At 40.1% G+C, this 285837-nt stretch overlaps 1 protein-coding gene and 4 long non-coding RNA genes across 53 annotated transcripts; 4 read left to right on the top strand and 1 right to left on the bottom strand.

Annotated features, from left to right (window-relative positions):
- The first annotated feature begins 61930 nt into the window (after positions 1-61930).
- LOC111095899 lies at positions 61931-77950 on the top strand. The gene is made up of 3 exons (XR_005359561.1): positions 61931-61976; positions 69357-69765; positions 77714-77950. It is a non-coding gene; the product is annotated as an uncharacterized LOC111095899 (long non-coding RNA).
- LOC102156000 lies at positions 73085-161651 on the bottom strand. Of its 17 annotated transcripts, XR_005359546.1 has the most exons (17): positions 161419-161651; positions 160541-160610; positions 153562-153742; positions 147801-147944; positions 136000-136086; positions 134584-134613; positions 131453-131487; positions 105723-105819; positions 103903-103958; positions 101246-101452; positions 97863-97952; positions 97484-97696; positions 81268-81726; positions 80791-81002; positions 78984-79325; positions 77821-77890; positions 73085-73420 (listed from the first exon to the last, which is right to left on the bottom strand). It is a non-coding gene; the product is annotated as an uncharacterized LOC102156000 (long non-coding RNA). The 17 variants fall into 17 exon arrangements; XR_005359550.1 differs by lacking the exon at positions 134584-134613 and having other exon boundaries at positions 131453-131482; positions 161419-161650; XR_005359543.1 differs by lacking the exon at positions 134584-134613 and having other exon boundaries at positions 161419-161649.
- LOC106558767 (protein FANTASTIC FOUR 1-like) lies at positions 160639-175716 on the top strand. 31 transcript variants are annotated; one of them, XR_005359523.1, is made up of 7 exons: positions 161448-161856; positions 163745-163817; positions 164165-164225; positions 164657-164770; positions 168610-168682; positions 173952-174394; positions 175321-175709. XR_005359523.1 is itself a non-coding variant. In XM_038536930.1 (7 exons), the coding sequence occupies exons 1-6, from the start codon at positions 161854-161856 to the stop codon at positions 174069-174071; spliced, it is 444 nt and encodes a 147-aa protein (XP_038392858.1). In that variant the 5' UTR covers positions 161448-161853; the 3' UTR covers positions 174072-174117; positions 175440-175716. The 31 variants fall into 31 exon arrangements, 15 of the variants coding, with proteins under 15 accessions (XP_038392863.1, XP_038392859.1, XP_038392861.1 ...); XM_038536930.1 differs by having other exon boundaries at positions 173952-174117; positions 175440-175716; XM_038536929.1 differs by having other exon boundaries at positions 173952-174117; positions 175437-175716.
- A 12006-nt stretch (positions 175717-187722) lies between these two features.
- Positions 187723-195759, top strand: LOC111095898. Its single transcript, XR_005358874.1, has 2 exons — positions 187723-187825; positions 195672-195759. It is a non-coding gene; the product is annotated as an uncharacterized LOC111095898 (long non-coding RNA).
- A 13151-nt stretch (positions 195760-208910) lies between these two features.
- Positions 208911-214571, top strand: LOC102155885. Of its 3 annotated transcripts, none has more exons than XR_005358873.1 (7): positions 208911-209147; positions 209383-209553; positions 209690-209846; positions 210026-210162; positions 211072-211278; positions 213965-214175; positions 214381-214571. It is a non-coding gene; the product is annotated as an uncharacterized LOC102155885 (long non-coding RNA). The 3 variants fall into 3 exon arrangements; XR_005358871.1 differs by having other exon boundaries at positions 210949-211278; XR_005358872.1 differs by lacking the exon at positions 213965-214175 and having other exon boundaries at positions 210949-211278.
- Positions 214572-285837: the final 71266 nt, after the last annotated feature.

Genomic DNA, 285837 nt, shown 5'->3' with positions numbered 1-285837 from the left:
TCCTCTCCATGCTTCTCGCATTTTCCAGGTCCTGCCTTTGTCCTGTGATTCCTCCTATCCCAGCCTCTCCTGATGTAAGCTCTTCCCTCTCTTCAAATGCACCAAGCTCAGGGGCGCCTGGGTAGCTCAGTGGTTGAGCATCTACCTTCGGTGCAGGTTGTGATCTCGGGGTCCTGGGATCAAGTCCCACATCGGGCTCCCCCGCAGGGAGCCTGCTTCACCCTCTGCCTGTGTCCCTGCCTCTCTCTGTGTGTCTCTCATGAATAAATAAATAAAATCTTAAAAACAAAACAAAACAACAGAAAAAACAAATGCACCAAGCTCAATGGTGTCTACCTCCTACCTCTCAGATTCCTGGGGGGAAATTTCTCTCAGCTTCAGCAGCTCTAAATGTACATAATGTAGACTCCAGGATGAGTGGAGGCCAGATGGGTTGAACTTACCCCAAGAGTGTTTATGTTAGGAGAAAAAGGGGCCCCAAAGGAAGACAGATGAAGCCAAACATGTAAGTACCAGGGCACATTTCTTTGAAAAGGAGATGGAGGTGACACTTGGAAGGACAACCCTCACCATGCACCTGAATTTCAGGGTCAGCAACTTGGCATTCCACTTCTGAAGGCTGTCTGCCTCTGATCTGGGCAGTCACATTTTCCTCCCACCTGTTTTCCCAGAAAGTCTTCTCTAAGCTCAGATTTCTTTATTTTGGGCCTGGAACAGCTGGTCAACCAGAGAACAAAAGGAAACGAGAAGACATTCAGTGCCGTTTTTCAGCATGGATGAGAGTTCTTGATCGCCCCCATCAACTGATGTCTTTAGAGTTCAAACATTTTTATTGAAGATTTTATTTATTGATTCATGAGAGACACAGAGAGGGAGGCAGAGACACAGCAGAGGGAGAAGCAGGCTCCCTGTGGGGAGCCCGATGCAGGATCAATCCCAGGACCCTGGGATCATGACCTGAGCCAAAGGCAGACGCTCAACCACTGAGTCACCCAGGTGCCCATCCTTCTTGCCTTTCAGTGACACTCGTAATTGGGCGTACCCTCCCCCACATTTTTGGTAACCCTCTGGCCCCAGAATTTTACCTTATTTTTCATTTCGAAAGTTGGCCTTTATTCTACCTTCATTGATCCCATTTACCTTTTCTTAGATGGCACCTCTCCATTTTAAGAAAAGTTCTCTTTAAAGAAACATCCCCTTTCCACCAGCCTTCCAGCATATAGCATTTAAAACTTTCTGGGCCTGGAGCTGCATTATCCCCTCCTTACCCTGTAAGGTACAGAAGAAGCAAACAGCACTGGCTTCCAATTGTAAAATGATTTCCGTATTGAACACCCTCTCACTCTTCTATCAAGCCATAAATAAAGAGCTCTTTTTTCAGACTCTTTGGCCCTGGATATTTGATGAGGCCATCAATAAAAAGTTCTGTATCAACAGAATGATAAACTCTACTAGCCCAAGCCATATATAATGAATACCCAGAAAAATTGGAAGCAGATCTGTTTCTACCAGCCACGTCCCATCTTCTAACTGGAATTGCAAATATTCCACATGGTAACGATGCTCAGTGTCTGTTTTTCACATTCCTTCAGTGTGTGTCCCGAGATTTCTCAACCAGCCTGTTCTCTGCTTTTCCATGCCCATTAATTCCTGCCACGCTTTCACTAAATTTAGTCTAGCTCTAATTTCTCCAGCCTGATGGTCATCAATTTCACTATCATCTCTTTATTTCTCCTATCACCACTATGATGCTTTCTAGGTGTCTACAACTGTGGAGTCTGTTCACAACTCTCATGCTTTTGCATCTTCAGGAAGATCTCCGTCATCAGCTACTTGATTTCAAATGTCCATCAGTGGGCGGTTTGAGTCCTAGGATAGAGTCACATGATAAATCATGTGATTATGTATTTATTACACCTCCCTGGCACATCACACCTCGATATAGAGAAGCCACCCATTTTCTTGATCCTACTTACTTTTTTTTTTTTTTAATGATGTTCTTTTAATCTATCAGCTCTTCCTGTGCCTTAATGATGTAATCCTATGTCCGGTGGGTAATTTGGAGAATAGTCTTGATTTGACCACAAATAAGGAAGTCTTGCATGAATCATTCAGTACTGCTGAACCTCAGTGGTTTTTTGTTTTGTTTTGTTTTGTTTTACTAAAAAAAAAAAATGCAGAGAATAAATTGTGTTCATTGCAATCGAAATGTCTGGAAACATTTTATGGCAGGGGCTATCATGAATAATTATTTTTCTTCCGTCTCTTAAAATGGTTATCGGTAGATCAATCCCTTTACTTATTTCCCATAGGCCCCTGAAAACTATAACCAAAATGTGTTTTTGTTAGTAAGAATTAGTGCTAGCTGGCCACTGAAACTTTCTTCCCTCTATCACTTGGTCCCATTTGTCAATACTGGAGGAGTGGTGACATTTGAATTGTGAATTTCTTCCTATTTTCCTTGAAGCCCAGGCATTATCATTCCTCCTCGACTCTGAGGCTGTATCTTTTTCAGATTCCTAAAAAGTTCTGTTGGGGAAAAAAAATCCTTAATCACAGTTTCTGAATTGGGCCTATCTTCATCCATCTACTTTAGCCCCTTTAATTTACAGACCACCCTCCACCTTGAACAGTAAAATATAAAGAAACTCAGTCATTCTTGTGTTAACCATTGCTTCCATCAATCACTTTGATCTGGTCCAGATAGAGTCTGTCTTTCCCTGGACATATGCTATTTTCTGCAAAGTTCCATACTGTGGTTTTTCCCACCTCCTGTCTCGTTCCTTGCTTTTGCAAAAGGAGGTAGGAATATTCCTCTTTGAATCCTAGACTATTGAGAGAATGAACCCTTTATAACCATTTGAAATTGGAGACAATGCTTCTTGCCTCCTGGTCAACTATAAAAATGCCTCCTGAGGGGCATCTAGCTCAGTGGTTGAGCATCTGCTTATGGCTCAGGTCATGATCCCGGGGTCCTGGGATCGAGTCCCACGTTGGGCTCCCTGAAGGGAGCCTCCTTCTCCTTCTGCCTGTGTCTCTGCCTCTCTCTGTGTGTCTCTTACGAATAAACAAATAAAATCTTTTTAAAGAAATGCCTCCTGAGTCTAGGGTGTGCACAGAGTGTCATTGAGTGACCAGAAAAGGCAATATCTGTTACTTTTGGTCCTTGCCTCTATGGCCCTTACAATTAAATCTAGTCGGCTATTTTACTTTGTGAGAATTAGGTCCCGGGTGTCTTTGGATCTCCCTTTTATGGAAAGGGAGGGTTACTTAAGAAAAGAATTTGGCAAAATCCACATCACATAAAATTTATCATCTTAACCATTAAGTGAATAATTCAGTGACGTCAAGTACATTTGCAATGTCGTTCTGTAACTGTCACCACCATCCATCTCCAGAACTTATTTATCATATTTAACAGAAATTTTGTACCCATTAGACAATGGTTCCCCATCCCAATGCTCTCAGCCCCAGGTAATCTATTTTTTTTTCTGTCTATGATTTTGACCCTTCTAGATACCTCATATAAGAGGAATCATGCAACATTTGTCATTTTGTGCTTGAGTTATTTCACTTACACTGTTGCTCAGGATCATCCACATCGTGGTATGGGTCTGAATGCCCACTTCTAAGGCTCAGTAATATTTCGTATGTATAGTCCACATTTTGTTTATCTCTTCATCTGTCAGTGGACACTTGGGTTGTTTCCACCTTTTAGCTATGGGGAATAATGCTGCTATGACCATGGGTGTATGAACACGTGCTGGTCTCTGTCTTCTGGGTACCTAGCATGAAATGGAATTTCTGGATGTAAGTTTCTGGAATTTCTGTATAGTAATCCATGCTTGACTTTTTGAGCAACCAACCAAGTTGTTTTTCACAGTGGCAAGGCATGAAGTTTCTGATTTCTCTACATCCTCTCTGATACCTCTCTTTCCTTCTTTCTTTCTTTGATTTTCTTGCTTACCTTCCTTCCTTCTTTTCCTTCCTTCCTTCCTTCCTTCCTTCCTTCCTTCCTTCCTTCCTTCCTTCCTTCCTCTTTCTTTCTTTCCTTCTCTTTCTTTCTTGCCTTTTTTCTTCTTTCTTTCTTTCTTTTTTTTTCTTTCTTTTTCTCTCCCTTTTTCCCTACTTTCCTTCCTTTTTTTTTTCTTTTTAAATAATAGTTATCCTAGTAGATGTGAAGGAAAAAGGTGGTATATATATATTTTTTCTGTTCTTATTCCCTGACTTGTAATCTTTGGCTGCCTCTTTCCTTCTTCTTCTAATAATCCCTCTAGGGGACTTTTAAAAAATAATAACATCCGAACTTGCTTCTCATTTTCCTTCCCCGTTTGTGTCTTCCTTCCCCTTCCCTGGCCCTCAGATGAAATCAGCTTCCTCACTTTTCTTTCCACAGCAGGGAATTGCAGCTCCTCTACTTTCTTCAAGTGCTTCCTTTGCTTTCTTTCAGACTTCCCACGCCTTGGAAACCTCCCCCTATTGTCTACCATGAAAGCATATGGCAAAAAAAAAAAAAAAAAAAAAAAGGAAGGTATCTGAGTATACCCACTTTGGAGAAAAATTAGGGAACATATAGTAAAGTAAAAATTAATCATAACTGACCCAGCAATTCTGTGTCTAGAAATATATTCTAGAGCATTGGTTTTCAAACCCGTGTTGCTTTGTTCCCATTAAAATAATTGTAAAGTTATATTTATGTATTTTATGTTTACACAATTGTAAATAAGTGAGTTGTATTTTTAAGTTTGTTTAAAAAATAATTGTTACACTCATTTTTAAATTTGTCTAATGAAATTCAAATACCATGTGATACCCACCATCATCCATAATAAAATGCAGGAATAAGCTTTCTGGGAAAAAAAAAAAAAAACATATGGCAGCTTCATCTGGATGGACCCTGATTTGCCCCACATGTCTGTTCTTTTCATTCTGGACTCTTGATGCTGACCAACCTGTATCTTTATCCTACTCGTCACAGTAAGCATGTAGTAAGGGCACACACACTCATGAACCCATATGCTCACACTCACAGACAGCCTTCCCCTAAGGATCGCATTCAATCTCAACTTTACTCCAAGAATTGTCAGATTCTTGTTTTGAGCATTGGAGACGCTTTCTTGTTGCTATAAAACACTCAAGAGATCCCTTCAACATCCTCTAGACTTGAATGAGTGGTCCAGGTCTTTGGCTCCCAGGCATGACCAAGCAAGTTCCAGAGAGCAGACACGATTTTCTTACTGCCACATTCCTTTCCCACATAATATATTTATCATTACAATCTCAGGGCTGCTTGTCGACCTTACCAGAGTTGTAAACACGTCCAGTGCTTCTCTACTTGGTCACGTTTTCTCCTTTATTCTGAAGGGATAAACAAAATTTAACTTTAAGCCTACTTAGTAGGATCACTATGGATCAAAGTGATTCACTGTTTTCACTTAAAAAGAAGTAAGTAACAAGTAAGTGTTACCATGAATAAAGAATCTGCATGAATTCTTGCTGCTGTCTCTTAAAAAAAATGCATATCAGAAAAAATGCTACTAGGAACAAATTCAGAGACACTCCAGTTCACAGCCCAATCCTGTCTTCAGATGGGAATAGATTCCTAAATCTTAAGTAGGCAGCGACACCCACAGAGATTCCACCTGCCTTGACATTTTGCTCAAATTCTAACATTAGGCTCATTTTGCTTTTCTGTAATCAAGTTTCTAATCTCAAAATTCCACCCCGTACCTAAGTGTTATCTTCTACCTTTATACCTGGGTGTCTGTCTGCATTTCTACCTTCTTCCCCCAGTTACTCCAGGCCCAGGAGGTGAGTCCAAGCCTGTCTCCTTGACCACCTTCCTGATGTCTGCTGCCAAACCTCCCTTGCTTTATCTACCTGGGCAGATCAGAAGATAGGACAGCCAATTTCCACTTAAGTTTGCCTGAACACCTGACCTGTGCCTTTAGTACTCTCTATTTATTTTATTATCTTAGTGATGGTATTGTTGCCCTATGCTAAAGCCAAGGGAAGCCTAATTCGAAAGAACATGTTTCCATGACTATGGCAGATTTTCTTTCTCATACATTTTCCAAGACAAATGAGGTTTTCTCTCTCAAATGGAATGTGTTTCTCATAGGAGTTTGAAGGGTAGCTAATGTGGCTGTAGCTCCTCCAAATTTAACAGATATTCCCTGGGTGGCTGTTGATTCTCTTGAATGGTGTTCTTGAAGAAAACACACAGACAGTACCTGTCTACCTGCACACACAGACAGTAGTGTTTTCTGTCCTCTCCTGCCTTTATTCTCGAGCAGGTAAACTTACTGTGAAGGAAATAAGCTCAAACTCTGGATTCTTTACTCGTGGTAAGATCTTTAAAGAGTCTTTAGCAAATTTTAGATCTCCAGTTTTGCATTCTTTGCTTGAAGGAACACCTAAAATGATCTGAGTTTCAGGCCCCATGACACTGGTCTCCACCTCTACCTGTGTGATTCTTGGGGAAGATAAACTTGCTACATCAGCTGGATGTGATTTTTTCCCCTTTCATCCCCTTCTGGATAGCGCATCCCAAATTCCACCCTCCCTCAACTTCTCAGTTATATTGTCCTGATCCTCTTCTTCATTCTTACCATTGGCACCTGTCTGCAGCTCTAACTTACAGAGATGCCTATGGATCCAATGTCAGAAACAATGACAAGCCAGTGCAATGAAAGAGCATTCTCTCACCAACACTTGAAAGGAACGATAATGACGCATTTTAATTGTAAGTGGTAGTACTAGATAAAATTGATCAGCACCGGCCTGAACCCATGGGGACCAGGGACACTAGACATGTCAATATAATGGAAAAAAAAATCACCTTGCAGCCTTCTTAGGCCCTTCTGAACCCATTTTTTTCTAACATGAATCTTTATTGCTGAGAGTTAGTGTAGATTTTTAGTTAAGAGTGTGGGTGTTTGAAGGCATCTGGGTGGCTCAGTCAGTTAAGCGTTGCCTTCGGCTCAGGTCATGATCTCAGGGCGCTGGGATCCAGCCCCATGTAGGGCTCTCTGTTCAGCAGGGAGTCTGCTTCTCCCTCTCCCTCTGTGATCTCTCTCACTCTCAAATAAATAAATAAATCTTAAAAAAAAAAAGAGTGCAATGTTTGATTTGAATTCTAAATGTGTGAGTTTTTAGCTGTGTGACTCTGGGAAGCATACTTAATCTCTCTGACCCTCAGTTTTCCAACCTGTAAAGAAGGGATGATGATAGTAACACAGCATAAGGTTGTTAGGAGGATTGAAATATTATGAGAAGTTCTTGTATCAGTGCCTGGGACATAGTAAATAGGATATGGGTTTCAGCTTTTATTTAGAAGATTTATGGAGTCACTCTGTGGGTTCTAGAAAATGGCTATAGTTTAAATAAATGTGTTTATATACACATGCGTTCTATCTCCCTCTGCACTTCCAGGCCTCTGCACAGAGATTATGCAACTTGGGATCACTGTGTTACACTTTAATATTATTTTCCCTTGAATTAGAGACTGCTCAGATACACACCTAGAGGTTCCAAATCTTAAATCTGTCTAATAACTAAGAAATCAAAAGGAAGAAGGAGGGGGAAAAAAGAGAAAGGAGCAAGGAATCATGACGGAGTTCATGTTTGTCATTCCATAGTTACACCCCATATTTTGCAGAAACAAGTCATGGGCAGGAAGGACACCAGGGAGGCTTCCCCATCAAGTTATCCACCAGAAAGTGAGCACCTGGGTCACCTGACTGGCTCAGTCAGGAGAGCATGCCACTCTTGATCTCAGAGTTGTGAGTTTGAGCCCTACCGTAGGGGTAGAACTTACTTAAAATATTTTTGTAAAAAAGAAGATAAACACTTGGGGTTGCTTGGTGGAGTGACCCATGGGTTTCCCCACTGCAAAGTTGGGAGGTTCTGTAAGGAGGAACTCCTGACAGGCTAGGAGTTTTGCTCTGTCTGGCACTCTCCTGTGACTTTACATAAATCCTTAGGGGCCCCTAGAGTTTCCTTTTGCTTATCAGGGAGTAAATTAAATGGTTTTGAAGGTCCCTACCAGCTGTGAGCAAACATAAATGCAAGTTTCATCAAACTGTTTGCTTGGGGAATTGTAGTGATGACACATTTCACGTGTAGAACACTTGAGTGTTAGTCTTTTAATAGCACAGACTACACTTTAAAGATTTTATTTATTTGAGAGAGAGAGAGAGAACACAAACAGAGGATTAGGGGCACAGGGAGAGGGAGAAGTAGAGTCCCCAATGAGCAGGATCCAAGGATCATGACCCGAGCTGAAGGCAGACACCTAACCCCCTGAGCCACCCAAGTGCCCTCATTTTTTTTTCTTTTGCAGTCAGTGTCCCTAAACGGTGACATATTTCCATCTTAATCACTGTACACTCCTAAACCACCTAAATTCAGCGACACTTCCTCAGTAATGCCTTGGCAACAGCAGGGCTGAGGATTTTCTTTATTTAAAAAATCATTTCATGGGCACTGGATCAAGGTAGATTAAATCATCTATGCCACATCCCACTTCCACAATCATCTAGTCTAGAAACAACTTAAATGCAGATTTTATATTTTTGTTAGCAGAGGAAGAAAGATGGTGATACTGAAGTTAAACATGTGTTGATTTTTCAAGTGATAAGCTTTAGGGACAAAAGCTTGATGGGAGGTGATTCGTACCCTGAAAAGGGTTCTGTTCCAACGCTAGCTTTAAAAACTAGGTTAATCAGGGCATCTGTGTGACTCAGTCTGTTAAGTGTCGGACTCTTGATTTCAGCTCAGGTTATGATCTTAGGGTCCTGGGATACAGCCCTGCTTTGGGCTCCACCCACAATAGGGAGTCTGTTTCTCCTATTGCCCCTCCTCCTGCTCGTGCTTGCTCTCTCTCTCCAATAAATAAATAAAATCTTTCAAAACTAGGTTAATCAAACAAGGACACTCTGTTTATTAGGATGTTTTGAGGTCACGGAACTAATTTATGCTTATAGTTGCACAACTTTGACATGATGAAAATGGTCTTTGGCAGTGGTTTCCTAAGATGAAGATATTTACCATGAAGTAGTACTTCTATGCTGTGAAATAAAACTTTACAAGTCTCCCAGCTTTATAGACTAGGGAGATTAGCATTTTATATATCTATCAAGTTGGTTAAACAGTTTTAGCTTCCCTGCCTTTTCTTAAATTAAAAGTTGTTGCTTTCCAAAGGCAAATGCGGGCTTCCCAGGGATTTTTGCAAATATATTAAGGTTCATAAAAAACAAGCAAATTAATAGTTTCCCTTAATGGTTTGGTTCAGTTAAGCCAATTGTACATTTTTGTTTATTTTCTTCCCCCTGTAGTGGTAAGGGAACTGAAAGATCCTTTGTGGTGGTGAATGGTGATTTGATGCAATTTGTTTTCTCATATTTGTTGAAGTAGTAATTATATTTATGCATATGCTATATTAAGGAGGCACTCTATTTGAAGTTCCAAGTTGTTTGACCATATTTGATGATCATTAACATTTAAAAAAAAGCTCCTTTCAAAGCTCCTTTAAAATATTTTTCTATGACTAAGTCATCAAAAAGGTAGCTTTTATGTGCTTCAAGTCTTTGATTTTTTTCTTTCTTTTTTTTTTTAGTATAGCAAATTTTACCCCATCTGAGAGAACTCACCAGTTTCTTTCCGTGAAGTAATATCATTTCTTCTCCTGTTTTATGTACATCATTCTTGATTATTTCTTACAAAAGTTGCAAAGTTCTTTTATTCAAAATGCTTCTCTGAGAATTTTCTTAATTCTGTGACTTTGCTTCTCTAGTAATTTAAACTGGAAACTGTTTCATGTATTAAATGTAAATTCACTGTGACAAAGCTACCAGGGAAAATATAGACAATAACAAATTACAAATTTAAACTTAAAATTGGAAAATCCTATTTTAAATGTATTTATTAAATTGCATCATGACACCAGGTTTTCTGTCTCCTCTTATGTAACCACAAATATGTTTGTTTTCTGTGATAAAAGTTTAAAGAGTTTAAAACATGTGTCTTCACATAACCTTCTGTTGGACATTCTCCCTTCAGTGTTATTTCTGTTTAAAAAAATACAGTCTGTTTGTGCTTTTATTTTACTTAAAAAGAGGCACCCATTTCACACAACACAGGTTAGTCACTCTCATCTATTGATGCCTATTTATAGAACATAATACTTCAGGATCCCAATATTACTTATGGGGTGAAATTATTTCAACAGTAAAGTTAGTCTTATGTTCTTCAAAATGAAAATTATCAAAACTTTATACTTGTATATATTCTTCTCCTTGCTTAAAATCAACTATGTCTAGCTATCTTTTGATCCAAAAGTAGGACATGAGAAGGCTTGGGGGTTTTTATAAAGCAAAACTTAATGTTAGTTTATCTATTTTTTGCTCATCTTATTCTTTCAGATTTCAAAAATACTTTTTAACAGCTCTACTGAAATACAATTGAACATAATAAGCTATACATACTTAAAGTACATGGCCTGATATATTTTGATATGTAAAAACCCATGAAACTATCACCATATTCAAAATAACAAATATACCAAACATTCCAGAAAGTTTTCTATTTCTTCTCATAATTCTATCAGATTTTTCTTTACACATTTTGAAGTTCTGTTATTGAGTATACATACATTTAGGATTATTATGTACCTTTAATGAATTGACCTCTTTACATTATGAAGTAGGCTTCTTTATCCCTGGTAATATTCTTTTCTTAGAAATATATTTTGTTTAGAATTAATGGTCATTCAGGCTTTATTTTGATTAGTGTTAGCATGATAAGTCTTTTTTCCCCATCTTTTTCTTCTTAATCAATTTGTGTCAAAATATTTGAAGGATTTGTCTTGTAGGCATCACATAGTTGGGTTTTCCTTTTTTAGCCATATGACAGTCTCTGCAACTTAATTGAGGTACTTAGACCATTTACATTTAATGTGATTATTGATATAGTTAGGTTTAAATCTATCATCTTCATATTTGTTTACTATCTGACTCATCTGTTCTTTGTTCCTTTCTTTATGTATTTATAGCTTCCTTTGGATTAACTTACTATTTTTTTAGGATACCATCTGGTCTCTGTTGGCTTTTGGAGTGGGTTATTTAACATGATGAGTTTTAGGGATCCCTGGGTGGCACAGTGGTTTAGCGCCTGCCTTTGGCCCAGGGCGCGATCCTGGAGACCCGGGATCGAATCCCACATCGGGCTCCCAGTGCATGGAGCCTGCTTCTCCCTCTGCCTATGTCTCCGCCTCTCTCTCTCTCTCTCTCTCTCTGTGTGACTATCATAAATAAACATTTTAAAAAAACATGATGAGTTTTATTCTTATGTGAGGTGTCCAAGAAAAGTGGAATTGTCACATTGTCTAGTCTTTATAGTTTCATAACAAAAACGAAAGAACTATGTTTCTTCCGTGTAACATCTAGTGTTAAATCCTACCTTCCATCTGCTCATTATTGATCACATGTGATTTAAAGAACATGTGTACATACACACATGCACTTTATTTCTCCACTACTCTCATTTGGTCTTATATATCTCCAAACTCTGTCCTGGGATCTCATTACTTTAAAGAACTCGGATTTAGGAAGCTTGAGAATTTGGGTCTAACAAAATACCAGAAACTGAGTAGCTTAAAACAACAAAAATTTATTCTCTTACAGTTAAGGAGGCCTGAAGTCTGAAATCAACATGTTGGCAGAATTGTTTCCTTCTGTAGACTCTTGAAGGAGACTCTGTTCCATGCCTCTCTTAGCTTCTGGTGGTTTCCAGAATCCTTGTCATTCCTTGGTGTATAACTGAAATTTCTGCTTCTGTCTTCATATAGCCATCTTCCCTCTCTGTGTGTCTGTATCCCCTCTGTCCAAATTGCCTTGTCCTTATAAAAACAGCAGTCATTAGATTCAGGGCCCTCCCTAATCTAGTATGCCCTCAGCTTTTCTTCTTTTCATTGAAGTATAATTGACATGTAGCATTATATTAGTTTCAGGTATACAATACAATTATTCAATAATTGTATACATTGTGAAATGATCACCACAATCAGTTCACATTCATCTATTAATAGTTAATCTAGTTAACACCCTTCATCATACATAGTTACAATGTTTCTTATGATAAGAATTTTCAAGATATACTCTCCCAGCAAACTTTTAAATATATAATACAGTTATAGCCACCATACTGTATATTACATCCCCATAACTAATTGATTTTATAACCAGAAGTTTGTAGCTTTTGACCACCTTCACCCAAATCACTTATTCCCCACACCCCGCCCCCACCCTTGGCAACCACCAAACTAGTCTCTGTATTTATGAGCTTATTTTTTGTTTGTTTGTATTCCAAATATAGATGAAATTATATGGTGTCTGTCTTTCCCTATCTAACTTATTTGATAATACCCTCTAGGTCCATCCTTATGGTCAGAAATGGCAAGATTTCATTCTTTTTTTTTTTTAATGTATTTATTCATGAGAGACACAGAAACAGAGGCAAAGACACAGGCAGAGGGAGAAGCAAGTTCCCCACAGGGAGTCCTATGCAGAACTCGATCCCAGGATCCTGGGATCATGCCCTGAGCCAAAGGCAGACACTCAACCTCTGAGCTACCCAGGCGTCTTGCTTTCTTCCGTTTTATGGCTGAATAGCATTCCATTGTGTATATATTCCACATTTGCTTTATCCATTCATCTATTGATGGGCACTCAGGTTGTTTCCATATCTTGGCTATTGTAGATGTTGCAATGAACATGGAGATGCGCTTATTGTTTTGAGTTAGTGTTTCATTTTCTTCAGATAAATACCCAGCAGTGGAACTGCTGTATTATTTGGTAGTTCTATTTAAAACTTTAGTCATTTAAAAATAGGATGACTTCATCTTAACTTGCTTATAGTTGCACAACTATAAGCAAGTTCCAAAGACCAAATAGAGCCGTATTCACAGGTAACTGGGATTAAGATTTCAACAAATCTCGTTGGGGAGGCATAATTCAATCCCAAGCAGCACCATAAATTCAGAGGACTTAAAATAAATATTTACTGAGTTACACTGAATTCACCATAGACTGATGATTTATTCTTTCTGGGCTGTGTGTGTGTGTGCACATGCACGTGGTGTGTGTATGTGTGTGTGTGTTGTGTGTTATCTATTGCTGCAGAACAAATTGTGACAAGCTTATTATCTCATAGTTTCTGCAGGTCAGAAGTCCAGGCACAGCTTTTTGGGTCTTCTGATTGGGGTCTCACAAAATTGCAATCAGGCAGGCTGCCTTCTTATCTGGAGGCTAGTCTGAGAAAGAATCTGTTTCCAAACTCATACAAGTTGCTGTCAGAATTCTTCCTAGGAGAACCAAGGACTCAATTCTTGCTTACTGTCAGCTGGAAGCCAGTCAGTTCTTAGAGGCCACCACAGTTTCTTGCCATGTATATCTCTGCAACAGGCCTGCTTACTTCATCAAGCCAGCAAGGAGAGTCTCGAGAGTGAGTCAGCTAGCAAGGTGAAATCTTATATCATGTAACATAATCACAGGAACGAGATCCATAACTTTTGTCATATTTTGTTGGCTAGAAGCAAATCCTGACCACACTCAAGGGGAGGGGATTACCCAGAGGCATGTACACAAAGAAGTGGGGATCTTGGGGGACACCTCAGAATCTGCCTGCCATATGTTTCCTCGCCTGATGAATGAAGGAACTAAAGTTGGTGTTAAGGTTTCCTTCAGTTCTTGTATTTAAATGTCCAGGGAGCTCCTTCACCCCTAAGTTTGCATCTGTGGGTAACCTCTTCCTCCATTCGTCATGTCTTGCTTTTGACTTCTAAGCATACAGCCATTTATAACTGTATCTGTGTTTTTGTCCGTAGGAGACCCAAACTTACCAGCTACATTCGCTAAGTAGGTAACCATTTATAGAAAGGCTTCTTCAGCCAACATAAGGTGGCTTTTAATTCCTGCATAAACAAGGTTTTCAGGGGCACCTGGATGGCTCAGTGGTTGAGCATCTGTCTTGGGCTCAGGGTGTGATCCAGGGGTCCTGGGATCGAGTTCCACATCGGACTCCCTGCAGGGAGCCTGCTTCTCCTTCTGCCTGTGTCTCTCATGAACAAATAAATAAAATCTTTAAAAACACATACACAAGGCTCTCACTTTCCTCTGACTGAATAGAACAACTTGAATTTATAGCACTCAACTTGTTTATTTTTTAATATGTTCTCTTGCATAGTCTCTTGAAGAATAAGAATACTTTCTTTGCTGATATGAAGTTATCATCAAATCCCTTGCTTCTAAAAAGATGAATTACAGAACTATGACTTTTGGATATAATTTATTGATTGCTGAGAAGGTCCCTATCATATTATTTTCCCCTCCTCCCTGGCCTGCTTTTATCAGACACCCAGTCTCCACATGAGTGTTGCTTAGAAGGCTTGACACTTAATCCTCCTCCTGTCACTTGCCTACAGGATTCCCTTTGCTTACTCTGCCACCTTTCCTTTCCTCCTGTCTTCTCTCCTCTCCAGCGACAGCCAACCCAGCCTTGCCAAAGCTGCAGCATTCAAATAAAAACAGTAGCAAAATCACACACACACACAGACACACACACGTAGACACACACATGACCCTGAAGTACCTATTGCCTTTCTTCATCTTCTTTCAGATCCCTTTGAGTGCCCTCCTTCCTCATCCTGTCCCAGCACTGATCTAGTTAGTTCTACACTCACCCTCCTTTTTACGATAACATTTCTCATTTTCTCTGGGAGAGAAAAGCTCAGAACTTATATATCCCTACCTCAAGTCTCCTGTGGAGCTGCCACTCTGGTCACTGCCCATACACTTGGGCAGTCTTCTTCCTCTCCTTCCTCGCCATCCCTACTCCCACTCAGGACACTAGGTTCTTTAACTCCTGGGCTAAGTTGGCAGAGCAGTTCCTGAAGCCCTAATACCCTCTTCTCTCCTCCTCAGCCTGCTTTACACTCCATGCTTACCTCCACCCCACCTCTTGCCATCCCACAACCCCCCCCTTGGTGAAAGAAAGATATTCTCAAACCTGAGATACAACAGTACAGAGCTACATCGGTTTTACATTGGGATTTCAGTTAGATACTTCCAGCTGGGGGGTGGTCAATATCTGTTGAAACTCTTCTTTGAATCCCCAGCTTACAACCCATTCCTCAGTACAGTAGTATTTAAGTCTACCTTCAGAGCATGGATGGGAAGATTTTCTTTTTAAAGATTTACTTATCTATTCTAGAGAGAGAAAGAGAGCAGGAGAGAGGGATGGGGCGGGGGACAGAATCTCAAGCAGATTCCCCTCTGAGTGTGGAGCCTGACTTGGGGCTCGATCTCATGACCCTGAGATCGTGACCTGAGCTGAAGTCAAGACTTGGAGGCTTAACTGCTGAGCCACCCTGGCACTCCTGAATGGGTTTACTTTTGTTGATGTGAGGGCAAGAGACGGCATAAAGCCACCCCCAGAGAAGCTTCTCATAATACATAAGATAATGAGTGAGTTTATTGTCTCAGGTCTCTAGTGAAGTATCAACAAAGGTAAAATGGCACCACTATAGGCATGGAGGTTACCTGCATCATCTGCCTCATATGCTTCCTCCATGCCCTCAGAAGACATCACTAATTGATCATAATACTTTGACATATTGAACTTTGATTTGCCCAGAAAAGCCTCCCCAACCACATGCTTTGGGAAGCTACTACCAATTGCTGAAAGTTGAGGTGTGCGATGAAATCTCTTAGTCATCCCTGCTCTAGAGCTCAGGGTATATAAAGGGATAAAATTCAGAAAGAGGCTTATAAAGGAAAAATGGACAGGATTACAGGGATCTCCAATGACAGCTTACTTTTTTTATAGTGTGATTAACTTTTACCACACTTCAGCTTCGCAGTCCTATACCTGAAATACGGGTACCCAGAAGATAGCAGAGTTCACTGAGATCACAGAGCCGGATAATGGTGTTTTACTTCATTTTCACTTGTACAATAAGAGTAGCAATGGCTTCAAGCCTGTAGAACTGTTGTAAGTATCCCACAAAGCTATGTACATCAGGTTCTTAGAGTAGTGCTTGGTGTGCATAGGTACTTGTTATATACTAGCTATATACATTGATCCTAATATTAGTTAGGATTTCCAAGAAGTTACCCTCTGGATGAGGCTTGGGAAGAATTTTTTTCCCACCAACACAGCCTCCTTGTGTGGGCTGGGAGGAATTCTGTGTCTGCTCCAGGGACAAGCCATGGAAGGAATGGACAAACTTGCTTACCTCTACATTTACCATGTCACAGCAGAGTGGATATATCTGCCGGGCCCATAGTGTTGTGTGAATCATAATAAACTTCCCAAATGCAACCTGACCTTGGCCCCTCACTGTGCTTCCCGTTAACTTTTACTTCACCTCAGAAAGACCTCTGTGGGAAATGTGGTTTTAAAAGTGTTGGAGGAATTTGTCATGAGGGACCTCTTCAGTTACAGGGCCCAAGCGAAGGAACTAGGGCAGGAAATACATCTGTTCCGCAGCACTGGGTTGCCCCAGTGGGTACACAGCTCTCCAACTCCAAGGGAGGGAACTTTTCATAGTGGCATCCTATGTCATGACCATCTGCCCCAATAAATCCTGTACCTAGGGATGGTTAAAAACCATGGTAGCCAGGGATGGAACGCTTCATTCATTAGCTACTGATGAGGCTAAGAATCTAAAGACCTGCCTTCCCTTTTCTGCTTCATTACATCCAAGCGCAATTAAGAAAAGTCATTTTGTCATCACTCTCTTAGCAAGGCACGGCAGTTTCAGTGGGCTTAGCTATAGCCTTGAAGCAAAAATGGATCATGGGTTTCTATCACATTTTCAGGTTGAAGCTGATGGTGGTCATTGTCTCAACCTCTTTGCTTACCTTTGTCTCTACTTCACTGTCTAAAAATAAAAAGAATGGATGAACACCCTTACCCCCTTTCAACAGAGAAATGAAAGTTCGTTCCAGGGCACTGGGTGGTGAGTCCCGCATCGGGCTCCCTTCAGGGAGCCTGCTTCTCCCTCTGCCTATGTCTCTGCCTCTCTCTGTGTGTCTTTCATGAATAGATAAATAAAATATTTTTTTTAAAAAAATAAAATTGGTTCCAGCTGTCCCGCAGGGACTTTTATGGCAGAATGGTCATGCTTCAGGTCCCAGAGGCGTGGAGGCAAGGTGCTATTCACCCTGGCCTAGGGATGGGAGGCTAAGTGTTGACAACAGGCATAAAGGAGCCTCTTCCCCACAGACTTATGGAGCGTTCTGAGATTTCAACTTCCATTCCAGCCTTGGAAGGTATATCATTTCCTCCTCCTTGTTCCTGTGGGCCACTCATTGTGACACTCTGAAGGGCCATCATATGGAAAGTGGATTGATGTTAAAGAATTTGGAAAATCACAGTGTTTTTGTGTGTGCGCGCCTGTGCTCTAAAGAAAGAGTATTTGAAAGTGATGAAAAAAAAACCTCAATGAACTTAGTGATTCCAATTATTGCCACTAAAGAAGGTCTGCTTCAATCCTAATTATATCCACACCTCTACTACCTTTTTCATGAAAAACAGAAGATGTGTTGATTTTTTAAGTTTTCCAACAACCTAGAATTTTGAAGACAGAAGAGCAATCTGATCTTTTTCCCAACCCCCTGGACCAAAATCCAAGAATTCAATATGATTGGCCAGGGCCATAAACAAATGCACAGAAACAGTCAATAAGATGTCAACTGCAGTGCAGAAAATCTTTGTTAATATTCAATTCATTTTAGTCTTGGAATTCAAAGAGATCTTTGGGGTTAACCATCCCCAAAGGTCTTTGTTAAGACCTATACAAAGCTTCCCCCACTTTTTCTCCAGTGGTCACATCCTGATTTTCTGACTTTCTAAGAGAACGGGGGAAGAGACCCTTTCAGCCTCTCTTACTCTATTAACTGTTCGGAAGTAAAGAGAGATCTTAGATGGGCCCTCCATGACAAAACAGGAGCTTTTAACTGTAGTTTTGCAACTTCGAACTGCATCCAGTAGCAGTTAGAAATATTTTTTTAGATTAGGAGGGGTGGGGAGGGCAGAACCCAATACTTCCACCAGAAGTTGCTGGTTACCACTAACGGTTCCACCCTTCAGTCATCACCTGCCTTTGTGGGCTCTATAAGTTGCCCAAGTAATGCCAATTTGGCCTGACTTTCTTGCTAATCACCATGTAGCTCCTTGCCCCTTTTCCTGGCATGCTATGCTCCTAGCCACAATGTCTGTAGCCCACAAGTTATTTAAGCCATCTGCTCAGTTCTAGGTTCCTTCTGACTTATCTTGGGACTGAATCCAGAGAGCATCAGGGCATTCACCTGCAAAAACTGGAGCTTCAGAGTTGGAGGGAAGAAATGAATACCATTGCATTGTATAGCATACTGGGTTCAGCTCAGGGGTTGGCATGAGACATTCTTCCTGATATTAATGCAAACCACATGTGGCTTGGGAACAGAGAGAGGTTTGGTTCAATTCACAGAGCCAGACCTAGTACAAATAAAGCGCTAGTTAGGGCAGTCAGAAGGCTTAAAGATTGAAGGAAGTTACTGCATGCCAAACTCACTCTGATGGAGGGGTGACATGAGTCACGTGAGAGAAAGACAAGAACAAATGAAGATGAGGCAGTGTGAACAGAGCATTGTCCAAAGAGACTCGGGAAGAGGTGAGAAGCTCAGGGTTGTGACATGTGGATTGATTTTATCAGTAGGGCTCTACTCCTTAACTCCTGGCTTATTCCAGAAGGATAATCTTTCCAGCCAAAGGACATCACTCAAATAATCCCAGAAGTTCCTGGCAGATGGAATACTAAGGTCTCTCTGCAAAGACTCATCCATGGAAGAACTAAGTATACTGCTCAACTGAGTAAATTAGGAAATTGCAATATATATCTATATTGGCATAGATAGTTTCTTGCCAATCTATCTATGCCAGATGTTGCAACCAGATGTTGCCAGATGTTGTTGTAGTAGTAATCCCTGGTAGATAGATGGGTGGTAGTAGTAATCCCTGGTAGATAGATGGGTGGTAGTAGTAATCCCTGGTAGATAGATGGGTGGCTGGCCTTATTTTTAACACTTTACTGACCTCTAGAATGATCATTAATACTCCAAAGTTCTGACCCTTGTGGATATGTGCTAGTTCTTCTATGGGTCCCCTGTGGTTTATTTCTGGCTTTAGTCTACACTCTACTCATGACACCCTAACAGATGCCTATCCTAGAGGATATTACTCTTCAGTGGTGACCACTATCATCCCAGACACAGTTCCTGGAGGCCATGCCCCAATTCTAGGAAATGTTCCCGCCCACAGTGCCTTCTGTAAGCCTTTAGTGCCAAGCTATTGTGCCGCAGAAAACTATCAACCACCAGCAAGCCTTTTGGGAGATGACACAATATCTGATTTCTGCCGTTTGCTTTCCCACATATCAGAACCTACATTTCTCTGGTGTGGTAACTTGATCTACATTCTCATTATTCATTTAGGTCCAAGATTTTCTTAATGTTGAACTATAAATTCTCACTTCAATTAGCCCAATCACAGTGACTCCGAAGGGAAAGACTGGGCTGATTCCTTTATATCATCAGTGAAATGAAAGGTGCTATTAATGACAGCTCATGGGATTTTATTTATATATTCATGAGAGAGGGAGGCAGAGACATAGGCAGAGGGAGAAGCAGACAGGGAGTCTGATGCGGGACTCGATCCTAGGGACCCTAGGATCACGACCTGAGCCGAAGACAGACACCCAACCACTGAGACACCCAGACACCCCAGCTCATGGGTTTCTGAAATGGTTCATGTCAATGCTCTTAGCCACCAAAGGACACATGGGAGAGGTTTCCCCAACTCCTATTACCCTCCATCCCCTCCAGCAATCGATATTCCCCTGTTATCTGGGCTGGTGGTCATTGTGGGGCATTGCATGGGCAAAGAAGAGACAAGGACTGGGAGAAGGTCTCAGAACCTAGATACATGTCCCTAATGGTGAGCAATCACAACATGAGAAAATTAGAGTCTCATCAGTGGCCAAGGATGCCAAGTTTGGTGCAATGGATGCATTCTTGGAAGACCCGAATATTTTAAAAATATGTATAAGGCAGGGGGAATATATCCTTGAACTGAACAAATCTACAATCACTGAAAACAGTTTTGATCTCATGCTTCCCGTCCTACTCTAGCACTATCAAATATTCGGTAGGGATTTTTTTCTAAATAACAGCATGACCTATCACAGGACCTATGTGGCCTTTTTCATAGCAATGTGTACCATTTAAATGCCACACCAAACATACTGATTTTCGAGTGTGATTTTTGGTATAGCGTTAGTACTACCACTTAATGAATATTCAGATGATGTTGTCATAAGATTAAAAAGGATTTGGGGTTATACTTACAATGCATGCTAAAACGGAGGCACATTACTTACCAGTATACCTTCAGAAGTTTCCAGGCACAGAAATGACAGCATAGCACAAAGGATATGGATAGAAAGTGCCCAGAATGTCTGTTTACAGATGAAACAGGGCTGCTTGCTGGTAGGCTGATGATAAATTTGGTCATTCAAAGTGATGTGGTTCTTTACTCAATTTTTCCTGAGATTTTTAGACATTTGGCTTTTCAATTCATTTTTTTTTCAAATAATGTGAAACTATAGCAGTCATGTCTGCATACGCTATTTCAATTTGCACATACTGCATGTGCCCTGCATCAGGGAAAGGGAACAATGCTCAAAATTGAAGGTGGGAGAATCCTAAGGCAATGACTCAGCTCCCAACACACCTCTGCTCTTAGGGGAAAATGTCTCTGGTGGTCCTCACCTGGTCTTCTCCCCCTAGCAAGGGGGTCTCTCCTTTCCTGAGCATCTCTTTGGATATGCTGTGGAATCCTGGGATGCTTGTCTAGTAGCTTCTCTTTTGGTGGTGTTTTTGTTTCTGTTTTGGCTCATGAATTTTATTGATACAAAAATAAATGATCTTCCAGGAGCAAGATAATACTGTACAAAATATGTGCAAAAAAGTAGAAAAACACATGGACTGTTCAGACCTGTTGCAGTGAGAGAAACAAGTGAACTTGAATTTATTCCTCAATGAGAGGAACAACTGAGAAGAGAATTCGAGATTCCTCTCTCTCTTTCCTGTCTGTCTCAATCCAGAAAAAGTTCAATCTGATTTGGTGAAGATCCTCTCCTTTCTCTCAACTCCACATCTTCATCAAACTGTTTGGCTTATCCCCATGGATCCCACACATCTGAGGATCATCCTGCCCCTGCTAGAGTTTCAGAAGGTAATGGAACTCAGAAAGGCATTCTAACCTCAGGAGAGGGGCAGTGGGAGAGGTGTAAATGACCAGAGCAAATTTCCAGCGGTGTCCTAACAACCTGCTGAGAGTTGGCCTTCACAATAGTCTACATTACTACGCATTGCCAGGAAAAATTGCCAAATAAAGTCAGAGAAAATATGAGGAGTGTCCCTAAGTTCTATAATCTTCAGAAATCCTATCTGCATGGGGCAGGGGTTAGGGGTGGGGAGAACCCTATAACCCATTGTTTTTGCTCCTGTTCCATTTTGCATTCCACATATGCAAGCCTGCCTCCCACCCTTGTGAATTAACCATGGCACACCTATTGATTTGGTCTTTTTGAAAAACATATTTAGGAAACCATATGAAAAAAAAGGATTAGTTATTGTTTTCTCCAAAATACTTGCTTTGGACTATGGGAAATTTCTGGAAGACAATACTCCTATGCTCATTCTCCCTATAATTGGAGAAAAGCGTTTATTTTTTCCCCCAATTTTAGTGATATATAATGGACACATACCTTTGTATTAGTTTAAGGTGTACAACATAATGATTCAATAAGTGTGTATGCTGTGAAGAAATCACCACAGTAAATCTAGTTAACACTCATCAACCTACATAGTTACAATTTGTTTTCCTTTCCTGTGATAAGAACTTTCAGGATCTATACACTATTGTTAACTATAGTCACCATGCTGTGCATTATATCCCCATGATTTATTTTATTAAAATGGGAGAATGGTAGGCATTTTTGAAGAAAGCTGGGCTAAGTTGGGAGGTTTTGAGGACAAGTGAGAGAGCAAATTTTGAGTAAGGAACAGTAGATAAAATGAAGTCTTCTCATGAATTGCATATGCACATAGGCTTAAAAGAGAAGGGGGTGGGTAAAGGCAAATATATTATCCTGGAGTAAAATCAGCTCCAGAATAGAAAGTGCTGTGAATCGGGGGTGAGAAAAGTGACCCAAATTTCTTCCATAATTTCTTATCATTGGGCCAGAAGGTAGCCATGGAGCTGGGGGCTCTGATCTCTGTAAATTTCCTCTTGTTTCTCATGCTCAGTAATGCACACCACCACAAAATGAAGCGTCTTTAAAGTTTTGTTGAAGACCCTATTACAGATGTTGGAGGTGACCTAAAAATGTAAAAGAAGGAGGAGGAGGAAGAGGAGAAGGAGAGGAAGAAGGAGAAGAAGAAAAGGAAGGAAGGAAGGAAGGAAGGAAGGAAGGAAGGAAGGAAGGAAGGAAGGAAGGAAGGAAGGAAGAAGGGAGGGAGGGAGGGAGGGAGGGAGGGAGGGAGGAAGGAAGGAAGGAAGGAAGGAAGGAAGGAAGGAAGGAAGGAAAGAAGGAAGGAAGGAGGAAGGAAGGAAGGAAGGGAGGGAGGAAGGAAGGGAGGAAAGAATGGATCTCATTGCTTTTAAAGGCCCATCTAGACAATAAAGGAGACATGTTCTTGGAGGAAAGAAGACTCAGAAATTCTTTATGCTCTTGTTAAATAATGTGCTTCCAAATGCATTCTCATTCCCTCTTCCCATCCCCTAGAGGGAGAAATTTGACCTTGCACAGTATAGGGGAAGAAAGGGCATGCTTGGTGGTCTTAAAGAATTCATAAGACCTTATGGGAGTCTAAAGGTTCCAGAAAAACATCCAAGGATGACTCTGACAGAGAACAACTAAAAGCCCTTATTTTCCATAGACTAACATGGGCATCATTAAGACAATTTATCTTACAAGCATAGGGGATGTACTGCTACAGGTAGAATCTGGAGGTGTGAACATGCCCTGCCTCCATTCTAGATGTTACAGGACTTTAACAAATGTCCATCTGAATAAACAACAAAGGTAAATATTCAGTAAAGAGAAGTTGATAGGTATCACTGGCTAATATTTATTAAGTGATTATTATGTGTTAGGTTCCATTCTAAGTTCACATGTGGATCCACTTAGTATTCTAAGCACCTCAACAGTCAATTACAGAAGAGGAAACTGAGTCATTGTGCAGCTCAATGCTTGTTTAGGCTTCCAAAGGACTCAAGTGATAGCAAACTAGACAGTCCGGCTCCAGAGCCTACACTCATAGCCCACTGCTCCACCACCTCTGGTATATGACAGGTACCTCATCACAGAGGACTTTGTACTCAGGAGTTTCAAAGTCAAATGAGTCATATTTGGAAAGCATTTCTAAGCAGTCCCTATAGTTACCGTGCTAGATGGTTTTATATTACTTTTTACAGCAAGCCTGTGATGAATCTATTGCATTTCTTCCAAATCGTGTTCTTGGGAGAGTAGGTTTATAATAGAAGTGATATTGTTTCCTCTGGAGACTGTGCTTTTATAAAGAAAACTCAAAAGAACAATTTAATGAGTGAATCCTATTATCTCCACTTCCTGATTACCCATACCTCATTCATACTGCTGGAGGGACTACTCTTCCCCCATGGCAATTACCCAAGCCCTGGCAAGATGTCCAGGCTGGGTTAACTTACCTCCAGACCTCGCATTCCACATCTCTCAGATCCTTTTCATCGATGCCAGATATCATATCTGTAATCATCTTTTAATACACATGGCATCCTGATCAGAACAAGTTTCAGCGTCAGATTGTTTCTGGGTGAAATAGGATCTTGTTTCTTTTATGTTCCTGGCTTCACACTATCACCACAGTCATCTTCCAGACATTCTTAGGAGGACTCTCTCCTGCTCAGAAATTTTCATTAGCTCATTATTTGTCTTCCCATGATCCAGTCAGGGTTATTATTTTTTTATATTACTTTTTATGATTCCTTTCTTCTTTCCCTGCACCTCATCTTACTGTCCATGTATGCCTCTTTATCCAGTGGCTCGTGCTTTTCAGAATGTTCTCCGGTGTTCCCCACCTCCTAACTTCTCTGCAGGTCTTTCTCCTGTGAATCTTCTAGGTCAGGTTACAGTGCTGTGTCTTCTATAATCTCATCCCCCAATCATTCCACATTTTGAGCTCTTCTCTCCTGTTTCCACAGCCTTCAGCAGACACTTTGGAGATGAGTTCTATGTTGCCAACTTACATACTAGTTATATATAAATTTATATTCCTAGATGGCAGTTTCCTTAAGCACAGGACTGGCTGCACTCTGGGAGACAGACATGGTAGCTATGATGAAGGACATGGGGGAAGGAGAGCCCAGCTGTGGCCCTGACTACATTTCACAAAGAACCAGAAGAGCAGCTTCTCACACTTCACAGAGGAATGACTGAGGGCAAATGATTCAAATCTTTGGTGTTTACTTTACATGTATATGTTCTCCCCAAAAGGGCCCAATTGGGTCATTTTGCCATCATGCTGTATAAGTGCCCCCCGCTGGGCGGTGTTTGTCTCGGATCACCCCAGAGGCAACTGAGTTCCATTGGCCCTGCCCCTTATACAGTTGCTTTGAATCAAGCACTAATCCTTAAACTAATCAGCAGTGAGCAGGGACGTTCAGGTGCTTCATGTGAGTTTACTTTGGCCACATGAGCTTATGTAGAAAGTTACTAGTGAGGATCATTTTTCTTCAAAGGCAGTTGGATTCATTCTCCTGCCTGCCCAGCACAATACAATCTGGTGATTTTTTTTCAAGGCTGGATAAATAAAGGTTGATTCCCAATTCTGTGTATCTTCATGGTGTGACCAAACCTAAGCAGGAGTTTGAGGGTAAAGATAGGAGAGCTTGGCCTATCCCCCATTGCCTAGGTCAACGGTGTGAATGGCCAATGAACGGTTCCTCTTATTGTTTGGTCTCAGGCTAGAGTAAAACCCATTTCTGCCCCTTTCATCACTTGGATTAAGAGCTTTTTATTAGCTGTGGTAGCTTGAAGAATACAGGCCAAAAAGAAGCTCTTTTGCCTGTACCCATCACAGAATTTTGTATAACCAACCAACAGGCTCATACGCTGTGCTGGAGCTGATTCCTGTTGGCTCACTGGAAGCCATTCTTTGCTGCTCTTCCCACCTTCATGGACTCTGCATTCAGTGATGTCATGCTGGTAGCTTGAAATCAACCGTGATAGGAGTATTACACTGTGGAAATTGGCAAACACTACAAACATGGCCTTTCTTTCTTTGTTTCCTCTTCTTCTTCTCCTTCTTCTTTCTATGGGAATTATTAAGTTACCTCCTGAACCATGAGGGGTGCGTCCTTAGGGCTTTAGTGGAGGGAGGGAGGGCGTAGGTGTGAGTCGTGTATGGAGGGAGTAGGTATTTATGGGTTATTTCTTCTTTCTTTCTTTCTTTCTTTCTTTCTTTCTTTCTTTCTTTCTTTCTTTCTTTCTTCTTTCGTTCTTTCTTTCTTTCTCTCTTTCAAGAGAGCTGTTTTATCAAATGCCACTGAAGTAAGGCCAAATGACTACTTCTAACAACAAATATAAGACAGAACACATGCCACCAAAGCATTATCCCATGTCTCCAAACAGAAAATTCATACTGTTTCTTTGAAGCCAAGCCCCTATGAGGATGGTGGGACACAACTGATTGCTCCCAGGGAAAGAACATGGAATGGAGCCCTAGAAATCATCTAGATCAGCTATGGGTTGGCATCTTAGTTCCGCCCAGAGCCAGCCTAAAGTACCAAGTTTTTCTGCCCCAAAGAGTCAGAAGAACCTAAGTGAGAGAGGGAAGAAAAAGCCAAATGGACTAATTAACTTTTTTCAAAGGATAAATGAAGTCAATCAATGTTTGTGATAGAAAGATCTGCTCCTGCTCCAGGTCTCTAGTAGCTCCCGGTACACTTCCATGTCATGCTGGCCGTAATGGGAAGTGACAGCTGATGAAAGCTTCTATTCACGGTCATCTGAAACAGCTTTTCCTCCCAGATGAAATTCGGTGTGGCATGAGTCTAAACACAGACCAAAGGCCGGGTGAATGTATTCCCCAGGTCCCCCAGGGCTGGCAGAGGCGACTGTTGGTGAAGAGGGCTTCCTGACTGGGCATCAGAGAGGCCCAGTGTAAACAATAAGAGTCTTTATGGCCTCCTATGCTCAGGCCCAAGATGGTGGTCCTGACCCGAGCCTCTGCCCATTTCAGGCCCTCCCCTTTGTTTATAATCAACCACAGGCACTTGGGGTGGCTTTGGAGTTTTGTGACTAGTATTTTCCACCATCATAATGAACAAAGCCCGGATCTCTCCTCACTACCTTCTAGGGGAGCTGTTTTCCTGTAGGCAGCAATGTCGGGGTGGGTGACATGATGCGTGAACTGCTTCAGTTTTGAGCTGACTGCTCTGACTCCCTGTCTGGAAGTACCAAAAGCAAATGCAAGTCTAGCAAAAGGGTTTTTGTATGGAGTTGGGAATTCTGAGTTATCCCAGCAGCCGGTAAGACCAATCTTTATGAGCCTAAGGCAAGCAAACACTCTTTGGAACAAGAAACCATAGCTTCTACTCCATGTCTTGCCATCTGACACTGACATGAAGTTACAAACATATGGTTTCCATCAAAACAGAGTTGGCGGTATTCCATCAGCCTTGGGGAGCTAGGGACTTATTAACCAGGGTAGCTGGTAGCTTAATAGCTAGAGGCTGGGCACTTGGAATAACAGCATCTGGGCCAGAAGACAAGTCCTTCTGGAAAAGCCGATATACAAACTACATGAGGGTGTGCATTGGCTGAAGTGGCAAGATCAAGAGTCTAGGGGTAAGAGATCTAATTTAGTTCCCAGAGCTTCTGCTTCTATTCTGAGCCACCTACCAAGATGGTTCTTCTTTCTTGCTCTGAGGTTAAACTACCAGGGAGTTACTGCAGATGCCCCACCAGGAGAACTGAAGCATACCATACATCAGGCTGGCATGAGAAGGCCCTCAAGCTAGGGAAGCCAGAGCAAAGCGTCAGTCCCTCCCATTCTGCCCCCTGAGTCCTGCCACACCTTTGAGGTCCTCAAGGAATGAATACTAATTTCAGGCCACAGACTCACCTCTGCAAGAAATGTGACTTTATTTTCAGTGGCTAATCCTGCTTTCTCTTTGAGCATCCTATGCCACGGGGTGTAGAAACTAAATATTTTATACACTTCTGAAATCCCAGAATGCTGAAATGATGTGTAGAACGCAAGAAGTAAGTTTTTGAACGTGTTGATTTTAGGGCTCCAGTAGGCCCTGTGCGGTTGTAACTCAGTTTCTTGCCAAGTGGCAAGGCAGGTGTGTGTGCATGCCTGTGAGTGTGTGTGGCAGTGCGGGCGTGAATGGGGGTTTTGGGGGTGGAACATCTGGCCCAAGGTTGTCCATCAGTTCCAGGATTCATTGAGCTGAACTTGTTCTCACCATTCCTGCAGTTACTTGAACATTTAACTTATTGCTTCATCCTTCTTGTCCCAGCTAAAAGGCCTCTTCTTACCACACCCATGTGGATCCTCTTCAGAATTTGCTGTGGTTCACTAGAGGATTCAAGGCAAACATCCAGCCATTCTCTGGTGCCATTCTTAAGCCTCAAGGACTCTAAGTACTCGGGACACACACTACAGATTGCCCCATTGCTGTGCTAGGTGCCAGAGAACAGGGTTGTTATCTCCCCAAGCTCCATAGGGAAGGGAGTCAAAATGGCACTGCCTTCTCCCAGCACACCTGAAGGTGTTGTCACACTGACTTAGCCTGAAGATCAGGTGGGTAAGGAGTGAGGCAGGTCAACTCCTAATTGGTCTATAACTTCTTCCTCACGTCTAGTTCCCTCTCTCCTCCTATCCTGTGGAATCTGCCCAGTGTATGTGCAGGATAACCGACTCTTCATCTAGTCTTACCCTTCAGAGATGTTTATGAGGACATTTGCTGTACCATGCACGCCCCTGAAACTCATTATTTTGAGGTCCTTGTGACTTAAAAATCCTTTTTTTTTCTTCTGAAGACCACTGTTCCTGCCAGGAGTTTCAAAGTCAATTTTGGTCTGAAGATGACTCCATTTTTCTTCCTCTTGACATAGCTGCTGAAATATTCCCTTCCTAAGACATGAAAGTGGAATGTTCTATCTGTTAAGATTATAAGAAGTATCACAGAGTAAAGAAAAGTGAGGGAAAAACTTTGGTCAATACTTCAAAATATTATCCATATTATATGTTCTCTTGATCAGTGGGATGCAATAAGCTTCTCACATTTCATTGCCTGTCCTGAGACTGCCACCTCTGTTACTCCAAGGGGCCCTCAGGAATATTTAGGGGAATGGTCTGACATCTATTGCCTATACTCTGAGATTAAAAATAACCTGAAGAATAAGGATCCTGTCAAAAAGTTTGGACGAGAGAGAAATAGGCTCTACATTTTTCATGCAGTGTCTCAGAATGGGGGGTGGGGTGGTGGCAGTCTTCCTCCAGCACATTTTATTGAGGAACATTTAAAGTGTCTCAGGCTATCTGTCATCCTAGTAAATCATAGTACTTATAGCTGATGGGGAGGGGGCAAGATCCATTTCTCCAAGGTGTGTGGATTTCAGGGTCTCCTCCCACTGGTGGGGAAAAGAAATATGGAGGTTTATGTCAGCTTTCCTTTCTCTTAGAACTCTGGAATTGTTAGGCAAAAATAACCAAGGTGTAGCCCTGTATTTCAACCCCCTTACATGTTAGCATTTCTGTCTTTCATTGTCAAGACATCCTTTGTGAACCTTGATGGACAACCAAAGGACTGACATCTAAGGAGTTAGCAAACTTGCTCAAGTGTGTCAACAAGACCATTGCCCATTCCAGAGCAAGTGAGGATGGGAGTCTCAAGAGATGTACATGTGGGTGATTGGGAAGGGTAGTGTGCATGAGTGTGTGTGGTGAGGCAGCGATGGATATACTTTGGTGCCAGGAAAATAACTTTTTCAATCCTTCCAGTATGGCCTCAACACCATTTGACACCCATCACTCCCATCAACAGAAAGGCTGATTGCAACTGACTTATAGGGTTTAGCAGGTATCTTTTAAAATATATATAAATAGGGACCCCCTGGGTGGCTCAGTTGGCTAAGCATCTGACTCTTGATTTAGGCTCAGATCATGATCTCAGGGTCATGGAAGTAAGCCCTGCATCGGGCTCCCTACTGAGCAGGAGGTCTGCTTGAGATTCTCTCTCTCTCTCTTTGTGTGTGTGCTCCCCACCTCCCAGCCCCACTGCACATTCTAAAATAAATAAATAAATCCTAAAATATATATAATTATTTACTCTTGATAGTTGGTTAAGCATCTGACTCTTGATTTCAGCTCAAGTCTTGATCTCAGGGTTGTAAGTTCAAGCTCTAGATTGGGCTCCATGGTGGTTGTGGAGCCTACTTTAAAAAGAAAAAAAGGAAAATATATATAAATATACAGATTTTCTGTATTTCTATGTTTTAATAAATATATATGTGTGTGTGTATATATATATATATCCCAGAAAATCTAAAGCAAAATTTCAACCATTCATATTGTTGTATGAATTCATTTCTCAGAAAATGCTTCCAATTTACACTAGACATTATAAACTAGGTAGCAGGTGAGAAATCTGAAGCCGAGAGAAATGAAACAGCTTACCCCAAATCTTCAGCTAGTTAAAGGCGGCATCCTGATTGCTTTTGAAAAATTCTTTTCCCATTTTGAGTTTAATCAGATTTTTGGCAACTGGACTAATGGGCACTCATAGAATAAGGATTTTAATGTGGATTTTAGATGAGAACCAAGAAAACATTCGGGTGGTGAGTGTTCTGATTTGTGCATAGTCGTCAAGGTCTTAGAAAATGCCAGAAGGAAGCTGGAAGCCACTGGATACCAGGAGGTGCCTGAGGGGTTATGTAAAGAGGAGCGCACGTGTGTGTGTGTGTGTGTGTGTGTGTGTGTGTGTGTGTGTGGCAAGAGGGGAAGAGCAGACAAAAATTTCGTGGGGTCTTCATTCACTACAGACTACAATGTTAGAACTACTCCACGTACTGGTAATCGTTAATATAAAGATGAATAAAATATAATCAGCTGATATTTAGATGCAGCAGCACATGAAGGGTTCACCTATTTTTGCAAAGTTCAACTGGATCTTTACTGTTTTCTTTGCTTCATTAGAAGGGTCCCTCTGTCCTATGAGGGGGTGGAGGAAGGAGTCCCAAGACCTCCTTTGCATGGAGTGGAGACCCAGAAAACAAACCGGTTGTTTTGCATGTGTTAATGATTTAGGCTTAGCTAGGTGGGATATGTATTTCTTTCTGATCTGTCACCAGAAAAGAAAATAAGAAAATAGGGCAGTTGTGTGGGCAGATGTAGGATGTGTGGCCAGGAGCCTGGAGGAGAATGAAGGATGAGAGCAAGGAGGAAGAGGAAATTTGGAAACCCAGTCTGTCAGTTCAGGTTCTTTGGAAAACAGATCCTAAAGGGAACAGTGGAGAGATTTTCTGGGAGGGGTGGTACGGGGTGGGGGTTAGGGGAGAATGCCTGTTCATCTTTCAGGGAAGGGGAGAACTTTGTCAAAGAAGACGGGGTAGGAAGAGTCTCAAACTGCACTGTACCCCAAGAAAGCCTCTCTAGGGGCACCTGAGTGTCTCAGTGTTTGAGCGTCTGCCCTTGACTCAGGTCGTGATCCCAGGGTCCTGGGGTTAAGTCCCATATCAGGTTCCCCGCAGGGAGCCTGGTTCTCCCTCTGCCTGTGTCTCTCATGAATAAATAAATAAAATCTTAAAAAAGAAAGAAAGAGAGAGAAAAGAAAGAAAGAAAGAAAGAAAGAAAGAAAGAAAGAAAGAAAGAAAGAAAGAAAGAAAGAAAGAAAGAAAGACTCTCTGATGGAAAGCCCTAGAGCAGAGACTGGCCATCAGGGAACTCCACTTCAGGACAAAATGACCCTCCTCCAGCCACCTTCCTCTCTGGTCATCATACCCAGTCATCTGCCACAGGCAGCCTGGGGAGAGCACGGCCCCAGCGTGCATGCTGCTGTGCATCCAAAGGGGTGGCAGGTCATGGCTATTAGTTGACCATTCTCCACTCAGTAGGTTCACCCAAAGGGAGATGGGAGCCATGCAGGTTTAAGGAGACTACACCTGGCACGCCTCAAACTAGAACAGGGTGGGTAAGGAACCCAAGGGCTGCCCCTTGCTACCTGGCCCTGCTCAAGTGCCTCAAAGCTGTGTTGGCTCAGAATCTTTGCCAGCCATCTACCCAGGTCCTTAAATGAAAGGACCTTCACACTATCTGCACCAAAGAAGCCACGGATGGCTGGCCAGAGGAGAAGGGATTCCTGGTGACACCACCGATCTTCCCTTGGTCACAACCTCTCCGTGTGTGGCAGCAGAGGGGCTGTTGCACACGGCTCGGCAGGCCAATGAGCCCCCTGGGGGACCTGCATCGAGGGCTGTGGACATCTCTTTTTACAGTGTTTACAGTTTGCACGCAGTGGTAGAAACCAGATGGGCCAATCTGGCCATGTGGTGTGATGGATCCAGAACTCATGGGAATGAATGTCAGTTTATAGGGCCTAAAACACATCCAAGAAATAACATCATCACCCCAATCATGCCCTCACTAGAGTTAGGAGAAGTCAGTGAGGGACACCTGGGTGGCTCAGTCGGTTAAGTGTCTGCCTTCAGCTGAGGTCATGATCCTGGGGTCCTGGGATTGAGCTTGGGATCAGCCTCCCTGCTTAGCGGGGAGTCTGCTTCTTCCTCTCCCTTTCTCCTGCTCATGCTCTCGCTCACTCTCTCTCTCTCAAATAAATAAAATCTTAAAAAAAAAAAAAAAAGTCAGTGATGCCTGAGAAGACGTTTGCTCCTGGAGCAGAGTTAATGACTTTGTGATGTAGTAATTCCACCTGTTGGCAGGCAGCGGGGGTGGTGGTAGAGGAGTGGTACTGGGTATAGCAGTGAATGAAGGGAATCCCAAGATCCACCTACCCTAACTTCTGGGTGACAGAGGGCTCAGGTAAACATGGTATCATCAACTAGAAGTCTTCTATCAAAGGTACAGGTTACCACAATGCCACCCACTTTGAGAGAGAACATCCACCACAATCAAAAAGCAAATGACATGTTTTAAAGTAGAGCAGACATGTTTCATGTGCAAAAAAGCTGCACTTGGAAGCAAGGCGTTCTGAATAAGTCATGGGTGATTCTTTCTGCTGAATGCACAATGGATTTTGCATCATAAATAAATGAGCAACCTTTTATTTATAAGCGAGGCTTCCCTTGCACACACACACACCATCATTCCTGTACCACCACGTTCACGTAAGGGCTCACCAGCTGTTTGCTCTGTGCTCTGTGGTGTAGGGGAAATGGTTCATGCAAATGCAAACAGCAAGTTTCTCCCACAGGTATGGGAGGGCCTTGATTTTATGGCATTTGATGATATTTCCTTACAATTCACACAAAGAAAAATGAAACGTGGTTCTCTGGAAGATGGGTTTTATATTTTGGTATCGAGAGTCGTGATATTTTGTGAAACTCTCAATTTAGATATGCATGGCCAAGGCAGGACTGGAGAAGCTGATCACTTGCTCTCGAACATTCTTCTTGCCACCGACTGAACACGTTTGCTTTGCTGTGAGCTCTGTGGGCCAGATGACAAAGTGTGTGCTGCAGTATCAGGGGATTACATTTTTCTTATCAATGAAATACAATACAATTAATCAATAAAGGAAATTGTGGCAGGCTGAAAACCTCTCTGCAAGTGTTTGACTCACCTGGTGTGGCAAGGTGGGAGCACATTCCACCTCTTTCTTGACTTGCCTGCCATGGTGAGTTGGAGCTACATCCCACCTCTTTTTTTTTTTTTTAATTTTATGTATTTATTCATGAGAGACACAGAGAGAGAGGCAGAGACACAGGCAGAGGGAGAAGCAGGCTCCATGCAGGAAGCCTGATGAGGGACTCGATCCTGGGTCTTCAGGATTATGCCCTGAGCTGAAGGCAGATGCTCAATTGCTGAGCCACCCAGGCATCCCATCCCACCTCTTTCTTGACTCACCTGGCATAGCGAGGTGGGAGCTACATCCCACATCTTTCTTGAATCTGGCCAGCCTTAGTGCTGGGTCACCCTATAGGGTGTGGGAAAGGTGAGGCTAGATGGCTCTGGTTGGCTGGGCATAAGAGATACAAGGCTTTAGCCTGGGGCCCTGGAGCAGTCAAGCTAGAGGTAAGTCATGTACAAAGTCTTCCCATTCTGATGACACCCAAGGTGGCCAGTGTGGAAAAAGCACATAGACTAGCCCTGAGACTAGATGAGGAAAGAGAGAGAGAGAACAAGAGATATCCAGATGCCTGTTTGACTGAAATGAAAGACCTCAACCCCAGACTGCCTGTCTGAACTCTCTCTAAATTCCTAACCCTCAGAAACTGCCAGAGATAATAACACGATTGCCTTTAATTAAGCCACTACATTTCAGAGTGGTTTGTTAGGCATCAATAAATAATAGGAGTTGATCACAAAATTATCATTAGAGCCATGGAAATTATTCTGCTTATTTTCACTTCATTATAATCTACTGCCCAGTTCCTGTTCAGGGTATCCACACCATGAGTGTATGAACCAGGGTCCTCACCTGGGATTTTGAAACTTCACCATGTGTCAGGGCTTTTATTATCAACGGCTCTTCCTTTGTGGCAACTTAAGGGCTTTCCAGAATTTTTCCTGAGACATCTTTAAGCCAACAAGAGGAAAGTCTGTGTATTCCTTTTTAATATCTCCGCTTGCAATTCCTACACCCACATAGGATTGCCATCCTTCTCCTTACATGGTGTGCCCTCCAGCCCCAGGAATCTAACTGGGAGCCCCTTTATGTACTAGATTAATTTAATTACTTAAGAAAGAATCCCTCCAAATCCAGCAACCTATTAAAAGGATTATATACCGTGACCAAGTGGGATTGATTCCAGGAATGCAAAGGTGGCTTAACGTATCAAAAGCAGCCAATACAATATGTACATTAATAGAAAAGAGGAAGAAACCAAATGGTTTTCTCAGCTAATGAAGAAATGCCATTGACAAAATCCAACATCTTTCCATGTTTCCCCTTAGAAATAAGAATAGAAGAAAATTTCCTCCACCTGGTAAAGGACATTTATGAAAAAAAAAAAAACACATTTAGCATCATACTTAATGGTGAAAGGCTAAAAGCTTTTCCTCTAAGATCAGAAATAAGGCAGGGACACCCACTCTTGTCACTTCATTGAACATAATAGTAGATGGTCTAGTCAGAGCAATTCAGGATGAAAAAGAAATAAAAGCACCTGAATTGGAAGAAAAAGTAAAACTATTCACAGATGACATGATCTTATACACAGAAAATCCTAGAGAGTCTATTTCTTAAAAAAATCCATTAGTGCTAGTAAACGAATAGAGCAAGGTTGCAGGATATACGATTAACATGCAAAAATCGGCATGAATTATCCAGCAATGAACTAGCAATGAACTATCCCAAAAAGAAATTAAGAAAAAAACAATTCTATTTACAATAGCATCAAAAAGAGTAAAATGCTTAGAAATGAATGTAACCAATGGGGTAAGACATACACACTGAAAATAATTAAAAGGATTGTTGGCATGAAGTAGGACCTGAATAATTGGAAAATATCCCTGTTGATGGGTTGCAACACTTCATCCTGTCCAGATGGCAGTGTGCTCCAAAGCAACCTATAGATTGGATGCAATTCCTGTAAAAATCCCCGGGGCCTTTCTTTTTTTTTTTCCAGAAATGGAAGAGTCCATCATAAAACTCATAAAGAATCATTAGGGACCCTAACTAGTCAAAACAGTCTTAAGAAAGAAGAACAAAGTTGGAAACCCCACGCTTTAATATTTAAACACTTACATAATCCTTGTCGCTCTAGGCTCCTTTGATCTGGCATCTTTGAACACCTCCCTAGAAGTGGGCCCTCCCTCCATAGCCTCATGTACTTGCACCTTTCTTAGAGCCCTCGTCATGTTTTACCTGTTTTAATGGTCATTTTGTACGTATCTTATTTATTACTTACCAGGTCATGATGTAGAGTAGTATGACATTCAATTTCCCAGCATGTCCCGGCAGATCATGGGATCACCTTGGGATCACCAGGACTTCTTTCTGATCCCTGGTGTCCTCGACCTAATGACAAAGTGGTGCTACAGTACTCCGTTACTGGTGTCAAGCCTGAGCGTACATCAGAAATACCCACATTGCCATGATTCTATGAAAGCTGACTGAATCGAAATTTTTAGGGTGGTACAGCACCTTGGGACAGACATCATACCAGCTTGTCAGGTGATGCTAGAATGTACTCTCGGATCATGGGAACCAGAGATTGGCCTGTTGTGGCTTACTGCTAAGTGTTCTAGGGGACACAAGACTAGGTGCATAGTGGTGGTTCAATATTTACGTGAATGAATTAATGAATGACTTCTGAGACCCTTTATATCACTAATACTTATGTCTCTCATCTTGTTCATTTATGCATCTTTAAGGTGTCTTGGCTCTACTAGGTGATGACTGAATATCTGTGGAATGGAATGGAATGGAATGGAATGGAATGGAATGGAATGGAATGGAAAGTTAGAAAGTTAATTTGAGGCACAGAGGCAGAATTTGAGGAATCCATCAAAAGAAAGTCAATACTTTTCCACTCCATAAAAGAGACATTGTGGAGGCATAAAAGTCATCCATGGAATATTTTTAGAGTTTTTTTTTTTTTTAAGATTTATTTATTTGAGAGAGAGTGCCCACATGCATGAGCTGGGGCAAGGGCAGAGGGAGAGGGAGAGAGAATCTCAAGCAGACTCTGTTCTGAGCAGAGTGCCTGATGCGGGACTCGATCCTAGGACCCTGAGATCATGACTTGAACCAAAGGCACATGTTTAATCCACTGAACCACACACACGCCCCAAATATCCAGCTCTCCCTCTGCCCCTCGCCCTGCTTGTGCTCTTGCTCTTGCTCACTGTCTCTCTCTCAAGTCAATAATAAAAAAATAAAAAGCTTAAAAGCAAGACAAAACAAAAAAAGGAGTCAGATGCTCAACCAGCTGAGCCACACAGACGCCCTGGAGAATTTTTTTTTTTTTTTTAACGCACACTATCATTTCAACTCTTAGTCTTGGAACTTTGATTTTCACAGAGGTTTACTTGGTTTTACCCATCGGAGTCCTTTTGTGTCCACATTGTCTCTAAGCCTCTGGGTCCTCCCGCGCCTCAGGGATACTCTGTCTGCATTCCATCTCTAGTCCATCCCTGCAGGCAGAGGCACTAGAATGGATGCAAGATGCCCTCAAAGCAGAAAATCAGACAGCGGAGAGAGCATGGTGCCTGCTTCGTCCACTCTTGGTTCCCGCCCTCAGATCCAGTGGGGCTGCCCCAGGCGCAGCTCTCCCTCGGAATGCCCAGCAAAAAGGACAACTTAGAATAGGCATCCTTTGATTCAGCTATTTATATACCTCCTTGTCTTCCAGATTCCAACAGTTCCAGGGTCATTTACTTCTATTCCTAACACACCCTTGTCTTAGGCTACAGCTCGAGGCTCTACTCTTTAATAACCACGGCTTGTTTTTCCGTCTTTAAAAAGCCCTAGGAGGACCTCGTTGGTATTCTCAAGCCTCACAGAGGGTCTTTTCAGTTCAATCTCTGCCTTTTAGGGAGGCTAAATCACAGGAAAAAAATATTTTTCATAAGTTCCATTTGCTTTCTTTTTTTTGATTCGAACTAATAGTAAAAAAAAAAAAATCACCTGCCTCCATTTAGAAATATTAGATGTTTGTCTTATTTTAATCATCATTCTAGAGATCAGGGAGCTGTGGATCCAAGCTGTGAAGCCAGCGAGTCCTGCAGGAGTTGGAGCTGGTGTTTGCCCTGAGGGACTGGTTGGCCGGAGGATGGTTTTGCTTGCTGGTTTTATGGATTTTGTTTGCTTGCTTGCCCTGTTTGGCTGCAACAGCTCCTTTATTACACAAGCAGCCTGCCTTTGGACTAGAAGTAGCCCGTCAACATGCATTTGTGGACTTCCTGGCCTCAACTCCTATCAATGACACTGCACTAGGGCTCTTCACACCTAGAAAGAGAGAAGGTGTGAAGCAAGGCAGAGGCTTAAATTTTCTCTCACGCACAAGCCCTGAACTTTAGTACTTGGGATGATGCTAGGCCAAAAGGCCCATACAACTCAGGCAGTCCTGCTTACGTCCAGCCACATAAACTGAACACTAACTCATTCCCTTGACAGTTATATAATGAATGTCAACCATGTGCCAGGCGCAACTCCCCGAAGTGTCGGATATGTATGAACAGAGAACAAAGACCCAGTCTCTTCCCAGAAGTGGATTTTACTCCACTCAAGGGAGATACATGTCAGAGATGCAGAATAAGAATCTCAGAATAAGGGGCACCTGGGTGGCTCAGTGGTTAAGCGTTTGCCTTTAACTCAGGGCAAAATCCAGGGGTCCTGGGATCGAGTCCCGCATCCGGCTTCCGGCAGGGAGCCTGCTTCTCCCTCTGCCTGCATCTCTGCCTCTCTTTGTGTGTCTCTCATGAATAAATAAGTAAAATCTTTTAAAAAAAGAAATCTTAGAATAAACATAAATTAAATATTACGTCATTCATTCACATCCTATTGCTTCACGACTTGTGAAGTCCCAGATATGGGATGAAGTAATTAACTCAGAAGTGTCTGAAGAATATACAACTCACAGGAACAAAGTTTTCACATTCTGTTCAAAAATCCAAGAAATTAATTCTGGAAAGTGTGCTTGTGCTTGGGTTGCTTCCATGTCTTAGCTATTATAACTGATGTGGGACATGGGGCTGGGCCACTGATGTCTTTTTGAATTGTTGTTTTTGTTTCCTTTAAATATATACCCAGAAGTAGAATTACTAGATCTTACGGTAGTTCTGTATTGAATATTTGCAGGATCTGCCATATGTTTTCCATAGTGGTTGTACCAACATATATTCCCACCAGGAGTAAACGACATCACTTGGTGAATTTGTGTAATTGTAAATTCTAGATAAATGGTTGAGAGAATAAAGCAAGGGACTGAAGAGGAAATATGATTTTTTTTTTTAGTGTGTGGATGTGTATGTGTGTATGTGAGTTCTTGTATTAAGTATAAAATCCCTGAAACGATTCATGAAAAACAAACAAAACAAACCCCACTTCCCATGATTGTGTTGTGGAAGGAGACCTGGTGGGTGTGTATAGGGTACTAGAAAGATTTACCAGTCTTTGAATCTCCATTTGTACGTTTTGAATATTTGGCGTATGGGTGCATTTATTGCCTACTCCAGAAGGATGTCAATTTTTTAAAAGGGTGGCATATGTATAATTATTTAAATAATTAAAATACATGTTCCTGGGGCTGTTCCAGAGATTTGGATGCCATAGGTGTATGTTTAGTAGTAGGATTGGGTGGGAACCTATAAATTTGCATTTTTTACAAGATATTTTTATCTATTCATGAGAGACACACATAGAGAGGCAGAGACACAGGTAGAGGGAGAAGCAGGCTCCCTGTGGGGAGCCCAATATGGGACACGATCCCAGGACCCCGGAATCACGACCTGAGCCAAAGGCAGATGCTCAACCACTGAGCCACCCAGGTGCCCCTAAATTTGCATTTTTATCAAGGATTCCATCTTGATGGTTGTACTTTAGGGACCACACTTGGGAATCGTAGCTCCAGAATTGTTCTCCTTCAGGGATAAGTCATTTGTTTATCAAACGATGAAGAAGGGTGTACTTATCATGTTTCCGAGCCTGTGATAAACATTGATGAGATGAGATATGTAGCATCTGGAGGGAGGGCAGGATAGACATACTGCTGTGGCAGTTCTCAAAACTCAGGACAAATCAGTGTCAATAAAAATGCACTAAAATGCAGACAGCTGGGTCCAACCCCAGAATTTCAGATTCAGCAGATCTGGGGAAGGCCCTGAGAATCCACATTTCTAACAAAGCCTCAGGTGATAGTGGTGACAATGCTGGCCTGGGGACCCCATTTTAAGAAATTGTTTCAAAACCCTGCTGAAAAGTAGTTCACCGGACTCTCTTGAATGTATTTTAAGATGTAATTTAGGATGTGGGACTCTCTGCTCTTGCAGGAAACTCCCTTCATTAAAGAAAAAGACAAAACTACAAGGTTTCCTCTAATTACCATTCATGTATACTCTACAACCATGTTGGCAATGCAACCCCCCTGCAAGTGCTTGGAGAAAAATATCAGTCTTCTTTTTTCTATTAAGTCTTCTGACTCTCAGGTTTATTTATTTTTATTTTTTATTTTTAAAAACCGATTTTATTTATTTCTTCATGAGAGACACACAGAGAGAGGCACAGACAGAGGCAGAGGGAGAAGCAGGCTCCCTGCGAGGAGCCAGATGCGGGACTTGATCCCAGGACCCTGGGATCACACTCTGAGCCGAAGGCAGACGCTCAACCACTGAGCCACCCAGGTGACCCGTGCCTCTCAGATTTAAAGTCTTCATTTACTTTGACCAGTCCTCAGAAGGCTTAGAGTCTCTTGGTTTCTCTTCTCTGTAGACCCTATGACATGTTAGTATTCCTCTTGCAATATGATTACTAAAAATTTATGAGGCTCTAGTCTGATGTCTCACCTGCTCAAGGTAAAGCAATCCTTGACCTTTTTCTTCTGGAGGCGCAGCATATGGTGGTGTCTAGCCAGGATCCCAGCTCCACCTCCAGCACATAAATTATCTGAATTCATCAAGCTCTCTGAGTCTCATCTGAGTAATAAAGATTACGGTATCAGTTGAGTTGATATGAGGATTGAGCAAGAAAATAGATGCAAAATGCCAAGTGTGTTTCACGCTTAGTACGTGCTAACAGATGTCATTGCTAACACTTCCTACCCTGTGAGGGTCGGATGGAGACTCCTCCTCTCTCCATCCCTCCCATGTGCCCAAGGACCAGCTCCCTTCCCCCTTTTGTGCAAAGCAAATATTTCATGTGCCAATAGATGCAGCTCTGGTTGGGCTCGGCTGGGACTTTCTGCAATGTCAGTGTAATAGCATAGCTGAACCTGACCCTCAGGGGAGAGTAAGGTGATGGCAAAACCCAAACGGGCCATTTTTGATAGGTCAGGCCTGTGATAATGTAAGATACAGGGTAGGAAATAGGATATTTTCCACTTTTCTGCTATTCCCAGAGAGCTAACTGGTGGAGGTGGCAAGGTATCTCTGGTAAAGCTTCTAAAGCAAGGGAAATGGCCAAGTATCTCCCTTGGATGGCTTTTCTGTACAGACATGAGTTAGGCTGGAGTGAGGGAAACAGGGGTTGATGTGTTCCTCTACCTGGGATCTTTCTCTAGCAGCTCCCAGAAAGAACCAGAAAAGGGGAGGCCTGGCTGGAGTTGTACTATTATGGTGGTGGGCCCTGCCACCTGCCACCTTACTGGTCCTTAAAGTCTAGTGGTCTCAGGAGACTCTGGGATTACAAAAACAATGTTGGTTGCATTTCTTCCCCCACCTTTATTTTTCTTTTATTCACCACTCATGCCTTACCTTTATTTTTCGTAATGCTTGTGTTGAAAGCTAATTTCTTAAACCTGTGCCCAAGGCTGCTTTCAAGTAGAGATCACATAATGATGGCCCCCCATTGCATTTATTAATATTTATACACGAATGCATGCAAAAACACACACAACCTTTAAGGTGTTTTAAAGTTAGATTTCCAGGGCACCTAGGTGGTTCAGTTGGTTGAGTGTTTGACTCTGACTCTTGTTCTTGGCTCAGGTCATGATCTCAGGGTCCTGGGATGGAGCCTCACATTGGGCTCTGCATTCAGTAGGGAATCTGCCTGAGATCCTCTTTCCTTTTACTTCTGCCCCTTCCCTCACCTACTCTCTCTCTCTCAAATTAATATTTTTTTGAAAAAAAAAGTTGTATTTCCTATGAAAATTGAAATTTCAGATTCTCTTTAAAACTCCAAATATCTGCCCACAATGGATTACTACCAGCCACAATTGGTGCTGCAGACAGAAATGACCTTTTACTGAGAATGCCTTCCCCAGTACCTAATTATACCCACCTCTTGCACCAGGCTTGCCTGTGCCATTTACATCACCTACCATGTCCCTATTTATTGAATTTGGGGAGCCTAATTGGAAGTTCTCTTTTTCTACCTTTCTTTCTAATATAAATTACACACAAGCTGCCTTAACCTATGCATCTCCTGGATTCTGTTGTCATCTTCCTATTTTCATGGGTCTTTTGAAATTTTGAGTGGGCAGATTTGTATTTGTGTATGTGTTTTCTTTTATTGTTTAAGGTTTTATTTATTGATTTGAGAGAGAGAGAAAGGGTGAGTGGGGGAACAGGCAGAGACAGAGAATCCCAAGCAGACTCCTCGCTGAGCACTGGGCCGAACACGGGGCTTAATCCAATGACCCAAGAGATCACAACCTGAGCCAAAAACTAGAGTCAGATGCTTAACCAACTGAGCCATCTACGCACTCTGTGTGTGTGTTTTCTTCGTGAAGACAACTATTTTGGTCCCTTCTCGCTTCCACAAAATTGGTGGGTGTGCCACAATGGCAAGGCTTGAAGTCTTCAAGCTTTGATGTTTTTGTATAACGATGCCAGGTGTTATGGCCTGACCTAGGAATTTCCACTGAGGGCTTCGTGGCTAACAGGAGTCTTAACTTAGCAGGTAATGGAAGCCCCATAAAGCTAGCTAAGAAAATGAGGCAGAACATTCCATGTCATTCCACATTCTGGGCTGTGTTGGCTCTAAATAAGTGTTCAGATAAAATGAGGCTACTGATGATAGTAGTCACGGAGGTTAATGTGCTGTTTTCCTAAAATGATGGCACAAGCTGAGAAAGTGATTTAAGGGGCATAGCTTCGGATGGGAATGTTTTTGAACGTGGAACATTTCTAAAGGCCATTATCATTAACATGGCGTCATCCTTTCAATGAGTCCCATGGAAAACAATAACTTTCTCATTCCCCAGTGCAATACCATAAAAATATATATTTGAAATTTATTATATTATATATCGAATTGATGACAAGAACCAAACAAAAATAACCCCACAATCACAACACTTAATGCCTTTTAAATGCAGTTATGGAAATAGACAAAAACAGCCAGCATCTGCTCAGCACAGGGATTTTCAAATTTGATACAATAATCATAACTTTACGTTTCTCAGGGCGCCCTTCCTAATGTATCAAAGAGCCACACAAAATTTAAATAATAGAGTCGATCATCTGGCAAATTTGATTTGGAGGAAAAGCTTATTCATTAGATTGTTTTGGGAGATACCAGCCTGGTACAGCCTCCACTTTCTAGATTCGAAACCCAGACAGTGTTTTGTTAACAAAACATTCAAGCGGCAGGTTTTTATAAACAACATCAAAGAACTCATAATCAAACACTAAAGAACTTCTTGGAAGCCATAACACCAATGTGGGCAGGAGACGTAATGTCTAACATAATCAGTTTTCGGAAGCAAAATCAAATCGCAACAATTCAGGAGGCTATTTCTATTTGAGTCTAATTAGTCAATTTTCCAAGTATCATCAGAACCTAGGGGAACAATTTACTCCAGATGGATTTGGAAGAGTCAGCTCTTTTACCAATTTTTATTGGGCAAATGCCTTTCATTGAGCAAAGTACTCATGCACCAAGCCCCTCACTTTCAGAGATCCACCACAAACATGTAACTGTTTCAAGACTTGGTTTGCTAGAGGTACTGTCCCTTTGCCTTAGTTAGCACTGGAGATCATGGTCCAGTATCTATTCTCTATCCCCACTGCCTTATTTATTTATTTATTTATTTATTTATTTATTTATTTACTTAATTTATTTAGATTTTATTTATTTATTCATGAGAGAGAGAGAGAGAGAGAAGCAGAGACACAGGCAGAGGGAGAAGCAGGCTCCATGCAGGGAGCCTGACATGGGACTCGATCCCAGGACTCCAGGATCACACCCTGGGCCAAAGGCAGGCGCTAAACCGCTGAGCCACTCAGGGATCCCCCCTCACTGCCCCTTTTAACAACCATAGCAGGAGCTGCAATATGATGTACTAGTAGTAGCAGATGGCAGCAACAATTGTGGCTTTTGAACAATACAAGATATGGTTCCTATTATTAAATTAAAAATAAAATCCAAAGGGGGTGCCTGGGTGGCTAAGTTGGTTAAGCATTCAGTTCTTGATTTTGGGTCAGACTGTGATCTTGGGCTCATGGGGGTCAAGCCCTGCATTGGGCTCCATGCTCGGTGTCTACTTGGGATTCTCTCCTTCTCCTTCTGCTTCCTGCCCCCACCAAATAAGTAAATAAATAAAATCTTTAAAAATAGAAAATAGAATAAGTAAATAAAAACAAAAGAACCAAAGATAATGAGATGGGAAGGTTGTATTGACCATCAGCAAACCAGACCCCACATGTCAGCTCAGGGGCATGAGGTTCTGGGGTAGAGAAAAAGGGTAAACCCTTTTAAACCCCAAAGGATGAGAACAGTCTCTAGACCATGGCAGTGGGTTAAAGTCTCAGGGTGCTGCCACTGGGCTGGAGCACTGTAGGCTGTAGAGGGAGATGAACACTATGCCAGCTGGAGGTGAGTTTCCATGAACAGGGACACATACCTCAGGATCATGATGACCAGCTGGCCAAGCTATGTTGATGACATCCAGGAGTCAGGAGGATGGACCAGCAGTCTAGGAAGGTAGGTCAAATTTACATCACTTTAAGGAACTTGGAGTAGCTCAATTTTTCATAGGTAGGATATATAGTTTTGCCCATAATTTATTTTATATCACTTTCTGTTGTAGATACCTGCTGCTTTACCATCTAGCATCTACTCACCACTTGATTTGCATTGCCTTCTGGAAGAACCACTTTATCCTCCTCTCAATCTGTGTACAGCTGGCTCTGTCATCAGGAGTAGAGTACGATCCAGGCTAGGACAGTTGGCACATTGTTACCCCTATATCCATATCCCTCTCTCCCACAATTGAGAGGTTTCAGGATGAACATCACACGAGACAGGTACAGTTCTGTTCTGAGGCTTTCATTTGATCTATGGGAAAAATCAACTCTTCTCTCTTTTATCTGAGCCTGAAACTATAGGGAATACAACCTAGAGCCTGGACATGATCCCAAAAGTAATGTAATTCTGACCTTATGCTTGCAACCCTGAAAGAAGCCATGTCTAAAGCTAGCTTGACCTCCAACTTTGGGTTGGGGTTGGAGTTTCCATCTATTGTAATTTAAAGGCTCTGACTCTATCAGGGAAAAGGTTGGGTTGTCTGCTTTCTTGGTTTGCCACTAAAAGAAATGTTACTGTAAAACACAAACTCATAAAAGCTATAGTATGCATTTCTTTCTGCTTCTTGTTGTCATTAATCAATGGAAATCCCCACCCCCCTTTCTAGAGTATAAATTCCTGGAGGGCAGAAGCCAAACTGTCTTTGTTTCTCTCAAATAGTACACTATCTGTAGAAGTTGAAGGATTTTGTTTGCTAAGCCTTGTGATGAACAGACATACACCACTTTAAATGCAAAAGCCAAGGTGAGCTGAGTTGTTTTGGATATTAATGCTACGCAGTTTTCTCTTTTGGTGAGAGATGGTGGGAAATTCAGAGATGGGGAGAGAAAACAGAAGCTAGCAAAACTGGAGACCCCTTTCTGTAACATCTCCCTGCAAATCTCCAAACCTTAGCAAAATTTTAAAAAATGTACATGTATGCTTCTTTGGAACTGTGTTAGTGGTGCGAAGCAGAAAGTCAAAGTTGTAATGGGAGTGAGAACATAGCTCTATGTTGAGGTTATACCTGGGAGACTTGACAAAATAGGGTAATTTCTGAACTTAGATTTGCAAATGCAATGGACTTTTGAGTTATGAAAGATTAGGGGCACCGATCTCCCCACATAGTCAAAAATCTGCATATAAAATCTGCATATAAATCTGCATATAAAATCTGCATATAAGCCCCCAAAACTTAACTACTAAGAACCTACTGTTGACCAGGAGACTTACTGATAATATAAACCATCCATCAGTTGATTAGCACATTATCTTGTATGCTCTATGTGTCATATACTGTATTCTCACAATAAGCTAAGCTAGAGAAACAAAAGTGTTATTAAGAAAATCATAAAAAAAAAAAAAGAAAATCATAAAGGAGCACCTGGGTTGCTCAGTGGTTGAGCATCTGCCTTTGGCTCAGGGCGTGATCCTGGGAGCCTCTGGCTCCCACTGATTTATTTCCTTTTGCCAGGCATCAGTGAGACGTTGTTGTTGTTTTTTTTTTAACTTAGAAATTACACTTTTCCTGGACGCCTGGGTGGCTCAGCAGTTGAGCGTCTACACCTTTAGCTCAGGTCTTGATCCTGGGGTCCTGGGATCAAATCCCACATTGGGCTCCCCACAGGGAGCCTGCTTCTTCCTCTGTCTATTTCTCTGCTTCTCTCTGTGTGTCTCTCATGAATAATTAAATAAAATCTTAAAAAAAAAAAAAGAAAATCATAAGAAGAGAAAAAAACATTTAGGGCACCAGACTATACAAAAAGCCTGCTGATAACAACCCATGCAGCTCAGATGCATGTTGTCCAAGGGTCATCTGTACTTCCTCCTTTGGGAGGGCTGGGTGTCCATTATCTGTATTGTAGTTAGATCACATGAAAGCTGGAGGGAAAGCGAGTGGGGAGAGTCCCCGTCATCTAGAAGAGTTTACTTTGGCCAATGACCCAGATAGGATAGAAAGAAAATTGCCACAGGCTGAGAAGCTGAGTACCTTTAGTCATTTTTGCTGCCAGTGACCTCTGTGCTCCAGAAGGCATCCCTTAGGAAATCAGACTCCGGGTCAGCTCAATTACCTTTTTGAGCTTTACCAATTTAAGTGATTACTCCTGTTTGTGTGCCACAAATCACAGAAATCATGAAACAGAAATGGAAAGAAGTGTTTGTCAACATGTCTCAGAAGAGTGTGTTCTTGTGGTTTGAAAAAAAGGAACAAGGTTTCATGTTATCCTGCTCCCAGTGATGTCCTCTTGTGCCTGTTACCCTTTAAAAATCAAGCTTTAATTATTATTATTATTTTTTAGTCAAAGCAATGGATGGCTTGTTAATAAAATGTGAACCCAGAGCAGTGCTGATATCTTGGAAGAGTGTAATTTCTTTAAAAAGATTGTATTTATTTATTCATGAGAGACCAGAGAGAGAGAGAGGCAAAGACAGGCAGAGGGAGAAGCAGGCTCCCTGCAGGGACCCCAACGCGGGACTTGATCCCAGGACCCCAGGATCACGACCTGAGCTAAAGGTGTAGACGCTCAACTGTTGAGCCACCTAGGCGTCCAGGACAAGTGTAATTTCTAATTAAAAAAAAAAAACAACAACAAAGTCTCACTGATGCCTGGCAAAAGGAAATAAATCAGTGGGAGCCAGAGGCAGACCTACATGCTATCAAATAAAGTTAGCTGCTCTATAAAGAGCCAGGGTCGCATCTTAATAGCCAACAGGGTTCAAGAAGGAAGCAGAGCTATTCTTCCTGTGGGCCAAATTTGTGCATGCTGCTGGGTCCAGACACCTCAGAGAAGAATAAGAAAAACTATATATTAAAAATCATCACTTCGTGAACTGAAAGAAGAAAAAAGCAGAGGGCATTTGGGGAACAATTGGGGAAAGGTGAATATAACTGCATATATTGAAACGTTAAATTTCCTTTTTTAAAAAAGATTATTTATTTGAGAGAGAGAGGGAGGATAAGTGGAAGGAGGAGCAGAGGGAGATTGAGAAGAAGACTCCCCACTGAGCATGGAGCCTGACACGGGGCTCGATCCCAGGACCCTGAGATAGTGACAAGAGCAAAAATCAAAAGTTGGTTGCTCAACCAACTGAGCCACCCAGATGCCCTAATGTTAAATTTCCTTTTTAAAGACTTTATTCATTAATTTGAGAGAGAGAGAGAGCACAAATGGGAGAGGCAGAGAGAGGGGAAAGCAGGCTCCCCCCACAGAACGGAGCAAGACGTAGGACTCGATCCAGGACTCTGAGATCATGACGTGAGCTGAAGACAGACACATAACTGACTGAGCCACCCAGACACCCCTCAATGTTTAATTTCTTAAGAATGTTTTCCATTATGATTATACAGGAGAATATATAAGCATTTTTAATAGATACATTCTGAATTATTTCATAGGAAAATTTTAAGTTGTTTATAACTTACTTTCAAATAAGTTCAGAAAGAATCTTACATATATAAGTATAATATTTTCTTTAAATACACGTGTCCGTACATATGAAGAGAGAACAAACCCAGCAGAACCCAAAAGATTCCTTTCCAGGGATAAAATATGCCTAAAATGTCGAGGGACATTTTAGCCCAGGTGGTTCAGCGGTTTAGTGCCACCTTCAGCCCAGGGCGTGATCCTGGAGACCCGATATCGAGTCCCATGTTGGGCTTCCCTGCATGGAGCCTGCTTCTCCCTCTGCTTGTGTCTGCCTCTCTCTCTGTGTGTCTCTCATGAATAAATACATACAATTTTAAAAATAAATAAATAAAATGTCAAGGTAAGGCTCATATGAATGAAATTAATTGTGTCAAAATGAAAGTGGAAAAAAATAGTTCTACAAAACTTATGTTCATATCCACATAAAAGACGGTTCTGATAATTTTGAGACAGAGATTTAAATTTTTCTCTGTGTTGTTTATAATCATATTACAGATCTTCCTCAACTTTCTATGAGGTTATATCCTGATAAGCTCATTGTGAGTTGAAAATATCTAAAGTTGAAAATTCATTTAATATACTGAACACCAGAACTCAGCCTAGCCTACCTTAACAGTACTCAGCATGCTTACACTTGCCTCCAGTTGAGCCAAAGTATTAAGAAAGCATACTTATAAGTCTATTTGTAAAAAATAAAATAAAATAAAGTGTTTTTATAATAGGGTGTTGGATATATCATGAAATTGATTGAATACTGAAAGTAAAACCAGAATGGTTATATGGGTGCAGAATGTTTGTAAGTGTCCTGGTTGTTCATTGTTATGGTCATGGAGGGAGACTGGGAGCTGTGGTTCAGTGTCCCACCCAGCATTTCTACTGAATGTGTTTTGCTTTTTGCACCATCCAAAGTGGAAACATCATGATTAGAACCATCCTAAGTCAGGGACCATCTGTATGCTACTCTTGGGCCAAGAGTAAACATCTTAATAATAAAATTGTGATGGTGTTCTTAGATACTTGCTTCAGGCAAAGGAGCCTGAGAAGCAGTCTTAGGACCAGTTCTGATCTGCTGTGAGGTAGGAGAGTGAACAATTCGCCAAGAATAATGGGTACAGGAGCAATCAGATCATTTCCTTATTCACCTCCCCCCTCAAAAAATAAAGGGAAAAGACAAGCTCTGTGTGTGTCTGTGCATGTGTGCCTAAAAGGTAGATGAAGTGATATTTGTTAAAGTTTGTATCATATGTAGTAGACTTTACTTCATTCACTACTTTATCCTTAGAATAACCATGTAGAGTTGGCAGTGTTATTATATTCAGTTTACTTATTAAAAACAGGCTCAGGGGTACGGTACCTGGGTGGCTTAGTTGGTGGAGCCTCCAACTCTTATTCTCAATTCAGGTCTCAATCTTAGGGTCATGAGTTCAAGCCTTGCATTGGACTCCACACTGGGCATGGAGCCTACTTTAAAAAAGAAAAAGGACACAGGCTCAAAGAGGTTAGGTAACCTACCCAAGGTTACATGTGTTTAAGAACTAGGATTCAAAGCTAGGATTGTGCTCTTGTCACCCTATCAACTGGACATCAAAATGTATTGTCCAAAAGCCTTATAATTTAGTCCCTCAAGTGGCACTTGAGAGTCACTCCAGTGAGGGGAGCATTGGGTATAAGAATGGAGCCAGTCCCTGTGCTTCTATTTTCAGGAGGTAAGTCCTGGCCACCCAAGGCTGTGCTGCTGCTTCTCTAGTGCCTCCCTTACCCCCTGCCCTGGGCAGATTCTCAGTCCCATCAACAGGGACAGAAAACTTATCTGGTACATAAACCTTATGTATATAAAAAAAGAGGACACTTGGTCTTCCTCTTTTAGATCCTAAAATATATTAACAGTTGTCTTTTAAACCTGGCATCAATAGCCTGGTTTTTGTTGTTGTTTGTTTGTTGTAAATAAAGTTTTATTAGAACACAGTCACATTCATTTGTTTATTATTGAATATGACTTTCATGCTATCATAGCAGAGATGAGTAGTTGTCACATAGACTATAAAGCCTACAAGCCTAAAATATCTACTGTCTTTTCCTTTACAGAAAAAGATCTAAATGTAACGATCTATCTTTCAACCTCTAATGGAAAAGCTCTGGTGCCTGCCATTTCTAAAAAAAAACACAATTACCCTCAGACTACCAAATAAGATTAATAAATTTTTAAAAGCTGATATGTTACATATACATTCTCTAATCATTGTCCAATAAAACTGAAAGTTAATACCTAAAATAAAATTTTAAAAAACCACGAAACCTAAATCATCAAGCACACATCCTGCAACTTATAAATTCATTACTATTTCTCTTGTAAACACCCTGGAGTTAAAGGAAAAATAAAATCCTGTGGATTAAGAGTTCTGTAATACACAAATGGTAACCAGATCGAAGCTAAAATGAAAGAAAATGTTCCGTTTAAAATAAATGAAGATAAGGTCAAGAGAAATTGAACTTTGTCAAAATCAAAATCTTCTTCTCATTGACAGGCATTGTTAAAAGTCCACGAAACACACGAAAAGATATCCAAGATTATTAGTCATTTGTGGAATGCAACCAAAACCCACAAGGGGACAAACACCTATTAGAATGGCTCAAATAAGAAAGACTTGGCCTCGCTAAGTGCTGATAAGAGTGTGCGGGGACTGGAACCCGCATACACTGCTGTTGGTCGTGTCAGGAGGCATAACCGCCTTGAAAATCAGTTGGAAGTTTCTTAGAAAGCTAGGAGTTCAGCCATTCTGTCCCAGGCATTTATCGAAGAAAAAGGGAAGCATGTGGTCACACAACATATAACAAATGTTCATAAAAATGGAACAACTAAAATATTCACTAATGGATGAATAGATACACAAATATCAAATAAATGTGCTGAATAAGGAAGCTAGACAATAAATGATACATTCCACATGATTCCATGTTTATAAAATTCTAGACAATGCATACTAGCAGGTAGTGATAGGAAGCAAGAAAGAAGATGGGCAGGGGGCTGAAAGGTAGGAGGGAGGCTTACCAAGTGACACAGAGATATGGGAGACACATGCTCATGACCTTGACTGTGCTGATGGCTGACGGTGTACAAAAGCTATCACACTGAATACTTCAGATATTCACTGTTTATTATATGTCAATTAACTCTGTTAAAACTATTATAAATGAAGCCATGTACAAAAGATAAAACCAGGAAAAAAATTTGTAATGTACATGATAGACCATGGGCTCATTCTTTTTACAAAATTCGTAGAAAATTACATTGGCAATATTTCCAAGAAAGATTGTCAGAAAAAAGTAAACAGACCATGCTCAAATAATTGAACAAAAAATATCCAGTGAAAACATGCTTATCTTCCCTTAGTGTTAAAGAGATACCAGTTAAAGAACAACAACAAAAAAGAACAACTAAAATATCATAGTTTCTTATTAATCTGGTAAAAGATTAAAATTTTCATACACAGGGTTGACTGGAGTCTGGGATTAAAACATTCTTTCTTGCACTATTGGAAGGAGTCTACTGATGAAATATTATTTGGAGGACCGTTATTTACCACAAGTAAAAATGCACCACCATGCACCAAATTATTTTGTTAAGAATTTGCTCTATGCATATATTGGCAAATACATGTTGAATATAACAACATTTGATATGGGAAAATCAATCAAACCATCAAATTTTTTTTTTCAAAAACTCTGTTTCTCAGCAGAGGGAAAGTTATATAAATTATAATACTACGTAGTTTTCAAAAGAAAGATATAGTTATAAATATTCTGGTTTAGAAAGGGTGTGCAATGTATGTTAATGAGTGAAATGAGCAAGATACAAAACATTGTACATATAGATGAATCCATTTTTTAAAATATTTTATTTATTTATTTGAAAGTGAGAGAGAGAGAATGTGAGCATACACGTGGGCAGAGGAGCAGAGGGAGAAAGAGAGGGAGCGGCAGGCTCCCCACTGAACAAGAGCCCTATGCAGGGCTCGATCCCAGGACCCTGAGATCAGGACCTGAGCCGAAGGCAGACACTGAACTGACTGAGCCACCCAGGCGTCCCTAGATGAATCAATTTGTGAAAACTTAGAATGTTTTTACACACACATACACACACACACACGAACCTGGGCATCAGAGTCTTCAGAAGGAAGGCAAAAAAGAAAAAAAAAAAAAAGTTTAGAGTAGTTAGATTTGGATAAAGATGAACTCTGTAATCCTATGTACAATTTCAAATTATTTTCAATTTTTTAAAACTAGGTTTTTCTGTGTGTGTGTGTGTGTGTGTGTGTGTGTTTATTCATTCATCAATCAAAGGACACAGGTTGTTTCCATAATTTGGCTATTTCAGATAATGCTGCTATAACCATGTATCCCTTTGAATTAGTATTTTTGTATTCTTTGGGTAAATAGCTAGTAGTTTGATTGCTGGATGTAGGGTTGTTCTATTTTTTAACTTTTTGAGGAACCTCCCTACTGTTTTGTACCAGTTTGCATTCCCACCAAGAGTGCAAGAGGGTTTCCTTTTTAACTGAAATTAAAATAAAAACTTAAAGAAAAAAAACTAAGTTCTATTACTACTACTGTAAAATTAATAAAACTGAATACTTGAAAGATGAGGCCAATTTATACCAAACTGCAGGTAGTTGGATTAAAAGTTGGCCTTCTTGATATTTGAGATTATGAAAATAAAATACCCAGACACTATACAGAAGGTTTCCTGAACTTGATTGGCACAAGTCTCATTATCTTGAGGCTCGGCCTTTAGATAGATAATCTTCCTTAAGATGCATGGCTATTTAGCCCCATCCTTGGTGTAGTGTAAAGACAGTGTGTGTCCTCTGGTCTGAGCAGAAGTTGTAGCTCTGTTCCTTACAGGACATGGGATCTTGGGCAAATTGCTACCACTCCAACAACAGCTGCCTCGCCTGGAAAATGACAACAATAAACTTTAGCTCATAGAAAATATGTGACATATTTTTCTGAAATTACAGAGCTATTTATTCCTGGAGGCCAAGAGTATTTTATTCAAAATTTTGTAGACATTGTGCACCTAGGTAAAGCTCTCCATTGTTGATGGGGTTCTTGCTGCTGGCTCAGAGGTATGATATTGGGACTCTGTCAGCCAAATGTCCCCAGTCAACAGGTCAGATGACAGATGCACCTGGTTGCCTTGGCAACTTGGAAGGATGGCCCTGGACAGACTTGACTGTTTTTTGTCCTCCTGGTTGTCTCTGGGAAAAGCAGATGTAGCTGGTTGGTCAGTGTTTGTGTTTATGAGCTTTCTCTTGGGTAAATATTGATTTTTCTTGCTGGATCACTGAACTCCCAAGAAAAACTCTCCACTTAATAAGAGACCATTTGTAAGGCAGTAAATACTGGTCATATTCATAAATATCAGATGAGATAAATTTTATGCATGCTTGGGCCTGAGTGATGGAATCACTGGCATTATGATGTGGAAAAGGAATCAGGATAGGATCATGGAATCTGAGAGGACAGGGCCGTTAAAGTTGGCCAACAAAGTCCCCAAGAGAGGGATGTTGGTGACTCATTTTTCAAGTTTGCCACTTAGTTGGTGAGCACGCAGCATGTCACCCAATCTTTTGGTCTGATGCACAAAATGAGACTAGCTAGATACACCTACCTCTCCTTGCAAGATATCAGGGATATTTGCATAAACAACAATACAATGCATTTATAAAAATCATCAGGATGTATTATTCAGTAGGCATTTATCACCTGGATTTTTTTTTTTTTTTTTTTTTAAGATACAGGAGAAGGAAGGTGGTCTCCAAGCATGACGGGAGGAAAAAAGGAAGAGAAGCAGAGGCAAAAGGCATTTCTGAGTTATCTCAGTGAGGATTTCTTGCAAAGCTTAAGCACGTTAGAAATGCAGCTAAGCCCTGGCCTATTTAATTGGGTCAGAGAAAATTTCTGTATTTTGAGAACAAAGAAAGCCAAATGCAGGCTACAAATCTGAGAACAAATCAAGAAATATATCTCAAGGAAAACCCCCCGGGGGTGACTACGATCGGGTCGCTTCACCCACCAGGCAGAAAATCCGTGCAGCTCTCTGATAAGAGTCCCCCCAATTGCTACAGAGGTTAATCCATTCCTGATGCTGTTCTGTGGAAAAGGAGATGATTATCCAATGTGTCATGCCAAAGGCATGACTTCTGTAAGCCCTGTCGGTCACCTCACCGCCCTGGCCAGGCCAGAGGCCCCAACTGGAATCCCAGATCTTTCCCACCAAGCACAGCATTTCCCCTGGGTTTGCTGGGCACGTCTTAATTCCTGCTAACTGGTGGTAATTTTGACCTGTGACTTAACAGGAACTGCCCTCTGAATTTCTTTTGGCCTTCATGCAATCTATTAAAAGCATTTAAGCTTCTGCCTTCTACATAAAACACTCCTGTTTTTAAAAACAAACTTTTAAGTCAAAAATGACAGGGTTAATTATTCTGAAATCCGCTGTTTACAGCGCAAACTCCATAAAACAGAATACATGATTTAATACACCATCCAAGTCAGTGCTGGTTTTCATTTCTGCACAATCAAAGATTAAATCTATGTCACTCACTCCTTTATGTGTGCTGGAACTGGTTTTATGTTCCATCTTACTTTAAATTATACACATCAAGATTGTAATGGGACACAGTCCACCGTGTTGCCAAAACCTGCTAGGTTAGATCATCTATTAAACTCTATTTATTTTTTATGACAAACAAGAAAAATGACAAAGCGGCTACTGAATGCCCACTAATGGACACCAAATGCCTCTTGAGGTCTCTTTTATATTGCACTCATTTGTTCGAGAGTCCAGTTAACTTCCTCTTTGATGCTCTACCTCCCAAAAATAATCTTAAGAAGAAGCTGGTTTTCATAAGCTACTGGGGACTGAGCTGGTTACCATCTGCCCTCGTGTTCTGATGCTGGGGTCAAAAGTTTGATTCAGCTTTGACACGCAGAGTTTCACTAAAAGGGGAAACTCACACGTACCAGTGAAGAAGTCCTTTGTCTTAGGGACCAAATGAACAACGTGAAATAATCGACTCCAAGTTTGCAAGAGTCGCCTTTGAATCCACACGCAGTTCCAGAAAGGGTTACAGAAGAAAACCCGAGTAGAAAATGACCAAATTTAAGTCTCCTGGAATTATCCCCAGGGTATTTAAAGGGGGCATTTATTTGGACTTAATTGGATCAATTCAGATTTGGACAGCACCACAGATATTTATATATTGTGCTTTTTTGTATGTTCGTTTGGAAATCTTTCCACATTCTGTTCAAAATCATTCCTAACTTGCCGTGTTCTGGGCACAACCCATTCAAGAGCAAGTTCTAGAATGTACTGGTGGCAGCCGCTTGCCCAGTTTGCCTTCTAGGATTGGAGTTTGTAGAAGTAGAAAGATGTCCCTGGGACCCCGAGATAAAAAAGCAGTGCCCTTTTCACTGAGTATCACAAACGGGATAGAATAGGAGGGCCGCCTAATATCCTGGTTAATACAGACCCAAGTCAAAGTGGCCAGCAGAGGAGAAGTGTTCTGGGGGATTCAGTAACACCAAAGTTGAGCAAGTTAAAAACAAACACCAAAACCCCCCAGCTCTTTGGCCTCACCCCAGATACTAATTCATTTGTCTCTGGGTCTTGGGCTTTTGGTGGTGGTGAATGTTTTATTTTTTTTCTGCCTGTCTTCACGGGTCTTTAAATGAGAAGTGATGGGCATGGCCGCCAGTTGCCATTTTGAACTGGAAATTTGGAATGCTCTCCTAACTACATCACACCGATCTCATTTGAGAATCCCTGTGTTTTTATTAAGTCCTTTGAAGCTGAGAGCATCTAGGGAAATACATGATGCAATTTATCTTTTGAAAGTGGCAAGCGAATCATGAGATAGAAGGGTGCAGAAGGCAAAACCCTACAATTTCTAGAGAGACAAGTGGTCGGTGTCCACTTTCCCGTGAACTCTCAGAAGATATGAACAAAAAGCTTTTGCATGCCCTCAAGGGACATGGGGTGTTTGTGTGTGTTGGTAGCGAGGATGGCAGAGAACACGAAGAAACTGTTTCCATAGGCTCAGAATATTCTTCTGGCTTTGAGTGAATATTCAGAAAACAACCTTTTCCCATCTGCTTTATCACACAGCAGAAGTCTGTTAAAATAATTCCTGTGTTGAGCTCTTTCATGCATTGCTGACTGTGGCCCCCTGCCTTTCTGCTCATTCCTCACACAAGGTGAGCTGAATGATAACATCTGAGGGAGCACAGACGAGGCTTATGGTCATGGCTTGCTTCATGTGACTCCACACGGTAGATAGCTTAATTGAGCCAGATCCTGCTCTTAATTTAAATTCACGATGTTCAGGATCATTAGGGATTTTTTTTTTCTACTTTAAATCTTTGGCAGACAGGTAGGTTTGCCAGATAAATTACAGGATGGCCAATTAAACTCAAATTTCAGGAAAACAATATGTGATTTTTTGGTGCAGTGATAGTATTTCCCCAATACTTTACCAGAAATAATTCATTTTATCTAAATTCGAATTGAAATGGGTATCCTCTATACTTTGTTGGTGCTGGTGGTGGTAAATCTGGCAACTTGACTTGCAGGGCTACATTTGTAAGTCACTTTTGTTTTGTTTCATTTTGGGGGGAGGGGCAGTAGGAGAGGGAGAGATAGAACCACAAAGAGACTCCTTGGTAAGCACAGAGCCTGATGCAGGCTCCATCTCTGGACCCTGAGATCATGACCTGAGCAGAAACCAAGAGTCAGATGCTAAACCAACTGAGCCTCCCAGGTGACCCTGCAAGTCACCTTTAAATACCTCTCTCTAGGGGCACCTGGGTGGCTCAGTGGTTGAGAAACTGCCTTTGGCTCAGGTTGTGATCCCAGGATCCTGGGATCGAGTCCCACGTTGGGCTCCCAGCAGGAAGCCTGCTTCTCCCTCTGCCTATGTCTCTCTCTCTCTCTCTTTCTCTCTCTGTGTGTCTCTTATGAATAAATAAATAAAATCTTAAAAAAAATACCTCTCTCTATACTTGGCAGAAGACCCTGTCTATTTTCTGTAGAAAAAAAATGGCAAATGTGAACTTTGCGGGCATTTAACCATAATACAAATTCTGCATGTGACGTTTATACTGGTGCCTATTACATATTACTCATGGGAACCTTTTAACAATCTCTACTTTTATTGGAAAATAAGATTAAAGGGATTCAGAGTACATCAAAAATTAGAATTTGTATTACCTTAAAACAATTTCTAGTCACACCTCAGTTTAGTGAAGTTGAAAGTGTACTGAAAATTGAATCTGTCTTTCATATTAATTTTATAAGTTGAAGAAAGTTAAACTAACTTTAATGGCAAGATCAACTGTTGGCCGACCTGAGACATATCATTCAAGCAATGGTAATTGCTCATCCTCATCTCCTGTCTGACATCTTGCATAGGCAGCACGCGATCAGAGGCTCTGATCTCTCTGATGCCGAAACGTACCTTGGATCACAATTATTTGTAAAGTTTTAACAACAATTGTGTAGTCAGAGTCTAATATATTAAATTGGGAAATAACACATTTACATATTTATGCTTCTTTTAAAAAATGTTTTATTTATTTATTCATGAGAGACACAGAGAGAGAGGCAGAGGCACAGGCAGAGGGAGAAGCAGGCTCCATGCAGGGAGCCCGACGTGGGACTTGATCCAGGATCTCCGGGATTATGCTCTGGGCTGAAGGTGGCACTAAGCCGCTGAGCCACCCAGGGCGCCCCATATTTATGTTTCTTAATCCAAAATTGATCAGAGTTCAAGAGGGCTCCTTGTGGGTAAAGATGGTCAAAAGGTACAAACTTCCAGTTATAAGATAACTGGGATATCACGTAGAGCAAGGTAACTCTAGTTAGCAAAACTCTATTATATATTTGAAAGTTGCTAAGAGAGTAAACCTTAAAAGTTCTCAGCAGAGGAAAAAAAGAGCTATATGAGGTGATGAATGTTAACTAAACTCATTGTGGTGATCATTACACAATGTATACGCCTGCATAAATCACTGTGAACACTTAAAACTCATATTTTATTTCAATTACATCTCTACTTTTTAAAAAAGACATTTAAACAAGAGATTCTTGTGGATTCCAGTTGCTTCACAAGGAAAGGATAAATGGAGACAAGGCTTTCCAACTTAAATATGAAAAACTGAGTGGCTATGTTACTAACAGCTGACCAAGAAAGGGTTGAGGTTATAATCTGCTGTGTCTTCCTGGGAAGCCACCACATAGCTCTCTGCCAGCTAGACCACAGTGACAGGGTGGGCTGAGTGCCCATAGAAGAGGCAATCAGAGCAACATTCCATTCTGGCTTGAGTCCCCTTCCAGGGTGGGTGAGTGTGGTGTCCAGACGCTGCCTGGGAAACAAGCCTGCACGTCTGCAGTTAGGAGGGGAATACAGAACGTGAATCAAGTTGTCCTTAAATTTGGGGACATCTACAAAATCTGGGACCAGAGATATCAAATCCCTTTCCTTGGAGGAAAACTTATTTGAGAACTTAAGTTTCCTGCTTCTTATTTTACTTATTATTATTATTATTATTTGGCTCAGGGTTTCTTTTTCTTTTAATTCATTTCTAAACATTTTTAATGTTGAAATATAGTTGACATAGAATGTTATATTAGTTTTAGGTGCACACAACATGGTTGTGTGATAGTTCTATCCATTATTCAGTGCTCACCTCACCACCCTAAGTGTGGTCACCATACTACATTACAATATTATTGACCACATTCCCTTTGTTGTAGTTTTCATCTCCATGACTTATTTATTTTATAACTGGAAGTTTGCACCTCTTCATCCCCTTCACCTATTTTGCCCATCCTCCCCCAGCAACCCCGTTTGTTCCCTGTATTTGTGAATCTGTTTCTATTTTTTCTGTTAGCCCATCTGCTTTGTCTTTTAGATTCCACACTTAAGTGAAATCATATAATGTTTGTCTTTCTCTGCCTGACTTATTTCACGAAGCAGAATACCCTCTAGGTCCATCCATAGTGATGCAAATGGCAAGATTTCAATCTTTTTTGTGGCTGAGTAATATTCCATTGTATGTCTATATCACATTTTCTTTATTGGTTCATCTGTTGGCATATGTTTTAGGTTGTTTCCACCTCAGCTTTTGTAAATAATATTGCAATGAACATGGGAGTGTAGATATCCCTTTAAGATCATGATTTATCTTTTGGATAAATACACAGAAGTGAAAAAGCTAGAACATATAGCAGTTCCATTAAAAAATTTTTTTTTAGAAATCTTCATATTATTTTCTATACCACTGCACCAGTTTTTATTCACACCAACAGGGCACAAGTCTTCCAAATTCTCCACATCCTTGCCAGCATTTTTTGTTTTCTGATTTTCTGATTGTTACTATCCTAACAGATGTGACATAACATCTCATAGCTCATTGTGGTTTTGATTTGCATTTTCCTGATGAGGAGTGATGTTGAGCATCTTTTCATATATCCATCAGCCATTTGTCTATCTTCTTTGGATATATGTCCATTCAAATCCTTTGCCTATATTTTTTATCAAGTAATTCTGTTTTTTGTTTCTGTTGTTATTGGTTTGTAGGAATTTCTTATGTATTTTGGATATTAACCCCTTAGCAGATATGTGGTCTTCAAATATTTTCTCTGATTCTGTAGGTTGCCTATTCACTCTGTTGATTGTTTCCATTGCTGTGCAGAAGCTTTTTAGTTTGACGTAGTCTGACTCGTTTGTTTTTGCTTTTTCACCTATGCTTTTGGTGTCATATCTGGGAAATCATTGCCAAGTCCAATGCCATGAAGACTTTCCCCTATGTTTTCTTCCAGTAAATTTATAGTTCTAGGTCTTACATTTAAGGCTTTAATCCATTTTGAGTTGATTTTTGTGTATGGTGTAAGCCAAGAGTCCAATTTCATTCTTTTGCATGTGGATATCCACTTTTCACAAAACTATTTATTGAAAAAAATCTATCTTTTCCCTGGTATGTATTCTTGGCACATTTTGTCAAAGATGAGTTGATGATGGGCTTATTTCTGAGTTATCTATTCTGTTCCACTGATCTATGTGTCTATAGTTTTGTATACTGTACCATGTTATTTGGGTTACTGTAGCTTTGCAATGTGCTTTGAAATCAAGAAATGTGAGACCTCTAGCTTTGTTTTATTTTGTTTTTTTAAGATTTTTTTATTTATTTGAAAGAGTGAGCATGAGTGGGGTGGGGGAGGGAGGTGTAGAGGGAGAGGCAGAAGCAGACTTCTCCCTGAGCAGGGCCTAGGATTATGACCTGAGCTGAAGGCAGATGCTTAACTGACTGAACCACCCTGGCGCCCCTGTTCTTTTAAAAAAAAAATTTTTTTTTTTATTTGAGAGAGAGAGTGCCATGCAGTGGGGAAGGGCAGGGAGAGAGAGACAGAGAAACTTTAAGCAGACTCTGTGAGGAGCTCAGAGCCCAACACAGAACTCAATTCCATGATCCTGAGATCACGACCTGAGCCAAAACCAAGTCAGATGCTTGACCAACCGCACCATCCAGCTGCCCCATTTTTAAAAGATAGTTTTGGTTGTTCTGTGTTATTGGTGGGCCCATATGAATTTTAGGATTGTTTTTTCTATTTCTGTGGAAAATGCCATTGGGGTTTTGATAAGGATTTCACTAAATCTGTATATCACTTTGGGTAGTATGAACATTTAAACTCTTCCAATCCATAAACATTGGAAGGCTGTCATTCTGCTTATTTGTGTCTCCTTTAATTTCTTTCAATGCTGTTTTATAGTTTCCAGTGCACAAATCTTTTGCTTTCTTGGTAATACTTATTCCTAAGTATTTTATTCTTATTTATGCTTTTTTAAATGTTTAAATTTCCTTTTTGTGCTGTTTGTTGCTGGCATATAGGAATGGAACTGATTTTTATGTGCTGGTTTTGTATCCTGAAACTTTAGTGAATTTGTTCATTAGTTCTAACAGTATTTTTGTGGATTCTTTTAGGGTTTTCTACTTATAAAATAGTTTCATCTACAAACAGAGAGACTTTTACTTCTCCTTTTCCAATCTGATTCTTATTATTTCTTTTTCTTGCCTAACTGCCATGGCTAGAACTTCTAGTACTATGTTGAATAGAAGTGGTAAGCTAGGCATCCTTGCTTTGTTCCTGATCTTGGAAGAAAAACTTATGTTTTATGTTTTTCATTGAGTATGGTGTTAGCTGTGGACTTTCATTATATGGAAGCAATTTCCTCTTTTTAGTTTGTTGTATTTTATCATGAAATGGTGTTATATTTTGTCAGATGGTTTTCTGCATCTCTCAGGACACTTATGTGATTTTGATCCTTTGTTCTGGTAATATGCTACATCGCATTTATTCATTTTTATATATTGAACTATCCTTGAATCCCAAGGGTGAATTGCACTCACTCATGGTGTGTGATTCTTTTAATGTGGTGTATTTTATTGAGGATTTTTGTACATATATTCTTCAGGGATGTTGGCCTATAGTTTTTTGCTTTTCTTCTAGTGTCCTCTTCTAGCTTTGATATGAGGGTAATGCTATTCTCATAAAATAAGTTTGGAAGCCTTGCCTTCTCAATTTTTTGGAAGTGTTTGAAAAGGATGAGTGTTAATTCTTCTTTAATGTTTGGTGGAACTGACCAATGAAACCATCTGGACCTGGGCTTTTCCTTTTTGGGAAATTTATGATTACTAATTCAATATTTGTACTAGTTAATTTGTTCAGATTTTCTATTTCTTCATGATTTAATGTTGGTAGATTGTATTTCTAGGAATTTATCCATTTCTTCTAGGCTATCTGATTTGTTGGCATATAATTGAAGAAGAAAGGAAATACTAAAGAAAAGAGCAAAAATAAACAAAATAGAGACATAAAAAATAATAGAAAAATCAATGAAATTAAGAGTTGATGATTTGAAGAACCAACGAAATTTATCAACTTTAGCTGGACTAACTGTAAAAAGTGAGAGAAGGCTCGAATAAAAACAGAAATGAAAGAGGAGACATTGCAACTGATGTCATAGAAATAAAAAGGATTTTAAAGCTCTTAGTTCGATTAGTTCTCTCCCACTTTCATCACACACACACATATGACTTAGTTGGAAGGATTTTCTTCCTGTAATTGTGGACTAGATAAGAATGTTGATAGTGGGCATCACTTTACTTAGCAAGGAATGAAATGCATGGTTTGTTTGGACAGAAGAACCTCACTCCAACCTACTCAGTTGGAAGTAATGATGATTTAGGCAATATTCAAGGGGATTCCAATAAAAATATTTCACAACAGTGTAGTAGTTATCCTTAGCTTCACTTTCTTGTGTTTTTATTATCCATTTTAAACCACAGTCCAGAAGCATATGATCCTCCTTCTGACATCATCAAAAAGGCAAAAGTAACCTAATGTCACATCACAAAGCCTACATCATTCACCTTACTTCCCCTCATCACATAGACATTTTATCAGCTCATTTCATTGCAAGAAGGGTAAGTATAAGACATTTTGAGAGAGAAAGACCACATTCACATAACTTTTATTATGGTGTACTGATATAATTGTTCTATTTTATTTAGTTATTTTGTTAATATCTTTCTGTGGGAATTTATACATTAAACCTTATAGATATATATGTATAGGAACAAGCATAGCACATACAGAGTTTGGTGCGTCTGAGGTTTCAGGCATGCACTGGGGGTCTTAGAACATAGCTCCTTCAGATAAGGTGGAAAGGCAACTGTTTCTGAAAATCAAGACTAACTAAACAAAAAGAGACTTAATTGGGATGAAGGACAAGTGTTTGGTAGTTCATCCCTGGGACCTATCTCCTTAGCTTTATTTACTTTCTAGTTTCCTAATTTATGACTCTTGATTCTAAGGCTTAAAGATGTAGGAGTCTTTATTTTTTTAAGATTTGTTTATTTCAGAGAGAGAGAGAGTGTGTGAGTGAGAGCAGGAGCAGAGGGAGAGGGAAAGAATCTTAAGCACTCTGTGCTAAGCACAGAGCCCAATGTGGGGCTTGATCTCACCACCCCGAGATCATGACCTGAGCCAAAATCAAGAGTTGGATGATTAACTAACTAAGCCAGCCAGGTGCCAAAGATGTATAACTCTTGCCTGGAGGTGAAGCTAGGAGTCAAGCCTGCCTGGTTCCAAGGAAGCAGTCACATTTTATGTGAATATGAATTGGACGAATCTGAAGTAGTGTGTACAAAATATTATTTAGCATGTTTTATGCCAAAATAAAGTATATAGATCTCAATTTTTTTAAGTTGGAAACTGCAAAATTTTACAGATTGACAGGATTCAACAGTAAGTTTTTAATTTCATCGCCACATTGTACTATAATTTGTCTGGTTAAAAAAAAAAAAATCACTCAGGGACACCTGGGTGGCTCAGTTGGTCAAGTGGCAGACTCTTGGTTTCAGCTCAGGTCATGATCTCTGAGTCCTGAGATTGAGCCCTGCATCTGGCTCTGTGCTCAAAGTCTGCTTTTCTCCCTCTCCATCTCCCTCTGTTCCTCCCCCACTCATGTATGCTCTCTCTCTCTAAAATAAATAAATAAATAAATATTTTTAAAAATTACACTACTTATGATTTTTGTCAGTATTTCATGAAGCAGTATGACAATTAACATGTACAGGTGGGTACTCCTGAGAAATTTCGGTAAGCCTTATGTTGGTCTTAATATGTTTCTTCATTGTAATTTATTATTAAATGTGCATTCTTTTTTTTAAAAGATTTTATTTATTTATTCATGAGAGACAGAGAGAGGCAGAGACACAGGCAGAGGGAGAAGCAGGCTCCCTGAGGGATGCCCAATACAAGACTCGATCTCAGGACCCCAAGATCATGACCTGAGGGAAAGGCAGATATCAACCGCTGAACCACCCGGGTGCCCCTTAATATGCATTCTTATTAGTAATGCAGTCCTGACAAAATAACTCCTTTAACAATGTCGTCCAAATGTTCACTACACTATGGGGCTGGAGCTGCAGCTGAAAATTGCACCTGGAAATCACTAAGTTCGAGAAACATGTTGGATGTGATAAAAACACTATAAAGTAGGTCAAACTACGAAAATGTGCTGTGCTGTTAATTTTGGAGAGAGTACTAGAGAACATTAGAGACACTGCTGAGGAAATAAAAAGTGGTCTTAAAGCAAAAATATGTAATAACACTTGAAAGAGTATATGGTCTCCAAATTAAATTTGCTCTCCACTCCCCTTTTACATTTGTTCCTAAGGGAAAATTAGTCTTGAATAATGGTAGGTTTTCAGGAATGCATCTCTTGCACAAAGTTCAACCAGCCTGCATTTTTCATTGAAAGCATCTGACAACATTCTGCCTTCTTGTCCAGTTTTATGAAAAAGTCCTGTGGTTTATCAGCAAAATGGAATTTCCATGAAGAAGTAGACTAATGTAGCTTCAGAACTTAATATTATATTTGCCTGGAAAATAATAGTGTATAATAAATATTTGGTGAGTAAGTAAATGAATAAGCGTACAATCCCAGATAATTTAGCACCAACACCAATCCCAAAAATTTCACTCTAAGCCTAAATCCCTTCAGATTGCATACTCATTCCTGAGAAAGATATTAATACTTCTTGGTTCAGAGAATTGACAATTTATCCCTAATTTTCCCTGCCAAGTAACCAGTAATTAAACCGGTGTACAATCCTTTAGTAACCCAAATAAAGAAATCAGTCTTTGGCACAAAACTCTTTCAAAGGCATCAAAGTCTGCCCCCTGTGGGTTTTTTAATATATACATGGCTTTGTTTTGATGCTTTCCATCTATATTGAGAGTAAATGTAAAAAAGAGCTTTTTTTAAAGAAAGATTTATTTGTTTTAGAGCTAGAGAGAACAAGCACAAGTGAGAGGGGCAGAGGGAGGAGAGAGAATCTCCAACAGCTTCCAGGCTGAGTGTAGAGCATAGAGTGTAGAGCCTGATGCGGGGCTTGACACTGAGATCGAGACCTGAGCTGAAGCCAAGAGTCGGAAGCTCAACCTAGTGCACCACTCAGGTGCCCCAAGAAATACCTTTTTGATACTCTGCACCATGTTCACCATAATTGATGATGCGTTGTTAGTTTTATGACACAGTCCTCTTTATGAGAACCCCCACAATCAATTCTTGCCTGGTGCTAGTATCAACAACAAATATATTCTCCTAAAAGTTGATTTACTTTCATCTCTTTGAAACAATAAATTATGTAATTGACGGTGTTTCTTTTTGTACCTGTGTGTATGAGCATGTTACATGTTAGAAAGCTGTGAATCTAAATTTGTGCACCAATATAACAAAGAGTATAGCGCAATTTCCGGCCATAGTTTTTGTTCCCCCTCTTCCCTTGTCTTCTCTTGCTTTCTCTTTCAATTTAACTTGGGTTTTCTTCAGCTCTCCTAAGCCCCTTTGGAGCAAGGCAAGGTCTCAAATAATGTCAAAATAAATAATGTCAAAATCTATCAAAGCCATTCGTTTTTTCTTTAACCCTTTGAAGGTGCAAATTAAGGCATGGAACTCCTTTTAGTAAAGGAGACAAGCATGCTTTCTTTTTTCACAAACCATGATGTGGTTTGTTTTTTGGGGTTTTTTTGTTTGTTTTTTTAGCTAGATGATATTTTGTTAAATACCCATTAACTAACTTTGGTTATAGGTGGCTCTAATTTATCTGGTATGAAATCTAAACTCACTGGTCTGTAGTTTCCCCTGGGATGATTTTGGGGGTGGGGAGCAAGTTGAGGGTGGAGCATAGATCACATTACTCATCTCTCCAGCTCACAGGCTATGTCAATAATCCCACAGTTTTCCAGTGACCTCTCATGGAGGTGCCATCTGGTCTTTACGTGCTATATTTATATCTGGCTTGACAGTTTCACTCTGTGTGTTTTTCAGTAATTGATCCAATAACTCTGATCTATTTGGTAATTTGCTAGCAAAGTCTAAGGCATGGAGTATGCAGACTCTAAACTCAGACATGTGTTCCTATCTCAAACCTATCACTTGCCAATGGTGTGACATTGGGCAAATACGTAACCTTTCTGTGCCTCAGTCTGCTCATCTGTAAGATGGGATTAATAGAAGGAAGTTGGGGGGATTAAAGGAAGCAATGTATGTAAAATACTTGGCGTGGTGTCTAGTGAATGGCTAGTAGTCACTAAAAATGTTGTTTTTGTTGGTGGCGGTGCTACTGTAGTTCATCTGAGTTCTACATTTGCACAACATCCACTTAACTGGCTCCCTGAGCCTCTCACTGACCTTGCCTTTTTTGTGGATATAAAGAGTCTATTATTTTTAGCCTTGGAGTCCCTTACCAATACTCTCTTAAATTCTTTTTTTTTTTTTTTTAGGCATGTCTAATTTCTAGTGTATGCCTTCCTGTTTTCCTCACTTAGCCTGTCTTTCCATTTTTGAAAAATGGCAGGAGAAAAACCTATTTTATTTTGCCAGTTGACCATGAAGAGTTGTATGTGTGCTTTTGTTGTTTTCTTTAAAGTGCCAGGTCTTTTGGTTCCTTGGCATGCATTTATCCTGGACTTTGAGCAAGCTATTCTAAAATAGTCACCAGGCTGTCTTAGCTTTTAAACTCTTCCTTTCAGTTTTTCCCCTAACAAATGTTCCCACTCGGCCATTAAGCTCTTTTCATGAATAATAACATGAGGCATTTCTTTGGTTTTCCTTCTCCCTCTGGAAAGTGAAAATTGCCCTGACAACTGCTCACTAGTGTTTTCCCCTCAATTCCTTCCTGCAAGATTCCCAGTCATATCTTGAGGCCAAGTTCCACACATTTCCTTCCATTTGGATTATTCTACAAAGCTGCCTTCTTAACTTTATATCTACCTGTCTCTTCATCCATCTTTCTGCCGGGCTCCTTGGATCCCTCTATAGCCGTGTCCTTTATGCAATCAGCAAGTATTTGACTATTGTGAATAATGCTGCAATAAACATGGGAATGCTTATGTGTCTTTAGTAACCTGTTTTCATTTCCCTTAGATATATATCCAGAAGTGGGATTCCTAGATTGTATGGGATTTTATTTTTAATCTGTCTGAGGAAGCTCCAGACTGTTCCCCACTACAGCATTATTCACAATAGCTAAGATGTGGAAACGGATGGGTAAGTGGATAAAGTCCATGAATAGATGAGTGGATAAAGAAGATGTGGGGTGTATAGACATTTAATAGAATATTATTCAGCCATGAGAAAAAAGAACATACTGCCATTAGCAACAACATGCTAATGGACTGGACTTTGGGGACATTCTACTATGTGAAATAAATCATATCGACAAAGATAAGTGCTATACGATATCTCTTATATGTGGAATTGAACAACAAACAAACAAACCTAAATTGTAATAGGAGAACATAAAATGGTGATTACCAGGGGCGGTGGGGTAGGGGAATGGGGGAGATGGATACATCCGTGTCACTGTGTATGGTCCCCAATTTACCATTTTTTTCACTTAGGATTTTTCAACTTTCTGATGATGAGAAAGTGATACACATTCAGTAGAAACCGAACTCTGAATTTTGATCTTTTCTGGGGCTAGCAATAAATGGTACGACTCTCTGTCATCAAGCGGGGTGGCGAGCCACAGCTCCCAGTCAGCCCCGCCATCATGAAGTAAGCCACCAATAGACTGACAACCATTCTGCACACATTCAGTCATTCCGAGTTTCACTTTCAGTAGAGTATTCAATACATTACCCAAGGTAGTTAACACTTTGTTATGGAAATAGGCTTTGTGTTAGATGATTTTGCCCAAGTGCAGGCAACTGTAAGTGATCTGAGCACGTTTAAGGGAGATGAGGCTAAGCTATGATGTCTGGTAGGTTAGGTGTAGGAGGTGCATTGTCAGCCTATGATATTTTCTATTTATGATTGGGTTTATCAAGATGTAACCCCATTGTAAATCAAGAAAAATCTGTAGTAGATAAATAAATCCTGGAGACCTAATACATAGTACAGTGATTATACACAACAAAACTTTATTATAATCATCAAACTTAAGAAACTAGATTATACTTGTTCCATGTACCAGAAGAAAGGACAATTATGACCTGACAAAAATGTTAAGTATGTTGCTACGGCACTCACCTTGCAATGTAAGAGTACCAAATCAGTATGTTGTATGCCTTAAACTTACATACTGTTGTATGTCAAATGGAGCAATAAAAAAACCCAAACAAACAAGTATTTGAGTAGCCCTTGCAGTTTGTCACGTTCTCTGCTAAGTGAAGGGAATTCCCCTTTATACAAAATACATTCCTGTCCTCAAGGAATTCACATTCTGGAAAGGACTAATGTTATGACAGGGTGAGTACAGGTACCATGGATGCATTTAGCATAAGATGCCTCACTTGGTTATATTGGCTTAGGGAAGCCTTCCTTAAGGGGATAATTTTTCAGCTGAGATAAAGAAAAAAAAGGACTTATTACAAATGTTATCCCACAGTAGTGGCTATCTGGAGCAAAGAGACAATGGAAGCAGAGTCATGTTTCCGTAGATTGAATGATAATGAAACAGAGAAAGCACACTAGCCAACTCTTTCCAAAAACTTGGCTATGCAAGATTGGAAAGAAATAGGATGGGTTAGGGAAAGTATAGAAAATGACTGATACAAACAAAATATGTGGATGCATCAAGAAGGGACTGCCAGTCTGGATATGATTATCTGAGGAATACAGATAATGTGATACAACTATTAGAATTGTATGTAGTGAGTTGTATGAAGAGGAGGTGATGGCTGGGGGTGTGAGTGACTGCAAAGAATTAAAGCTGGGGTCATCAGAACAGCCGAACCCACTTGACCATTGGATAGACTGTCAACAGGGAAGCTGAACCCATTCAGGCAGCCCTGGGGGTGGGGCAGAGGTCTGTAAGCTCTGCACTAAAGATTTCAGTACTTGAGGAAGAGACCTATTTAAATGAATACACTCAAGAAATATAGACAGCAGTGGCACCTGGGTGGCTCAGTGATTGAGTATCTGCCTTTGGCTCAGGTCATGATCCTGGGGTCCTGGGGTCAAGTCCCACATCAGACTCCCTGCAGGGAGCCTCCCACTCCCTCTGCCTATGCCTATGCCTCTCTCTCTGGGTCTCTCATGAATAAATACATAAAATCTTAAACAGAAAAAAGGAATATAGACAGCAGTATAATAGCCTGGGCTCCAAAGTCCAAGAAACAGTTTAACATCCAGACTTGTCCCTTACTGTGTGAGACTGAACTGTTCACCTTACTGCTCCCTATGCCTCCTTGTCCTCATCTGTGAATGGGGGATAATCATAATGCTGCTGTTCTCTTACAATCGTTGGATTATTGTGTGAAAATTAATGGCACATGGTAAACACTCAGTCAAGATGCCAAGACCCTAAGACAATAGATATCAGCTTCCAAAGCGAGGAGCCTGAGGGAGTGTAAATTATCAGAGAAAATATCCAACATAAACACAAAAACACAAAAACTAGAACCAATTTATGCTTCTTAGACCCCTTACCTACATGGAGGGAATAAAATGAAAATACCAGTTGTTGGCTATGAGGAGAGATATCTATTAAAGGAGGTTTTTCCCTGGAGAAAGTCATGTTTGATGTCCTCTCCTGAAAGAGGGGTGGAAGAGAACAATGGAACTCTCTGGAGAATTCCCTCTGTGAATCCTGTTATATGAGAGAAAATACTAGGGTCTTGCTTCCTTCTAAGAAGTCCCAAAGGCTAACTAGTCAAAGGAGAGATTCCTCCTGCACTCTTGGAGTCAGGAAGAGTGACAACTGGGTTGGCATTTCCCATGGACCAGATGTGGTCCCACCAAAGAAAGACTGGTTGTGATGTTATATTAGGTCCTCCCCTCCTTTTATTAGATGACAGGGACAAAGGTCACCAAAAGTAAAGAGAGCCACAGCCACTCGACATGAATCTTGAAGAAACAGAGTTTTATTTGAAGTTGAAGAATTCATTTGGTTCTGGAAGCTGCTCTGAGGAGTAAGAAACAAGCCCGGGCTTTGACCCTGAGATACCTAGAATGGGAGTGGGCTGTGGTTCTCTATGAGAAGTTGGGATGGCCACAATTCAGTCAAGCACAGAGGAGGAGAAGACATTTGTGAAGACGCTGAGTGTGGAGAGTCTGCTTATCTGGAAGGGGTGACCCTGAGCATACAGACTGGAGGCTGAGTCAGCAGAGAGAAGGTAGCAGATGTCAAGATAAGACAAAGAGGGTGGATTACAGAGACACTTCCATCTCCACTTGGGACAGAGGTGAAGACAGGGCAGGTAAGTCCCACAGACTGCGGATGATTTAACATCTGCTATTCGTTATCGTAGATGAAGTCAAAGGCCTATAAAGTATAATAATGTCAAATGGGAATGGTAATGTAAATTGAAAATAAATATGTGGCAAAGAATAATAATGTAATCGTCCTTCTAGTACACGTTCACACCCATTTGATTTGCCTAGGCTGTAAGTCTGGTGTGTAGATAGCTGCCCTCTCAACATGTATCTGCATATCCATTCGGTATCTTCATATAACTTAGCAGTAGACACAGAGTTCTTCCTCCCTGACTTCCCTCAGTCCCCACAACTCTCATTTCCAGTGAGGTGTCCTCTGCTCTCCTTTCCAAGAATCCCTGTTTGGGTTTGCAACTATATTTCCTGTTATGGCTTTCCCTCCCCTGCCATGACTGGTGGGGGCGGAGGGGTGGGTCACATCACTCCATGTGAGTTCCGAAGGCAAGAACATTAATCCATTGCCTCCTTCTCCACCCAAGCACAGGTTTGCTTTTGGAGCCTTGCCCTGATGTCAGGGGGAGCAGATGGGGAGTGAGTATCTGTGGCTTTTTACAATAAGATGCTACCCAGACCTCACCCCATTTCCCAGCACCCTCCAGGACTCCGGCACAAATGGCTCTGTAGAAACCAGTGCTAGGATTTGTCATTCCCTGAAATTAAAACCAAGTCACAGGCAAGATGTGCTTATTGGTTGATGATGTGCCATTTGCTTCAGGAAATTTCATTTTATATGTTTATGCACTTTATATGTATTTTACTGATATGTGTTTGTTATGTATTTCACTTGGCAACTTCCCAAATATCCTCATGCCCCATGTCTCAAGCACAGTGGTAAAAAATACACAGCCTTTGGTATGTGTTTTCTCAACATGATGCCTATGTGACCTCAGACCATGGAGGGAATATCTCTGCACCTCATTTTCCTCATCTGAAAAAGGGTAATAGTCCAATCATCTCTGTCATAGGATTGCCTGAGATTCTCTATGTAAAATTCTGAACCCAATGACTAATATTAAGTAGAATGTTTGTTATTAATAATCATGGTACTATTACTTATAACTCCATAAGGGCTATATGAAGGCAAGGCAGCCTCAAGAACTTGAGAGGCTGATGCCATGAATTTGCTCTAAAGAGGCCAAATTCAGTATTTTTTTCGTTGTGTTATGATTGACTCACACTTCAGTATTTAGTGTGAAGTAATGTTGAGTGTGCACTCTCTCTCTCCATTCATGTATCTAGTATCTATCTGTATCATCCATCCATCATCTATCATGTATCTATTCACTAATCATCCATCCATCCATCCATCCATCCATCTTACATATAGGTTTTTTAAATCATACAATGATTGAATGATATTTTTTTATAGCATTAACGGCTTGCTTGTGTGTTAGCAAACCTGAGTCAAGTCTGACTGATCTTTACCTCATGTTTTTTCCAAGATTATTTTTTTAAAGATTTTCCTTATTTATTTGAGAGAATGAGAGGGTGTGCACAAGCAGAAGGAGGGGCAGAGGGAGAGGGAGAAGCAGATTCCCCGCTGAACAGGGAGCCCAATGTGGGACTGGATCCAGGCCCCTGGGATCATAACCTGAGCTGAAGGCTAACACTTAACCCACTGAGCCACCCAGGCACCCCAAGACAGAGTCATTTTTTCTTAAACTCACAATTTTATGAAGCATTGGTGGGGGGAGATCTTTCTCCCTTCAGAGATTAACTTAGGAGAACTCAGGCAACTCAATTTACTTCCTAGTGCTTTAAGTATTTTATCTATAAAACAGAAAGACACTACTTGTCTCCTCCAAAAGGAATGTGAGGGGTTTGTAGTCTGTGCAAGACATAGTGTCATGTTGGCCTCCTGAATAGAGGTCTGCTCATAAATGGAAGGAGACCTCATAGCAAGAACCCGAGCTAAGTGTACAATCTAAACACTCTTTAGTTGAATATCAGGCAACAGCTTGGATTTCTGTGTTTTCTGAGTGTGATTTGAGTAAGGGAGCCTGGCCTGCCACCCACATTTTTGGCAAGCAGTGAGGTTTACAACCATCCTCTGTGGGCTCCTGTGTACAAGCACTTTGAAGGACATCTGCAAGAAGCCAAAAGTGACATCACCACTGCTGTTATCAGATGAAATGAGATCCATACTTAATGGCTCTGAGTTTGGGCTGCCTGGCCAAGGAATCATGAAGGAGTACGCCTTGCAACAAGTAGGTGCTCAGTAAGTATTTGTGGATATGCCCTGCTGACCTTGGAAATCAGCGAAGTTTCAGAACTTTCCATTCATTCTATAGATAGCTCTGTTATTCCCTCGGTGACTAATGAGTCTGGCTCCCACTTTTCACCACCTTCTGCAATAGCCACCATTCATGAAGGCTCGAGTGTTCCTCTGCCAGACACACTTCATTTGGCAGAAGTGATTTTATGAGCTCATAAGGTCATTTCGGGAAATGACAGATGAATTTAATCTGATATCTCTTGCTTAGACTGGATGCCAAGGACACTTATCCCACCTTGTCCTTGAGGTACATTTAAATGTTTCACTCTTTTTATTTGGAAGATTGTTCTTTTCCATATCAATTTGTAGCAAAGTTATGCACTTTCTCTGGGGGTGACGACCCTCCCATATTCGGCCATCTACCATCTCCATGATGAATGCTCACATCCATATATCCAGGCCAAAACCCTGCTATTCTTTATGAGTTTTTATCAGAACTATCTTCACAAAAATGAAGATCATGGCTATATGCTACTTGTGTTACAACTTAGTATTTTTCTTTAAGTTGATTTACTCTTTATATATCTCTATTTATCTTATCTATCTATATCAATCTATTATCTATCTATCTATCTATCTATCTCTCTGACTATCTATAGCTTTATACCTCTTCCATAAGTACAAAACCCAGTATTACTTATCATAACTACTTAGCAACTACTTGGAAGTCCATGAGGCACCAGGTGATCACCAAATCCTGTGGATTTATCTCAAAAACAACTCAGATTTGGTGTTATTTCTCTTCCCTCACCACCAAAGGGCTGGATTTTGCAACAACGTCCTTCTTTTTCTCTTTCACTTAATTCCCTAGCTGTATCAAACTCCTTGTACCATATTTTACTATTCTAGGGTTCACTTTTTCCCCCATTGTAGTATCTCTGAAGTCAGCAAGCTTATTTCAACTGATGATGAATCACATGGTCATGGACAGCATTTGTTCTTCCTAGCATGTGCACAACAATGGAGATTTTTACAATCAATCACATCTTAAATTTGTAGAAGTATGGTTGCATGTTCCCACCTTTGCCTCTTTCATGCTTTCTTGTTTTTTTGAGGCTCAGCTCAGGAACTCCCCTTGCAGGAGGTGTTCTCAGATCGCTCTCTCCTCCAGCTGGTTCAGGCATATCCTACCTGGGTTCCCATGACATTTGGCCATATCTTGATTATTACATTTCCACCTTTTATTATAAATATCTATGGAGGGATCTTTGTCCCCCACCAGCCTGCCCTCTGTGCAGATAATGACTGTATTTTACTCAGTAGAAGCATCACAGTCAACTGATCAGGAGCACAGACCAGCTCCCCAAGAGACAAGCTAAGACCTTGTATAGCTTGTTAATTTCTTTGTGCTTCTGCTTCTTCGTCTGAAAAAGGAGGACACGATTATGTTACTTACTCCATACGGTTGTTAGGGAATTAAGTTAGTTAATCCATGCAGAGAGCTTGTAATGTCTAGCACATAATCATCACTATATAAGCATTTGCTTTTAGTACCTACTATTCTCTTTCTATCTGTAATTCCAGCATAAAACTAAGGCAGAAAGAAAGAACTAAAATTAAGCATATTTCTCATGCTTTGTTCTACGAAGATAAAACCTACTTTCTGGCTGAAAAGCTCCCCTCCCCGTGGCATTGGTGGCACCCGGAAGTGTCCAAATAAAATCAATCTTTTTTTCAAGAACAACAGATCAAAACATGATTTTGTCCACTGGACCTCTTCAAGATCATAGACTCATTCTGGGTTCTCAGTGAAAAAATAACTTGAAAGTCACAGTCTTTGCCTTCACGATGGCTTACATTCTGTGAACAAAATTACATTTATCTAAGATTTAGATAAACAAAAGTAAATATCAGAGTGGATAAAGGAAAGCCACATTTGTTTGCCAGCTGATGTCATCTGAAATCATGTTTGTCTCCTGTGTGTTTTCAAAGAGGCTGCATGGGGCTAATTAGAAAAAGAAAAAAGAGGGAAAAAGATAAATATTCTGGAGACATCTGGCTCATGTCACCTTTTCCTTTAAAAATTGAATTATTTACCAATCATCATCTGAACCTTGTTGGCTGGTACAGAGATGGGACATTTCTTTCATTTATCATGAGCCAATAAGCTTTAGGAGAAAAAAGTGAGTAAAAGACATGGAAGATTTACAACAAAGACCACCTTTTTATTTAATTTTGAAAAGGAATATATAGTCCTAGTCACCAAATGCTAAAACAATGTACATTTAGTCTATATTCACTACCAGTAAGTAAGAAAGGGACACAGAAAACATGTCTCTCTTATGCTCACTTCAGATATTGGGGCTAAGTCACTGTTTGAGTGTGACATGGTATTTTCTGATTTCTGGGAATACCTCAACATTTTAGCATTTGATCCTTTCTCTGAGGATGCATGAATTCAGGTTGAGGATTATATATGGCCTTCAAACTAGAATTTTCCTTGGTAAATCTCATCCAGGCAGTTATTTAAGTACATCTTTCAATACCCTAAGTTTAAGAACTCTTAAATATCTAGTTGTGAAAGGTAAGGAAGCACAGTGTCAGCATATGATGGGCATTCAGTAGTATTTGCGGTTGCTTTACAGACTTGGAACTCAAGAGTATAGAGCACATACCTAAATCCTATCCATGGCTGGGGACAGAGGGTAGACTGTGGAGACAGAACTATCTGCTTAGAACGGATTCTATTGGCATTACTTATTGTTCATAAAAAGTCAGGAAACCCCTCTAGTCATTGTTTCACCATAGGGAAAATTGTGTGATTTGGAGAATTTTAATGCAGTAACAGGAAAAAAAAAAAGATAAAAACAACCAAAACACAGGATTTGTTATTTCCCACATGTTCTCCAACCTCTAGACAGATAATCTCCAAGAATAAGGAATATATCCAAGCATATACTGATGTATTTTACAAATGAAGTTTGGAGAGACTCCATCTTTTTGTACTAGAACATTGAGTTAGTCTTATTTATCCTGGGTACTGGGCAGCCAGTTCCTATCTTTATACCATTGGATGTGGTGTCCTGGGAATATAACTTGAACTGGATTCAGGTTTTCTTTTTCCCTCTCATTTGTTATAACAGATATTGTAAACCTTCCCACTTTCCTCCTACCTTGTCTTATTCTTTCTATTGCTCTTATTCTCAGCAGCCAAAATTTCCTCATTTCCCAGATACATTGAAGCTGTCAGAAAGAACATCTTTCATTTGCTGGGATGGCCTGCATGTAAGCCCAGCCTCCATCACTCCTGTAACATGGAGGGATGCTAGCCTGGTGATCTTCGCTACCCAGACCTCTCTGGCTGGGTTCTCTCTGGCTGCTCCTTCTATTTACCAATTTCCAAATGTTTGAAGCCCTGTTTTGTTTTCCTTCTAAGAGCTCTCTTTAGTTTGTCTCAACTACTGACACTACTCTAATTAGCCCCTGAAATGTTTAGGGTTTCGAGATGATCTCCTCTTGATCATCTTTTTCAGACCTTCAAAGTTATACACCCAAATGCCTAACAGGCATCTCCATTTGGAAGATTTTTCCAAATCAGCATTTAGGAACTGAACCCAGGCTACTCTTCCCCTTCATGGTGCCAGGTTCAGTGCTCAAAATCTGAATCTTAAATTTCACCTGTGACTCTTGATTTTTTTCTCATTTCCTTAATCTCCAAGAACTTTGAGTCTAGTATCTAAATACATCTCAGATCTGTTTCCCTCTCTCCATCCTCAATGTAAATACCCTAGTTCAGCAGTATCTTTCACTAGGGTCACTGGCAAAGAAAAACTATTCACCAGACTCTCATTAAAAACTATAAGACAGATTTTATTCAAACTACTGCAGTAGAGGGGGAGACAGACAGAGCTCAACTCCAATCCAGTCAATTCCATAGAAGTGACCAGGCATTTTAAAGGGATAACGAGGGAGAAGGAGAGAACAGGGTTTCAGAGTCATGGAAGTGTAAAATGACAAGAACCAGGTAGAGGGACTGCACAATGTGATTAAGCCCATCGGTGTCCTCTGACTGATGTTTATTGAAGTTAGCCTCCTACTCCTCCGCAGAGATTGGGAGACAAGGGCTCTATCTTTCTTGATGATTATGTTTCAAAGGGATGGCCCCAGGTTCTTGGAAAAGACATTCCAGGGTTGTAGAAGATATATCTCAAAGGAACAGAGAAAGGATTTACAGCTGCAAGTTTTCTAAAGCCAATGTTCTAAGAAAACGGATGTCAGAGGCCTATAGTTGGGTTTTGGCTAGAACAAATGGTAAATTATCTTGGCAGCCATTTAAAAAGATTGGAGGTCATTATCCTAGAGACACAGCCTTGAACTGATAGAAACTACACTAGTATGTGTTCAAGTCTCTTAGTGTGGATGATAGAGCAAAATTGTTTATGCTGTAAGCTGCAGTTTCTATAGGTCAATGTTGAGGACTGGTTGAAAAGAGGGCTCCCTTCTCAGAGCCCGGCTAGACTTTGATCAAGAAGAGAGTCTTTGTCATTATTCTAACACAAGAAATAGTAGGAGTTGGTCTCAAATATGGCTTCCAACATTTCCTTCCATCTCTGTACCTATGTGTTACTCCTCCCAGGAATAGGTGGATTTGACTTTCATCTCCTTGAATCTTGTCTGGAAATTTGTTTTGATTAATAGCGTGCAGCAGAAATTTCTAGCCCTTACATTCTTGTAGAACCCTAGTCACAACTTAGGTAGCCTAACTGTCCCAATTGGAAAGAGAGGCCCAGTCAGTGCCCAGCATTCCATCGATCAGAGCTGAGGCCCGAGACGTGACAGTGAATAACAGGATTTGTTATTTGGATGTCCAACCTCAGCCAACTTCCTGGTTGAATGAGCCTTGTGAAGATCCAGCTCATGGCTTGTGAAGTAGGCGTGGGCCACCTCTGCAAAGCCCTGTCCATATTGTGTAACCATATGCAGATAAATGGTGGTTATTGTTTCAAGCCACTGTTTCACCTCTGGACACACACACAGACACACACACACGCACTCATGTACCTTTGTCATATCTGTCTCTTGTGCTTTCCTCACTTTGCCTGAGAAATCCAGAGTGATTGCTGGATAACATTTCATTTTTCCATGATAATGCTTTCTTAGCCAACATTTTTGAAGAACAATTATGAACTTCAATTGTTTAATTCTGGGTATAGTGAGTTTAAACTTTTTGATGATTTTCTTACTCTCAGATCAATATTCCCTACCTTTTCATTTTTAGGTCTACAAATAGCACATTTATCTTCATTATGGACTAGTTCAGTCTGGATGGATGGATAATGTGAAACCATTCTTATAGTTTATGATTCACCTTTCCTAGCACCAACTGTCACAACCACACAGTTGTAATTAAAGAGTATTCATGGAGATATTTTTTTTCCAATTTCCCTGGTGAACCGTGAGACTTTTAAGATTATTCATAAATACATTTTGTATTTCTGTCATATATATTAGGACACACCAAAGAAAGGATTGGAGGTTATAGGCCTGTGTGGGCATAACAGGGAAGAGATGCCCACCTATTCTTTTGTAGAAAAGCACACTTCAGGATTGTGAGGACACATTCAAGCCACAGAGGGGATAAGACCTAACTATATGTCACAAGAAAGTTAGTTCTAATGACTGTCCCTGTATTTTTTTTTCCATATTGTCTTTACCAGTCCACCACAGGACCTGTGAAGACAGATGAACCTTCCTATGGGGGAAACAGTTTCCCAGCCCCTGATGATGTCTCCGTACAGATGAATAACGGGGGAGAACCTCTTACCAGTTGGCCGAGTTCTGCTGGAATTCCAGAAACAACACAGACCAAGGCTTGAGCCAGTTGGTTTCTTTGTCTACAGGGAAAATAGAAACACATGTTTGATAGAAAAGAAAAAAAAAAAAAAAAGCAAAACTGAGGATAGTAAGTGAAAGCTGGACAACTGGGTTTTTGGGGGGTTTTTTGGTCTCTATTTCCAATTTTTTTCCCTAAATTCTCCCCTAAAACAAACACATTCCTGTGGAAGCTTCACCATATAAACAGATCCATTCACAGGGATGCTGCTTTGAGGATCAAATCCAAGTTAAGGTCAAGGTTAGGGCTTGCTGCCAGTCTCACCAAGCTTCAGTACTCAAAGAAGTTCTGATTTGATTTGAATTCAGTTTTGTGCCTCTTTTAAAAAAATGCAAAATATGCGGAGCAAATAAAGAAAAGTAAACACCTCAATTACTTCTCTCCCAGCCTCAGTGGCTTCTCTGCTTCCCTTCTTATCTGAACCCTGCCCAGATCAAAAGGCCCAGCTCAAGATCCTCCATGTGGAGTCGTGCATATAATAATTCTCCAAAAATAAATTTTTATTTATTTATATTTTATTTATTTTATATATTTATATGTCAGTGCAGATGGGAAAAAAGTGAGGTCGTATGTAGAGCATGAGACGTGAGGGGAAAGGCCTGGCTCTGTATCACACAGCTTTGCCACTTCCTGAATAAGCCTGAGCAAATCCTTTAATTTCTCAGGGCTCGTTTGTTTAGACAAATGTTGTTCATTATGAGATTTAAAGGAAATGGCAGGTAGAAGTGCCCAGATGCACCTGGGTGGTGTCCAACTCCTGATTTCGGCTCAGGTCATGATCTCAGAATCATGGGATCGAGCCCCACATTGGACTCCATGCTCAACATGGAGTCTGCTTGTCCCTCTCCTGTTCTTTCCCCTGCCCATCTCTACCTCTAAAATAAAAATAAAATCTTATAATAAAAGTACCCAAAGTGTGCCTGAATATCACAGATATTCAGTGTTGGATATGTATTCAATCATTGTAGTCTTTGCATGGCTAGGGAAAAGGAACAGAATCTACATGAGGCATTTCATCAATTTCAGTATCAGTGCTTCCATGGATGTGCTTCCCATTTGAGTGTTTGGAGATGGAGGAACAGCATATGACCCACCATAACCATGTACTGCTGGGGAACCAGGAGGAAGGCTGTTCAGCGAAGAAGACTTCATGTTCACAGAGTGGATTTCCATTAGGACTCAGAGATTCTGTAAAATCAGTAACAACTCCATAGCACCACTGGAATGTGAGGCTCAACATGGCAACAAATATCATACATGTAGGCTTTTTATGAATAGTGTGACAACTCTTGTTGTGAATAGCTTGGTTTCCATTGATCCTTATCATCTTGCCATGGGGGTTGAAGGATGCTAGAGAAAAGGGGTGCAGTTTTTGGACTTCTTATTTATTAGTAGACCCATTTGCTCTTGGTCTCTTTTCCTCCACAAAACTTGTCCTGAAATATAAAAGCCTGGTTTAGTAGGAAGGATTAAGAATTTAAATGCAGAAGGATTTGTGTCCAAATCAGTTAACAGGTATACTGTGGGCAAGTTTATCAACTGCCCTACACCCCCATGCCATATCTCCCATATTGGATATCCATACTCACCGCAGGTGTCACAGAGAGAAGCAAAGGATTAAAAATGAAGTATCTTGAGCTGGGGGCCATTCCTGACTCACTTGAATCTTATATGATTCCTAAAGAAGTGGGAGCCGATGGCCAGGATTCAAGAGCAGGAGGTGGGTGTGGCATTCAATGAGTCACAGAATAGAGCTAGTAACTAGGTCAGTCTTCCTGAGTGAGGAGTATGTGGTTAGAATTAAGTGCAGGGAAAGACAGTGGGGGAATTCACAACTTTGTTTGTATTAACATCAGCCTAATAATCTGCTGACTTGAAGGATTCCTCTCAGAGGTAGAAATAACTCTACTGCTAACATAAATTTCCATGGAGTCATTTGGTTTCTTGCTTGCCACCAAGGAGGGGACCCAGTTGATTACATATTCTCATGCAGTTCGCATGCAAACTGAAAAGCTCTGCTTGGAACCATTCTGGTAAACAGGATACATCTGACATGCTTAAAAAGTCACCCAGATCCTAAGTTTCCCAGCATCTCTTATATATAAAGATGTGCTGTTTGAAGTGGAATCATCGTGACACATAATAGCTAACTTGTTCCCCTCAAAATGAAAACATGTCCGGAGGTGGAGTGAATGTGATTGGCATGCAACTGGATGATGGCCTTACTATTTTATTATTATGTGTGTATTCTTCAACAGGAGTTTAGTGAAGATCCCCCAAAAGGAGATTTCTTTGGGAGTGAAACAACAATGGGGGGGGGGGGGATACGATTTGACCACTACTATGTTTTTAAAGGGTCCACAGGGATCCATGTAGAACCATTGAACAAATCCGTTGAACAAATCGAGTAGAGATCATTTGTGTGGTGGATGTGATTCCCAATGTGATTCCCTGAGTTTCTTTATTTCTGGTCTATGTCTATTCCCAGTTTGCATAATTAATCATATGGGAAAAAATAGGAAGGGATTAAATAATCCAACAATCTCTTTCCTCCCACTCCAGCATGACAGGTACTTTTTTGCTTACTCAGTAGCCTGCTTCCCTACCCCACAAACACAACTTTTTCCTCCCTGCTTTTGTTTTGGACTTTGCTTCCCCATGTGGGTAAAAAGGGTTAAAGCCCTCCTTAGATCCACGAGTGAATCACTATTGATGTAAGCTACTCATGGCAGTTCTATCCTTCTTGCCAGTGATTGGGTTAGGCATGGACATGGACATAAAGGCCAAGAGGATTTATTCAAAGAAGCTTATGGTAAAGGTTTTCCTCTCTACTAAATAGAGATGTGTGGGAGAAATGGGTGTCCATTTCTTTAAGGGACACCCTTAACTTGAGTTTGATACCTGGAGGTGCTGCAGCCATCTTGTGATTGTGAGGAACAATTTCCTTGATTGGCTGAATGGGCAGAGAAGAAACATGGGACATAGTTGTGCCATTGAATTAAAATTTCCAAATTGACCTGTCTCTAGACGTGTTGTTATAGGAGAGGATGAAGCCCTCCTGATACTTTTGTTCAGTGTTGGTTATTCATGGCCCAAAGCATCTAAAGTTGCTCCTTAGAAAGAAAAAGGGCAGAAATAGAAATTATTTCATTAAGAAGAGTGAAGTAAAGCTGCAAAAGTGCAGAGTATGGGTTTCTAACACATGTAGGGAGGCAACATCCCTCTGTTCCTTTCTTCCAGGAACCGCTCTTGATTTTGGCGGCAGGGAGGCTATGCCAGGAGTGGTTAACACTGAGGTCTGGCATTGGATACCTTGGGTCTGAATCTTGGTTCTGCCACTTGTTGGCTGCATGTGTGTCTGCGGGCAAGATACTTAACTGTGAAGCAGAGTGTCCTCATCTCTAAGAAGGGGATAATAATACCCCTTGGAGATGTTTTGAGGACTAAATGAGATGATGCATGAAAAGCACTTAGCATAGTGCCTGATACTTGGTAAGATTTCAAGCAATCTGGTGTCATTATCATTTTCATCTGCTTGAAGGACTGAGACTTTATTTTCCAGTTGGCCACATCTCTTTTGCTTTCACCCTTGGCTTCCAATGCTCTGATGTTCTCTTTCTGCTTATTCCTCCAGCCTGGCATGTCTCAGACCAGCCGTTGCCTTTGACTCAGGCTCCACTTCGTTCTCGGGTAATGTTTCCAGTCCTCAGCTGGGATGTCCAGTCCCCAGAAGGACTCCAGTGCCACCCCTTTCTTCCCATGTAGCCACTGCTGATGGACTCTTACACAGGGCTTGTGTGTTCTTCAGGGCAGGGGAGGAGGGGGGTTGATGACAGCCTGAGTAAGGCAAAAGACATTCTGCATGGGTAAGCAGACCCCAGTGAATGACCCTGGACAAATCACATGGCTTATGAAAACAGGCTCTTCAGATAAGAGAAAGCATAATATTACTGACTATGACCCTTTGTGACAGGGCTGCAAACGGACTGGTAATAGGGCGACATCCATGAGAACACCAGAGATGGTACCTGTATGGTGACCTGTAGCGCAGGAAAACGTGGGACCTAACACATCTATAGCAGTGGGAGGACGATCAGGTTGATGGGGAGAAACACCTGCTTCAGGGAGAAAGTACCTAGGTAACAGAACTCTGACTCTCCAGAACCTTCCAGTCTGGGGAGGGAAGGAGGAAGTCCATGAATGAACACATGGGTCGATAAATGAGTCCCATTTTACCGATAAGAAAACTAAGATTGAGCAGTCGACTACCCTTGCTAGTCAAAGGCCACACAGGTAGTGTGCACCAAGCAGACTGATTTGTGGATTACCGCATGTTCTGTACCATCGCGAAGGAAATCTTGTATCTGTTTGGTGTTCTTAAGCTTTTCCAGAGAATCATTTGTTAGAAAAATATGAGTGTACAGAGTTTATCAGCAACCCATAGATATTTGGATTCATAAAATAAAGGAGACTTTCCACCTCCAACCTTGCAACCAATTTGCTGTTTCTACCACAGGTTCTGGTTTGGGGCTGTGGCATGCCCTAACCAGGGGAACGTTTCAACCCCATCAACCACTGTGCTCTGTAAAGGTAGATTAACAAGCAGGCTTGACAAAGTGATGCTGTATATGTTAATATACTCATCAGCGTTTGCCAGAAAGATGCATGACCTATGGAGCTGCTGGCGTTTACTAATATGATTGTCAGACCAGATGACAGCATAATGACATCTCCTGACACTTCTGCTGGAGCAATACCTAGGGACAAGATAATGTGAAATTCATTTGACTACTGCACAAAACGCAGGACACAGGCGTCAGCTCGAAATCCACCCTGCATGTTTCCTTACTTTTCTACCCACTATCGAATCGAACTGCAATAATCCCGTGTTCTCTCACAGTGCCTAAGTACACTCATGAAAGGAAATGTGTCGTACAGTATCTTTTTGCATCAGATCATTTCAAGTAAATGGAGCTGCAAAATGAAATGTTGGAAATGAAGATGATTATATTCATTACGCCTTTGTGTGTAGCCCGTTTCTTGGAAATTTATTCATTTGTTATGCTTAATAAACCATAATTTAAAAATCACCTTGCATGCAAATTTCTAAACTGGTACCGTCTACCGTCATCCATTATACTGTTTCTTGTTTTCTTGGCAGAGTTTGGCACTATCCCACACTCTAGGAAAGTCAATGGATGAACAAATACAGTTCTAAAGGTTGATTGATTCCACTGGAGGGAAGAGACATGTACCAAAAGGGACTTTATTTCTGTTTTCCCCAAATAGGAAGAGAGGCTGACATTCAGTATGCCTCTTCCATTCATTTTTTGAGGGAGCAGTGAATACTATGAGAGGTAGGTGTTTATTTATGTCTTCCTGAAAAAGTACAAACAGCTCCTGTAAGAGGAATGACTTCTCGAATAATGGAGTTAGATAGGACCTTACAAATCATGTAATTCAACACTTCTATGGCTGAAGAGTAAGTGGAGTACATACAGTGTAAATGTCATGATGTTTAAATTTAAAAATGAAGCATCCTTAGCTGGCATCCTCCCTTTTAACACTCTGAGAAGGGAGCTCTGTCTACAGCCACTGTCTTCCCGTTGTCCGTTTTCTTATCTATTACTGTCCTGGATGGTAGAAAGTAGGTCATGCAAGGTTTCACCCAACTGGTGGGGTTAGAAAGCATCTTGTAGGATGGTTAAGATTTTGTAAATGAATAAGGACAGACATTTCAATGGTGCAACAGCTTGAGTAATGACACAAGGGCAAGATTAGATGAAGTGTATTTCTGGGACAGCAGCTAGTCTTTTTGTCCCAAAGGAGGTCTCTATACAGAGGGCGTGGGGAGATCTGGGATCTAAAATTGAGGGGAAATTGGGATAAGGTCATAGATGACCCTGAGTGCTTCCCCTGAACGATCCCTAACCCAGATTTATCTACCGAGCAATGAGAAGTCTTTACAAATTTTTGAATATGGAAGAACTTCAGAACATCAGTGTTCCAGAAAGATTAACATAGTGATGCAAGGGTGGAAAAGTTTTTCCTTCTTCCCTTCTAGATTATTTGCTGGGGTAATTAAATTGACTGAGATAGATTAACAAATTAACAGGAGAAAAACAAGTTTAATAACATGTACCTGCCTGTGTAGAGGAAAGACCCAGGAAAGCCATATCCTTAAATACCATCTTCAGCTAAAGCCAAAAGATGTTGGGGGTAGGAAGTCAGGCCTGGGAGGTCACCAGGAAAAGCAGACTAAACAAGGATAAGGATTTGCGCAAGATGAAGTCTTTGCTTTCTGCATTGATAAAAACTTCTAGAGACTGAGTCATCCCCCCTTCTGGTAGAGTGAGGGACACACCCTTACAAATGGAGATTTCTCTTATAAATGTAAATGTCTCCCACAGAAAGACACCTTCTTGGTTTTCACAGCTTCTCTTGTGTCTGCAGTTTCTGAAAAGTAACTAGCTTAAAATCATCAATATGCCACAGAGGCATTATTTTAGGGTGGCAAAATTTGCTACCCCTTCCCCAGCAATGTGGACAATGGCTCAGATCAAGGGACTCCTAACCTTAATGCTGATGCTTGAGACAGATACTGTTCTTGTCCAGTCAGCATAGTTTCCTTGCTTCTTCTAATACCAGAAGTCCTCCCCCTGGCATAGAACCCCTTCACGTGGCTAGGATGGATGGCCTCTCATCATGAAGTGAGATGGCTATGCAGTTCTGTGTAGAGTGAAACGTACCGTAACCATGAGTTTTAGTCTAGCAGTGAACATATGACCCAAGTCAGGACAGTCTGAGTCCTTCCTAGTGCTTTCATGCCAGAACTATTAAGAAATTCTCCAATTAAAATTGCAAAGGAGATATTTGTGATTGAGGGGCCACAGCAGCCATTTTGCACAACATAGGAGAATTTTCTGATTTCCAAGCTTAATCCAAGTGTTTACAAGTGGTAAATTCTAAGCTTCAGTGGCAAAAGGAAGTGGCCCAGAGCTGAGTCTGAGAGTTGAATTGTTCTACCTGAGAAAATGGGAAGAATTTGTTTTTGTTTTTCTTAATTAATGCCTGTTAAACTAAACTTTCTTTAAAAGGATGCCACCTAACAGCATACCCTGGGGGTGATGTGGAGAATGGAAGAGCAGAAGGGACATGGGAGTAGGAGGTAGGACAGAGGGGCATGAGTGAAAAAACAGAGCAAGAAAAAACCCAGGAATGGGACCTCCTTTTTGAATTTGGAGACTGACTAGGGGCCTAAAGAAAACTGAATTTGAAAATGAAATTAAACCAAAAATGTCAGCATAGTGCAAGATGGGAAGCTCATTCACAGATGAAGCCAGCTCATGAGGAAATAAGAATAGAAGCTTTTGGGGGAATTCTCAGAAACCCTAGGGATTTTCCACAAATTGTGAGAAAGGGGATTCAGGGCAGTTTCTAGAGTAGGGGGCATTATCATCTTGTGAAATTTACTGGAACAGGTCAAGCTTTCATGGAAAGAACCCTGGCTGCAGGGTGAGAAGGACCAGCTCCAGCACCAATTTACTCCTATGTCAAGTTGTCTAAACTTTCTGACTCAGTTTCCTTCACTATAAAAGGATGGCTTTGGATCAGAATATCCAAAATGCTCCACAATGCATTATTACAAAGAAGCCATAGGATGCTTGTATGAAACAGAAAATAAAGTGAAGTCCGTGGAGGTATACATTTCACAGGGGCCAGTTCTGTGGCTTTCTTCCAATTAATCTGGAAAGATGCAGGAATAAGACTTTTCGGAACATTCAAGATTTCTAATAGAGCAGGAACCCTATGGGGCTGGATAACAGCTCCAAGTCAATAGGGCCTGTTTAATTACATTTGCTCTGTGCCAGGCACAGAGAAATATGACCTATGTATATTATATTGACAGCACAACTCTAGGGCAGGAGCTGGTAGCATTCCTTCCCCGGGAAACTGAGGCACAGTGATTAATCGACCTTCCGAGTTCACACCTGCTGAAAGGCAACTGATGGTCAGAGTCCAGAGGCTGTTTCATTAATGCCTGCATCTTCTTATCACATGTTTATGGACAGTTGAACTGGCAATGCCAGTTTCCCATTCATGTCCATGCTCTATCTTCGAGGTGAGCCTCCAAACATCCCTGTGTGTGGGGGTAGCACCAGGATTACTTCCCTATTCCATGTTTGAAGAAACTGAAGGATCTTCCCAGAGTGCATGGAAGATCCAGGACCCAAAGCCAGACTTGCTGATAACAAAGCAGTCTCCTGTTGGGGAGGGTCCAATGTCACAAAATCACATGATGTGTTTCCAGCATCCTGAGACTCATATTCTGAGCCCCTAACCGGGGGAGTTGAGAGTGACCAATGTGCCCTGAGGGTGTGAGCAAATCACATTATTTGCATGAGGAAAACTCTCACCTGCTCACTCACTTCTGCTTCAGAATAATCTCGTGACAGGTAACTAACAGCCTCTGCCATAATCTTTTGCCAGCTTTCCAGATGGCACTTGAGTCCTTGGGACCAGATCAACGCATTGGGAGCTGATGTGCGAACACGGCCTGCAGGAGTGTGTAAGGGAGACTCTGATGCTCATGGGGCTTGGCGGTGCCCCAGTCCCAGTTGTCCACACACAACCTCACCCTTGGATTGGTGGCCAATCCTGGCCAATCCTTCTGATTGCCCTGTCTCCACAGTGTCTGCCTGCCAGTGGAAATGCATGCCTTTCTACCGAGTTCCAACCAGAGATTTGTACTGATGTCGAAGTAGCTATTGTAATGCCACCAAATGACCACCCGGCGCTGCACCAAGTCCTCACTGTCTCTCATTGACTCATTCACAGCTGCCCAACTTTCAGTAGTGGTTCTCAATTCCAGTTTGCATGAATGCAGCCTAGAAGATGTCAACAGTGGAGGAGTTAGCTCCCTCACAGTCATTGGGGTTTTCAGAAGGAACTTCTGCACCTAAGGAACCACTTGAAAACCTGCTGGGGCCACAGCACATTATGATTTGGTTTGCATTTTCCTGATGACTAACAAGGTTGCAGAGAAATGGAAGCCCTTTTGCACTGTTGGCAGGAATACAAATTGGTGCAGCCACTAACAGAAAATAATATGGCAAATCCTCAAAAAATGACAAATAGAGCCACCATGTGATCCAACAATCCCCCTATCTGGAAGAATTTAAATCAGGATCTCAGATACTCATTGTCCCATATTCACTACAGCACTATTTGCAATAACCCAAATGTAGAAACAATGAAAATATCCCTTGACAAATGCGTGGATTAAAAAACCACACACACACACACACACACACACACACACACTTCAAAAAGAAAGGGAATCCTGCCATATGCAACAACACAGATAAACCTGGAGGACATTATGCTAAGTGAAATAAGCCAGACACAAAAGGACAAATACTGCACGATTCCACTAATATAAGATGTCTAAGGTAGATCAAATATTTTAAAAATGGAAGCAAAAATAGAATGGTGGTTACCAGAGAATGGAGAGAAAGAAAAATGAGGAGCTGCTAGTCCACACGTATAAAATTTCATTTATACAAGATGAATAAGTTCTAGAGATCAGCTATACCACACTGAGCCGGGAGAGAACAGTACGAGATTGTACACTTGACAATCTATTAAAACGGTAAATATCATGTGAAGTGTATCTTAGCACAATACAATCTTAAAAAGAAAAAAGAAAGGAAACCTGCTGGGGCTAAAGACAAAGTATGCTTTTTTCTCAGACTTTCTATACGTCTCCTAAACGGAAACCACCTGCCTTGTCCCTGAGCCAGTCTAAGCACACAGGCCTTTTAAACTTAGAACATTTTCATTTTTGCCTCGGATGAAAAAGTAAAATTTTTCCCCAGCCAAAGAAAGCCCTGAGTCAGCAGAACTAATTGGTTTATTAGGCATCATGTACATTTTAAGAAACAGGGCTAAGATCCAGACTTACCTTGATGAGAATTTAGAGTTTCAAGGAAATTACTACAAATATATCCAAGTGGGGTGAGGTAAGGGGTAGAATCTAAACCCAAAGAAGCAAAAAGCAGACTGGTGTTAGATCCTTCTCTATTTCTAAAATTCCAGAAAAGAGTGAGAAAAACTGTAGAGATACATAAATGGCTTAACCACTCCACGAAAACACAAACACAGAAGAAAAGAGGGGGAGAAGGTCTCGGTACATTAGAAAACAGGGTTTGGATTGGTTACCATAAGGCTGAAGACAACACAAAGTGTTCATACACATTGTGGAATTTGTTTCTCGAGTGGGTAAGGGTTTTGCAAGTCTGAAACCATGTGTATGTGACAGTTGAACAAACAAATAAGCAAGTATTGATGCGGGGAGTCAGGTTTCTCTCAGTCAGAGAAAACATCAATAAACAAAGAGAAGAAGCGAGGATGAAGCCTCTGGTGCTGGGTAAGAGCCCGAGCTGCTAGGACAACCTCATGATTATTATTATCATGATTGTGTTATTTAATATGTAAACAAGTAAGTTCAGAAGTATAAACAGGTTGGTATATATGGGTTAGAATATACGTGTGTATTATCTTGTTCTCTATGCTGAGCGCTTCCTAGAAGTGACATCCCAGTGGCAACAAGTCCACTTAGCACTCAGATCTTGACTTCTGTCTTGGTCTGTTCAGGTTGTTAGAGCAGAATGCTATAGACTGAGTAGTTTATAAGCAACAGAAATTTACTTTTCATAGTTCTTTTTTTAAAGGTTTTATTTATTTATTTGAGAGAGCAAGCAAGCACAAAAGCTGGTAGAAGGGTAGAGGCAGAAACATACTCATTGCTGAGCAGGAAGCCTGATATGGGGCTTGATCCCAGGACCCAGGATCATGACCAGAATCAAAGGCAGATACTTAACTGACTGAGTCACCCAGACACCCCTATTTCTCATGATCTGGAGGCTGGTAAGCCCAAGATTGAGGTGCCAGCAGATTCAGGGTCCAGTGAGAACTCACCCTGGTTCCCGGCTGGCCATCCTTTTGTTGTGTCCTCACATGGCAGGAGGGACAGGGGGCGGACTCCCCAGGGTGTCTTGCATAAGGGTTCTTCCCTCATGACCTCATCATTTCCCAAAGATTTCACACCCAAATGTCACCACACTGGGCATTTGCATTTAACATATGAATTTGCAGGGGACCCAAATATTCAGCATACAGCAGTATCTAAGTACTATTCTCCAATGAAAGGGACCAAGGCTCTCTACAGTAGTGGCTGATTCTAAGGCTGAGCAGGGAAAACACAAGATGAGGGTCTTGTAGTGCCAGAAAAAAACCCCAATGAAAAGCTTAAAAAAAGATACGGGCATATCTAAAAGATAGAAGAGTTACCCAAAGAGACCCCAGTGGTCAAGCTGCAAAAAGGTGAGCAACCTAATATATGATAATAGTATTTAGCTTTGGATCATAATCTAAGAATACAATAAATATCCACAAGTCCACACTGATATAAACACTTGATTGAATAAATAGGTGAAGAGGATTAAGAGTATACTTATCTTTTTTCTTAAAGATTTTATGTATTGGGGATCCCTGGGTGGCTCAGTGGTTTGGCACCTGCCTTTGGCCCAGGGCGTGATCCTGGAGTCCCGGGATCGAGTCTCACATCAGGCTTCCTGAAGGGAACCTGCTTCTCCCTCAGCCTATGTCTCTCTGTGTGTCTCTAATGAATAAATATATAAAATCTTTTAATTTATTTATTCATGAGCGACAGAGAGAGGCGAGACACAGGAAGAGGGAAAAGCAGGCTCCATGCAGGGAGCCCAACGTGGGACTCGATCCCAGGACTCCAGGATCACAATCTGAGCCACAATCTGACACTCAACCACTGAGCTGCCCAGATGCCGCAAGAGTACACTTATCTTGATGAGCACTGAATAGTATATGGAAGTGTCAAATCACTAGATTGTCACCTGAAACTAATATAACATGTAGGTGAACTACACTGGAATTAAAATTAAAAAAGAATCATTAGTCAGTCAATCAATCAATCAATCAGTAATTGGAGAAAGAACAAATATTCCTTACAAAAAAATTTCAATGAATAAATGTAGAAGGAATGAGGGAATGAAAACACCACTATTGGAGCACCATGGTAATAATTATTGCAGGCAAGACCACTGATGGATGCTAAAGCCAGTGGATGAAACATAGAAGGTGTATTTTTCTTATGATTTACTTATTTACTTGAGAGAGAGAGAGAGAGAGAGAGAGAGCAGGGGGAGGGAGTGGGGAGTACAGAGAGAGAGAGAATCTAAAGCAGGCTCTCTGCTGAGCTTAATCTCATGATCCTGAGATCCCGAGACCACAACCTGAGCCAAAATCAAGAGTCGGTCATTGCACCATCCAGGGGCCTCAAACACAAAAGGTATTTTAAATAGGATATTTGCACAGCCTCAAAGTTCTGCCCATTGTATTTAATTAACTGTGGTGGTTTTAACATGTGTCCTCTAATTTTGGTATTCCTCCCTCCAGGAAGAATTCATCCCCACCTTACCCCCTTGAATTTGAGCCAGATTTAGTGATGGGTTCTAATGACTGGCATAGAAAGGGAAAGCAATAATTTTGGAGTGGAGAAACCCAGCAGACACCGTCATAAGTGAGTGAAGTAATATCACCAGTTCTAAATCATGGTACCTTATGCTTCCTGATAGTATGTGATGAGGAGCCACTTCCTCTGTAACAGATTTTCTCCCCAAATCTGTAACTCTAGTCTAATCAGGAGAAGACAGGAGACAAATCTAAATTGAGGACATTCTACTAAAAATACCTGGACAGTACTTTTCTGATGTTGACATGAAAAACATGAGAAGATTAAGAGACTGTTAGGTGGGAGGAGACCAAGGAGACATTATAACTGAATGCAATGTGATATTCTGAATTGAAACCAGAAACAGGAAAAGAACATCAGTGGAAAAACTAGTAAAGTCCCAGTGAACTGTTAATTTAGTTAACAGGATTATGCCATGGCTGTATAGGATGTTAAGAATAGCAGAAGTCGACTGGAGGAGAATATCTAGGAGCTTTCTGTAACCTTTGGGAAATCTTCTGGTAATCTGAAATTCTTTCAAAACCAATTTTTTTTAAAGCATACTTAAATTAATTTAAAGGCCACTTGGGTGGCTCAATCAATTCAGAGTCCAACTCTTGGTTTAGGCTTAGGTCATGATCTCAGGATCATGGGATCAAACCCTAAGTCGGGCTCTGCACTCAGCGGGGAGGCTTCTTGAGGTTTTCTCTCTCCCTGTGCCCCTCCCCTCCCCTCACTCACACACTCTCTCTTTCTCTTAAATAAATAAATCTTTAAAAAAAGGAAAAAAATTAATTTAAAAAGCCCAGCGGTGTAAGAAACACATCCAAAACAAAGTATCACAGGATATATGTGTGTGTGTGTGTGTGTGTGTGTGTGTGTGTGTGTGTGTGATGGATAAGAATGTATTAGGGCAAGTTTAAGCAAAAAAGAAAACAAGGAAACAACATTACCATTCAACAAGATAAAATGAAGGGTAAAATGTATTAGAGGGGAAATAACTCATTTCAGTTTGATAATAATTATCTACCTCAATAAAGATATAATTGCACGAAACTTGATCTATCAAATGAAATGACCTTACAATATATGAAGGAAAAATCTTCTAAGTGTAGACAACATTAACAGAAATACGAATGTTGATGATTTTAACACACCACATTCGGTCAAGTAGACATAACATGCGTAATTGGATAATAAAAGAAGTAAGGTTGATTTACTAGATATGTCAAACTTTTTAACCAACAGAGAATACATATTCTTTACAAAGCTCCAGGGAGAATTTAGAGAATTGATCATAATCTACAGTACAAAAAATCTTCAGTGATTTCCAGAAGGAAAAGAATGTGTGGCTATCTTATGTGGTCACAATGCAATAAAACTAGAAATTGATAAAATTTATAACAACTATAGAAACAAAATCCTAAATACTTAGAAATGGGGAAAAAAGACCCTAACATTGTCCTATAAATAGTTGCAAAGAGGATAATACAAATTTTAATTGCAGAATATTTGATGAAAACAAAACTGAGAACATTATGCGTAAAAACCTCAGAATGCAGTCCAAACTGTAGTCAGATGCAAATTATAGATTAAGTGCTTTTACTTCAAAAAAGAATAAGAAAAACTAACTGAAATTATGAATTCCATGAGATGGAAAATGGACCATGAAACTACAAAATGCAGGAGAAAAAAAACAAACTAACGCATCTAAAATCAGAAAAGCAATTAGAAAGAAGTAAATCATAGAATCAATCATTGAAGGGCTGGCTTTTTAAGAAAAATGAAATTGATAAACTTTTGCTTATTCTAATCAAAAGCAAAAAGGAGGGGGGAAGTGAGAAATAATATTACTAGTAAGAAAAGGGAAGGAACCACAGGAAAAAAATAAAGAGAAAATTTTAAATATTCAAAGCTGTTGGCATGGAAACAGACATATAGATGAATGTAACAGAGCAGAGAATGCAGAAAGAAATCCAGGCACATACGGTCAATTAATTTACAACTAAGAAGCCAAGAAGATACAGTTGCTTCCCATCCCAACCATCACCCGGTTATGCCAGACTCATAAAATAAATTGGGAAGCATTCCCTCCTCCTATCATTTTCAGAGTTCATGTAAAATTGGTAGTAGTTTTTCCTTAAATGTTTGACACAATTGAAGCTCCTTGGGTAGGGCTGGGGGGCGGGATGGTATTTCATTATGAATGAAATATCTTTAAAAGAGTAGAAACTATTCGGATTTTCTATTTCTTCCTGAGTCAGTTTTGGTAAATTGTGTTTTTAAAAGCATGTGCTAATTTCATTTGAGTAATTATTTTATTAACATACAGTTGTGAGTAAAGTCCCCCATAATCTTTTTAAAAAGTCTATAGGATCTGTGATGATATCACCTCCGTCATTTCTGGTTTTAATTTGTGTCTTTTTTTTTCTTGATTAGCGTTCCTAGGCATTGTATCAATTTTATTTAGTCTTTTTAAAGATCCAAGCATGAATTCTATTATTGTCTATTATTTTTCCTATTTGGTTGATTTTTTTCTTTATTATGCTATCATTCCTATTTAAGTTGTAATTTATTCTCCTTTACATAATTTCTTTTTTTAAAAAAGATTTTATTTATTTATTCATGAGAGACACAGAGATAGAGGCAAAGACACAGGCAGAGGGAGGAGCCCAGGATCAGGCCCTGAGCTGAAGGCAGAGGCTCAACCACTGAGCCAACCAAGCGTCCTTACTTTTCGTAATTTCTTAAGATGGAACTTGATTTGTGGTTTTAGACCACACCTCTCTTCTAATATAAGCATTTAAATCTATAAATTTCACTTGAAACATTGCTTTAGTTGCATTTGGCAAACTTTGATATGTCATATTTAGAATACAATTTGCATATTATTTTTCACCATCCTTCAATTTAACCTATCTGTGCCTTAAAACAAAAATGCATCTCTTATGCATCAAAATTGAATTTTGCAATTTAAAGAGAGTACTAATTTCTACCTATTAACTGAACTGCTTAGACATTTACATTTAATGTAGGTAATGATATGATTGAGTATAATTTGAATGTTATGAATTTTTTGTCTGTTCGTTCCATCTTTTTTTCTTCTTTCTTTTATCCTGTCTTATTTGGGATCAATTGCATATTTTTAATATTTTATCTTTATTATTCAGCTATACCTTTGTTTTCCTGTTGGTTAGCATTATTTTTAGTTGTCCCAAGGGCTCTAAAGTTCTTTTTTTAATTTATCACAACGGACTTAAAATTAATATACCACTTCACATACAGTATAAGAACCTTACCATAGTGTAATTACATTTTTCCTCTCCTTTGTGCTACCAGCGTATATTTTACTTCTACGTAATTATAGTCAGTTGTCTTTTATTTTCCCACATATTTAGTATTTCTGGTGCTCTTTTTACCTTCCTGTAGATGTAATTTAGCATCTGGTATCATTTCCCTTCAGCCCAAAGAGCATAATTTAGTAGATCTTGTCATTCGGGTCTTCTTGTAACAAATTCCCTTCGTTGGTTATTTTATCTGAAACATCTTTATTACACCCTCATTTGGAAGGCTACTTTCACTGCATATAGAATTCTGAGGTTTTCATTCAGTGCTTTAAAAATGTTCCATTGTCTTCTTACCTTAATAAATAATTCCCTGTAATGAGCAGTGAGTTATTATATATTATATATATATTATATATATTATATATATATATCATTGGTTACTTATCATTTGTCCCTGGGTGTAGTTCTTTTATAGACCATGAACACAGTTTCAGTAGGAAGCCAGTAACTTCTTACCTGTTTGGTCTCACCTGATGGAGATTCCCCTCCTTGCAACCCCTCTGTCTGCCTTTGCTTCTAGCATGACCTGCCATGCTACTCTCAGTGTAAGTGGGTAACATCTCTCTATTCCCTGTGAGTTCTGGTCATCACATAGAATTTTCTCTAGTATACTCATTTGGTCATTTGCATTGGGAACTGAGCCCAGTAGAGAGTCCTGACTGTGTGTGTGTGTGTGTGTGTGTGTGTGTGTGTGTGTGTAATATATCTATATCTAGATAGATAGATAGATAGATAGATAGATTGATATGTCAAAAGTTCTAAAGTGTATAATATACTTTGGGCCATAGTAAGTGGATTATTTTGGATTTTGTAGATATATAATAATATATTTACTCACCATAGATACACATGACATTTACTGACATAGTAATATGCTCAGTATGTAATATTATTACCCCAATAAACAGGACACTTAAATACTACACAATAGTTATTCTAAAAATAGATAAAGTCCATAGATAAAATCATAATATGAAAGGTAAAATATAATATATATATATTACTCTTCATATAATATTCCACTATAAAATACATGGTGGAATTATCTTCATATATTTTAACTATTAATGTTGTTGTGAATTCTATGCTTCCTAATATTAATATTGTGATACTTGGCTTCTTTCTGCTTGCATTTATCTGGTATGTTTACATATCCTTCAAATGTAACTTTTCTAGGTGCCTTTGTTTTCATTGTGTACTGATTCACAGAATAGTTAACCTCTCTTTTTATGCTACAAGTTCCAAGGTCTTTGTTTTTTAATGTTTAGCCAGGTTCCAATTTACGTATATTGTCTCCTTGCCATCTTGCTTTATTCTTTCCTCTATAGGCTTGTACATTGGTTTTCTTTTCCTGTCTTTTGTTATATGAGCTCTATATGTTTCTTTATTTTCTCTAGGGAATTTTAAGATCTAAATCCTACTTTTAATTCAATTACAATTTCATTTTATTAAAAAAAATTGCATCCATTAACTCTTTAATTATCAACCTTAAACTGGAAATAGTATCTACTAGTTCTCTTCAGTTCAGAAAGTTATAAAATTCCTTCCTTTTTTCCATTCCCTATTTTATGCGTAATATGAGATTTTGGAAGCTGCTTATTATGTTTTTTTCTCATTTTAAAGCCTTCTAATCTTTCAAAATCACTTATGGCAATTCCATAGTGCTTTGCAACTATATTTTAAATTTATTAAGTCTTAATTATATATGTAAACAATTTCAGGTTTCACTTCTAGCCTTTTATTCTACTTCTTCATTACTGAGTTTGAGTTTTTAGAAATTGCTACAGTTTCTTATTACATTTGAGTTCAGCTTTGGGTAACATTTTTCTGGATAGGTATGTGGGTTGCATGCTCTGAGTATTTGCATATCTGGGAGCTTTTCCCATTATCTTCACACATGAATAGCATTTTGTCTAGGAATCTGGGGGTTAGTAAATTTTCCTCTCAAAACTCTTTATGGATTTCTCCAATGACTTCAAGCATTTAGTATCTCAGAAGAGAAGTCTCAGCCCTTCCTGATCCTCGTTTGGTCTGAAAAGAATTTACTAGGTAGGTCTCTTCATCCAATGAGCTCCCCATAATGAGCTCGTGGGCTTTGCAATATAATTTTAATTGTAAAAGTTTAAACTACATTTTAACTTGGTCCTCGTAACTTATCATGAAAATAAAGACTGATCTGTTTAGAGCATTCTTTCCCAAAGGACAGAATAGGATTGTGAATAGGAAATCATGGTATAGTTTAGGAAAACAAGTTTTCTGCCCTAGAGCTTGGTTATAAACAAGAGAGTTAAGGAGAAAGAGGAGGGTAGTCCTGAACAGAAAACAAAGAAACAAGGTGGAGATGATGACTACTGACAGTTGACCCACATTCATTCAGTTTCATGGGCTTAGTTTCAATTAAAGTGAAGAAAATAAGATCACAGTAAAATGTCATATTTGTTTCCTATAGAAAGAGATCTACAAATGTTTCTGGAAACACAATATGTGTGTTTCACCGCTTTGTGAAAATCGCCCCTCATATTACCATTACATCTTTGGACATTATCTATTTTTAGAATAACAGTTGTGTAGTATTTAAGTGTCCTGTTTATTGGTGAAATAAGTGTCCTGTATCAGAGAAATAATAATAATAATTTATTGGAGAAAAAATATAATAAGATTATTATAAAATAATTCTCCAATAGTAATATTGGAGAAATAAAATATACCTAGCATAATGTTACGCTAGTAAATACCATGTGTATTTATGGTAAGTAAATATAACATATTATTATATATCTGCAGAACCTAAAATAATCCACTTACTATGGCCCAAAGTATATTATACACTGTAGAAATTTTGAAATAAATGTTGATGTAAATGATGCTCTTTTGTACACTCAGCCAGAGTATCCCTCAACACACGCACCAGAGAAGGGGGAAAACCCAGGAAGAGGTGAAGAAATCATCTTTCTATGTACCATGACTTTCTTACAACTTCCAGAGTTCCACTGAGTCTAATTCCTGCTGGAATAGTTCCTCTGGGCTGACACTGGTTTCAGAAAGACATACGGTGGCACCAGTTCTTGATAAACTGGCATGTTTGTGTGCTCACTGTCTCCAAGCTCTCCCCACGTTCTGCAGGGAGCAGATGACGTGGAGGGGGAGAGAAGTGTCACAGTGTCTGCCCAGCTGGTCTGGATTATCCAACCTCTGAGGTGTATCCGCCGGCTGCCCAGTATCCCATTATAAATCACCTCGTTGTTGAACATCAGGCCCGACTGGGGGCTGATTCATTGGCTGAATGCTGCTACCTGGCTCCCGGAGAAGCCTGTGTCTCTGTCCTGTAATAGTCATCACGCTTTAAGCAACCTTCACATTTTTGAACAGTTACATACTGTCCTTTGCTGAGGAAAGAGGAAGTCTGGAGTCCATTTCCGGCAGCTAGCAGGGAGCTGTTCTCCTCTCCTTGACATTAGCAAGGTTTGTCAGCTTGTTAATCTTTAAGGGGATTTGGGGTTGAATTTGGGGGTGGGGGGTGGGGTTTGGGGTGGATGATATAGTCAGAGCTCTTCAAGATGGTTTGAGGGAGTAAAATAGATGCCCATGTTTTTTATGGCTACGATTCCCGCTTGGCCTTGGGTTTCAAGTCCCAAGTTTATGTGAAAGGAAAACCACAAACTATTGGATGTGTAAGCACTATAATAATAGTCTCTACCTTTTTTCCTGGTGACTTCCAAGTCTGTTTCCATAATTCTGAGGTAGCAGGAGCAATCAATAACTATAATATAAATTACATGTGGATTGAGCATTCAAGCATTACAGAGTCTGCGTCTCCAGAAAGCCAACGTTAACCGACGAGGTTGGCCTGGACACACTTTCCTCCCTGTTCCATTATTTTTCTTCCTGATGCCCAAGAGCCAATTGAGATCTGGTGAGAAAAGCAGAATTAGGGAGTAACTAGACTCACCCCCTTTCCCGGAATTGCTTTATTCTGATAAACTCCCGTCGCGTGAGCTAAGACCACATTAGCCATGAGATAAAACAGAGGACGGGAAATCTCTCCCACAGAGACCAACTGTAGCAGTCATACTTACTAATTATTCTCTGACAAATACATATTTGCTTTAGACAAAATGCTCGAGATGTGCTCCATCTGGCAAGCATCACATGAGGCTTCTGTGCAGCTAGAACAATAATACCATTGTTTTAATATCAGATGGTAGAGATGGAGTCAGAATGACATCTGCCCCTATAGACACTGTGTTCTGGCTCCCCACCTTGGGGCAAAGAGAGAAATCTAAGAAGTGTCCTCTATAGATTTTTCTGGAGAAATGCTATGCTCTTTCCATGAGAGTGATATTAAAACTGTCCTTCAGGGATGCCTGGGTGGCTCAGTCGGTTAAGTGTCTGCCTTCGGCTCAGGTCATGATCTCAGGGTCCTGATATCGAGTCCCTTTCAGGGTCATGGGACTGAACCGCCCATCAGGCTCCCTGCTCAGTGGGGAGTCCTGTTCCCTCACCTTCTCCCTCTGCCTCTTCCCCTGCTTGTGCTCTCTCTCTCTCTCAAAATAAATAAAATCTTTTTAAAAATATATAAACAGTCCTTCATGAACCACGAACATTGCAAAAGTGCTTAAGATCCCCATGGGAGCATGAAGCAGAAGAGGAAAGATCTCTAACTTGCATTTAGAGCTGCCCTACTCTTATTTCTTTAAATATTGGCTTCCTACATAAGAGCTATAGAGTAAAGGAACAGTTTTACTGCTTTTAAGAAGAAGGGGCGAGGAGGGCTTGAAAATCATATCTATGACATGATGCTTTTGCTTTACAGATTTTCTTGCGTCCCATTGTGGGTAGCGGTAGCCAGCAACAACCCATAGCATGGGATGGATTTGGAGCATAGCCTCTGTGACTCTGTTTTGAGAAATTTCTACAATATTTTTTAAAAGATTTTATTTATTTATTCATGAGAGACACAGGAGAGGCAGAGGCACAGGCAGAGGGAGAAGGACCCTGATCTGAGCCAAAGGCAGATGCTTAACCACTGAACCACCCGAGTGTCTCCCCCTACAAGATTTGACATACCGCAGAGAGAAATGCCAGTGCTCCTGACTATGGACATTACCAACCCTTAATGAGTCCACTTTACATAGATAATCAATGCCTTGTACCAGAGGATTTAGCATCGTTTTGTGCTCCTGAAGAATCACAGTTGGTCAGAAACACTTAACAAAAATAACACACACCCTTTTTAAAAGCAGTTTTTCTTTCTTTTTTTTTTTTTTCATGAAGCTCAAAAATCCTGACCAATTTTCTTTCAACATGTATTCTTTTAGTCTGCCTTTGGTGAACTTTTAACAAGAGGCAAGGAGGCACAGTAGAATAATACACAGGATGTTTGCCATTAAAACTGGGTTTGGGCCCTAATTCTGCTACTGTCTACCTATTTTGGGGATAAATTAGCTAGCCTCTTTACATTCAAATGTCCTCATTTGTAAAATAGAAATACCTGAGTGGCCTCATTCCTAAGAATGTTAAATAGAAAAAACACAGAACTGATCACAGCAGAGATCTACAAGTGAGGTCTCCACTCATTTTTCTTCATTTTTTAAAAATTTGTAGTTTCATGTTAGGAACTGCTAGCAGAATGGCCTTGTAGCTATGTGAGGTATTCAGAAGGCAATTGATTATCATTTTAATATCCAAAAGCATTGGGTGGTCTGGGATGATGAAAGTTTGCAGGCTCCTGTCAAGTTCAAAGGTGTGCAGTAGACAGAAAATACACCAACATGATGTAAGATCCAAAGCAATAGAAAATCTGAGGAGGTAATCAACCTGAGTTCAACTTGCAGGTGTCCAAAAGTAGACAAAAGAATTAAGAGACTCACGAGACATGAATCAAGAGGTCTTGGCACTCCCTGAAAACTTCTTTTGAGTTACAGAGTCATTGATGTGAAATAATTATCGATACGGTTGAAGGCACCACGTCAAAGGTGCCGCCAAGAATCCAGTCAGCATCCTGGCTGAAATTTTTTGCAACCCCCAAATATGCTGAGAAAGTAACCCTACATTATCCGTGGGTTAATATAACAGTGTTCTTACTTGGCAGAAACAGCTGTCCTGAATGCACACAACACTGGACCTCCCACCTATCAGAAATGTCTTGTTCAATTTCTCATTAGTTACAACAAAGGGTAAAAATCTTCCTTAGTGGTATGCACCTTACAAGCTCCCCCCAAGAGTTAGAACCCAGCACTCAAATGTGCAAGTAAAAGAATGCACTGGTTTTAATATTTGGTGTTAAGAACTTGTGATGTTTAAGAAAGTTTGGCCCTGGAGCACCTGGGTAGCTCAGTGGTTGAGCATCTGCCTTCAGCTCAGGTCGTGATCCCGGGGTCCTGGGAGTGAGTCCCGCATTGGGCTCCCCTCAGGGAGCCTGTTTCTCCCTCTGCCTGTGTCCCTGCCTCTCTCTCTCTGTGTCTCTCATGAATAAATAAATAAATAAATAAATAAATAAATAAATAAATAAATAAATAAAAAAAATCTTTTAAAAAAAGAAATAATAGAGTGGCAGTCTGGTAACCTCAAATTAAAATGTGAATTACATATTTAACTTAAGACTCGTGATTTTAACTTTCAACCTTTCTAAGTGTATATGCTTGGTTGGAATATCTAAGAGAACTCAAAGCTCATTGTATTTATCTTTGCTTATTAGATGTCTGAGGGATGGTTTAAGTTGCACAAAGTAGTGAAGGAAGTCAAATATATCATATTCAAATAGGCAATCTAAAATGTTCACAGGAATTAAATGATTTAAATTTATAACTGGGACCAAGCATTAATCAAAAGAGCCTTAAGAGTGAATGGTAAAACTGCTAAGAGAGTAAAAAGAATAATACCATTTACAAGCAGAATTTAAAAATACCAGGATGAACTAGGGTTTTAACTTTTTGACTATAATGGATTGAATGCTAATTTTAGAAAGTGAATCTACTTCTGAAGAGTCCCTTCTGTGCACACAAGCTACTTCTCAAGTTAATTCTAAGCCCTCCACAAAAAAAAAATAAAAAAAAAAAAGCAAAGCAAAGAAAACCCTGAAATTAATAACAGTAACTCAAGAACATTATTTTCGCAACTGAATGAGCTGGACTCAATGAATTGTAGCTTGAAATCTTTTTTTTTTTTTTTTTTTTTTTTTTACCATATTCTGTTAAACTTGTTCTGTGGAAAAATTCTCTACCTACTCCTAACTTGCATCTCACATGGGTTCCACAGCTTTTTTTGTCTCTATCATACAATAGAGAACCCAACCCTGTCTTAATAAACATCTAACTCCAGTCCAGAGCAATTTAAAAACCCCTAGGCTGCTTCTTCACAGACTCCTGACTCCATGGCTCCTCCCATTCCTTAGCAGCTCCTCTTGGGTCCTGCAATGTCAGAACGAGGACGGGATGAAGGGAGGGCAGAAAGGACTCACATGGCACCTTGACAACATGTCTTGGTAGATTCCACAAACTGATTCTTTTGATGTGGCCTTATGTGTGACTCTTCTGCAGATCCTCTTCTGGGGTCTTCCAGCTGTGGTTTCTATGATTCCAGTAGGGTTAGACAGACTGGGATTCATGTAATCCAACTCTGTGTTGGAGTTCCTCCCCCATTCCAGACATCTTCTTGGATGGGAACCCTTTGAAAGATGACACTAGGGTGGCTCCCTTTCATTACATCCATATCTCATCCCAAGGAAAACCCATTTTTTTTGCCACCAGTGGAAATGCAAACCACCCCCCTCCCCAAGCGTGACTTCATCTCCCTTTTCTGTCAGCTACGTTTTCTTGGGCCTGTGTCACACACTAGACTCTTTGTCTCTAATGTCAGAGAACATATATCTGAGTCTTCAAGGATTTTTACTTGCCTTGGGGAGCAGGGGAGACACCCTCCTCCTCCCCAAGTTGATGAAGGAGGAAAGCAAGGAGGCTAATTGCCACCACTTCCACCATTCTCTCCAAAGCAATTTCCTCTGTGTCAACTTTTCTCCCACCCTCAGATTGGGTGACGAGCTAATGCTGGCAGCACCAAATCCGCAATCTGTTGGTGGTCCTTGCACTTTGATTTAGGACTGAGGATCTGTGGGATTTGTTACGCTTTTCTTAGCTTTGGGGATTCAAATTTAGGAGTCTCATGGCAATATTCTATCATTCAATTACTTTGAACAAACATGCTGTGCTGATAATTTATAGTGAGAAGCTATTTTCACAGCCTATGAGTTTAGAGTCACTAAGTAATTCTTTCTCAGGTTGAGAAACCTATGCCTCTACAGGTTCACTGGCATATTCTCTGAGATGTAATGTGTCATGTCTTCTTTAAAAATATAAGAAACAGGATTTTAAAAAAGATTTTATTTATTTATTCTTGAGAGAGAGGCAGAGACACAGGCAGAGGGAGAAGCAGGCTCCCTGTGGGGAGCCCCATCGGGACTCGATCCCAGGACTCCGGGGTCATGCCCTGAGCCTAAGACAAATGCTCAACCACTGACTGAGCCACCCAGGTGCCCCAAGAAACAGGATCACCACAGGCTGCACATGAACATTTTCATGAGAGATTTAGAGAATGTAAATAAGCAGGCAAACAATGGTATAAAACTTGATAGTATAGCCCTGAGATGGCCACTGTTTTCATTTTGATTCATACTTGTGGAAAATGTTTCTCACAAGCCTGGATGCTTTTCTTTTTTCTGGTTCTTTTGTAATCTACTATATAAATGTAATTATTATTTTACCAGTTATTTATTTTGTTATTGTATGTGTCTTGTTGATATTTACAAAGTAAGGCTATGCACATAATGAAATCTAATGATGCAGATAGTTCTATTCTAAAAAGCATAAAGTCTCCCACTGCGATCTTTCTCAACTCAAATCCTACTTGCTAGATGTGAGCACTTTTATCAGTTTCTGTTTTTGATATTTCTGATGGATCTTTCTGTCTTTAAATCAGAGTTTCTCATTTCTGACTTCACATTAAAAATTACTCAAGAAGATGAGGGGTGGGCACCTGGGTGGCTCAGTTAGTTAAGCATCCAAGTTTTGATTTTGGCTCAGGTCATGATTTCAGGGGCATGAGATCAAGCCCTACTTTGGGCTCTGTGCTCAGCAGGGAGTCTGCTGGAGATTATCTCTCTCCCTCTTTCTCTGCCCTTTCCCCAGCCTGCACACAATCCCTCTCTCAAAAAAAAAAAAAAAAAAAAAAAAAAATTACTCAGGAATCCTCTAAATTTCTCCATACTGACCTTTCCCTAACTTTAATTGGTCTGGACTCCTGGGGGTGGGACTCATGCAATGGTATTAATTTTAATGTCTAGAAGGTAATTTTGCTGCATCTTGAAAGTTAAGAGTTAAGCTATATAATACACTTATACAATAATTGCTTGATCTACCCATTTTATAAACCATTCCTTAATTTTATTTTATGAGAACTGGAGATTTAGTTTGCTTGTACATCTCTCATATTTCCCCTTCCCCATGTTTCTCACTTTGGGTAGTTCATAATTATGAATGTTTTTTTCCATTGGTTGTATTTATAATTTGGAACAAATGTTGATACCTCTATGTCTGGTTCATCAATTTTGTTTTATTTTATATTTTCTTTTAAAGGTCCTTAAATTTATTTTTAGAGAGAGAGGGCTGCTGAGGGAAAGGGAGAGAGAAACTCAGGCAGTTTCATGCTGAGCATGGAGCCTGACGTGAGGCTCGATCTCATGACCTTGAGATCACAACCTGAGCCAAAACCAAGAGCCAGGTGTCCAGCTGATTGCACCACTCAGGCACCCCTGGTTCATCAATTTTAGACATTGTTTCCTTATTGCCTATTACATAAGATGAGACTATTACCCTCCTTATTCTCTCTTCCACCTTTCCTCCATCCTACCTACCGACTTCCATTAACTGTTTATATGTTTGTATATAGTGAGATTGATAGCATTAACATTCTATTCTAGAATGTTATATGTATATATATTATTTATTATATCATTATTATATACTTATATATAACATATACTATATTATTGTCATAAATTTTATACTTCTTAACAGTGACAACATATAATAATGTTAATAAGAGTCTTGCTCAATCACTTACTGGCTTTGTGATCTTGGTCAAGTCACTTAACTTCTTTTTGCCTTTGTTCTTCATCTCTAAAAGGAGGGAAGTAATACCTATCTTCAGGGTTGCTGTGAAGATTATAACACTGGCTCACAGCACACAGCAAAGACTCATTATATGTTAGTTATTCTTTACTGCTTAGCCTGGTCATGAGTAAGTATCACGTTTCTTCCTTTACTGTTTCAACATGATTGTCTCTGGACCGCTTAAAGTAGAGTACTTTTTGAATCGAGGTTAGATGAATTTTCTTCTCTTATGCTCTAACAACAGCTTTTTAAAAATGTTCTTTTCAATTTTTGTTTTCTATTCTGACCTTAGATTTCTCTCATTGTTTTCCCCCCACCTTGCCTTGTGTGCCTTTCTTTTTTCTTGCTTTAGTATGTGTAGTGTGCCCCACTCTATCTTCAAAATATTTCAGCCTTTCCATTATGTGGTCTACTCCTGCATGGAATCTGCTTTCTTCTTGGGGACACTCATCCACCCCCTGACCTCTTGCTACAATCTAGACCAGATGCTCTCTAGGCTTCATGGATACCACTGGGGTCTATCAACGTTTCCTGCATTCCACCATTTCCTCCCTTTGATCTCTCTCTATTTTTGCTGGTGTAAATCCTCAAATAATTTCCTCAGAACGGTACATGAAAGGCGAATTTTCTTAATCTTTGCATACTTGGAAACCTTATTATTTGCCATCAGGCATTTACAATGAAACTCTTAGCAGTAATTTTTTTTTTCTAATTGACAAGCTCATTCTAAAACCCCTACGGAAGCAAGAAAGACCTACAATAACCCAAACAATTTGGAAAAAAAAAAAAACCACGCTTGGAAAGCTAATTCTACCCAACTTTTAAAGTCATAGTATTCTAGGATGTTTGATATTGATAGAAAGATAAATAGCTGAAGGCTTCTGGTATCTTCCAAATCTCAACTACCTTAAAGTCTGGTCACTTTTTTCCATGTAGGGCACACAAAGCAGACCTGACCAACTCATACTTGGATATGATCATTCAGAAAAATGCATGCCTGGTCATACATATGTTCTAGATCTCAGCAACCCCATCAATAGTATGGGCCCAACTTCCACAGAGGAATCTTCTTGCAACTAGGATGCTGTCAACATCTGGCAATACTATTGGACACTTTGGACTCTGTAGATGTCTATTCATGACCACTGAGGCTACTTTAGTTCATACAACCATCTTCCTACATAGATTTGGATGCCAGCCTCCCACTGACATCCCTGCTCACAGTCCTGAACCTTCCCATCCATTCTATACACTTCAGTCACAGTGCTTTGTCTGAAATGCTGATCTAGTAAATTACACGGCCCCATGCCACCCTCCCTGCCAGCACACACACAAACAGACCCTAGATTCCTTAACATGGCTCAATAGGACCTGTATGAGACTGCTCCCCTCTTCTCTTTCCCTTAGTCTAGTTTCTCCAAATGTACCAGACTCTCTCTCACATACCAATTTAGGCACAAGCTTTCCTGGCACCTAGAATGTTCTTTCTTTCTGCTTCTCTCCTCATCATATTACAAGTCTCAGCTGAGATGGCACTTACCCTCGCAAGTCAACCTTGACCCCCTCACAGTCAGATTAAATGTTTCTTCATGTCTTTAAGAAGCACTGTCCTTCTGTTTGCCACACTAGACCATTCGCTCTTTGGGGGTAGGTTCCATGGCATCTGCACACTAGTATCTGGTCCGTAGCGGACAATCAGTAAACACTCATCAAAATATTAAAAGAAGAGGAAAGTGTACAAAGGAATAGTTCTCTTAAATCAACACTTACCCTCTTTCTTGAGCTGCTGTTGGGGAGTAGCTGGCACCATTTTAAAGCACAAAGTTCCAATGCTGTTGGGCTGGTTTATATTACTCTTTCATGAGGGCTAAAAAAAGAAACCAGGCTGTTGGCTGAATTTTCTAAATATGCTATTAGCAGTGATCTCTTTTTAATGATTGCCACCTCCTTGCCATTTGGAACACAGAGTGGGGAAGTCTCATATCTACAACCTCACCGCCTTAGCGAGAACTGCTTGCTGCCCAAACCTCCGGCAAAGAGAATGTACTGTTGCTTCAGAGGAAGGCGGCTTTTTGCCCCAGGAGAGCCAAAGGCCTGCAGATTGCAATGTGCCTGCACAAATCTCTGTGTGATTATGTTGGCTGTTTGTGTTAGGAGAAGATGGTAAAACCATGAGGCTTCTCAATGCATTTGTAACTGATATTCACAGTGGAGGAAGGATTTGAGAGTCCAATAGCGAATTGGCCCTTTTCGGAAAATTTTATAGGGACTCTCCTTAACCCACATTTGCGATCCTGCTGAATGGGCTTTTTAGATTTTCCTTGTGAACATGTGTAAAATCAACAGCCAAAGAAAATGCATTTTGGAGATGGCTACATACCAGAATAAATACAGTTTGATTTTATTCAAAGATAATGAGATTTTTTTTTTTCCCCAAGTTAGGTAGGCAATGACTCTGATTTCTTGTATCAAACATACCAGACGTTATGAACATAAGTGAGTTCAGGAATCTTGAATGTAGGTCCCTGGAGAAGCTGTGCATTTATGAAAACCACGCTTCCCCTGCTCACATCCTTTCTGGAACCCCTTATGGGCATGGCCCCTGAGCCTATGACACATTCCTTTGAAAAGAGTCAAAAATCTCTCAGAGCTTTAATGGTGAATAGGGTGCATGATTAAAAGGTATACTTCCCTTACAGACAGGAAAAGGGGGAGAGAGTTGGTGTGAGACATACTGCAGTGCCATGGGATGATTTAGCACATGGCCATGTCTTCACATCCCTGTGGAAGTTCAAGGTTGGTTCTTAAGCTAGAAATTGGCTTAATGCAAAGTAGGTCTGACAGTTTCAAGTGGCTGACTGATGCTCATTCAGCATCAGTCAAGACTCCCTGTGTCATAGCAAACTTCAAATTTTATCCTTTAAAAAAAATTGAAAGCAAGGAATACCATTAAATCCTTATAAATATTTGACTTTTCATTAACGATAATCTCAGAGAAGGTCATAGCCACCAAAACCCACCACTCCCTTAATATCCAGAGCAAAAAAAGGAGCCAAAAATCGTACACCTGGGTAAATTCATGATGATGAGAGTGTGGGTGGTGGTCACCTGCCTACATATCTGTGCATAGAATATCCCATAAAGGGAACCTTGGGCTCCCCCACTTCTGACAAAGTGAGGCACGCACAAAATGTATATGTCTACCAAGGGGCAGCATTTTCTGAGTCCTTACCTCTGCTCCAAGCATCCTTCCAAGCACTTCCCATTGAGCATCTCATCTAACCCCTACTACCCCATCTTATTATTAATATAAGATGTCTCTGTTGTACAAAGATGCAGAGAAGTTACATTACTTTTCCAAAGCCACAGAGCCACCCTCAGGCAGATGCCAGAGTCGAGGATGCTGCTTAGGAATGTGGATGCTCTCTTTTAAAGGAAAGAACTGGATGCCCGAGACTTTTTCTCCCTCACCATTTCCTTTGTGGGGTTGGAAATAGTTATCTGTATTTTGTAACCAGGTCACTGGAGGTGAGCAAATGTGAATAAGTGGTCAAATACAAGCCATGGCAAAACATTACCAGACTTTGATCATCAATTGGGCATAGACTATGAAGACAGGGAGGAATCAAATACGGTTCTTAGCATGCATGGTTTCATTGAAATAGGAGTTAAAAAGACGGTATGAAAGAAAAAAAAGAGAGAGATTTGTCTGTTTTAAACATTTGGGGCTGGCAGAAGGATGGAATATCTGAGTAAGAAGGAACTGTCGGAAACTGGAACTCCTACTTTGGAGAGAGGAGTGATGTGTCACCTCTAAGCAAACTGTAGACTAGATTGGGACAAGGCCCCATCAGAAAACAGGAGGAGGGAAAAGAGTTTGGGGAGCCACTGAAGGGCTGCTTCCGGGAGGCTCCCTGGTCTTCACCAATCAAATTATAGGTTTCCTTGTTCATGGGTCAGGAGAAGGGACCACAGCAGTGACTGAAAAAATAGAAACTTTGTGATGATTCTCAAAAAAATAAAAAAGATAAGTGATAAATATGTTATAGAAAGGAGTACAAATAGATGACCCAGATGAGCAAACACGTAGACGTGAACGTAGGTCAGGTGTTTTGATGAGTCAAGTAATAGTACCGAGGAAAGAATCTTTTTTTCATCAAGCCAAAACCACATCTGTAATACTAAACAATTTTTCTTTGAAACTTACTCAAAGACAGCACCTTATGGTACATCATCTTATTCTTCCAGGTGTATGTACCGCTTAATTGAGCATCTTTGGTCATATAATGCAGCTAATTTTAGTATTTTAGATCCATCGTTTCTCATCATCTGAATTGGACATAACCTGTGGTCAAGATTTGCTGAGTCTTATTCCTTCCATACAATTATTGCACGGTGGTGAATTGATAGGAGAAGCACACTTGTTCATTCAAACAACCTTTGTTTACTAGGTACCTTTTTTGGACTTGGTGCAAAGATAAATGAGTCATCAATAAAATGCTATTACAGCCAGTTACAAAAGACCACATATGGCATGATTCTACTTATATGAAATGTCCAGACTTGGCATATCTATAAAGGCAGAAAGCAGACATGTGATTGCCTAGGGCTTGGGGAGGGATGATGTGGAGTTTGGTGGGATGATAGCCAAAGGGTATGGGAGCTCTTTTTAGGGGTGATAAAAATATCCCACGATTGATTACGGTGAGAGTTGCACAACTGTGCATATAATAAAACCCACTGAATTGCACACTTTAATGGATGAACTATATGGTGTGCCAATTATATCTCAAAAAGTACTATTACGTAGTTTGTTCTCTCTGGAGGAAAACATTGTATTCAAATAAGGTGGAAAATACAGCGTTAAAGTTTTGTACAGAGAACTTAGGATGCAAAGCGGACAGAGGAAGGGAATTATTTTAAGTTTCAAGAAAGCTGAACAACCGTGTGTTAGTTGATTGATTGACTAACTGATGACTAGTTGCGCCTACAGCGTTCGGCACCATATTGCTTTTAGCCTCAATAGCTCTTGGCTTTCTCAGAGCTGGATATTAATTCATGAAATCAGGGCCTGATCATCAGGGAGAGAATCATACCCCCTAGCTGCCTGGAGTTCCCAAAAACATTTGCTTTGCATTCAGACCAAACCCAGAAGAACAGGAAATCGATCTCTGACATATGGGCATTTGGTCCAGTGGCCAGACCTTTCTTTCCTTCGAAGATTAATGAAGCACAAAGATGCCAGCCCTTTCCTTTCAACTCGCCACAATAATCGGCTCTCAGCAGCCTGCCAGTTTAATATTGCTTCACTTCAATGCTCAGGAAAAGTCCCAACTGGAAAAGGCCAGGAAAACTTGGTCCAAGAGTTTTTATGAAGAGTGGCTTAACAATCCCTCTAGAACATTCCATAAGCAATATTACAAGCTTTCCTTTCTTTTTATATCTAGGAATGGGGGAAAGAACAGGGGGAAGGGCATTGTAATCATGAGTCAAATTTCAAAGTCCATAAGTTGAACCTCTGTGAGGCCCTGGATATTTTCTAAATTAATTGACCATCAAATTCTTACCCTCTACATCTGCGTTACATTACAGATCATAAAACTATTTGGGGTTTTTTGCTACTTAAAGGAAAGACTGTGTGGGCATAATGCTTTGAGAGGGCCTGTTCCTTTTCAAAAATTATTTCGAATTCATAAAGAGAAACAAGATTATCTTTTGTGTTTACGCCTCGCTCTTCCCCTCTAAGAAGCTCAAAGGACTTTGCATAGTCTTGTCGGTCTTGATAAGGGAAAATGGAGACAGACTTACTTCTATGTTAGCAGCTGACTCAGGGAGAACTTGGATTTCCTGCTAAGCTTGTCAGTGTTCTCCAACTGTTTTGTTTGATAAATTTTGTAAGAGAGTGCATTCCTTTAAGCTCTTTATTAACCTATTCTTTTAGTCCTTCAAGAAATATTTAGTGAAAATCGTGCCAGATACTGCACAGGGCTGGGGATACCAAGAAAAGAAGAAAGGCCTGTGCTCCCAGAAGGTTTCCAGGCTGGTGTGAGGGGCAAGCAATATAGAAGTAAATAAGTAAATGGTAGGACAAATAAATCTAGTTCTGTGATAGGAGATAAAACAGGAAATCAGTTGACCTATTTCACCTAAAGTAAGTCCCAAAACCCCCTGGAGGAGGTGGTGATTGAGCTGAAATAGAAAAGGAGAGCAGAATCCAGCCACACAGGGAAAGAATCAGGGAGATGTGCAGCAGGCATGGGGGAACAGCAAGTGCAAAGGCCCCGTGTCAGGGAAGAATGCATGTTTTAGGAACATAACAGACTGACATGGCCAGAGAAAGCTAGGGAGGGGAAGATTGACAAGAGAGAAATGTGAATAGCTGCTTGTACGTGGTGGGCACTGTGCTATAAACTGAAAAGAATATTGGCTAACTATATTTGCTGACTCTTACAGAGTGTGGTTACATAGTGGGCACGTAGGCTAAGCCATCCGCATGTTTTATCTCACTCCAAATGTATGAGAGAAGCATCATTATCATCATCCACACTTTATAAGTGAGAAATGAGAGTAAAATCTAGAGTCTACTGCCTAACACACACAGCCAACAACATAGAAGGTCAGAGAAGAGTCATGTGAACCCAAGCGTTTTGGTGCCAGAGCGCAGCCACATACACAGTCTATTCTGCTGCCCCTGGTTATTGTATGGCACCCGAGGAGCAAGGGAGCTGGAGAGTAAACAGGCAATAGGAATACAAAGTCTTGGCTCAAGGAAATCAGAGGATGCTCACAGCAATCTGGACAAGGCTGAGGGATCAGCCACGGCTTGCATGGGGAATAACCAGGTGAAGAGGGTGAGGCAGAGCCAATGTTCCAAGACAGGGACCAGAGACTCTCCAAGCACAGGAGTGGCTCAGAGGACCCAAGCAATTGTGCATGACTGAAACACAGGCCAGGAAGTGGCTGGGACTTGTTGAGAGATGATTATGGACCCAAAGGGGGGCTCAGAGCCATAAAAATCTAACTATGTTTGCTGACTTCTACCATGACCCACATCACCAAAAGTATTGAGGCTCTCCTCGGTGTTAAAAGCAAAAACAACATCTCTTTATGTTTGGAGGCAGATCAAGGGAAACGAGTGAAGAGAAAGTGCAGAATGATGTGATCATGAGTCTGCATGAGCACTCTAGGATATCGTACCTCTGTCCACACAAAAGACCATGCATTATCCAAGTCTTGCTCATGTCTGAGAAGCTACCTGTCTACCCTCCTGAGTCACAAGGGAGTTATTCCAAGGGCATATAACTCTACAAAACAAGTGCCCCTGTGCAGAGTTGTCTTTGAATTTGCCTTCTTGAGCTCAGGAATCTACAATTTAAGTTTGGGGGGAAAAACCGCCTGTTCAATCTAGCTCTGGGCCAGTATATGTGAAGGGCAGTGGAGAACCAAAAGGTCAAGGCAGGAAATGTCAAGTAGGAAACGCCCTGGAAAGTTCTTGGAGCCATGCTCTCTCTTTTTTGTGCTGTAAGCCTATGGCTATTTCCCGTTCTTTCTTTATTGTGCTCTGTTTGGTCCCAGGAACACGCCTTTTGCAGGCAGACTCGGCTGGCAAAACCAGTCCTCACAATGAGCCTCCTCTGTGTAAAACACCCAAACCCCATGAGAGTTCAGTGAGAGTCCCCAAGGTTCTGCTCCCCACAAATGAAAGCACGCTGAGGAAACCAAACAGGGCAGAAAAACATCACGTTGTGATTCATCCCTTTGTTCATATTTCTTCTAATTTTTACAGCTTTCCTTTCTCATTCCAGAAGTAAAACGTGTGAATATTTGGAAAATACAGAAAGATAGAAAGGAAGCAAATACAAAGTACCCATATAACAAAAATCCTATAATGCTTTTTACAATTTGGGGTAAATCTCTTCAGTTATTGTTGTTTAACTATAAAATGTGCTCATTTTCTTTTGTCTTCCAGAAAGATGTATTTTTACAAAAGGCATATTTAGGTATCCCACACATAGGAATACATATAGATGTACTGCTGCAAAAAAAAAAAAAAAAGTATACTACATAAAGTAGACCCTATTGCAAATACGGTATTTGTTTCCCATTTTTCTAATGTGTTTTCTTCATCATTTGTGAGTCCTTTATATATTAAGAGGTCGAATCCTTTGTTAGTTACATATGTTGCAACAGTATGCCAAATTTTAGTCTCTTATTGGCTAATCCTGCTTGCATGCAAATGTTTTTAATTTTTATGTAGTTAAATGCCTTATATTTTCCTTTATAATTTATACCATTGATACTGTCTTTAGAAAACTCTCATCCACCCAAAGATATAGGAAGAATCACCTGTTCATGTTAAACTTTTATGGTTTTCTTTTCTGAAGTGAATCATTAACCCCCATGGAACTAAAGCTGGTAAAAATTGTGCAGTAAAGATCTGGCTTTGTAGTTTTCAAAAAGATGAGGCAATTACTTTAATACCATGTTTGTTTTTTGTTTTTGTTTTTTGTTTTTGGCAAATCCATCCCGTCCTCACTAAATTAAAATGCACTTTCATTATATGGTAATTTTTATATGCTTGCAATCAGTTTCTGGACTTCACATGCTGCTCCGTCCATCAGTCTATCTAAACCCACATTCTTTCTCGTATTTTAATGCATATCATTTAAGTGACAGGGAAAGACCCTCTTCGTTACTCATTTTTTAGTTATTTCTGAGTGTTTATTATTCCAACTTAAGAATCATGTTGGAAATTACAAGTAAAATTCCCCCTGAGATCTTTCTGGAAATGATGGAATCAGAGCTGGAGGCAGATACAGCTTTGGGACTCCATTTTCTCTTTCTCTCATTTCTTCACTGTCTATGGGCTTCCCACATGTCTTCTTGCTTTACCAACTATTCTCTGAGGCTGTCCTGGTCTCATAACACCTTTCTTCTCTCATTGCAGATCCTCTGTCAACTGGTCCAGTTTCTTAGTATTTCTCAGTTGCCTCTTCTAAAAGCTCAGCCTAACTATTTGAAGTAGGCCATAGGTCACTGCTCAGCTGCTGGATCACTCCTCTTTGTACCAGTTGCCTTTCCTACTTCTGATCAGCTGGGGGCGAGGGATGGGATAGTAGACAGTCACATATGATAAACATGGCTATGGGCAAGGTAAATTTTCTTAGGAGAGTGTGCAGTGCAAACATTTGAACACTTGGCTGAACTAGGTTATAAATTTAAGCAGAATAAGGAGTATATAAAACTATTTTCCATGTGACTCTAAATCTTAAAAAGATAAATGATGAATTTTGATTTAAATATTTATTTATTTATTGTAGCATTTACAGAGTCCTTTAACATTTATGGAGTCCTTATAACCAGTTAGACACAGTGCTAAGTGCTTCTTAACAGTTGTATTATTAAATAGTTCTCGGTCACAAGTTAAATATTGTTCTCCCAATTTTACCACTGAGAGAACTGAGACTCGAGAAAATTAAAAAATAGAACAAAACAAAGAAACCCAAAAAAACTTACTCAAATTCACAAGGTTAATGTCAAAGTCAGAAATTGAACTAAGCCCATTTTGTCTCCAAAAGCCAAACTTTTCAGTATTACACTCCTATGCTTTCAAAAGGACTGCAGGGAACTGCATGAACATTAATGGGGTTTACCTATGGTCAGCAGGATTACAAATGACAGGATTTTCATATAAGTGAGTCCAGTGGGGTCTACACAGGCTCCAGAATCTCACCTGCCATATTTATTTATTTTTATTTTTAAAAATCTTTTATTTATTTATTTGAGAAAGAGAAAGTGAGAGAGAAAAAGGGGGTAGGGGCAGAGGCAGAGAGACAAGCAGACTCCCTGACGAGCAGGGAGCCTGACACGAGGCTCCATCCCAGGACCCTGAGATCATGACCCGAGCTGAAATCAAGAGGCAGACGCCCAACTAACTGATCCATCCCGGTGCCACCTGAATCATTAGTTTCTTACTGGTAAGTAGCCAAAGGCAAACAATGGGCAAAGACTGCAAACAGCCTAACATGTCAATATAAAAATTTTTGATTTTTATAAGTAAGCAAACTATGGTCATTGATAGCTGATGAGCACAGAAATAACATAATAGAAGTGATGTTTTGGATTTTGGGAAAAATAAAACTATTGTGGCAGAATGTGCAGTTAGATGGCTTCTAGGACACCTTAGATAAGGAACAATAAAGGCACACACTTAATTGAAATGGAACATGAAGAAATGATTCCAAAGAATTAGAATCCCCTACTTCCACCTCTGACATAGAAAGAGCTTAAATGTTGTCACTCTTATCCTTACAACAAGACAAAGCTGGACCAACTGAAGATTAGTGCTTTTCATGGACTTGTCAGAGAATTGAAGTCGCAGAGCAAACTTCAAAATCTGGAGAAAGACATCCTGAGAGTCACAGCTCAGATCTGTTACCTGGAGCCAGTAAGTAGCAGGAATGTTTAAATTTGAAGAAATGATGGAGACAAAGAATAGACCAGCCCAAGAGTGAGAAAATCATGGAAGCCACAGTTTTAGGAGGTGGGACATACTTTCATAGGTTTTACCTTTAGGAACCCCATCATGTTGTCAGAATGTCAGAATGTCAGAATGAAGAGCTAAAAAATATCTCCTCACAGCCCAGGTAAGCAGAGGAAAGGAGTATTGTGGAATAAGCCTGAGCAGTCTCTGTAATGAAGTCCTAATCTTTAGGGAAAAGACTTTCCAGAGCCTTATCTTACCTGGGGGATGGGCATTTCTGTGATTATAGCCTCCTGTATACTTTCTGTCTACCTAAGGGTGTAAGGAGGAGAAAGGAAGCTAAGAAACACCAGCCTATGACACTGAAGGTCACAGCACAGGGACATAGGCACATTAAAAGAATGAGATTAAATCATAAAGTCATAGAACACCTTCCTTCCCCACACTGTGACACTATACCAATAGGGCTCTAGTGTAATAACAGTGGATCACAGCTGAAAGAGCTACTAGACACATATTCTATCTAAGGAGTTCCTAAGAGAGCCCAAAGTCAACAGGGGAGATAAAAACAAGGATGCCAGAGGTAATTGAAACCTCTAGCAACTACAGCAACCATTAAACATAGCTCAATATCTAGCCAGATGAACAGTCTATTTACCTCAGTTCCTATTATCTCTTTATATCATGTCTGGCTTTCAACAGAAAATTACTAAGCATGACAAAAATTGATGAAAAAAAAGCCCACAATGTAAAAACACAACACAAGCATCAGAACTACACTAAGATATAGAAACAGATTTGAAACTATCAGACTGAGAAGTTAAAATCATTGAGATTAATTATTATATTAATATACTCTAACAAAGGCATAGATAACATGAGAAAAAAAGAGGGGTAAGAAAACAAAGATGAATACACTAAGAATGAAAAGGGAGATGTCTGGGTGGCTCAGTGGTTAAGTGTTTACCTTTGGCTCAGGGCGTGATCCCAGTCTGGGGATCGAGTCCCACATCGGGCTCCCTGAAGGCAGCCTGCATCTCCCTCTGCCTGTGCCTCTGCCTCTCTCTCTCTCTGTCTCTCATGAATAAATAAGTAAAAACTAAAGAAAAAAAATAAAAAGGAAATGTTGGACTTCAAAAACACTATAACAGAATGAAGAATGCCTTTGATGGGCTCCTCAGTAGACTGGACACAGCTTAGGAAAGAATCAGTAAGTATGAAGATATGTTAACTGAAACAGTTAACCAAATCCCAGATCCAAGAAGTTCAGCGAACACCAAGGAATGTAAATATCCCAAAATTGACATCGATGCAAGCTATATTCAAACTGCAGAAGACCAAAGACAAATTGAAAATCTTGAAGCAGGTTGGGAATGGGGCAGTTTTTCTAATAGAGAAACAGGGTAAGAATTACAGTGGATTTGTCATCAGAAACCACACAAACAAGAAGAGAATAGAATAGCATATTAAAAGTATGAAAAAGAAGCAAACAAAAACAACAATCTCAAAATTCTAAATCAGCAAAACTGTTCTTCAAAAGTGAAGAGGGAATCAACACCTTCTTTGACAAATAAAAACTGAGGAAATTTACCACCACCAGGCCTTCCTTGCAAGAAAAGAAACACTTCAGGCAGAAGAAAAATGAGTTAGAGACTCAGATCTACAGAAAGAAAGGAGGAGCATTGGAGAATAATTACATGAAGGAAAACAAAATATTTTATTTGTATTATTCTTAGCTGATCGAAAATATAACTCTTTGAAGAAAATATATTTTATGTTTAATATAAATTAATATTTTATATGGGGTACCTGGGTGTCTCAGTGGTTGAGCATCTGCCTCCAGCTCACGGCATGATCCTGGGGTCCCAGGATCAAATCCCTTTTTTTTTTTAAAGATTTTATTTATTTATTTATAAGAGACACAGAAAGAGAGAGACAGAAGCAGAGACACAGGAAGAGGGAGAAGCAGGCTCCATGCAGGGAGCCTGAAGTGGGACTCGATCTTGGGACTCCAGGATCATGTCCTGGGCTGAAGGTAGGTGCTAAACCACTGAGCCACCCAGGGATCCCCCTGGAATCAAGCCCTGCATCAGGCTTCCCACAGGGAGCCTGCTTCTCCCTCTGCCTAAGCCTCTCTCTCTGTGTCTCTCATGAATAAATAAATAAAATCTTTAATATATATAATTTAATATTTTATAATATTTATATTGAATATAAAATATGATTTATATATTATTATATTATATACTATTAATACAATAATATATTCTGTTATTATAGCTGTGGATAAGTGAAGCAAATAACAGCAAAGTCATAAAGAGCAGAGGGAGAAATTAGGGATACTCTGTTATAAGGTACCTGTAATACATGTGGAGTGGTTTGGTGTTATTTGAAGATGGACTTCGATTATTTAAAGATGTATATTACAAACTCTAGGGCAACCACTATTTTTTTAAAGTATAGTTTATATTCAAGGGAAGGAGATAAAATGGAATCATATAATATGTTCAGTTAAAAGCAGAGAAGGCAGAAAAAGAGGAATGGAATGAAGAGCAACGAAAACATTTGCAAGCATGCTAGGTATTAACAAAGTTATATCAATAGTCATGTTAAATGTAAATGGTCTAAATACAGGATTGAAAAGACAAGATTGTCAGAGTAGATAAAACACAAGACCCCAACTATATGTTATTTACAAGGAATGTACATTAAAGACACATATAGATTAAAAATAAGAGAATTGAGAAAGAGATACCCTGCTAACACTTATTAAAACAAGCTGTAATAGTTATGTTAATTTCAAACAAAGCAATTTCAGATCAAGGATAATTATTAGAGATAAAGAGACATAATGCATAGTGAAGAAGGCATTAATTGTCCAAGAATATATATTAATCCTAAATGAGTATGCACCTAACAACAAAGCAACAAAATATGTGAAACAAAAACTTTAAGGAAATATAGAAAAATCACTACCATAGTGGGAGAGTTCAGCACCCTTCTATCAATTAATGATAGGTCAAAACATCAGTAAAGATATAGCTGACCTGAAAGTATTATCCATCAAATTGTTCTCTTTGGCATTTATAGAATATCTCTCCCAACAACAGCCAATTACAACATTTTTCTCTAGATCACATGGAACATTCACCAAAATAGATTAAATTCTGGTGCATAAAACAAACCTTAACACATTTAAAAGAATAACAATCATGCAAAGTATGCCCTCAGATCATTACGAAATTAAACCCAAATCATGAACAGAAAGATAGTGGAAAAAATTCTCAAATTTTTGGACATTAAACAACACAATTCTAAATAACACAAAGTGTAAGTCTCAAAATAGATTTTAAAAAATTTCTAAACCAAATGAAAATACAGTCTCTCAAAATTTGTGTGACACAACAAAAGCACTGAGTGGAGGGAAATTTGTAGCTTTAAATGCCTATATTTAAAAAGTAAAGTTTTGAAAAGCAATCATTGAAGCTTCCTTCTCAGGAACTGGAGAAAGGAGAGCAATTTAGAGTTAAAATAAGCAGGAAAGGGGCACCTGGCTGGCTCAGTGGTTGAGCATCTGCCTTTGGCTCACTCAGGTCATGATCCTGGGGTCCTGGGATCAAGTCCCACATCAGGCTCCCTGCAGGAAGCCTGCTTCTCCCTCTGCCTATGTCCCTGCCTCTCTCTGTGTCTCTCATGAATAAAGAAAATCTTAAAAGAAAGAAGAAGAAGCAGAAGGAGAGAGACAGTAAAGATTAGATCAAAATCAGTAAAACTGGAAACAGGAAAACAGTAAGAAAAATCAACAAAATTCAAAACTGGTTCATTGAAAAGATCCATAAAACTGATAAACCTAGGGGAGCCTGGGTGGCTCAGTGGTTGAGTGTCTGTCTTTGGCTCAAGTCATGATTCCAGGGTTCTGGGATTGAGCCCTGCATCGGGCTCTCTGCTCAGCGGGGAATCTGCTTTTCCCTCTGCCCCTCTCCACTGCTCTTGCCCTCTCTCAAATAAATAAATAAAATCTAAAACAACAACAACAAACAACACAACCTGATATACCTCTAGCCCTGCTAAACAGGAATAAAAGAAAAAAAGACGCAATTTACCAATATCAGAAGTGAAAGAGGGGCACTATTACTGATCCCATGGACAAAAAGAATGACAAAGGATGAGTCTATTGAATTTAGTGAATGGCTTGACCCATTCAGTGAAGGAAAGATAAGAACCAGTGCAGATGACAGGTGATCATTTTGTTAACAGAAAGAAGAATGAGATAGTTTCTAGAGGAATATGTTACATCTCAGGAGAGTCAGTGAGTGCTGTGGAACCACCAGTAAAGGGATGCAGGGAAGAAGGTGGATAAACAAACCAGGGTCAGGACTGGGGAAACAACATGGCTGTGGGGCTGGGCCACTACCCCACACAGAGGAGAGTACCTGATGCTTCACAATTACTGGGGAGCAGGTCTTTTTCCAAATTTTCCAAATCACCTTGAACAAACATACAATGTATGTAAAAACAATATACTTGCTCTCCATGTGGGGTTTTAAGGAAAGCCTCCTAGGAAAGGCCCTCCTGCCCCCAAACAAAAGGCTGAGCTTAGGACCCTCCTGTGTAGAAATTCTGAAGTGACCGTCAAGTGTCACCAGTGAAACCTAACTTTGGTATCCTAGGGAGCTCCCTGTAAGATAGGCCATAGTTATAAGGGCATATCCAGAATGATAAACACCAGTGTAGATAGGTAACATTATGGCTGCAGCTGAGCAGAGGGCCAGTCACCATCCAGAGGACAGGAGGACAGTCCAAGCCCCCAGCAGGAGTTTTAAGAGTCAGGTGATAGTCAGCATGCTAGTGGACAAGGCTGCATGGGGGAACAGAGGGTATGGAAAGGAAGGCAGAAAAACCCAGTGGTATAGACAGGACAAGCAATAACATCAGTAGAGAAAGACTCTCACATACCTCTTCATGTCTAAAACAAAAAACTATGTTCCAGTCCCAAGCTTCAAGTCATTTCATCATAATACTGTCAGAGCAATTATTTAATATAAGTCAGAGCAACCACTTAATATAGCTAATAAAGTCATGCAACTTGTAAGTGACAGAGCTGGTCCTTGAGTTAAAAGTCTGTCTCCACCATCACATGGACTTCCTACCATGCCCAATCACTTTTGTCCACTGCTGTGTCTCCTGGCACCATGGTCCTTCAGCCAGTAAGCTGGAACTTATGCAAATTCCTAATCCTTTGTGAGCAAGCACACATTAACTTCTCTAGAGTTTATTCCTGATGTGGGGTTAGTAATAATAATAATATCAACATTAGCAGTTGTTGGGCAGATGTTGCATGAGTCATTCGGCTAATTGTCAGAGTACTTTTCAGAATCTTACAGGCTATACACACATTTGGGTAAAAGATTTTGTGAAGTTGTATATGTTGGGGCCATCCGAAACACATGGATTCACAGGATAATATTTATTTAATCATCAAAAAAGAAAGAAATCCTGCTATGTGTGGCAACATGGAGTTATCTTGCCTTGAGGGTATGAGGCTAAATCAGATGGAGAAAGGCAGATACTACATTTATAGGTGAGCTTATTTATATGTGGAATCTAAAAATAAATAAGTAAATAAATAACTCGTGGATACAGAGAACAGATAGATGGTTTTCCAGGCAGGGATGGAGGATGGGCAAAATGGGTGAAAATGCTCCAAAGGTACCAAATTCCAGTTATAAGGTAAATAAATCCTAAAAAATAAAATAAGCATATAGAATAATAAAAGCCATGAATATCAGTGAAGTCTCCAGAGGAGAAAATTTAGAGTGTAAATGTAAATATAGAGGAAAACATAAAGAAGCAAAGGAAGTCACTTACAGTGACTTGCAGTAGGAAAATCTATAGCATGTATTGTCATATACTCCAAGCGCAGCAAAGTCTCAAGAGACCATGAAAATCAATGTTGCTAAGAGGCCCAGAAAGTTCAAGGAAATCCAAGTAACTGGAAGTGACTAGAAGGGGGCCATTGGTCATCTTGATTAGAGGATTATTGGAGAAGTTGTTGGCAAGGACCTCATACTGCACGAGTCAAGGTTGGCTTAAGCAGATGGCACATGTGATCCAAAGCTTGAGGCAGAGAATGCACAATCTGCCTTAGGATCTGGGCAGAAAGGCAGAGTAAGCAGTAGCTAAGGGGAAGAGCAGTTTTCTTTATAGCTGATGGGATTTGGGCAGAAAAAGAGTGGAGATGTGATAAATAGATAGGCGTAGCTTTGGAAACATGGCTCCCAGATGCTGAGCATGAACGGGACCAGGAGCACGGCTACGGGTGTGAGAGAGTCACCTAGACGCAGAGCCATCTTACAATGCAGAATGGGATGGACGGACTTACAGAGATGGTTTATCTTGTTAGATGAGACTTCAAGTCAGATTTTCCATCATATGCATGTCTCAGGAGTAAGCTGTGCCCCAGCGGTCTCAAACCCAAATACCTACCAGGGCCAGGAAAGTAATAACATTTGCAATTATTTAAGATTCGCAATGATTTAAAAGTCTTGGACTTCCACAAAGCTGTGTGCTCCCTCACATGATTCTTGAAACATGAGATGGTTTTAATGCTTCTCTGGCTTTCTCGATTTTGATAGAGACATGGTCAGAAGGAAGAGTTTCCCTTGAGTGAGAAAAGCAATACTCCTTGTGCACTGATCAAGGCAACTGATGCTTGGTCTCTGAATCAAGGAGACAACACGGAGTGGTCCAGGTCTGAGGGGACCTAGAGAGTATGTAGTAAAGGGAATGGTCATTCCTCAGTTCCTATTCACTGCTCTCATGTGTCGGGAGGGTGCGGGAGGGATGTAGTCAGAAACTGTCATATCTCCCGACATTTTAAGAAAAGCCAGGACCCTAGATGTTTATGTGAAATATCCTGATTGTTGTATGTTGGCTCAGTTGAAAAACAAAACAAGACTGATGAAGCCATCTGGGCACCAGACCTGCCCACGCATCAATCTGCATCTTCTGTTGTACACATTCAATTCAACCTGTCACAAACCTGGGAGACGGCTTTTGATACCTGAGAGTCGAAGTTAGTTGTGGTTTCCTTTGGTTGCACTGATTAAAGGGAAAGAGGAAAGAAATCCTTCAAAGCCAAGTGAGTGATCGGGATTAACGGTTTACCAGGACAATTGATAATGAGAAAACCCAGCAAGGGGCTGGGAGTAAACAGGTTCTACAACAGTTGAACGGTCGTTGGTCTGATTTTGATGGCAGGACGCGTTCTTGTGGTCCTTAAATCGTGTTGAGCTAGCGTTCGCTTTCCTTACCAAGATGAATCTACACGTACTGGGAATCCAACGAGGGGGTATTCCAGTGAAATGTGATGCCAACATTAGAGGCATAACGATTTAGAAAAATACTTAATTATTTTGGGAATTTCTTGCATTGTATTGGTGGCTGTTCCAAACAATATTATTGGACTTCCCAGCTTTAAAATGGTTTAAGGTATTATATACCCCATGATTCTATGACTTCATCAATTATATTTATTATTATTTTTTCATTTCCTAAAACAGAAGCTTATTTTACCTAAAGCTGTGTTGTTTAAATTCTGGAGTAACAGAAATTAACACCATAGGAGGGCTGGGACTCTGGCTGAAGGAATGTTAGGAGATGTGGGGTTGTTTCCTGATTGCATTCACACCAAGGGAGCCAAGAAATATCCTCATCTGTGCTTGTTTCAGAGATTTCACAAAGATATTCCAAAATCCCAAATGGTAATATTTGCCCAGATCACCCTTCCCTTTGTGGTGGAGACTGTTGATTGTCTTTTAATACCCATTCCTACCAGGATAGTAGAATTTTAGCTGAGTACCAGATTCCTCACAAGGGGACAAAATTTCCAGTGTTTCCTGGCATCTGGATGTAGCATGTGACTCAGTTTGGTCCATGTATGTGATAGAAGAAGGCCACTTTCAGGAATCCTCTTTGAGGGACATTTGTCTTCTTCCTCTGCTTAGCCTTCTGCAAATTACTGCCTGGAATATAGATGCTGCCATCTTGGATCACAAGGATGAGAGCATCATTCTACCAATGAAAAAATGTGATCTGGAATAGGAAATCCAATGATATTCTGCAGCAGAGCTTCCTACCTCTCTAGCCTATATGCTCACGGATGACTTCCATCCTGAGCAACATACCTTCCCACTTAACACGATTACTAGAATCATCGAAAGTTAGTGTTGAGATGAGACAACTCTGTGATAATCCATCACAACTGTGCCTTCACTTTTTGTCTTAAGGCATCTAATCTCACTCTTTGGTGCTTTAAACAACCCATGACCAGACTCCTTGATACCCCCAATTTAATTTTTAGAAGGTTAAATTGATTTGCTGGATAAGCCAGAGCATCTATTCTCTACCTTTTCCAACAAAACTTGACTTATAGTTTTAAGAACCAAAACCAACAATCAACTGGAAACTGGACAAGAGTACTTTTGCAACCCCACATACTTTCTTTTTTTCAATTGGCTTTTCTTACTGCTTTATTCCACCAGGTAAATATTAAAATTGTCGTATTAAGTTTCCCCAGAAACCATGAAGAATTTTTTGGCAATTCATTAAATTTATGTTCACTCAAAAAGAATCTATCACGTTTCTATAGTAAACCTTTTCTTCCAAGGAAATATTTCCAAGTAGTCACTCAAGTTTTCTTCTCAGTTTGTAGGTATAGAATTTACAAATTTCTCATTAGGCTAATTCCTATATATTTTTATAATTAAATTAATTAAAATTTGTGTATATTTATGTTTCTATTGAACTGCCAATTTATTATTTGGTATTTTGATCTTAATACAGCATAAACCTAAGCAAATACTTGACAGAAAAAAAAAAGACTGGACTATAAACTAATAAATGTTAAAAAAAATTACTGTTACTAAAAGAAGTGAAAATTGCACTGTGAATGTTCTGGTGATTTTGTACATGACGAAATTTAAAATTAGGAATGTCTTATTTTAAATGGAGGGATATCATACCTTCAAATGTGTTTTTTCAAGGCTTTGTCTCATTTTGACAGTTCAACTCTTTATATCATTTACTGATCTGAAAACATTGACGTTTCTATTCCTCTTTTATAAAATTGGAAGACTCATGAGTTTAAAAAATAAATGCTCCTGATTATTTAGTTTATCCCTCTCATTTTATGCACTATGAAGGAGGCCAAGAAAGATAATGCGCCTTGGCCAAGATCACCTAATTATTCTTTTTTAATGAGGGCATCAACATGTACCTTAAAAGTGGAAGTAGTTTATTGTCCAATAAGCAGGGTTTGAACCTTGGACTGCCCACATCCAAACTGAGTAGCTATGGCCCCTCTGCATCTCAGCAGCCTGCTTTGTAAAAGCTCTGCAGCATGACATCAAACTTGTAGGGTTGTCCTGAGGATTACATAGCAAGTTGCGTTAAAGATGCTTGGTTCATGACTGAGCACAGGACACTACCTGCCCTTTGCCCCATCCACCCCTGGAGTGAGGAAGGATACTGCCAACAGATACAGAAGGGAATTCTGCATGCAACAGAGGTGATTACATTATCCCAACAGCTACGGGGAAAATTGGGAAAATACTCCTCATTCAAAGAATCATTAGAAATAAGATAATGAGGTTGCCCCAAATGTGGCAGAAGATATTTACACTTGAAACCCTAGAGATGATTAGTGGCGGGTATCCGGCATTGCTGTGAAGTTTCTGTGTGAGTCTAAAGCTTGTTTTCAGCCAAGGCATCACAGAGTGCCTCTAAGGTGGGGAGTTAACAAGTTGAATTTGAAGCCACTTTAATATATAGTCACACATTTTGTCTCCTTACTTTTCCAGAGCAATCAATCGCTGGAGAGTATATAACATACTCAGGACTTTTGTGTATGGAGGATCTAGTTGCCAATTAGTGTTTTCTCCATACCAGGTCCCACAGCGTGCAAGTCTGTCCCATGAAACTTTGGCCTCGTTTCAGGTGTTCAGTCCTGGAAGGACACAGAAGAGCAACATGCACTGCACGAAGCCTTGTGCCCTAGGAGGCAGTGACGGAGACACACGCCAGGTCCAGAAAAGCACGGCGTCCTGCCGGCTCTTAAATAATCAATTCCGACAATCACAGATGGAGCAGAATTTATACACAGGAAATGTCAGTCAGAGAATGTCTCTGCATAGTATCAAGAAGGCTCACTTTGTGAACCTAGGAGCTTCTAGTGTCACTTGTCAGAAAAGGCTGATTATGCTTATGTTTGTTGTTTTCTCTCTGTGAAAACTTCCCTTCTCTCCATGTGGTGTTTGGGTCAGGTTACACCTGGAGTCCCTTTATTTTGTTGGTTATCTAGACACTACGAGGAACATGTTACTCAAAGTCACCCTGTCACAGAACAGTTCTCTGAGCAGTATTCTATTGTTTCTGACCTGAAATCCAGAGATAACTAATCATCCCAGTAAGCATGGTTTGGGAGTTCATTCAACTGAGACTATTCTGGTGCCTGGAGAAAATCAACTAGCTGAGTCGCTACACTAGTGGAATGGGGCCTCACCCCAGCAAAACAAAATTACATATGTGGTAAAAAAATAATAATAATATTTTAATTTCTTTCCATCTTATGTATTCCCTTTTTCACATAATTTTGAATTCTACTTCATTGGAGAATATTAAAGGTATAAGGTATGTGTTCTTTTTTCTTTAAGATTTATTCATTCATTTATTTAAGAGAGAGAAAGAAAGCATGCTTGAGAGCACAAGTGGGGGAGAAGGAGAAGCAGGCTCCCCACCGAGCAGGGAACCCGATCCCAGGACCCTGAGATCATGACCTGAGCAGCCGTGAAACTGACTGAGCCACCCAGGCGCCCCTATGTTATGTGTTCTTTTGTAAAAGTCCCTCCTCATCTGAAAAACAGCTTTGTCATATTAATCCCCATTCATGCATCCAAATAGAGTAACTGTAAAGTCGCGAGGTAAATCATACAGGAAAAAAGGCCAATATCGAACTAAACAAAAAACTAACATTTCCAAGTGTCCAAAACACCACAAGAAAACTTAAAAGTAAAATGTGAGCTGGAACAAAATGAAGGCACATATCCTCAGTAAATGTGTATCTATCAAAACACAAGTAGGAACTCTTACCCCCAAAGCAAAAGGCATAAAGAATTTACAAATGAAGACACAGAAGTGGCCATTGAACACAACACGGTTCACATTCGATACTAATCGAATAATGGATAGCAAAGCAGGAATGAAATCAGACAATTAAAAATTAAAACCCATTTTTACATCTCATTCATCAAATTGATACAGACTTCCATGTTTGGCAGTATCACTCGCTGACAAGAATGTGGAGAAATAGGTGGTGCCATGCCTTGCCAACAGGGGCAGAAAGTTTTATGACTAACACGAAGAACATTTTGTCAATAGCCTGTAAAACTGAAATGCATAAATCTTATCACTCAGAGATTCCATCCTCAGTCATTATCCTCAAGAAATATTTGTACACAAACATGGAGAGCATTGCTTGGAACCACCGAACGCAAACATGGTACAATCTTATACAGCAGTTACAAGGCTTTAAATAATCTTGTCCACAAGTTGACCCTTAAGTAACAAAAGAAACTTTTACCAATACATATTTCTCTTTTTAACATATATAATGGGAAGAGCTAAAAAAGCATATTGTTGATTGAAGAAGCATTACAGAAGATGGGTATGGTATTTTACCATATATATAAATTTAGAACACACGCAAGTAATGTACTAGTTAGCATTCATTGTTAATCTGTATTTCAACTCTATCAGCAGTGCTTCATTTCCTCCACTACAGATAGATAGAGAAAATGTTATAAAATGTTAATCATCCTCATTTCTAGGCACAAGGATTTTTTTAAGACTTTATTTATGTATGTATTTATTTATTAAAAGAGAGAGCACGAGTGGGGGTGAAAAGGAGCAGAGGGAGAGGGAGAGAGAGAATTTTAAGCAGACTTGTGCTCACCAAGATAGGGCTCAATCCCACAAATCTGAGATCATGACCTGAGCTAAAATCAAGAGCCTGAAGTTTGGGATCTCTGGGTGGCTCAGTGGTTTAATGCCTGCCTTTGGCCCAGGACGTGATCCTAGAATCCCAGGATTGAATCCCACATCGGGCTCCCTGCGTGGAGCCTGCTTCTCCCTCTGCTTGTGTCTCTGCCTCTTTCTCTCTCTCTCTCTCTCTCTCTCTCTCTGTGTGTGTGTCTTTCATGAGTAAATAAAATCTTTAAAAAAAAAAAGTGTCAGAACTTTAATCAACTGAGCCTACCCAGTTGCCCCACAGAGATGGTTTGTATCTTTTTTTTTTTTTTTTAATTTTAGGAAAGTGAAAGAAAATCTGATTTTAAAAAGTCAAGAAAGATCCACTGACCAAGGATATAAAGAGGTAATCTGCAGAAGAGAGGTGCAAGTAAAAATATATTCAACAACACTGTTAGCCAAAGGGCTGCAAATTCAAACTACAGTTGATACAGATTTTTGATGAAGTGTGGGGTGCATGGTGGGCATACGGCCTCAGGAAGCCTGAAGTAGGTGGGATAAAACCCCTTCCTACAATTTCCATTTCTACAACCTTGACCCTGGGGGAGCCAGATACTGTGAACTGAGCAGAAGAAGGAGGATTGAAAAGGATGAGAGACATAGAACAGAATTCGCCCTTTCCAAACTCTGCTGCTCCCGAGGGCCTCAAGTCAGGTCTGATATCTGGGAGAGGAAAAGTGTTGAATTACATAAGAAGTTTTAAATTTGACATTAGGGCTTCCTCCATGTGAACGTGTAACCTTAATGAGAATATTCTTACAACTAATGGGACAGATTCAAGATGGCATCCTGAGGCTTGGCTACGTTTGATTCCTTAGAGTTGAAGTCAAGGATAGAAAAATGGAAACAAAACAGCATCCACCGACAACCCAGATATGCCAAAGACCAGAAGCTTGAAAAATGAGTCACATTTTGATAGAGTAACCTTCTGTCTGGCTTGCCAGGCCAGTCTCTGATTATGCTTGTTTTTCCAGAGTCATTTATTGAAAACACTTCTTTTATTCTAGGAAGTGTCCCAGCTTGGACAACGACGAGACTCATGAAGATGAAGCCACTTGTCCAAGGACAGTCAGCTAAAAAGAGTCAGCACTGGAAATGAAACCGGGTATGTTGGGCTCCATTCTGCATTCTTTCAGTGCTATTAAATATCACAAATCTGAACTAGTAGCCCGAACAGTAAAGTTTTGCAAATGAAGTTTTAAGAAAACATGAATTATAAAAAGTACTTTCAAGATTATACCATACTTTTTACTTAAGCCAATAATTGTTGCCACATAGGAGCCCCGGAGGATTGGTCTTAATGAATAAATAAGTAAGATATACATATAACAGAAGCAGCTGGTTCTAAAGAGATTGAAATATGTATTTTCTTAAGTATATCAAACATGTAGGGTTTGCATTTTCCATCTGCCTACATGTTTTCCCCATTAGCCAAACAAAGGTAAACGTCTATGTTTGAGTGGTCATGAATTTCAAATTAGTAGAGTTCAGATTAAATTGTTTTTATGCGTATTAATAAAACTAATGAAATGGGATCAGTATTCACAAAAGCTTAAAATATCAAGCAATAATTTTAATACCATGTAAAACAGCATAAGCTGTGTAAAAATTATATATCACTTCCTTTAAAATATCAAATTACAAAATTGTGGCCCTTTTTAAAGAGAAGGAAACTTGAGTGTGTATTTGCAAAGAATTCATCCTTAGGGACATATTTTGAAATATTAAAAATATCTGAAAACCACATACACCTCATTGTGCGAGCTGCATTTATACAGGCTTATATGTGAATGTCCGCTGATTTATTTAATCTCACGATTTATTTGCAAATGCGCTGTTGTGTTTTTTTAGATTGAAAAGGAGTGTTTCCCAAACTAGGAGGCAATTCTTCAACTTCTGTCTCTCTAAACTATGTCTTGGAGGGAAATTTCCGAGAGCTCACTACTAAGACGGGACAGTAGAGAGAAGAGAAGTCTTGTGTTTGTCCCTGCTACCCCTCATCAGTTGTTTGACCTTGGGCAAACCTTTAAACCTCTCTGAGCCACAACTTTTCTTTCATGTAAAACTGGAAAGTTCCCGTCTCACCATTTTCAATTAGGCTGAAAACTCGACGTAAGCTCATATGTGTATGGCAATGCCTTCCAAAGTACCTTTAGAAAAATAAGACTCTTCCATTGTCAAAGGACCATAGAAATTTAGTGTATTATTGCTGTTGGAATCTGTTTCTTCCAAAAAATACTGACCTTGAGCAACGAAGAACACTTCCTATCATGGGGCTCTGAGAATTCCGAAAGCAAAGAAAGGGGAGGACAGGCTAGCAGAGGTGGGAGGCAGAATTAGAAGGCCCCACGGAGGAATGAATCAACTCTCCACAGATCCCTGCTTTTCAAAAGGTGCACGTGTTGGGGCGGATAAATCCTCAGGAAAGCTCACGGTCTGACAAGTTCAACCACAGTTGCCAATCTCCGCAGAAATGCTAACCAAGCCCTCCGGAGCTTGGGGAGGGAACTCCCGCCTTGGCCCAGACTCTCCGCATTCTGCAACTGATCTTCCCCAAGTCCTTTAATGAAGGCTGACACTTGGCAGAGGTGGGGAGAAGAGAGGCACATGCTCTTAATGAGCTCTCATTCCTAAGAGGCTTTGGCATCGCGGGAGCATACTTTCTGCCATGTGCTTCCTCTAGTTATCTGTTCCCCTGCTCTTGGGGTGCAGGGGGCTGCTGTTAGCCAGGGGCAGAGATACCACATTGGGCCATGTCCGGCTGGAGACCCTGGGCGTCAGCACTCTTTGCCAGGGTTCAGATGGAGGGGAGAACTGGTGATCTTCAGTACTCTTCAGAACTCTGGGGATCCTCGGTACACTGAGTCTGCGTCTTCCGAAGAGCAGGTGCTGGCTGGGCAGGCAGGGAAACACACCTGTGATGGGCAGCCAGTCACACGTGATGTCCAGCCTTCTGCGCAAGAAGCCACCCCGAACATCGTCTTATTGGCTCAAGAAGAGAGCACTCCCTTGCCCCCAGGAGTCTCGAACAGTGGCTCCCCAAGTGACTATTGCTCTAGGGCTTAAGTGGCATGACAGGCTTGTAAATTCATTCATTTGAGCCCTCACTGTTGTCCAATCATCCTCTTCCCATATTGTGAGGACTGCGGGTTGGAACTAGGGTTGGAATTCGCTGGAGCCTGGATTCTACTGAGAGGAGGCAGATAACAAAACCATCTGACCCACAAGATCTGCAGAGAATCTGCTTAATATTTGGGGGAAAACCGGGTCTGGTGTTAGGAAACACCACTCCTGAAAGGGCAGTCAGGAAGACCCATTCGAGGTGGTGTTGTCTGAGCTAAGATACATGATAAATGAACAGGACGTGGTTACAGAGAGGGTGAAGAGCATGCCAGGCAGGGAGGGGTGTGCACAGGGAGAGGGAGAAGGCTCTGGAAGTGAAGGACTATGTGGGGAGGTGCTCTGTAAGCCACAAGGCACAGGAGAGCAATGTTTAATCAGCATCATTATGTGGATGGTCCTTGTCTTGCACCCTTCTGACTGTATTTTCTACAGAAGGAAGCCAGCTAGGTGGCTGCTGGTAGTCGGCCCCCTTGTGCTCACATAGGTGGCACCCTTCACTTAGCCTGCACTGCTGTCATTATGGATTGTCTCATCCTTCCCCTTCTAAGAGTTCCCTGAAGGCAGACACTTTGCCTTTTGGTGTTGTGGCATTAATACCTGGTAGAGTGATTTCATATAAGATAGGCACCTTATAAATATTTGCCAAATGTATGAATGAAGAAGCTGGCACCTGTGGCGGTGTGGAAGAGCAGGCTGCTTTCCAGGAGGCTGAGGGAGAGAGAGAGAGTGGATGAAATTCTTTTCTCTTCCCCCAGTTTTATTGACACATAATTGGCAACACAACAGCATATAAATGTGAGGTGCGTGAAGAAGAAATGATTTGTGAAAATCTCATTGCAAAGCTGTAGGGAGAGTTAGTTCCATGAGAATCTGTCACCACAGGTCCATCCTGGTGGCCCTGGGATGTGTCCCGTCTCTTTCTCCAGGTGTGGATTAAAAAAAAAAAAAAAGATACTTTTTCCGTTACTTTTTTTTCTTTTCCTTCTCAGTTGGGAGGAAGGATCCATTTTCTCCATACAGACCAAATGTAGTCTCTGCAAGTTATAGTACAAGGTATCATGAAATCCATGCTAAGTAAAGGAAAAGCAAGAACAAAAAGACAAAAGCTGAGAATGTGCAAGAGAAGAGAATAAAATTCTAGCTCTTTGATGATCACATCCTTTCCACGATGGCCAATCTCTGCTACCTTGATTTCATGAATGAGACTCAAGAGCAAGTCTGTAACGTGGGCTGTCTCGAGGTTCAGATTTCATATGGCAGTTATCTTACATTATTTGAAATGCCAATTGATTATTAGAAACACATTTCTTTAGCTCTGAGTACCATGTAATAGACAGGTAACTATTATACCGTTGTTAAACCCCAGTAAATACCGCTTATTGGAAACACATTTCTTTCAACTCAGCAATATGATTGTGTATGTATCTATTACAGAAATCTTGAAACTCTATCAATTGGTGCCAAAAACACATCTCTTTTCTTTTGAATTCGTAAGGCTGAAGATATTGTCTCAGATGGGCTGCGATTAAATCCGCAATAAGCATCTCCGTAATAAATGATGACGGGCATGGCCCAAGCTTGGGCAGTTTGTGTAATCACTCAGAATAATAACAAGAGCATTCCACACATTAAAAGCAGATTTGTTCAAAGCATGTTGGCCACTTTGCGTCTAGACTGAACTACTGCTGGCTCAAATGTTCTGGACAAAAATTTGTAGCAGCAAAACCTTTTTCGGGGCAAATGAATCGCTCTTGTGGCTTGCGTGCATATTTTTTTTTTCTCCCCAGTAGATCTATCATAACATTCTTACCTTTTGGTACTGGAGCGAAGCTCTGGAGCTCTGGACTATCCGTTAGGCCCAGGTTGCATAATTAAAGAAGAAAAAGGAACAGAGTTTAAAGAGATGAAAGGAGCCAAGCCATCCCTTCGTCTAACGTACTCATGCTACACAGATTCACAAACGGAGGCGACTAGTTAGTGCAGGGCCATTTACCCGGGTTCCGGTCCATTTACCCTTTTCAGGGAATGTAATAGATACACAAAATCTAAACAATTTCTGCCTTAATATTCTATTTCACTAAAGGGAAAGAGGCTTTCACTCCTCTGGAACTGGGTGGAGTCTAAAAAAATGCTGTCTTATAACCGTGTTTATTTCCTGCTTGATTTTGGTTTGGGAGAGTAAGAAAGGACATGATTCAGATGGTGGTTGTGAAGCCAGGCTGGCATCTAGTTTGCCAAGGGGTGAAATGGGGAAACGCTTTCCTACAGGTGTGTGAACGGATGCCCCCCAGAGTGTGTGGAGGGCTCTCTGTCTTCACTCCAGCATCAGACACCCTCCCCAGCCTCTCGCAATTCGATACCGGTTATTACAGATGTTGAATCTCTGTCCTGGATATGACAATCACCTTTGGTGAAGATGGCTACGGTCCTGAGAATTGTGAGAAATGTTCTCTGGTGTAAGCCACGTTAACTCTAGTCAATAGGACATTTCTAAAGCAATCTGTTCTTATAATAATAGCTACAGAGTGCATGTTGGGTGACAAGCTTCCTTCCAATAATTTTGATAGGCACTAAGTCATTCCAGTTTCACTCATTCCAACTCTATGGAGTTGGAGCTACAAACCTGTAGATGGAAGAATAGAGAGGGTAGTTAATTGGCCCTAAATCAAATAGCCAGGAATTGGAGGAGATCTGGAAAATCTGAACCAAAGCACTAGGACTCCAGAACCTGTGCTCTGTATTTCCAGAGTGAAACTCTCTTTGGGGCCAAATGTGGATTTGGACCATAGATTTGTATTTGTTGGTATTTTCCAGGTAATAAAAAATCAGAATCACTGAGATATGGTGGAGGGAGGGTTAGACCTAAATATTATTGCGACAAGTTCTTATTTAAATGTTGGAGATAGGTGCCCGTGTTTATCTGGCTTGAACCTTTCTGAAATAAGCTTATTTTATTCTATTTATTTTATTTTATTTTATTTTATTTTATTTTATTTTATTTTATTTTATTTCATTTCATTTCATTTCATTTTTTCCCTGCTGGTGATTATCAGTGAATTATTTAGGTCAATGATGAAATTGTTAAGTTGAAATCAGAAGTGAGTTAAGGGTAAAAGGCCACATATTGCATGGTCCCGTTTATGTGAAATACCCAAAATAGGCAAATTCATGGAGATAGAAAGTGATGGCTAGGGGCTGAGAGAGGGAAGATGGGAAGCCACGGCTATGAATGGATTCTGGGATCAGATATTAGGGATAGTTGCAACACAAGTATAAATTTCATGGTTTATAAACTATATCTTCATTTTATTTTTAATTTTTAAAAAGATTTATATATTTATTTGAGAAAGAACACAAGCAGGGGGTGGTGCAGAGGGAGAGAGGGAGAGAGAGAGAGAGAGAAAATCTTGAACTGACCTCTCTTGCTGAGCACGGAGCCCGATGTGGGGCTCTATCCCATGACCCCAAGATCATGACCTGAACTGAAACTAAGGTAGGGTAGCTCAATTGGTTAAATATTCAACTCTCTGCTTAAAGATTCTCTCTCTCTCTCTGCCCCCAACCTCACTCACATGCTCTCTAAAATAAATAAATAAATCTTTAAAAAAATAAAATAGAAATTTAAAAAATAAAAATAAATGAGTTAAAGGCCTCTCTGTCAAGAGGCCAGTCACTACTGAAGCTACTTTGGTCAGAGGGCTATTTTGACCTTTAACTGTTTGAGGATAAGCTAGATCTGGAAAGAAAGAGAGTTCGTACCATACTGATGGTAGTGGATAATTCTTTGAGAGAAATATTTAGAAATCATTCAATTCAATTCAGTTCAATGTGATAAGTAACTGCTGAGTTGGCACCACATACAGAGAATGATGTTAGCCAGTGGCTATGAATTGGTAGTTCTGATAGAGGGGGCGCTAAGTTAGAAGGGATGCAGACCCAACTCAAGGCAAGGTGAAAGAACTACCATCAGGATGTGCCCAGGGGCCCTGCTAGTGCTGTGACCAGTAACTGAAGGCAGCCCAGTTACTGGATTCCAGTCCCCAGAATCAGATACTGGATTTTATTAGAGTATCTAGAAAAGATTTTTCTCCCATTGCTTAAATGGTACTCTTTAAAATCATATGACATCATATGACACTAATCAATCTTTCAGAATGACATAGCAATAATGTGAAGAGGAGACCCAAAGCTCAAAGCTCAGGTTCCTCTCCAGGCACAATGGCCCAAGATTCCGTGTACTCATCAAGCATGATTGCTGATCAACAAAGGCCTTGGTGAACACAGAATAGAAAGAATTTCTCTGAACCCCATCTTTTTGAGTTTTTATGGAGGCTTCATTGCATAGGTATGACTGATTAAATCATTGGCCATTGGTGATTGAACTCAATCTGCAGACACTCTCCCCTCCCCAGAGGTCAGGAGTTGGGGCTGAAAGCTCCAATCCTCTAATTGTGGTTGGTTCCCCTGGTGACTATGTTTACAGGATTTCCAAAAGTCCCCTTATTAATATAAACTCAGCTGTGTTTGAAAGGGGAATGTTATTAATAAGACACCTGTATCATCTTTATGGCTCTGAAGCCATTTCAGGAACTTAGGACCAAAGACCAAATATTATAATGGAAGATGCCCCCATTACTCTTACAGATTAGGAAATCCCAAGAGTCTGAGTCAGGGACCAGTTTTCCTCTGTATCTCTCATGGATACAGGAGGTGTCCATGTTATTAAACTTCTGTTTGTTTTTCTCCTGCTAATCTTTTGTTATGTGGGGGGGGGGGGCAGGTCTCAGCCAAGAATCTGGAAGGGTAGAGAGAAAATTATATTTCCCCCCTACATGGTAGATCAGAATCAGTGCAGCCTCCCATAGCATAGAGTAAAATAATGAGCTCTGGGTTGGAATTCCATTTCTGCCATCTACTACTTGTATGACCTTGGCCATGTACCTTAGCTTCTCCATGCTATAGGTTCTCTATCTAGAAAGACAAAAATCATAACAGAAGTTACCTCTTAGCATTTTATGAAAATTAAATGAATCCTTTTTGTTAAAGCATTTAGAACAGAGCCTCCCACAGAGAACTGATTAAATAGGCATTTTATACACATTTTGTTAAAGCTAGAATCATGTATCCATAATATATAAATCACAACAGCTAAAATAGTTTTCTATGTTCAATTAGCTTACATTTCAAAGTTTAAGTTTTTAGCACAATGATTATCTTACAGCTGACGTATTTAGAGGGCTTTCTTCCATTGAGGATTCCATTCCTCATTTAGACCCACTGTTGAGAGATGCTCAATGAGAAACAAATGGGTTTCTGGGGTCTATTTTCCTATTGATTGATTTCTAGTCCCAGGAAAGAGTCAATACAATGAAAACTGTTTAATAGCTTTCCACATGTTTTATTGGAAAGAAAAACAATTTTTCCCTGGGGCTTTCAGACAGGTCTATGAGAAACTAAGACTAGCTTGGCTAGTGAGGAGAAAGTCCAACAGGAATCAGAAAATGCTGTTGAATGAGCTCATGTTGGAAGGTAAGCACATAGCAAAGCACTAAGGAGCTAATCAAGGTAGGAAAACACTAATAGGTTTATCAGTGGGGTCTATAGCATAGGATATATGAGTAGAAATCTCTGTGGATGTCTCTAGGAGAAAAACACTTAAAGGGAATGGGTCTCTAGTTTCCCCTGCATGGCAAGGGGAAACATCTGCCCCCATATTAATGCAGGGATTACTCTAAGTGATAAATTCACTGCCCCAGAGTGAGAAGATCTATTTGACTATTCCTGTGGCATTTCTGTTTTCTAGATTTATTTATTTATTCAAGAGAGAGAAAATGAGTAGGAGGGGTAGAGGGAGAGAGAATCAGAAGCAGATGCTGAGATAAGTGTGGAGTCTGACATGGGGCTCGATCCCACAACTCTGAGATCACAACCTGAGCCAAAACCAAGAGTCCCACACTCAACCAACTGAACCACCCAGGCACCCTCCTGCATGCATTTCCTACAGACTTCAACTCCCATACCTATAAGGACAACTAAATAATTTTCTTGCTCACTTTACAGAGTTGTAGAAAATATAATTAAAATAATTGATATAAAAGAAAATACTGAATATAAGAAGCAATGTGTTATTTAAGTGTGAATTAATCTAAGTCCCTTTCAGGTCCATTTTGTAAAAAAACCAATGAGGTACAAACAGAGATACTACCTAACTAAATGGATTTCTATAACCTCTCCCCATGCCGAGAAAGTGAAAAACAAACAAACAAAAATCTTCCATCTTTCCTTCCATCATAGAGTATTATATGTATTTTATATATATGTATATATACTAAGAATGTTTGTTGCTGCTGTTCTTACCTTCTGTTCAAGGCCATGAGAAGATATAAGTGCTTCAGCTGCTGAGGAAATCATTCTAGAATTTAGTAAATAAGACATCCTGAAGAGCTTGAAGAGAAATAAAAGAGACTCCAGGTTATGGTCTATTTGAAAATATTTGAAAATAACTCAAACTAATCTAAATAAAAACTTAATGAGACTATGGAATGAAAAGTACAGAGAAAGGGATGATAGAGGAAGGAGAGAGTGGTACAATAATTTATTTGGGTCAGTTTAGCCTGGGTCTGGTGCCTGCTTGTTTGGCCAAAGACTAGTCTAGATGCTGCTGTGAGGCATTTTTTAGAAGAGATAAACATTTAAATCAGTAGACTGAGTAAAGCAGATGGCCCTCTATAAAGCGGGTGGGCCCCATCTAATCAGTTGAAGGTCCTAAGGACAAAAATTTCAAGTTTTCCAGGAAGAAACTGTCCTCAAGACTGCAACATGTACACCCTGCCTTTGTTTCCAGTCCACTGACCTGCCCTACAGATTTGATATTTAACAGCCCCCTCAATCATGTAAACCAGTTCCTTAAAAGTAAATATTTCTTCCTACCTCCACTGCCATGTGTATAATTTTAAAAATTGTATTGGTTCCATTTCTCTGGGGAACCATGGAGAATGCAAGGAGTCACAAGAGACAGGCTAGCCAAGATGGAGAACTGTCCACACATAGGACACCTTGGGTATGTACAATGGCAACCAGAGGGCTTTGAGTACTGTGCATTGTGTATCACAAAATCAACCGAAATGTCTAGTAAAGATGTCAAATATGCTAAGTGTGTATGATGGACTAGGGATATTTATTTAAAAATTAGAGAGCGTTGGGGTGCTTGGGTGGCTCAGTCGTTTAAACATCCAACCCTTGATGTCAGCTCAGGTCTTGATCTTAGGGTCATGAGTTCAAGCCCCTGTTGGGCTCCATACTGAGCATGCAACCTACTTAAAAAAAAATTGGAGGGCACAATGTTCCATATCTAGGTTAGCTTTGGGCAGAAAGGAGAGCCCAGACACAAAACTGGATTGGTGAGTTCTGAGTTTAGTGAAACGAGAAGATGGGAACAGTGAGGGGACCATGAAAAGTGAAATCCCAAAAGTTCTCAGGAGTGTTGGAAAGGTTTTCAATCTTTCACTCTTGATGATGAATTTTAGGTGTTATTGTGACCTGGCCATGGAATGCCCAAATATCTGGTTGAACATCATTTCTGAATGTGTCTCTGAAGTATGTTTCTGGAAGAGATTAGCATTGGAATCAATGCACTCAGTGAAACAGGTTGCTCTCTTCAATGGGAGTAGGTATCATCCATCCCACTGAGGGCCCAAATAGAACCAAAGGAAGAGGAAGGGAGAATTTTCTCTCTCTGTGCCTGACTGCTTGAGACAGAAATCTATCTTTTGCCGTCAGACTCAGAGGACTCTGTTTTTCAAGCCTTCCCATTGACAGGTACATACCACTGCCTTTCCTGCATCTCCAGCTTACAGAGGACAGCCCGTGGGACTTCTCAGCCTACATACTGCATGAGCCAATTCCTAATAACAAATCTCTTTTTATATATACATATATACTCTATATATATGTGTGTGTATATATAATTACATGTCTATATATCTACATTCTAGTCGTCTATTTCTCTGGAAAACCCTGAGGATTACACATCAGATGTGGGATAGTTGGTTCAAGTCAATTTTATATGAATCTAAAAATTCTAACTACTAAGAGACATTTTGAGAAGGGATCTGAAATCCCGCAGTTATCTACACGGGCTCCATAAACCAGCATACTATGGGTGTCAATGTTGCTATAATTTTATCTTCATTCTCTTAAGGACTGAGGCATCTAGGTGTCCTGAAAAATGGGATCTCTCGTGCATATGGTTACATCGATGGCTTCTATCACTCAGCAGTATCCTGTGAGCATTTCCTGAGCTCTTTGTCTTTTAGATGTCTGAGTACATACTCCATTACTGCCAATAAATATTTGCTGAATGGCTAGATAAAAGAATTATATGGCTTACTTAATCTCTCTGGTTTTTCTAAACACTTAAATCTGGCCCAAATCTTCACAGTAATGATAAATAGAATGGTGATCATCCTTGCACAGATATTTTTACATACATCTAATCAAATCCTAAATGTGGCATTCCTTGGTGAAAAGATATGCACATTTTAATGTGTTTGAAATGCACTGCCAAATTGCCCTCTAGAAATGTTGTTCCAATTTACATACCTACCACTGGAATACGAGAGTGTCCATTTCTCTGCATCTTGCCCAGCACTCACATAATTATTCCTTTTAGCTATTGCCAATTTGAGACAAAAACAGTATTCCATTGTTATTGTAATTTTCATTTCTTTGGCTACTAGTGCAGTTGAAAAAAATTTTAAACCGGTTTATTTGTCATTTATATTTCTTCGCTGGTGACTTGCCAGTTCATATCCTTGCTTTTAATTTCTACTCTAGTGGAGTTTTTTTTCTTATTGATTTGTAAGAACTCAATATATTGAGGATAATAGCATTGTTTCATTAATGTCTAGAGAAAAAAAATCTTTCCTTATGATAATTTAATTTATCCTTCTTAGGGTTTTGGGGAAAAAACATTAATTTTTAGGTAATCATATATGTGAATACTTTTCTCTTTAATTGCTTAAAAGCTTTTCTAACCCTATTATTATGTAAATGTTCAAATCAATACTTTTAGTTTTCTTATATATTTCTGTTTCATCTGTTTCTTTCTATAATCCACCTGGATTTTATTTTGCAAAGTAGTTTATGGTAGGAAATTAAATTATTTTTGAAACATTCAACACATATAATTTGTTGTATAAATCCATTCTTTATCCAGTAATTTGAAGAGCTACTTTATTAAATACTAATTTATATATAATAATATATATTATTTGTGTATACTTATATGTAATAATATATCATATGGGAATATATTAATATTATATAATATAGGTTAGTATTTAGTCAATAATATAATACATTGTATATGAATTTTTATTATTCTCCTTGAGTAGTGAGCTCTATGCTATTGTGGTATATGGTAAATTATAAACAAAGTACTTAATAAAGTACTTCCTTAATAAAGGAAGAATCATTCTTACTTTCTTGGTACTTTTTCTCATTGACTCATCACATGAGCTTAAGAACTACTTTGTGAAATTTGAGAAGAAAAATCCTGGAATGACATTTGTTGGACTATTATTAAAATTTTAAGTGAGGTTAACAATTAATATGTTTCGAGCATTTTTCCTCATCCAGGAAGAGTCATCTTTCCTTTTTTAAAAGTATTTTTTAATGCCTTTCAAAAAAGTTTTGTAGTATTTGCCATATGGCAAATGCATTTCTTTTAAGCATGTGTGCATATTGTTGCAAATGGAATATATTTTTGTTTTATCTTAGTTAGTAATTGCTGTTTATAGGGCAGTTTACTTTTCATACTATTACTTTTTTTAAGTTTAATGATTTTTGTACAATTTCTTTGTCGCTGACTGCAATTTCTTCCTTTTTGTCATGCTCCCTTATCATAACATTCTATTTTTGGGTGGAAAATAATATATCATGCACACACAATGATTTCGTCTCCCTTTTCCCACAATGATCTTTTCTACTTTTCGTGACTTGCTGCCTTATCTTTGAATGTCCAGAAGAAAAATTGTAAATGTTTAAGGCAAACGTACTTATCTTGTTCCTTGTTTTCATAGGAACATCTATGATATTTCACGTTGACTATTTTGATACATATTTTTGAAGTAGTTGTGTTAGGGAAGTATCCTTCTAATCTTAGTTGTAAGTGTTTTTAGTTCTCTTGGGCTCATATGTAAATAACTTAATCCAAGATAAAGGAAACAGCGTTAAGTTCAAAGTCGAGTACCATGGCACTAAAACTAGAGTTGTCAGACATCCTGTACATCACGGATTATCCTGTATTTCACAAACAAGTGTGTCAGAATGTATAATCATTCTACACTTGATTTAGATCTGGCTCTACTGATGACATCCGTTAGCCCATAATATCTTGCCGGTAGTAATATGCTCCATGCTCACAGAGAATAAAATATGGCAGCCATAACAAAAAGCAAACATGTAAACAAGGCTGTCGCAGAGTGGGTTGGGTTTGTTTGGGTCAAGTTCCAGGCCTGTTGTGCCCTCATTTTTTAACTCTGTCATCAACACAAGCCCTGATGCAGCTTCAGACTTCCATATGAGAAATAAAGAGTAATTCAGATTGTTTAGGTTTTGAAATCCTGACTCTGGAGGACACCTGAGTGTATCTACTGAGCCATCTAGTGGCTGAAGGGTACACCTGAGACAAACAAACAAACAAACAAAAAAAACCCGTAACAACCACACTGGTGTGGTTTTCAATTTAGGAATAGAAATGAGTGGTACAACATCGTTGAGCCTCCCCCCACCTCCCCAAGCAGCAGTCCTCCAAATCAACAAAGGAGTGCAATTACTTCTGACCTGCAAGGATGGGATCAATGAGTGGAAGAGTATTCCAGATTCATGCATAAGCATATGCACTTAGACGTGCATTTATCTGACCTGTGTAAAACTATCACTAACTAAAAGAAAGAAAATGTAGGCTAAGACAACACCAGTAAGTCAGTGGCCACCAATACAATTGAGAAAAACATAAGTAAAAAGGAGCAACTAACATGTGTGTGTACAATGCACAAACCATGACTGCTAAGGGGAAGGAACTGTCCTTAGGAAAAAATGCATTCCTAATACAGGTGAAAACCATGGTTCTTAAAGTATCCCACCAATTTTAGACAGTGATAAAATTACCGATGCTATCTTTCATGTCTTCCTTACATTTCTTCTTCTGTCTACAAACGGTGCAAAAACAACAACAACAACAAGAAAAACCTACACAAAGCAAACAAAAAACCCAAGCAAAACAAAAAAGAGTTAGCCCAGATCATAGCTGAGAAGGCCGAAGAACAAAGATAAAGCAAATTGATAGCTTTTGAATGTTAATAGGGTTTGTCACCTCCGAGAGTGTGTAAATTAAAGACATCTGTCTGGTCTCAAATAAATTCCAAAAATCCCAAACTAATTGCTTCATATACACAATGCGAAACCTCAGAATTCCATGCAAAAATAAACCTTCGTTTAGAAAATAAACTTCATACAATTATGATAAAAGAAGTCTTGTCAATAAGCCAGCGCTTAATACAGAAGGATTATTTTGAAATAAACTTCTTCAGAGCTCGTTAGAATTGGAAAGAACTGTGAAAATAGATCTGCCTACCCAGGTCCTTAGGTATGTAGCCGTGTTCAGAGGGAGGCTTAGCTGCAACGAATACAGATTTATCTCAGAAGTCTTTGTTGACTTTCTGGCAATTTTCCTCATTTATAACACACAAAAGAAAAAGGACATGTTTTTTTTCTTATCCGACCTCTGAAAAATAAGTAGAGATACAGCAAAATGATTCCCAACAGTAAGGCCGGATGAATCACACCAAAGCATCTCCCATCTTTGGAGGAGCTGTTCTTCCTTTTGCCTGTTCGTTCCAAAAGGGAGTTAGCTTTGCTTATAAGATGGGCATCCAAGAAGAAGCTATTTAAAATTTCTATCAAATGGACAAACATTGGTGAAATCTGGTCTAGGAAGCATATTCATGTATTAGGACTACTCTTTCCTACCATGGACAGAATGAGAGCAGTTTCTTTCCATGCTGTTCTAGCTCTGATACTCATTGAAGCCCTTTGTGGTCAGAACTATTAATGGCAAGAAAAAGAGCCCAAACTTGAAGATCAGGCAAAACAAGAAAGAGCACTGACTCATAAAGCTCTGCCGCTGGAAGGACGGAATCCTCTGGGTTGGCTGAGTTGGCAGGGGCTGGGATGCTACCCAGACTCCTCGCTAGACTGTGTCAGGCTGAATGTCAGGTTTCTTCACTACTGTTGCATGGCTTTCCCTACAACACCAGAACCAAGTCTCCAGCCATTTCCAGACCTTACATCTTTCCAGCTTCACTTTGAAAAGCTTCCAGATCTCAAAAGATCTCAAAGAATGACTCTTAATTGTTTTAGCTAAAGTTTTCTGTGCTTTCCTCCAATCCTTGTGGCTACAAAAGGAAGTTCATGGAGAAGCTAGCAGTCACCATCCTGACCCTGCATTAGATCAGGGTGAATAGGGTGGGGTGTCAACACTGCAAAAGAAGGGCGGAGCTACTCCCTGGAGAAGGGAGAGTTGCTGACCAGTTTCCAGCCTGGAGGCCCTGGGAGCCACAGCAAAACAGCAGAATGGCAACAACACAGAAGAGTTCGCTGACTCACTGATTTTTTTTCCGATTAAGGAGCTGTCTAGCAAGGCAGGAGGAAGCTGCCATCTATAATGCAAGCCCAAGAGGTTAACATCTTTGCACTTAGGAAGAGCGATCAGCATGGGCCAAGAAGACCTGGCTTTCCAGCTCATTATTTTATTCTAAAATCCTAGCATAGACACCAAAAATGATACTCACTCTCTTTGTGTCCTCACAGAAACAATTACCTACGCCCCACCACACCTCCAAGGCCAATGGTTATTTTTGCAATTGGTTAAGAAGAGTTTGTCCCAAAAAGTGTGGAAGAAATTCAGTATGAATTTTCAGAACAGTTCTGTTACACTCCACCCTCTCTTCCCGGTAAGCCGCCATGACCCCTCAAAGGCATGCACCCCCTGCCTGAGAGCGCACTCTACTCCATGATGGAAGACTCCAGGTCTCCATCTAGAATCTGCCGTTGTTTATCATCCAGCCTCGCTGCGTGTTTAAGTAAGTGTTGGTGGGAAATCTCTTACATCTCCTAGAGTAGGGTTGTTTCTCATTCCTCTGAGATAAAGCTTCTTCTTAGAACTCACCACATGAACCTCTTTGGGAAGCTCAGCCATACGTGCAGCCAACAGTTCCCTTGTACTGGGACAGACCAGATGTGAGCAGCTGTTTCTGCTGAAGGCCTACAGCAGATACGAGCCCACTCCAACCCCATGTCACCCTGTCACATCCTCCCCCACTGCGACTGCTCCGTCTGCAGTTTCAACTGTTCAACTTGATGGGGAAACAGTTGCTGGCTGAGCTCCTTGGAAGGTCAGGAAGCCTCTTCTGTCTGGTTTATCAGGATCTTTCAAGATGGCCTTCAACCAGATCTTACTAGTTGAGAGTACTGTCTCTGGACTAGTTGGAGAATCCAGAGTTTCTCTAAAAAGCACAGAATCAGAGAATCCTCTGTCGTAGGGAGAGACTGCAGTTGTGGCCTGGAGCAGCTGCTGTCAGAATCAGGGTTTTTCTCATCGCCCTTTCAAAAATGCAGATCACTCAGTGCACAAACGATAACTTCCCTCGTCTGCTCCTGCTCTTCCATTGGATAACCTCTCTTATGTCTGCCTCAATAAATCTCTCTCTCTCTCTCTCTCTCTCTCTCTCTCTCTCTTCCCTCGGGTCCCACCCTCATCTCCGTAAAACTTGGCTCTTGAATTTTAGTCTTTTTAGTTTGTAATCAGTGTGCAATGCCAATAACAGGTTGTAAATTTTGATGCTGATATCTCCCAGACAGCCCTTCAGGGAGCAAGTCACAGAACGACTCAAGCTAGAATTTAAATGGGTGAAGAAAATATGTTTTCTTTATTCTTTCAAACTGATCCAATCTTCCTCCAAAGCTCTACTCCTTCGGTAGCAAATCTGATGCCTTTCAAGTATGATCTGCTGCTGTATTGAAGATGATAATGATGATGGTGGTGGGCTCGCTTATTTCCCATACTTCTCTCTGGGAATTAGCTCTCCTAGGCTGTCCCTATACCTACAGTCTGACCGCAGCACTGAAATGAACACATTGCTGGCTTCTGTCACAGACTAGAAAGTGTGAGACTCACTGTATCTTATTCTTCTAAATCTGAGAAGTTTGAAAACTGAGGAAGCAACCAAGAGCCAGCTCATCTTCCTGGAAAGAATAAGAGATTTTGGGCGCCTGGGTGGCCCAGTGGTCGAGCATCTGCCTTTGGCTCAGTGTGTGATCCCAGGGTCCTGGAATTGAGTCCCGCATTGGACTCCCCACAGGGAGCCTGCTTCTCCCTCTGCCTGTGTCTCTGTCTCTCTCTCTGTACCTCTCATGTATGAATAAATAAAATCTTAAAAAAAAAACCCACAAGGGATTTTGATAACTGTGAAGCAACTTCAAGTACTATTTGATTTTGTAGAAGTCATAGAATCATAAATCAGAAAGGAGAAGAAAATGAAAACAATACGATCATCTTCATAATTGAACTAGAGGAGGATTTGAGAGTTATCAGCAGAGGGTGGAGGAGCTAGAGAAGTGGATGAGGTTATCAAAGAAGACTACAGATTTAGGAGAGGGACAGAACAAAACTTGGGGTGGGGGTGCAGTGTGGGAAGAGATTATAAGGCACAGCTAATAGTGAAAGGGACAGGAGGAGAAATGAGAAGCAGGAAGTTGGTACAAACTGAGAGAGGAGGCATTTCTGGAAAATGCCACAGATCAAATATAATAAGAACTGAAGACAGTCCATTAAATCCCGTGATGAGAAAGGGAAAGTTTTCTAAGAATTTACAGAGTAGGGGCCCCTGGGTGGCTCAGTCAGTTAAGCATCTGCCTTCAGCTCAGGTCATGATCTCAGGGTCCTGGAATCGAGTCCCACATTGGGCTCCCTGCTCAGTGGGAAGTCTGCTTCTCCCTCTCCCTTTGACTCTCCCTTGCTTGTTCTCTCTCTCTCTCTCTTGCTTTCTCTCTCTCAAATAAATTTTTAAAATCTTAAAAATTAGAGATTAAGGACAGATCACAGTAGTTTGAAATGAATTGTAATCTAATATAAATGGTACACTGGATGTTTATTCCTCTGTGTGAGCTGCCTATTGCTCTAGTAAATTACGACAAGCTCAGTGGCTTAAAACAGTATAAATTATCTTACAGTTCTAGAGGTCAGAATGGATCTCCCTGGCCTAAATTCAAAGTGTACTCAAGGCTGTGTGCCTTTTGTCTCCCTTAGAGTCTTCATTTCTTTATCTTCCTAACTTTTAGAGGTCGCCTACCAGTCCTTGGATGGTGGGGCTTTTCCATCTCTCTCTGATTGTGACATTCCAACCTCTCTCTTCTGGCTTATAGACTTTTGTGATTCTAGTGGGCCTCCCCAGATAATCCAGGATTATATTCCCATCTCTCTCTCTTTTTTTAAAAAAGATTTTATTTATTTATTCATGAGAGACACACAGGGAGAGAGGGGCAGAGAAGTAGGTTCCATGCAGGGAGCCTGATGTAGGACTTGATCCCTGGACTCTTGGATCACACCCTGAGTCAAAGGCAGACGCTCAACCACTGAGCCACCCAGGAGTCCCTATCTCCCCATCTCAAAGTCAGCTGGTTCATAACTTAACTCCATCAGTAGCTTTGACTTCCTTTTCCCCATCTTTGTCATAGAATATGTGTTCACAGGTTCTAGGAATTAAGACATGAACTATTTTGGGGGGGCCATTATTCTGCCTACCACATTCTCCAGCTTGATTTTTTAAACTTAATTGGGCATCTTAGAGATTTACTGTGTGCTCTATGTAGTCAGGGATGACATTTAAAACACTTAACAACTAGTATGCATGAAATCAACAGACCACAATAGATACTGGCTCCAGTGCTAAGGGCCTCCTGTGATTTGGAGGATAATCAGTTGCTGTATAATGAGGGTTTATTGGGGACTTGGAAATGGGGAGGCTGAAGATGGTGTGGGGTGGCCCAGCAAGTGGAGGGAACTAGAGGCAGAAGCTTTCTATCAAACAGTACAAGAGCCTATCAATATTTTTAATAACTTATAGAACGCCCTGCCCATTGAATGCCTACACATATGTAAATGCATATGAGAAAAGTTCTAGAAGGAAATACACTAAATTGTTCATAGCAGTGACCACAGAGGGGGCTATGGTGCTACAAAGGATTGTCAAAGGCACTTGGGATTCTTTTTTGTTTTGTTTTGTTTTTAAAGATCTTGCCCATTCATTCATGAGAGACACAAAGAAAGAGGTAGAGACACAGGCAGAGGGAGACTTGATCCCAGGACCCTGGGATCATGTTCTGAGCTGAAGGCAAATGCTCAACCACTGAGCCACCCAGGCCTCCTGGCTCTGGGGTTTTCTCTTAGCATTTTTATTTTTTATAGAGAATCTATTCTATTCATGTTGTTAGGTACTTAAATTTAAGATTGAAAAGGGTTTGAGAAATAAACACCAGTAGTAGTGGTTTTCTCTGAGGAAGAGCCTAAAGTTGGGGCAGGAGAATATAAGTGAAAGAAGATCTGAAGTATGAGCTCTGTAATCTCAGTTGCTTGAGTTTTCAAATGCAAAGGACTTTTCATGTAACCAATAAATAAATTCTAAAATGTGTCCATAGAACTACATCAATTCTAAAATGTATAAAGTACACAATAAATTTGATTTTTAAAAGATTTTTGTATAGGATAAAGGTAGCATTTTATTTTTTTTTTAGAGATTATTTAGAGATTATTTTTTTAGTAATCTCTAAACCTAAATGGGGTTTGAACTCATGACCCTGGGATCGAGAGTCACATGCCCTTCGAACAAATCAGCCAGGCACCCCAAATTGGCACTTGAGATCACTGGGCAAAATATACACTTTTCATTAAATGCTTTCAAAATTATTGTATTTCTATGTAGAAAATAAATCTTTAAGTTCTCACAGAAATTAACTCCAGGGTTAGTTAAGGAATTAAATGCAAAAGAAAAATTATAGGCAAATAATAAAGGTGCTTCTTAGTTTCTGAATAGGGGTAGCCTTCTAAAACATGACCCAGAGAGAATGTGTAAATGGTAAGTCTGACTCTACTAACATGGGAAACTTATTTATGTAGGAAAAGATACCATAAAGAATAATAAAAGGCAAAAAAAAAGACTGAAAAAAATACTTGAGACACATTTAAACATAAAGAATTAATAGCCGGATAAATACAGAGAACTTGCAATCAATAAGATTGCAAACCATCCAAAAGACAAATTAACAAAGGACACAGAAGAGGAAATGCAAAGAGCCAATGAACACATAAAAAGATGCTCAATTTCTCTTGTAATCAGCAATACAACTTAAAATAGCATTAAATGTTTCCCTCTTAGGTTGGTAAAAGAAAAGCGGCATTAATAGCCAACACTAGTGGGTGCAAAGCAGATTCTTATATAGCATTACTATTGGTGTAGCCATTTTGGAAGACAATTGATAAATATTTATTACAGAAGGAAATATAATCTTATCCTACTAGGAAGTAATGTTGTCCTACTTGTGTTAAAAATAAAAGTAAAATTATGTCCTTAAAGATAAAATTATATACTTAAAGGTACAAATATATATATATTACAATATATTTTGTACATATTATACATTACATATAATTATATATTATTAATATATATTAATACATATTAATTATTAATATGTATATACATATTATCTAGAACCCTACATATCTCTTTAGTTAGCATAATATATATTACATATTATATATTATATACTACATATATGTTGTATATATATAATACATTACAATATATATATTGTATAGGAATGGATCCAGAAGGGTCACACCAAAATAATACAAGTAGTTATGTACGGAGTGAATGGTCTCAACATAGGTCATAGGGCTTGGGAAAAGGTGCCAGAAAATTCAAGGGAATGCTTAGCTTTCCCTTACTTTTTGGATTTTTTAGAGTGAGAATAGAATCCATATGTTTCTCATGAAGTAAAAAGAACAAAATTACAATTAAATTGAAAATTCACATTACATGTTTATGAGGTTTATGAGAACTTGAGAAGACAGTAGCTTTCTGAATCCTCAGACCCCAAACCTTGGACTCCAAGCCTTGCAACCTTCATGCCATGAGACCTTGGGAAAATCATTGAGCGGCTCTGAATGTTCTTTTCCTCACCTGTAAAATAGAGATTTCATAACTGCCACATTATTGTTCCCAGTTGTTTGGGGAACTAAATGCAGTAAGTACATGGAAGAGTTTTACGATCTATAAAGTGGGATTCCAATGTCAGCTAGAACTGTTACTAATTATGTGGATAATTTCCCATTAACATCTAGCTATTGATCAATATTTAGAAAGCTGTATTTCCAAATGAAATGCAATCTACTTAATGTAGATTATGGTTCCTCTGATTGTTTCTTCTAACTATCCCTGTCTGCCTTCCCCTTTCCCTTCACTCTTCCTTCCTCCTCCCTTCCTTTTCTCTACCTTTATGGGACAACAAATATCATAAGTCGGGTTTTATAAACTCCAGTTCTGTTTTAAGAATATAATTTCATGTACATAAACGTGTCCATTAATTCTGTATGGCTGTCAGCATTGTTCCTTGTGGATATTTTAAAGACATTATATATGACTTATAAATCACAGCCTCCAAATCTTCCTTTGAGTTAAATTTATGACTACAAAGCCTGCAAAAAGCACGTGTTCTCGCAATTCCATGCATCACTTTTTAGGTGAGAAGCTTTGGAAAAGGAATGAACATTTATTGATCCCTTACTATATGCTATATGCCTTTACAGACATTCTTTCAATTCTTTAGGTAACCAAATACAAGTTTTATTTCCTCATTGTAGAGTTTATGAAACTGGGTAATGATGTTAGGTTATCCTGGAAGCTCTTCACTTCTTGTGATGAACACACTGAACCAAACCATCATCACTTGCCTGCTGACTGCGGGCAGTCTAACTGGTCCCTTATGCCTCCTCTTGCCTCCTATAGTCTCTTGCCACGCTGAATCAGAGTGAGGTCTTGTCACTTCTGCCCAAAGCCTTCTTGCAGCTTGTCATCTTGGTTAGAGTTAAGAATCCTGCGGAAGCTGCAAAGGCCCTGCCCCATTTGGCCATTGCTACCTTTCTATCTTCTGTCTCCTTCACTCATTCACTTCTGTACTGGCCTCTGTGTGCTTTTCCGAGGACACTTCAGCCATGTTCCTGCCAATGGCAACCAGTTCTTTCTTCTGTCTCAATGTTGTGCCCTCAGATATCCTCAAGTCACACTGTCCTTTCCTTCAAGCCTTTGCACATATGGTATCCTCTCAGGTATGTTTACCATAAGCACCTTCTGGCTTCTAGAACTCCCCATATCTCTCTTTAGTTAGCATTGCTTAATGACACATCCACTTATTTTGCCTGTCTGCCTTTCCCCCAAGAAAGTGTAAGCTCCTTGAAGTCAGAGGATTTTTTCATCTCTTTTTTAAAGCCCTGTGTACTCAGAAGAGTGCCAGGTGCAGAATGAATAAATGATTCTTCAAAGTGTATTTAACAGTAAGGAGTGAATATAGAGTCCAAACAAACATCTAACACCAACCAGTGGATTCTTTTATGCCAAGCAGCCTCCTAGAGAAGCTCTAACAAATAGAGGTCCATCATGGGAACTATTGCTAGAATTCAGGAAGAATCACTGAGCAATATCCTTCTCTGCAACAGGAGCGAAAGGAGAAAATATGGTCTGTGTGTAGAACTCAGCGGTTCCACTTCTGCTTGGGGGAAGGTTTGGGGAAGGGAGTGGGAATTTTGTTCCATTCCCAGCACTTGGACATGAAAGATAGAATCTACAATCAGATAAACAGACACCTGCCCTCCACACTGTGGGACAGAGAACCAGATGTAGTAGCTTTCGAATCACTCAGAAAGACTTTATTTTTCTCCTGATTTAATTTAAACCTCCCTGCCCAGACATAACCTCTAACATAGAACCGTAAGAAGAGTACCCACACACCAGGAAAAGATATCAAGGAAGGAAAATAAACAGCCAAATGTTTCAAAATACCTTTGATTTATGCCAAGTTTGAATGACTTAAGCAGTTATTAGGCATGTAGCATGGAATTATTTAGAACTATCCTTTCTGCCTATAGTGTCCCCTTTCCCTAGATCATGTACGCTCCTACTTCTTCCCCAGTGAGCTTCCTCTGAAAATTGATAGGGCCAGTTGCAGGAAGTTCGGCACATCCAGAGGGCAAAGTTAGAACTCCTCTGAAAGCCAGCTCCATTCTTCAGAAGGAAGAACGTGGCTCATCCATTAAAAGCCCCAGAAACCAGCCTGTGAATTATTCTCCAAGGCCATTCCATTCTTACACATCTACCACCAAGTACCGTATTTCACGTCTTTTATTCCTTTTATATATCAAATTGTGACAAATGCAAGTGGAAACTTTCCAGGAAAAATAAGTTTATCTGCACAAAACCCTACGGTACCCCATGGCAATTTATTATTTTTCAATTAAATCTACTGCTAGTTGGCAGTTGCCCTAGTTTAATTTTCTGCTGTTTGTTTACTGAACAGGGAAACACATAATACAAAGCATAATAAAAGTCAGATTGAGTTAATTAAATGTGGAACCAGGAAACTCTAACTCTGCCTTTTGAACAGTTTTCTCATTAGATCTCTTTGAAAAATATCATTTTTAGCTGAAATTTATTTTGACATTTGCAATACATTATTTATTCGGGTCACATTTTCTTTTCTACAGCCCCAGGAAGGGATTTGACATCGGTTCACACTAGTTTTGCTGGGGAGATGAAGGGGCCTGACAGGTAGTGTTGGAACACCCAAACATTTAGATCAACTTGGGATTCTTCTATGGGCAAACAGATATGGTGTTGCCATCTTTCAGCAGGGTTGTGGTGGGTATAATGACCAGGACACATCGTGGAGGCTCAGAAAATAGACTCTGTAATTAAATTGCTTCATTTCAAGACATCTTGAGAAACTCTTTGATACCAGTCTTGTGATCACTCTCTCTTCAAAAAGCTTAGGAACTTATGATGGAAAGTTGAATAAACTTCAGTTCATCTTATGGGATTTAACCACATATAGTCAGTTAGAGTACATATTATTTTCCAGGCTCATGATTGATTTTAACATGTGCTAGAGTTATTTAGAAGTATAATTTTCAAGGAGAGCCTTCTGGGAAGCTCTAAGAAATTCGATTATAATATATAGCAATCTCATTCAAAGACAAAGGAAAAGAAAAACGTTTTTAACTATTATTTTATCAATGATGATAGATTTTAGTTCTAGAGCCATAAAACTACGCTTCCCCAAGTATTACACATTTTGCACAAAGTGAAAGAGGCACTATTGCTTGATTTGGAATCAAAATTATACTTTTTGTCCAACTATCGACATTATTAATGTATTAGAATAGTATTTGGAAATTCCTTGTTTACTATTTATTATCCATATTACCTGTATCAATTTTTAAAGTTTTGTTATTCCAAAATAATAAATGTTTATTATAGAAAAGCATGCAAAAACTGGAAAAGTACTACTTAAGAAAACTGCGTTTATACTTAATCTCCTGGACCCATGAAGGAAATTACTATTTGGCTTTTACTGTGATATCTGACAATAATTTTATATATTCATACATAAAAACTCATTTTAGTTATACCTATACTAGATTTAATTTATATGAATTTAGTTATAACTGTAATCAATTTTTTAAATCTCAAAGTTAATATTTTTAAAAAGATTTTATTTATTGATCATGAGAGACACAGAGAGAGACAGGCAGAGACACAGGCAGAAGGAGAAGCAGGTTCCATGCAGGGAACCTGTTGTGGGACTGGATCCCAGGACTCCAGGATCACAACTTGAGCCAAAGGCAGATGTTCAAACTTTGAGCCACCCAGGCATCCCCAAAGTTAATATTTTTATACAATCCATCTCTTCTCTGCATCATGCCCCCTCCTTCAACCAAGATCCAGCTTCAATTTCACAATTTTCATCAGAAATAATCAATGATGGGGATGCTGGGGTGGCTCAGTGGTTGAACGTCTGCCTTCAGCTCAGGGTGTGACCCCAGGGTCCTGGGATGGAGTCCCACTTCGGGCTCCCCACAGGGAGCTTGCTTCTCCCTCTGCCTGTGTCTCTGCCTCTGTCTCTGTGTCTCTCATGAATAAATACATAAAATCTTTAAAAAAATAAAGAACCAATGATGTTAATTTTATGTATACATTTCTATCTGTATTTCTCTGAGGTAAATACCAACATGTAGATTTGCTAGGTATAGAAACAATCAACAAAACAAGAACACTTAGCTATATTTAGGCATCGCAAAAAAACTGAGAAGTCACAGGAAGAGAAGAACTGGGATTTCCCATCTTAACCATGAAGTGTATCCATTTATTATTTTGAAAACAAGCTTTAAGTTGCTGAGAAAGTTTTTATTGTTGCATTTATACTTACTATTCCTTTTGGAGCTACGATTACTTTTCACATTAAACACAGTTTTATGATTTTGTAATTAATTAAAATGACCAAATCTTAAAACTATTTTTTTTTACATTTTATTTTTAAATAATCTCTACACTCAACATGGAGCTTGAACTCACAACCCTGAGGTCAAGAGTCACATTTATAGGAAATCTCTGTTCTATCATTTAGCTGACCATTAAGTTAATTAAGCCAGACTTCAAAGGTCACACATGACAAAAAATGGAGATTGTACAGAATCACTTCAGAAAAGTCATTAAACAAACAAAAAATAACAAACATCAGAAAAACAGTCACAGCAGCAAACCTTGAGGGTAGAGGTAGGGAGAATATAATTTCCAAAGATATTACAATATATTACATAAAATGTTGTTTTCAGCAAAAAAATTAGGGATATGGAAAGGAATAAGACAGTGTGACCCATAACCAGGGAAAATGGAGTCAATAGAAGCTGTCCTAAGAAAACACAGATATTGGCCTAACTAGGCAAAGACTCTAAATCAGCAATTGTAAATGTGTTAAAAGAACTAAAGGAGACCATATCAAAGTATCTACATGGAAAGAGATCAATGTCTCACCAAATAGAGAATATTAATAAAGATATAGAAATTATTTTGGGGAGGTGCCTGGCTGGCTCAGCTGGTTAAGTGCCTGTCTCTTGATTTCAACTCAAGTTGTGATCTCAGGGTCATGAGATTGAGCCCCATGCTAGGCTCTGTGCTGGGCATGGAGCTGCCTAAGATTCTCTCTCTCCCTCTTTCTCTCTCCCAAGATTCTCTCTCCCTCTCCCTGCCCCACCCCCCACTTGCACTTTCTGTCTCTCTCTTAAGAAAAAAAAGGAATTATTATTTTTTCAATAATCAAATATAAATTCTAGAGTTGAAAAGTTTCATAGCTGAAATGTGCTACTTTCCTATTGTGTTTATATAATTCATTACCACAAAGTTGGTAGCTTAAGAACAACAAAGATTTGTTACTTATAGTTGTTCTTGAGGTCAGAAATCTGAAATGGATTTCACTAGGCTAAAATCAAGGCATCAGCAGGGTTGTATTCCTTTCTGGAGACTCTAAGGACTATTTTCTGGCCTTTCTAGGGGCTACTCACATTCCTTCACTCATAGCCCTTTCTCATCTTTGAAGCCAACAGATCAAGTGTCTCTCATGATGATATTTCTCTGTTTTTCACTGTTCTGCCTCTTTTTCCCCATTTCAAGACTCTTGTTGTTTAGGATTACACTAGGCACATGAGATAATTCATGAGAATCTTATTTTGAGGTCAGTTTATTAGCATACTTGATTCTATCTGCAATCTTAATTCCTCCTTGCAATATAACAATGTATTCGCAGATTGTGGAGTAGGATATGGTCATCTTCGGGGACCGTTATTTTGCTTATCACAGGATCAACAGTGGATATGAGTAATCAGAAGAACGTATCAGCAAACTTGAAGACACATCAATTGAGATTATCCAGTCTGAGGAACAGAAAAAAAAAAAAAAGAATGAAGAGAACTAAACACAACCTCAAAGACTTGTGGGACATGATTGAGTGGACCAATATACTCATAATAGGAGCCCAGGAAGGAAAGGGGAGAAAGAAAGGGCATAAGTCATATTATCCTTTTATTATTTGAAGAAGTAATAGTACAAAAGTTCCTAAATTTGATGGTAAAATTCTCATCTTTTTTTCTCCTTGGGTGCCAGGAAGTCAAAAAAATGTAGAGTACAAGGCTAGATTAGATAAATAAGTCAATAAACAAATAAATAAATAGTATTTGTTGACCAAGAAAATTGCTAATTAAAAACTGTTATTTAGGAACACCTGGGAGGCTCAGTGGTTGAGCATCTGTCTTTGGCTCAGGTTGTGATCCTGGGGTCCTGGGATTGAGTCCCACATTGGGCTCCCCGCAGGGAGCCTGCTTCTTCCTCTGCCTGTGTCTCTGCCTCTCTCTTTCTGTCTCTCATGAATAAATAAATAAAATATATTTCTTTAAATGGCACTTTATGCAGAAACTTTGATTTCTGGTGCTATATATCCTTCTGAAGGAAAGGAAAATACATTCTGACCCTCTGTTCCCCCATTTTAGTGTTTCTACCTTGTACACCATTTCATCAGAAACCTGAATCTGTACAAGTTTTGCAATTTTCTTCTCAATTATTTCCTATCCTATTTTACCCATGATATGAATATGTGTTGTATATGTTGGCATGTGGAGCCTCTTGACTTTTTTTATTTTTGTCATGTATTTCCCCCCCCCACTTAGAATTTGGATTCATTTTTTAAAAAGATTTTATTTATTTATTCATGAGAGACACACAGAGAGAGGCAGAGACACAGGCAGAGGGAGAAGCAGGCTTCCTGCAGACAGTCGGCTGTAAAATTCGATCCCAGGACCCTGAGATCATGCTCTGAGGCAAAGGCAGAGTCACCAGGTGCCCCTGGATTCACTCTTTACCTGCCAACCGGCACAAGTGAGTACAGCCTCTAGAGATCATCAGTGAGGTAGCTACAAAGGTTTTGCATGATTATAGTTTAGAGGTCCTTTCACTAACTAAAGAAGTTCTTGCGCCACCTGTGGCTCAGTTGGTTGGGCATCTGCCTTTGGCTCACATTGTGATCTCAGGGTCCTGGGATCGAGCCCCTAGTTGGAGTTGGGCTCCCTGCTCAGTGGGCAGCCTGCTCCTCCCTTTCCCTCTGCCCCTCCCCCTGCTCATGTGCACTCTTTCTCACAAATAAATAAAATCTGTATTTTAAAAAAAAAGGAGAAGTTCTTAGTGCAATGAATTTGTCACAAGGTCACTGGTCTTAAGTAGAATTCCAGCCCTCATATGGTAGAAAGTATTTCAGTCATTTTGCTCCTGGCAGAAAATGGGTGATCAACACAGTCCCTTTGTTTTAAGACTTAAGTTCAGGTGGTGGAAGTCAAGCTGTTGAGTCAGAAATGGAAATAAGGAACTCTGGGATAAAGAAAGCTTGAGAGATTTGTCCAGTAAACACTCTGGTGGAGAGCTGAGTGGTCCACAAAGCTGACAAGTTGGGGATAGAAAACACTTTCCTTGGGCAGTAATGAAATCTGAAACAGAATTATTCTCCAGAACACACTGGTGATTATGACTCTACTCATTTGGATTGTAAGAAAGAACATGTCTTTTTTTTTTTTTTTTTTTACTGGATTGTCTCAACATAACCCCTTATGAATTTATAAAGAGCTAAAAAAATAAAATAAAATATTATTTAATAGATGACTGTCCTTGTAAGACTATGACTGGTTTTAGCGGAAAGTCTCAAGGCTGCGGAAACGGCCATTTAAAAAGAAAAAAAGTCCCACTTGCAGGTTTTACTGACTCATCTAATTCCAGATGACATGAACAGTCATAGTGTTGTTGATTCTGTAAAGCTTCATGTGCTTTCATTGCCATCTGCCCTATAAAGCATGTGCCCTACTGCTATTCACGGATAAGGACATTTTCAACTTGGAGATTAACTTCTTTAGAAGTATTCCATTGATAGTTTGCTTTTCCATAGACAAATTTTCTGAAATAAATTAACTTGGACATGACGCTAGCTAATTGGAAAAAAAATTAATTTTCTTTTGAGAACTGTGATTAATTTACGAGCCTGACACACTGTACTTGTCTAATTCACTGTAACTTCTGCTGTTTCTTTTGACTCTCATAATGTCACAGATCAACCATTGGAAATACCTTTACTTTGGTCTCTGTTGCCTTTTTAACATCATCTTTGAACTTAAGAACCTCTGCTCCCAAGCAACAGGATATTCAAGTTATGAAATTATCACTACTCTAAGAATGCCTAGGGTTTTTTTGTAATTGGTTTTCTTGTTTGATTTTGTCGGCTTTTTGCTTTGTTTTGTTTTTAGTGGAGAACTGTACGGGGGGCCAAAATTTAGGGACCAGATACAGGTATCATTGTTTGACATGAATACGTGTCCTTGAGTTCTAAAATTCATATTTCTATTCTGTACATCCTTTTCAGGATCTGCACAAGCACCTTACTGCCTCCAGATTTATGTTTAACCCATATCAGAGCTCACCATAGCCCAGGAAGATTGTTGTAATTCCTGTTTCCAGTAGGAAGGCACTGAGGTAATTTTGGCACCAGCAAGAATTGGAGGGAAACTTGTGATAGTGTATTCTCAGAGCGTTGGACTGGAGAACGAGGTAGTACATACAAGACCAGACAGTGACGTTTTATTAACATGGACAAATGTTAATATAATTATAAAATGTTAACATGACAATAAACACAGTCACTTTCCAGTGACTCCAGTTTAACATCCTGGTGAAGCCACCTGGAAATGATTCTTCAAAACTGCTGGGAAGACTTTTTGTAGGTTCGTCAAAAAAATGACCCACACATATGAAGTAGAGATGCTAGAGCTGCCTTAATATGGTATTATGGAAGATATCAGAAGGGGCAGGGAAGTGGGAATGTTAGAGCAAATTCATCATATGAGATCAGAAAATCCACCAGCTGATGCTACCCTCGGGGGGAAGGGAGCCTCTGTGGACACTTCCATCTCCAGACAATGAAAGCGGTGTCTGTCCTTTGTGGGTGAGAGCCAACAACATATCTGGCCCTCTTTGTGTCAGCAGGGGTGACAGGTGTCTATAATGGCAGCACCAGGCAATGATGCTTAGTTATCAGAGACAAAATAGATATTATTAATAAAATGGGTAGAAATGGAAGAGAATCAATAAGAGGGATTATCTCTGCCAATTGCAGAAAGATCATAATGTTCCAAGGGACAAGATATATAGACTGCCAATTGGAGAGTTACTGAAATTATAAAAAGAAAAAGAAAATAAATGAGGGGCATTGAAATTAAGTATGACATTAGCTGCAATGGAAAATCACCATCCCTTACCCTATTTGATCACAAACCTGAAATTATTCATCAAAGTAAATACCAGCCTCCTGAGGGAAGAACTCTACAGCATTACCACAAGCAGAGCCCATCAACCCTCCCCAATACTTTTCCTAAATAAACTGCAGCCATTCACCAGGTAATTGTACATTGGGGAAATGGGGATACCAAACTTTTAAAAGCATAGTTGGACAAGGATTCTTAACTGACACTAACATCCAGGATCCCTAAGTGTCAATATGGGCATCCAGTTAAAGTATGTTCCAACACCTAAGAAAGCCGGGTATAAAGGAATGCTGCAAGGAGTCCAGAGTGGTTTTCTAATTCCTAAGTGCATAATTGGAATGGAGATACTTAACAACTAGCAAACTCTCACATGGGTTCTCTAGGTTATGCAATGAGAGTCATCAATGATAAGAGAACTAGTACAAGACCCAGAAATTACCCATTCCGCAGTACCCCAGCCAAGTTTGTAAATTAGACAAATCCTGCATACTACCAACATCAAAGACATCGAAAGAGGCAGGGCTGGTGGTCTCGCCCCATTCTCTTTTAATTAAGCTGTCTAGTCTCAGCAAACACCAGATGAATCATGGTGGATGAAAGTGAACTTCTGTAAGCCTAAAATCAGCCCCAGTTTGAGCTGCCATGTCAGATGAGAGACCTTTACTAGAACAGAACAACACAGTTTCTGGCATTTGGCATGTGGTTATCAACCTGGTGAATGTGTTCTTTTCCAAATCTATCAGTAAAGAAGAATCACAAGCGATTTGCTTCTATGTGAGAAAGACAGCAGTAAGTACATGTTCACCCTCTTGCTCAGGGCTATGTTTATTCTCTTACTCTCTGCCATAATATAATTTCAGATACCTTGACTGTCTTGACATTCTACAGAACAGCAAATTGATCCATCATATTGATATTATACTAATCAGATATGATGAGCAGAAGTGGCAAGGACCCTGCCTGGACCCTCAGAGGGATCCAATGCTTTGGGGCATGTGGATAGATTTCTTCTAAGGTAAAGGACAAGTTATTGGAACCACTAAAAAAGTGAAAAAGAATGGAAGGAAATGAAGTTGGGGAAGCCAAATCATATAATTATAAACCAGTGTGGGGAGATTAGAGTGGACTCTAAGTACAATGGGGGAGCCCTGGAAAGTTTTGATCAAGAAAGAAATAGGATCCAATTTCTTTAGCAAGCTCATCTTAATCGCTGAATGGATTATGAGAGGGACAAGAGAGGAGGAAAGCCAACTGGAAGCCACTGCTATCATCTGAGTGAAATAATGGTGCCCTTGACAAGGAGAGCAGCAGGAGAGATAAAGAGAAGTCACAGATTTGGCATATATTTTGGAAGTAGAATTTATGGGATCTGTTGAGATCTTGGATATGGTTATTGAGAGAAAGACACCATCAAAGAAGTTGTATTGTGATAAATCCTACCACAAGAACTTGTACATAAGCACAGAAATGTCTCAGTATTAAAAATCACCAGGTGCTAATGTAACCTCTTGGTGATTTGGTTTCTTAGCCTATAAAATAAGAATACTAATAACACCTATGTTGTAGAATTGTTGTGAGACCATATAATGTTTGTCCTTTTCTGATTGACTTATTTCACTCGGCATAAAAACATTATATATGGTCTCATTCATTTGAGGAATATAAAAATTAGTGAAAGGGAATAAAGGGAAAGGAGAGAAAATGAGTGAAAGTATCAGTGAGGGTGACAAAACATGAGAGACACCTAACTCTGGGAAATGAACAAGGGATAGTGGAAGGGGAGGTGGGCGGGGGGTTGGGGTGACTGGGTGATGGGCACTGAGGGGGGCACTTGGCGGGATGAGCACTGGGTGTTATGCTATATGTTGGCAAACTGAACTCCAATTAAAAAAAATAAAAAAGGAATTGTTGTGAGAAATTGAACTCCAATTAAAAAAAATAAAAAAGAATTGTGAGGATTAAAAACTTCATACCTCTAAAACACCAGAACAGAGCTGATACATAAAAAAAAAAAAGAATGCTATTTAAGCATTTAACAGCTCCTCCTCCTCCTCCTCCTCTTCCTTCTCCTCCTCCTCCTCGTCTTCTCATCTGTGATTATAACTCCTTTCTCTTTCCAAGTATTTTCATTTCTCTACTTTTGTCTTCAGTCATAGGGGTTTATTTCATTGCTTTATTGTCTCAAGTAAGATTTTGATTTTATTTATTTTTTTCTTCTGTTAACTTTTCCCCTTTACTGTGGTGACTGTTGGACTGCAAGAAATTCTTCTCACTAACAAAACATTATTTTGGCTTCTGGATTCTCAAATAATAGCTCTCCTCTGGGCCCAAGGGCATCTGGTTTGATTCAAAGTCAAGTATCATCGTCTCTCAGGTGGGAATGCTAGATTGGAGTGTGAGAATGACTTGTCATGGATTATGTCTCCCTTCTGATAGAAATTTCACAGCTGACCTAACTGCTCCAGAAAACAAGACAAAACAAAACAAAAAAACAAAGAGTTTGCATCTTAAAATCCATAACACACTGAGAGTTGATAGTTTTAAAGCTCTCTGAGGAGAAGTCCAATGGTGCATCAGCGAAATGAATCAGTGAGTCCAATCCCATTAGTTCTAGGAAACTAGGAAGTATTTTACAATTGGTTCTCTGTGCCTAGCACTCATGACAGCGGGACTTGGTAAGACTGTCCATGGACCATGTCTTGCTGAGCTGGCGTACCAAGATGATCATCCTCCCCAAGGAACCAAGATTTTAACCAGATTTCAGATGAGCTCCAAATGACAGAATGTTTATCCATTACAACCCTGATCTGTGAATAGAATCTGCTCTTCTGGGATCCCTGGGTGGCGCAGCAGTTTGGCGCCTGCCTTTGGCCCAGGGCGCGATCCCGGAGACCCGGGATCGAATCCCACATCGGGCTCCCGGTGCATGGAGCCTGCTTCTCCCTCTGCCTGTCTCTCTCTCTCTCTCTCTCTCTCTGTGACTATCATTAAAAAAAAAAAAGAATCTGCTCTTCTACGGTACTATTGGAATTCATGTTTATTTCCATGGATTAGTTAGCAACCAGCTCCCTTAGCAATATAATATTATTTTATTATTTTTTTAAGATTTTATTTATTTATTTATTTATTTATTTATTTATTTATTTATTTATTTATGGGGGAGAGAGAGCAAGGGCAGGGGATGAGGGAGAAGGAGAGAGAATATTTCAAGCAGACTCTGCATGGAGCACAGAGCCTGATACAGGGCTTAATGCCACAACCCTGAGATCTCAACCTGAGCCAAAATCAACCATTGGACACCTAACCAACTGAGCCACCCAGATGTCCCAAAACAATGTTATTATAACAATTCTGTATTGGTAGATTATTTCTACTTACTCATCTTGGTAGATTTGATACTGGTCTTATTCCTCCTATCCTGCTCTTTTCAAACAGCACATTTGGTACTCTGTCATAAACAAGGGGAAGAATCATAAACAAAGCTCTCAAGTGAGGGTTCTATATACAAATGGAACCTGCTTCTCAGAACTCAAGGAAGATAAAACTTCCAGAGGCTCACACAAGAATTCCTCCAGGCCACAGTGGAGGTACAGACTAGGACCAAGGACAACATCAGAAGGAAGTTTTCTGAAAAAGGAGGGGAAGTACCCCATTGATGTCGAGAGTGCTTCATGGCACTGGGGATCTTGAATACACTTGAGAGCCAAGGGATGTTTTAGAATTCCTGAAAGTCCTACCAGTTAGCAACCATGGGCACTGTCCCAGCTCACATCATGTTGCCACAACAAACAAAGGAAGGAAACTATTTGTCATTGAGGTGATACCCCACAGCCGGTTCCAGCTGTAGCTTGATCTCAGCTCCCCACACACAGATGAAACTCTAATCTGGCACCGTAAAGCTAGCATAAATCTGAACTTCCTTATTGTCTCTATCTGTGCCTTCAATATTTGAAGAGAAACTTAGGCACGTTTTTGAACAAATCCCTCCGGATTCTGAATACAAGATAAATATAAACCTCCCACTAGTAGGATGAGTGAAAAAAAAAAAAAAAAAAAAAAAAAAACAACCCACATCAAGAGTATGACAAAATAAGAAAGCTTTGTAAAGGAGCTAATTCTCAGTGTGACATCAGCTTCCATCTGAGCACAAAGCTCCAAGCAGACTTTGGGCCATTTCAAGACTGAAGTACAAATCTGACCAGATGAAACTCACCAGGGCAGATCTAAGATCCCACCTTTGGATCTAAGGGACTTACTTTACAAATGCAGGACTGTTCAGGTGTGTTTCAGAAGCAGTACATAAGAGGAAATTCTTGTGAGTTTTAGCTGACACAAGTTCAAAGTGTTTCAAACACCTGATGAGATCATTTTTTTAAAAGATGTTATTTATTCATGAGAGACACAGAGAGGCAGAGACACAGGCAGAGGGAGAAGCAAGCTCCCTGTGGGGAGCCCGATGCAGGACTCGATCCCCTGGGATCAATACCGGAGTGGAAGGCAGAAGCTCAACCACTGAGCCACGCAGGTATCCCCTGATGAGATCATTTTTAAGCATTTAGTACAAGCTTATCCTGGATAGAGAGTAGAATGGAGGCAACAGTATCACTCTGTACTGACCTCATAATTGCTGGGAACCACCCCTCAGAGCAGATTTAGGCAAATTGGAGCACAATAAAGGATTGCTGGCCAGGATGGTAAGAAACAGAATAATATTTGAAAGAGGTATGATGTCAAGACACTGTGGAACTCGGTGTTTGGTTTAGCCTGGAGAGAATAAGAAACCTATCTTCAACAATTTAAAGGGTTTCCCTGTGGAAGGAGGATCATACTTATTTTGTATGGTTTGATGTGAAAAACAAAGTAAAAAAAAAGAGAGAGAGAGAGAGAGAGAGATCAGCCCATGAAAAAAGAGAACTTTCCATTATAGCTATTCAAGATAAAGGTTAGGATTTTTATGTTCTGTATTACTGGAAGAACTTAAGAATAGACTGGATAAGTATTTGCTCAAATAGTGCTTGGAGCTGAACTTAATGGCCATTGAGGCTATTCTATTTTTATTACTATATGAGTCTTGATTATAAGCTCTTTTAGGGCAAGTGCTATATTATGTGTCTTTGTATTCTAAAGAACCTTTCCCAGGGCAAGTATATAACACAGTAGGCTGACATATATGACTAGATTTTTTTTTTTTTGAATCACTGAAGGTACTGAAAATTTGCCAAGTTCTAAACAATTATTTCCTTTTTTAAAAAAGATTTATTTATTTATTCGTGAGAGACACAGACTCTTAGAGAGAGGCAGAGACATAGGCAGAGGGAGAAGCAGGCTCCTCACAGGGAGCCTGATGCAGGACTTGATCCCAAATCCTGGGATCACGACCTGAGCCAAAGGCAGGAGCTCAACCGCTGAGCCACCCAGGCATCCCATAAACAGTTATTTCCAGAAAACAAAAATAACAAGACAAAAAACCCAAAACACACAGAAACTCCTAAAGGAAATAGAATTACACCACTTGTCAATCAAGTCAACAAAACCTCAACTAATCATCAGACAACATCATAACCTTAAAATATAAACATCATGATGGGACAAGTAGAAAAAACTCTGTTACATTTTACTATATAAGAGAGAAACTTATAAATCATTATAGTTTTATAGTTTCCTTTTATTTTTTAAAATAAATTTGTAGGATTTATTCTTGTGAAATAACTTTATTAAAGGGCCTGACAGAACCAAGAATATAATTTTGATATTTTTAATATTTTCAAAACAAAATATATCCCTTTTTTTACAATATTTTACTATAAGCTCAAACTGTAATCTTCAACCTAAGAAGTAGTGACTTTGCTCATTTCCCTGAGTTCCTATTTGTTATCATAGAATTGCTCAAGGAGATTAGCCTAATAGCAATAATTATCATTAAGACTTGTGTATATTTATAATGAAAACCAAATATTTAAAATTTTATTTTTCTAGAAAAATATGCAGAGAATAACTTCTATAGCAAGAAAAAAATTTTAAGTAGACTTAGGAATAACGATTCAAATGTTATTATGCTTTCTTTTGCCTCAATCTGGGAAAGAGGAGAAAGTAATGTTGCAGAGTCACAAACCAGAAACAAAGAGCCTAAATTTGCTTTGTTTAGTGGTCATCAAAATACCCACAGTATTATTAAATATTTGAATGTTTGAATGTTCAGCCTCAGAAAATCAGGAGACTTCACATTTTAAAATCTGCATTTCTACTTCACTTATAAAAATCAAAATGTCTAGCCACACTGGGACCCCATTGCCTTATGGCAGCAATAAGCAGCAATTAAATTGTCCCCTTTTCAGAAAGGACATGCTTTTGCCAGTTTGCCAAACACTCTATGACCTTTTGCTGCATTACACCTGGCCTGTCTCACTCATGAGCATACTTGCTGACTTGGCCCTGCAATCTTTAAATTTCTGACCAAGAGCCCAACTACACACATTTATGCATGTAGGAAGCATTTTAGTGACCACTACCTCCCATTATTCCACTAGCCAGTTCTGTACAAACCCTTCCCTGTGGAGTCTAGAGGGTATATATGCTTTCTAGAATGAAGGTGATTCTCAAGACCCAACCATGAAAGTCCACCACAAGGACAGAAGAGACCATGTACTCCATATCGGTAAGCAAGGCACTTGACCATTTGCCTAAATGAAAGGTTTTAAGTTGACCCTTAGGGTGCAGAAATAAATGCTGTCCTTAGGAACACAGGGAGAAATTGTCCCACCTTACAATCTTTATCTATATGATAACTGCAGGCATTGGATGGGGGAAAGAAGGGTAAAAGGGAGGGACGCCTGGGTGGCTCAGCAGTTGGGTTGAATGTCGGCTCAAAGCATGATCCCAGGATGCGGGATTGAGTCCCACATCGGACTCCTTGCAGGGAATCTGCTTCTGCCTCTGCCTGTGTTTCTCTCTCTCTCTCTCTCTCTCTCTCTCTCTCAAATACATAAATAAAATCTTTAAAAGAAGAAGAAGAAGAAGAAGAAGAAGAAGAAGAAGAAGAAGAAGAAGAAGAAGAAGAAGAAGGGTAAGAGGGAGATCCTTAATGACTGTGGCTTTGCAGTGGCGAAGTTTGGGTTAACCATGAGGTTTATCAATGCCCTGTAGTCAAGTCTGACAAGACTATACCTGAGGTTAAAAAAAGAGAGTTGATTACTCCTTTCACAAGGGAGAACATACACCATGGAAAATTGTGTGTGTGTGTGTGTGTGTGTGTGTGTGGTGGGGTGTATATCAGTAAGAGAATGTTAGAAAGAAACCCATTGTAGGAATAGAGTTTTGGTTGGGGTTATTTAGGGAATGGTCTAAAGAAGCAAGGCTCCGCTGTAGCTTGGATGCTGTCAGGGAGTAGGGCAATTTTATGATTAGGTATTTTGTAACTGCCACAGTGACCTCATTTTTTATCCAAGACAAAATTAGGAATTGGCACTATCTTGTTTCATTTTATCATTGTCTCAGGGTAATCCTGCCTGAGGTTGGTGTTCTGTGGAATTATGTGCCCCAGGAAAAAGAAGAGGGCTGGCTGTGGGCATCAGACAGGCTGGTAATAGTACTGCGGTCCAGCTGTGAATGGTAGGTCAGTCTTAACAGTACTTTACAGTATCCAAAATGCAGTTATAGATATTAATCAGCTTCATGGTAATACAAACAAAAGATATTTTCACATGGATGCCTCTCATATGGTACTCGGTAACATGCAGGAGGGACTAAAACTGACCTCCCTGTCTCTAAACCTTAACTGCAGGAAAGGAATGGACAGGACAAGGGCGTTCTCCTAAGGTATTGCTAGAACCATACTCAGAAAGAGCGTGCATCTTCATGGGGTTACATCCTCAAGAAACGTGTCTTTTACCTCCCTATGTTTCACAGCAAGTGACCAGCAATCCACCCCAGAATCAATGTTACTGGGAAGAACAGAAACTATTTTCCAGAGAAGAGGAAAAACTTCCATCACACAGACAAGGACAGACACAGAGAACCATTGCAGTGTTTGGTTTCACTGACCAGCTGACACAGACTGCTCTCAGCTCTAAGGACTGTTTGTCCACTGATGGGGAGTGTCTGTTGGGGACCGGAAGTGGGGTGGGGAGGATGAGTAGTAGGAGACCAACCTCTTGCCTACAAAATATGAACAACAGTCAGAAGGGGATTGCACTACTTTATAACTAAATTTTTTAGAAGTCAGTTTAATTAGTAGAAATTATTAGTAATTGTTGGATTCCAGTTGGCATATGGTGCTTCAGGATATTCGAGTACTTCAGTCAAATGAAGATTACCCCAGGCCACCTGTGGACATTGGGGGATGCTGGCTGTCACAGGGTGCCTGGTGCTGGCCTCTACCACGTGTTCTGATCCCACTCTTGGTATCCACTTGCAAGTCTCTCTCCCCGTCTGGTTTCTTATTTATGCCACCCCATTGGTAAACCCACCATTCAGCCTTAGACCAAAAGCCTGTCTTGCCATTTCTTCTTCTGAAGCCTATTTCCTTCTGAAATTTACTCATACTCTGGAAAGCATTCCTATCATTGAACATATTAGCTCACTCCTTGCCTAGGATTAGCTTGGGAGGCATGAGAACCCTTGAGTAGGTGGAAGACCCGGATGAGGAAGAGAGGAAAGAGGCCACAGTAGAGTAAGTCAGTTACCATTTTTATCAACTTTTCAATTTTGATTACGGTGGCTCTGATGCCCACACCCAATAATTACTGAGGACAAGTGGCTTTCCTGAATTTATTTTGAAAGCTATATTTGTTTTCAATAGTGAAAGTAACTATGTGTATCTTAGTCTCTTACAAAGATGTGAAAAAGATTTTTAAAAATGGGAATTATGAATACCATGTAAATCCTCTGAAGGGCCCAGGGTTTAGCTCCCAGAGAAATCTAAGATTTCTTTTTCATATCATGATGTTTTAAAAGTCTAATCAAAATCAAGTTCCCTGAACGAGGGGACAATCAATCTCATCCAGCTGCTATTTGCTTTGCTCAGTCTGGGCCACACTCAAGAACCCATTTCCTTAAGCCATCAAGTTCACCCCCAGCTTCTGCAGAAACAATTCTCTTTCCCTTCCCCCAGCATCCCCTGCCTTCCCAGGGAAATGAAGCCCTTTTTGATCTACAGCCCTAGAAGACCTAGAAGTGTTTTCCATTCCACATTGTGCCAAAATGTTGCTAGCAGGCCCTCTATTAATCAGCTGATAATCACCTCTCAATACTGTTCTTAACCGTCCACTTAATATGCTTCCTTCTGTTCTAAAATTAATTTTCTTATGAGATTTCTAAACTAGCAGTTAGAGCATTGTAATCTGAGATTATATTTAAACGGGTTTGTTTCTCCATCCTATGATACTTCTTATAATTGATCTGGGATTAGGATTGAGTAAATGTTACAGTTTATTAGGAGAGCCTAAGGAGCACTGTGGGAGCAGAGGAAGCTGGCAGACAGTGTAGAAATGCCTTGACTCTCTTATTTCCCCTGATACTTCTGTATTTCAGGATTTTAAGATTTCATCTTTTAGCTCCATACACTTGGAAGCTTATTATAGCTAAGGTGAGGCATGTTGAAAGAAAATGAATTTAGGAACACCAGGAAGAAAACATCCCATTTATGGTGTATTATTTGAAATCACATGATGTCTATTCCATAATTAAGCAATTCCTACTTGTAAAAATGGACACGCTGACCACATTTTTTGAAAGCAACTTGTGCAAAGCACAAAGCCTTCTAGTTTTGGCTATGTTGAATCAAAGTTCCCACCAAAGTAACCGCAGAAGCACCACAGTTAGTGGGTTGGGTTTTTTTTCTTTTCTTTTCTTTTTTCAGAGAATCCCAGCATGAAATCTTCTTCATCTTTTCCATGACTAGTCTTCCATAATGTTCAGTCTTATCCTCCACTAGAAGCTTCCATCTTTTTCCATAAACATCTTTTCTTGTGTTTTCAAACACAATGGCACATCTCTTGTAGAAGAGTGTGGGAAGGTGTAGCAGGAAAGGTTTGGGAACTTAGTGCTAGGATCTTCCAAACTTAGCCCTTAGTGTATTCTATCTCTATATTTCCTACCCATCAAGGAAGGGACTCTTGGAATGTTTGTAACTTTTCTGAGTCTCAGGAGCAGCGTTATGAGGGTGAAATGCATCTGGTATGGAGCATAGCTACCCACCAACTTTGGATGCTCATCTCAATGTGTTACAGTAGAGATGAATGAATAAACTACATGTCCTTTTAAGCCTTTTAAGATACTGAGATGAGTTGGATAAACCTCCTCAGGTCAAAGATTATCTAAAGGTGTGTGGTAGGTGCCAGGGTGGGGACTTCTAGTGCTCCTTCATATCCCTTCCTTTCAAACACCTGTGTGAACTATACTTCCCTGCTTCTTTCAGTAAATCGTGATCATGGAACATTCTGGCCAACATAACGTGACCATATCACTTTCATGCTAAAATATTCATTTGCCAATGTGAGATTCCCCAGCTCTCTCTGTCCTGACTATGGGAACCAAGAGGGTTGTATGTTTTAGACTGTCCAGCTGCAAGATGGTTGACATCCTGTCAACCCCCAGGGACCAAGGGACAAAACCCCTTCTACCCATAGCGGACATTCAACAAAAGTGAAAATTAGAATTTATTGCATGAAGCCACTCAAATCTTGGATTTGCTGTTGCTGCAGCTCATTACCAGACTATATTGACTAAAACAGATGCCCAAGACTTCACTTATTTGGAGAGTTGGGTATAGTCAGGTACAATACTGCACAATTATTTCTGTTAGCAAATACACTAAAAAATCAATTTCTGGATACAGATGGCAGATTAAATGCATGTACATTCCTTCCCTCCAAAAACCCCATTTAAAGGCCCAAACAGGGAGGTTTCATAAAATAAACACAAAGATAGAGCAGAGGGGTCAAAAGCAACAAAATTTATTTAAATCTAAAAGCAGATGGATAGATAGTAAGAGACTTATTATTTAAGAAGCCTGGATCTAAAAGGCAGTGATAGAAAAAACAGATTATATCACAGAACCCTTAAAAGTCTCAGTGAGTATGCATACCAGCTCTTTTCTAAAGTAGAGTTAGAGAGGAGGGGCTAAAATAAGAAGGCTTGTTTGAAAGCATTTTAGAAATGAGTTTCTAATCCATGTAACTGGGCAAACGAAGATTGAGTACAAAGAGGAAACCCTGTAGCCTCCCAGAAAGGAAAGATGAATGAAAAGTTCCACAAAAAAATGTATTAGGAATCCCAGGGGCCTCAGATGTCTTACAATTGAAAACTAAAGGAAAAGCGTGTGATAGGCTCTTATTCCTATTCTTAAAACTATGTACTTAGCTAAATTATCAGTCAAGGGTCAGGCAAAAAATATAAACAGTTTCAGCAATTGACGGTCTAAAGAAAAATTTACTTCTCATTCACCTAAGGAAAACCACTGGAGGACATGCTCCACCAAAACAAGAGAGTAAACCCAGAAAGAAGTCATGGGATCAAAGAAAAGTAAGGAAAAAATCCCACTTAAGATGGTGAAGATCTGAGAACCTAGGATAAGCTTGGCAGAGGAAAACCATTCCACACTGCAATAAATCTTGTAGAAATTTCTTCAGAAAAGTAAAGTGTTATGGGGGCACCAGAGTGGCTCAGTCAGCTAAGCATCAGACTCTTGGTTTCAGCTTAGGTCATGATCTCAGGGAGTGAGTTGATCCTCATGTCGCACTTGGCACTCAGTGGGGAGTCTGCTTGAGATTCTCTCTTTCCCTCTCCCTCCACCCCTCATCCTGCTCATGCTCTCTCCCTCTCTTTCAAATAAAGAAATAAATCTTTTTAAAAAATTAAAGTGTTAGGATGACTAAAGTGAATGGATATATTAAGAAGAGATTTGGATGACTACTGGAGAGTTTGGGTTTTAAATTGAGCCAACAAATGAACAAAAAGATTGATTCCTGGAAACGTAAAAAGTTGGGCAGGAATGGAAGAGTCACCAGAGTTCAGCCCTCAGTAGCTTTCATGTTATTATAACAATATAAGCAATAAAGCTAAAACAGAAATTATGAAATGGAAAGAATGAAGGGAAAGAGAAGGATGGGTTTCTAAGGATGGGGCTCATGGGGTGAAAAACAGTTACAGCCTCATCTCACCCCCAGCAGGAAGTCAAAAGATAATATGTAAAGCTGAAAAATCAAGAAGCAGGAAGACCAACACATTATTTAGAGATATGCAAGAAACCACCACAGGAATCAACTGAACAAGGTGATAGTGACTTTTTGGGGGAAGGGAGAATAGACCAAAAGGGAGCTGACAATTTGCATATCAACTCCTTAGGACTATTTGCCTCTTCACATGTTTGGCTGTGTCTCTACAACAAAATACCAAAAATTCTCTCAAAAAACAAAACAAAACAAAACAAAACAAAAAAAAAAAAGAGGGAAACATGATTGAATGTGTATTTTTATAAATAATGTAGTTTTTTCCATTATATTTTCAAAAGTTTAGATGAACAAAAAGAAGGAAATGACATGAAGAAAAATCTTTTTTAAAGAAAGATTTTATTTGTATTCATGACAGACATGGAAAGAGAGAGAGATAGAGACATAGGCAGAGGGAGAAGCAGGCTCCATGCAGGAAGCCTGATGTGGGTCTCAATCCCAGAACTCTGGGAACACACCCTGAGCCAAAGGCAGACGCTCAACAGCTGAGCCACCCAGGTGTCCCATGAAGAAAAATCTTTAATTATGTTTTCTAAGCCCAGTGAGCATATTTAAATATTTTAGACACAAAGATATAGTGTTGATTCCCTGGAAAAGTTAAGAGACATGGCAAATGTATGGAGTAATTAAGAAAGCATAAAGCAGCAGTTCCACAAAATTAAAAGGCAGGTACTGGAGAAGTATAAAAATCACAACATTATAAAAGAAAATCTATCTGTTCTATTAAAGGAGGATATGCACTCAATCCCAGGACCCAGGGATCATGACCTGAACCAAAGACAGACACTCAACCACTGAGCCACCCAGGCATCCCTATTCAATATTCCTTCAAATATTTTTTATGCTTCCAGTTGAAACGTGAAGGTATCCTCTGCTGTCCCCCTCAGGGACCATCTTTTTGTCTATTCCATGTGTACCTATAGTTGCTTTTCTTTCTAATGGTTCACTTTCCTTCAGTGTCCACTTGTCCATTTATTATTCTGAATGAAGGATTGGAGTGGATCAATGTTGATCACTCAGCGATTGCCTTTCTCAGCAATTGTGGAGGATCTCTTTCCTATCTCAGGACTGTTTCCTGATTGGAACCACATTCTAGTCCAGTTTGGGTGGATGGGTGAGGATGTTCTACCAATGGACTTCTTTTCAAGCTGTGCAGAGAGCACACAAACAGGTGAAGGTCTCATCTCAAAAATATCAGAGCAAGCCAAGCGAGATATTTCTCTGGAAGCAGGGAGTTTTAGGGCATTCCATTGGCCTGCACAACTGCTTTGGAAAGGAGTAATAATAGGAATTATTTTTTCCTTTCTGGGAGACAGAGCCTCCATGTTATTTATAGAGTTCATCTCATCTGTTACATCCTAAGAGAAAATCCCATAGCCAGCCCTCTGTGTACCAGAGCTGAGGACCAGTCCAGCTGGGCTGGCAACCCTTCAATTAATTATGCTGCTAATTGCCACACAGGCTGCTCATTCATTTAACATCATTCAACAAATATTTCCAGCTCTTGTTGATGATGATCTTGGCATTTTTCCAGGGCTCTGTGGGGAAGACTGGTACTCCCTTCTTCAGTGACCCATTCCAGATGTCTCTATTTGTTTGTGATTTTCTTGGCTCTATTTTCCATTAAACCAGTCTACTTTATAATTTTGTAAAATTCCTTAAAATTTCTGCTGATCAAAACTTCTCTGTTTTCTGGGACTGCTAAGGATTTAATTTCATCCTTTCACTCCTTTGGTCATTTTCCTGGGACTTAAACAAGAACTGGTGGGAGGTGTATGTTGCTTAGTCTGCCATCTTGGTATAGAAGCCATGTTCCCAACTTTGATTCAATTCTTAATTTGCTAGAGTTCTCCAAGTACATTTGCAAGAAGCATATGTTGGTTGCTGTGTTTTCTGCATCCTTACATTTCCAAGAATTTTTAGCACCCTCTGACATAAATAACAGCTGGGTATAAAATTCTGGTCTCACAATCTTTCCACTTCAAAATCTGTAAGTGTTGTCCCACAGTTGTCTGATATTTGCAGTCACCATCTGGCAACACATGGCTTTTCAGCTTCCACTTCAGTTGTTGATTTCCTTCTGCTTATATACTTATTGCATTTTTCCACTAAACAGGACATTAAAAAATATATATGTCCAGAATCTACCTCGATGTGGTTCTCGTTTTACTTCACCATGTCTCATGCCTCTTATCACATCTCCTATCCTTTCCCAATACACATGGTGCAACCCTTTGTCCATTATCTCCTCTTTTCCACATATTGTTTTTTGCTTTTTCTTAAATCTCTTGCCTCTCATCCAAGAAAGTTTTACTCTGCCAGTTGAAGTACCTCTTCAATGAGAAAAGAATTCATGTAAATCCTTTATCATGTCACTGTCATGCCATATTTGAAACCTAGTCTTCCCTTTCAAATAGCATTCCAAATATATGTGGAGTACAGGGGCAAGATTCTCCACATGGCATCTTCATTGTCATCCTTGACTCTGCTTTCATCCTGATAGCTACATGTAGTTAAAGTCACGTTTGCCTCTTAAAAATTTCTCACCTTTAACCTACTTCTCTCCATTCCCAGGGCCACTAAAGATTATCTTTTGCTCCCTAAATTCCCATGATAGCCTCCTAATTGGTCTCCTACAATTAGTCTTGCTCTTGCACTGCTCATTCTTCATGTTATCACTGGAGAGCCCCTTTGAAAATACACATGTAATCATTACTAAAAGTCCTTATCTTTATGTTACATCCTCCATGTTAACACAACTGTTAAAGTGAGTCCTAGAGATGACAAGATCATGATCATTTGTAACATAACCTCTGTGTTTTCCTTTAACCTCATGAATTCATTTTTTATTTGATTTTCCAGGCTTACAGGAATTTTTTTGGATGTTTGTGTCACTTTTTCAGCTTTGAGACTTTCTCTAGGCTATTACTTCTGCCTGGACTATAGCCCTTTTGCCCACTAAGATTTTTTTAATTCACTTAGGTAATGCCTGCATATTCTTCAAAGCTGCTAAAATATCATGTCTTCTGGAAAATCACTCTTGATCCCCTAAGCCAATTAAAATGCCCCTCTAATAAGCTTGTCATTTATCTCCCAGAACTTTCCATGCCTTGTGCTGCTGATTGTGATTTGTCTGTCTTATGAGGTAGACTCAATTTTATTAGAAGAGGTACCACATCCACCCTTGTTCAGGGCTACTATATAAGAGTGCTTGATAATTTTCATCCAATGAATAACTTTATTAAATAAATCTTTCCTGGGACATGCTGAACCCTTTAAAATATAACCCTTACTCATTTTAAGGACTTTCTTTTCTCTCATTTTGGTGATTTCTTCTTCTTGAGCTGCCCTAATTTTTTTTTTTTTACTTTTGTTATTCTTAATACATAAACCATGTCTCCTTTCTTTTTTTTTTTTTTTTCATTCATCTAGGGTCAGGATGCTTTTCCTCTGAGTTCTGAGAGACTTTCTTCAACTTCCTTCTACTTGAGTGACTCAGTGTTTGGTGGCAGCCTCTCTTCAGTTCACTTCTTTCATGGCATTTTAAAATTTAACCAGCCTGCTTTTTGTCTGTAAACAATCTGCCTGACTTCAGATCTGTACCTTTTTATGACTGCCTACTCTAGCTGCAAAGATGCCTCGTCCTCTCAAACTTGGTCAGCATACCAATTAGAGATTTCCTGACGCCTGTATTCTATCTCCTGTAGGAATTTCATTTCATGGGCCATGTTGGCTGGATTTTTCAGATTGTTTCTCTTCTTTGGCAGAATCTTTTCTTTGAGTTTTCTTCTCTCTCTCTCTCTTTCTCTTTCTTTTTAGGTTTCTATTTTAATTCCAGTTAATTAACATACAGTGTTATATGCTTACCCTTACAAAGGTGAGCATACCTGAAATGGGCTTAGTTTGATCTGCTTTAACTGTAATACCTATAAATCTTTCAGACTCAGGATAAGAAAGAGTGAAAGGTCTAGTTTTACTTTGCTGACACTGGGGTCCGCTCCTCTGGAAAGCATGGAAAACAAGTGGGAATGAAGCCTCTGTGTCTCAGGTTGCACTTCCTGGCTGGTTGTAGAGTCAGAAAAAAGCTGGACCAGTGCCTGCCTTCATTACTGGTACAACCTCTGCTGGGGTAGGTCAAGGACAAATGCCACAGCTGGTTTCTCTGCCCCATGTGATTTCTGGTGCTTTGAGTTCCTGTCAAAGGTAGGAACAAAACTCATCTTTCCCCAACGCCAACCTGTCCGAATTAAGGAGCATCTGCTACTTCTAGAAACATGGGTTCCTTTTGGGGGGTCCCTTCAAGCACTGAAGCCCATTAGCCAATAAATTCTCTTCTTCCATCTGGGCTGTAAAAGAGCCTTAAGATTTCTGACACATTGATGGGCAACTATCAGTAATTTCTTAGACTGCTACAGATTGTTCTCGATTCATTCCTGGTTACATACATGCGAATATGAAGACAGCCATCTTTACCCAAATATTCTTTACAGCATCGCACTGTAATAGCATTGATTTCGTTTGTGGTGTGCCACAAATTCTGTTTCTATTCTTCATCCACATAGAAAAATCTGACCGGCCTCGGATACCTTTACACTATGGCTCCCCCTTCTGGTCCTGCGATGAGCAACAAGTCCATTTTGTACTTCGGAAAAGCTCTACCCTGGAATACTGATCAAGCTTGAGTAAAGCGGAGTTCTCAGCCAGAGCAGACACCTCTCTATTAACTGGGTAATTCAAATTCCTGAGAAGCTTTCCGAGTTTCTTAGGAGACTGCCAGCGGGGAATTTGAGAGCAATCTGCACATCAAGGACACTCTTCAGTTCCGAGCCCATGAATGTGAAGGTCCTGGCTTCATCTGGACCTTTCCAACAGTCAACAGAGAAACACAAACTCTATGCACCAAGAGGGGAAGTGGAAAACACAATATTTGCTGCCCACCTGTAACCATGCTGCCCTCAGAGACTTGGGGAACTTTATCTTCTTAACAAGATAAAGATGGGAAAATGTAATACTCTTAGTGAATTCTTACTGATTCCATCTTTCCTTAGTTATCCTTAATGGTTTAAAAAAATACAGCCTGATTATGATTTGATCGAATCCAGAATTACGGAATTTTAACCAATAAGAAGCATCTATACTCTTCCTGACTTTAAAAAATTGATGCAAAATAGAGGAATGAATTGGTTTTTCTCCTTCCAGCTTACGGTGCTCTCAATATACATGTGTTTTGTGTTTGGAAGTCTGACTTTATTTCCTCGTCACCTCAGGCTACAGATTCAAGTCAAATAATAGTTATGTGTATGCGCATGCGTGCGTGTGTGCCTGTGTGTGTGAATATAGGTGCCTTTTTAAATAGTCATTTCTACATATGCATATGAATGGGTTTCCATTTGAAATTACTGTCAAAATGTCATTAGAAGACACTTTTGGAATTCTTAATGAACTAAAATAATGTTTTCCTTGTGCTTAAATAGAGACTTCGCTTACTAAAATCACTTTGTTAAGGATAACATGGCTGGAGGTTCCCATTATGTGCACAATTGCTATTTTTTATGCACTAACTCTCTCATTCTCTCCGACTCTTTTCTTATTCCACTTGAGACTCATTCTGCAGCTTCTGCCTACTTCAGGGCTCACTGATGTGGGTTTGCTGAAGAGAGAAGAGATACATTTTTACATGACTTGAAAATGCTTGACATTTAAAGAAAAAAGCTCTATCACTTCAAAAATTTGTTAAAAGCAAGTTATTTTCAGAAACCTAAGCTGCAGAGAGATGACATTTGCCCCTGGTTCTTACCTTAGACTCAGAGGTAACAGAGTGGTTACCCAAGGAATCATACCTTCTACTGTTTTCAGAACTTTTTTGTAAAAGTAGTCACAGGAGCCATCAGGGATGTTATTAATTGACCTACTATTTATTCTACATTTCAGGAGACAATGAAACAGTAATTTTTTTTGAGGATCCCCCATCCCCAATCCCAGTGCATCATTTGGCTAAGGGAAGACTGGACTTGGGCCAGTTGGAGTAACCAATGTCTCCTCCCTAGCAGTTGGGATCCGGATTTTTAATGACTGAAGTTGGCCGAATCAGTAAGTCTCTGGACTTTCATGAAAGTGATCAGAGAGAAACGACCAGAGAGGGAGATTCCCCTGTGGCTGGATTGAACCTGAGAGACAGCCACCTTGTCACCCACCTGGAATCTGAGAATAAGAAAGAAAAGGATAGGACAACTGTATCACCTGAGCCATTGGATTCATCTCAATGTAAAGTCTTGAGCAACTCAGTTACATAAAAAATAATAATAAAATAAATAAATAAATCCTTTTTAAAAAAGGAAATTTTATTGTGTTTTCTCTCATTTGCCATGGGAGATGTTCCAACTGATTTTTTAAAAATCGCTTAGTTTGAATCTTAAAACAAAAGAATCACAGTCAGTGGGGATGAGACTTGCACGCATAGCAGCAGTGCTGTGATGAGAATAGTAGGGTAAGGGAGTGAGGGAGGGCTGGGCAATGAGTTTACCTAACCTTGCTTGCAGCCTCTCTCAACAGGCAAGATGATTTGGCTGAGGTGGGGTTGTGGGGGAGCCTGAGTGCTTCGATGTGACTTCTACGTAGATTGTACCTTTCAGCCCAGAACACACTACTTGTAGATCCAGGATCTCATACAGGTGTTTGAGTTGGGTTTTGGGTTTTTTTTATAGAACTAGAATTTCCGACAGAAAACTACTAGCCCAGCATTTTTCTGGACTTGGTTTAATGCAGAAGGGCACTTTGAAAAGGTAAAGTGAGAGCATGGCTGCTTGGATCTGAACTGGGGTAAACTCTTAGAGCACTAGCACCCACCCACATTTCATACCCACTTAGGGTTCTCATATCAGCCTCTCCTGGGGCCTCCTGGTCCCTCCAATCCCAGAGACTAAGGCATGCCGGGAGCTGGGGGAAATCACAGAGGACCCTGAGAAACTCTCTAATCACAACCAAGAACATCTCCTTCAGATGAGGAAACCAAGCTCCAGAAATCTTGAAGAAATTCCCTAAATTGCTCAGTTCGGCAGGTTTAGCACTGTGGTGTGCTTATCTGATTTGTAGTACTGTGTAATTTTAACAAATTTGTCCTCCTACTCAACTTCCCCAAGTAATAGAGGAGTACCTTCTAACAGCATAATATTTGACAAATAGTCTATTTGTCTAAAAATAAAGTTCCTAGTGACTCTTCTGCTTTCATAGAGGGAAGTACCGGAAGAAGTGTGGAGGATTCACTTTCAGGGTCTTTCATACATGAATCCGTGGAAATAGAGAACGTTACTTTATGGGATATTAATGCAAAAATTGTCAAAGGAAGAAAAGACCTTAATTATCCTGATGTCTGTAATCATTCCACCATGTAGGTATACGTCAAATCATCACACTAGACACTTTACATATATAAAATTGCATTTTTCAATTACTCCTTGATGAAATTAAAAACTGAAAAGGACCTTGAATGGGATGGTGAGATTTTCCTGTTTAAAGCTCCATGTTTGGGACACCTGGGTGACTTAGTGGTTGTGTCTGCCTTCAGCTCAGGTCATGATCCTGGGGCCCTGGGATCGAGTCCCACGTTAGGCTCCCTGCAGAGAGCCAGCTCTCCCTCTGCCTACTTATGTCTCTGCCTCTCTCTGTCTCTCATGAATAAATGAATGAATGAATGAATGAATGAATGAATAAATAAATAAATAAATAAATAAATAAAATATTTTAAAAAAAGCTCCATGTTCTTTATTTTATTACCTTTATACTCTCCATTAGAGGGATGTTTATGGGTAAAGAACTCATTTAGGAACAGTCTCTGTGTTTGCTCTGAGACTCATTTATATACTGGCTATTTCCCAGCCTGTCTATGCCTTCCTTCAGAATTAGAGAACACAGAGATCTTCTTTGGTGTTATTTGAGGTTTCACAATAATGACCACAGATGAACACAAATAGGCAATTACGGGATTCAATATACCTTTTAAGACTACATGCTCTCCCCCACCTCCATAGACTGCACCTCCCCAGCCCCTGAATGTTCAGCACAACCAGATGGCTGCCACTCCACTTAGCGACGCCCCTTTCACCTAGTGGCGTGATACCCCTGAGGAATATTCTAGTCGATAGCTTAGAGGTGACTAAACATTTATATTCTGTACACAGGGATAATAACACAGTTCCATATGAGAATAATGGAGAACACATAACAGATCTTGTAACAAAAATACAGACTGATAAACTCATTCAGGGAGGCTAGAGTGGGCTTTTCCTTGTGAATTAATAAACAATCCTACAAGATTGCTTGTAGTGACTCAAACAACATGGCAAAACCATCAGGATGGTGTGATTTTCTTGCTTATACACAGTGTTATTTTGAACTTAGCTCTCTGGTGTGCAGTAGGGAAAGAGTGGAAGGACCAAGCCACCAATCAACCTTGACTTTTCTTGCACTGGCTGCCCCCAGAATGTTTTTCCTGCACCTCTTTGGAGTTGGACACAAATTGAGAGTGACAAATGCAATAGATGAGGTGATGGACAAGCTGCAAAGAGCTGAAGATTATTATCTGAGGATTAACCACAGAGACCCTGAAAATGGGGCTGGGATGTTTCAAGAAGAATTTACCATGAGGTTTCCAGGTCAGGCTGGCTGTCCTGTGATCTCAGCTTTGTCAGGAATTCTGCAAGATAGTTCCTCATCTTTGACAGAATGTGGGCAAGAGGGGAAGAAAATATATGACAAGCTACAAAGACAGTCAATGTGATCTCATTGTTTTAGGTGGATGTTTGTTTATTGGGGGAAAAATGACTCATCAGCAGACCAAAATGAGGTGGGCAGGGATTTCTCCCATTCTCCATCGCTACCATTACTTACTAAATATGACATTGTTCTGTCTCTCCAAGTCAACTGGGGGACTGGTTAAAAGTTCCTCTAAAGACATATACTAAATTTCAGGTGCTCCCCCCCTGTCCACCAGGCCCTGCCTGCGAGCAGTTCTGTGTCCCAATCATTCATGTCTGTCTACTCTGCTGCACCAGTGCACCCTTGAGAGCTCTCCCAAGAGACCAGAGCCCCTCTGGGAAACCCACAAACCTATATCCTATTGGGATCTGGACCTCTCTGCATTAACAACACATTCATTATCAGTATCATCAAATAGACTCCTTCTGCTCTGATTTCATAGTCATCCAGCAAACCTATGATGATAATGTGAATTTCCATGAAGATGTTGCTATAGCATAACATCAATAGTTGGCAATTAATATCTGGGCATTAACAAGCTGGCATTCTGGCACTCACTAGAATCTTTTAGCAAGACCCAAGCCAGGGATTAGGCCAGGATTCTGACCTCAGAGTTTCTGTCCCTAAAAGCCAACAATCCTCTCTTTCACTGAGGTGATGCTGCTGGATGTGTTGTCCTGTTTAATAGGATGACTGGAAATCCTAATGAGATCTCCCAACTACAGTGAAAACATTTAGGGAAAAATAGATCTGCTGTTTTCAGCTAAAAATGTGTATAAGGAAATAGTGGGTAACAAGACTGGGCAAGTTGAGACCTTGAATGTCAAGCTAATGTATTTGGCTTTAACAGTTTTAAAAATAACAAAAAGTCAAGGTGCCTGGGTGGCACAGTGGGTTGAGCATCCAACTCTTGGTTTTGGTTCAGGTCATGATCTCGGGTCATGAGATTGAGCCCCATGTCCAGCTCTGTACTCAGTGAGGAGTCTGCTTGAAAGATTCTCCCTCTCCCTCTACCCCTCACCCCCATTCTCTCTCTTTCAAAGAAATAAATCTTTTTAAAAAATAACAGAGTCACCAAAAGTTCTACTTTGAGTAAAGGTAGGAGGGGAGGTAAGAAGAGGAAGGACAGAAGAACAGACCTTAGGTGTATGGTGTACTTTTAACTTAGAAGCCTTTTCTCATACAGAATTGCACCTAATCCTATCCACATCGCAAAGCAGAAGTGGCCAACCCCACCTTGTGACTGAGAAATCAAAACATGAGTGAGCAGTGACTTAGTGAAGGTTACGCAACCAGTAGAACATGACATAAAGGCAGATACCATAGTTTCAAATGCAATAACCATCCCCAAATCATTTAAATAGTCTCCTATTAGTGTTAGACCACAAGTTATCGTGGTCAAACCACTAAAATAAGGTAGTATTTGTCTACTTAGATCTTTAAATAATACACACAGTACTTCTTTTCCCACTAGAGTAAGAAAGGGTCTGTAAACAATTTCCCATTTTATGAAGCTGAGCATATACTTAGGCCTAGTAATCCCATGAAATACATGATCAGGGGGCCTATGAGATTGTCCTTACCCTCATGTTCCCTGTTAGAGTGGGCCCTTGACCTGGATCCTAATTGGTTGAACTTACATAAGTTTATTTATTATATTCCTTGGCACTGGCCTCACCCTCCAACTGCTTGTCTTAAAAAGGATATCATGTTATGCCACTAGTTTCAGCAAGGGCAGGACTGATATTGCAAAATAATATATTCTTCCTATGACCAATTGACCCAACGGTTGTTGTCAACATCACCCCACAAACTCACAAAAAGCAGTCATCATTTTTGTTACGTTGGATAATTAAAATGACTATATATAAAATACACCCTGAACACAAAAATGGTTTCACCTTAGGGGGTGCCTGGGTGGCTCATTCTGTTAAGCATCTGACTCTTGATTTCAGCTCAGGTCATGATCTCAGGATCGTGAGATCGAGCTCTGCATCCAGCTCCACACTGAGCATGGAGCCTACGTAAAAGATTCTCTCTCCTTCTCCCTCTGCCTCCACCTCTGGTCACATACTCTCTCTCTCTTAAAATAAAAAAAAATAAAAATGAAAAAAAAAGGAAGGAAGGAAAGAAAGAAAGAAAAAGAAAGAAAGAAAGAAAGAAAGAAAGAAAGAAAGAAAGAAAGAAAGAAAGAAAGAAAGAAAGAAAGAAAATGAAAAGAAGAGAAAAATGGATGGTTTCACTGTCACCTAATAATCACTTAAAGTGAAGAGTTCAAAAAAATAAAGTGAGAGAGTTCAGTGGATATTGGCAAAGGAGAACAAGGAACTTGCTTTGTATTTGTAACAATGAATGGGGATTTAAGTGTTTTGATTTAAAGAACTGCATGATTCCAATTGGAGACTTAAGATGCATATCTGGGACAATTAAATTATTATGCAATCTCAACGGAAAATCTTCAAGATTGCAAGTCATTAAAAAACAATGTTTTAAACGAATGATTCTAAGAACAAGCTCATATCACCAAGTGTGAAATTAGACAAGACCTCTAAGGCCAGGAATTTGAAAAGACTCTCTCCCTTCCTTCTGATGGATTATGCAATTTATGGTAGAGAGAAACAAAATCAATGGCACTTTTCTACTCTTTTTACAAAAGCTTGAAAGAAAAGGCATCCTAGAAGGTACACACAAAGGTAGACAGGAGATTAATATTTTATGTGAAGTTTAAACAAATTTGGTACTTCTGCAGCCTTCTCTGCAAACAGGGCATGCCAGCCAGTTTTCTTTTCTTTTCTTTTTTTAAATTTTATTTATTTATTTGTGAGTGAGAGAGAATGAGAAAGAGAAAGAGCATGAGCAAGAGGAGGAGCAGAGGCAAAGAGGCAAGCAGGCTCCCCGATGAATAGGAAGCCCAATTTAGGACTTGGTCTGATCCCAGGACCCTGGGATTATGACCTGAGCCAAAGGCAGATGCTTAACCAATTGAGCCACCCAGGTGCCCCAATGTCAGCCAGTTTTCTAAGAAACTGGTCACACTGAATTCCCTTGAAGTTAAGCTCAGTCCCACACTATTCTGCAGAGTTCTTGATAGATACTTTTCTATATTTTACTGATTGGTCTTCTCATGGCAAGTGGAGGATCATAATGAAGAGAAGGAGTAAGCATATACACTAACCATGGTACAGATGTTATTTATTCTCAGCCTGGCAATAACCATCATTTTTGTCTTTTATAGAAAATGAAGACAAGGTTCATGAAAACCCAAGAAACTCTCACGAAATCACATGAAGTGTGTGTCTAATCATAGATTTGCATCCAAATCTGCCTGCCTCTAAAAGCACATGTTCCAACCCTACTGCTCCGGAGTCAAAACCCCTTAAGCAAGCTCATTTAATCAATTAACACATGGATCTCTTGAAGGCAGACACCAGCGGCATTTGACGATAGAGCCACTGTTACATTAAGTCTAATGTCTTAACGGGTGTCTTCAGTTTCCTGACAACAACTCTAAAGGAAACACAGGATTTAACCTCTCCTTCAAGTACATGTAGCATATGCTTCCACCTTCAACCCATAGGTACTTTTCCATCTTTGGGCCACATTCATTGCTTTGTCTGAATACTTCTGAATGTTTTTTGACTTCTGACAATTACTTGGTGAGTTTCATTCCTACTCCCTGAATCTCTGAAGAAGTTGCACGTCCATTTGCTCTGGGCTGATGCTGGCATGAGATGCACCCTGAGACTGGAGACTCTGCAGCCTTGTACTATGACAAGCCTTTGTGTGCCTGGTTGAGCTGCCTCATCAAAACCACAATGAGATACCATCTCACACCAATCAGAATAGCTAAAATTAATATGACAGGTGTTGGAGAGGATGCAGAGAAAGAGGAACCCTCTGACACTGCTGGTGGGAATGCAAACTGATGCAGCCACTCTGGAAAACAGTATGCAGTTTCCTCAAAAAGTTAAAAATAGAACTACCCTACAACCCAGCAATTGCACTACTAGGGATTTACCCAAGAAATACAAACATAGTGATCCAAAGGGGCACCTGCACCCCCAAGTTTATAGCAGCAATGTCCACAATACCCAAACTATGGGAAGAGCCCAGATATCCACTGACAGATGAATAAATAAAGAAGAAGTGGTGTATATATACAATGGAATACTACTCAGCCATCAAAAAATGAAATCTTACCATTTGCAACAATGGATGGAACTAGAGAGTATAATGCTAAGCAAAATAAATCAATCATGGGTACTTGGCAGGATGAGCACTTGGTGTTATCCTATATGTTGGCAAATTGAACTCCAATTAAAAATAAATAAATAAATAAATAAACAAACAAACAAAATAAATCAATCAGAGAAAGACAACTATATGATTTTACTTATATGTGGAATTTAAGAAAAAAAACAGAGGATCATAGATAAAGGGAGGGAAAAAGAAAATAAGACAAAAACAGAGAGGGAGACAAACCATGAGAGACTTTTAACTCTAGGAAACAAACTGAGGGTTGCTGTATGGGAGGGAGATGGGGGGAGGAGGTAACTGGGTGATAGGCATGAAGGAGGGTATGTGATGTAATGAGCATTGGATGTTATATGCAACTGATGCATCACTGAACTCTACCTCTGAAACTAGTAATACACTATATTTTAACTAATTGAGTTTATTTTTTAAATTTTTAAAAAATATTCATTTATTTATTCATGAGAAACAGAGAGAGAGAGGCAGAGACACAAGCAGAGGGAGAAGCAGGCTCCATGCAGGGAGTCTGATGTGGGATTCGATCCCGGGTCTCCAGGATCAGGCCCTGGACTGAAGGTAGCACTAAACTGCTGAGCCACCCGACTGCCCAACTAATTGAGTTTAAATAAAAAGAACAAATAGGAAATGTGAGTTACTCTTTACTGGCAGCATAAATTTTAACCTATGGATCTAAAACACAACAACATAAATCACTAAATCAAAAAATCCCCTTGGTTTTTCATTTGCCAAATGAGGAGACCACCACCAAAAGAGGAATCCTTTCATCTCCTACAACAAAGGACCAATAAAATGCTAAGTGGTGGTTGCTTTTCTCTCTTGCTGCACCATATTGGGATATGGATGAGGTGAAACTTTGAGATGCAGATACCGATTTTGCGTTGCCATTGGAATAGGAAGAAGTCTGACTCAATGAGAGTACATACCTTGGGGGGGGGGGGGCGGGGGATAAGTTCTCTTAAGTTTCTCTTCTTCCTACATTCAGAATTTGCTTGTGCTAAATGAATACAGATGACAATGCAGAATCAGTAGGGATTTTTCTTCCAAGTCCGTCAAACCTGTGGGATCTTTCACATCATCACCATTTTATTATTTCTGTATTGAATCATTCCATGAGGACCTCATTCATATCCTACTCCTTTCTGTCCTGAGGCAAACACAAAGCTCTCCTGGCCTGTGAAGACACTGTTGCTTTCTTCTCAGTCTCCCCTCTCATGCAGGAATCAATGTTTATGGCTGCAGTTACAGTAAAAATAGCAAAAGTCAATATTTGTGCTCCGTATCTGTCAGATAATAAAGCTGGCTAGAGGCATGACCACATGACATCTGCATGCAACACACAGGGGCAGGTCCCCCCATCCTTCCAGACAGTTTGTCTAAAGATGGCGTCATATTTGTACAGCTGACATTCCCAAATCCCCTATGTGTGTCCTCAGGGAAGCTCAAGATTTCTGTTTGATTTTTGATCTTGTTGATTCTGGCCTTTGGACTGGAAAAATGTTTAAACAAAAAAAAAAAAAAAAGGCGAAAAAGAAGAAGAAAAAGAAATAGTAGGGAAAATAAATATGTAAGTAAGAAAATGAAACAAGACAGAATAACCACTCAGAAAATCCATCTAACAGTCCTCATTGAACTACTGTATTTTACACCTTGTCTACTCCAAAAAAAGGATAGTAAGAGACAAAGAAGTGGAAAAATGAAAGACCCCGAAACAAGCTGGGAAATCAGAGATCGTTTGGAAGGTTTGGCTTTTAGAAGTTCCTAGGTTTCAAGTTTATCTCTAGGATCGTGGGCAACAATCTTACTCTAAATCAGCCTCAGATCTCTCATCTATGTAATGGGAACATTAATGGAATCCAATATATAGGATGGTTGAAAAGTTTAAATGAGGTCACGTGGGGAAAGAATTTAGCACAGCAGGTGGTAACAAGACCAGTGATTATTATCAAAGAAAAGTCATTAAAAAATTTTTTTAGAGATTTTATTTATTTATTTATTTGAGAGAGAGAGAGGACAAGCGAAGGGGAGGGGCAGAGGGAAAGGGGAACGAGACTCTCTGCTAAGCAGGGAGCTCCATGCGGTACTCCATCTCGGGACTTAAACAACCGAGCCCCCCAGGGGTCCCAAAGCAAAATCATTTTTAAGTGAACCAGCTTTACTTCTCCATTAGCTCCTTGGCCTCATTAAGTGACCAATACAAGTCACCAGAAAAAAAAAAACAAGAGTGAAAGGTCAGAACTCAGAAACTTTAAATGCATTTTTATGTTGCATTTCTTTCTGATTATTACTTTTAATCCCCCGTGGCTTAATTCTTATGCATATCCATTTTGTTCAGTGTTTTCAAGTCAGAATTACTGTGCCAGTCTGGGGACACACCATTATATTTAACCCCTAACTCCACTCGGGAATCCTTTTTTTTCTTTTTTTTTTTTTTTATGATGGTCACAGAGAGAGAGAGAGAGAGAGAGAGAGGTAGAGACATAGGCAGAGGGAGAAGCAGGCTCCATGCACCAGGAGCCAGACATGGGATTTGATCCCGGGTCTCCAGGATCGCGCCCTGGGCCAAAGGCAGGTGCTAAACCACTGCGCCACCCAGGGATCCCTCCACTCGGGAATCCTGTAGCATTTCTCAGCTTCTTTGTGCTGTCCCTTCCCTATAGGCCACCTTCCCTTCTTCCCTTCACTTGCATCTGGCTGCGTTCAACAAGCTCATCTTGCTCTAAAAGTGACACACGTTGTAGTAGATGAAATGATTTCGGGTAGATTAAGTTCTGTATTTCTAAAAGTCATTGATTCCAATGTATATTAGAGAAAATATAATAACAAACTCTATGATTTCCTAGATACTATCCTTTAGGTTGATGATAAAACAATGGAAAGTTTAAAAATTGACAATTTAAAAACAAAAGATTTTATTTATTTATTCATGAAAGACACACACAGAGAGGCAGAGACACAGGCAGAGGGAGAAGCAGGTTCCCTGCGGGGAACCCGATGTGCAGGACCCCAGGATCATGACCTGAGCCAAAGGCAGACATTCAACCACTGAGCTACCCAGGTGCCCCTAAAAATTGAGAATTTTTAAAAGATCAGTAGAACAATGATTAGGCCGTGGGTGCTCGTTTATATTTTCCCACTCTTCACAGTTCATTGGGGCCATCTGTCACTGCTGAGCAGACATGTTCAGGAGCCTGTATGTGACACTCCAGTTGTCTCTTATTCTGTCACAGTGAGTGGTGAGACTGCATGTTCCAGACGAGGCAGGGCTAAGATGGTGGAGCCTCCCTTAACCTGGGTCCCTGTGTGACTGTGCAAAGCCAAAGCTCTGTGCACTCATGACCAATGTAGAGTACGAGGGGGAAAAAAAAAACTTTTGTCATGTTAATTCACTTTGTTAGTGACCTCAGCATAGTGGTATGTGAAATACCAGAAAAGTGGCCACCACAGTGTTTGAGGTTACGATTTCTTAGATCACACCATCGCCTGTATAGCATGGTTTCATGTCTTCTGTCATTGTCACGTCAACTCTTTTCTGAATATGTTCTAATTTGTCAATGACTTTCTTTTTTTTAAGATTTTTAAATTTATGAAAGAGAGAGAAAGCAGGGGGAGGAGAAGGAGAGGGACAAGCAGACTCCATGCTCAGCGCAGAGCTGATGCCAAGCTCTATCTCAGGACCCTAAGATCATGGCTTGAGCTGAAACCAAGAGTCAGATCCTTAAACAACAGAGCTACCCAGGCACCCCGAGGGCTTTCTTAAAATATGATGTGCAGAGATAAATACAACCCACCAGATGTGGTTGGAATAAAATGGAGCTTCCTTCCATATTAGCCCAAAGTCCATGAGCTTGTCTTTCATTCCTCCACTCTGTTGTTGGATCATGTTAAAAATACACTACTCAAAAACCTTTACACTTTCTTCTCCATCTTTTCCTTGAGCAGATGATTTATTGTACTTGGACAATTTTTATCTTTTATTTTGATCCTTTAAGGTCGGGCTATAAAGGGATTTTAGAATCTCGATTCTTTCATCCAACATAAAACCATCCCTGCAAGCTTTGTGTTTTCCACATATTGGATAAGCATGCTTTCTAGGTCTTCAGGTAAAATAGAGTTTCTCACAGTTGTCTGCCAAAGAATCCCTCATCATGAAAAGTCTAGAATGATCTCCTACAGGTTGAGCATGAATTTGGATTCATTGAAACCAAATAACACATTTTTTAAAAATTTGTATGTTTTACAATGCACGTGACCAGGGCGCCTGGGTGGCTTAGTCAGTTAAGCATCTGCCTCCACAACTTCATGATTCCGGGGTCCTAGGATGGAGTCCCACATCAGGCTCCTGGTTACTAGAGAGCCTGATTCTCCCTTTCCCTCTGCTGCTCCCTCTGCTTGTGTTCTCTGTCAAATAAATAAATAAATAAAATCTTTAAAAAATAAATTTAAAAAAATATAATGCTTATGACTTTTTAACATTCAACTTAAGACATACTAAAGCCTACTGTGGCATAATTTTCCCAAAAACCTCTGAGTAAAATTGGTACTGTAAAAGAAAGTATAGTAGTTATCTTGTGTCTGGCATGGAATGATCCTCAAGCTCTTTTAAAAAAAATGGAGTGCCTGGCTGCCTCAGTTGATAGACCAAGTAATTTCTTGATCTTGGTGTCATGAGTTCAAGCCCCACATTGGGTCTGAACCTACTTAAAATAATTAAAAAAAAAAAAAGAGGGGGACAAAGGAAGGAAGGAAAAAGGAAAGAACAAATGGAAGAACACATGAAGTGTGTCCTCCGTTGATATCATACCATCAGCCTCCCAACGTGGAACCACTTTCTTTTGTGATATTCTTCTATTTCCGATATACATTTATTTAATATTCATTTAATATTTTCTAGTATCCTGTTCTGGGCTATTTTCTTCTAATTATTCAATGCCTCTCCTCTCTTTCCACTTCTTTCTTTATACTTGCATCTTCCCATGAGATTATATACACTGCATCATGTTAAAATATAGGTTCATCTATTTCATAATTCCTTATTGCGCCCTACTTAATTCAATGCCAAGGAGTTGGCTGGCCATAGAAATACAGCAACAGTCAAGACAAATCTCGTCCCTGTCCTCATAAAACTGAAGAATTAGATGCTTTGGGCAGTCCTTTGATTTCTTTAGACACCCTCTGTGTTCCTCTTCAGGATTATCATAATGGATATCACCAGAACTTTGGATCTGAAGAGTCACCCCTCAGCTATCACCCCATTAAATTGCCACCAGCTATTGAATCATAATTGCACATTCTCTGAAAATCCACCCAAAGTGCATTCTAAATTCTGCTGGCAACTTTCAAACATTCCTGTGTGCTCCTGACTGAGAAATAGTCCTACATCAGCAGAAGGTAGATGAGCTGAGCTCAGGTGAGGTAAAACTGAGAAAGGGATCCCTGAGTGAACATCCCTGTCCATAAACATAAGACCCTTCTCAAGACGTGCTTCCTTCTCAACGAAGGCAGGTTGTGTAAAACAATTTACATGATGATTTTCCCAGCTGGTAGCTGTTTGGAAAGGAAACCCTGCCATGCTATTTCTTTCTGAACTACAAATTATTTCAAGGGGCTCACTGTATTACTAGGACGACTTTTATCATTGTACTACAAATGCTCTCTGTAGCAATATTTGAAAATATAAATGGAAAAACAAGAGAAAGTTAAAATAAACTCGGGATAGCCACTGCCAGAGATACCAATATATTGGTGTAGATCCTTCCACATCAAGACTTCTAAAATTATGAATACATATTATGATTGTCACTTCATACTGTTTGGTAGGAGACCATAATACCCTACTATGTTTTTCCTCCTCCAATACATGACTATTTCCTGTGAAGTACATAGTTTTCTAAAATACAACAATAATGAGGAAGGGTTCTGCTACACCACAATTTATTTTAGAATGCCTTAATATTAAACACCGAAGCAGTTCTCAAATTTTTCTATTATGAATATTGATCTGATGAACTTTCTTACAGTGATATCATAACATAAATCGGTAAATATTTTCTTTGATAAATTCCCAGTGGCAGAATTTATAAGTAAATTTCTAAAGCTGTGTATGCACATTTTTAAGGATTTTGGTGCCTTTTCCCAAATTACTCCCTAGGAAGTTTGTCCTTTATTGCTATAAAAATATTTTGGGGGATCCCTGGGTGGCTCAGTGGTTTGGCACCTACCTTTGGCCCAGGGCGTGATCCTGGAGTCCTTGGATCGAGTCCCACATCAGGCTCCCGGCATGGAGCCTGCTTCTCCCTCTGCCTGTGTCTCTGCTTCTCTCTCTCTGTGTGTCTTTCCTGAGTAGATAAATAAAATCTTTAAAAAAAATTTTTTTTGATCAGGGCACCTGGCTGGCTTAGTCAGTAGACCATGTGACTCTTGATCTCAGAGTTGTGAGTTCAAGCCCCATGTTGGGTGTACTTCAAAAAAAATTATTAAAAATTTTTTCTATCTGATAAAACACGATAGCTCATATTTCTTTTGTGGATTGTTAATTATTTTATTCTACTAGGGTATCTGTCTTTTAAAACGTCTTTAAATGTATTATACACTATTTTGTTTTTATTCTTCTATATTAAAAATATTAATTTTTTCATTGTATATACATTGTAAGTATGTTATCAGATTTCTGTCACTTGAATATTAATTTTATTTACAATGTTTTGGAGGATAGCTATTATTTATTTTCATTATAGTAAAATATATGTGCTTTTTATGTTTGCATTTTATGTAATGTTTGGCTCTCATCTTTAATTCTTTCTCTCCAGAAACCTCATAAAAGAATTAGATAAATGGGTTTGTGTGTGTGTGTGTTTGTGTGTGTGTGTGTGTATTTTTAGTGTACTGGAGACTAGAGAAGTATGAATTCCATATGTTAGAATTTTCAAAATATATGATAGAAATATAAAAAATGTCTATAATATAGAATACAAACAAGATCACTTTGAACAAAGACCTGGGCAGGCAATGAATTCTACACAAATTGTGAGGAAATACCACAAATTCAGGTCTTAAGTGGTCCAATTATATATGTTTAAAATTTTGTCCCTTGTGTTTTCCAAATTTTCTTTAGGTAAATATGTACTTACATTGTGATAGAAACAAAAATCAGCAAAGTAAATGAGCAAGGTAGACCGCAGAATCAGCATGAGGTGTTTATGAAATAGGTCTGTGAGTAATGGGACTATCTCTTTACAGCAGAGGGGGTCAGGTTTGAGCAATGCTTATGCCTATGACTTTTATCTATATAGAGCTGTGGCTCTTAGGAGTGATTTTGTGCCCCCTCTTTCAGGGACACTTAGTGACGCCTGGAGACACTTTCAGTTGTCACAGCTGGGGATTCCACTGGCCTGAAGTGGCTAGAGTCCAGGGACAATGCTAAATATCCTATAATGCACAGCCATGCCTTCCATAACCCACAATTATTTGGCCCAAAATGCTAATAGTGCCAAAATTGAGAAACATTAGTGTGCAAGTTTTTAGATGAGTGATCTCTAAATTGGGGTGCAGGCAACCCAGGAAGTTGCACAGATAATACTTTAGAATGAAAGAAAAAATATTAAAATCTCAATTCATATTCATTTTCGTTCCAAAAAATCATATTAGTTTTTAATGATACTTGTGTAGATTGGCACTATTCCCCTCATGTAGTCTGAAGGTCCCTCCAGTCACACCTGGCATCCAGTCTGAAATGCCATGAGGGATGACAAAGGAACATAGCACAGAGAGGCTGAGTGCAGCACCCCATTTATTTGTTGACTTTCAGCCTGCCATAACGTTCTGCAGCTGACATGTGCCTCATCAGATACATTTATGGAGAGTGGTATGCAATTTTGACTGAGCTACCTATCACAGCATACACAAACACCATGAAAAGATCCTGTAAAGAGACCAAATTGAATGAGGACAGCATGTATAATGCAAACACAAGCCAACAGGAACATAATGGCTGATATCCATCTCAGAGCAAGCTCTTTGAGACTCACATTATAGTAAGAATAGACAATATACTCAGACTTATGCACAGCGAAGGGTGGGGAGGCCCTGTAAGGGACAGCCAATGAAGAGTCATTATCCCTTCTTCCAGGCTTCATTCCAAACTGTGAAGAAGGTGTGAGCCAATCCAAGGAGCCTGACTTTATTTGGATAGACTCTTCAGAGAACAATCAGTTGTCCCTAATAGCCCAAGGTAATTCCAACAGAAACTTTAAAAACCAGAAGCTTATTTGGGGTATCAAGCTAAGAAATCATGGAGGAAGAGCCTGCTAAAATCATAGTAATTCCTGGTGGTTTAGGGAGATTATGTGCATGCCAAGACTTTGTATGCCCTCTCTGCAACAACAGGAGTGGGACTTTCTCAGCTGGTAGTCAGTAGTCAATGGTCACATGGGATGATTGTGCTCCAGAACTATGCAAGCAGTCCTCAAGCCACATATAGATGCAATGGTAAAAGATAAACACCAAACTTACTCAAGGCATTTAACTTGGGCAATAGCTAAATGGAATACACTGGATGTACTAAGCAATAGAAATTTGGGGTGCCTTTGTGGCTCAGTCAGTTCAGCATCTGCTGTTTGCTCAGGCCATGATCTCAGGATCCTGGGATCGAGTCTCACATTGGGCTCCTGGCTCACCGGGGAGCCTGCTTCTCCGTCTCCCTCTGCCCCTCCCCTAATCATGCTCACGTGCACGCACTCTCAAATAAATAAATAAATAAATAAATAAATAAATAAATAAATAAAACTTTTTTTTTTTTTTAAGAGTTTTAAATGATAGAAATTTATCTTTCCATAGTTCTGAAAGCTGGAAGTCCAAGGTCAGGTTACCAATAGGTTCAGATTCTGGTAAGAGCCTTCTTCCTGGCTTGCAGAGTGCCTTCTTATTGTGTTCTTACACAGCTTTTGCATGTTGTGTGCACATGTTGAGAGTGACAGGGAAAGGGAGAGAAAGAGAGAGAGCAAGCAAGCTCACTGGCATTGTTTCTTATTAGGGCACCGATCCCTTTGTGAGGGACCCCACTCTCATGACCTCATTTCACCCCACCCTCATGACCTCATTTCAATTATCTCTGACAGGCTCCATCTCCAAACACCATCATATTGGAGGTTAGGGCTTTAATATACACATTTGGGGGTAGGGGAGCACACACAAATGTTGAGTCTAAAACAGAGGGTTTAAATATAGCCTCTGACCAATCAGTGGCTGACTGATCAGCCAACTGATAGTTAAGCCATGTTGACCTGGCAGCCAGTCCCAGGAAACCAGGCAAATGTAGAGACACAGAAAGTAAATTAGTGGTTGCTCAGGGCTGGGCGTGTGGAAAGAGTAAGACAGCAGAAAATAAGTAGAAGGTTCCTTCTTGGGGTGATGAGAATGTTCTAAATGTTTAGAAGTTAAATTACGGGAATAGTTATACAACTCTGCAAATATACTAAAAGCCACTGAATTGTATACTTTATTTTTTTAAATAATAAATTTCTTTTTTATTGGTGTTCAATTTGCCAACATACAGAATAACACCCAGTGCTCATCCCATCAAGTGCCCCCCTCAGTGCCCGTCACCCATTCACCCCCACCCCCCACCCCCGCCTTCCTCCCCTTCCACCACCCCTAGTTCGTTTCCCAGAGTTAGGAGTCTTTATGTTCTGTCTCCCTTTCTGATATTTCCTACGAATTGTATATTTTAAATGGACAAATCCTATAATATGTAAATAACAAGTCAAAAAAGTTGTTTTTTTTTTTTAAATCAGATGGAATAATTACAAACCCAGATTCACTCCCAAAGTACAATTTAGTTAATTGTCTATATCACTGGAGAGTAAGTAAACTTAAAATTTTGACCAGGAGTTAGCATGACTTGATATGAGCCTAGGCAATTAAATTTGGCCATGAAAAGGTTTAACATTTTGAAAAGTAAAAATACTAAAATAAATGAGTGGATCCATCTCTATGTATAAAATTGTTATATAGGTCATCAGTGAAATACATGAACCTAAGTTTGAAGGTTGGTGGAATCAAGTCACAAAATTGTAGAAATATGTCTTAGAGGGGCTGGTAAGAGAATCATAAAGCCTATTATCAGTGCAAAATGAAAACAAGGTATGGAAGAGAAACTGCCTTATGCAGTGCCTATACATATCCATCAACTGGAAATTATCTATTAAAAGCAGAAAAGATTTTTTAAATATACCTTGACAGCAGTACCTTCTCTCAAAGCTGATAGACTTCAAGGCTTACTACAAAACTACGGTAATCAAGACTGAGAGGTATGGGCATAAAGCCAGACCCAGGAATCAATGGGATAGAACTGAGAGTCCAGATATAAACTTATGCATGTGGAGCCCATCAATTTGCAGCAACCGTGCTAAGATAATTCAATGAGGAAAGAGTAATACTTACAATTAATGGTGAATAGAAGAACCACATGCAAAAGATTGAAGCTGGACCCCTACCTCACACCATATGCAATAAATAACCAAAAATGGATCAAAGACCTAAATATAAGAACTAGGATGATAAAACTCTTCTAAGAAAACATGGATGAAAAATCTTTGTGACCTTAGGTTAGGCAGTGTGTTCTGGGATCACATCAAATGCACAGATAATGAAAAAAATTAAAAGGCTGATGACTTGGGCTTTGTGAGTACTCACTCATAGTATAAAGGTTGCTTTTAAATGAAAATATTTGAACTAAAGAACACACAGAAATTTGGGACACCTGGGTGGCTCAGTGATTGAGCATCTGCCTTTGGCTCAGGTCGTGATCCCAGGGCCCTAGAATCGAGTCCCGCATCGGGTTCCCTGCAGAGACCCTGCTTCTCACTCTATGTCTCTGCCTCTCTATGTATGTGTCTCATGAATAAATAGATAAAATCTTTAAAAAAGAGAGAAGACCCAGAAATTGTTCTGAACTTCCCTTATCTGACTACAGCAGAACCTCCAGAAAACATGACTGCCAATAACCCCATGGGGGTTTCCTGTGAATTCAACTGTACCAAGATAAACTGCCCCAATCCATTAGTATCAAAAAGTCCAAAAGAACCTTCCATACTTCCTACTAAAGCTGTAAAAACAAAATAAAACTAAACAAAAACACCTTTAAGTTTTGCATATAACCCTTTTCTCTTGTTAAAGAGGAAGATACTCTCCACGAGTGCATAAACCTTGCCTTTTCTCCTCTTAATCTGTCTGCTGCTCATTAATTTGCATGCCCAAACCGAAACATTTCCCTCCTATACAACCTCATTCAAAATAAAAATGTCTCCATTTCAAAAGACACTACTAAGAAAGTGAAAAGCCAACCCAAATAAGAGGACAAAATATTTACAAATCATATACCTAATAAGCGTCTACTGTCCGGAGTATGTAAAGAACTCATACAATAAAAAGACAACTAGCCCAATTAAAATTGGCAAAATATTTGAATAGATATTTCTCCAAAGAAAACACACCAATGGCTGATAAACACCTGAAAAGATGATTATCCATCACTAGTCATCAGGGAAATGCATTTCAAAACCACAGTGAGATACCACTTCACACCCACAAAGGCTGGAATCGAAAAGACAGACAAGTATAGTTGGGAATGTTGAGAAATTGCAATCCTTGCCCACTGCTGGTAGGAATGTAAAGTAGCAAAGCTGCTAGGGGAAATAGGTTGGAAGCTTCTTAAAATGTGAAATAAAGAGTTACCATATGACACAGCCGTTCTACTCCTAGGTATATACCCTAGAGAACTGAAAATATATTTTTATACAAACACATATGCACTTACAAACTTGTTCATCACAGCGACATCATTCATAATAGTCCCAAACTGGAAATAATCCAGATATCCATTAAGGGATGAATGGATAAACAGAATATGGTATGCCCATAAAATGGCATGTCCGTACAGTCATACTAAAGAATAAAGTACCTACATATGTTCCAACATGGATGAACCTTTAACACATTGTACTAAGTGAAAGAAAAAAACACAAAAAGCCACATATTGTAGGCCTTCATTATATAGTGCTTTAATATGGGTTTTATTATTATTCAGGTACAGTAGAGTTAAGATAGCAAGTCAGCTGGCATTGAGAAAAAGAGTTTGTTCCTCACACTTTCCAGGAAGGGGGGAGACACCATACCTCAGGAGCCACATGAGAAAACTCAGATGTGTCAGGAGGCAGAGGGAGGGTGGGCAACCATGAACCAGAGTGGTGGTTGAGGTTTCCATGGGAAGGAATGGAAAACAAGCTTAGGACTTGGTAGTGTGAATAATTCCAGCAGACCCCGGGGGTAGGACCTGTCACTAGTTGTTTGGTACCTGGCCCTGGGGTAATAAATGCAGGTAGATAGTGGTCCACTGTGTGAGGGCTCATTACAGGGGGTGACTGGAGGTGTGGTGTTCTGGATCTGTTGGTTTGCATTTGAAAAGCATACTCCCAGGTGAGTTGTTTACTATTTCTAGGAATTAGTTTACCCCTGGAAGAGGCAGTCCCTGGGTGGCTCCTTTGGAAAAAAAAAAAAAAGAATACAGAAAATAAAAGGCATGACTAATCTATACAAAATGTCCAGAACAGGGAAGTCCAAAAAGACAGAAAGATTTGTGGTTATCCAAAACCTGGGAGTAGAGAGGATTGAAAAGTGACTATTCACAGTTTCTTTTGGGGGTGACGAGAATATTCTGGTATTAGATAGTAGTGGTGATTATGCAACTCTGTGAACATACTAAAAAACACCAAAATGTACACTTCCCATGGTGTACGTCCATGTTCACTTCACAATGGTGAACCTTGTGCTACATGAAATACATCACAATAAAAAAAAAGTTACAATGGCAAGAAAAGCCATGCTGTAAATTTATATAAGTGCCCCTAAAGTCAGCTCCTTTAGGAAAGCCATTTTTTTTTTAACTTTCATTTAAGGCATAGGTGGTTTAAAACCACAGGTTTGGGATGCCTGGGTGGCTCAGCAGTTGAGGGTCTGCCTTCAGTGCAGGGCATGATCCTGGAGTCCCAGGATTGAGTCCCACATCGGGCACCCTGCATGGAGCCTGCTTCTCTCTCTGCCTGTGTCTCTGCCTCTCTCTCTCTCTGTGTCTTTCATGAAAAAATAAATAAAATCTTTAAAAAAAAAAACAACAACCATGGTTTTAGGTTGGACTTTAAATAAAATATGGCTTTCGTGTGCAGTGTAATAGATATTCATTCCCCGTATTTTTGTTACAGAACTCCAGGTACTGAGAGGTTAACCATATCTCCAGTTTCAAAGGGAACATGTGACCTACACCTGACCAATAGAGACATCATATTACCAGAGACATAAAGATTGATTGAGCCACTCAGACCAAATTTTCAGTTAAATGAAGCCACTCACACCCAATTCTGAGGTGCCTGCATGAAGAAAAGAGTTGCATCTCTTGTTAGTGGAATTGAGCCTGGTGGAATAAGAACTTAGAGAATAAGGTCAACACAGAGACAACAAGACATGGAGACATATTAAATCCTTGTGACACAGCTTATAAACCTGGATTAAGCCATGCCTGAAGGTTATCTGCAGATATTTCAGTTGTGAAAGATAACTTTTTAATTACTTGTTTTAAGTGAGTTTTAATTGTGTTTCCTGCCACTTCTCATCAAGTAAGTCCAAGAGGAAACCCCGAAAATGCTTTCAGGAAAAAAAAAATTCAAATAATCTAATCCCCTATATGATCATAAGGAAATAAATGAGCTAGTGTTTATAAATTGCTTAATGGCTTTATTTGATCTGATCCTAGCAACCATGTGCATTATTTTGCTCCTGTGTTATTAGCCACCTTTGAAGCATAGAGTTTGATATCTGTGACCACCATTTTTCTTAAACTCAGAATGAAAAAAAAAAAAAAAAGGATGCTACTGGGGAGGAAAAACTTTTCCTCTACCCTTTTAGGTTGGTGCTTGGAGTCCTGCAAATTAAATTGGCACTAGACAGGTTGGCAAGAGAACAGATTTTTACTCACGTACATATGTATGCAGGAGTTTACTAAAAAGTGGCTCAGGGGGTGGTTAGAATTGGGGGCTTATATACCAAATTAACAGGTGTGGTGTTAGGGGAAAAACAAATAACTTCTTCTGAAAGACAAATGGGCTCTAAGGAGAATGCAGGGGAGGTAGGATAGTTCTGTGACAGTGTCTGTTTGGGTGTGATACTGACTGCTTGTCTCAGAGAAGAGAAAATCAGAGTTGCTCCCGAAAAGGGGATTTATGACAATTGAGTTCTTTTGGGGGGCGGTCTCTGCTTTGAGGCAGATAAGGGATATTAGGAACACAAATGCCTTCAGCTCAAGATCATGTTTATGTCACAGTGGCTTATTCCGGATCCCTTCAATGCAAATTATTCGACAGTCACATAGCTAGTTAAGAAGCCAAAGAAAAGAATGAGAATCCACATCCTCTGGCTCCAGTTATGAACCGAATAGTCTCCTCGATAAGCTAAAATCATCTCTTCTTAGCCTTAAAGCCGTTGAGCAATTCCCCCCAAAGACATTCATTCAGCCCTTGGTTTCGCTTTGTAAAGAAAAAGAAAAATCACGGCCCAAGCATGAATGTAACAGCTCTCTGGGTCTTTAAGCTGCTCCCGAATGTCAGATATTTTGGTGTGTGAAAAGTTCCAGGCATTTATCTTATTATGGTCACCTTTTGCTTTCTGCTTTTTTTTTTTCTTTTGGAAAAATATTTGAAGGAGGGAAAAATAGAGAGAGAGAGAGAAGGAGGGGAGAAATATGTACCTTTCCAGCCACAGCAGACTAGCCCTGGGTGTTTGTCTGCGGCCCTTGCTGTGGGATTGACAACCCCAGCTGTTGACAGGCTGCAGCAAGACAGGAGAGAGAAAATGCAATTCGTCAGGATGCGGGGCAAATGGGCATGTCTTAATGTTACCATTTTCCTTATGGTCATAATAACCCCCTGCAGAGCACACTTGGAATAATTTAACTGAGTTTGACCGATCAGTTGAGAAATTATTCAGAAAGTATGCACTGTCTCTTTTTCTGCCAGGGGTTGGTGGATTCAACAGCAGGCAGCCAGAGCATGCACTCCACCATGTGCAGGCATGTTGCTGCGAGGGGGTCACTATCATCCAAAGGGTGCCTTCCTGTCTCTGACCGTGGTAGCCCAGCCCCTGATCCTTTAGGCAGTGGGCACGAAGTTCACAGACCGGCTGCAACGAGGTCTGTGTTATTGTTTTGCTTTTCGATGGGGAATTCACTGCCATCACATAAAATTCAGGTGTTCACACTAGAAAGCTTCAATTCTGGCTTCTCTGGAAAGATCAGAAGGTTCTGTCCAACGGGGCTTCTCTTTTCTCACAATTGTTGGCTGGAGGTGGGTGGTGACTCTCATATTTAGACACGAAGTATGCCTTGCATGGTACATGGTCACCACTGCCACCTGACATCCAATTCTTGCACTTATGCTATTTGCTTGGGCACTGGAGTTATTTGAGTGTGCTCAAATTTCTCTTAGCCCTAAGAGAACTGGTCCAATTTCTCTTGGACCTGCCCTAGGTCCATATTATGACCAGTCGCTGCCTTTGGTAGGGTTGGAACTACTAACTGTTCATCTAGATGAGATTGTGGAATTGTTTCTAATTTCTTCCTCCACCATCTCTCTCTCTCTCTCTCTCTCTCTTTCTCTCTCTCTCGATAAGTAAGTAGGTTGGTGGGGGGAGAGAGAGGGAGAGAGAGAAACACACACATACTTATTTTTATGTCTTTCTTTTCGACTCACTGAGAAATACCCAACATCTAGCTTAGCAAGCCCATATCTGAAAGGGATGTTTGAAGCAATGATCAGTCATAGACTGATTCTTTATCTCAGTCTCACAAATGGAGAATGTTTCTTGCTATCTCCAGCCATGTGTTAATGGTTTCTCTGAGGTCACCTGTACAGATAGATCTTTTGAATTTCACTTGGAACACATGTGGTTTTAAGCTAGATGTTAATTGGAAACATTTATAGTGTCAAACATTTGATTAATGCTCTGGGTTTTAATTGAAAGGAATAAGCATTTCTTAAATCAACGCTTCACAGTAATGTAGCCTTAAAAAAAAAAAAGATTCCTAGGATGGGTTAAACATTTATTTGACAACCAAGTAATATTAAAAAAAAATCTTTATCATGTATACTGATTTGCCATTAATACTGATTAAACAAGTATTTTGAGGACAGTTATTAGTTGATTGATGATTTAAAAAATAAGAGGATGCTAATAGACACAACACTGCTTTTGGCTGATGACCACTCAAAATTCAGAAACATACCGAAGGTGATTCTGTTCTAACATTAAGTTTTTGGTGTAATATAGAACATTCTACATCTATCACACTTTGAATAAACACGGTCTACAAGAGGGAGACCCAACTGTCTCCACAATGAGAGTTGCTGTGTGTGCCTGGGACCCTCTAAATTGAAACAATTAAGATGTGGTTTGGGGACTGAGCATAGGGTAATATTCTCCAGGTGTGAGAAGTCCAAAAGTGGGACTCAGTGGAGTTCAGAAGAAGGTACATTTTGACTTTAATTTTTGTTCCTAAAGAACCCAAATTGGGTCTCCAGATGGTGCCCTGTAGACATAATTAAGCATTGCAATAAATCACATGCCAGTGACATGGCAATTATTCTTGGGCTCTCAACCCCTCCCCTGTCAGGTGCTCAGAGAGGCGCATCCAGGCATTCCTTCAGGTGTTCTGGAACAACGATGTGCCACCTATTAGGGGCCTGAGGGGGGATGCCGCTGTTCTCTTTCTACTGTCAACCAGGGCAGTTAATAGGTGCAAGATGTAGTCTGGTGTGGAGATATTAGCTCTCACTGCTGCCTTGCTCTCAGTATAGCAGAGAATCCAATGGGGGGGTGAGGGCAGGGGAGGTGGGTAAGGTGTCACAAGGCCATACCTACATAATTGCCCTGTTTGAAATGGGAAAACTTAAATATGCCCACTAGGTCTTTGATTTTTCACATCACCAAAACAACTCGCTTTACTTTTTTTCTCCCACTGAATCAACTGACTGTTTTGGAAACACTTATTCTTTATCCCTTTGTTCATTCAATGCGTGTGTCTTTAAAAAAAAAAAAAAAGGTTTTATTTATTTATGAGAGAGACACACACACACAGAGGTAGAGATACAGGTAGAGGGCGAAGCAGGCTCCCTGCAGGGAACCCAATTCGGGACTCGATCCCAGGACCCTGGGATCATGCCTGAGCCAAAGGCAGATACTCAACCACTGAACCACCCAGGCGTTCCTCAATGTGTGTGTCTTTCAACATCCCTCAAACCCGAATAATGAGGGACCCTCTCTACAACTTCCAAGAACCTGTTCCTAGACAAACCCGGGGATACGTGGGCATTGGCTTAACAAACGCTGCCTTCAGAACTTACACTCATACTCTATGCACATGTGTTATTATGAAGAATAATTAAAGCAAAATGGAAATAAATTTCATTTCTAAGATGGGCAAAAAATATATATTTTCTAATATTTTTAGTTCATGAAACACACAAGACTTCCCTAATGTTCTCTTTAGTTTGGGCAACTCCTGTTTTATGAAATACTTACTGTGTCTCAGATACCATAACACACCCTGGGCCTACAAAACTCATTATAAGGATTGCCCTGGTCTTCCAAAGGATAGAAAGAAGACTCTAGCAGATCATTGGTGTTCCTACAAAGCCTGTTTATGGCTCTGAGCCTCGGGGTCCCCTAAGTGGGGGGCTGCAAGGCTCCCCACTGCCTTGTAGGCTATTGAAAACAGAAATGAAGTTCTCAGATACTGGGGAGGACAAGCTGTAGTTATAGGGTCTATTCCCTCCAGTGTTAACTGGGGCCTCATATGAGTTTTCTTGTGGCTGCTGTTATTTTACAGCTATGGGAGCCAGAAGGCTGCAATCAGTTTCACTGGGCTAATGGCAATACATCAGCAGGGCTGGACCCTTCTGGAGGCTCTGGAAAACCTGGCCCTCACCTCCAGCTTCTGGAGGTGGCCTGCGTACACTGTCTTCCAATCCTTTCTTCATATCATTCAACCTCTTGCTTCCATCGTTTCATCTCTTACTCCCTCTGATCTCCTGTATTGCCCTCATGAGGACCCCTCAGATTGCATCAGGCCCACTAGGAGAACATATCTCAAGATCTTAAGGCAGTCATATCTGCAAAGTCCCTTTGTCCACTTGCTGTACATTCATAGATCTGGGGGTTAGGATGGAAACATCTTGTGTGGGGGGGGGGGGGGGCGGGGGGGGTCATTATTCACCCTACTGCAAATCCTCTGGGATCCAAACCCTTCTCCAGCCCTGACCTCTCACTGCAGGGTTCATGGCATTAGTCATACAGCTTGACTTCACTGTGACATTGCTTCTTGTGAACAAGTCCCAGGGCAGCTCGTTTTCTCTCCTCTAAAATCTGCCCCATGACTACATTTCCCTTCCTTTGGAACAACACTGTCATTCCACTTTTCTCATGGCTTTGAAATCCTTGTGCCAGTCCAAAAATCAGCATATTTCCTTTATCCCCTCTATGCTCTTTGCCTCTTAGGAGCCAACACTTGGCCTTTCAAATGCCCTCCCAATATTATCTCTTCACTCATCTCAGCTGCTACAGTTCCCTCTGTAGCAGTCAAGAGTCCTGATAAGGACTGCATAACATTTTAAGTGAGATTCTTATAACTTTGGACCAGTGTGCTTTTGATTTAAGTTGATAAGACCCAAGATAGAATGAAATTTAGGTCAAAAAAAGCTTTGCCCAAAAATTGGTGGGATTTGTGATAAAGGGTAAGTGAAAAACGTTGGCATCATTTCAACTGCTCCCTCACTGGCTCCACAATCTTGTTTTTCTTCTAAAACGCCTTTGATATGGCAAGTGCACACTATGGTAGATAACTTTTATCCACTTTAGAGCTTCTTGACACTGACGTGTCCCCATTGTCCATTGTGACAAGTCTGAAACTTGCTCCTCCATTTCTATCCCGTGTGTTACTCACAGGCAGGCAGTGGCAGTAGGGGTGGGGTCTTCACATCTTCCACTCTTTTTATTCATTGACACAAAATATTAGCGCTCAGCTTAATTCTCATCCTTTTTAGCATGTAATTTTACCTCCATTGTTAAAAGAGCAATCTACAATAATTTCTGCCAAACAAGCTTTGCTCTTAATGAATCTAAGATGCTATATCCCTGCAAGTCCCATATGATCCAACCCCACAGAACCCTCAGAAACCAGCATTAAACATGGAGTAGTTTAACAATTGTGATTTAACAATTTCTTGGTTGAACAACTTGTCTCCTCTATAAGGCTGGAAATTCTTTGAGGACAGGGACTATGGTCATACATGGTAAATACTATTGCACACTGAATCAAGCTAACAAGAAGCATTTGTATTTATGAGAACTTGAATCCAGTGTTGGTGAGGAAGCTGATCTCAGAATATATCTAAATTCCTACCAGCCATGAGCAAAACACATCTTTGTAAGAAATGGATTCTTACAAAATAACGTCCTTACAAAGTAACTCTCACGTACCCCTTTGAGCACGTAAAATTTAAGAGGATCACAGTTTTTCCATAATCTGCTCAACTTGGCTCCTTACTGCTCTCCTAACCCAGTTGCTGCTTCAGAGGAGTAGCACATAACTTTAATAATGAATTTTCTGTGTCTTAGTGTTATCTTTTTTAAAGATTGTATTTATTCATGAGAGACACAGAGAGAGAAGCAGAGTCATAGGCAGAGGGAGGAGCAGGCTCCCTGTGGGGAGCCCAATGTGGGACTCGATCCCAGGACCCTAGGATCATGACGTGAGCCACCCAGGTATCCCTGTCTCTTGGTTTCAATTCATAATCTTAGCTGCTGTATAACTGGAATGATGTACTCTGCTAACAATGGATTTCTATCTCTTTCTCACATAACAAGGAAATTAATGCCTTGGTTTAATTTTCCCTTTATTACCTAAGAATATACCTTGAATTTTTGCTTCTACAACCACAGGGATTTGTTCATTTCTCCTCATTGAGCCACCTGTAAATATTAATTTTGAAAAATGCAACTTTGAATGCATCTCAGGATAGATTTCTATTCTAAGGGTATAGTGTTTGTGTTTGTATGTCAGGAAGAGGCAACGCATCCGACTTAATGCTTCACTGATTTGGGATATCAGGTCTTCTCTACAGTTGGCTGAAGTGTAAGAATAATAGGTTTTACAGGAGCTTAGAGAGGTCTTCCCTTCCAAAATTCTTTTTAGGAAACTGATTGATATTTCCTTAAAGTCTTACAAAGCTTCAAATGAAAGAACATATAAAATTTTTTTTTACAATGAAAAATAAGAATAACATTGAAATTCTCACCTAGTACACCTCCTTTTATCAGTAAGCTGATTTCTCTTCTTGTACCACATCATCCCATTGAGCCAAGAAGTCTACAGTCCTGGGAAGAAGTATAGGAGGTAGAAGGAGTCTTGTTTGACAGGCAGTAGAAGTCTGGCTGCTTCCGGTCTAGAAGAATATAGCAAGAAAGCAACTGAGGTAGGGTGAGGAGACTTAAAGCCTCTCCTCCACACCCTTGGGGCTGATTTCTAAGGAGAAGAGGTTGTAGAAATGTCCATGTGGGTGTGGGGAACCCTAGGAGGTCAAGGCTAGTGGCCTCTTTCTCAGTTGTGCCCTGGAGAAGACCACACACTTCTAGACGAAAGGTCACCAATGGTGCGGCATTAATGGATGGAGACAACTAGACAAATGAACTTGAACCAACACTACTGAATGTGGCCCATGTCCTAAATACTGTTGCAGGGAATCCAGAAGTTTCTGCATCCCCACTGATAATGCCAAGGTGCTAAAAGGGTCAGGGCACTGCTGTCGACTTGGATTTAAAATGAAGACACAGAATGTTGGGAATTAGTTACTGGAGATAAAAAGCCAAGATCATAGACTATAGCTCTGGGTCCCCAGGAGGTAACCGAAATGCTCAAGATTCACGTACACACGAGACTAACCAGTGCAAGGGTCAACAGATGGCTCTGAGGCCTCCCCTCTCACAGCCATGAAGTCACACAGAGTCCTTATATGTATGGAAAAAAGTGGGTGGGGGAGATGGAACTCTAATAGAGCATCTATCCCTAAAAGAGCTAATAACTGTAAAAGGACTGTTTAAGGGATGCCTGGGTGGCTTGGTGGTTGAGTATCTGCCTTTGGCTCAGGGCGTGATCCCGGGGTCCTGGGATCAACCCCTCCATCAGGCTCCCCACAGGGAGCCTGCTTCCCCCTCTGCCTGTGTCTCTGCCTCTCTCTGTGTGTCTCTCATGAATAGCTAAATAAAACCTTAAAAAGAAAAAAAAAGGGACTATTTACACTCCCGAGAACTGAACTATTCATTGGTAAGCTTAGATGCCACCTTCTGCCTTCAGGCAACATACAGAAGGATGAGGGCTTGTCAGAAAGATTCTATCAGTTATAGAAAATCAAAAAAAAAAAAAAGCTACCTTCTTTTTGTTCATTGAGCAGTAGAGTTTTGAATGTTTCTACCTCTCTACATACATGTAAGGTTTCATTTATGGCATTATTCATGCCCAACATCAGAACAGTATACACTGTATACACATGCTTAATAAATATTTGTGAAATGTCTTAGGAAGCCCTGTCAGTATTCAGTGTTACCGAGGGCAATAAGTGCCAACACCTTCTCTTTTCTCATCAGAACCAAGAGTATGTGATTGGAGGTCTGGACATGATATTAGCACATTTCCACAGGAAATGCACATATACTTTATCTTTATTATCTCCAAATTCTTCTTTCAAGTTCTCAGTTCCAAAGAAGCATGCAAGATGGAAACTGATAAGCTCAAGACTCAACTATGGAGGGCAGATGAGACTTCCAGCCACCATCTTACCAGGGACTGTCTCCACTCCAGAAGGAAAAGGCGCACACATCAGAACTGTGGAAGCAGATCTTACAAGGGACCCTACAGACAGAAGAGAATCACCCAGGGATGAGTTCCTTGTCAAGAAGGCATTTTGGAACCCTCACTCATGAACACAGAGTCCAAAGAAATGGGCTAAGACGGCATAGATAATTCTTCAAGACAAGGACGGCGACCTCATGAGGATCATCCAGTAAAAAAGACTTCTCTCTTCTCTCTCTTACTTTCCAACCACAACTGGCGAGGAAGGAGGAGGGCAGGCAAAAAAGAGGGAAGGGGAGCTGTGGGAGAGCAGACCACCCAACCCAGTCCTTCTTCTTCCTAAGCCACCCCAGCCACAGGTTTAGCCCACCCAGGCAGGAGGGAAAAGACAGAAATTATTAGGCATCAGATTGAAGGCTTTATATAAACAGGACCGACTCTTCAGAACTCAAATGAGACACTTCAAAAAACCAGAAGAGACTGAAAAGTCATAGACTCTAGCTGAGATGTCATTAAACATCCCTACTGCCCAGAATAGAGAATGTGGTTGTGGAGGTTATTAGAAAAAATAAAACAGTTTTCATGCTGGTCCCAGGAATCATTTAGATTCCTCAATAAACTGGTTATATGAGGCTCATGACTCCTACATCTTATGGTTGCTTTGAAATTTAAATGAGCTAATAATTATGAGACCAGTGCTCAGGAGACACTTAATAATAAATGCTACTAACATTCCTCTGTCCCACCCTAGATGGCTTCTGATGTATTTTTACCTTTATCTAATTCAAGGAGATAGTTATTTACATATAAGTGTATAGATATAGAGCCATTTACATAAAAGTCCTAACATAAAAATATGTGATGATGCACATGTGCCCGTGTGCATATGACTGTGTGTGTGTGTGTGTTTAAAAGAAATGGAAACTTACTGTCATCCTCCTCTCTTTTCTAGGATACAAGCCTACATCTCTTTATCTTAACCCAGGAGCAACTTTGGTCTCAAGTTGCCTTAGGAAACTCAAAGGGAGATGGATCATTCTAGACCAAAAAAAAAAAAAAAATTATGAGTTGAGTCATGAAATTGGTAATGAGCACAGTCTCTTGGAGATGGATAAGAGACCCAATCAAACTAAAGCAGATGGTTCCCCCTGTGGTGGGTAATAGAAGACACCCAGAACTCCTAAAACTCCCTCTACAGAAAACATGGTTTAAAAAAAAAAAAACCACCAGTCTGTGCGGTGCCAAACCATCGGAATTTATTAAATAGCATGGTGGTTAAATTAAAAAATCAGCATTCCCCAAAACATCAACTTGGTGAGAAGGTGACAAATGCCATGGAGGGACAGTGATTGCACTTGGTGGGGTGACTCTGCTTCCTACAGCTTCTCAGAGCCCTGGGAGAGCTGCATGTTCAGGTCCATGACACAGGCCTCTAGTAGACCACCCAAGTCAGCAAGCTTGGTTACTTGCATGGCAGAGGAGAAAAATGTGGGTCCCCGTGCGTCACACTTCACACCTGTCATTCTTTCCCAACTGCTTGCTCTGCTGAGATCAGGCTCCAACATCAGAGCCAGAAGCAACACATGTGCATGCACTGCTTAACCAGCTCTCACCACATGGGCAAGTCAGATCCCCAGAATGAATAAACCCCTCTATCCCTCACCTGGAGTTCCTGCTTCGGTACCAGAAGCCTGGGTAGCGCCCCCAGCCACGGTGGCAGGTGGTAACCTCTGTTCGTAGCTAACGGATTCTAAGATCCTGGGGGGCCTTCCAGGTGGAGGTGTCCATTTGGACACAGAGGGCTGAGATTCAAGGGCGTAAGATCTCTTGATCCTAGTTTAGTCATTTTGGGGACCACACAGGGGCTGAGGCTGGGGGGTCACCCAGACAGAACCTGCCATGGGAAGGCAGATTTCTTGTCTTGACTGTTTCAGACTTAATCTTCCCTTACAATTCAGCGGTTGCTCAAGCAGTCTTGCTTCCCTCTCTGAAAGCAGGAAATACAAGGTAAACTGCTATGGAAAAAGGTTTGGGAAGAAAAGGAACAAGATTCACTGTGCTTTCAGGAGATGGTAACCTCCTCATGTCACACTGTGCATGTTCCATGTCATGAGCTATTCCATTCATCGAGCCCATCAATAAATATTGGAGTCCAGATTGTGCCAAAGCCCCTTTTCTTCGGTTCTCCAGTTCTTACCTGGCCATAATAGATTAAACCTCATCAGTAGCTGACTTCAGAGCCAACGCCAGGCCCCACAGTGCAGGACACTCACATCTCAAAGGCCAAAGGATAAATGACCATTAAACAGAGAAGACAATAGAATTTCTTCGGTGTGGAAATCCTAACCCAAGCAAGGGAACAGTGTGTGGTGGGAAGAAGGTGATCATTCATGCAATTTTGACTGAAGTCTTCTTGAACAAAACTGCGCATTACCTCATTAATTATCCCAACAGTTCTCCACCTTCCTCCCCTGCACACATGATGGATGGCATGTGGGACCCATTACCACAGGCAGGCTCCGTGTCATGCAGGGTTTCCAGGCACTCGCTGGAGCTCCGTACCTTTCTGTCAGGCTCATGGAAGTGTATTGGCATCCCAGTGAGAGAGAGAGATAGATAGATAGACAGAGAGATAGAGACCCACACACACACATATACATACATATATACATACACATATGTATGTATATTTTAATATATGTATCTTTAAATATATAAAATTTTTAGACATAATATATTTTTAATATATAAAAATCTTTCAAATATAAATTTTTATATATAAATTTTTAAATATAAATATAATGTTGAATCTACTCAAACATGTTTTTAAAAAGTAAATGATTGACATACATTAACATGAAAACACTATTATCGGCACCACATCTAACAGCCCGTTACAGGAGACAACACTAGTTGGCAACCCCCGGGGGAAGGGGTGCTGAGAACTGGTGGCTTATAAAACAGAAAACTAACCCTGTTAAGATTTTAGAAGACCACCTAGATTGCCAACTCAGCCGGCACAAGGTGTCCCGTTAACTGAAAGCATCCTGGGTCTGGATAGATCCTCACTGCTTTAGCAATTAGCCTTCCAAAAACACACGGTGGGCCCTTGCTGGCATCTTTACGAGACCCCCGAAGCACCTGCATGGAGAGGCTGAAGATACTGTTTGTTCTGGAAAGGCCAAACCTTGGATGATGAAACAGGCTTGCGTAGACGAAGCTGTAAGGAAAGCCTACTTCCCCATGGGCATCTGCTCTTGGCCAGTCCTCAATAAAAGTGACCATTAAAGGGCCAAATAACACCGAGGCTGACAGCACAGATGTGGAGGGCAGAGGTTAGTCAGGTCCAGCTCACACCTGTGGGTCAGCTCCCCCCACCAGCCCCCGTGTGCAGAGAAACCAGACCCTCAGGAGTGAAAGATCAAAAAAACGCTCCCCAGCTCATTTCACCCAGTCCCAGGCACCAATGCCAGGGCTGCCCTCCTGTTCCACTTTGGAGGGTCTGGTGGTGTGAGTCTGGGGTGAGAACAGCCTTCCCTGGGATCATACTGCTGGGGCATTAGGAAGTCTTCATCTCCCAAGGGGGTAAAGTCGGTACTGTACAAACTGCAAGAGTTTTTAGATGTGCAAACCCCTTACTTTCAAGGGGCTCAAACCACTGTCTCTGTGTATACTCTTAAGGAAAAGAAAATTCTCGTGAAACAAAAACTGACTGCAGCTGTGTCTGCTTTCTTGGCCGGTGACATCATTTGTCGTCTGGGTAAATAGTTCTCTCGCTTCAGCCTGTTTTGGGGCATCTTAAAAAATGAAGACCCATCGACACAGCATGGATGAGTTAGCAAGAGGTCAAAAGTATGGATGTGCATACGTATATGAAATATCTGAATTGCTCCTAAATATGGGAGAGGGATTTTTAGTTTTCTTGGGAAGTCAGAGGGAAGACTTCAAGGATCTGATGAAAGGTAAGAGGGAAGTATAAGAAATATTTAGAGCAGTGGTACTCGAACTTTTGCTGAATGCTAGAATCAACTGGAAACCTTAAACATGCCGATGATCTCACCCCATGTGCCTAACTCTGTAGAGATTTGAGGGGAGGCACTGACCAAGCCATTTATATTCAAATGTTTTAACATTTAAAGGAAGCCAGGAGTGAGCAAGAGCTTGAGAATGTCCAGGCAACAAACAGTTGGGTTGTCCAGGCTACAAGGGGAAAGTGACTTTGGTGATCATGGTGCAGAAAATACAAAAACAGAGGGTTTCTGGGTGGCTCAGTGTTGAGTGTCTGCCTTTGGTTCAGGTCATGACTCCGGGGTCCTGGGATCAAGTCCTGCATTGGGCTCCCTGCAGGGAGCCTGCTTCTCTCTCTGCCTGGGTCTCTGCCTCTGTGTCTCTCATGGATAAATAAACAAACTATATTTTTTTAATTTTTTAAAAAAGAAAATATCAAACAGAAAGGATTCACACTCCTGGGAGCCCCTAGCGGAGGTGAGACGAGAGATTAGGCATTGTGAGCCTCAAGCCTAAATTCTTCTCACTGGATTCTAGAACCCCATGACCTGATGCTCACGCTCCGTCACTGCCATGATGTTGATTAAAACTGGAGCTCTGGAAAAACAAAACGACTTGGCATAAACCAGACTTGGCCTTCGAAGACTTACCCCTGGGGATGTTTATGTTCTAAAGTAGATTATTTATTAATGATCCCACATGAACTCAGACTGTACGATCATTACCGATTAGCCACGTTTCTTGTTTGTTTTCTTAAGGGAAAGAACTTTGCTTTGAGGTGAGCAAGCAGGGGTAGAGACATAAAGAATATGAATGAACTTCAAGTGAAGTAACTATTGGCAAGTCACAAACAGCCCTGTTCAGAGAAGGTTTTTATTAAAACCATATTCAATTTATTATTATTTTTTTAATGAGTCTTTAGGCAAAACTGACCCTGGGTTCTCCAGTCACAATTTTTTTAACTTATTTTTTCCTCCTTCCTGGCCTTCTTTTTTTTTTTTTTTTTTTTTTAGCTCTGTTCTGCAAAATTCACAGAAACCAATTTTAAATCTTCAGGATATCATGTGTTCTAAATTATCTTCTTTACCTTTACTGAGAACTGCGTCTACAGAGAAGCATGAAATCAAGAGAGGCAGAGATGAGATAAATGTGAAAGCATCCAACTCAGACATGGCACAGAGCAGGTGCTCCACAAACTAGTACTTCACCCACTGACAAACAAACATCCCATGTTAACAAAGCAATACTTTGTGCCTCTTTCTGGCTCTCTGCTAGGTTTTTATATTAATGTTCTCTGTATTTATGTTTAATTTTGTATAGCTTTTGCCAACATTTTATTCCAGAAGGGAAAGCTTTGCCAATGTAATGCAACCACGGAAATGATAAAAATATATAAAGAAAAAAAAAAGACTTTCTTCCTAACCTCTTTGCTTTCTGACACTTGCCTCGGTATCCAATGTTAACAACCAGATGCCAGGTAAGGAGGAGCTTGTTTTATTTTCTTTACCAAATTGGGTCATACTATATATTTAAATGTAACTTGTTTTTCTCCCTTAAAATATTCATCTAGGTTAATACATATGATCTAATCACTCTATTTTACTTTATTTTATTTTATTTTATTTTAAATATTTTATTTATTTGTTTGATGGACAGAGCATATGAGCAGGATACAGTAAAGGGAGAGGGAGAAGCAGACTCCCCCTAAATGGAGAGCCTGATGGGCTCAATCCTAGGACCCCGAGGTCATGATCTGAGCCAAAGGCAGACGCTTCACCAACCAAGCCACCCAGGTGCCCCTCTTTTATCATTAATGTTGTTTGCTTTGGCCATTACAGTTTCCAAAACATATACATGTACTTTTAGGTGTAATCATTGTAAATGTGGTTATAACAACCTGTTGAGAGATAAAAAGGAAAGAATTTTATTTTTGTAGTAACTACTCCCAGCTGTGCTCTGTCAGATTCCCCTTTCCACAAAACCCCCATCACAGTTTAGTAGCTTTTGTTTGATTCGACAGCCTCATTTGAGCTCAGAAGAGTCGATCTCTTCTAAAATTTGAATCGCACCTTTGAATCCAAGCTGTGCTTCCCGTCTTGTCCTCCCCATGTCCCAGTACAGGCCACATTTGTGTCGCCGGCCAACTGCAAGTGAATAATGTTTCCAGTGAATGCTGAGCTGAGAAAGAGGAGTAACTTAGCCCTTTTGATCTCAACTAGGTTTTAACCTTGGGAGAAAAAAAAGAAAGAAAAGAAAAGAAATAGTTACTCAGCCCCCATACTATCCTGGGAAATATCCTAAGCCCTAAGTCTCTTATTTCTGTAGACTAAATTTGCAGAGATATGCTGCTGGGCCAAAGGATGTGTATTTTTATTGCCGTTATTACTAGATTACTTTCCTAAAATGCCAAACCGATTCACTGTCCCCAAGGCAGGGTTTCAGAATACTGTTCCCTTGTGTCCTGGCCATTGGTAGATGTTTATAATTTTCACTTTTATGCCAGTCATCTTGATAACGCATCAATACACAGTATGCTAAAAAAAAAATGTATTCATGGTTTCACCTTTGGACCTCTACAGGACTGAAAAAAGAATCAAAGGCATTGAATACATGGGCATGAGTCATTGAACAAATATTTAGTGAGATCTAGGTGTCTTGATTTACACAGTGAAGAAACTAAACAGCATGCCTTTCATTATCAGCTCTTGAAGATTCTGATAATCATGACTCTCCTTATGCAACTGGGGACTGCTTAGCCAAGACCCTGCTCCTGGAGAGTGAGCAAATAAACACGTTTATAAGAAACAGATGGTAGTACGGAGACTTTTCATTGTAACAAATAGTGTGTCAAGATGATGACTTTCTTCTCAAAGAATCGCAAAGAACTGGGATTTCCTTTGGTGTGAGAGGTAGGTGTTGCCAGGCATCAAGCAGACCTCCAATCTGAGTGCACAAATGATGAAGATAAGGATGGGGGATTGCCCACATATTTTAAATACCAACGGTAAGATGGTCTCCAGATCTGACTGCATCTGAAACGAGACTTACTCACGTTTCACCATCTTCCCAGTTTGGGTTGCATCTTCTTTGAGAGCTGATTGGTTTTCTATTCTCAGACGTCCTTTTGATAGATGTGTCACTTTGGAAACATTCTGGGTTTGAAAAGAGAAATCAGGGTATTTCTAGGGAGTTATACCAATAAGCTTCTGGTATTGATAGCAGTGAGGACATTTTTAAGGAGTTTCTAAGTACAAACAGTTAATGGGGGTCAGAATTATTTATGTGCCATTGAAGATGATTAAAACGCTGCCACTCATATAATTTAAGTCCCATCTACCCCCCTGATACACGGTCTGACCCCTTCCTTCATTTTCTTCCCAAGTACTGTGACCCAGATCTTAACAGTGGAAAAACCCTTTTTAGTGACAGTAGGAAAATCAGGGTTTCATCTTCATACAAATTAGAAATTTGGAATTTCATAATTACAGAGTACTGCAAGGGGAAGCTTCACCTGAATACCTAGGTTTGAAATTCCAACCCGTTCCAAGTATAGACTAAATGGACTACTTTTCCCACTCCTAAGCTTAAAAGGTACTTTTCTAGTGAGTTCTAAGAGGGTTTTAATCTCTGCTTTCAGTCTGGTTGCCATTCCTACCATATCGTCCTGCCACTTTGTAGGATTATTTTCATTCCTGGATTCTACAGGCATCGCTTACCAAATATATATATATTCTCTTTAATAACAAACCAAGAAAAAAATCACAATACTGGAAACTGGCAGGCAGGCATTTCTAGAGGAGTTTCTACTGGATGTAAGATCAATGGTTGGATTGAGCAAAAGATACTGATTTATTTTGAGGGGCACCAAGTATCTCTTAAAAAATCAGAGGTGACATGAAAGAGAGTGGCTCATAGTGATCCTTCCACCATTTTTTGTCCCAACATTTACGGCAACCAGGAATCAATGTAACTAATCTTCTACCTCGAGCATAGGAGATAGTTTTTGACAGGGCCCGACAAGGTAGAAAATACTTCCTACATAGTGGAAAGAGGCTGACTTTACAAAATCAATCAAAATATAACCCACAATGAAGAAAAGTGTTATGAGTATTTGGATGCTCAATCACAGACAACCAGTACAAGTAGAAAGCAAACACCAAGAAATTAACAGAAACATATTCTATGAGACTTTTTATGTATTTTTAGACTTGCCAGATGAATTGGACACAGAAAAAATAACATAGCAAAGCACATTGCTAATTAAGGATGATTATGTTTTTAATATACTGTATTATCTGTTCTAGAAATAAAGAGCATAATTCATTTCTCAAACATCTGTAGAACATTTATAAAAACTGATCATATCTGAGGACATTAATAAAGGCTTAATGAATTCCCAAAAGTGAAAAGTATACAGATTAACAAAAAGTACCAGAGAAATATTGGTTCATGACAACGAAAGGTTTAATTACAGAGGCTCTAACCAATGAAAACTTTAAGTTCTAAATGATTCTTGAGTAAAAGAAAGTTAAAAGAAAATACAACTGTAGGAAAAAGGGTCCCTGGGTGGTTCAGTGGTCGAGCATCTGCCTTTGACAGGTTAAAGAAAACCTATTTGGGAGCCTGAATTAATAAGGAATTCTCAGCCAAATTTGGGCTAAGGTAGAAAAAGTAACAAGGTTTATTTCTACAATTTTTTTGGCCTTAAAAGTCCTTGTCTCTAGTGATAAGGATGTCTTTTTTGCTGCTTAGTACAGTGAGGGTGACTTCCACATGGGAGATTTATTTCCTCCTTTAGGAAGAGAAGGATCTCATTGCCCTGGCACTGGCTGTTTCCCAAGCAGCTTTAGTGCAAAATAATCAATACACTATCGGGGGCTTGCCCTTGGTGCCTATAGTTGATTAGCTTGGAAGGTCCTCCAGAAAAATCTAATGGAGAAAAATAAAACCTCTTATTTATTTATTCATGAGAAACACAGGGAGAGAGGCAGAGACATAGGCAGAGGGAGAAGCAGCTCCCTGTGGGGAGCCCGATGTGGACTTGATCCCAGGATCCCAGGATGACACCCTGAGCCAAAGGCAGATGCTCAACCACTGAGCCACCCAGTTGCCCCAGGACCTCTTTAGAAATAAATAAAATGTGTATGGGGAGCATGGGGTGGCACAGTCAGTGAAGCGTCCTGCTCCTGGTTTTAGCTCAGGTCATGATCTCATGGGTTGTGAGATCGAGCCCCACATCAGGCTCTGTGCTCAGCATGGAGTCTGCTTACTTGGGTTCTCTCTCTCCCCTGTCTCCCTCTCCACAGTTTGTGCATGCACACTATCTCAAATAAATAAATAAGTTAATTAATTAATTAATCTAAAAAAACTATATTATTTTCTTACCTAATTTCTAAAGATTGTCTTCTTATTTTCTTCTTTCTTTCTTCTTTCCTGTCTTTTCTTTCTCTCCTCCCTTTTATTTAAACAAGCATCCTGCTTTGCCAGGTGTTGATAAGCAATATGATTACAGATGTGACATAGTATTTATACACATAGTCCTAATTCTGGGGAGTTAGCAGCAATTCATTTATGTGCCCATTCATTGTTTGACAGTTACTGACCGGATGCACACTGTGTGCCCAAACACTGCTCTAGATGCTGAGGATAAAAGAATAAAATCAAACAAAAGCCCCTCTTCACGAAGCTCACATTCCAGTGTAGCAACATGAACATCAAAGAAATGAACAAATCAATGTATAATAAAATGTCAGAAAGTGACCCTCAAATTGGCGAGGATTGCTTATATTAGAGATGCCAGAATATGGTGAGATTTCACTTCCCTATATAATGTCTGTCTGTAATATTTACATTGGATAGTAGGCATGTATTTTATTTGTACAAGATAAAAATAGCTAGGATTAATCAAAAGACCAGGATAAGCACTGTAGTTCCATTTTATAAAAATACAGTAAAGGTATTAAGATTAACTTTTGTTTTCCCCTTATATTCTTTTTTGAATTATCTCATAGATAGGATTATAACTTCTACCATCAGAAGAGTGCTTTGAAGCATGAATTTTGCATCAGAAAGACATCATCCATGAATGTGTAAGACAGCATTCACAGCTCCCTTGGTCTTTCCAGCTTTGAGCTAGCTTCCCAACTTTTCCCACTAAATCACTCACTACACAGGCCCCTTATTTTACCTCATCATAAAGATCCTGAACCACTCTGGTTCTCTTTTGAGTGCACTTTTTTTGGTAATTTTGTTGTGGTGGTTAATGAGTCTTTTAAAAAGTTTTCCAAAATCAAAAGAAATGCCCCAAAGGAGTCCTGATGTGAAGAAGGCACAATAATATTATCTCCTAAAATTCATACAAATTCATTTGCCTTGTTAGTAGTGATAAGTCAGTGAACAAATAAGTGATTTACGCTAAGTCCTATTATGTCTGCCATCCTACCAAGTAAGAGTGGGATCCCAAGATGTTAACTGTCTGGAGTTCCGTTGTGCCAAATTACCTTTGGCCTGATTGCATCAAATACAATTGGTAATACTCAGCTAAAATGTGGTTAGAAACCAAGCCCTCTTTGGATGCCTGGGAGGCTCAGTGGTCGAACATCTATCTGCCTTTGGCTCAGGTCTTGATGCCTGGGTCCCTGGATCAAGTCCCCCGCGTCGAGCACCCTGCAGGGAGCCTGCTTCTCCCTCTGCCTGCATCTCTGCCTCTCTCTCTGTGTCTCTCATGAATACACAAATAAAATCTTTAAAAAGAAGAGAGAAAGAAAAAGAAAGAAAGAAAGAAAGAAAGAAAGAAAGAAAGAAAGAAAGAAAGAAAGAAAGAACCAAACCCTCTTGCGTAGCTGCTAATGTGGAAATGATCTCAGAACCATGGCTCATCCTCTTGTTTTCTCCACATCTAGGCAACTTGATACAAATCTCCACCATGTACAGAATTGGTCCTTTGACCAGGCCTGAGAAAATCTATTTCGCAACTCTATGGACCAATCATAGAAGCTCCCTTTGATTTTAAAAGGCATCAAGCTGATATTTTCCAATGAACCACCCACTTTCAGATTTACAGCTGAGAGCAGTTGGTCTTATTATAAGGCAGATTTATAAGTCTCGGTCTCCAATTTTTCCAAACTCTGGGGCCGAATTGGGATCCGTGAACATTTGAAAGCAATGGACTTTCCGTATTTTTCGAGACTCCATGACACAACTTGAAAGAAAAGAAGGGGAAAAGGGAGACTCTGATGAACTTAGCAGAATGCCAAAGAGAGAGAAATGAGGAGAAAGAGAAATAGGAATGTGTGCAGAATGATGAATTGACTCCACGTCAAATGAAATAGATTTTGAAATAACTGTGAAAAGTATAAAATGTCTGAGCATAAAGAGCCTGCCACTGACAAAAGATGAATAAATGGGGCACTTCAAAGCAAGAATTTCCCAGCTGTGACTCATGGGAATCTTCAAAAGCTGTTCCATATGAGATAGCAGGAAAATATTTTAGTATAATAAATAGAAACAAATAACGGTGTGTAGGGCTATCAGTGCAGCAGTCTGGAGAGAGCTGTCTCCTATATTACAATGGCCAGGTAGAGGGGATGCTGGCTGTCTTTTAAGACATTTATGTTTTCAATTCTTGTCCCTTCAATAAGTTCAGACAATAGGATCTCAAGTGGGATTTGCATGTGAGTTCCCAGGAGAATGGGAACTCTTCCATAGTGGTGGGGGGATACCTGAGAGACCACAGAGAAAGTTAGAGGAAGAGATAGCAGAGCACAAAGCACCCGATTTGGGCAGAAAGAACAATGTTTTTATGTGCTTCGGGATGAAAGGGATGAAACAGATCTCCCAAACATGAGCAGGGGCCCAAGTGCCTGAAACTGGATATGAGGTCTCAGTCCCGGATCAGGTGACAATTCATCTGCTCCCCTCAGTTCAGAAGATGATCCTTCCCTCTTCAAGCCTCTGCCTGTCAGGGCTGTGCAATACTCATCGTTCACGCAGCAGGGCCTCCACCCCCGTTCCTGGAGTATCTGATCACCTGTTGGAGCAGGAAATCTGTCCCCTGCTGGGGGCTGGCTTTGTCTTCTCCTTGTCAAGTGTATGCCCTCCACTGGGTGTTCTATTCCAAACCAGGCTGGCCGGTGACCAAAGAATGGCCATCTCCTTTGTTTTTCCTGGAAAGACTTTATGCCAAAAGCCATTCAGCTCGTTAGGCAGTCACACAGCCCCCCCCCACCCCGTGCTCAAAAGGGGCCACCCCAGGTGTAAGGTTCTGCAGTAGTTCTGCTAATATTCTCCATAAGTTTGTCTTTGAATTGCTATTTTTTTAAGTGAAGTCTGATGGGGCCAGGGAATGTGTTCCAGGGAGTTGGGAGCATCCATTCATACTCGGTCTCACCACCCCCCAGCCTCCCAGACTCCCCAGCATGAGTTCCTGCCCTGTCTTCTCCCTCAGCCCTCCACCCATGGATTATGCCACCCAAGTGGCAATGCTACCAAGTCTACAGAGGGTGGGCTGCCTTTTACCATCACCTTCAGCCCCACTTGTGCCCTCCTGTTCCTGGGGAAGGGGTAAGGTGACAGCCATCCCCAGTCCAGGCAACTCCTAGGAGCTTCTCGTTTACCCCCAAACCAGGTATGGAGCATGTCCTAAGCTGCAGGCTGCCATCCTTCAGGAGTCATGCAAACACAGTGGATCCGGGCCGTAAGAGAAGGACATCTCTGCTCCTGGTGGAAGCCACAAAATGATCTAGCCAAACCTGAGGAATCCCCTCTACCACATCTTTACCAAATGGTCACTCGGTCTCTGATGAGATGTCTGCAAATAACAAGGAATGGATTACTTTGTGATGTAGCACACTGAAGCCCTGGGGAGTTGAAACTGAAAAGTGCTTTATATTAAGATGAAAACTGGGGACGTCTGGGTGGCTCAGTGGTTGAGCATCTGCCTTCGACTCAGGTCGTGATCCTGGGGTCCTGGGATCGAGTCCCACATTGAGCTCCCCGTGGGGAGCCTGCTTCTCCCTCTGCCTACATCTCTGCCTCTCTCTCTGTGTCTCTCATGAATAAATGAAGAAAATCCTAAAAAAAAAAAAAAAAAAAAAAAAAAAGGGTGTGATTGCCACTCACAACCGCTAGTTCTGCTATCTAGGACAAGGCAAAAGGACTCTGTACACCTCATCAACAGAACAGCTTCCAATAATTGAAGAACTCACATCACTTTCTTCCTATTTTTCAAGTGGAACATTCTTACTTCCATCAGTTTGCTTAAATATATCTTGGTGTCAAGGCCCCTTTCCACCCTGGTTCAATTCCTTTGGAACCACTCTTGAGAAGGTCACCTCGAGTGATGTACAGCATGCCAGGTACCATTCTGACAAATATCTGGTTCAATAGGAAGATTTCTACCATAGAATTCACATTGTCACATGTAATAACAACCTTACAGTAATGGCCAACATAAAACTTGTAGTTAATTACAAGCCCGGGACCCACATAAATTCAAATGCACCCCCTTCATTTTTTTACTGAAACAACTGATTTTTTTTTTTAACTCCGTGTGCTGGGCTAGGCTTCTATTTCTAGTAAGCTTTATGTTTCATGATTTGACCACCCTCTCTAGCCAGATGAGGACTTTTCAATCCTGATTTTATTTCTATTGGATTCATCCCTAGCTCTGTGTCAACAGCCCATTATAAATGTCTTTTCATATAACTGCCACATATTTATTCATCCAACAATATATTGAATTGCTCATAGGAGCCAGAACTGCACTGGGAGTCAGCAACGAGCAAAGACAGCAGAGGCACTAGCCTATGGAGGGTACAGACTAAACCAAATATCACACAGGCTAGTGGGGTCCCTTGTGAGCAGAGGCCATGAGAACATACGATTGGAGGAATTCATCTAGGCAGGGAGGTCAGGGAAGTCTTCCCAGAGAAGTGAAGTCTGGGTACAGAACTAGGTCCATGATGTCCTGGAGAGATACAATGTGAGCCACAGACATAATTTTAGATATTCTACTAGCCACATGAAGATGAATGGGTAAAGAAGATATGGTATATAGACAAAATGGAATATGACTCAACCATCAAAAAAATGAAATCTTACATTTACAACAATGTGGATAGAACTAGAGGGTATGATGCTGAGCAAAATAAATTAGAGAAAGACAGTTATATAATTTCACTCGTGTGGAATTTAAAAAACAAGACAGAGAATCATAGGGGAAGAGAGGGAAAAATAAAATCAGATGAAATCAGAGAGGGAGACAAACCATAAGAGACTCTTAACTATAGGAAACAAACTGAGGGTCGCTGGAGGGGAGGTGGGTTGGGCGGACAGGGTAACTGGGTGATGGGCATATGGAAAGCACACGATGTAATGAGTACTGAGCATTATATGCAACTGATGACTCACTAAACTCTACCTCTGAAACTAATTATACACTATATGTTAATTAGTTAAATTAAATTTAAAAAATCACTGATGATGTTAGAATATCAAAATGATACTGACATTCTATTGAAGAATGTGACATTCAAATAAAAGCTTCAAGTACTATAAAAATATTTTTAAGGTTTTATATATATATGTATATATATATATATATATACATATATATATATATATAATTTTCGACCCTTGGAGATGTCCCAGTTGTCTGGTACCTGGCCCTGAGATGATTACTACAGGTGCACAGAGGCCTAGAACAGAGGATGAGGATGCGGTAAAGGAGGCTATGGGCTCTGATTGGCCGGTTTGCATTTGAAAGGCAAGTTGTTGACTGGCTCTAGAAATGATGAATCCTGGGAGGAGCAGTTGCCCCAGGATCAACAAGGCTGATGCTGTCAAAGCATCAAAATATAGAAAATTAAAGACATGGCTAATGCAGATATTTAGCATATTCCTCTACATATAGAGAGAGTAGGAGGGTTGGTGCACAAAATTGGGAAAGTCATGCTACTTTTCTTCTCCATTAAAGTAAATCTGACTTAGGAGCTCCTGGGTGGCTCAATTGGTTAAGCATCTACCTTTGGCTCAGGTCGTGATCCTGGGCTCCTGGGATCAAGTCTCACATCAGGCTCCCCAGAGGGAGCCTGCTTCTCCTTCTCTCTATGTCTCTGCCTCTCTCTGCGTCTCTCATGAATAAATAAATAAAATCTTTTTAAAAATCTCACTCTGCCTTCCATGTTTCTGCATAAATTATTGGTAGAAGCACCGAGTTCTATGATCAACCAGAAGCCTGACACTAATTACTGTTTAGACTGATTGCAACTCACTGAAATATAAGCTCCAAAAAGCCAATCAGGTCCACAATGCTCACCATAGAGCTGCCACAGGGTCGGCCTTCAATATGCATCTGTTGTATAAATAATGAATAATAATTGGGATCATCCCCAGTGGACCCCTTTCCAAGCACACATGGTTGCTGGAAGTCAGCTCAGCTGTTTCCATACAGAGCCAGTGGGTCCTTCCCTGGCGCTCCCAAAATCATAGGTTGCATTGTCCTGTCTCAGCCAGCATCCCTGACTCACCCCATAAAAGCTCTTATTTCCTTCTCCGGAGTAAAAGCTTCTGCCCCTTGCAAAAGAAATGAACAAACTTAAAACCATTAACCCCTTCAGTGTTATCAGAGCAACTCCCCCTTCCCACACCAAGTATCTTTTGTTTCAAGATTTGGGACACTTCGTCCTATTATATCAAAACCACTAATGACTCACTGAGATGAGACCAGAAATTCAGAACACAGAGTCCCCTTGACTCTCTACAGTCTCCCACAGAGCCAGGAAGGAAACACACATTAACATCTCACAGGTCCTCTGGTTGCCCAGGGGTAGCTCGTAACATCACATCTGATTTTCACACGTCATAGGGAACCTTGCAATGTGCAGGGGAGGTGCTGAATGCCTTGTACACATTTTCACTTTTGGTATCAAAAGAGGAGATATGTTTATATCTTTTCATAAGAAAAGTTGGGGGAAGGACAAAGATATTTGGAAAGCACCCATTGTATCTCATCCTCAAGAGCCAGTTTTAAGCTCTGAATATAGAGATCAGGGACTGAAGACAAGGCAACTGTGTTTCTAAACCAAGTTTGAGTTTCGGTCATATGCTTCATGACTCTTTAGACCCATTACAAGAATGAGACCTCATGGAAGAGGGTCTTTTTTTTTTTTTAAGATTTTATTTATTTATTCATGAGAGACACACACACAGAGAGGCAGAGACACAGGCATAGGGAGAAGCAGGCTCCCTGCGGGGATCCCAGTGCAGGACTAGATCCCAGGACCCCAGGATCACACCCTGAGCCAAAGGCAGATGCTCAAGCACTGAGACACCCAGATGTCCCATGGAGGAAGGATCTTAACAAATCCTGCCACAAACCCCAGAGCCCTGGGGCCCCTGAGAGCCAGGAGAGTAGCCTCACACCTGCAGAGAAGCTGGGGTTGGTGGTGGGAAAGAGCTGGGCCATGGCAGATTCTTCCAGATGGTACTAGGAGCAGAGCCTTCAAAGTGGCCAACTGTCCCCAGGGTGACCAAGGCTGATGGACGCTCATCTGAGGCAACCCCAAAAAATAAGATTGCCAAGAAAAATATAGGACACTCATTAAAATTTCAGTTCTTGATAAATCATGAATAATATTGCGGTGTAAGACCCAAAATAAATATTATGTGCTGCCTTGACATTAAAAACTATAAGAATCTTCAATGGCCCACCTGCAAATTCCCCTCCTTGTTATGCTCCTGAAGATAACATTCCCTAGCCAGACAACCCTCTTCAGCATGGCTTCAGCTCCCCTCTAACTCATGGAATTATTCAAACAAGCCAATCACATCCCCCCATGGGAGCCAGGGGTCACTCCTCTATCTTAATACTATAAAGGCTGCCTCCACAGCCCCTGTTCTGTTCACTCTGTGGCCCCATGTGGCCCTATGTGATGTGCAGTGTCCCACCCTGGGCTAGGAGTATACATGACCCATAAACTGCTGCCAATCTCAACTGTCTAGTGTCAGGTGTCCTACATCTGCCCCTTGGTAGGAATCTGATGGATTCCCTGACCCTGAGATAACCTTAGGATAATCCTGGTATGCGAATTCCACCATCCCCAGTGGGATGAAGAGGAGGTAATCCAAACGGATATCCCATTTGGAATGTACCTACACTAAAAAAAAAAAAAAAAAAAAAAAAAAGAAGTTCATTGTTATCAGAAGTTCATATTTACCTGGACATCTTGTAATTTTTTTTCTTTGCCAAATCAGCCAACACTACCTGGAAAGTGCCAGAAATCATTGAGGTTGGGCTTCAGAGGGCTTGGAATCCCAATAGCCTGGCAGCTGGGGGCTCAGCCTTGAAGCCTTGAAGGGTTTTGGGTTTTAATACCACTCAGACTTCATTTGCACCCAGTCCTGTGACCTCTGGGAAATTTAGGTTATACTCACCTTATGGTCTTAATTCTTTCCACGCACCCCAAGGGATAGATGCTCTGAACTCTTACTGAGATGAGGAAATGTAGCTCATACTCACTTATTCATGGACTCCAAGTTGATATAAGAACTCCAGATTCCTAAGCTCAAATGCCCTTTCTCTTAATGACAACCTACTCAAAGCTGGAAGAGCTTTCACCTGCTGCATCTCATTGGAGCACGGTAGCTTCACACCGACCGCAGTGGAAATGGAACTCAGTGATAACCCATCTCCCATGTGCCCTGTCCTTTCTATGTTGTCACTATGCACTGTTTTCAAGCCTATTCCTACAATCGACCATTCTGAAAACATCTACGAGGCTAATTTCCCTAATGCTCACCTCTGAGTTTTGTCATTTCCCATCTCAAAACAGTAATTCACCCACAGAATAAAAGTCAAAAAAAATTTTTTTAAAGATTTTATTTATTTATTTGAGACAAGGAGCAGAGGGAGAGAGGGAAGCAGGCTCCCCACTGAGCAGGAAGCCCAATGTGGGGCTGGGTCCAAGAACCCCCGGATCATAACCTGAGCCCAAGGCAGATGCTTTATGGACTGAGCCACCTGGGTGCCCCAAAAGTCAAATTTTTTTAAACTGACATTTAAGATTTGGTAGTATCTGGACCCACAGTTTATAAATCCCCCAAATTCCTTTATATTCAATATAAAGGAACTTACACTCAATATAAGTTCCAACTGTTTGCTACAGGCTGTACATACTTTGAGTTCCTGTTTCGTGATTCTTCTGCTAGATTTTTCTGCACGCAGCTTTCACACTCTGCTCTACAGCAACACTGTCCATGATATCAGACCTCACTAAGACTCACCTTGAGTATCTCCATGGTTGAGTGAAAACTCTCTCAAGTGTGAGCTTCCAGTGCACTTTTTCTGCTCTTGTGGTTGACACCAATGCATAGGTCATGTGATGTCTCCATACATATCTTTCCCTCCCCACCAGATGAAAGCTCCTTGAGGCCCAGACCCACATCCAGTATCTCTTGAAGAATCCCAACACATTAAATTGGATTTGGTTTGGGTTTTATTTGTACTAAACATTTTCATGAAATTTTAAAACACTTTTTTTTTAAGATTTATTTATTTATTTTAGAGAAAGAGAGAGCATGAGCGGGAGGGGCAGAAGGAGAGAGAAAGAATCTCAAGCAGACTCCGTATGGAGCATAGAGTCCCAACTGGGGATCAATCTCACGACCCTGACATCACGACCTGAGCTGAAAGCAAGAATCTGACACTCAACTAACTGCACCACCCAGGTGCCCCTGAAAACATTTTCTTCAAAAATTTTCTCTAAATAGTTTCTTGTTTAAAAAACAACAACAACAACCTAAGTACTTTATATAACTGTAGGAATAATAGTTGAAAATAATCTACACTTTGAAATTCCTGAAAATGTGTTATAAAAGAACTTACTGAGCATCTTTGGGGAGGGCCCAGGAGACAAAGCTCCAGCCCCCTCCTTGATTCTCGAAAATAGGACCCCACATTCCTCTGCTCCACTGGTAGGTTTCCTTTAACATTCTGTCTGTAAAACAAAATAGGGGGTCACCTGGGTGGCTCAGTGTATTAAGAGTTTGCCTTTGGCTTAGGAGGTCATGATTCCAGGGTCCTGGGATGAGCCCCGCATCAGGCTCCCTACTCAGTGGGGAGTGCTTCTCCCTCTCCCTCTCCCGTCATCCTTGCTCATGCTCTCTCAAATAAATAAATAAAAAAATAAATAAATAAATAAATAAATAAATAAATAAAATCTTAAAAAAAAAAACCCAAAATGAAAATAAAACAAGAAATTCTTATTATATTCCGAAATTATTTGCAGAACACCAAATTAAAGACCCTCTAGTCTCTTTGTCTGGTGCCAATGGATGAGTCCAGATTTTCCTGAAGTAGTCTCTCTGGCTTTCGGTTCCTTCCTGATCAGAGAGACTCTCCAGGGCTAGAATGTTCTCATGTCCTCATCTTTGAAAGCCCCAAGCATTTTGTTGCTGTTGTGTGTTGGTTTGCCTTCTTGCCGTGCTAGGGGAAACACTTGGCCCCCCTTCAAGCCACTATCATCTGTTTGTTCAACACTTAGAGAAGAGGCTGGTGTGGGAGAAAAGCTGGAAGGATCTGTCTGCTAAGCACTGTCTCCTCCTGTTACTTGGTATAGTCAGTCTTGACCTGCAATTTGCACACTCTGGGCAGGCAGGAAGGAAGAAGAGTCCTGTAGGTAGCGGGGCATGCCCTTTTGAAAGGCAGCTAGAGCATGCTCTCAGACAGGTCCCTCCTCACCCCTGATAGTTTTCAAGCCCCTACCTCCCTGTTTCCGTCATTTTCCCGACTTGTATACATACTGTGTATTCTTTGGAGATGCGTGCTGTGCAAGCGTGGAAAAAGCACAACCTGTGAGTAGGAGGCCATATCCACACTTTGGTTCCCAAGGCTCTCAGCCCAGACCCAATTCCTGCCATGACCAGTGACTTGATGGCTACCTATTCCCAAGGAGGCACAGAGAAAGGCATAAAGCCAAAGCAAGGAAATGTGTTCCTAAGCTCTGTTCACTTTGTACTCACCGCAGAGACTCTGTCACCTGGATTTCTTCCAGAAACTTCTGACACCTTTAATTATTTCTGCTCGTCATCAGGACCAGGCCAGGTGCTACTAATGGAAGGCTCCAGGCTTTGCATTTGCAGCGAGCTAACGAAATGCCAGCCAGCAGATCTCTTGGAAGTGAGGGATTTGCTCTCAGCTGACCCGAGTGACCTCTGCCAGCATCTCCCCTCTGGAATGGTTGATGAATCGTTCATAGCTGAGATCTCATTTCTTCTCTTCCTCCTTCTTAGGTTTCAGGTGGGACTGGCATCTTCCCCTAAGTTTTTAGCAACAGCAAATAAAACTCTAAAATGGTGTCTGGCTCATGAGAGAGCCAGTTGGCCAAACCTTGTCATTCTTAGGTGAGGGGCAATCGTGGTGGTGGCAGCGCTAATTCCAGGGATATTAAGTATCATCAGGAAAGCAGGGTCTCCACTCCCCTCTGTTGGAAGGGTGGGAGAGTCATTGTCTTTGTGTTAAGAAAATTTCTAACCCTTCTACCCAAGCTCAGTTTACAGCATGTTTACATCTAGTATATTTGCTTCATTCCCAGTGAAACCAGTCAGCTTTGTTTATTACCAACCTTCCATTTTTAGCCGAAATGTGACTCTTCTGAGCTTTACAGCCTCATTACATGATATCCTGTCCGGTGCAATGCTGTAAAGAGGGATGAGATCACGTAGGTTAGAGGGTCATTCTAAGGAAAGAAATTATTTGTGTTAATACCAAGTTTATATTGGGCTCCTTTTTTTTTTATTTAAGAATTTCAGAAAACAATCCATCTTGAATGCTTGGCAGGAATGGATACAGAAGCATCATGTTTCTTTTTCTGAATGACCCAATGAAAACTAAGCCCGGGATGTCTCAGGACATGGCTTTTGTAAAGCAAAAGTAGAATCAAATGCTATAAAATGTGGTTCCGTTTTATTTCACGGATATTCAAGTTTCGGTTCATAGGCGTCCTTCATTTTTCTCCCTCCCTTCCTCGTGAGATTGTAAATTTAGGGCCTGGTCTCCTGGAAGATTGCTGCCATGAACTTTTAAAAATGCAACTTCATCTCTATATCCAACTGGGCACCTGTGTGGTCTTCCTTTAAAAGTGTATTTTAAAAGTTCTTTTGTTTCAAGAGCTCACTTCGTACACATTGGTAGAGAACCAAATAGGAAATTTCTGAATTTTGTTTATAGGAGTAGAGGGTCAGAGTCAATAAACAGATCTCCAGCTCATGAATGAATCACACTAAGTGTTACAGTGGAAAACAGAGTGGGAGATTGAATTAAGGAGCTCAGTCATATGCTGTAATTAAGAAGCAGCACAACGTGAGCCAAGAATGAACCTGAGTTACACGTCACGGAAGACTTTCCCTGGTCCGAATTTTAACTCTCCGGAATTTTGTTAACACGTTGTTCCATTGACTGGCACTTCATAATGTTTATAGCTTGTTCTTGGATGTAAGTCTTAGCTTTACAAACGCTGGGGGTGGCAAAGGATTTCTGGAGAATTTCCAGATGGGTCTGTCCCACTTTTATATTACAAACTTGCTACATTAATCAGGCTACAATACAGAAATATGCTCTCCTCCTCTCCCCCACTCTCTTGCTCCTTTCACCCATTTATTCACTGATTCAACAAATATTTGTTGGTACTCGAGTGAGTCAGGTACCAGCCAGTTGGGTGCCAAATGGACAGGACCTAAAAATTATTCATCATCTCTTAGGTAATATGTGTGAAGTCTCTACGTTTTCTGGAGTCTGTCATCTAAAAATATGTCCAAAATAATTTGTTTTCAGCTTTGAGTAAATTCACTCACCCTGTCCCACTTTACAATCACACTTTGGGAAGCCAAAACCGTCATAATGTTTGGAAGAACAAGGTGCCCTCCTCAGTTTTTCTGTCTAAGATTCTAGTGACCCCAGGGCTTAGATTCTAAGGCATTGCCTTTTTACCAAGCCTATGAATTCTCATGATTGCAAGTAAACATGAATGCTCTGAAATGACAAAGGATTTCTATGGGTTCTCCTGGGAAGGAGGTATCCAGAGAGAGGGTTGGCCTCAGACCTGGGTTGATCAGCATCCATAGCAGCATGTCTCTGCATATCTACCTATCACTTTTGCCTTCAAGCAAACAGGCTTGCAGTTGTGGAGGAATGATGACTGCCCCCAGGAACTCAGGATACACTTTCTAGTTGAAATTCCAAGAGAGGGGCACCTGGGTGGCTCAGTGGTTGAGTGTCTCCCTTCAGCTCAGGGCGTGATCCCAAGGTCCTGGGATCAAGTCCTGCATCCGGCTCCTTGCAGGGAGCCTGCTTATTCCTCTGCCTGTGTCTCTGCCTCTTTCTGTATCTCTCATGAACAAATAAATAGAATATTTTTTTTAAAATTAGGCATACATTTGAAAAAGCAGTTCCCATCAGAGCCAACCAGAGTTCTTTTGAAAAACACAAAATCCTGTGCCAAAGCCCAAGGCTTGCTGGGTCAGTCTCAAGGGGCAGTATATGAGAACATGCACTTTTATGGAGGTTCCCACTATCACTGATAATAACACAGAGGTTGAGTAAACCATCATTTAGTTTTCTGTGCTATTTTGTATATTGGCCTTCATTAAACCTGGTTCAAAAACTGTTATTTGTGGGATAATGAGTCCTTCATCCATTTTCATAAACAGATGCTGTATTTGTATATAAATTCCTGCCAGTTACAAGATCTGGGAGAAAAAGCACAGACGCAGGTCTCACATACAAGATTGTGCACTATGTGTTAATGTGTAATCATTGTTAATGTGCATGATGTGCTGTTATACCCCCCAAAATAAGAAGTACCAAATTGAAGTTGAGATTTGGTGAGATTCCGTCTTTATAAGGTCAAGCCAAGGAAGGGTTTTGGCTGAGACAAGATATTTCTGGGGGATACCTTGGAAGAAATAGGCATCTCAGGTATACTTGGCCAGCTGACTCTCATTTCCTTTGCAGGGCAACCCTTCTCTACTCATCTCTTGCCTTGCCTCAGAAAGCTCTGGAATGTTCCCTGTGATGGGAATATTGGAGAATAAGCTGCCACTCTGTTTCCCATGCTTCCACAGCTCTTCCTACAGGAGAGAAATCACTTTATCTGACCAGTGAAAGAGGACATTTATTGAATGAATGGCATGGATGAAGCTGGCTCTGGCTTGCAGAGCACATCTGTGGCACAGCACAGGAATGCTGCTCTGAATCTCTCTCTTTCTCCTTGTCTTCATCTTTCCATTTCTCCCTTTTGTCCCCTTTGCTTGTCTTCTGCTTGCAACAAGGCACAAGGCAAGCTTTGAACGTCAACTAGGGATTTTCCTGGAGAGTGGACATTTTGCCAGTGTGTTGTTTCCCCAAGGAAAGTGTCTATAGAATTAACTTTATGAATTAAATTACTCATTGATTTATCTTGAGATCTGGGTTGGGGCTGTACTGGGGAGAAGGAATTGGGAATTCCCATTTCGGCCTGACGTCCAAGCCACATTCTGCAATCCAGCTCTACCAATGGGCGGGGGGTGGGGGTGGGGGGGTGGGGGGTGGGAGGGAATAATCATACGATCAACAATATGGGGATTACCTCATTTGTATTTATTTTTAACTTGTATTTTGACATTTTCAAGCATACACAGAAGTAGAAGGGATTGTATAATGAGCTAGGTCATTGATTCCTGTTCTAATCTAGTATTTCCTTCTGCCCGTGTGCTTTGGGTTTAGTTTGCTTTCTTCTTTCTGGATATTTTTTTAAGATTTTAATTATTTATTCATGAGAGACACACAGAGAAAGGCAGAGACATAGGCAGAGGGAGAAGTAGGCTCCTGCAGGGAGCCTGATGCGAGACTCCATCCCAGGATCCCAGGATCACGCCCTGAGCTGAAGGTAGACGCTCAACTGCTGAGCCACCCAGATGCCCCTTAACTCACATTTTAATAAAATTATTGATATGGTTAGTTTTACATTTATTGTAATGTACTTACATTGAATTTACAAGTATTTTGCTCTTTTGATCACTGTCTCTTTAGGTTTTTCTATGTCCTTTGTTTTGTCTCTTTGTGTTAAATAGTTTTTTTTTTTAGTATATCATTTTATTATTTTGTTCTTTTATAACTAAATAAAATGTTAGTTATTTTCTTAGTATTCTCTTCAGGAATTATATATGCATCTTAGTTTGTCACAGTCGACTTTAGATTAATACAATTCAAGTTAAATATAGAAATCCGTGTTCACAGCTCCATTTCCTTGCCCTCCTTTGTGCTCTCATTATCAAATGGTAATTGATAATGTGCTGTCACTATCAAATGACTGCATCTATATATGTTATAAACTCAAAGCTACAATGTCATAATTATTGTTTTATGCAATTTTACATAAATCTTTAAACAAGTTAAAAGGAGAAAAAGAGGGCAGCCCTGGTGGCTCAGCGGTTTAGCGCCGCCTTTGGCCCAGGGCCTGATCCTGGAGACCCGGAATCGAGTCCCATGTCGGGCTCCCTGCATGGAGCCTGCTTCTCCCTCTGCCCGTGTCTCTGCCTCTCTTTCTCTCTGTGTTTCTCATGAATAAATAAACAAAATCTTAAAAAAAAAAAAAAAAAAAACAGGAGGAGAAAAAAAGTACAATGTGTATTTATACAATCTTTTATGTTAACCTCGTTCTTGGGTCCTTTTCATTTCTTAACATGGATTTGAATTATCATCTGTGACTCTTTCATTCAGCTGGAAAGATTCCCTTCAGTATTATATCTAAGGCAGGCCTGCTAGCAACAAATTCTTTTATTCATATTTTTGTCAAGGAATAGTGCTTCTCTTTCTAAAGATGACACAGGAGGGATGCCTGAGTGGCTCAGCAGTTGAGCTTTGGCCTTCAGCCCAGGGAGTCATCCCAGGGTCCTGGGATGCAGTCCTGCATCGGGCTCCCTGCATGGAGCCTGCTTCTCCCTCTGCCTCTCTCTCTCTCTCTCTCTCTCTGTGTGTGTGTGTGTCTTTCATGAATAAATAAAATCTTAAAAAAATAAAAATGACACAGGAGGGAAGACAACCAGTCTCCCTAAGGGTTAATATTTAGTTAGGAAGAAAAATAACTTTATCTATGTATTAGTTTAATTTAGAGCTATATTCATACGAAACACTTTCAATACAGTAATTGGTTATAGGGTGTAAGGATACAAGATTAGTGGTTTAAAGAAATATTTCAAAAAGGGATATTTTGTGGGGCACCTGGTTGAGTGATCATACCAGTTTGAAGAGCCCACACTCTTCATTTCGGCTCAGGTCATGATCTCAGGGTCTTGAGATTGAGCCCTACCTCAGGCTCCATGTTCAGCACAGAGTCTGCTTGAGATTCTCTCTCTCATTCTCTCTCTACCTTTCCCCAACTCTTGCACGTACTATAAATAAACAAACAAACAAATAAATAAATAATAAAATCCTTTTTTTAAAAAAAGATATTTTGTGTCAAATTGCAGTGCTGGTTTAGTTATTTGACCAAAGCATATGATTTTCAGAATCTTCAGAACAAATCCTTCCTCATAGCAGCTTAACCAAATTTCAATCAAGTGCCTCAGAAATATTCCATATAGGAAGACCTACAAGTGATATGATAGTATAATTTCACAATGTCTTTATTATATAATCAACAGAGCCAACCTTTAGCTCTGTGTGCATTTCAGATCATTTTTTTAAAGATTTTATTTATTCATGAGAGATACAGAGAGGTAGAGACACAGGCAAAAGGAGAAGCAGGCTCCCTGCGAGGAGCCCGATGGGGGACTCAATCCCAGGACTCCAGGATCATGCCCTGAGCCAAAGGCAGATGCTCAAGCACTGAGCCACCCAGATGTCCCTGCGTTTCAGATTCTAAACCAGAAAAGAACAAAAACTAGTAACAATCAGAGTAAATATAACTCTGAAATTCTATTGAAAAAAAAAATCAGGAAAAAAGCTAAGAAAAACAAACTGAAATCATTAATCAAAATTAGAATATTAAACTGATGGTCTTATTTGAAAAGATGTGTGTGTGTGTGTGTGTGTGTGTGTGTGTGTGTTAAATTCAGGAATAATCCATGTAAACTATGTACTCCACTTTATGGGAATTACCTGTATTACAGATGCTGGATGGATTAATGGTTGTTAAAAAATCTGTTAGTTTTACTTCCTAAAGCTCATTTTTCCTTGTGCTGTCATATAATAGTTCATCTTCGATAAGTATCTGTAACTTGGGACAAAGGCCTCCAGGGGCTTGGCTCATAATTTATAACAATAATGGAAATGGCATGCTCAGTAGTGATAGCCATGGGACCCCTGCATATTTGGAGGGAAGGAGAAGTTATATCACCCATGAAAAGGCTAATGAGATAGGCAGATTTCAGGAGAAAATGATCTTTTCGTCCTGGCCTTAGACCTTGTCCTACCAGGGAAACTCGTGTCTGAAGGTAATGATTCCAGCATGTTCTTTCTGCATTTGAGATTATATGACATACGGCGTGAGCTACTCAGAAGTCGGAGCTTTCTCCAGTAAACGCCACTTTAATTGGATGCCTTCATTATGTCACCTCCACTCTCAGGACCTACCCCCAGGGACAGTTTGAGGACTGATTTTCACTTCAAAACATCAGTCTCTGGTCCCCAACTTCCAAGTCAGGCTTTCCTAACAGAAAGCTATTGTCTCCTGAAGCTTAGTATGGGTTTGGCAGTTGGAAACAGAGTCCTTGGGTCCAAGAGGGGTTGTGGGGAAAGAGATCTGGGAGTTCAACTACGTCTAAACAAGGTCGGCCTGTTTTACAAGCCAACTCTGAACCTCTTCCTCTTCTTTACTCAGCAGCTGGGAGTCTTGGAGCAGGTGGAAAGGAAGGATGCTATTGGTCGCCAACAATGACTTCCCTCTGTATCCAGATGTAGCAGTTCTGCACCGTTTCCAGATGACCAGAGAATCCGTTACTGCTGCAAAGTGACCAAAGAATTACTCTTCCAAGAGTTTCTGAAACCCAAGGATCTTAAATCCATTCTCCAAGCTAGCAAGGTACCAGCCAGGGAGACCCCGGGAACTAATCAGAGTAGAGGGGCATTTGGGATGCATTAGAAATTCAATATCAGCTTTGTAAAGTTGTTAATAATTAGCCACAGCTTTTGTCTCTATCCCTTCAGCCAGTGACATGAAAGTGATTAGGTCTCTAAAAAACAGATTATGCTTACTACATGTATGAGGCAACAAGGATTTTAATCAACAGTTTACTGATTCCAGCAGGACAGTTTTGAGAACAAAAGGCTCTGGATGCTGGGGGGCCTGATTTGTTGACCAGTTTACTGGCCACTACTTTAAAAAATCAAAGTAATAGATATTTGAAAGGAAATTGTGGAGTTGTTGTTTTGTTTGTTTGTTCCCTTTGGTAGTAACTCCAAGACAAGAAAAACAAGTAAACACAGGACTCAAAATGATATTCTGATATAAAACCAGTTTGGACCTCTCCTTTCTCCCCAGATTTACTAGTTTAGATAAAAGAGAGTAATGATGTGTCACTTTTAGAATTAGTACTCAATAAACACTTATAGAGGTTTCCAATTTAAAATAATATCACTGGGGGGAGCACCTGGGCGGCTCAGCAGTAGAGTGCCTTTGGCTCAAGTCATGATCCCAGGGTCCTGAGATCGAGTCCCACATCACGCTCTCACAGGAAGCCTGCTTCTCCCTCTGCCTGTGTCTTTGCCTCTCTCTCTCTGTGTCTCTCACAAATAAATAAATAAAATCTTTAAAAAAATATATCACTAAGGCAGCCCACCAGAACCCACTGAAACTTCAGAAATATAAAAATTTGCAACTATACTAAAAATGATAGGCATCATAATGCCAGAAACCCATAGGCAACGTAAGGTCTGAAACTTGGAAGGATTATCCTCTAACTCTGGGGTAATAGAACTGGACTGAGAAAGATGTATTCTGTTTTTTTCCACAGGAAACACACACCTTCTGCAAACAGGCTGGGGATCCGGTGCTATAATGAGAAGAAACAGGTAGCCACTTTCTATAGAGCGGGGGTTCATTTTGGAGGCATTCCCACCCCTGACCCCTACGTTCATCCTGGTTGGCTGCCTGCATCCATTCTGGGATGGCAATTCACAACATCTAGAAGTGGGAAGTGTTGTTACACTGTGTTACCTCAACCCAGGACTGAGGTGATCCTACCACCGGCAACAGGGGTTCCAAAGAGACAAAACCGAGAAGATGGAGAAGAAATGATCCAAGCAGAATTTTTCAGGGCTGAAAAGTCACAAGAGACATAAATGTCTCAGACTTAAAAAGACCTCAGTTTGTCACATAGGCTGCAATACAGACCCCTCCATGTATTTTTGAGAGGAAGGGAGAGCAGGAAATTTTGCCACTGTCGTTCTTGGCTGGAGTTGGAATTGTGACAGTCTTTGCATTTGCCATTATCTATATTTCTATAGTATTCGGATTTATTCTGACAGTGATGTTATTACCCCCAAACTTAAAATATTTCGATTTAAATATGACAAAAGACTCACTCTAAGAGACAAAGGAAATTTGGAGTCAGGAATGAGGCAGATATGGTATAAAAGGCTTACAGAAGGGGATGCCGGGGTGGCTTAGCAGGTGGAACATACAATTCTTGGTTTCAGGGTCCTGAGTTCAAGCCCCATGCTCGGTGTAGCGATTACTTAAAAATAAAATCTTAAAAAAATTCACAAGTAAGAAAAGGCTTTCTAAAGAATATAGGAAAATAAATAAACACAGGGGAGGGCCAGTTTGTCATAAAAGTGCAAAAGTAAGCATAAATGTAAAAAGTTATTCTTCAAAGAGAAAATGTATGATGTAGTAAATAATCCCAGATGATCTGAACTTTCTTTAAAAAAATGTATTAGGGAAAGCAGGAAGAAAACACATAAATTGTTTCATTTCTCATCTTTTCTAAGGGCACTTGAAAATCTCTATCATTGCTTGACTCTGATAATAAGAAAAATAAAAGGTAGGCAGTGATTTGTCTTTAGGATTTCAGTGTCAGATATAATATATATCCTTTCCAAACAGTGACGAAGATTTAGGCAACAACAACAGATCCGTATAGACAAAGACATCAATTAAAGGAAATAATATAGTATATAGCAAGGCTGCAGAAGCAGGACCAACCCATTTTAATCATCAACAAATATTTTATTTTATTTTATTTTATTTTATTTTATTTTATTTTATTTATTTTAAAGATTTTATTTATTTTTTCATGAGAGACACACAGAGAGAGGCAGAGACACAGGCAGAGGGAGAAGCAGGCTCCTACGGGGAGCCCAAAGTGGAACTCAATCCCAGGACCCTGGGATCACGCCCTGAGCCAAGAGGCTCAACCACTGAGCCGCCCAGGCGCCCCTCATCAACAAATATTTTAAACTTAAAAGTTTTCAGCCTCACTGGTCTTGGCCTCTTGGAAATACATGACATTACTTTTTTTTATTATTATTATTCCAGTGTCATTAACATACAAGCATACAGTATAGTGATCCAACACTTCCATTCATCACCCAGTGCTCATCACAATGTGTGGACTCTTCAGCCCCATCACTTATGCTCCCCATCCTCCCACACACCTCCCCTCTGGCAACCATCTGTTTGTTCTCTATAGTTAAGAGTCTGGTTTTTTGTTTCTCTCTTTTTTTTCTTTGATCGTTTGTTTTGTTTCTTAAATTCCACATATGAACGAGATCATGTGGTTATTTGTCTTTCTCTGACTGACTTATTTCACTTAGCATTATACCCTCTAGGTCCATTGGTGCAGTTGCAAATGGCAAGACCTCATTCGTTTTATGGCTGAGTAATATTCCATTGCATATACACCACATCTTCTTTATCCAGGCATCTGAAGTTGAAAACTTCGGCTATTTCTGTTTAGTTTGAATACTTGACATTACTTAATCTTTTTCCTCTTAAGACACTTCCCCCGCCCCTTGACTTTCACGATGTCACCTTCTCCTGGTAATTCTTTTTCAGATATGTCTTCTTCTTGCAGGCTGAAGCTCTAACATACAGACAGTAAATGCTGGGGTCCACATGGTTTGGGCTTAAACCTACTCTCAACACTACAAATGATGTGAAGTCAAAGGCCTACACACCCAAGCTCCAGCTACCATCTCTATAACAGTGTCATTCCAAAGCAGATCTTTCTCGTGAGTTCCAGACCCTCACACACCTGTGCCCACTTATCCTGTTTTAGAATGTCTTGAAGTCCCCTCAAACTCAGTGTTTGAAACTGAACTTCACTCCCACACCCACTGTTCTTCCAAGTCTTCCTCTTTCCGGGCATGCCATCACCAGCCCACCCAACAGCTCAAGCTCGAAACCCCAAATCATCCTTGATGCTTCTTGCTGGACTTGGTGAGACTTTCCTAAATATGCCCACTGCCACCATGTAGGTCATCGCCTCTCGCGGGGTCTCCTGCCCAGTCTGTGTTTGAGTCTTCTTACTTTCAGTCAGATCCTACTCTAAATGGGTCTCCAGGCTTCAGCCAGTGCAATCTTTGGAAAAACAAGTCTGATAAATTAGAGTCGCTTAAAACCCACCAGTGACTTCCTAATCCTTTTGGGACAAAGTCACAATACTTTAACATGGCCTACAAACCCTCATTGCTCTGCCTGCTGCCCTGCTTCCTTACCATCTTCCTTCTCACTATCTCCCTGCATTTACACTGGCCTTCTCTCATGAACAATTAGGGCCCTGGTCCTTCCTGCCACTGGGCCTTTGCATATGCTGTTTTCTCTGTCTAGCATGCACTTCCCTCATCCCTTCACTTCATTAAATATCATTTAGGTTTCTAATCAAATGTCATTTCTCAGCAAAAACTTCCTTGACCCCCAGACAGTACAAGTAAACTGATAAACACCCTCAAATAGCACTTCCACTTTCCCATTGAAACATTCATCTCTGTAGCAATTATATACATGTCTACATGTCATCAGAATAACATCTCTCTTCCCCCTATACATTGAAGCTCTCAGTGGCCAAGGAGCATTTAGGAAAGTGCCTGACATACAGTATGAACACATTGTGTCAAATGAATTTATCTAAATATATAATATATTCTTTTAACTACTTGTTCACTTGTGAAATGCTCTTGTGTTCCTTTGTAAATAGAGTAGGAGCTTGGACTCCATGTATTTCTAAATAAATCAGGATTAGATTATATTTCTTAAATACAATTTCTTTTTCATCCATAAACAGTTTTTGCAAAGGCAAGGGGATTTTGTTTTAAATGACTCTCTTCTCTCTGAAACTAGAGCAAATCAACAGCTGGAGTATCCATGGAGTCCTAGGGTCCCTTTGTTTAGGGATGGTAAACATCTGCCTTGCAGGGCTTCTTTCTACTTTATATTTGGGCCAGTGCCTAAATGCCTTATTATCCAAACACATGCCACAAATCAAAACCAATGGCTGTTTGGAGAGGTACATTTTTACTTTCACATCAGAGACCAACGAGAAATTCCCTATGGCTATCCCGGAAATGCAATTTGCAAATGTACCTTTGTAAAAATGAAGGACACCTCAAAAATGTGGTGTTGTCACCAAATGCTTTGAATCTTGCATTTGGATACTGTGGCCATGAAAAATGGAGTTTGTGCAACTACCTACAAGGGCCATGTTGGGGTCCTAGAACCTGTCTCTGACCAAAAAAAGTTGGGAAAAGCATATAAAAAACTAAGACAAAATTGATTGAATACTGTGTTGTAACATTATGCCAGCTTACTTTCCAGCTTAAAAAAAAAATCCATGATAGCCTTCAGGAGCCATGAAGATAAAGGGAATGATTTGTGTTGTAGAAGAAACTACACAGTTCTATGGGATCCCTGGAGGAGCTGAGGCATTCTTTGTTGGGTGGAACTTATACTAGGTACCCTTCTAGTAAATCTGATAAAATATTTAGCATCACAGCTGACAGTAGAATAATTAAATGGGAGCTACAAAAATAGATCTTTTGAAAAAATAGAAATTTGTAAAATGCACATGTTGAAAATTTATTTAAATAAATATTTAATAATTTAATATAATGTAATATATACATATATATACACTTCTATGAAAATGTGTCACGCTATTATAAAAAATTAACTCCAAATGGATTATAAGCCCCCAAATTATAAAATTTTTAGAAGGAAATATTTGAGACTTGGGGTTAGGAACAAAATTCTTTTTTTTAAATTTATTTTTATTTTTATTTATTTATTTATTTAATTGGAATTCAATTTGTCAACATATAGCATCACCCAGTGCTCATCCCATCAAGTGCCCCTCAGTAGGCACAAAATTCTTAGGTAAAACATCAGAACTACAATCCACAAAAGAACAAAGTGAGCAACTGGACTTCTAGTATTTAAAATATCTGCTCCTTGAAAGATACTACTGAAAGAAAGAAAAGACACTGGGAGGAATGATTTGCAAATCACAGATCTGATAAAAGATTTATATACAGATTATATAAGGAACTCTCAAAACTCAGTATTGAGAAAATAAACAGCCTAATAAAAATCCAGGTTGGTTTTTTTGTGTCAATAGTTCATCCATTTTTATAGCTGGATAGTATAACATCTTTATTTATCCATTGCCTGTTAGAGGAGCATGAATAAAACTGCTGTAAACATTTGAGTGCAATTCTTCATATAACCAAATACACCTTCACAAGATCTTTCACGTGGCTTCCTAAAGTGGTCAAATCTAAAATTTACACTTCATTATCAGTTCTCTGAATAGAGTCACCCAGCTAAGCTGTGCCCAGAATCCTGACCCACAAGAACTGTGAGATGTTAAATGTGTGTTGTCCTATGCCCACTAAACTTGTAGTAAATCATTACTTAACAAGGGGAAATTAATACAATACTAAATCATGTATTCTTTGTGGTCTTTTATGATGTGTCATTATCATATACACTGTGGGATTCAGTGGCCACCTCTGGTTTCTTCAAGCCCCCAGGACTGAAGTGGCCTCTTACCTCATTAATATCACAGAATTATCATTGGCATAAATACATCACAAAGCAATTATGCATGCCAGATTGTGACTTAAAAAACAAAAGGAGAAAAAAAAAGGAGAGCTGGTGGTAGAAAAGGGAAAAAGTACTATTCAAAGATAAGAACAATAAAATGAGCAGAGAATTCCTATAAGGGAAAAAACCCAAATGAAAGGTTAAGTATGAATGATGCTCAGCCTCCTTAGTAACCAGGGAAATACATGTTCAAGCAATAATGAAATACAGGCTCACACTCCAAAGACTGGCAAAGCCTAAGAGTCTAACAATGTCAAAATTTGACATGAACAATGACAGTTCCAGGGGCACCTGGGTGGCTCAGTGGTTGAGCGTCTGCCTTCAGCTCAGGTTGAGATCCCAGGGTCCTGGGATTGAGTCCCACAACAGGTTCCCCACAGGGAGTCCGCTTCTCCCTCTGTCTATGTCTCTGCCCTTCTTTCTCTGTGTGTCTCTCATGAATAAATAAATTAAAAATCTTAAAAAAAAAAAAAAAGAAAGAAACAATGACAGTTCTTGTAACTGATTATGGAGTACAAATCAGTTCCACCACTTTAGGAAGCCACATGAAATATCTCATAGACCTGAGAGTGCTATACCAATGACCCTGGTAATTTCACTTTTGAATATACAATCTGGAGAATCGTTCAGGTATCCACATAAAGACATAAGTGATGGTCAGTTTTAAGTGTCAATTCAGCTAATTATTCAATCCAAATCTAATGTCGGTGTTACTAATCTGAAGATACTTTGCAGCCATGATTAAAGTCCATAATCTGTAGATTTTCACTGAAAGAGACAATGTCAGGTAATCTGGGTGGATATAATTTCTTCTCTAAAGAAGAAATTTTGCCTGAGGAAAGAAGGGTCGGCCTGTAGCTGAGATCTCTAGTCTGCCCTTTCTGGCAACCTGCCTCAGCAGGCCCTACAACTGTGTAGACCAATCATTTACAAGAAATCCCTTAATATACATCTCTTACCGGTTTTGTTTCTCTGATTGAACCCTGATAGATACAATATACATGATGTTAATTTTAAGCCTAGTTTATGAAAAAGAAAGAAAGAAAGAAAGAAAGAAAGAAAGAAAGAAAGAAAGAAAGAAAAGAAAGAAGAAAGAAAGAAAGAAAGAAAGAAAGAAAGAAAGAAAGAAAGAAAAAAAGAAAAAGAAAGAAAGAAAGAAAGAAAGAAAGAAAGAAAGAAAGAAAGAAAGAAAGAAAGAAAGAATAGAAGGAAGGAAAGAAAAGAGAGGGGGAGGGAAGAAGAGAGAGGGGGGTAAGAGAAAAGAAAGAATGTCCTTGAAGGGAGAAACAAACCTAGCATATGTATCACTGAAAACTAGGTATCCAACCATACTTCAAAAATACATCTTTGAATGAAATTAGAAAATAATAAACATGGAATAGGATTTAGGTACATTTTCAAAACATTTAAAAATTGCCTATCACTTCAGTATACATAGATATCCAGGCCAATGGACTAGACCCATTCAAAGTCACAGTATTTGTTGCCACAATATAACAGAAGAAAGTAATTTCAACTGGAAGAATCAACAAAAGTAAAGAAAGGGGCACCTAGGTGGCTCAGTGGTCAAGCATCTGTCTTCAGCTCAAGGTATGATCCTGGGGTCCTGGGATCAAGTCCCACATTGGGCTCCCGGCAAGGAGCCTGCTTCTCCCTCTGCCTGTCTCTCTCTCTCTCTCTCTCTCTCTCTCTCTCATGAATAAATAAATACACTCTTTTTTAAAAAAAAATTGGGAGTTGAGTGCTATGCAGAGTTGAAATAAATCAGACACACATTCCTTCACTCTGAACATTTCCCAAAGTAGAAGCAAGGGCTTGCACACCCAGACAACCCAATGAATAAGGTATAAGCATGCAACCTGGGTTTTTCCAATCAAATTTAGTCAGGAGAGCCTTAGCAGAGATTTTCACAAACTAGTCAAAAAGAATTGCACCCATGGACATGCAGGGTGAGTGTGGCCAAAATACAAGCCCAGAGTCTGATTCTGGGGTTTGCTGAATGAGTTATAGGGAAGGTGGAGCTCATACCTTCATCATTCTCCTCATGCGGTGTCTACAGCATTTGCAGAGAGGATCTCCTGTGGAGTTCTCTTATTATTGCAATTTCCTTTGGCAAAAGTTAATAGAAAATTGTAGAAACTCCAAATACCCAGGTTTGCCAAGGTTAAAATCCCTTCCCCCCTTTCTTAAATGAATGTTTAGGTCACCCTCTCAGGTAAAGAATTCTGACAAAGTGAATGTTTACTAAGGCAAAGGAGGCCTGAAAAAGGTAGTGGAGGAAAGCAAACACATACAAACTATAGCTTCGTGATCACCGTCTACTCTTTGCTAGTTCCTATAGCACATGCTGCTGGTGGTGAATTTCACAATGTAGTATGTTGGTTACAAATGACTAAAAAATATAGTGATTGAGGTAGGGGAGGAATGACCAGCACCCAGAATGCCTATAACCTTCAATGCTCCCTTTTGGAAAAGATATTCAACTTTTGCTGATATGAAAAACAGTTGGATTATTTTAGAAAGGAGTGTGGTTCTTCTTCCTTGGACATATAAGCCAAGGGGTACCCTAGATGGGGCACTTTTATGTCCATCCAACATCTTTGCTCCTTTTCCACATTAAGTAATAACACCTTCCTAAGGTTGAGCCCAGAAATCACATGTTCATATTCCTTTGTCGCAAGGATTTAGACACAAGGTCTAGGTTTCACCAATTAGAACCATCCATAACACATTTGGACTGAGATGTAAGTATCAAGAAAAGGCAAAATTCATACCCACAGAGCCATCTGCTAGCAGGCATGATAGCAGAGGTATCCAGTTCTTCAAGGTAGCAGTATCAGAGACTTTGACACTTACTCTAGAATTAATTTTTTAAAATATTTTATTTATTTATTTTTTTGAGAGAAAGGGTGTTTGCACAAGTGAGGGGGAGGGGCAGGGAGAGAGGAGAATGAGACTCTCTGCTGAGCAGGAGCCCAACACAGGATTCAATCCCAGGACCCTGAGATCATGACCTGAGCTGAAGGCAGACACTTAACTGACTGAGTCACCAAGGTGCCCCTGGAGCTAATTTATTTTTACTAGAGCAGAATCTTGGCTCTCCTGGAGGTTCTGCAAGCTACTTAACATCCTTTTTTTTTTTTTTAAGTTATTTATTCATGGGAGATACAGAGACAGAGGGAGAAACATAGGCAGAGGGAGAAGATGCGGGACTCAATCCTAGGACCCCAGGATCACCTCCTGAACCAAAGGCAGATGCTCAACCACTGAGCCACCCAGGCACCCCTACTTAACATTTAGTAGATATTTCTACTTAAATTAAACATACAGGATTATTTGTGTACGAGTAAAAACTCTGAATTATATACTTGAATAACACACTCAAAAAAATAGAATGTACAACAGTTGCATTAGACTATGTCTTTCATTTTTAAAAAAAAATTTTGTGTGTGACAAAATATGTCAACAATGAAATTTTTAAAAATCTTATGGAATTCTGAGTGATACTATTTTGTTGCTGTTTTGTTTCATTAAAATTTTATTAATATAATTATCAATTCACATAGACCTGTAAGAAATAATACAGAAAGAACTCTTCTACTTTTTGCCCAGTTTCCCCTAATCACAATCAGGATATTGACAATCACACAGCATGTAACCTTTGGCATTGACTTTTATTTTTTACTAAGCATAATCCCCTGGACACTCATCCAGATTTGGGAGCAGATCAACTGTCTGTTGCTTTTTATTGCTGAGTATTATTTCATGATATGGATGTACCACAATTTGTTTAACTATGCACCAGCTGAAGGACATCTGGGTTGTTTCCAGCTTGGGAATATTATAAATGAAGCTGCTATGAACATGCATGTACATGCCTTATACATAAATATCAGTTTTCACTTCTCTGGAATAAATGCCCAACAGTATAATGGCTGAGTTGGATGACAATTCTATATTTGGTATATCAGAAACTTTTTATCAGAAACTTCCAAACTGTACTCTAGAGGGACTATACCATCTTATGGATTCACCAGCAATGTATGAGTGATAATCTCCCCACATTTCATGTTGTCACTTTCTTATTTTAGCCATTCTGCTAGATTTCCAGTAGTATGGCATCATGATTTTAGTGTGCATTTCCCTGACGGCTAATGATGCTGAACATCTTTCACATATTCATTTGCCATCTGTATATCCTACTCATTACTACAGCCTATGGTTCAAGTCACCATTATTGCTTAACTAGATACATTTCTCATGCACTGGCTCATGTTTCTGTGTCTTGTTACAAGTCACCTAAAATCCATTATTCCCCTCCCAGTAATGGTAGGGCAGCTAATCACAGGTCAGTTCCTCTTCTGATATTAATCACAACCCCCTCACACGCACAAAACAAAAGCAAAGAAATCTATTAGAAGTCTTAAGGGAGCTACTCAACCAGGATGTCTTGTAGGACCGTGACCTCAGAGAGAAGGGAAATGCAAAGATTATAGGACTAACATGAAGCAGTAGCTTTCCCTTCAAAGTCCTGGTGAACAACTCTAGATTTCATTGTGTTCAAAAAGTATGGGTAAACAAGAACTATACTAGCCACTAGTGTTCATACAGACTGGAGACTAGTCTTATCAGCTCAACCTCTGATTAGATTAAACTGATCTTTTCCTAAACTAGTTGCCTACTAGAAACAACTTAGTCCTAGCTGGAATAAAGAAATCCCATCCTCACAAAAGCTTCAAAATGTCTCTACAATACATCAGAAACCAATCACCACTCAATAACCATTACTCTACCAGGGGGCCAGACACAAAAGGCCAAAAAATAAGAGAGTGAAAAAAAGATGACAGATCCAGATATTGGTGTTATGAAGACATGGATTTATTTTTTTAAGATCTGGGAGTTCACTTATTTTTTTAAAGATTTTATTTATTTATTTATTTATTTATTTATTTATTTATTTATTTACTTGAGAGAGCATGAGCCGGGGGGGTGGGAGGGGCAGAGGAGAGGCAGGGTCCCCACTGAGCAGGGAACCTGATGCAGGGTTCCATCCCAGGACCCCACGATCATGACCTGAGCTGAAGACAGATGTTAATTGGTTAGCCACCCAGGTACCCCTAAAATTTTATTTTTAAGTAATCTCTACACCTAATGTGAGGCTTGATCTCATGACCCCAAGATCAAGAGTCCCATGCTCCACCGACTGAGCCACCTAGGTGCCTCAAGACATGGATTTTAAAATAAATGTGATTAGTTTGTTCAAAAATTCCTACCTAGAAAGTTTAAGCAGATAACTGAAAACTATGAAAAAAAAATCAGTTAGAAATTGTGTAACTGAAAAAAATCATAGCTGACATGAAGAACTCAACAAATATACTTGACAACAGATTGGCCCAGGAATTGGCAAACTTTTTCTCTAAAGGTCCAGACAGTAAATATTTGAGCCTTGCAGACTAATATGCCTGTCAAAACTCCCCAACTTCACCCACTGCAGTTCAAACGCTGTCACAGGCAATATACAAATGAGTGGTCATACTCATGTTCCAACAGAGCTTTACGTACAAAATCAGACTACATAATCACAGTAAGAAACAAAGATGGAAAAGTCAGAAAAGATTCCAGGGGACCTATGATCCATGATAAATAGTTACAAAAAAAGAGCAGGGATAAAATGAAGCAGGAGCAATATTTGAAGACACAACAGCTAAGAATTTTCCAGAGTTTTTCCAAAAAACTTCAGAAGTTTTCCAGAAAACTTCAAGCTGAAGACCCAAGAAAGAATACAAGCCCCAAGCAGGAGATACAAGTAGGACAACTCACCTCTAAGACATGCTCCTCATCAGAGCCAGGGTAATTTCTAAAGCTCAACCCTAATTATGGCACCTCCTTCTGGAGAAACTTTCATTGGTCCCATAACAGTACTCAGGATCAGGTCAGCTCCTTAGCACACCCTACATAATCCTTCAGAGCCCAGCCCCAATGTGTCTCTCCAACCTCCTCTGTCTGTGGTCCCCACTCTGGACTCTAGCCATCATGAACTTTTAACAATTTCATAATTCACCCAGGGCATTTTCACTGGCCTTTAGTAAACGTTTTTTGTTGTTTTTTGTTGTTGTTGTTGTTGTTGTTTTGTTTTGTTTTGTTTTTTTGCAGAGAGAGAGAAAGAAAGAGTCCAAGTAGAGACTCTAGATCTGCAGACATCATTATTAAGGCCAGCTACTGTCCAGTGTCAACCACTCTGGTTATGGGCAGTACAGAGCACAGCAGGACACACACTCCTGAGAAGGGAGGGAATTAAATGGACAAAACTATGGTATTTTCAAATGATCTTCAAAATGAGACCAAGTGAGTAAAGCCTCTCCGCCCCCACTCACTGTGACCATCATCCCACAAAGTCCCTTAATTCTGTTCCTGTCAAATTTGTCCAAGATGGGTATGGGCTTACCATCATTTTACTAACCAAGAAGCTGAGGCCCAGGCATCTTTGACTAAGATCATGGCTAATCAGAGACAGAGCTGTGCTTTTGACCCATGTCAACCTGATTCTAAAGTCCATGGATTTTTGGTTTTGTTCTTGTTATTGTTTTGGTTTTTGGTTTTGTTTTGTTTTGTTTTTTTCTTTTTGGGGTGGCGAGGGGTTATGAGGGGTTTTCTTGGTTTTGGAGGGAGGTTTTTTGTTGTGGCTTTTTTTGGTTTGGGTTTTTTTTTTTTTTTCCATGCTGTCTTCTGCCCTGGAATTAACTCTCCTTGAAAACTGAGACGTAGCCCAGGCCACTGGAACTTCTTGAGCATCAGAAGCATATAAAACAATTCTCCATGGTTGCCTGTCTTGAACTGTGATACCATTATCCTCTTACGGATCGATTGGTGTGAAATCAGATCCTGCCTGGGAGTAGGAAAAAGAATAGAATGGGACGACTCTGGCTCCAAGCTCAGCAAGACACAAAACCTTACTGGAGTTCTGCAGAGGTCTGTTCAGAGTCTGGGTATATACTGTCATTTGGCAAGAATTAAATAGAGCCTTGTGTCCTCTAAGATTATTCTGTTACCTTCAGGATTAGGTTACCTATCATTATATTCAACCTATGGGAAAGGCTGACACGAAGCTGTGCTAAAGATGTAATAGGAAGCATATAATAAAGAACCCTCATGTCAAAGAGATACAAATTTCCCACAGAGAGCTGGTGCTGAATGAATTCTTTCTGCTTCTGCCTACCATCCCTGAGGGGGACTCGGCCTCAGAGGCCCAAAGGGACACAAGAAAACCACCCCAGCCCCTCTGGACAGATACAGGTGCTCTGGTTTTATTCACTCGTGAGGTGACTATGCAGAGGGGTACAGGAAGAAGAGAGGGGACTTTAGAGCTGACCTTATCTTGCTTAATCTGTATGAATTCCAGAAGGCTCTGGGGAACCTGAGATTCCTAGACTTTTTGCCTTCTCATATTTCCTACTGGAAATCCCTCCAGCTGGTGGGATGCTAAAATAGGTACCGTTTAGCTGGCTAATGAAGTCCATATGCAATTGTTAGAAATATAATTGACACTTCAGACGTGGGACCTGCATTTTGCTTTGTACAGTTTTCTGCTGCCCAGCGCGGCTGCCTGCTGGGAACGCTTCTGTTTTCCCAGTTTCTTTGCCCAGCTGGAATTAAAAGGAGACGCTTGATGTGCTAATGTCAGGTTATAATAATACCTATCTGTTATGCTGATTAAATAAAATAACATTTGTAAAGCAAAGTGCCAGACACACAGTGGGCACTCTCTAAATCATACCATTATTTACAACCTGCCCCCTACCCAATTTTTCCAGGCTCATTTCTCAAGACCCTGTTCCTCCCCGAAGGCCCAGCCCAGCACACCTTACTGTCTCTCGGCATTGAAACGGTCATTGTTCCCAGCAGACATTAGATCCCTTCATGCCTCCACGACTTCCCCCATGCCTGTTGCAGAGAATGTGCACTGGACCCAGGATTTATCTCCTGAGCAATAAAGTAAAGGTGCGTGAGGGTCAAAGAATAGTCTCCATGAACTTGGACCCACTCTGTGATATTTAAGTCTTTTGGCTTTGGGGACAGAGTTGGCACTCAATAAATACTTGTCAAGTGAATGAATGCATAAAGGAAGAGGATTCAGAATGATCTTGAAACATCATGTAAAAAATCACCAAGGAGGCTCGCTAAAATTAGTCTCTGCAGTGCTTTCCCTCACAGATAAGGGGCACAGACATGGGAAATTCAAGCCTCTGAGCTTTACATGCAATAGTGTTTGCATGTGCATGTAGGCACACGTGCGCATGCACACATATGCAAATTGATTAAATACATAAATATTATAAGCACCTATTTTTTTAAAAAAAATAATAGGGTAATAGTGTATGATACTGCAGAGAAAGATACCATTAGTTTTTGGTTGACAGCCTCCAATCACTGGGAGTTTAAAATAAGATCATAAGGATCTCTCCATCTTCTTTCTAGTCTACATATGGGAGACATTATACTCTCAGAAAGCAATAATATATAAACAGCAATTGTTTCTATCTAGAAACAATACTAAGGACTCTTCTTGAATTATGCTGTGACTGCTTACAAGAACTCTTTGAAGAGCAGGTAAGGTTACACATGTTTGTGTGTGTGTGCATGTGCACATGTGCACAGAAACCAATCTTGCAAGTAAACCTCAGAGAGGTTAAATAACTTGATTAACACCACAAAGCATCAAGTCCGGACTCAATCCAAGCACTCCCCACCTCCAAACCCTGCACTCTCCAACCACAATTCTCTGCATCATTTTCCGATGTTAAAAAGTGAGGCCACGTGTGGACAAGCCCCAGCTCACTCCAAGTAATTTGATGGGTTCCTCCACAGTTTTTAAATACAGTGGCCCAACTCCTTTGAATTAGAGCATGATCTAATTGTGAATTACACTTCATGGTTTTATGCCCAGATGAATTCTGTTCTCGAAGCCACCACAAACTGTTTACACCATCTGAGTGTTCCTTGGAGTCATAGGGAATGGGAAGGAATAATGAGGAATAAGAATGCTCCCATACTGAGAGTTTACTATGTACAAGGAACAGAGCTGAATATGTAACATGCTGTGTCTCCTTCAATGAGAAAAGAATGAGTGGAAATACTGATCTGATAAGAACAAAGAGAAAAAGCTTCTTCGCTGCCTTATTCACACTCTTCACCTGATTTTCCTTAGAAATAAGAAAGGCATGTTTTATTGACAGAAGCTCATTTATAAAATGTCTCACATCTCAGAGGAGGTCCCTGAACTAAGTCCACACCCTCTGTCCTCACCTGTATGCTCCATCTGAAGATCCATAATTGCAGAATAGAGTCTTTGCTTTAAAGTTCCTATCTGCTGATAAAGTATCAACACCCCGGAGGACAGCAGAGTAATCTTAGAAATATTTTTCTGAGATCAGAATGTGTGACGCTAGAAGAACCCATCATGAAGTCTGGGTGCAGACCAGAGACTATGCCAGGCCACGACTGAGGTACCAGGGATGCCTGCAAAGATGCTGAATCACTCTGCCACATGGTCTGTTTCTGGTCCCAGGGAGAGAATTGTCCATTCTCATTCGTTCCAGACCTCCTCCCTACTGCCAAGTTCTCGGCCCCCAAATATACTCCTAAAAAGTAAGTTAGTATTCTGAAGTGCCAGTTTGCAGACTGGGTATGGAAGGGCCCCTTGCGGGAGATTTTTGGAGAAATATACATTTGTGCACCCTGCCCCCAAATCCTTCCATCCGGTGGCTCTGGATGGGCCCTGGAAGCTGGGTTGTCAATAATTCTCCTGAATGATGCTGAGGCAGTACCAGCTTTGCAGCCTTGGGTGACCTTGCAAAGAGCAGTGCTAGAGAACCTGCTTCAGTCCCCTCGCAGGGCCCCAGAAGCATCAGTGGAGAGTCCTTGTTAATGTTTTATCTCTCTTAAATCAGTTTCCAAAAGACATAAAATATATATATTGGCCTACTGCACAGGGTGGCACCTAGGTGCACTAGAGCCTGGGTTTTGCTGCATTCCTTCCATCTGTCATCTTCCTGCCACCTGAAAAGCAAAGATATTATTTAACCACCCAGACTATCCAGCTTCCTGGGCTTCCCTGGTCATATTTTTAAATCATCCAGCCACCCTAAATGATCTACTAGTTCAGCCTCATCTTCTAAACTTTCTTCTCAATCTCACACCTTATAAACCTAGGCTCAGGGGCACCTGAGAGGCTCAGTGGTTGAACGTCTGTCTTCAGCTCAGGGCATGACCCCAGGGTCCTGGGATCGAGTTCTGCATCAGGCTCCCCACAGAGAGCCTGCTTCTCCCTCTGCCTATGTCTCTGTCTCTCTCTGTGTGTCTCTCATGAATAAATAAATAAAACCTTTAAAAAAAAGGAAATGAAAGAAACCTAGGCTCAGAGTCAGAGACACTCTCATCCTTCCTTTAGTATAAAATCTGGCATCTTTTCAAAGGGGAAAGGAAGCAGGTCCTCATACCTGGTTCTCCCAAACACCCTCTATTTTATTTGAAACCTTAACCTAAACAGACCAATGTTTCTGTTCATAGAGACACCTTACAATAGACCCCACAAGCTGGTGTACCCCAAACAAAGTGGAAGATGGTAGAATGTATTTTGGTGCTCATCTACCCAGCAGTATCTTAGGACCTACTCTCACTGGCTCATGAAAGCCAGCTCTGTACATCTTCCAACATCAGTGTTCAGGGACATCACCTTGGAGCTTGAAGAAATACTTACATTATGAAGATGAGCAAAATGCTACAGACCAGGACTTCTTGATTCAGAAAGCTGGTTTACCATCACATCACCACACAAACCTTCCAGTATCATCTGCTTGACCTCTTAATAACTCTTGTGTGGCAACCTTCAGAGTCAGAAAGCTGGGGCTTTGAAGACTCACAGACCTACTCTTCCACAAATACTCCAATCGTCACCGCCTCATTTTGTCTTAATTTGACCCATTTGTTGGAAAGCATAAATGCAGAAAACCATAACAAAAATTAATAAAAGGAAGCAAACTTTGGTGACCATCATTTGAGTCAAGAACTAGAATTTTGCCAATGATCCCTGAAGCCGTTCCATTGTGTCTCATCCCAATTTCAAGCCTGTGCTCCCCTCAAAAGTAACCACCATCCTGACTTGTACAGGAACTCCTCCCTGCATTTCTTTATTGTATTATCTCCCATGTATACATTGCACTCCCATGTATACATTGCACTGTACTTGCTAAGTTTTATAAAACTGATATGCCTGTTTTTTCTAATCTACCCCATATTTCTTCCTCTATTTTCCCTAAAACTGCTCTATTGAGGAACCTAAGGCTTTGATACGTAGATTTCCCCCCAAGCCCTGATTGTATAGATTGCATCCTCATGGCACAGATGGGCTTACTCCTTTGCTTTCTGTACATCTTGTACACTAACAGATGACAAAAAGTCTGTCAGACGAAGGTTTGATAGCTTTGACAAGAGGTAGGTGCTACCATGGGTTTTTTTTTTTTTTTTTCTGGGTTTTTTGTTTGTTTGTTTGGTTGGTTTTTGTTTGTGTTTTTGGTTTGTTTATCAGAAGACATGTAACAACTGGTTGGTCCTCCTCTTGCGATGTTCACCCACTGATTCCCAATGCCTAGATCCATTAACTTAATGGAGATTGCAAAATAGTGGTATTCTATTTCTCTCATTTCTTTTTTCATTAGTCAGCTGGGATATTATAAAGAGGGATGCCTCCTCTCACCTACTATTTGGTGACCTAATGGTACAGATCAAATAGGAGAGCTAAGGTAAATGGTTGAGTCTTTCCCTTTCTTTGCCAACTTTAGAGGTGAATTGATTGCCTATTTTCTTTTCTAATTAAAAAGAAAATGTAACTGTCTTATAATAAGTTAGTAAAATAGAGAGATTCACAGATACTAAAATATCCGTGAGATAGATATCTCAATCCAAAAGCCAGCATCATTCCTTAATGAAAAAATACTAAAAGAGTTTGTATCGAAATCAGAGATGATTTAAAAAAAAAAGTCCATTGATGGTGAAAATGAACATTTATTTATCTTCATTCTGGAGGTTCTGGTCAATATCATTAAACAAGAGTGAAAAATCAGAGGTATAAATTTTGAGAAATAGGACATAAAATTGTCACTTGTAAGTGATATGACTGAGTTCCTGAAACATACCAGAGAATCAACCTAAAACACTGCAATATGAGAACAGAGTAAGTATACAGAGTAAAAATTAATACACAGAAATTAGTAACATACAGGTGGAAAACCAATTAGAATATATAATGAAATAAAATAGTCCATGAATTTTCAAAAGCAAACATAAGTAAATAAAATACATAGGAATATACCTAGGAAAATGCAATTTCTCTTGGGGCGCCTGGGTGGCTCAGTCAGTAAGCATCTGCCTTCAGTTCAGGTCATGATCTCGAAGTCCTGATATTAAACATCAACAGGATCTTATGAGGGAATTGGGCACTTTGCTTCAACAGTTAATATATAGGCAAAAAAAACAAGCAAGGGTAGTGAGGAAAATTCTGGAAAGGAAGACTAAGGCTGCAGGCAAGAGGCAGTACAGGAGGGAGCTGTTGCCTCACTAAATCACTAAATATTAAAACATATTATAAGCTTCAGTATTTGAAACGGTATTTTTCTTAAGATTTTATTTATTTTTTTCATGAAAGACACACAGAGAGAGAGGCCAAGACACAGGCAGAAGGAGAAGCAGGCTCCATGAAAGGAGCCCGATGTGGGACTCAATCCTGGGACAGCGGGATCACGACCTGAGCCAAAGGCAGATGCTCAACCACTGAGCCACCCAGGTGTCCCCAAAACAGTATTTTTAAATGAGCAAAGTCTGTGAATAAACTTCAGAGAATAGGAAATACAAATGATTCTTAAAATGTGAAAAACTGTTCACCTTATTCATTGAAGTGAAATTTAAAACATCGCAGAATATTTCCATTCTATTTACACATCTAAATGTTTCAGATAGGGCATCTAGAAGCATAGCCTGAGGTGAGGAGATTCTCATGATGGTGATTTAGGGGAAGAGGTGCTCTCAGGAGAAAGGGAGTCAGGGGAGAGGATGGGTTATAGGAAGAAAACGGAGTGAGGATGTGGTCTCAGCTCCAGACTGGCTTCTGCCTGGAACACAAGTCCCACCAAAGGTGTGGTCCCATCTCAAGGCAAGAAGGTGATCCTTCACATTCCATGTTAATCAGTCATTTACTTCTGGCTGCCTCTCCTCTCTGCCCCCCAGGGTAAGGAAGGAGGACACCTTCCCCTGATCAAGATGCCCCCTCCACTGAGTATGGTCCCTGGAGAAAGGGCTGGTGTGAGCCATTAGGAGTCACCACCCACACTGGCTAATGATGAGGGACCGCCGGTCTAGAGAAGGGGATCTGGGCAGGGCACCAGCTGCATCCACTACACTAAGTCCAGCCTTTGCTCATCATATGATATATAAAATGAAACATTCAAGTAACAATTAAAGAACTATAAATCCAGGGGGCGTCTGGGTGACTCAGAGGCTGAGCGTCTGCCTTCAGCCCAGGGCATGATCCCGGGATTCTGGGATCAAATCCCACATCGGGCTCCCCGCAAGGAGCCTGCTTCTCCCTCTGCCTGTGTCTCTGCCTCTCTCTGTATGTCTCTCAGGAATAAATAAATAAAATCTTAAAAAAAAAAAAGAAGTATAAATCCAAAACATTTAGACACTTGGTTCACAAATGTTTGCTGTCTGGAAGGCAGGCAGAGTCCAGACTACAGACAATTTTAAAGCTGCAGCTCAGTTACTATGACATAGAAGTATCCAAGTTCAGACTAAATTTTCTCTTCTGTGAAACATATAGAAGTTTTCTAATGCCCATCTTATAGGATAGCAGCAAGGATTAAAAGGGACCATATATCAATATGTGGAGCATATTGCCTGGATATGAAACAAGCCCACAAATGTTAGCTAAGTGTTCCTTTGCTACTGTCTAATCCAATTAAGTTTGAACTTTTAACCAAAAGAGCAAAACAACTAGACAAAGTTCATGCCTAACAATATTGCTCCAGCCCCAGAGTTGGTGTTTTTCACTACAAAATGTCTTATCCCCTGCCTCATCCCCTTTGCACCTGCGAACCCCAAAACACATTATCTACCCCAACCCTGAAGCACTTCATTATAAAATAAGTGAAGCCTACTCATTAAGTATTAAAACATAATAGCATTTTCCAACATCTCTTATGGCCAGGATGTTATTTTAAAGGGAATTTGGAGGTACTAAGGTCCTTCCTTTTATAATGCTTGGAAAATATATTAATAAAATTACATTACTAATAATTTCCTCAATTCAAAAGCATTGTATATACATTGCCAACATTTAGAAAACACAAATTAGCAAAATAAAGCAAAAGTAATCCAAATCCCATCATGAATAAACACTCAATCTTATTGTTCATGCATATCTTTCTGGACCTTAAGTGTATAAATATTTATCACTAGAATATATGAATACAAATCGTACCCACAGTGATTATAATGTTTTGTAACTTTCTTTTATCATGTCAGAGGATTGCAAGTCTTTCTAGGTCATTCAAAGTTTTCACATCTCCTTTAAATGGCACAGAATACCAAAATATTAGATGCAGATCTAAATACAGATACAGTTATGGATCTCTATATAAAGAAATATATGTATAAATATATAGGTACAAATATATAATCTTATCTAATATATACGTATGGAGAGAAATGAGTTTATATATAGTATGTAAAACACAGACTTTATCTTTAAATAATCAAATCCATTCATCTTTTCTAGCTTTTCTGTTCGCCACTGTGATTCACGTCCTACACATATTTTAAAGTACAGAATGACTGTAGCCTTTTGAAAATATATTTTAAATCCATTTAACAACTGCTTTTGGCACCTGCTGGGTGAAAAGCATGATAGGTGTTACCAAGATGAATAAGAAACAGATGCTGTCAGATTCTCCCAGTCAACTCAGAGAGACAGGTGTGGGCACAAATAATTACACGAGTGATAAAACTTACAATTATGACACCCAATGCAGAAAAACACAAAAAGAAGAAAGAGATCATAACTTCTGAAGGTAAGAGAGAAAGATCAAGAAAGCTATCACAGAGGAAATGGCTTTGCATCAACATTTGCTGGGTGGAGATGGGGGGGGTGGTTATTTTGGCTGAGGGTAAACAGGAGATAACAGTGAAATCAGATTCCCAGGGAGCAGGCTCCCCATATGCACTCTCTAGCTCATTCCAAACGCTACACCAGAGCAAAGCATTTCCTGAGTTGCACTCGGTAAGAGACACCAGTTGGGCAAAAATCTTCCATGACATCTTTGAGATGTCCAAAGCCCCTTTGGAAGCTAGAGGACTCCTCTGACTATATAGCTTCTCTTTGGAATAAAAAGGTAGGAAGTACTGTCACCTATTGATTGATCCTCAAGCAACTGTAGAAACTGTCTTGGGTATGGGTGTGATTACTCTCCCCCTTACGAGAATAGCTGGACAGAAATGTGCTTGCTGGAATTCTCAAGCCATCCCGAAGTTCGGAGTACAACTAAATCCCCTATTAGAGAGCCAATTTGTTGTGAGGGAAATTAAGTTATTATTGCCTCTTGAATGTCAGCTGGCAGGCTCCATCTCTGGCTAATGCCTGTAATTATACAAACAGCCTTCTGAGCACAACCCGTATGGCAGCTGCATATGGCATTTACAGTTGTTATAATAACACAACAGCCAGCCAAGAAGCACAACACAAGCGCACCTCTAACCCGCAAGTGACCTGCTAATTAGCAGCTGTGTGGGGTTAACAGAAAGAGCACCTTCATCTAGGGTGGTGTGTTATTAATGTAAACACTGACCCTGGTAAATGGGAAAATATATGCCAGGAGGAGCTTACTCATTCCCGCTTGTGTTGGTCAAACAAATGAGAAAAGCACACACTCGAGAGAAAGAGCCTGCAATATTAATAAAACACTGAGAGGAAGGAATCTGGTGTCTCTTTCCCACACCTCTCTTGCAACCCCTGAATTGCAGCTACAGAATTCATCTTTGGGTTTGGATCTGGGGGCTAAATGAGTCCTGTCTCAAGACCCCATCTCCGAACTAGTTCCGATGGCTTCTTCTCCCGAACCATTGGGTTCTTCCATTTGTGTTTTCCTGAAAGCTTCTCTCCGTTCCCCATGTGGAAGTTTGGTTTGTTCTGTTGGTTTCACCTTGGAAGGCTGTTGGTTAATTACACTATGATTGAGATCCTTAATGAAAAGTAAAATACCTCTAACACTTCTCTCTGTCCCATCCAACTGCTTCAAAAACCCATGTATCTGCTTTGGTCTAAGTCCCCTCTAATGCAGATTCTGCTCTAACCAAACATTTGAATGTTGTTCTTAGTAATTGTCACTTGCCAAGGTCATTTACATATAAACATATTAGGCAGAACAAACAAAGCACTTATGGGGCCTAAGGGCTGCACACAGAGCCTCTCCTTCTCACATTTTCATTTTTATGTCTCATCCTCATATTTGTTATTCTTACTATTTATCCCTAAGAACGTTAAACTCCTTTCTCCCTTCTCTTGTACAATGTGTATCACTCATGATGTCACAAAGCGAAAGGGTGCCAGATTCAACGATTAGTAGCTACAAAAACAAACACTCTTTGGGTGTGCAAGTAATTCAATCTGGATGATGTGATTAGTGGTAACAGCAACATTTATTAGGTTATGACCATTTACAGCACTGTGCTAAACACTTTACACAGATAATCTCTTTCTAGTCTCATGACAACTGGACTAAGCATGTTCTATTGATCATTTTAAAGATGAGAGAATGGGGTGCTGAGAAATTCAGTGCTTGCTCTCAATCTCCCAGCTAGTGGGAGAGCTGGCATCCAACCTGACCCATCTTACTGCAAAACTCTAGTGCTTCTCCACAAGTCAGCCAAGAGCTCTCTGCTCAGAAACCTGGTCTCCTTGGATGTAAAGGAAAGGAATTCAACAAAATGGTCTCCCTAAAATAGGAGAAGACAGGCAGCCCCCGTGGCTCAGCGGTTTAGCATCGCCTTCTGCCCGGGGCGTGATCCTGGAGTCCTGGGATCGAGTCCCACATCGGGCTCCCTGCATGGAGCCTGCTGCTCTTCTCCCTCTGCCTGTGTCTCCGCCTCTCTCTCTCTCTCTCTCTCTCTCTCATGAATGAATAAATAAATGAAATCTTTTTAAAAAATAAAATAAAATAGAAGACTAAGAAATATCAAATGCAATCCGTAAGAGGTTCCCACCTATGAATCAGAAAATAAAGGCAATTGGGACGCATGGGTGGCTCAGTGGTTGAGCATCTGCCTTTGGCTCAGGTCAGGATCCTGGGATCCTGGGATCCTGGGATTGAGTCCTGCATTAGGCTCCCTGCAGGGAGCTGCTTCTCCCTCTGCCTGTGTCTGCCTCAATCTGTGTCTTTCATGAATAAATAAATACGATCTTTAAAAAAAGAAATTAAACATAAGATTGCCAAAATATAATGCCAGTGGGAGGACTGGGAGGACTGGGAGGACAGAGTAGGATATTTCTACAAGATAGCTCAGAATGGCAGAGGGAGACAATGAAGAAAACACATTGAGTCTCAGCTCCATGAAGTTCAACATCTTACTAATGAAAATTACCAGAAAGGAGCTCGGAGAATGGAGAGAAAATTATCAAATATGAAACATAAGCAACCCAAATAAAAAGTACAAAAGTCTTCAGAATAAAAAGGCTGTAATGATCAAGATAAATGATAGCAGACCACATCTAAGAGACTATCATGAAACAAGAACAGCATGGATTTAACAAAATAAAAAGTCTGAAAGCTTCCAGAGGAGGAAGAGAAATTCTATCTTCCAAAAAGGAATAACAATCTGATTTCTCATGAAGACCCACTGGCTATTAGAAGAAATTGCCTACAAGGGTGGCTCAGACATTTAAGCATCCAACTCTTGATTTCATCTCAGGTCTTGATCTCAAGGTCTTGAGCTGAGCCTTGCATTGGGCTCCATGCTGGGCATGGAACCTACTTATAGAAGAGGAAAAAGAAGAAGAGGAAGAGGAAGAAGAAGAAGGAGGGGGAGGAGAAGGAGGAGGAGGAAGGGAAGGAGGAAGGGGAGGAGGAGGAGGAGGGGGAAGGGATTGCCTTCAAAGTTCTGAGGACACTTTTTAAAAATGGTCTTTACTTTAGAACACTTGTACTTTGACAGACAATTTGGGAAAATAGTATAGAGTCCCTATAAACTGAGGACCCTGCCTCCTCCATTATTAGCAAATCTTACAATCTTACAATTCTAGAGAAAGAGAGAGCATGCAGGCAGGAGGGCGAAAGGGAGACAGAGAGAATCTTAAGCAGGCTTCACACTCAGTGCAGAGTCTAAGGCAGAGCTCGATCTCATGACCCTGAGATCGTGACCTAAGCTGAAATCAAGAATCAGATGCTTCATCAACTGAGCCACCCTTGGGCCCCATAATTTACAATCTTATATCAACATGGTATATTCACTACATTTAATGAACCAGTGTTGATACACACTTACTCAGATTTCCTTAGTTTCTACCTAATACCCTTTTGCTATTCCAGAATCCCATCCAGGGTATAACATCACATTGACTTGTCATGTCTCCTTAGGCTCCTTTTCACAGTGACACTTTCTCAGGCTTTCCTTATTTCTGATGATCTTAACAGAACAGTTTTTGAAGAGTACTGGTCAGATATTTTGTAGAATGTCCCTCTAGTGGAACCTGTCTGCTGTTGTATTCATGGTTAGACTGAGGTTATGGGTTTGGGACAGGAAGGCCACAGAAGTCAAGTGCCATTCTTGTCCCATCAGGAATAAATACCATCAATATGACTTATCACTGCTGTTGCTGCCCTTGACCATATAGCTTGGGTAGATGGAGGTCATATTTTTCCACCATAAAGTAACTTTTTTGTTCCCCTTTCCATATTGTATGGTGCACAGCTCACACTTAAGGAGTAGAGACTTATGATCCACCTCCATAAAAATAGAGTATCTACATAAGTTATGTGAAATATTTCCATATGGGGCCTTAATCTCTTCCTCTCCATTAGTCAATCATGTATTTATATCATTACAGACTCATGGACATTTATTTTATACTTTGCCACATTTTTAAAATAGGCTTCATGCCCAACGTGGGGCTTGAATTCACAGCCCTGAGATCAAGAGTTGCATCCTCTACCCACTAAGCCAGCCAGGCACCTAGATTTATTTTATACTTTGGGTTGTACTCCAATGCTGCTTTATTTTTGGGCCCAAATGGTTCCAGTGTTGGCTAAATTAGCTCTTTCGGTTGTCTCCTTTGTCGTAATCCTATCAATACATATTGGCTGTACTGGGGGGTTTTGTTTTGGTTTTGGTTTTGTTTGGAGCACTTCTTAGCTCTCTGTGGCTACACAATGTTCTAAGCTCATCTTGCATATTTGCTGCCCCAGTCTTAGAATCAGCCATTTCTCCAAAGAACCTCGCCTCTTTTATGGAAATGGTATTAGGAACCAAGATCTAAGTGCCAGGTGTGCTCATAGCTTCTGAGGTGTTCATCACTTCTAGGCTCTCAAAGCTAACAATACAAGGAAATATATGTGTGTATAGAACATGCAAATGTACAAATATCTATAAGTATTTCCTTTTTTAAGAGATTTTATTTATTTATTCATGAGAGACATAGAGAGGAAGAGACACAGGCAGAGGGAGAAGCAGGCTCCCTGCAGGGAACCCGATGAGGGACTTGATCCCAGGACTCCAGGATCACAGCCTGAGCCAAATGCAGACCTCAACCACCCAGGCATCCCTAAAAGTATTTCTCTATGTAAGCATCTGGATCCATATTAAGCTAAACATGATTTCATACTGATGTCTCTAACCATACTCCACTATCACATGGATTATTATAACCTCCTCCATTGCTTATCTGTATATCACCATGTCCACAATGAAAATCCTGGTTCCCACCATTTTCTGCCCATCTATATAATTGGTCAACTCCATGATACATGTATACAGTATCAGATTTGTTCACTCATACACCCATGGGAAACAACTTAGTCACCTGTAGTATGGCACATATGTGCAGTTCCTTTTGTCTTTAGAATTTCAGATTCTGGGGCACCCGGGTGGCTCAGTGGTTGAGCATCTGCCTTTGGCTCAGGGTGTGATCCTGGGGTCCTGGGATCGAGTTCCACATCGGGGTCCTTGCGTGGAGCCTGCTTCTCCCTCTGCCTGTGTCCCTGCTTCTTTCTCTGTGTCTCTCATGAATGAATGAATAAAATCTTTTTTTGAAAAAAAAAAAAAAAAAAAGAATTTCAGATTCTACTCATTCCCAGAGTTCCTTAGATCAGCACCTTTTCCTCTGGTTGGACTGTTTTTTATTTTGCATATGTGAAATTCACTCTGTATTGTTATATTCTATGATTTTGACAAATGTATGCCATCTTGTATCCACAATTACAGTATCATACAAAATAGTTTCACCACCCTAAAAGAATCCCCTGTACTTCACCTATTTGATCCTCCCACCTTTCAGTCCTCTGACATAGATCAGAATGACAGGCGTAGATAGAATGAAGAAAATAGATTGAGTCCATTCCATGCAGCTCAACATCTTATCACGGAAAGTTACTAGAAAAGAGATCAGAGAATGGAGAGAAAATGATCAAATATAGAATGAAAGACACTCAGAGATGAAAAAAAATACAAAATCCTTCAGAATAAAAAGACTATAATATAATGATCAAGATAAATGATAGCAGACCACATCCAAAAGATAGTCATGACACAAAAACAGCATGAATTTCTCACTGTTAAATATAATGTGAGCTTTGGGTTTAGGTTTTTTGGTAGATATTCTTTATGAAGTCAAAGTTCTCCTCTATTTCTTGTCTGCCAAGAATTTGTATCATGAGTGGGTACTGGATTTTGTTAAATGCTTTTCTTGCCATTGACATGAGTAAATGATTTCTTTTCCTTAGACTGTTGGTGTGGTGGATTATATTAATTTATCTTTTTTTAAAAAGATTTTATTTATTCATGAGAGACAGAGACACAGGCAGAGGGAGAAGCAGGCTCCTCACAGGGATGCCCAATGTGCTACTGGATCCCAGGACCCCAGGATCACACCATAAGCCACCCGGGTGCCCCTTAATTTATCTTTTAATGTTGAACGTGCACGTGGAGTAAAGCCCACTTGGTTGTGGTGTATATTTCTTTCTAAACATTGCTGGATTCAGTGTGCTAACATTTTGTTGAGGATCTTCCCATCTATGTTTATTTGACATTTGCTCTCTAAAAAAAAAAAAAGTTATGCAAGTATTGGCACTAAAACAATATACATTTATTATCTTAAGTTCTAGAAGTCAGAAGTTTGAAATGAGACTTACAGGATAACATCAAGATGTCTGCAGAGCTCCATTCCTTCTGGAAACCTTGGGAGTAATCCACTTCTTTGCCTTTTATAGCTTCCAGGGGCCCACTGCATTCCTTGGCCATTGACCTCTCCCTCTATCTTCAGGAAATAGCCCTCCAACCTCTTCTTGTCACACATCTCCTCTCTCACTCTGACAAGACTGTCTCCCTCTTAGAGAGGGAATGGTTACATTGTGGTTACATTGGGATCACCCAGTTAATCCAGGGTAATCTCCTATCTCAAGGTCCTTAATTTGGTAACATCAGCAAAGTACCTTTAACCAAGTAAGGTATCACAGTTACAGACTTCAGGGATTTGAATGTGGACATCGTTGGGGAGAGGGGCATAATTCTGTCTACCACCTGTTCACAAGAGACATTGCTCAGTAATTTATCTTTCTTCTAATGCTTTTGCATGGTTTTAGTATTAGGGTAATGCTGGCCTCATAGAATGAGTCAGGAAGTGTTACACCTCTTTCCATTTTCTAGAAGAGATTGCAGAGAATCGGCATTATACCTTCATGTTCGGCAGAATTCACCAGTGAAACCATCAGAACCTGGTACTTTCTTTCTTATAAGGTTATTAATTATTGTTTTAATGTTTAAGTAGACACAGGCCTATTTAAGTTATCTACCTTCCCAGGGCTGTCTTAACCAACTGAGCCAGGTTGGCTCAGATCAAATCAAATCAGGTCTCCATTTCAGCTCAGATCATATCTCAGGTCATGAGATGGAGCCCCATGTCGGGCCCTCTGTGGGGAGTCTGCCTGAGATTCTCTCACTCTACCCCTCCCCCACTCATGCTTAGCTCATGCTTGCATGCTCTCTTTCTAAAATAAGTAAATAAGTCTTTAAATTATCTGCCTTTGCTTGTGTGAGTTTTGATAGCATATATCTTAAGGAATTTGTTTATTTCCTCTAACTTCTCAAACTAATGAACTAAAGTGGTTTATAGTATTTTTTTTATCATTTTTTTAATGCCCCCATAATCAATTGCAACAATCTTTCTTTCATTTCTGTTATTAGTAGTTTATGTTTTCTATCTGATTTTCTTGGTTATCCTGGCAAGAGGTTTATAATTTTATTGATCTTTCTAAAGAACTAACTTTTGGTTTTGTTGATTTTCATTATTGTTTTCCAATTCATTGATTTCTACTCTAGTTTTTATGGCCTTTCTTCTGCTTGCCTTAGGCTTATGTTGTTCTTCATTCTCTAGATTCCTAAAGTGGAAGCTTAGATTATTAATTTTAGATTCTTCTTATTTTCTATTTTTTTTATGATAGGCACACAGTGAGAGAGAGAGAGAGAGAGGCAGAGACACAGGCAGAGGGAGAAGCAGGCTCCATGCACCGGGAGCCTGACGTGGGATTCGATCCCGGGTCTCCAGGATCGTGCCCTGGGCTAAAGGCAGGAGCCAAACCGCTGCGCCACCCAGGGATCCCTCTAAGTCCACCTTTAAATGACATTATGTTACTTCATGTGTAGTACAGTACACTTTATAACAAAGTGTTCCCAGTTCCTCTCTCCTGTCCATTACGAAATGCTATCATTCATTTTACTTGCCCATATGCTATAACTGCCCAATACATTGTCATGATTGTTGCTTTCAATAAGTTTACTTCAGATAAATTTATAATTTAAATTAATAAGGGTTATTATTCTACCTTCATTTATTTCTTCTCTGATGCTCTTCTTTTCTTGGTATAGTTCCAAGTTTCTAACCACACTTTCCTTCATTTTCCTTCTGTCTTCAATTGTTTCTTTTAACCTTTTTTTTTTTTTTCAGGATAGTTACATGGATGATAAATTCCATCAATTTTCTCTAAAAAAGTCTTCATTTCTCAATTTTTGACGAATAATCTCTGGGTATACAATTCTCGGTTGGTGGATTTTTTCTTTCAACACCTTAAATATTTCATTCCACTATTTTTTGTTTTGCTTCAATGATAAAAATCCCACTGTAATTCTTATTTTTATTCCTCTGTGGGTAAGTTATTTCCTCCTCTCTGGCAATTTTTGCAAGATTTTTTTTTTCTTTATCTTTGGTTTCCTGCATGTTCCAGATTTGCGGGTAGTCTGGCCTGAGACCTCAGTTTTCTAATGGTACCAAGAAAGTAATGATTTTCAATGTGTTCAGCTCTTTTCTTGTTATAAGCACAAGATGACCTCCAAGCTTTTAAATTTTGGAGTTGAAATCAGAAATCCAGGCCATTTATTTTGAACTGAGATTCAATACCCAAGCAAACCACCAGTCAAATTTGAGAGCAAAATAAAGACATTTTTAGACTCCAAGTGGCTCAATTGGTTAAGTGTTCGACTCGTGTTTTGGGTCAGGTCATGATTTCAGGATCATGGGATTGGACTCCACTCTAAATGGGTAGTCTGCTTGAGATTCTCTCCTCCCCCTCTCCTCTTGTTCACATGTTCTCTCTCTCTCCAAATTAAAAATAAAATACATTTTTAGATGAGGATAGACTCAGAAATGTCCAATAATTAGTTCATTAATGAAATGATATAGAAAACAGAGAAACAAATAAAATATTAGAAGCCACTGGATCTAGGAAATAACAGATTCACCCTAGGAAGTGAAGATTGGAGATATTAGGATGACAGCTGGAAAGTCACTGGTCCATAGTGGAGCAGACACAAGGTTCCAGAGTCTCCAAAGAATGGCTGTGAAGGAAGTAGATCACATAGAGATATGAATCATGGGCCAAATAATTTGAGAATATCATAAGGACACACCATTCTCTTGTCAACAGGAGAAAATCAAGGCAATTAGAAATCCTGGTGCAGGGCCGGGAACTGTATAAGAAAGTCATGGTTGATTTCTGGTTCCAGTAATAACCTGCCTAACCAAGCAGCAACAAAATACCTTAAAATGATCATTTTACATGTGTTGCTGAGCTGGCAAGAAAATAAGGAAAATCCTTAGAGGCCAATTACAGAGCTAATGCATGAATCCAGTGAAGTGAGCTCTGAAGCTGCTGAGTGCCCAAAGGGCATCCGCATTACTCTGTTACCCAAATATTCACTTTTTACAATTGCCCAGGGAAAGGAGACTAGGTCTAGGAATGTGTTTCCTTCCCACAAAATGCCCTTTACCTAACAAAGAAGCGGTACAAAGTACAAAAATTCCTGTGGATCTGAGACATCTTCAGTGAAACAGAATCAGGAAAACCATCCCACCAAACAAACAAAAAACAACTAAGATCAACGCCACAAAAGGAGACATCAAAGGAAAGGGCCAATCATTACCTTGTCTTTGGGTGAAGAGAAAAAATATCTCGCTTCATAATTTGCAGCTCTGGACTGGCTTTGATACAGATTTGAGGTCTGAACTATGCAGTGGGAATATTCTAAAAACAAGCAAAGTAAATAATAAATAAACTGAGAAGTTCATTGAAAGTGATTCCCAGGAATTTACAATCCTCCAGGCAGGATCAAACACAATCTTTTTCAGAGGAACTGCCCTTAATGGAGACCACAAAGAATTCCCATTATCCTACTGATAAATTTCCAATAAATACAAGCTCACCATAAAAGCAAAACAAAACAAAGACCTAAAGACAAAGCATACAAGGCGAAAGACATCATAACTGAGAATAAGCCAATAAAACAAAGAGTGGAATCAGACCTGAAAATACCCCAGAGATTGGTTTTATTAGATAAAAAATATGTGTAAGAATGTTGAAAATGATTGCAGGAATCGTATGGAATTTTTTTCAGTATGAGTAAGGAACAAAAGACTAATAACAATGAGGGGAAGAAGGATAAGAAAAAGAATCAGCTAGAACTTACATAAGTGAAAAAAAAAAAAAAAAAAAAAAACACCAACCCTGATTTGTTACTTGATCGTGAACTGAGAGAGCTATTTTACTAAAGGTCTATAAACTTTGGGCACAGGAATTTTTGCCACGAGACATGGCAAATTAAGTTTAATGGGAGACTTGGTGGTAGCAGTGGAAACACTGTGCAAAACACCTAGTCAGCACATTCAGAAGAGTAGGGTTTGGTTCAAGCCAAGTTTCTAAGGAGCTGCCAGGGCCTTCGACCTGGTTTACAATTTTATTTTAGGATTCTCTTGGCCAGGGCAGTGGCAACTCTCTGGCTCCAGCTCCAACATTTCACCGATTGATGGAACCATCAATTTCCCAATCCCACTGCATCTACCATCTACTCCCAGGTTACTTTCTAGACCTGCAGTGCCAACTCCTTAATCATCCAGTCGTCTCTAGCCATGTTTCCTATCTCAATGACATCACCTTCTCCAGTGGCTCAGGTCAGAAAGTTGAATCATCCTTCTCTCCCCTCTTCCTCCATCCCTAACCCCTCCTAACATAAATCATTCCAATGTTACCTATTATACTCTGCCTGGAAGAAAAGATGCAAGAATCAATTATGTCTTTCTTTTTCATTCTCACTGACACACCCTTTCTGGTCATCCCAATGAGTCTTCTTCAGGCAGGGTCATTTCAGTCCTTTGTCACCTTGGCTCCCATGCAGTTCATGGAGATCAGGAAAGTTTATTTCATGTGTCCTCACATGTGCCAGCCCCTTTCAAGGCTTGGAAGGAGCCCTGGTGGTATGTTCATATGGCCATGTAATTTACAAAATTTACAAAGCTAAGATGCTTTAACCACAACTAGTTAAGACTATTGTCTCTCTGCACCAACATCACCTACTGTCACATTTCTTCTTGTGGCAGGTGGGGCTGTGGATCAAGCTAGTGAGAAGTTGGGCTGAGATGATCCTTGGTTGGAATTCAGTTGGATCTGTGTACCTGGTTTTCAGTCTCTCTTCCGTATGAGAGTGAGTTATTATTTATTGCTTCGCTATAAGAATGAATTCCAGGGCCACCTGGGTGGCTCAGTTAGTCAAACGACAAGACTCTTGATTTTGGCTCAGGGCATGATTTTAGGGTCATGAGATCCAGCCCTGTGATGGGCTCCATGCTGAGCATGGAGCCTGCTTGAGAGTCTCTCTCCTCTTACTCTCTCTCAGAAAGAAAGAAAGAAAGAAAGAAAGAAAGAAAGAAAGAAAGAAAGAAAGAAAGAAAGAAAGAAAGAAAGAAAGAAAGAAAGAAGAAAAAGAATGGCTTCCAGAAATACTCAATGCCTACTCTCCTAGAATCATGACATAAAGCCATCAGAGACAAACTGGATAATTAGGGTCACCGATTCAAGAGTATTTATATTAGTAACTGCACAGGAAAATTTGATATGCCATCTCAAAATCTTATAGCTCATAATATGTGAAATAAACTTTTCAAAGTTTTCCCAAATTTTACAAACCTAAAAATGTGATGTGAGACCGCCAATAAATTGTGAAGATAAAAGAAAATCCTACACCCTCAATAAAAAATAAAATTTCCATTGACACTACTAAGGATAAACTACAGTATCTTCCTATTCCATCAATAGTAAGTGATATGACCAAATTATCATATAAAGAAGTAAACAAAGGGTTGATGTCTACAAACAGGGGAAGTGTGTTGGCAATAAATTAATAATATAGGTTGTTTTTCTGGATGTTGTGATTTTTCTTGGTATTTTTTAAAAAGATTTTATGTATTTATTTGAGAGAGAGAGAGCACAAGCAGGGGGAGGAGCAGAAGGAGAGGGAGAAGCAGACGCCCTGATGAGCAGGGAGCTTGACTGGGGGCTCAATCCCAGAACCCTAAGATCGTGACCTGAGCCAAAGGCAGACACTTAACCAACTGAGCCACCCAGGGGGCCCTCAGCATTTTTAAATTTCTAACTTGTTGTGGTCTCTTTTCTCATTTTAAACAAATAGTCATTTTCATATCTAATTAAGTACTTTCAAATTCATACTATTTTATTCTTAAAAAGAGACCCCCAAATTCCATATGCATCCTGCCCGCAAAACCTGGTCACACCACTGCTGTTATTAGAGGGATCATTCCCAAATATAAATTTAGTTAAGTCATTCCTCATACCTCCAGGATAAAAATCCAAATTCCATAGCACACTATCTAATGACTCACGATCAAACTCTGTCATACACTCCACCACCCCAAGATTGCCTCTATATTCCAGACGCTATCCTGCTCAGAGTTAGCAAAAATTGCAACTCGCCTCCTTACCCTGCATCTGTCTGCACACTGGGCATGTGCACACTTCTCCTTATCCAGATCTCCCCTGATTAACCAACCCATAAGCAGTGCATTCCACAATGTTCTTCCCCACCACATGTTTTCCTTATGCATCAGAACTTTTACCACATTTGTCAACATTTTACTTACTTGCTTTTACTTCTATTTTCGTGTTTTATATTTTACTCAAGAGACTCCAAACTCTCTGAGAGCAGAGATTATAACCCTCTTAGGTAGTGTATCAACCTGGCATAAAGGAGGGGCTCAGTAAGTATCTATTAAATGAATGAACGAAGAGTGACGTTGTAGCAGTGAAAAAGAGCATACAATGAACTGGAATCAAAGGAGGTTTATTTCTGGAGTTTCTGAGCAGCAGGTGAAGATAAATACCCTGAATAACCAGTGGGCCAAGTACCTGTGATTTTACTATATCCCCAATGACATTGAAGAATTGCCTGGGGAAGTACCATTTATACTATTCAACAGAAATATCTATGTGCCAGGGTACATATTGAGGAATAAAGGAACCTAGACACAGGAATAAAGAAGACAAATGGACAAGAAGGAAGGAAGGAAGGAAAGAGACTAACAAATAAATAAGGTGGGGGACAAAGGAAGGAAGGTTATTATAGACAATAAGAAAACCCAGGTAGCAGGGCACCTGGGTGGCTCAGTGGTTGAGCATCTGCCTTTGGCTCAGGTCATAATCTCGGGGTCCTGGGATCAAGTCCCACATCAGGGAGCCTGCTTCTCCCTCTGCGTGTGTCTCTGCCTCTCTTTCTGTGTCTCTCATGAATAAATAAATAAAATCTTAAAAAAAGAAAAAAGAAAAGAAAATTCTAAGTGGCTACTCAAGCAAAATTACTTATTTCTCAACTATAAATCATGTGGATTTCCAATTATAAGAGCCAACCCCCATCACACATGTAGATTATACACACACACACACACACACACACACACATATATGGTTGTGATTAATATAAAACCCTAAAGAAGAGAGAATATGGGACAAATGGACCAATATAACAACATACTACTATCTTTTGAATACATAAAAGTTTCAGTTTTGATTCTATCATTAACTCTGGAGCCTTAGGAAAATACACTGGTCGTGCTACCCTATATTTGAAATCTCTAACATGGCCAAAGCCTTAAAGAGATGTGGTCTGCACTGATCACTACCCACAGTAAAATCTCCTTAGAAATACCTGCTATATCTTCAAATCTAAAAAGAACAGCTAGCTGCTATTCCAGAATCTTTGAATTTTCGTGTAGAAAGGACCATAAGAGGTGACCAGGTTCATTTCCCTTCCTACAAACGTACACAGTTCCCAGATCCTTGGCAGTGTTGCCTCAGCCCTACTGAGTTCCAGAAAAGTTCATGCAGTCTTGCTTGATCAAGGATCACTATGATAATGCTTTCCCTTAGATTTCACTCACTACTCCATGCTATGGTTGGTTCCACCATTACGATAAATAAATAACCCAAAATGTGCAGTGGCTTTGGAACGAGGCAGTGGGCTTTGTGGAGCAAGTTGGTAAAAACTTCAAATGTTTGGAAGAAGCTGTTCATCTTCAAAAAGACTACAGTCAAAGGCCTGTGCAAAAGTGAAGAAAATCTCAGTGGACCTGGAGGAAGAGAAATCTTCACAAAAAGTGGCAGAAAGTGGGGGCCTCGGGTGGCTCAGTAAGTTAAGCACCCAGCTCTGGATTCGAGCTCAGGTCATAATCTCAGGATCATAAGATCAAGCCCCATATCAGGTTCTGGGCTCACTGCAACAACTGCTTGAGATCCTCTCTCTCCCTCTACCCCTTCCCCCACTTGAGCGCTCTCTCTCTCTCTCTCTCAAAGAAATAAAGTCTTTAAAACAAGTAAACAAACAAAAAAAGAAGTGGCAGAAAGCTTAGCAACACTGTTGTCTGGAGTCATGTAGAAAGTAGGAAACCTGCCTAATGAACTGGGAATGTAGCTGAGGAGATTTCTAAGCCAGTTGTTAAAGGTGTCACCTGTTTCTCTCTTGGTGCTAAGAGTAAGCAATTGTGAGAGAGAGAAACCAAGGAAAGGACCATTGCACAGAAATGAACCAAGACTGGGTGGTTTTGAAAATCCTCAGCTCCTCCCAAGGGCAAACGATGGCTTTAAAATTAAGTCATGGCTTCTGAGCAAAGACCAAACCCAGAGCACTTTCAGGATACATGGTACAAAGATGAAGTCAGTGAAAAATACAAAATACAAAAAAATATTTTCTTAAGATCTCAGAAGGATTAAAAATGATGTCCTGGTACCATTCGGTCAGAAAAAGAAAAAGAAAAGAAAAAAGAAAAGAAAAGAAAAGAAAAGAAAAGAAAAGAAAAGAAAAGAAAAGAAAAGAAAAAAGAAAAGAAAAGAAAAGAAAAGAAAAGAAAAGAAGAAAAGAAAAGAAAAGAAAAGAAAAGCCCTCTAAAGAGATTAAAGGTATGCCTCAGTTTCTCTCAAGCAACCAATAAGGCTCGCCTTATCAAAGAGATTTATGAGTGTGATGTTTTATCTAATAGACTGTACCTCAAGAACGTTTACTGAAGAGGCACCTGAGCACCTCAGTGGTTGAGCATCTGCCTTTGGCTCAGATCGTGACCCTGGAGTCCTGGGACTGAGTCCCTCATCAGGCTTCCCTGCAGAGAGCTTGCTTCTCCTTCTGCCTGTGTCTCTGCCTCTGTATGTGTGTGTGTGTTATGAATAAATAAATAAAATCTAAAAAAAAAAAGGAACATTTACTGAAGATCCACATACTTCTTAAAAGACCAACCTACGTAGAAATATTGCCAGTTTGGACTGAAGGAGACAAAAGATAATAAATGATAAGAGGGCTTTGGGGCCACAGAATTCTCCCAGCAAGAAACAGAGAGAGAGGTACTGAGCTACAAACACATGTGATCTCTTCCAAAAGAGGAATAACTACTCAGCATGAAAAGCCTTGAAGGAAGAGTCAAGAGCCATGGAAAAGGTTCCCAGGCCTTCAGACCTAATCAAAGACCTTCCACCATTTCCCTGAGGTGTCACAATTGCCACGGACCAGTAATTTCTCTGCATCTCATTTCCTTCTTTTGGGAATGGGAATTGATCCAATGCTTGTCCTGCCTTTATCTGTTCGGCATGTGGGGAGCAGATAACTGGTCTCTCTAGCTTTGCATGTCTACAGATCAAGAGAAACTGTAGTCAAGGAGCAGGACTCGAAGAATTATACTCCAGGAGCCTCATGTACACCTAGACCTGGTTTAGATGATGATGTTCTAGACTTTGAGATGGTCCTGTAATGAGATTATACTTTTCACGATGTTAGGAGAAGGTGAGTATGTATTTCTTTCTTTCTTTTTTTTTTAAGATTTTATTTATTTGCTTATGAGAGACACACAGAGAGAGGCAGAGACAGAGGCAGAGGGAGAAGCAGGCCCCCTGTGGGGAGCCTGATGTAGGACTCGATCCCAGGACTTCAGGATCATGCCCTGAGCCAAAGGAGATGCTCAACTTCTGAGCTACCCAGGCATCCAGTAAGTATGCATTTCTCGTGAGAGGAGCCAGAAGCCTGGGAAAGGCAGGCTCTACAAGAGCTCCTGACAATTCCTCCCTCATAGTACTCACACCTTCATGTAATCCCCTCCCCTTGAGTGGGAGCTGAATGTCTTGATTCACCACCAAGAAAAAGAATATGGCAGAAGTAATGAGTAGACTCTCTTTCTCACTCTCAAATCTACCTGGAGAAGTCAGCTGCCATGTCATGAAGTCCTATAAAGAGACCCATGTTGTGTGGGACAGAGGTCCAGCAACAATGGTGTGAGTTCCCATTAAACCATCAGATGAGACCACACACCCAGTCAACAGTTTGACACAACCTCATGGAGGACTTTGAGCCAGATGTACCCAGCTAAGCCATGCTCAGATTCCCGACCTATTAAAAATAATGAGATAAAAAATATTTGTTTTCAGCCTCTAAATTTAAGGGTAATGCATTACATGGCAATAGATAACTAATATAGATCTTTAGAAAAATGTTAAGATTGTCTCTTCTGGCACATCCAGAATAGCTGTATGGCCAACAGAGAAACAAATGGGGATGAAGTGTAGAAGGAAAAGTCTGCTGTATCTCTTCCTCACCAAGGACATGCATGTGTGCACATTTACACACATACACACACACACACAATCACATATCCTCACTCACTATGTTCATATAACTGTAGAGGTAACAATAATTCTCCTCTCCACATAATCCAGAGAGTGGACACCTACCCAAAGTTACTTAGAGAATATGGTTGGGCACATAAGCGTAGTCAGGGGACAATGAGTTGAGGAACATCTTGCTCTGAGGGACAAATGAAGAGAGTGTATGGTTGTCACTCATGGAAGAGAGAAAAATGGGAAGAAGTGAGGGCAAAAAGGAAGAAAACTATACCTTGTTTAATTATGAGGGCCATGACACTCATGAGCTGAGGTTAAATTCATAGAAGAAATTTCAAGAAACATTTTCTAGAATATTCCATACGTCATGTGCATTAAATTGGTATAACAATCTTCTCAGGAACTGTCAGCAAACACATGGATGGTGAAGGATTGCGACCAGACTTAATGTTTTGTTCCTTGAGGTATAGTTCTGCATCAAGAATTCCAATGGATAGCGGCACCTGGGTGGCTTAGTGATTGAGCATCTGCCTTTGGCTCAGGTTGTGATCCCAGAGTCCTGGGATTGAGTCCCGCATTAGGCTCCCTGCAGGGAGCCTACTTTTCCCTCTGCCTAAGTCTCTGCCTCTCTCTCTATGTCTCTCATGAGTAAATAAATCTTAAAAAAAAAAAAAAAAAAAAAGAATACCAATGGATAAAACTGACTTTTTGGGGACAGCAAAATTGAACAAGTGGGAAGTACCTTGGGGGAACATTTGGTTTTATTCACTAGAGGAGTAAAGAAGGTGAAACCCAGAGAACTAAAGTTATACACCGACGTCCTCACAGCTAATGAGGGGCAGAGCTGGACAAGAGGAGTCCAGATAGTCTGACTTACTTTTCATAGGATCAGTAGATCAGGATCACAGATTTGGGAAAAGAGACATTTTTAGCAGCAAAAAGAACATCAGGAGACCGGTTGTTGAAAATGGAGCAAGCGGCATGATTTTCTAAACTCGAAAGAGAAAAAAATGTAATTGCCAACATCATAAGGGTAGAAATAATAGATATTAAAACTCAATTTTACTCTTCTATTGATTTCAAGCAAGGGTAGGATGGTTTTCCCTGAGGATCCTGGCATTCAGGCTATGTGATCACTGGTATAAAGTAGCCTGTAAAGTAAATATTCATTTTGCACAAATTAGAAGAGAACTGATTCTCACTGCAAACTGTTTAAAAAAAAAAAAAAACAAAGAGGCTAAAATTCAGCATTAGTGCCATTAGCTATAAATATTGGCATTCTGGAAACCATGCAAATGATTGATAGAGCAAAGCCCCAAATTGGAATGTGCTCAGTGATGTGTTTAACATATTCTGTGGCTTTGCTTATTACTTCAAGGAAATGGTCAGCACATTCTAAGCAAATGGCTCATAGAGAAGCACATTCAGAATTAGTTTGGGTTTGGTTGCTATTTGTAAATTGCCTCGATGTTTGCAAATGCTTGTATGCTTATGTGTGTGTTCCTTGAGCACAAGATGGGATCAAAAAGACTGGGGACACTCCTGCCAGTCCTCAAACAGACATTGAACTTGAGATCAATACCACAGCCCTCTGTTTTACAGCCCCAAACAGAGAGATTGAACTTCAGCAACAGCATTGCTCAGCGGCCAGATTTCTGAGTCATGGATAAAAATCCATCTTTTTGTTTCTTTGTTTTCCTTGTTGTCTTATTTTTGTGCATTATTGAAGTCAAAAAACTGATCTTCTCCACATGGTTACAGGATCCACAAAAATGGTCACAGAAAAATCTCTTGAGGAGCATCCTCATATCAAAAGTCTGCAGGTTACTGAAATAAGTGAATAGATCTCAGGTGGCCCGAGTGTCTTTATTATTAGCTTCACGCCACCAGACAAGACACTCTGAGATTATGCATCTCCATGCCTTTGACAGGAGACCATTTAGTCTGACTATAGACTGAATTTCTCCAAAAACTGAGCAAGGGACGAGAGCCAGCTAACTGGAATATTCTGGAAACACATGCTTCCCCCAAAGGGTCAAAAGACACACAAGTGCTAGGAAAATATATCAACCTGGCTACCTCTTCAGGCCCCCAAATGTTTATTTACGTTTAGCATCTCACTGTTTTCATAATCGAAGCCCTAACACCCGTGTTGAAATGAGAAGAATTTGCTGGGGAGGATTGTCACAATAAGGCGAATTTTAACAGAAACATAAGACCTTAAAACTCCTATAAATATGCTGTATAGTGAGGTCAGGACAAAAGTAGAAGGAATGAGGAGAATTTGCCTGGCACGCTCCCTGCAGACAATAATCTCAAGTGGGACAAGTCTAGGGTATATTTCATTCTCTTGTGAAAAACATCGAATTGGGGCTCAGATAAGATTCTAAACAGACTTCATTTGACAGCTTTTGCAGTAGGCAAAATACTTCCAATTAATTAGGATGATGAACCCATGTGTGTACATATACAAAATGCAGATGTGCAGAAGTACCATCCTGGGCTGGCCCAGAGCCTTATGTGACCTAAAAACCTTCGTAATTTTAGTGGGCTCAAGTCTGGAAAAGTGATTAAGTATCTAAATGCAAGTGTCACTGCTCTGTGCCCCCCCAGGGGATGTTGGGAGAGAAAGGAAGGCTCTTATATCCTAATTAAAAGTCCAAGCTTTTGCCCCATGGAATGCAAAACGCCTTTGGATACAGGAAACTGTTCTTTATCCAGCTACACTCATAAAGCTGTCAATAAGTTGAGAAAGTGGCCTTGATGGTGTGGAAAAAAACACTTCTTTGAAAGCGCTGGCTGCTAATAAAAATCTTTTCTGTTCAATGAAGTCCAACAAATCATCTAGGATCATATAAATAGCAAATTTAACAGCAAATTAGCAAGGCTTATAAAATATATGACCACTTAGGCAGCCAGGAGAGCTAAAAATCAAGGTTGGAGAATTACTAGATTATGGTTTAAAAGATTTTTTTTCTTTTTATGCTTTACATTGGAAGACCTTAAAACTGTATTTTGAATGACTAAACTGCCTTTAAAAGGGGATATAATTAAACTAGCTGCTTCTGTGAGGGTCAGGCCTCTCACACTTGATAACCACCAGAAAATAAGTCATGATCTGCTCACCAAGAGGGTTCAGTACAGAAGATTCCAGCCTCGTCATATCTGGCATATCTAATCTTCGGGTTATCTGGTAATGGGTGTTAGACGTGTATAAATATATAGTGACTGCAGTTATAGGGAAAAAATGATCCTATCATCTCTACAGACCCTAATGCTTGCAGAGAAATAAAGTAGCTTTCCTTTGAGATTCTGATAAAGCTAGGAGTCAGGGTTTGCTTTGCAGAAGTCATTAATATCATCAATATTCAGCCTGTAAATTCACAATTGTCTTCTTTCTCCCAGTATAGGGATTCCTTATCCTGGTTGTGTCCTGGGACAGACATAGGTACTAAACTGGCACATTCCCAATGTTTCATAGAAGGTTATGCGGACTCCTCACTGAACGTAAATTCTCAGAGCTGGTAACTTTGCAGTAAAAAGTTCTTTTCACCAAATTTTGGCTCATGCAATCCCAGCTTGGCTCTGAAACATTTTTAGGAACATTGGAAAGCGGGGGGAAGAAAAGCAGTACTTTGGGAGTTTCCATCTTTACTAAGTATTAGAAGAGTTGACATGTTTAAGATGATTTCTTGCCTGGTAATTTAAAGCTATTGCTGTCCTGAACTTCTGTTTCTCAGGACGCTTTTTCCAGAACATCTGGATAGATGACAGCTGAAAATAAGCATCCCATTTTTTTTTCTTCATCCTCCCCACCTCTTAAGAATTAAGGAAAGAGATAATCAGCAATGCAAAGCAGGGAAGAGACTGTGTGTTCTTCTCAAGCATAGAGACAAAGAAAGTGTATCTTCTGGGTCCTGCAGCCTTGGATTATATGCACCGGAAGTGGAGAGCACACCAGGGATGGAGATGGATGGGAGATGAGCACGGAGGCTTCAGAGCACCACCGTCCAGCCGAAATACAATGCGACACAAACATGAGCCATGTAGGCAATCTTAAAATTTCTGGTAGCCACATTATTTTTTTTTTTAAGTAAAAAGCTGGTGAAAGTAATTTTAAAACATTATATTTAACACAAATATAGCCAAAGTATTATTATAGTAGCAATGTGTGATCACTTTCTAAAAATCATTAATGAGATCATTTACATTCCTTTTTTGACCCGAGTCTTCAAAATCCAGTGTATATTTTATATTTACAGTGCATCTCCACTGGACTAGCACATTTCAAGTGATGGGTGGCTACATGTGGGTACTGGTTACCAAAGTGGGGAACATGGATTTATAGGACAAATTCAACTACATCAGAGACCAGGGATATGAGACTTCTCCTTAAAACATCTTTTTTTTAAAAAAGATTTTATTAATTTATTCATGAGAGACACACAGAGAGAAGCAGAGACACAGGCAGAGGGAGAAGCAGGCTCCTGGTGGGGAGCCCCATACTTGATCCCAGGACCTCCCGGAGATCATGCAGATGCTCTACACTGAGACACCCAGGAGCGCCTCTGAGATGTTTTCTATAAGGGCATTAATCCCATTCACCCTCATGATGTAATAACCTCTCAAATGTTCCCTCCCCTTATATTACTACGTGGGGGTTAGGATTTCAACAGATGAATTCTGCGCAGGATACAAACATTCACTCCATGAAAAGGGGCCCTCAGAGCCACTCTCCGTTTTAATAATTCACTAAATGGACTCAATGAACTTCACTGAAAGCTGTTATACTCATGGTTATGCTTAATTATAGGAAAAGGATGCAAATTAAAATCAGCCAAGGGAAGAGACACATAGGGCAGTGTCTGGAAACTTCCAAATGCGGGGTTTCCAATCGTTGCTTCCCTGTGAGGTAATGGATGATGTGAACTCCTCCCAGTCACTGTGGGTGAGAGTATGCAGGGAGGGTCACTGACCGGGAAGAAGTTCACCCCAGCCTTTGGTATCCTGAGTTTTCATTAGGACTTATACCTATACTGCCTGCATGGCGGACTCCTAGTCTCCAGGGCCTTCCAGAGGTCAGGTTAATGTTCAGCCCCTGGTCTCTCCAGAGGCCAGAACTGATCCCACAGGGCCCAAAGGGCCCCAACATCAACCAGAGTACTATAATGAACAGTGCCAAGGCCTCCAGGAAAACAAAGACAGTTCTATGAGACAGACTCTTCCAAGTGTCTAGAGATCAACTCCCAATGGCTTTGTGGACAAAAGCCAGGCATGTCTTTGGATAAGGTTAATTCTTCACTAGTCAGAGGGGACAGAAGTTGTCAGAATATGGGAAGATCAGTGTGTATGGGAGGAACTGGAAAGAGTAAGGGAGTTTTATTCAGTACTTGAGACATTGCAGTGAATTGAATTGTAATACAAATGGAGGAGCTTTAGAGACCCTTGATCAGGGGAGCAGGAAAGTGCCCAAATAAGAGTGTTTCTGAAGATGAGTGCAATTTTGAACTCTGCTTCTCTCTTTCTCTCTCTCTTTCCACTCTCTTCCTAGGGAATTATACCCAGTCTCATGTTTTTAATAAGGTGGTAGCATTCTAATTCGTACCTTCAGATTTGAACTCTACCTGGAGCTCCAGACTCAGATGACCTACAGTCTCCCTGATGTTTCCACTGGGATGTCAGATGGGCATTTCAGCATGTCCCAAGAGAACTTGTGATTTTTCTTCCCTGCTCTTAACCCCCTCCCTTGTCTCAGTATGGCACCACAGGTGGCCCAGCTGCTCAAGCAAAGACATCAGCCTATTTCTAATCCCTCTTCCTCTCTCAACCAACATCTAGTCCAGCAGCGATAATACCCCCAATCCTTATTATACCTTAAGTCGGACCACATCCAGCCACGCCTACTGCCTGTGGCTACCCTGTCACAAGCCAGCTTCATTTCTCATTTAGATTCCTCTGATACAACCTGCTCAGCAGCTGTCCTCTTGCCCTGCACAACCCACTCCCCACGCAGCAGCCCAAGAGATCTCTTTAAAGCCTAAATCATATCATGTGACATCTCTGCTTAAAGCCCTTCAATGGAGCTCTCCAACTCATTTAAAATGATATACAAATTCCCACCATCACCTTCAAAACCCTGCATGGTTCCACTGCTACTAACTTCAAATCACATGGCTCTTTCTCTTATTCTCTACCCTCACCAGGTTTTCTCCTGAACACAACGAGCTCCTTCCCATCTCTGGGCCTCTGCATGCTCTTCTCTCAGAATCTGCCATGGCTGCTATCTTCTTATCATTTCAGTCAGGGCTCAAAAATAAACTCCCCTGAGAGGTCTTCCCTGACCATCCAATCTGATTGGCAGCCACTTCTAATCACCATCAGAGCACCTTATTTTATTGCTTTAATATTAAGGATCACTCTCTTGACTTGATTTGTATATTTATTTTGTATCTGTTTACTTGGGAGGGGGGCTGTGTTATTTTATTTTATTTTATTTATTTGAATGAGAGAGGGAGAACAAGTAGTGGGAAGGGCAGAGGGTGAGAGAGAAGCAGACTCCCTGCTGAGCAGGGAGCCTTATGTAGGTCTCAATCCCAGGACCCTGAGATCATGATCTGAGCTGAAGGCAGACATTTAACCAACTGAGCCACCCAGGAGTCCCTGTTTGTTTACTCTCTTTCTCTCTTAGAAGAATGCAAAACTCAAAAAAGTAAAATTTTGCCCATTTTCCTTGCTTCTCAATTTCCAGTCCTTTCCTCAACGCTGGACTCATAATATGCACCTCATCAGATACCTGTTGAATGAAAAGTAATGGGCCAGGATTTACTATACACATTCAAAATCGTTAAGAAGAAAAAGTCTGCCTTTTCAAGTTTCCTTTTGTCAAATTCTTTTGTGTGTGTATGTGTGTGTGTGATGCTTCCTCTCTAACAATAAATTATAATAAACTTTATCCTCAACCTTATCCTAACTTTTTCCTTCAAAGAAGCTAAGGTCCTATTTGTTCTTAAATATAAATGACTGATAAAGTTAAGGCTTTTGAAATTGGGATGAAGTGTGAATCTGTGATTTTTAGCTCATGGCATCCCTAAACAACATCAGATGAAGTTCTCAGTACTTCAATTCATCCAATTTTTCTGCTGCAATATTTTTTTCATGTTGAGCCCTCCAGAGTACACAGTCACCTAGTATCTTTTCTCCTGAATAATGCTCATACAAGTAACTTCACAGACAGGTGCAAGTGGAATGTAGTCCATCTCTAGCCATCTAGTGCAATGGTCACATTTCTAGCCAGCTGAGCTGGAGGGTCTGGGGTCTGGAAGACTTCCCCAGTGGCCTTAAAATAGCTACCCATTCCACCTAAGTATACAATAGCCCTGGTTTGAGAAATAAGAAAATAGAAGTACAAAGTATTTCAATATTACATGTGAGGGATTAGTGAGATCCTAACACTTTAGGAAGCAGTGGGAGTCAAAGGGATGAGATATTTTCAACAAATCAATAGCAAAAAGCAACTGCTTAGATATAGAGAGCAACAAAGAGAGTAAAATCTCAAATATGATGCCAAGATACTGAGCCTTGTTGCAAAATGAACAAAAGAAAGCCCTGATGAGAACAGAATTCTGGTAAGCATGTCAAGTTCGAAGTAATGGCAGAGTGGCTATCCTCAAATGTCAAATAAGCAATTAGCGAACTTGAGGATGGAGTTCTGTGGTAGTTTGAGGCTGGTGATCAGACGTTGGTAACCAATGGCCTCACTCGCACCTGCAAAGCCCCTAAGTTATATAAATGAGAAACTCCTAGGTCCTGAAAGAGACACAAAGGAAGATACCATAGTTTGTGGTATTGGCATCAAAAAAAAAATCATTACATAAATATGAATCACCACGTATTTAAGGACTCAGAGCCCAGATATTAGGTTTGGGTGACATAACTTTCTGAGCAGCAGAATCACCAGAGTAACACATTATTTCTGGGTCCTGGTGTGCTTTTCTAGCAGGAGAAATAATAAAACTCTGGGAGTCCCTCATTCAAGTCTCTTCAGATCTGACAACTCTGAATAGCTGTCAATAGTCACCACTATCCTGGGTGCGTGTGTTCTCGTGAAATTAAAAAGGAAGCAACAGTGGGGACTGACTGAGACACAGCCTTTCTGTATACTGGTTTATTATCATCTTTTATTTTGAGTAAAGCTAATGAGTAGAAATGAAAACAGTCTCTGGTTTTGATTTCTAAGACAGTTAAATTCAGTGTGTGTTCTTCAGGATCCAAGTCCTAAGACACCGAAATTTTTACGTGAAAAGCGATGAGCCATTTTTATAGTAAAAGTAACAAAACATACAACCAACAGAAAAGAGACATAAGCAGTAAATCCATGCCCTCAACTTTCTAGATCTATGAATAGGCTCCTGCTAGCTGTTTGCTAAAATAAATCCATTCACATTGAACTCTGGCTATTTCTGATCTTTTGCTATTGGGGGCTTCAGAATGAAGCTTTTGGTTGCCTGCACTTTGACTTCTCAGTAACTTTACTGCTTGTTGTAGGATGATGATCGTCATGGGAGAATGTTCCTCTGATGAGTCCGCATTCTTCTACTGGAGACCAGGGTGGGTGTTCCACTCTCCTCATGGAAAGAGCTCTCTCCCTGAGTCCAAGGGTCAGTTCTCATTGCCTTTGCCACCCATCGGTGGAGCTGGAACCCAGAATTCATATTCCTGCAACTGCCCAGAAATTGCTTCCCAGACTAATTGTTGCTAACAACACACACACTTCCCCTGGCCTCCCTCAGAAAGTGGAAGATCAGAGTCTCAGTGGGCCAACATCCATGTACCTAGGGATAGTTCACTCTCCACACTAGAACCATCCCACTGGACTTTTGTTCTCTGGTCCCTCAGAAAGATTATGAAACCACCCCTTGCCCAAGACCAAAGATCAGCCTCATGACTTGTTCCAGAACTAAGCACATTTCAGGGTAACTATGCAGTTTAAACAATGTCCTACACTCAGACATTGTCATCTGAATTCCTAGAACCTTGCATATTACCGCATAGAGGAAAAGAGGACTTTGTAGGTGTGATTTAGGATTTGAGAAAAGATTGTCCAGAGTTATCAAGACAGGACCTAAATGTGACAACATATACTCTAATAATAAGAATGAGGCAGAGAGAGATGACAGCTCAGAAGAGAGGAATCCAGGTGACCACAGAGATAGGAGTGAGATAACCACAAGACCAAGGCATGCCAACAACCACCAGAAGCTCGAAGACGCAAGGAAGTGATTCTCCCTTAGAGTCAGTCTCTGGAGGGAGGGCAGCCTGGCTGACACCTTAATTTCAGCCCTGTGATACTGACTTCAGATTCCTGGCCACCAGAATGATGATGAAATTAATTTCTGTTGTTTTAAGTCACTAGGTCTGTGGTAATTTGTTACAATAGCCACAAAGAACTAATAAGGTGCTTGAAACATTAATAATATGGACTCCCTTCAAAGGAAATCCCCTCCCCACCCCTGCACCTAACAGAACAAATACCAAATTATCCAATACTTATGTATATATAGATATATATATCCCTGATACTTAATTTGCATTATTTAAGGTTTTCATTTAATTTTTAAAACTATATAGCAAATATAATTCTTTTTTTTTTTCAGATTTTATTTACTTATTTAGAGAGAGAGGGAGGCAGAGGGAAAAGAGAAACTGAGAGAGGAAATCTCAAGCCCACTCTGTGCTGAGCACGGACCCCAATGTGGGGCTCCATCCCAGGATCCTGAGATCATGACCTGAGCTGAAATCAAGAGTTGGACGCTCAACCAACTGAACCACTCAGGCATCCCTATGGCAAATAGGATTCTTATAAGACTGCTTGGTATTTAAGACGTTGTTTTTAATATAAACTATCTATCCACTACTGGCTCAAATATTACCCAAAAATTACTATAGTATCTTCTGATTACAAAAGCAGCATCTGTGTTGGAAACTACAGAAAGGCTCTAAAACGGAAAGTGGCATTATAAGTGATTTCTGTGCCATGAGATAAACCTACTTAATTTATTTTCTGAAATGTTTTCTTCTGGCCTCTGCATATATCAATATTTTTATTGCACAGTAGGGATTGTATAATACAAACTCTTTCATAATCTTTTCGTTGGAGGCTTAATAATTTTTCATGCTTGTGATTATTTTCCCTTGTCATTGACTATTCCTCTACATCATGCTTTTTATATCCACATAGAGTTTATCACATTTGGACGGAAAATGAGGATTTAAATTTTTATATAATCCACTGTCAATCCATTTACATATGTATTTGCCACTGAAAGTATACTTAGAAGCCCACTATATTCTTTTCTAGCATTTTATGGTGTCCATTAAGGCATTAATCCACCTGGAATTTGTTTTTTGTTTTTGTTTTTAAAGATTTTATTTATTTACTCATGAGACACACACAGAGAGAAAGAGAGAGAGAGGCATGAAACATAGGCAGAGGAAGAAGCAGGCTCCATGCACCGGGAGCCTGACATGGGACTTGATCGTGGATCTCCAGGATCACACTCTGGGCTGCAGGCGGCGCTAAACTGCAGCACCACTGGGGCTGCCCTGGAATTTGTTTTGATCTGGTATTTGGCAGGGGCACCTGGATGATTCAATCAATTAAATACCTGATTCTTGTTTCAGCTCAGGTCATGATCTCAGGGTCATGAGATCAAGTCCCACATCAGGCTCCACGCTCATCAGGGAGTCTGTTTCAGATTCTCTCTTTCCCTCTCCCTCTGCCCCTTCCGTGTTTGAGCTTTCTCTCTTTAAAATAAATAAAATAAATCTAAATAAATAAATAAATAAATAAATAAATAAATAAATGGTATTTAGCAGCCCAATCTAATCTTGCTTTTGTTCAGATGGCTCACTAGTTCTGAGTCCAAAAATTGTGCTATGACTTTTAAGGAATAATTGTTCTCTCCACCAATTTATCATATACTAGCATCTTATTTATTATTTTAGGTTTGGTCCTAGATACAGTGTTCTTTTCCACTGACCAGTTTTATTCCTCATGTGAAAAAATTATTGAAACTTTATACAATAGAGACCCTCTTTCCTCAAAATTGTTATTTTTCACAATTATCTCAGCTTTGCTCAGGCATTCAATTTTACCAACGTAAATATTTTCTTTTTTTTTTTAATTTATTTTTTATTGGTGTTCAATTTACTAACATACAGAATAACCCCCAGTGCCCGTCACCCATTCACTCCCACCCCCCGCCCTCCTCCCCTTCCACCACCCCTAGTTCGTTTCCCAGAGTTAGCAGTCTTTACGTTCTGTCTCCCTTTCTGATATTTCCCACACATTTCTTCTCCCTTCCCTTATATTCCCTTTCACTATTATTTATATTCCCCAAATGAATGAGAATATATAATGTTTGTCCTTCACCGACTGACTTACTTCACTCAGCATAATACCCTCCAGTTCCATCCACGTTGAAGCAAATGGTGGGTATTTGTCATTTCTAATAGCTGAGTAATATTCCATTGTATACATAAACCACATCTTCTTTATCCACTCATCTTTCGTTGGACACCGAGGCTCCTTCCACAGTTTGGCTATCGTGGCCATTGCTGCTATAAACATCGGGGCGCAGGTGTCCCGGCGTTTCATTGCATCTGTATCTTTGGGGTAAATCCCCAGCAGTGCAATATTTTCAATGTTAAGAGTTTCATTGGGAAACTACAGAGGTTCATTGGGAGTTAACAAGATATATTTGCATATTTCATATCTAAGAGTAATTTTTCTAATTATTTATAAAAGTTCCCTTCTTTTTCCTATTCTCAAAAGTTTCCTCCAGCAATGATTCCCTCTCTCCTGCAGAATCAATGAATGTCCTCATGGATGATTTTCATCACCAAATAAACATGATCTAGTTTCTATCTTCCTTGGGGAAAAAAAAATTATCCCAAACCTTATATCCTCCTATCTCTCCTTCCCTCCACATTAAAACATTTGGGAAGAGCTGTCTGCCATCACTGATTATACTTAGCTCCCATTCACTATTCAACCTACTTAAATGAGATTCTTCTCATGATGGTCTATGAGAATGATGCCTCTAAGGATACCAAAAAACTCCCTACTGTAAAATCCAGAACATTCTCTAGCCTCCTCATTTCTGACCCCTCAGCAGTACTCACCTTTCTCCTGCCTGAAAACATCCCCTCTGTTGGCCCAAAACAGGTGATCTTCCTCCAACCTCACTGACAGTCCTTTTGGTGATCCTCTAGCTCATTCACTATGGTTGGTGTTCATTGGCATAAGCCAAGGGGTCTTGGGTCTTTTCCTTCTCCTCCTCTCTCAACATTTTCCCATCAATTCCTTCTGTGTTCCAATTTCACTAACTTGTCACTGTCTACAAAACCAGCCCATTAGCATCACAAACATGCTGTTATTTCCATCATCTTGCTTGACCCCATTCCCAATGGCAGCTACAACCACATCTTTCTTCCTTCAGATCACTGAGACATTTTTTTAAGTCTTAATTTGCAACCAGCCATCTTCTGAACTTACTTACTAACTCCAGATGGTTTTAGTTTTATTTTTTATTTTTCAGGTATGCATCCTTTTATTGGCTGATAAATTTTCTCTTTATTTCTGATAATTATATCTTCTCCTGTTGATGTTTTCTTACTTCAGTGAATTGAGAAAAACTTTCAGAAAAATTGTGGGCAAAAGTGGTCGTACCGGCATCATAATCTGGCCTCTGACTTGAAGAATATCTCTAGCATGACACCATTGTATGATAGTGTAGGATAGATGTTCTTTATGACATTATAAAAGTTGCCTTCATTTATAGTCTTTAATCAATAGTGAATGATGTTAATTCTATCTACCATATTTTGATATTCAAATAGAGGGTATCAAATTCAAAATCCTCTGATTTTGCATAATTATCAAGTATCTTAATAGTTTTTCTATTATTTTAAGTGGGCTCCATGTTGGGAATGGAGGGGCTTAAACTCATGACCCTGAGATCAAGACCTGCGTGATATCAAGAGTTGGATGCTTAACAGACTGAGCCACGCAGACACTCCTAGTTTTTCTATTATTTAACAGTCTTTGCAGTCTCATGATAAATCTCAGTCACATATCATTCTGCTTCAAATGTACTGGCATATTTAATTTGTTGGCATTTTATTCAGGATATTTGTTCTTTTATACTAATTAATCCTTACATCCTAGTTTTATTTTATATGTGTTAGGCTGTAGGATCAGAGTTATGAAAGCTTTTAATTTTTTTCCTAAAGATTTAGCATACTTTATAACATGAATAAAGGTCACACAAAAATCAAGAACTGCCTTGTAATACTGTCTGTGGTTAGCTCCTTTTTAAAGGAGGTAGAGGGTTTTTCCTCTATAAATATTTTCTTCTCTTTTTTCTATGGCTATCCAAGATTTATTATTGTGAATTTAAATTTTTTTAATTTGGCAACCTCTACTTTCCTAGAATTTAAACATTTCTTCAACACTGAAATTTACTGTCATAAAATGTTATGTTGTATTGTGTACTTTTCATTATCCTTAAAATCCTGTTTTTACATCCCTTCTTCCTATTGTATATTTTTTCTAATTTCTACATTCATACCACCTTAACATTATCTGTTTTATTACCTCTTTCTAAGAACTTTCTCTTTGACAATTTATCAATTCCATTATCTGGTTTATTCATTTCTGCTCTTATTTTATTATTCCCTTTCTCCTGATTCCTCAATTTACTCAGTTCTTAATTGCTGTTTTTCTAGTTTCTTCTACTGAACACTGAATTTTTGTTAACTCTTCTTATTTAGTAAGAACATGTAATAGTAATATTTTCGCATCTATTAGTAGGCTTTCTCATTTTTGCCCTTCTAAGGCATAGCATTCACTCCAGTCTCATTGAGGCATCCCACCTGCCTGAGAGGTAATCAGAAACTGCTGCAAAGTAAATTCAAATGAAAAGACTGAAGCCATGGACATTCAGCTTCTGACAGTGAAGGCTAGGATTTTTCAGCAAAACCTATGTCTGTCTTGAGAAAAGATTGTCTAACATCCTTCTTCTCCTCTCTTATCATATCAAATGATAGGCTGCAGGGTATTTAATAAAGATAGTCTTAGCTTACAGAAGAAAATGGAATAGGTTATACCTTTCCTGCCACTGGGAGAACAAGATGTGGCAAAAAGATGAAAGCAGTTGGGATGTGTCACCCACTCTCCCTACTTCTCACTCTCATCCAGAGAAAGAGAGATGGCTGGATAAAACATTCTTTTATAAAACTATAATTGCAGTTTTTACTTTCACATTCTAGTTAAGAAAATATTTTTAAATTTCTATGTATTTTTATTGTTTCATACTTGCCTTATCCATTTGTTACTCATTTCTTTTTTTTAAGATTTTATTTATTTATTTATTTATTCATGAGAGACAAAGAGAGAGGCAGAGACATAGGCAGAGAAAGAGGCAGGCTCCCTGCAGGTAGCCTGATGCAGAATTCAATCCCAGGACCCCAGGATCATGATCTGAGCCAAAGGCAGATGCTTAACCACTGAGCCACCCAGGCACCCCTTGTTACTCATTTCTAGTTTTATTGCAAAGTGGTAAGAAATTATGTCCTATATTTCTCTTTGCAATTTTTAAAAAATTTCTTTGAAGTCCAGAAGGTGACAAGACATTTTAGCATTCTGTTGGTGGCTTTTGACCTTCATCTAACATTTATAAAGTATATTGCGTTTTTAAATTCAGCAACCATATTTTTCTTACTAGAAAAAGTTCTGATCTCATGTTAGTTCCCATTCCTTCTTTTTTGTTGTTTCAGCTTCTATAAGGTATTATTAAACTTGCAAAGATGAATTAACTTCTTTGATGGTTTTCTTTTCCAACAAAAGTCTAAACTTAGGTTCCATTTTGAAATATATTAAAAGTTAAGAGTATATTCAAACGCTTTTATCAAGATTACTTCATTTGCTCCTCCTCATGGTCTCATAAGTTTAACAGGGCAATTTATATAAGAGGTAATTTAGAAATAAATGGATTATCACAGATTTGATATGAATGAGCATGGTAAGAATTTAGGGAAATGAAAGAGGAAGTGAATGTATAAAGATGGAAAATTCAAAGTCTCAAAAATAAATGAATAAACTAAATATTGTGCCATTTAATAAAAGTTTATTGAATGGATGAACAAAACTCTTTTAGCTGTACGCTGGAACTGGCAGTTGGAGATAATTAAGCAATCAGTCCAGCAGCCTCATTCTGCCCTCTTATCTTGGATTAAGGGTCATGTGACAATTCTCGGGCAAGAAGCTGAAATTCAAAAACCCAAATGAATGTTCCAAATAGAATAAGAAATAATATTTCTTTCAGATTTTTGCAATTTTCTTTCTACTATCGTCTTCTTACACATCTTACTTAAAACATTTGTCTTCTGTTTCATTTCTATAATAAATCAACTTCAATTTTTGGGCACACTGGACTTCACTGTCATCAATACTAGTTTTCATCTTTTCATTAACAAACTTAAAGGCAACAACAAAAGCTAAATAACCTTCATCTTTCGATTAAAAAACTGTGTTGCAATAACCCTTCAATTTCAGGTTCATCTTCTCCTGCAATTCAGCAGCCAACCTGGAGAGATGATCATGGGTCTGCATTAGGGGTAGCCTGGAGGGTGGTCCACATGAGCAAGGTTGAGGTCATTGCAGGGGCAGGGTGAAAGGTCAGGCTTTCCCTCTTGCACCTGGAGGATTTATAAATGGGGATATTTTAGTCTCTAGCACAGGCCACTCCTTAGCCTGAGAGAGCACAAATATTTACAGAAGGAAAACCAAATAGGAACACTGCTGCATTGCCGGGCTGTGCCGCTGAACTTAATGGAGGGTTTCTTTCCCCCTATGGATTTCAAAGCAGCCTGAACTAAGGATCCTAAAGCAAACAGCATATCTGAGATTTAATGGAAAGGAAAACATGCACGTAGCATAAAAGCCCCATTATTATTCCTTAGGAGTTAATTCTAGGCAAAGTGCACTGCAGTGACTTTTTGATGTGACATTCTGTCCCCCTGCCTGTGAAGGAGGTCAGCTGCTTAAGCAGTGATATGGTTGGATGACATCCACCACGAGCCTCATCCTCTTGAGGACCAGGAAGCAGTGATGTGCGGCTAGATTAGATGGATTTATGGTGCAATGACACCTGTGAACAGTGCTGGGTGACAAGTCCTACCATCTGAGATGATCACTGGGAAGCTGTGTGCTGTAAAGGGAGAGGATAGGGCTGGAGCCAAACAGAACTGAATGTGAACCCAAGGTCTACCAGTTGTTCTGTAACCAGGGGCTTCAACTTCTTACTTTCTTTTCTCCTTCAGTGTTTTTGTTTTTTTCAATTGAGATAATCTGCAAATGGTATAAGGCACATGATACCACTATACAGAGCAAGGTAGAAAACATTTCAATCTCCCCAGAAAGCTCCTTGAGTCCTTTTGTCATTTCTCCCTAGTAACTAACTACTATTGTGATGCTGATCACCATGGATTGGTGATCACACCCTTTTGTGCTTGGGCCTTTTGCAACCAAGGTAATGCCTGAGATTCATCCATGATAAGGTGCATATCCATAGTTGAGTCTTTT

Source organism: Canis lupus, chromosome 5, assembly GCF_011100685.1.
Source record: "Canis lupus familiaris isolate Mischka breed German Shepherd chromosome 5, alternate assembly UU_Cfam_GSD_1.0, whole genome shotgun sequence".
Lineage (NCBI taxonomy): Eukaryota > Metazoa > Chordata > Mammalia > Carnivora > Canidae > Canis > Canis lupus.
This window is presented reverse-complemented; position numbering and strand designations above follow the sequence as displayed.

Coding starts and splice junctions, on each gene's coding strand:
- LOC106558767 (XM_038536926.1), top strand. Junction 163,818..164,164: donor AGACCATGTACTCCATATCG/GTAAGCAAGGCA, acceptor AATCTTTAAAAG/AAGAAGAAGAAGAAGAAGAA.